This window comes from Engystomops pustulosus, chromosome 9 (genome assembly GCF_040894005.1).
Source record: "Engystomops pustulosus chromosome 9, aEngPut4.maternal, whole genome shotgun sequence".
In the NCBI taxonomy this organism is placed as follows: domain Eukaryota; kingdom Metazoa; phylum Chordata; class Amphibia; order Anura; family Leptodactylidae; genus Engystomops; species Engystomops pustulosus.
This window is the reverse complement of record NC_092419.1, coordinates 5,688,247-5,973,027: the sequence shown is the minus strand read 5'-3', so window position 1 is coordinate 5,973,027 and position 284,781 is coordinate 5,688,247. Positions and strand designations below refer to the sequence as shown.

General features: G+C 45.7%; 6 protein-coding genes and 2 long non-coding RNA genes across 10 annotated transcripts in view; 6 read left to right on the top strand and 2 right to left on the bottom strand.

Moving 5' to 3' along the window:
• Positions 1 to 52,295: 52,295 nt before the first annotated feature.
• On the top strand, positions 52,296 to 56,819 carry LOC140076900 (uncharacterized). Its single transcript, XR_011849674.1, has 2 exons — positions 52,296 to 52,472; positions 56,244 to 56,819. It is a non-coding gene; the product is annotated as an uncharacterized lncRNA (long non-coding RNA).
• Positions 56,820 to 63,398: 6,579 nt separating this feature from the next.
• Positions 63,399 to 225,056, bottom strand: LOC140076634 (uncharacterized). The gene is made up of 3 exons (XR_011849630.1): positions 224,670 to 225,056; positions 223,153 to 223,245; positions 63,399 to 63,517 (listed from the first exon to the last, which is right to left on the bottom strand). It is a non-coding gene; the product is annotated as an uncharacterized lncRNA (long non-coding RNA).
• Positions 81,981 to 116,584, top strand: LOC140076781 (uncharacterized). The gene is made up of 6 exons (XM_072123483.1): positions 81,981 to 82,691; positions 102,990 to 103,060; positions 103,162 to 103,900; positions 114,298 to 114,494; positions 115,765 to 115,841; positions 116,510 to 116,584. The coding sequence occupies exons 1-6, from the start codon at positions 82,417 to 82,419 to the stop codon at positions 116,582 to 116,584; spliced, it is 1,434 nt and encodes a 477-aa protein (XP_071979584.1). The 5' UTR covers positions 81,981 to 82,416.
• Positions 136,255 to 205,542, top strand: LTBP4 (latent transforming growth factor beta binding protein 4). Its single transcript, XM_072123243.1, has 31 exons — positions 136,255 to 136,720; positions 168,083 to 168,295; positions 168,582 to 168,823; positions 171,054 to 171,156; positions 175,326 to 175,400; positions 175,560 to 175,682; positions 175,814 to 175,978; positions 176,068 to 176,241; positions 177,891 to 178,082; positions 178,941 to 179,066; positions 185,110 to 185,235; positions 186,792 to 186,917; positions 187,138 to 187,266; positions 187,664 to 187,789; positions 188,626 to 188,745; positions 188,919 to 189,044; positions 190,253 to 190,378; positions 190,495 to 190,617; positions 190,702 to 190,833; positions 190,920 to 191,048; positions 193,836 to 193,967; positions 194,565 to 194,690; positions 196,428 to 196,571; positions 196,674 to 196,883; positions 197,984 to 198,046; positions 198,913 to 199,041; positions 199,751 to 199,894; positions 200,015 to 200,167; positions 202,937 to 203,449; positions 204,661 to 204,810; positions 204,944 to 205,542. Exons 1-31 carry the CDS (start codon positions 136,501 to 136,503, stop codon positions 205,090 to 205,092), a joined length of 4,809 nt encoding a protein of 1,602 aa, XP_071979344.1. The 5' UTR covers positions 136,255 to 136,500; the 3' UTR covers positions 205,093 to 205,542.
• Positions 224,772 to 244,746, top strand: AKT2 (AKT serine/threonine kinase 2). Of its 2 annotated transcripts, XM_072123241.1 has the most exons (14): positions 224,772 to 224,903; positions 234,090 to 234,210; positions 239,043 to 239,177; positions 239,251 to 239,362; positions 239,770 to 239,929; positions 240,112 to 240,243; positions 240,691 to 240,756; positions 241,027 to 241,095; positions 241,342 to 241,464; positions 242,324 to 242,452; positions 242,561 to 242,775; positions 242,917 to 243,004; positions 243,211 to 243,313; positions 244,478 to 244,746. In XM_072123241.1, exons 2-14 carry the CDS (start codon positions 234,165 to 234,167, stop codon positions 244,555 to 244,557), a joined length of 1,458 nt encoding a protein of 485 aa, XP_071979342.1. In that variant the 5' UTR covers positions 224,772 to 224,903; positions 234,090 to 234,164; the 3' UTR covers positions 244,558 to 244,746. The 2 variants fall into 2 exon arrangements, with proteins under 2 accessions (XP_071979342.1, XP_071979343.1); XM_072123242.1 differs by lacking the exons at positions 224,772 to 224,903; positions 234,090 to 234,210; positions 239,043 to 239,177; positions 239,251 to 239,362 and adding an exon at positions 239,519 to 239,537.
• A 12,815-nt stretch (positions 244,747 to 257,561) lies between these two features.
• Positions 257,562 to 263,076, top strand: CCNP (cyclin P). The gene is made up of 9 exons (XM_072123325.1): positions 257,562 to 257,675; positions 257,863 to 258,009; positions 259,168 to 259,240; positions 259,316 to 259,491; positions 259,558 to 259,656; positions 260,370 to 260,525; positions 261,840 to 261,998; positions 262,184 to 262,356; positions 262,527 to 263,076. Exons 2-9 carry the CDS (start codon positions 257,872 to 257,874, stop codon positions 262,696 to 262,698), a joined length of 1,146 nt encoding a protein of 381 aa, XP_071979426.1. The 5' UTR covers positions 257,562 to 257,675; positions 257,863 to 257,871; the 3' UTR covers positions 262,699 to 263,076.
• Positions 263,077 to 265,161: 2,085 nt separating this feature from the next.
• On the top strand, positions 265,162 to 274,263 carry LOC140077125 (tetratricopeptide repeat protein 9A-like). Its single transcript, XM_072124032.1, has 3 exons — positions 265,162 to 265,612; positions 271,410 to 271,592; positions 273,445 to 274,263. The coding sequence occupies exons 1-3, from the start codon at positions 265,249 to 265,251 to the stop codon at positions 273,537 to 273,539; spliced, it is 642 nt and encodes a 213-aa protein (XP_071980133.1). The 5' UTR covers positions 265,162 to 265,248; the 3' UTR covers positions 273,540 to 274,263.
• Positions 274,264 to 279,143: 4,880 nt separating this feature from the next.
• The window catches only part of MAP3K10 (mitogen-activated protein kinase kinase kinase 10), a 34,294-nt gene continuing 28,656 nt past the window's right edge, over positions 279,144 to 284,781 (bottom strand). For both annotated transcript variants that reach the window (XM_072123153.1, XM_072123154.1), the window contains exons 10-11: positions 281,848 to 282,567; positions 279,144 to 279,884 (exon numbers count right to left, since the gene is read on the bottom strand). In XM_072123153.1, the coding sequence (XP_071979254.1) occupies positions 279,490 to 279,884; positions 281,848 to 282,567 (1,115 nt within the window). In that variant the 3' untranslated portion in view covers positions 279,144 to 279,489. The remainder of the gene's footprint in view (positions 279,885 to 281,847; positions 282,568 to 284,781) is intronic.

Here is a 284,781-nt window from a genome sequence, read left to right as displayed (position 1 = left end):
AAAAATCCGTGAAACCGCAAAAAAACCGGGACTTTCACTTAACGGTCCGTGCAGGCGGGACAAGGGTTAAAAAACGGGACTGTCCCGCCCAAAACGGGACGGTTGGGAGGTATGGGCTCCTATATAACAGGTGAGGCCGCGGGCTCCTATATAACAGATGAGGCCGCGGGCTCCTATATAACAGGTGAGGCCGGAGGCTCCTATATAACAGATGAGGCCGCAGGCTCCTATATAACAGATGAGGCCGCAGGCTCCTATATAACAGATGAGGCCGCAGGCTCCTATATAACAGATGAGGCCGCAGGCTCCTATATAACAGATGAGGCCGCAGGCTCCTATATAACAGATGAGGCCGCAGGCTCCTATATAACAGATGAGGCCGCAGGCTCCTATATAACAGATGAGGCCGCGGGCTCCTATATAACAGATGAGGCCGCAGGCTCCTATATAACAGATGGGGCCGCGGGCTCCTATATAACAGATGGGGCCGCGGGCTCCTATATAACAGATGAGGCCGCAGGCTCCTATATAACAGATGAGGCCGCAGGCTCCTATATAACAGATGAGGCCGCAGGCTCCTATATAACAGATGAGGCCGCGGGCTCCTATATAACAGATGAGGCCGCAGGCTCCTATATAACAGATGAGGCCGCGGGCTCCTATATAACAGATGAGACCACAGGCTCCTATATAACAGATGAGGCCGCAGGCTCCTATATAACAGATGAGGCCGCAGGCTCCTATATAACAGATGAGGCCGCAGGCTCCTATATAACAGATGAGGCCGCGGGCTCCTATATAACAGATGAGGCCGCAGGCTCCTATATAACAGATGAGGCCGCAGGCTCCTATATAACAGATGAGGGCGCGGGCTCCTATATAACAGATGAGGGCGCGGGCTCCTATATAACAGATGAGGCCGCAGGCTCCTATATAACAGATGAGGCCGCTGGTTCCTATATAACAGATGGGGCCGCAGGCTCCTATATAACAGATGAGGCCGCAGGCTCCTATATAACAGATGAGACCACAGGCTCCTATATAACAGATGAGGCCGCGGGCTCCTATATAACAGATGAGGCCGCAGGCTCCTATATAACAGATGAGGCCGCGGGCTCCTATATAACAGATGAGGCCGCAGGCTCCTATATAACAGATGAGGCCGCAGGCGCCTATATAACAGATGAGGCCGCAGGCTCCTATATAACAGATGAGGCCGCAGGCTCCTATATAACAGATGAGACCACAGGCTCCTATATAACAGATGAGGCCGCGGGCTCCTATATAACAGATGGGGCCGCAGGCTCCTATATAACAGATGAGGCCGCGGGCTCCTATATAACAGATGAGGCCGCAGGCTCCTATATAACAGATGAGGCCGCGGGCTCCTATATAACAGATGAGGCCGCGGGCTCCTATATAACAGATGAGGCCGCAGGCTCCTATATAACAGATGAGGCCGCAGGCTCCTATATAACAGATGAGGCCGCAGGCTCCTATATAACAGATGAGGCCGCAGGCTCCTATATAACAGATGAGGCCGCAGGCTCCTATATAACAGATGAGGCCGCAGGCTCCTATATAACAGATGAGGCCGCGGGCTCCTATATAACAGATGAGGCCGCGGGCTCCTATATAACAGATGAGGCCGCAGGCTCCTATATAACAGATGAGGCCGCAGGCTCCTATATAACAGATGAGGCCGCGGGCTCCTATATAACAGATGAGGCCGCAGGCTCCTATATAACAGATGAGACCGCAGGCTCCTATATAACAGATGAGACCGCAGGCTCCTATATAACAGATGAGGCCGCGGGCTCCTATATAACAGATGGGGCCGCAGGCTCCTATATAACAGATGAGGCCGCAGGCTCCTATATAACAGATGAGGCCGCAGGCTCCTATATAACAGATGAGGCCGCAGGCTCCTATATAACAGATGAGGCCGCGGGCTCCTATATAACAGATGAGGCCGCAGGCTCCTATATAACAGATGAGGCCGCGGGCTCCTATATAACAGATGGGGCCGCAGGCTCCTATATAACAGATGAGGCCGCAGGCTCCTATATAACAGATGAGGCCGCGGGCTCCTATATAACAGATGGGGCCGCAGGCTCCTATATAACAGATGAGACCACAGGCTCCTATATAACAGATGAGGCCGCGGGCTCCTATATAACAGATGAGGCCGCGGGCTCCTATATAACAGATGAGGCCGCAGGCTCCTATATAACAGATGAGGCCGCAGGCTCCTATATAACAGATGAGGCCGCAGGCTCCCATATAACAGATGAGGCCGCGGGCTCCTATATAACAGATGAGGCCGCAGGCTCCTATATAACAGATGGGGCCGCGGGCTCCTATATAACAGATGAGGCCGCAGGCTCCTATATAACAGATGAGGCCGCGGGCTCCTATATAACAGATGAGGCCGCGGGCTCCTATATAACAGATGAGGCCGCGGGCTCCTATATAACAGATGAGGCCGCGGGCTCCTATATAACAGATGAGGCCACAGGCTCCTATATAACAGATGAGGCCGCAGGCTCCTATATAACAGATGAGGCCGCGGGCTCCTATATAACAGATGAGGCCGCAGGCTCCTATATAACAGATGGGGCCGCAGGCTCCTATATAACAGATGAGGCCGCAGGCTCCTATATAACAGATGAGGCCGCAGGCTCCTATATAACAGATGAGGCCGCAGGCTCCTATATAACAGATGGGGCCGCAGGCTCCTATATAACAGATGAGACCACAGGCTCCTATATAACCGATGAGGCCGCAGGCTCCTATATAACAGATGAGGACGCAGGCTCCTATATAACAGATGAGGCCGCAGGCTCCTATATAACAGATGAGGCCGCAGGCTCCTATATAACAGATGAGGCCGCAGGCTCCTATATAACAGATGAGGCCGCAGGCTCCTATATAACAGATGAGGCCGCAGGCTCCTATATAACAGATGAGGCCGCAGGCTCCTATATAACAGATGAGGCCGCAGGCTCCTATATAACAGATGAGGCCGCAGGCTCCTATATAACAGATGAGGCCGCAGGCTCCTATATAACAGGTGAGGCAGCAGGCTCCTATATAACAGATGAGGCCGCGGGCTCCTATATAACAGATGAGGCCGCAGGCTCCTATATAACAGATGAGGCCGCAGGCTCCTATATAACAGATGAGGCCGCAGGCTCCTATATAACAGATGAGGCCGCAGGCTCCTATATAACAGATGAGGCCACAGGCTCCTATATAACAGATGAGGCCACAGGCTCCTATATAACAGATGAGGCCGGAGGCTCCTATATAACAGATGAGGCCGCAGGCTCCTATATAACAGATGAGGCCGCAGGCTCCTATATAACAGATGAGGCCGCAGGCTCCTATATAACAGATGAGGCCGCAGGCTCCTATATAACAGATGAGGCCGCAGGCTCCTATATAACAGATGAGGCCGCAGGCTCCTATATAACAGATGAGGCCACAGGCTCCTATATAACAGATGAGGCCACAGGCTCCTATATAACAGATGAGGCCGGAGGCTCCTATATAACAGATGAGGCCGCAGGCTCCTATATAACAGATGAGGCCGCAGGCTCCTATATAACAGATGAGGCCGCAGGCTCCTATATAACAGATGAGGCCACAGGCTCCTATATAACAGATGAGGCCACAGGCTCCTATATAACAGATGAGGCCGGAGGCTCCTATATAACAGATGAGGCCGCAGGCTCCTATATAACAGATGAGACCGCAGGCTCCTATATAACAGATGAGACCGCAGGCTCCTATATAACAGATGAGGCCGCGGGCTCCTATATAACAGATGAGGCCGCAGGCTCCTATATAACAGATGAGGCCGCAGGCTCCTATATAACAGATGAGGCCGCAGGCTCCTATATAACAGATGAGGCCGCAGGCTCCTATATAACAGATGAGGCCGCAGGCTCCTATATAACAGATGAGGCCGCAGGCTCCTATATAACAGATGAGGCCGCAGGCTCCTATATAACAGATGAGGCCACAGGCTCCTATATAACAGATGAGGCCACAGGCTCCTATATAACAGATGAGGCCGGAGGCTCCTATATAACAGATGAGGCCGCAGGCTCCTATATAACAGATGAGGCCGCAGGCTCCTATATAACAGATGAGGCCACAGGCTCCTATATAACAGATGAGGCCGCAGGCTCCTATATAACAGATGAGGCCACAGGCTCCTATATAACAGATGAGGCCGCAGGCTCCTATATAACAGATGAGGCCACAGGCTCCTATATAACAGATGAGGCCGCAGGCTCCTATATAACAGATGAGGCCGCAGGCTCCTATATAACAGATGAGGCCGCAGGCTCCTATATAACAGATGAGGCCACAGGCTCCTATATAACAGATGAGGCCGCAGGCTCCTATATAACAGATGAGGCCGCGGGCTCCTATATAACAGATGAGGCCGCAGGCTCCTATATAACAGATGAGGCCGCAGGCTCCTATATAACAGATGAGGCCGCAGGCTCCTATATAACAGATGAGGCCGCGGGCTCCTATATAACAGATGAGGCCGCAGGCTCCTATATAACAGATGAGGCCGCAGGCTCCTATATAACAGATGAGGCCGCAGGCTCCTATATAACAGATGAGGCCGCAGGCTCCTATATAACAGATGAGGCCGCGGGCTCCTATATAACAGATGAGGCCGCAGGCTCCTATATAACAGATGAGACCGCAGGCTCCTATATAACAGATGAGGCCGCAGGCTCCTATATAACAGATGAGGCCGCAGGCTCCTATATAACAGATGAGGCCGCAGGCTCCTATATAACAGATGAGGCCGCAGGCTCCTATATAACAGATGAGGCCACAGGCTCCTATATAACAGATGAGGCCGCAGGCTCCTATATAACAGATGAGGCCACAGGCTCCTATATAACAGATGAGGCCGCAGGCTCCTATATAACAGATGAGGCCACAGGCTCCTATATAACAGATGAGGCCGGAGGCTCCTATATAACAGATGAGGCTGCAGGCTCCTATATAACAGATGAGGCCGCAGGCTCCTATATAACAGATGAGGCCGCAGGCTCCTATATAACAGATGAGGCCGCGGGCTCCTATATAACAGATGAGGCCGCAGGCTCCTATATAACAGATGAGGCCGCAGGCTCCTATATAACAGATGAGGCCGCAGGCTCCTATATAACAGATGAGGCGGCAGGCTCCTATATAACAGATGAGGCCGCAGGCTCCTATATAACAGATGGGGCCGCAGACTCCTATATAACAGATGGGGCCGCAGGCTCCTATATAACAGATGAGGCCGCAGGCTCCTATATAACAGATGAGGCCGCAGGCTCCTATATAACAGATGAGGCCGCAGGCTCCTATATAACAGATGAGGCCGCAGGCTCCTATATAACAGATGGGGCCGCAGGCTCCTATATAACAGGTGAGGCAGCAGGCTCCTATATAACAGATGGGGCCGCGGGCTCCTATATAACAGATGAGGCCGCGGGCTCCTATATAACAGATGAGGCCGCGGGCTCCTATATAACAGATGAGGCCGCAGGCTCCTATATAACAGATGAGGCCGCAGGCTCCTATATAACAGATGAGGCCGCAGGCTCCTATATAACAGATGAGGCCGCAGGCTCCTATATAACAGATGAGGCCGCAGGCTCCTATATAACAGATGAGGCCCCGGGCTCCTATATAACAGATGAGGCCGCGGGCTCCTATATAACAGATGAGGCCGCAGGCTCCTATATAACAGATGAGGCCGCAGGCTCCTATATAACAGATGAGGCCGGGGGCTCCTATATAACAGATGAGGCCGCAGGCTCCTATATAACAGATGAGGCCGCGGGCTCCTATATAACAGATGAGGCCGCGGGCTCCTATATAACAGATGAGGCCGCAGGCTCCTATATAACAGATGAGGCCGCAGGCTCCTATATAACAGATGAGGCCGCAGGCTCCTATATAACAGATGAGGCCGCAGGCTCCTATATAACAGATGAGGCCGCAGGCTCCTATATAACAGATGAGGCCGCGGGCTCCTATATAACAGATGAGGCCGCAGGCTCCTATATAACAGATGAGGCCGCAGGCTCCTATATAACAGATGAGGCCGCGGGCTCCTACATAACAGATGAGGCTGCAGGCTCCTATATAACAGATGAGGCCGCGGGCTCCTATATAACAGATGAGGCCGCAGGCTCCTATATAACAGATGAGGCCGCGGGCTCCTATATAACAGATGGGGCCGCAGGCTCCTATATAACAGATGAGGCCGCGGGCTCCTATATAACAGATGAGACCGCAGGCTCCTATATAACAGATGAGGCCGCAGGCTCCTATATAACAGATGAGGCCGCAGGCTCCTATATAACAGATGAGGCCGCAGGCTCCTATATAACAGATGAGGCCACAGGCTCCTATATAACAGATGAGGCCGGAGGCTCCTATATAACAGATGAGGCTGCAGGCTCCTATATAACAGATGAGGCCGCAGGCTCCTATATAACAGATGAGGCCGCGGCTCCTATATAACAGATGAGGCCACAGGCTCCTATATAACAGATGAGGCCGCAGGCTCCTATATAACAGATGAGGCCGCGGGCTCCTATATAACAGATGAGGCCACAGGCTCCTATATAACAGATGAGGCCACAGGCTCCTATATAACAGATGAGGCCGCAGGCTCCTATATAACAGATGGGGCCGCAGACTCCTATATAACAGATGGGGCCGCAGGCTCCTATATAACAGATGAGGCCGCAGGCTCCTATATAACAGATGAGGCCGCAGGCTCCTATATAACAGATGAGGCCGCAGGCTCCTATATAACAGATGAGGCCGCAGGCTCCTATATAACAGATGGGGCCGCAGGCTCCTATATAACAGGTGAGGCAGCAGGCTCCTATATAACAGATGGGGCCGCGGGCTCCTATATAACAGATGAGGCCGCGGGCTCCTATATAACAGATGAGGCCGCGGGCTCCTATATAACAGATGAGGCCGCAGGCTCCTATATAACAGATGAGGCCGCAGGCTCCTATATAACAGATGAGGCCGCAGGCTCCTATATAACAGATGAGGCCGCAGGCTCCTATATAACAGATGAGGCCGCAGGCTCCTATATAACAGATGAGGCCCCGGGCTCCTATATAACAGATGAGGCCGCGGGCTCCTATATAACAGATGAGGCCGGGGGCTCCTATATAACAGATGAGGCCGCGGGCTCCTATATAACAGATGAGGCCGCGGGCTCCTATATAACAGATGAGGCCGCGGGCTCCTATATAACAGATGAGGCCGCAGGCTCCTATATAACAGATGAGGCCGCAGGCTCCTATATAACAGATGAGGCCGCAGGCTCCTATATAACAGATGAGGCCGCAGGCTCCTATATAACAGATGAGGCCGCAGGCTCCTATATAACAGATGAGGCCGCAGGCTCCTATATAACAGATGAGGCCGCGGGCTCCTATATAACAGATGAGGCCGCAGGCTCCTATATAACAGGTGAGGCCGCAGGCTCCTATATAACAGATGAGGCCGGAGGCTCCTATATAACAGATGAGGCCGCGGGATCCTATATAACAGATGAGACCACAGGCTCCTATATAACAGATGAGGCCGCAGGCTCCTATATAACAGATGAGGCCGCAGAATCCTATCTAACAGATGAGGCCGCGGGCTCCTATATAACAGATGAGGCCGCAGGCTCCTATATAACAGATGAGGCCGCAGGCTCCTATATAACAGATGAGACCACAGGCTCCTATATAACAGATGAGGCCACAGGCTCCTATATAACAGATGAGGCCGCGGGCTCCTATATAACAGATGAGGCCGCGGGCTCCTATATAACAGATGAGGCCGCAGGCTCCTATATAACAGATGGGGCCGCGGGCTCCTATATAACAGATGAGGCCGGAGGCTCCTATATAACAGATGAGGCCGCGGGCTCCTATATAACAGATGAGGCCGCAGGCTCCTATATAACAGATGGGGCCGCGGGCTCCTATATAACAGATGAGGCCGCGGGCTCCTATATAACAGATGAGGCCGCAGGCTCCTATATAACAGATGGGGCCGCGGGCTCCTATATAACAGATGAGGCCGGAGGCTCCTATATAACAGATGAGGCCGCGGGCTCCTATATAACAGATGAGGCCGCAGGCTCCTATATAACAGATGAGGCCGCAGGCTCCTATATAACAGATGAGGCCCCGGGCTCCTATATAACAGATGAGGCCGCGGGCTCCTATATAACAGATGAGGCCGGGGGCTCCTATATAACAGATGAGGCCGCGGGCTCCTATATAACAGATGAGGCCGCGGGCTCCTATATAACAGATGAGGCCGCGGGCTCCTATATAACAGATGAGGCCGCAGGCTCCTATATAACAGATGAGGCCGCAGGCTCCTATATAACAGATGAGGCCGCAGGCTCCTATATAACAGATGAGGCCGCAGGCTCCTATATAACAGATGAGGCGGCAGGCTCCTATATAACAGATGAGGCCGCAGGCTCCTATATAACAGATGAGGCCGCGGGCTCCTATATAACAGATGAGGCCGCAGGCTCCTATATAACAGGTGAGGCCGCAGGCTCCTATATAACAGATGAGGCCGGAGGCTCCTATATAACAGATGAGGCCGCGGGATCCTATATAACAGATGAGACCACAGGCTCCTATATAACAGATGAGGCCGCAGGCTCCTATATAACAGATGAGGCCGCAGAATCCTATCTAACAGATGAGGCCGCGGGCTCCTATATAACAGATGAGGCCGCAGGCTCCTATATAACAGATGAGGCCGCAGGCTCCTATATAACAGATGAGACCACAGGCTCCTATATAACAGATGAGGCCACAGGCTCCTATATAACAGATGAGGCCGCGGGCTCCTATATAACAGATGAGGCCGCGGGCTCCTATATAACAGATGAGGCCGCAGGCTCCTATATAACAGATGGGGCCGCGGGCTCCTATATAACAGATGAGGCCGGAGGCTCCTATATAACAGATGAGGCCGCGGGCTCCTATATAACAGATGAGGCCGCAGGCTCCTATATAACAGATGGGGCCGCGGGCTCCTATATAACAGATGAGGCCGCGGGCTCCTATATAACAGATGAGGCCGCAGGCTCCTATATAACAGATGGGGCCGCGGGCTCCTATATAACAGATGAGGCCGGAGGCTCCTATATAACAGATGAGGCCGCGGGCTCCTATATAACAGATGAGGCCGCGGGCTCCTATATAACAGATGAGGCCGCGGGCTCCTATATAACAGATGAGGCCGCGGGCTCCTATATAACAGATGAGGCCGCAGGCTCCTATATAACAGATGAGGCCGCAGGCTCCTATATAACAGATGAGGCCGCAGGCTCCTATATAACAGATGAGGTCGCGGGCTCCTATATAACAGATGAGGCCGCAGGCTCCTATATAACAGATGAGGCCGCAGGCTCCTATATAACAGATGAGGCCGCGGGCTCCTACATAACAGATGAGGCTGCAGGCTCCTATATAACAGATGAGGCCGCGGGCTCCTATATAACAGATGAGGCCGCAGGCTCCTATATAACAGATGAGGCCGCGGGCTCCTATATAACAGATGGGGCCGCAGGCTCCTATATAACAGATGAGGCCGCGGGCTCCTATATAACAGATGAGACCGCAGGCTCCTATATAACAGATGAGGCCGCAGGCTCCTATATAACAGATGAGGCCGCAGGCTCCTATATAACAGATGAGGCCGCAGGCTCCTATATAACAGATGAGGCCGCAGGTTCCTATATAACAGATGAGGCCGCGGGATCCTATATAACAGATGAGGCCGCAGGCTCCTATATAACAGATGAGGCCGCAGGCTCCTATATAACAGATGAGGCCGCAGGCTCCGATATAACAGATGAGGCCGCAGGCTCCTATATAACAGATGAGGCCGCAGGCTCCGATATAACAGATGAGGCCGCAGGCTCCTTTATAACAGATGAGGCCGCAGGCTCCTATATAACAGATGAGGCCGCAGGCTCCTATATAACAGATGAGGCCGCAGGCTCCTATATAACAGATGAGGCCGCAGGCTCCTATATAACAGATGAGGCCGCAGGCTCCTATATAACAGATGAGGCCGCGGGCTCCTATATAACAGATGAGGCCGCAGGCTCCTATATAACAGATGAGACCACAGGCTCCTATATAACAGATGAGACCACAGGCTCCTATATAACAGATGAGGCCGCAGGCTCCTATATAACAGATGAGGCCGCAGGCTCCTATATAACAGATGAGGCCGCAGGCTCCTATATAACAGATGAGACCACAGGCTCCTATATAACAGATGGGGCCGCAGGCTCCTATATAACAGATGAGGCCGCAGGCTCCTATATAACAGATTAGGTCGCAGGCTCCTATATAACAGATGAGGCCGCAGGCTCCTATATAACAGATGAGGCCGGAGGCTCCCATATAACAGATGAGGCCGCAGGCTCCTATATAACAGATGAGGCCGCAGGCTCCTATATAACAGATGAGGCCGCGGGCTCCTATATAACAGATGAGGCCGCAGGCTCCTATATAACAGATGAGGCCGCAGGCTCCTATATAACAGATGAGGCCACAGGCTCCTATATAACAGATGAGGCCGCAGGCTCCTATATAACAGATGAGACCACAGGCTCCTATATAACAGATGAGGCCGCGGGCTCCTATATAACAGATGAGGCCGCAGGCTCCTATATAACAGATGAGGCCGCAGGCTCCTATATAACAGATGAGGCCGCGGGCTCCTATATAACAGATGAGGCCGCGGGCTCCTATATAACAGATGAGGCCGCGGGCTCCTATATAACAGATGAGGCCGCAGGCTCCTATATAACAGATGAGGCCGCGGGCTCCTATATAACAGATGAGGCCGCAGGCTCCTATATAACAGATGAGGCCGCGGGCTCCTATATAACAGATGAGGCAGCGGGCTCCTATATAACAGATGAGGCCGCAGGCTCCTATATAACAGATGAGGCCGCAGGCTCCTATATAACAGATGGGGCCGCAGGCTCCTATATAACAGATGAGACCACAGGCTCCTATATAACCGATGAGGCCGCAGGCTCCTATATAACAGATGAGACCGCAGGCTCCTATGTAACAGATGAGGCTGCAGGCTCCTATATAACAGATGAGGCCGCGGGCTCCTATATAACAGATGAGGCTGCAGGCTCCTATATAACAGATGAGACCGCAGGCTCCTATATAACAGATGAGGCCGCGGGCTCCTATATAACAGATGAGGCCGCGGGCTCCTATATAACAGATGAGACCGCAGGCTCCTATATAACAGATGAGGTCGCCGGCTCCTATATAACAGATGAGGCCGGAGGCTCCTATATAACAGATGTGGCCGCAGGCTCCTATATAACAGATGAGGCCGCTGGCTCCTATATAACAGATGAGGTCGCGGGCTCCTATATAACAGATGAGGCCGCAGGCTCCTATATAACAGATGAGGCCGGAGGCTCCTATATAACAGATGAGGCCGGAGGCTCCTATATAACAGATGAGGCCGCGGGCTCCTATATAACAGATGAGACCGCAGGCTCCTATATAACAGATGAGGCCGCGGGCTCCTATATAACAGATGAGGCCGCAGGCTCCTATATAACAGATGAGGCCGCAGGCTCCTATATAACAGATGAGGCCGCAGGCTCCTATATAACAGATGAGGCCGCAGGCTCCTATATAACAGATGAGGCCGCGGGCTCCCATATAACAGATGAGGCCGCAGGCTCCTATATAACAGATGAGGCCGCGGGATCCTATATAACAGATGAGGCCGCAGGCTCCTATATAACAGATGAGGCCGCAGGCTCCTATATAACAGATGAGGCCGCAGGCTCCGATATAACAGATGAGGCCGCAGGCTCCTATATAACAGATGAGGCCGCAGGCTCCTATATAACAGATGAGACCACAGGCTCCTATATAACAGATGAGGCCGGAGGCTCCTATATAACAGATGAGGACGCAGGCTCCTATATAACAGATGAGGCCGCGGGCTCCTATATAACAGATGAGGCCGCGGGCTCCTATATAACAGATGAGGCCGCGGGCTCCTATATAACAGATGAGGCCGCGGGCTCCTATATAACAGATGAGGCCGCGGGCTCCTATATAACAGATGAGGCCGCAGGCTCCTATATAACAGATGAGGCCGCAGGCTCCTATATAACAGATGAGGCCGCAGGCTCCTATATAACAGATGAGGCCGCGGGCTCCTATATAACAGATGAGGCCGCGGGCTCCTATATAACAGATGAGGCCGCAGGCTCCTATATAACAGATGAGGCCGCAGGCTCCTATATAACAGATGAGGCCGCGGGCTCCTATATAACAGATGAGGCCGCGGGCTCCTATATAACAGATGGGGCCGCAGGCTCCTATATAACAGATGAGGCCGCAGGCTCCTATATAACCGATGAGGCCGCAGGCTCCTATATAACAGATAAGGCCGCAGGCTCCTATATAACAGATGAGGCCGCAGGCTCCTATATAACAGATGAGGCCGCGGGCTCCTATATAACAGATGAGGCCGCAGGCTCCTATATAACAGATGAGGCCGCAGGCTCCTATATAACAGATGAGGCCGCAGGCTCCTATATAACAGATGAGGCCGCAGGCTCCTATATAACAGATGAGACCACAGGCTCCTATATAACAGATGAGACCACAGGCTCCTATATAACAGATGAGGCCGCAGGCTCCTATATAACAGATGAGGCCGCAGGCTCCTATATAACAGATGAGGCCGCAGGCTCCTATATAACAGATGAGACCACAGGCTCCTATATAACAGATGAGGCCGGAGGCTCCTATATAACAGATGAGGCCGCAGGCTCCTATATAACAGATGAGGCCGGAGGCTCCCATATAACAGATGAGGCCGCAGGCTCCTATATAACAGATGAGGCCGCAGGCTCCTATATAACAGATGAGGCCGCGGGCTCCTATATAACAGATGAGGCCGCAGGCTCCTATATAACAGATGAGGCCGCAGGCTCCTATATAACAGATGAGGCCACAGGCTCCTATATAACAGATGAGGCCGCAGGCTCCTATATAACAGATGAGACCACAGGCTCCTATATAACAGATGAGGCCGCGGGCTCCTATATAACAGATGAGACCACAGGCTCCTATATAACAGATGAGGCCGCGGGCTCCTATATAACAGATGAGGCCGCAGGCTCCTATATAACAGATGAGGCCGCGGGCTCCTATATAACAGATGGGGCCGCAGGCTCCTATATAACAGATGAGGCCGCAGGCTCCTATATAACAGATGAGGCCGCAGGCTCCTATATAACCGATGAGGCCGCAGGCTCCTATATAACAGATGAGACCACAGGCTCCTATATAACAGATGAGACCGCAGGCTCCTATATAACAGATGAGGCCGGAGGCTCCTATATAACAGATGAGGCCGCAGGCTCCTATATAACAGATGAGGCCGCGGGCTCCTATATAACAGATGAGGCCGCGGGCTCCTATATAACAGATGAGGCCGCAGGCTCCTATATAACAGATGAGGCCGCAGGCTCCTATATAACAGATGAGGCCACAGGCTCCTATATAACAGATGAGGCCGCAGGCTCCTATATAACAGATGAGGCCGCAGGCTCCTATATAACAGATGAGACCACAGGCTCCTATATAACAGATGAGACCGCAGGCTCCTATATAACAGATGAGGCCACAGGCTCCTATATAACAGATGAGGCCGCAGGCTCCTATATAACAGATGGGGCCGCTGGCTCCTATATAACAGATGAGGCCGCAGGCTCCTATATAACAGATGAGGCCGCAGGCTCCTATATAACAGATGAGACCGCAGGCTCCTATATAACAGATGAGGCCGCAGGCTCCTATATAACAGATGAGGCCGCGGGCTCCTATATAACAGATGAGGCCGCAGGCTCCTATATAACAGATGAGGCCGCAGGCTCCTATATAACAGATGAGGCCGCAGGCTCCTATATAACAGATGAGGCCGCAGGCTCCTATATAACAGATGAGGCCGCAGGCTGCTATATAACAGATGAGGCCGCGGGCTCCTATATAACAGATGAGGCCGCAGGCTCCTATATAACAGATGAGGCCGCAGGCTCCTATATAACAGATGAGGACGCAGGCTCCTATATAACAGATGAGGCCGCAGGCTCCTATATAACAGATGAGGCCGCGGGCTCCTATATAACAGATGAGGCAGCGGGCTCCTATATAACAGATGAGGCCGCAGGCTCCTATATAACAGATGAGACCACAGGCTCCTATATAACAGATGAGACCGCAGGCTCCTATATAACAGATGAGGCCACAGGCTCCTATATAACAGATGAGGCCGCAGGCTCCTATATAACAGATGAGACCACAGGCTCCTATATAACAGATGAGACCGCAGGCTCCTATATAACAGATGAGGCCACAGGCTCCTATATAACAGATGAGGCCGCAGGCTCCTATATAACAGATGAGGCCGCGGGCTCCTATATAACAGATGAGGCCGCAGGCTCCTATATAACAGATGAGGCCGCGGGCTCCTATATAACAGATGAGGCCGCAGGCTCCTATATAACAGATGAGGCCGCAGGCTCCTATATAACAGATGAGGCCGCAGGCTCCTATATAACAGATGAGGCCGCAGGCTCCTATATAACAGATGAGGCCGCAGGCTGCTATATAACAGATGAGGCCGCGGGCTCCTATATAACAGATGAGGCCGCAGGCTCCTATATAACAGATGAGGCCGCAGGCTCCTATATAACAGATGAGGACGCAGGCTCCTATATAACAGATGAGGCCGCAGGCTCCTATATAACAGATGAGGCCGCGGGCTCCTATATAACAGATGAGGCAGCGGGCTCCTATATAACAGATGAGGCCGCGGGCTCCTATATAACAGATGGGGCCGCGGGCTCCTATATAACAGATGAGGCCGCAGAATCCTATATAACAGATGAGGCCGCAGAATCCTATATAACAGATGAGGCCGCAGGCTCCTATATAACAGATGAGGCCGCGGGCTCCTATATAACAGATGAGGCCGCAGGCTCCTATATAACAGATGAGGCCGCAGGCTCCTATATAACAGATGAGGCCGTGGGCTCCTATATAACAGATGAGGCCGCAGGCTCCTATATAACAGATGGGGCCGCAGGCTCCTATATAACAGATGAGGCCGCAGGCTCCTATATAACAGGTGAGACCGCAGGCTCCTATATAACAGATGAGGCCGCAGGCTCCTATATAACAGATGAGGCCGCGGGCTCCTATATAACAGATGAGGCCGCAGGCTCCTATATAACAGATGAGGCCGCGGGCTCCTATATAACAGATGAGGCCGCAGGCTCCTATATAACAGATGAGGCCGCAGGCTCCTATATAACAGATGAGGCCGCAGGCTCCTATATAACAGATGAGGCCGCAGGCTCCTATATAACAGATGAGGCCGCAGGCTGCTATATAACAGATGAGGCCGCGGGCTCCTATATAACAGATGAGGCCGCAGGCTCCTATATAACAGATGAGGCCGCAGGCTCCTATATAACAGATGAGGACGCAGGCTCCTATATAACAGATGAGGCCGCAGGCTCCTATATAACAGATGAGGCCGCGGGCTCCTATATAACAGATGAGGCAGCGGGCTCCTATATAACAGATGAGGCCGCGGGCTCCTATATAACAGATGGGGCCGCGGGCTCCTATATAACAGATGAGGCCGCAGGCTCCTATATAACAGATGAGGCCGCAGGCTCCTATATAACAGATGAGGCCGCGGGCTCCTATATAACAGATGGGGCCGCAGAATCCTATATAACAGATGGGGCCGCAGAATCCTATATAACAGATGAGGCAGCGGGCTCCTATATAACAGATGAGGCCGCAGGCTCCTATATAACAGATGAGGCCGCGGGCTCCTATATAACAGATGGGGCCGCAGAATCCTATATAACAGATGAGGCCGCAGAATCCTATATAACAGATGAGGCCGCAGGCTCCTATATAACAGATGAGGCCGCGGGCTCCTATATAACAGATGAGGCCGCAGGCTCCTATATAACAGATGAGGCCGCAGGCTCCTATATAACAGATGAGGCCGTGGGCTCCTATATAACAGATGAGGCCGCGGGCTCCTATATAACAGATGAGGCCGCAGGCTCCTATATAACAGATGGGGCCGCAGGCTCCTATATAACAGATGAGGCCGCAGGCTCCTATATAACAGGTGAGACCGCAGGCTCCTATATAACAGATGAGGCCGCGGGCTCCTATATAACAGATGAGGCCGCAGGCTCCTATATAACAGGTGAGACCGCAGGCTCCTATATAACAGATGAGGCCGCAGGCTCCTATATAACAGGTGAGACCGCAGGCTCCTATATAACAGATGAGGCCGCAGGCTCCTATATAACAGATGAGGCCGCAGGCTCCTATATAACAGATGGGGCCGCAGGCTCCTATATAACAGATGAGGCCGCAGGCTCCTATATAACAGGTGAGACCGCAGGCTCCTATATAACAGATGAGGCCGCGGGCTCCTATATAACAGATGAGGCCGCGGGCTCCTATATAACAGATGAGACCGCAGGCTCCTATATAACAGATGAGGCCGCAGGCTCCTATATAACAGATGAGGCCGCAGGCTCCTATATAACAGATGAGGCCGCAGGCTCCTATATAACAGATGAGACCGCAGGCTCCTATATAACAGATGAGGCCGCAGGCTCCTATATAACAGATGAGGCCGCAGGCTCCTATATAACAGATGAGGCCGCAGGCTCCTATATAACAGATGAGGCCGCAGGCTCCTATATAACAGATGAGGCCGCAGGCTCCTATATAACAGATGAGACCGCAGGCTCCTATATAACAGATGAGGCCGCAGGCTCCTATATAACAGATGGGGCCGCAGGCTCCTATATAACAGATGAGGCCGCAGGCTCCTATATAACAGATGAGGCCGCAGGCTCCTATATAACAGATGGGGCCGCAGGCTCCTATATAACAGATGAGGCCGCAGGCTCCTATATAACAGATGAGGCCGCAGGCTCCTATATAACAGATGAGGCCGCAGGCTCCTATATAACAGATGAGGCCGCAGGCTCCTATATAACAGATGAGGCCGCAGGCTCTTATATAACAGATGAGGCCGCAGGCTCCTATATAACAGATGAGGCCGCAGGCTCCTATATAACAGATGAGGCCGCGGGATCCTATATAACAGATGAGGCCGCAGGCTCCTATATAACAGATGAGGCCGCAGGCTCCTATATAACAGATGAGGCCGCAGGCTCCTATATAACAGATGAGGCCGCAGGCTCCTATATAACAGATGAGACCGCAGGCTCCTATATAACAGATGAGGCCGCAGGCTCCGATATAACAGATGAGGCCGCAGGCTCCTATATAACAGATGAGGCCGCAGGCTCCTATATAACAGATGAGGCCGCAGGCTCCGATATAACAGATGAGGCCGCAGGCTCCTTTATAACAGATGAGGCCGCAGAATCCTATATAACAGATGAGGCCGCAGGCTCCTATATAACAGATGAGGCCGCAGGCTCCTATATAACAGATGAGGCCGCGGGCTCCTATATAACAGATGAGGCCGCAGGCTCCTATATAACAGATGAGGCCGTGGTCCTATATAACAGATGGGGCCGCAGGCTCCTATATAACAGATGAGGCCGCAGGCTCCTATATAACAGATGAGGCCGTGGTCCTATATAACAGATGAGGCCGCAGGCTCCTATATAACAGATGAGGCCGCAGAATCCTATATAACAGATGAGGCCGCAGGCTCCTATATAACAGATGAGGCCGCAGGCTCCTATATAACAGATGAGGCCGCAGAATCCTATATAACAGATGAGGCCGCAGGCTCCTATATAACAGATGAGGCCGCGGGCTCCTATATAACAGATGAGACCGCAGGCTCCTATATAACAGATGAGGCCGCAGGCTCCTATATAACAGATGAGGCCGCGGGCTCCTATATAACAGATGAGGCCGGAGGCTCCTATATAACAGATGAGGCCGCAGGCTCCTATAGAACAGATGAGGCCGCAGGCTCCTATATAACAGATGAGGCCGCAGAATCCTATCTAACAGATGAGGCCGCGGGCTCCTACATAACAGATGAGGCCGTGGTCCTATATAACAGATGAGGCCGCGGGCTCCTATATAACAGATGAGGCCGGAGGCTCCTATATAACAGATGAGGCCGCAGGCTCCTATATAACAGATGAGGCCGCAGGCTCCTATATAACAGATGAGGCCGCAGGCTCCTATATAACAAATGAGGCCGCAGGCTCCTATATAACAGATGAGGCCGCAGGCTCCTATATAACAGATGAGGCCGGAGGCTCCTATATAACAGATGAGGCTGCAGGCTCCTATATAACAGATGAGGCCGCAGGCTCCTATATAACAGATGAGGCCGTGGGCTCCTATATAACAGATGAGGCCGCAGGCTCCTATATAACAGATGAGGCCGCGGGCTCCTATATAACAGATGAGGCCGCAGGCTCCTATATAACAGATGGGGCTGCAGGCTCCTATATAACAGATGAGGCCGCGGGCTCCTATATAACAGATGAGACCGCAGGCTCCTATATAACAGATGAGGCCGCAGAATCCTATATAACAGATGAGGCCGCAGGCTCCTATATAACAGATGAGGCCGCAGGCTCCTATATAACAGATGAGGCCGGAGGCTCCTATATAACAGATGAGGCCGGAGGCTCCTATATAACAGATGAGGCCGCAGGCTCCTATATAACAGATGAGGACGCAGGCTCCTATATAACAGATGAGGGCGCGGGCTCCTATATAACAGATGAGGGCGCAGGCTCCTATATAACAGATGAGGCCGCGGGCTCCTATATAACAGATGAGACCGCAGGCTCCTATATAACAGATGAGGCCGCAGGCTCCTATATAACAGATGAGGCCACAGGCTCCTATATAACAGATGAGGCCGCAGGCTCCTATATAACAGATGAGGCCGCAGGCTCCTATATAACAGATGAGACCACAGGCTCCTATATAACAGATGAGACCGCAGGCTCCTATATAACAGATGAGGCCACAGGCTCCTATATAACAGATGAGGCCGCAGGCTCCTATATAACAGATGAGGCCGCGGGCTCCTATATAACAGATGAGGCCGCAGGCTCCTATATAACAGATGAGGCCGCGGGCTCCTATATAACAGATGAGGCCGCAGGCTCCTATATAACAGATGAGGCCGCAGGCTCCTATATAACAGATGAGGCCGCAGGCTCCTATATAACAGATGAGGCCGCAGGCTCCTATATAACAGATGAGGCAGCAGGCTGCTATATAACAGATGAGGCCGCGGGCTCCTATATAACAGATGAGGCCGCAGGCTCCTATATAACAGATGAGGCCGCAGGCTCCTATATAACAGATGAGGACGCAGGCTCCTATATAACAGATGAGGCCGCAGGCTCCTATATAACAGATGAGGCCGCGGGCTCCTATATAACAGATGAGGCAGCGGGCTCCTATATAACAGATGAGGCCGCGGGCTCCTATATAACAGATGGGGCCGCGGGCTCCTATATAACAGATGAGGCCGCAGAATCCTATATAACAGATGAGGCCGCAGAATCCTATATAACAGATGAGGCCGCAGGCTCCTATATAACAGATGAGGCCGCGGGCTCCTATATAACAGATGAGGCCGCAGGCTCCTATATAACAGATGAGGCCGCAGGCTCCTATATAACAGATGAGGCCGTGGGCTCCTATATAACAGATGAGGCCGCAGGCTCCTATATAACAGATGGGGCCGCAGGCTCCTATATAACAGATGAGGCCGCAGGCTCCTATATAACAGGTGAGACCGCAGGCTCCTATATAACAGATGAGGCCGCAGGCTCCTATATAACAGATGAGGCCGCGGGCTCCTATATAACAGATGAGGCCGCAGGCTCCTATATAACAGATGAGGCCGCGGGCTCCTATATAACAGATGAGGCCGCAGGCTCCTATATAACAGATGAGGCCGCAGGCTCCTATATAACAGATGAGGCCGCAGGCTCCTATATAACAGATGAGGCCGCAGGCTCCTATATAACAGATGAGGCCGCAGGCTCCTATATAACAGATGAGGCCGCAGGCTGCTATATAACAGATGAGGCCGCGGGCTCCTATATAACAGATGAGGCCGCAGGCTCCTATATAACAGATGAGGCCGCAGGCTCCTATATAACAGATGAGGACGCAGGCTCCTATATAACAGATGAGGCCGCAGGCTCCTATATAACAGATGAGGCCGCGGGCTCCTATATAACAGATGAGGCAGCGGGCTCCTATATAACAGATGAGGCCGCAGGCTCCTATATAACAGATGAGGCCGCGGGCTCCTATATAACAGATGAGGCCGCGGGCTCCTATATAACAGATGGGGCCGCGGGCTCCTATATAACAGATGAGGCCGCAGAATCCTATATAACAGATGAGGCCGCAGAATCCTATATAACAGATGAGGCCGCAGGCTCCTATATAACAGATGAGGCCGCGGGCTCCTATATAACAGATGAGGCCGCAGGCTCCTATATAACAGATGAGGCCGCAGGCTCCTATATAACAGATGAGGCCGTGGGCTCCTATATAACAGATGAGGCCGCAGGCTCCTATATAACAGATGGGGCCGCAGGCTCCTATATAACAGATGAGGCCGCAGGCTCCTATATAACAGGTGAGACCGCAGGCTCCTATATAACAGATGAGGCCGCGGGCTCCTATATAACAGATGAGGCCGCGGGCTCCTATATAACAGATGAGACCGCAGGCTCCTATATAACAGATGAGGCCGCAGGCTCCTATATAACAGATGGGGCCGCAGGCTCCTATATAACAGATGAGGCCGCAGGCTCCTATATAACAGGTGAGACCGCAGGCTCCTATATAACAGATGAGGCCGCGGGCTCCTATATAACAGATGAGGCCGCGGGCTCCTATATAACAGATGAGACCGCAGGCTCCTATATAACAGATGAGGCCGCAGGCTCCTATATAACAGATGAGGCCGCAGGCTCCTATATAACAGATGAGGCCGCAGGCTCCTATATAACAGATGAGACCGCAGGCTCCTATATAACAGATGAGGCCGCAGGCTCCTATATAACAGATGAGGCCGCAGGCTCCTATATAACAGATGAGGCCGCAGGCTCCTATATAACAGATGAGGCCGCAGGCTCCTATATAACAGATGAGACCGCAGGCTCCTATATAACAGATGAGGCCGCAGGCTCCTATATAACAGATGGGGCCGCAGGCTCCTATATAACAGATGAGGCCGCAGGCTCCTATATAACAGATGAGGCCGCAGGCTCCTATATAACAGATGAGGCCGCAGGCTCCTATATAACAGATGAGGCCGCGGGCTCCTATATAACAGATGAGGCCGCGGGCTCCTATATAACAGATGAGGCCGCGGGCTCCTATATAACAGATGAGGCCGCAGGCTCCTATATAACAGATGAGGCCGCGGGCTCCTATATAACAGATGGGGCCGCGGGCTCCTATATAACAGATGAGGCCGGAGGCTCCTATATAACAGATGGGGCCGCGGGCTCCTATATAACAGATGAGGCCGCAGGCTCCTATATAACAGATGAGGCCGCGGGCTCCTATATAACAGATGAGGCCGCGGGCTCCTATATAACAGATGAGGCCGCGGGCTCCTATATAACAGATGAGGCCGTGGTCCTATATAACAGATGAGGCCGCGGGCTCCTATATAACAGATGAGGCCGCAGGCTCCTATATAACAGATGAGGCCGCAGGCTCCTATATAACAGATGAGGCCGCAGGCTCCTATATAACAGATGGGGCCGCAGGCTCCTATATAACAGATGAGGCCGCGGGCTCCTATATAACAGATGAGGCCGCAGGCTCCTATATAACAGATGAGGCCGCAGGCTCCTATATAACAGATGAGGCCGCAGGCTCCTATATAACAGATGAGGCCGCAGGCTCCTATATAACAGATGAGGCCGCAGGCTCCTATATAACAGATGAGGCCGCAGGCTCCTATATAACAGATGAGGCCGCAGGCTCCTATATAACAGATGAGGCCGCGGGATCCTATATAACAGATGAGGCCGCAGGCTCCTATATAACAGATGAGGCCGCAGGCTCCTATATAACAGATGAGGCCGCAGGCTCCTATATAACAGATGAGGCCGCAGGCTCCTATATAACAGATGAGACCGCAGGCTCCTATATAACAGATGAGGCCGCGGGCTCCTATATAACAGATGAGGCCGCAGGCTCCTATATAACAGATGAGGCCGCAGGCTCCTATATAACAGATGAGGCCGCGGGCTCCTATATAACAGATGAGGCCGCAGGCTCCGATATAACAGATGAGGCCGCAGGCTCCTATATAACAGATGAGGCCGCAGGCTCCTATATAACAGATGAGGCCGCAGGCTCCGATATAACAGATGAGGCCGCAGGCTCCTTTATAACAGATGAGGCCGCAGAATCCTATATAACAGATGAGGCCGCAGGCTCCTATATAACAGATGAGGCCGCAGGCTCCTATATAACAGATGATGCCGCAGGCTCCTATATAACAGATGAGGCCGCGGGCTCCTATATAACAGATGAGGCCGCAGGCTCCTATATAACAGATGAGGCCGCAGGCTCCTATATAACAGATGAGGCCGCAGGCTCCTATATAACAGATGAGGCCACAGGCTCCTATATAACAGATGAGGCTGCAGGCTCCTATATAACAGATGAGACCGCAGGCTCCTATATAACAGATGAGGCCACAGGCTCCTATATAACAGATGAGGCTGCAGGCTCCTATATAACAGATGAGGCCGCAGGCTCCTATATAACAGATGAGGCCGCGGGCTCCTATATAACAGATGAGGCCGCAGGCTCCTATATAACAGATGAGACCGCAGGCTCCTATATAACAGATGAGGCCGCGGGCTCCTATATAACAGATGAGGCCGCGGGCTCCTATATAACAGATGAGGCCGCAGGCTCCTATATAACAGATGAGGCCGCAGGCTCCTATATAACAGATGAGGCCGCAGGCTCCTATATAACAGATGAGGCCGCAGGCTCCTATATAACAGATGAGGCCGCAGGCTCCTATATAACAGATAAGGCCGCGGGCTCCTATATAACAGATGAGGCCGCGGGCTCCTATATAACAGATGAGGCCGCGGGCTCCTATATAACAGATGAGGCCGCGGGCTCCTATATAACAGATGAGGCCGCAGGCGCCTATATAACAGATGAGGCCGCAGGCTCCTATATAACAGATGAGGCCGCGGGCTCCTATATAACAGATGAGGCCGCGGGCTCCTATATAACAGATGAGGCCGCGGGCTCCTATATAACAGATGAGGCCGCAGGCGCCTATATAACAGATGAGGCCGCAGGCTCCTATATAACAGATGAGGCCGCAGGCTCCTATATAACAGATAAGGCCGCGGGCTCCTATATAACAGATGAGGCCGCGGGCTCCTATATAACAGATGAGGCCGCGGGCTCCTATATAACAGATGAGGCCGCGGGCTCCTATATAACAGATGAGGCCGCAGGCGCCTATATAACAGATGAGGCCGCAGGCTCCTATATAACAGATGAGGCCGCAGGCTCCTATATAACAGATGAGGCCGCAGGCTCCTATATAACAGATGAGGCCGCAGGCTCCTATATAACAGATGAGGCCGCAGGCGCCTATATAACAGATGAGGCCGCAGGCTCCTATATAACAGATGAGGCCGCAGGCTCCTATATAACAGATGAGGCCGCAGGCTCCTATATAACAGATGAGGCCGCAGGCTCCTATATAACAGATGAGGCCGCAGGCTCCTATATAACAGATGAGGCCGCAGGCTCCTATATAACAGATGAGGCCGCAGGCTCCTATATAACAGATGAGGCCGCAGGCTCCTATATAACAGATGAGGCCGCGGGCTCCTATATAACCGATGAGGCCGCAGGATCCTATATAACAGATGAGGCCGCGGGCTCCTATATAACAGATGAGGCCGCAGGCTCCTATATAACAGATGAGACCGCAGGCTCCTATATAACAGATAAGGCCGCAGGCTCCTATATAACAGATGAGGCCGCAGGCTCCTATATAACAGATGAGGCCGCAGGCTCCTATATAACAGATGAGGCCGCAGGCTCCTATATAACAGATGAGGCCGCAGGCTCCTATATAACAGATGAGGCCGCAGGCTCCTATATAACAGATGAGGCCGCAGGCTCCTATATAACAGATGAGGCCGCAGGCTCCTATATAACAGATGAGGCCGCAGGCTCCTATATAACAGATGAGGCCGCGGGCTCCTATATAACCGATGAGGCCGCAGGATCCTATATAACAGATGAGGCCGCGGGCTCCTATATAACAGATGAGGCCGCGGGCTCCTATATAACAGATGAGGCCGCGGGCTCCTATATAACAGATGAGGCCGCAGGCTCCTATATAACAGATGAGGCCGCAGGCTCCTATATAACAGATGAGGCCGCAGGCTCCTATATAACAGATGAGGCCGCAGGCGCCTATATAACAGATGAGGCCGCAGGCTCCTATATAACAGATGAGGCCGCAGGCTCCTATATAACAGATGAGGCCGCAGGCTCCTATATAACAGATGAGGCCGCAGGCTCCTATATAACAGATGAGGCCGCAGGCGCCTATATAACAGATGAGGCCGCAGGCTCCTATATAACAGATGAGGCCGCAGGCTCCTATATAACAGATGAGGCCGCAGGCGCCTATATAACAGATGAGGCCGCAGGCTCCTATATAACAGATGAGGCCGCGGGCTCCTATATAACAGATGAGGCCGCGGGCTCCTATATAACAGGTGAGGCCGCGGGCTCCTATATAACAGATGAGACCGCAGGCTCCTATATAACAGATGAGGCCGCAGGCTCCTATATAACAGATGAGGCCGCAGGCTCCTATATAACAGATGAGGCCGCAGGCTCCTATATAACAGATGAGGCCGCAGGCTCCTATATAACAGATGAGGCCGCAGGCTCCTATATAACAGATGAGGCCGCAGGCTCCTATATAACAGATGAGGCCGCGGGCTCCTATATAACCGATGAGGCCGCAGGATCCTATATAACAGATGAGGCCGCGGGCTCCTATATAACAGATGAGGCCGCAGGCTCCTATATAACAGATGAGACCGCAGGCTCCTATATAACAGATAAGGCCGCAGGCTCCTATATAACAGATGAGGCCGCGGGCTCCTATATAACAGGTGAGGCCGCGGGCTCCTATATAACAGGTGAGGCCGCGGGCTCCTATATAACAGATGAGACCGCAGGCTCCTATATAACAGATGAGGTCGCGGGCTCCTATATAACAGATGAGGCCGCAGGCTCCTATATAACAGATGAGGCCGCAGGCTCCTATATAACAGATGAGGCCGCAGGCTCCTATATAACAGATGAGGCCGCAGGCTCCTATATAACAGATGAGGCCGCAGGCTCCTATATAACAGATGAGGCCGCAGGCTCCTATATAACAGATGAGGCCGCGGGCTCCTATATAACCGATGAGGCCGCAGGATCCTATATAACAGATGAGGCCGCGGGCTCCTATATAACAGATGAGGCCGCAGGCTCCTATATAACAGATGAGACCGCAGGCTCCTATATAACAGATAAGGCCGCAGGCTCCTATATAACAGATGAGGCCGCAGGCTCCTATATAACAGATGAGGCCGCAGGCTCCTATATAACAGATGAGGCCGCAGGCTCCTATATAACAGATGAGGCCGCAGGCTCCTATATAACAGATGAGGCCGCAGGCTCCTATATAACAGATGAGGCCGCAGGCTCCTATATAACAGATGAGGCCGCGGGCTCCTATATAACAGATGAGGCCGCAGGCTCCTATATAACAGATGAGGCCGCAGGCTCCTATATAACAGATGAGGCCGCAGGCTCCTATATAACAGATGAGGCCGCAGGCTCCTATATAACAGATGAGGCCGCGGGCTCCTATATAACCGATGAGGCCGCAGGATCCTATATAACAGATGAGGGCGCGGGCTCCTATATAACAGATGAGGCCGCGGGCTCCTATATAACAGATGAGGCCGCAGGCTCCTATATAACAGATGAGGCCGCAGGCTCCTATATAACAGATGAGGCCGCAGGCTCCTATATAACAGATGAGGCCGCGGGCTCCTATATAACAGATGAGGCCGCAGGATCCTATACAACAGATGAGGCCGCAGGCTCCTATATAACAGGTGAGACCGCAGGCTCCTATATAACAGATGAGGCCGCAGGCTCCTATATAACAGATGAGGCCGCAGGCTCCTATATAACAGATGAGGCCGCAGGCTCCTATATAACAGATGGGGCCGCAGGCTCCTATATAACAGATGAGGCCGCAGGCTCCTATATAACAGATGAGGCCGCAGGCTCCTATATAACAGATGAGGCCGCAGGCTCCTATATAACAGATGAGGCCGCGGGCTCCTATATAACAGATGAGACCGCAGGCTCCTATATAACAGATGAGGCCGCAGGCTCCTATATAACAGATAAGGCCGCGGGCTCCTATATAACAGATGAGGCCGCGGGCTCCTATATAACAGATGAGGCCGCAGGCTCCTATATAACAGATGAGGCCGCAGGCTCCTATATAACAGATGAGGCCGCAGGCTCCTATATAACAGATGAGGCCGCGGGCTCCTATATAACAGATGAGGCCGCAGGCTCCTATATAACTGATGAGGCCGCAGGCTCCTATATAACAGATGAGGCCGCAGGCTCCTATATAACAGATGAGGCCGCAGGCTCCTATATAACAGATGAGGCCGCAGGCTCCTATATAACAGATGAGGCCGCAGGCTCCTATATAACAGATGAGGCCGCAGGCTCCTATATAACAGATGAGGCCGCGGGCTCCTATATAACAGATGAGGCCGCAGGCTCCTATATAACAGATGAGGCCGCAGGCTCCTATATAACAGATGAGGCCGCAGGCTCCTATATAACAGATGAGGCCGCAGGCTCCTATATAACAGATGAGGCCGTGGTCCTATATGATCCTATAATGGGAAGTGCTGCACCATAGATCCAGGAGCGTCGTCTCTCCGTGGCCTCTCGGCCTATAATAACCTCCATCTCCCTTCTGATTTCTCCTGAGATCTCCGTGCAGAGGATGAGGGGTCGGGGGGCAGGTAATAGCACCGGCCGGGGCAGCTCATTTATCTTCCCGGTTCCTCAGAGAGATCTGGAGATTGAAGCTTCTTAAAATAGTCCTTAGACCCCGAGACCCATCTCCGCCACTAATTAGTAGCAGGACTTAATAGTAGCGACGCTGCAGTCTATTAGCTCCGCGCCTCCTCATTACTGAGCGCTTCCCCCCTAATGTGTGCAGGGGGGGGGGGGCTCGTCATATTATTGCAGCCATATTTCATCGTTCTTGGATCCCACAACAGAGACGTCAGAACGAGGCAGCAATGGGATAGGAGATAATTGTAATAAAAAATCCCAGAAACTATTGATGGTGATTGGATTCGGGTTATTAATGTGAAACGTGAAGAAACCACCTTAAAGTGCAATACCAACACCAGCCATGGCGAGGCGCTGTATATAGAAGAGAGTAGACATGTATTTCAACCTCTGGACAACCCCTTTAAAAAATAGGAATGATAGGAAGTGTTTTCTCCCAAAAAGTACCTCGGGCAACCCTGGGATGTTCCTGGTTTTGTAGTTGTGCCCCATGGAAATGGGGGTGAGCTGCAATATCACATACAGCCGATGGGCAGAGGGGGCGCTATTTCACTATAGTGCTGGGCTATACCATTATACAACAACTGCCTGTGATGTATCTCCTGCAGAATAGTAAGGGTTATGTGTACCTACCTCTTACAGAATGATTTCACAAGCCGATTGTATGTACAGGAAACCAACACCTCGTCTCTGGTAGAGAGCTGCACACGATGGATGACTCTTGGAAAGACCCTCACCCAGAAAAATAATTGAAACTTGAATTGAAACTTTTTCGCCCCTTACGGCACCTCCAATCCAAGTGGCGCGTGGAGGGGTGATGAGTGGGTCGTGGCTGGGTGATGAGTGGGGCGTGGAGGGGTGATGAGTGGGGCGTGGCCAGGTGATGAGTTGGGCGTGGAGGGGTGATGAGTGGGTCATGGCCGGGTGATGAGTGGGGCGTGGAGGGGTGATGAGTGGGGCGTGGACGGGTGATTAATGGGGCGTGGATGGGTGATGAGTGGGGCGTTCCAGGCTGCGGAGTAGATGCCCCATGCCGACGCCTTAGCTTGCACCTGTTCCTGGCCGGGGCCTGGCGTACATTGGCCGGAGCCTCTTGATATCTATTTGGCGGGACCGAAGTGTCCAGGGAAGCCTCTATGCCCGTCCCCCATGGACTCCGCAGACGACGCCCTTATGACAATGGAGGGGGCACGGCTGTGACTTCCCTGAAGAAGTCAATGGCATTTTAGGAGATTCCCAACAAGGTTGGCAATTAAAATAATGGAGACCCTCAGAGAGCAGAACAGCGGCTCGTGTGCTCGGGGCTCGTGTGCTCGTGGCTCGTGTGCTCGTGGCTCGTGTGCTCGTGTGCTCGGGGCTCGTGTGCTCGGGTGCTCGCGGCTCGTGTGCTCGCGGCTCGTGTGCTCGGGGCTCGTGTGCTCGGGGCTCGTGTGCTCGGGGCTCGTGTGCTCGCGGCTCGTGTGCTCGCGGCTCGTGTGCTCGGGGCTCGTGTGCTCGCGGCTCGTGTGCTCGGGGCTCGTGGGCTCGTGTGCTCGGGGCTCGTGTGCTCGCGGCTTGTGTGCTCGGGTGCTCGCGGCTCGTGTGCTCGGGGCTCGTGTGCTCGCGGCTCGTGTGCTCACGGCTCGTGTGCTCGGGGCTCGTGTGCTCGCGGCTCGTGTGCTCGGGGCTCGTGTGCTCGGGGCTCGTGTGCTCGCGGCTCGGCTGAGTGGGTCGTTCCTTCCTCGTGCCTGCACATGCCCCACGTGCCAGGCTGGATGTATCAGGCCTCCCGATAGATCTGATGGGGCACCAGACAGCGCTTGGCACCGGTGTCTGATAAATGAGCCTCAATTTCTGTCAAATGTAGTTTTTTGGGGAGGGTAGAGAAGCCCCTGCAGTACCACATGTCTCCTGCAGAGGGTTATACATCGGTCAGAAGAATTGAGTCGTCTGTGGACATTAGAGACTATTGATCCCAGCGATCGATATCCATGGATGACATATTCTACGGAAGAGATGGGCCTGGAATACATCCAATTATCCAATATACCTGCACCTGCACAGGGCTTCCTCATACACATATATATATACATATATACCAGTCTCCGGGGTCCCATATCACCTCACCTAATATGGTTACCCACTGGAGCGGAGATTCTTGGGAAAGACCCCTTTTCTCTTCCATAACATGAAGAATATTGATGAATAATTTCAGTGCCGGTCATGGAGGGGTCATTGGAGATATTGGCCGACGCTTTTATACAGATGAATCTCAACTTTAAACTCTTGACCTCTGAACCTACAATATAATTATCATGAAGAGGAATTGCAAATATTCCCATAAAAAATATTCTGGTTTAAGCCTAGAAACTTATAAATGAATTGACAGCTGGGTGTTACCATTCCTCAGACAATAGGGCGTGTCCCTGCAGTCAGCGCTGATTGGTCCGAGTGTTCTGGGAGTTATAATATAAGGAAGTGGCGGCTGCAGAGTCTCTGATACATTCGGGGCAGAAGCCCCTGGACTAGATATGTAACGGCATCTACTGGGTTAAGATCATTAAATGAGAAAATTCTCCAGTATTGATCGGGATCTATGAGAAAAGCTTCTCTATAATGAGCGGCCATACATGGCTAATTGATCTGCAGAGAGAAATATAGTGGGGGCTATTAATCTCCTGGTGGTTACCCTGTCCCTGTACATGTAAGGGAGGGAACTGCTGCTCATACATCCATGTCATCCCGATTTTCTGTTATATCCTATCTATCTATATCCTATCTATCTCCTATCTATCTATCTATCTCCTATCTATCTATCTCCTATCTATCTATCTATCTATCTATCTATCTCCTATCTATCTATCTATCTATCTCCTATCTATCTATCTATCTATCTATCTATCTATCTATCTATCTATCTATCTCCTATCTATCTATCTATCTATCTCATATCTATCTATCTGTCTGTCTGTCTATCTATCTATATCCTATCTATCTCCTATCTATCTCCTATCTATCTATCTCATATCTATCTATCTATCTATCTATCTATCTATCTATCTATCTATCTATCCTCTCTATATATTTATTCATTACTTTCTTTTCCATAGTGTAATGACTGTCTGATTCCTGTCAGGGTCTGGATGTAAAGATATTGTAAATCCATATTTATTCCGGTGCCTATTTTTAGGCTAATTTTGATGATTTGAGTTTTTTGATGATAATATTTCAGTTTTGGGGACATATCTTTAGCATTGGATTTCCTGCCCCCATGTGGGGCAGATGTCACCCTCATCCGTGCCCCTCACTATCACACATGTGACATACGTGTTTCCGTGTGCTGGAGGTATTGTCGTGTTTTGAGGCCTAGTTGAAATTCAGAGCATTGTTCCCAGGAGGCGGTTGCTTAGCAACAAGGTCCCCTCATCACATCCCAGTCAGATGCAATAAGCTGCCATGGATGGGATGGGGGGAGGGAGGGAATGCTGTACAGGCCGGGGGGCTCCAGCCGGATAAGGAAATCCCAGTGTTTTCCTCGCTTAGCCGGTTAATATTGTAAATCCCTTTACAGACGCCTCCTGTTTATTACATGTGTCATTAACTCATTACAGGACGGCAGAGCAAAGAGACTCCTTCACTGCCGAAATAATTGGGAGCTACACATGCACATGCCCTCACATACCCCATTGCATGACGCACCGGTCACATGACCACGGGGCGTCCTATATATTGTCATATGTTGTGTAATTGTTCCATGTCCTTCCTCTAATATCTGAAATGATTCGTTATTCCCTTAACTCCCCTCATTAAACCTCTCGTTGTCACACATCAGGTCCTACATCCACCTACAGATTCTAAGAAGTCGCAAATGTCATTACTTTAGTATTCACAACTATTCCAGGAATGAACTAAATCCTGTTATATTAATATAGTCCCTTGTACACACTGAGAAAACCTTCTGTGCTCGATGTTCTCACAGAATCTTAATCATTCTTCTTTAAGGACACCTTGAGAGAAATGTCCATAAATGGAAGCTGACAGTGTGGGACTGGCCCAGCGGAGAATCAGAGGATGATCACATGACCATCAGAGGATCCTCCGGTGGGCCCCATAGATTCAGCAGTAGAAAACCAAATGAGAAGAATAGAAAGATTTATTTCCTGGGAGGTGATGGGGGGTTGCCCTAGAATAATTTGATCTGGTGACCCCAAGGAATCTCAGGTGAGCCCCAGGAGTCAAAAACTGAATCCTGGGCCAAGTCTGTTCACAATTCTATTAGATTCCTTTAGTTTTTAGAATCCAAACCGCACTATTCTTTCCATAAAACTGACAGACACCATCGTTTGGAACCAAATGGACAAGATGTACCCAATGGGTCACATCGGGGGTCGTGGGTGATCACCATATGTGGAAAACTTGGCTCTTGAATATGGTAAAAAATTCTTGAAAATGGGATATGGCCAAAGAAAAGGACACGAATAAGGGAGATGGTTGGATGTTCCATGGAAGAGATGAGAAAGATCATAGTGTAGCTCATGTAGCTCCAGTATTTGATTCTACACTACGGGATTTCTATGCATCATGTTAGGATATATTTGCTTTGAATATTTTGGGACCAGGATCAGGTCATGGCCTCAGGGTGTAGACCTCCTCTTCACACAGAGGGGATTTGCAGGGGTGATAGGAGAATTTTAGAGCGTCATATAATGTGTAGTAATTGTGGGAAGAAGGGCAGAGAGGTGGGTGGAAGAGAGGAGGAGGACGAGGGAGGGAGGATATTAAGCAGGAGGGGAGGGGAGGCTTCTATCCAGGTTGGGAAGACACGGAGAGAGAGGTGCAATACTGAAGAGGATGAGAAGAAGAAAGAGGAGATTTAGGGAAAGGGAGAAAGGAATTGGAAGCATGTGAGAAGACAGCGGAGGGAGATACTGAAGGAGGAGGGTGAGAAGGAGTGGGGTCTTCTCCGGAGGACCAAGGAACGATTCAGGGAGTAGGAGAGACAATGTTCAGTGATATACAAAGCGTTTTGCTGGATGGATGGTGAAGATAACAGGGATGAGATGGAAGGGCTTCAGTAAGAACATTCCCACAGTCTCCATTCTTGTTTGCCGGGAAGAGACATCTTTGAAGGCGATTGTGAAGCGACCACCTGTGCCCCTGTGGAGCTGGGAGCTGTCCAGCGCGCCTCTCGGGGAAGTACGAAGACTGCTTTTACACAAAGAAACACTCCATTTCTTGCACTGTATCCACCCATAACCTCCGGATTCCTAAGGAAGAATCTCCACCACGTAACAGGGGCAATAATCAGGAGGGCGAGCGCTCGGAGCATCAAATACAAATCACTGTCTGGATGGAAGATGGCTCGGAGCGCGGTGGCCGGCTGTATGTGACAGAGTAGCAAGGCTGTGGATTCCCATGCTCGCCATAGAGCTGCGCTAGGATCCTGATCGCTTTGTGCACATGCAGTAACCACATCTTGGCCTGTTTTTGGATAAAAAACATTACTTTATGTCATACATGAAGGATCGTTTGTCCCCGTGCATCGCCTGCGTTTACGTGACGGTTTTCCCACTGCATGTACCAGACTTTAAGAACTTGCAATATGTGCAGAGAGACAACACGACTTGACTCAGTTGTGTCGCAGGATTTGTAGGTCCAAGACGTTGAGCCACCTTCTTTCTCACTAAATTTTTCTTCCTGTAACCCAAGTTATTTCTATATCCAGGTTGATCAATAAAAGCCAAGCGATCCCCTACTTGTACTGGACCTAGGAACACAGGAGAAGACCCCTCTTACCCACATCTGTATCTGCTTCGTACAAGATTAGAAATATATTCTCCACTTTAACAAGAGATTATCCCGGCTTAACGTCAAATCTCTTTACACTTAGTCAATCTTCCTTGTGTCTCAGTGGTAGAAGCTTCAGGCCTTGAGTCGGAGCCATCTACCGCAGCACATCTGGAGAGGATGATATAAAGAATGGTGAAGACCCTCATGATGGAGATACCTAGAGAAGCCCACCATCCCCCTAGCCAGATGTTCTGATATTTGGCTCAAGATTATCTGTACGATCCTTAAAGAGTTTCTAAACAAAAGAAGAGGATTTGGGAAGTTTCGGCGGCCAGAGAGGAGGAGGTGGAGGGGACCAGCTGTTCTGCTCTTCCCAGAAAGTGATGCTGTGCTTGGTAGGTAGTCATCCCTGACACAAGACGGGCAGATATAACCCAGATTCTGTTATTACCGTCTTATACATCATTGATTTTAGGGAACAAATCTGCAAATTCTTAGCCATTATCTACAATAACAGCAGCACCAGGGGGCAGGGGGCAATATAGTAGAGGATTGTCTACCTGTAGGTATCACTATCTAACGTGTCCTTGAGTTTTCAGTCACAATATTTTATCCTTTTGTGTGTTTTGCTTTATTTGCTATAGTCTTTCCCTTCTCCACAGTATTTGGCAGCTATGGGTTGCATATGAGAGGAGCAAATTGTGATATTCTTCAGTAGCACCTGCTGAGAAGGTCACAAATGTAGGACCTCTTGATCCGTGACCTCCACCAAGGTCCTGGATAAGTGGGTATTTTTACTTTCAAGCAAAGTGGTGGCCATATGTTCTCCACCATCCCTACATTGGGCACCCAAGGGGCTGTAGATAAGGATGTATACAGAATCTAGTGCCTGGGGTGGTGCAAAGGCTCTTTACACCATTTTTAGTAGTTTGGGGCCTGTTACTGAGTTTGCACCAAAGATTTAAGTTTTGTTAATAGGATGTGGGTTGGGGGGGGGTCTCAGAAATAATTGTTTTACCTTCTGATTGATATAAGATTTGACGTATACATTACTCAGAGAGACCTAAACGCCTCTCCACAATCTATAAGTCGCATGTATATTTTATGTAGTTTTCCATGAAATAGAGGGTGATCAGAAAATATCGGTTATCAATCACCCTGGAAGTGGAAAGTATAGATTTCTACCCAAGCAATAATTCCAGGAATAAAATGTATTTTTTATAGGGTTTCACTATAGATGGTTGGGTTTTAATAGCTGGGAACAGAGGGCCCCATGTGAACATGAATGGTATGCGGGGCCCAGCTGAGGGCGGAGGTAGGTGTTAAACTGAGGGGCAGATAAAGAGGATTCGAGTCTTCATCCCACTTCATCCTGGTTCCCCGAACTGCTGCTATTTCTGACCCCCCTATGCAATGTAGTGAAGAGCGTTATGGCTAAATCCACCCATTTATATTTGGGATTTCCGCAAATATTGGTTCCTTCTTTAAGAACCTTAGTGGGAAGAGATACAGTTGTGGATTGACCAATTCACTGATTCCACAATATACATTGTAGCTATTGCAATCATATTGTGCGTCCAGATACAACATCTCTAGGAAACAAGCCTGACCCCTTTACATTTCAGAAGCTGGAAGTGGGGTGACCTGTGGACTGCTGGGGTGACGTTCTCCCAAAAGTGGTCAAAATAACTCTATTAATCTGGTCTACAAGTATTGACTGATCATGTTTTCAGCATATGAGTGATTCTTATAGGAAACCTGTCAAGAGATTGGTACCTCCCCAAACCACAGACAACATAAAATCTCCACATCTTCCATGTTACAACCTCATTTATGACTTGGCTCACAAAGTTCCCTTTTCCAGCTTCTCCCTGTAGAGAAATCCTTATTTTCACCTATATGCAAATGAGCATTTCAGTGCACTGTGGGTGTGGCCACAAGGTCCAGTGCACCTTCTCATGCCTTGCGCCTCCCCTCTTGATAGGGTCCTTTTTTCCCTGCGACAAGCAAAAGACGGTACATGGGACCGTGTGGCCCCAAACGCGGTGCATAAAAATTGTTATTTACATATACATTAAAATGAAGATTTCTTTGTATCCAGGATGATATTTTCTGTAGATGCTGATGGTGCGGGGGATGGCACCTACACGCCCTTATGTTAATATACAGAGCTGAGAGGATCCCTTAATTGGGTCAAAAAGGTCTTTAAGACAACCCTACATGGAAATGATTTATGTGCTAAAACGTGTCCATAGGGTCTGTTTCTTAGAGATGATGACCCCACAAATAACCTTTAGCCCTTATTGATGGTCTGTCATGTGTGTTCGGGGATAGCAACAAATGGAAGCAAATATGTTCTATATGTAGGTGGTGGGTGAGCGGCAAGAAGCTTTTCGAAGGGTTGGTCCAAAACACCCGTCATCAGTAGTAGTTTTTTACATATTGAGTATGGAGCCATCAAGGCAAATTTTGTGATTAGCTCTCTCTTAAACTATTTACACCATATTGCGTACATAGGTTTAGGACTATTGTGGTCCCTAGGATGTAAGAGACTGTGCAGTGGTGGCGAACCTATGGCACGCGTGCCAGAGGTGGCACTCAGAGCCCTTTCTGTGGGCAGCCAGGACTTCACCCCAACACAGAGTTTGCCAGATATGACTCCTGTGGTCCAATACAGCCCAGGATGTGCCATGCTCCGCTCTATTTTAAAGCAACATCCTTGGCTGCCAGGACTACAGGATGAGCCAGAAGGGCTGGATAGAGATGGATTGTCATTTGTGCTCCTGCTCTGGGTCCCCTGATCCTTCCTCTTCAGGGGACCCCGGAGGGAAGCTACAATCCAAATTTCTCCATCAACTTTCTATTGTATTGGTGAACTCAGGAAACCAATACGATTAAAACCTGTGATACAGCAGGGATCAATCAGTTACTGCTTAAATTGTCATGTTGGCACTTTGCGACATATAAGTGGGTTTTGGTTTTAGCTTTGGCACTCTGTCTCCAAAAGGTTCGCCATCACTGTTCTAGAGTATTTAGATGATCTTTCGTTTAGTGCCTAAAAATAGTAACATAAACATAACATGTTACATAGAAGCGACAACATTACTAAATGTATCAAAACCAGTCTACATACAAAAAGCATTGGAATCAAACTTACTGGATAGATGCAGCATCAGATCCAAGATTACTACATAGATAGGGTCCTAGTACCATGATAACAATATAGATACGTTACCGGAACCAATATTACTACATGGATGTGGTCCTAGAATCAGGATTACAATAAAGGTACATTACCAGAACCAAGATTACCATATTGATATGATCCCAGAACAATAGCTCACTACACAGAAACAGGACTAGTACCAAGATTACTACATATGTACAGAATCATGCAAATACCCACAAATACTCATGTATATACATTATACACAAATAATCACCCTCCTGCACACATGTATATATAGTATACACAAATAATCATCCTCCTGCACACCTGTATATACAGTATACACACATACTCATCCTCCTGCACACATGTATATACAGTATACACACATACTCCTCCACCTGCACACATGTATATACAGTATACACAAATACTCATCCACCTGCACACATGTATATACAGTATACACACATACTCATCCACCTGCACACATGTATATACAGTATACACACATACTCATCCTCCTGCACACATATATATACATTATACACAAATAATCATCCTCCTGCACACATGTATATACAGTATACACACATACTCCTCCACCTGCACACATGTATATACAGTATACACACATACTCATCCACCTGCACACATGTATATATAGTATACACACATACTCATCCTCCTGAACACATGTATATACAGTATACACACATACTCATCCTCCTGCACACATGTATATACAGTATACACAAATACTCATCCTCCTGTACACATGTATATACAGTATACACACATACTCATCCACCTGTACACATGTATATACAGTATACACACATACTCATCCTCCTGCACACATGTATATACAGTATACACACATACTCATCCTCCTGTACACATGTATATACAGTATACACACATACTCATCCACCTGCACACATGTATATACAGTATACACACATACTCATCCTCCTGCACACATGTATATACAGTATACACACATACTGATCCTCCTGCACACATGTATATACAGTATACACACATACTCATCCTCCTGCACACATGTATATACAGTATACACACATACTCATCCACCCGCACACATGTATATACAGTATACACACATACTCATCCTCCTGCACACATATATATACATTATACACAATTAATCATCCTCCTGCACACATGTATATACAGTATACACACATACTCATCCTCCTGTACACATGTATATACAGTATACACACATACTCATCCTCCTGTACACATGTATATACAGTATACACACATACTCCTCCACCTGCACACATGTATATATAGTATACACACATACTCATCGTCCTGCACACATGTATATACAGTATACACACATACTCATCGTCCTGAACACATGTATATACAGTATACATACATACTCATCCACCTGCACACATGTATATACAGTATACACACATACTCATCCACCTGCACACATGTATATACAGTATACACACATACTCATCCACCTGCACACATGTATATACAGTATACACACATACTCATCCTCCTGCACACATATATATACATTATACACAAATAATCATCCTCCTGCACACATGTATATACAGTATACACACATACTCCTCCACCTGCACACATGTATATATAGTATACACACATACTCATCCTCCTGCACACATGTATATACAGTATACACACATACTCATCCTCCTGAACACATGTATATACAGTATACACACATACTCATCCTCCTGCACACATGTATATACAGTATACACAAATAATCATCCTCCTGCACACATGTATATACAGTATACACACATACTCCTCCACCTGCACACATGTATATACAGTATACACACATACTCATCCACCTGCACACATGTATATATAGTATACACACATACTCATCCTCCTGAACACATGTATATACAGTATACACACATACTCATCCTCCTGCACACATGTATATACAGTATACACAAATACTCATCCTCCTGTACACATGTATATACAGTATACACACATACTCATCCACCTGTACACATGTATATACAGTATACACACATACTCATCCTCCTGCACACATGTATATACAGTATACACACATACTCATCCTCCTGTACACATGTATATACAGTATACACACATACTCATCCACCTGCACACATGTATATACAGTATACACACATACTCATCCTCCTGCACACATGTATATACAGTATACACACATACTCATCCTCCTGCACACATGTATATACAGTATACACACATACTCATCCTCCTGCACACATGTATATACAGTATACACACATACTCATCCACCCGCACACATGTATATACAGTATACACACATACTCATCCTCCTGCACACATATATATACATTATACACAATTAATCATCCTCCTGCACACATGTATATACAGTATACACACATACTCATCCTCCTGTACACATGTATATACAGTATACACACATACTCATCCTCCTGTACACATGTATATACAGTATACACACATACTCCTCCACCTGCACACATGTATATATAGTATACACACATACTCATCGTCCTGCACACATGTATATACAGTATACACACATACTCATCGTCCTGAACACATGTATATACAGTATACATACATACTCATCCACCTGCACACATGTATATACAGTATACACACATACTCATCCACCTGCACACATGTATATACAGTATACACACATACTCATCCACCTGCACACATGTATATACAGTATACACACATACTCATCCTCCTGCACACATATATATACATTATACACAAATAATCATCCTCCTGCACACATGTATATACAGTATACACACATACTCCTCCACCTGCACACATGTATATATAGTATACACACATACTCATCCTCCTGCACACATGTATATACAGTATACACACATACTCATCCTCCTGAACACATGTATATACAGTATACACACATACTCATCCTCCTGCACACATGTATATACAGTATACACACATACTCCTCCACCTGCACACATGTATATATAGTATACACACATACTCATCGTCCTGCACACATGTATATACAGTATACACACATACTCATCCTCCTGAACACATGTATATACAGTATACATACATACTCATCCACCTGCACACATGTATATACAGTATACACACATACTCATCCTCCTGAACACATGTATATACAGTATACACACATACTCATCCACCTGCACACATGTATATACAGTATACACACATACTCATCCACCTGCACACATGTATATACAGTATACACACATACTCATCCTCCTGAACACATGTATATACAGTATACACACACACTTATCCACCTGTACACATGTATATACAGTATACACACACACTCATCCACCTGCACACATGTATATACAGTATACACACACACTCATCCTCCTGCACACATGTATATACAGTATACACACATACTCATCCTCCTGCACACATGTATATACAGTATACACAAATACTCATCCACCTGTACACATGTATATACAGTATACACATATACTCATCCTCCTGCACACATGTATATACAGTATACACACATACTCATCCTCCTGCACACATGTATATACAGTATACACATATACTCATCGTCCTGCACACATGTATATACAGTATACACACATACTCATCCTCCTGCAAACATGTATATACAGTATACACAAATACTCATCCACCTGCACACATGTGTATACAGTATACACAAATACTCATCCAAATGCACACATGTATATACAGTATACACACATACTCATCCTCCTGCACACATGTATATACAGTATACACACATACTCATCCTCCTGGACACATGTATATACAGTATACACACATACTCATCCTCCTGCACACATGTATATACAGTATACACACATACTCATCCTCCTGCACACATGTATATACAGTATACACACATACTCATCCTCCTGCACACATGTATATACAGTATACACACATATTCATCCTCCTGTACACATGTATATACAGTATACACACATACTCATCCACCTGCACACATGTATATACAGTATACACACATACTCCTCCACCTGTACACATGTATATACAGTATACACACATACTCATCCACCTGCACACATGTATATACAGTATACACACATACTCATCCTCCTGCACATATGTATATACAGTATACACACATACTCATCCTCCTGCACACATGTATATACAGTATACACACATACTCATCCTCCTGCACACATGTATATACAGTATACACAAATACTCATCCACCTGCACACATGTATATACAGTATACACACATACTCATCCACCTGCACACATGTATATACAGTATACACACATACTCATCCACCTGCACACATGTATATACAGTATACACACATACTCATCCACCTGCACACATGTATATACAGTATACGCACATACTCATCCACCTGCACACATGTATATACAGTATACACATATACTCATCCACCTGCACACATGTATATACAGTATACACACATACTCCTCCACCTGCACACATGTATATACAGTATACACACATACTCATCCACCTGCACACATGTATATACAGTATACACACATACTCATCCTCCTGTACACATGTATATACAGTATTCACACATACTCATCCACCTGCACACATGTATATACAGTATACACACATACTCATCCACCTGCACACATGTATATACAGTATACACACATACTCATCCTCCTGTACACATGTATATACAGTATACACACATACTCCTCCACCTGTACACATGTATATACAGTATACACACATACTCATCCACCTGCACACATGTATATACAGTATACACACATACTCATCCTCCTGCACACATGTATATACAGTATACACATATACTCATCCACCTGCACACATGTATATACAGTATACACACATACTCATCCACCTGCACACATGTATATACAGTACACACACATACTCATCCTCCTGCACACATGTATATACAGTATACACACATACTCATCCACCTGCACACATGTATATACAGTATACACAAATACTCATCCATCTGCACTCATGTATATACAGTATACACACATACTCATCCACCTGCACACATGTATATACAGTATACACACATACTCATCCTCCTGCACACATGTATATACAGTATACACACATACTCATCCTCCTGCACACATGTATATACAGTATACACACATACTCATCCTCCTGCACACATGTATATACAGTATACACACATACTCATCCTCCTGCACACATGTATATACAGTATACACACATACTCATCCACCTGCACATATGTATATACAGTATACATACATACTCATCCTCCTGCACACATGTATATACAGTATACACACATACTCATCCTCCTGCACACATGTATATACAGTATACACACATACTCATCCACCTGCACACATGTATATACAGTATACACAAATACTCATCCACCTGCACACATGTATATACAGTATACACACATACTCATCCACCTGCACACATGTATATACAGTATACACACATACTCATCCTCCTGCACACATGTATATACAGTATACACACATACTCATCCTCCTGCACACATGTATATACAGTATACACACATACTCATCCTCCTGCACACATGTATATACAGTATACACACACATACTCATCCACCTGCACACATGTATATACAGTATACACACATACTCATCCACCTGCACACATGTATATACAGTATACACACATACTCATCCTCCTGCACACATGTATATACAGTATACACACATACTCATCCTCCTGCACACATGTATATACAGTATACACACATACTCATCCTCCTGCACACATGTATATACAGTATACACACATACTCATCCTCCTGCACACATGTATATACAGTATACACAAATACTCATCCACCTGTACACATGTATATACAGTATACACACATACTCATCCACCTGCACACATGTATATACAGTATACACACATACTCATCCTCCTGCACACATGTATATACAGTATACACACATACTCCTCCACCTGCACACATGTATATACAGTATACACACATACTCATCCTCCTGCACACATGTATATACAGTATACACACATACTCATCGTCCTGCACACATGTATATACAGTATACACACATACTCATCCACCTGCACACATGTATATACAGTATACACACATACTCATCCTCCTGCACACATGTATATACAGTATACACACATACTCATCCTCCTGTACACATGTATATACAGTATACACACATACTCATCCACCTGCACACATGTATATACAGTATACACACATACTCATCCTCCTGCACACATGTATATACAGTATACACACATATTCATCCTCCTGCACACATGTATATACAGTATACACACATACTCATCGTCCTGCACACATGTATATACAGTATACACACATACTCATCCACCTGCACACATGTATATACAGTATACACACATACTCATCTCTGTACACACCTCTGTACTGCCCAGGACCACCAGGAATGTCACTTACTCACCTGTCAGGTTCAGGTCAGGTTCTCCTCGCAGAAACTTTACCAATTAAGGCCGTTTTGTTGGGATGTGGAGACTTATGACCATTGATATCCACTGGGGCACTCTGGGAAATATGGAAATAAGTTGTCCTAGATGGGACAAGGAAAACCACGCCTCCTTTGCTACCTTGTAAGGCAGACCCCTTAAAGGGAACCTACCACCACGAATCTACCTATAAAGGTAGATCGGGTGGTAGGTGGATGTAAGGGACATGAGGAGAGCTCTTTTTAGAGCTATTCCTCACGTCTCCGCTAACTTTATGTAGACTTTATTCCCCTAATATGTAGATTTCGTTATGCGGCTACTGGGGCGTGGAGTAGCCGGCACGAGGCTACACAGCGCGGCTGCTCCACGCCCCAGTAGCCACATTACTCCTCCTACCCGGTTGCTTGCGGCGCGCAGCTCCTCGTAGCTGCGCGCCCTCGTCCGACAAGCCGGCTACTGCGCATGCGCAGTAGCTCCGGCCTCGGAGCTGGGACTGCTCAGCCGTCGGCCGGCATTCTGCGCATGCGCAGAACGCCATCATGACGGACGAGGGCGCGCAGCTACGAGGAGCTGCGCGCCGCACGCAAACGGGTAGGAGGAGTAATGTGGCTACTGGGGCGTGGAGTAGCCGCGCAGTGTAGCCTCGTGCCCAACTACTCCACGCCCCAGTAGCCGCATAACGAAATTTACATATTAGGGGAATAAAGTCTACATAAAGTTAGCGGGGACGTGAGGATTAGCTCTAAAAAGAGCTATCCTCACGTCCCTTACATCCACCTACCACCCGATCTACCTTTATAGGTAGATTCGTGGTGGTAGGTTCTCTTTAACACCAAGCAGGACTTTCAGGAAGTCTAATAACATGATGTGGGATTAAAGTCAAACCAGTAGAACTATTCCAGAAGGCACAGACTCGCAGCTATCCTTATCCTTATGGAGACTTTGCCATTTAAGGCCGCCTTACAGGTGTGTGGACACTTATAGCCATTGATGCTCCACTGGGAAATATGCAAATACGTTTTTTTTCTACATGGGACAAGGAATAATATCATGAAACAGCTGGGAATCTGCTCCTTCTGTTATAGATATACTGGATTGGCTTTAATCACACATCATGTAATAAGGCTTCCTGAAAGTCATGCTTGATGGTCAGGGGCTGTAGTAACATAGGCGCATCTAGAACTGATTTGCATAGTTACTTCCCTGGTGATTCTGTTTGACTGTACAAACCATGTATCCAGTATGTAAAGTGTCCACAATGCAAGCTGCACCAGGTGGTCCACCCCAATATCTTCTTGCACCTATAGGTGGTTTGGTTGAGGGTTGGATCTGTTACCACATGACCCTCCTTCTATGAGGGGCATGAGAATAAGCTTTGGACCCCTTCATATAAGCCACATGTCTATACTACCCTATATAAGAGCATAAGGATATTTTTCAACATCTTAACGCTGAAGTGATGATGTAAACAAGTGTGAAGGTCACTGCCTCATCTGCTCTATGGTAGAGGACGCCCTAAGGATAAGGAAAAATCCTAGGACAAGGCAACAACTCACTTTGTATCTTTTTTTTTTTAAAAGTATTTATTTTTGCAGTTTTTGAATTTTTATACAAACATAATAAACAAAACCAAAAATCAAGATTGTCTGTCACATATTTCCTTCCCCCCAATACAGGATTATTATATAACAGCCATGGTAACAGTCAGGATCTTACTGCGTTTCAAAACTACCTGAGGGATATTACATAGTAGATAACAGCAGGATACTGCAGCCAGACATCTTGTTACAACACAAACAACTATTGACACAGGGACAATCAGTCACACACACACACACACACACCAGCACGCTCAGTCTCCTTCATCATGGAGAGGAGTATATATCACATGTGATTATAAGGCTGTATGGGGAGTCTCGCACCATCTGGACCAGATGCGATCAAACTTCTGGGGACACTTCCTGTTGGTATACAGGGACCGGTAGTGGGGAATGACACTATTAATGAGTAGTATCCATCTTTTTAATGGAGGGGGCTCCTGGTCCTTCCAGGTCATCACCACCACTTTTCGGGCGTAGTATAGGACAAACCTAAAGAAAATTTTGTCATAGTGGCCATTGACAACTTCGTTTATGATGCCGAGGAGACACACAGAGGGAGACAGTAAGCGTGGGAAATCAAAGTGTACATTTAGGAACTCCAGCACTTCGGACCAGAAGACATGGACCCTAGGGCAGGACCAGACACAATGCAGGAAGGATCCGACTTCAGCCTGACAGCGAAAGCAAAGATCATTAGGCATTGCTCCCATGCGGAATAGTCTAGCAGGGGTGAAGTAAACTCGATGGAGGAATTTAGATTGGATCAGGAAGTCCCTCGCACTCACTACAGATGTGAAGTAGGACAGTTCGACCTCCCTCCAGTCATCATCTGACAGGTCAGGGATATCCTGTCTCCAGCGTTCACAGGCTCTATCAAACGGTCTGGACTTTTGCTCTTGTAGGAGAGCATAGCACTGAGTGAGTGGCTTAGGGAGGTCCGGGGTACTCATCAGAGTCTCTAGTTTGGAGAATTTCACTGTCAGGCTGAAGGAGCCGAATTGGGCTTTGAATGCGTGTCGCAGTTGCGTGTAATGGAAGCTAGCCGTATTGGGTACAGCATGTCTCTCCCTTATCTCGTTAAAGCTGAGTAATTCTGTTTCCGGGGATAAGAGCTGGCCTACAAATTTCACCCCCGCTGCCCCCCACATTGTCCAGCCCGGGAGGGAGAGGAAGTGAGAGAGCCATGGATTGAGCCACAATGGAGTCCTAGGCGAGAGAGGGGGAGAGCTGCTCGGTTCTACCAGGGATTGTGCCCTACGCCAGCACACCGCTACCGTACGTAGGGGAAGTGGGGTATCAGATGGGGACTTATATCTGTACAGCAGGTTTGTAAGGGCCTCGTAGGAACCTACCAGGGCACCAGCCAGTGCAGTAGCTGCATTACCCATGTCTATATCTATCCACCACTGGGCATATACTAGCTGGGAAGCCAGGTAATAAAGATACAGATCCGGGGCAGCCAGTCCACCCCTAGACTTGGGAGCCTGAAGCAGCGCCAGACTGAATCGCGGGGCACTACTCTGCCAGTAGAAGGACCTGAGAATGCCGTCTAAGCGTTTAAACAGGCTCTTAGGAAGTAGTATAGGGCAGGCATGGAAAAGGTACAGAAACTTAGGGAGAAAAATCATTTTGAATATATTAATACGCCCGTACAAAGACAAGGGGAGAGTAGACCAGGCTTTTAGGCGCGATTCCGTTGCAGCTATCAGGGGTGTAATGTTTAACTCCGTAAATGCCTGGACCTTGCGTGACACCTGGACTCCCAGATATTTAAAGGTGGACACCACCCGAACTGGGACGGGGAGGGAGTGTACCCCTACATCAGATAAGGGAAAGAGGGCCGATTTGTCCCAGTTAACCCGAAGGCCTGAGAACCCCCCATAACGTTCTATCAGGGACAGAAGGGATTCCAGAGAGGGGCCCACATCCCCAAGATATACAAGTGTATCATCAGCATAGAGAGATACCTTCTCAATAATAGTACCTCTAGTTATGCCCTTAATGCCCTCAGAGTGGCGGATCGCCACAGCAAGGGGCTCAATGGCGAGTGCAAAGAGGAGGGGAGATAGTGGGCAACCCTGTCTAGTGCCCCTAGCCATAGGGAGAGTAGGTGAGATGTTAAGATTAGTCCGCACCCTAGCCTTGGGATCGTTATACAGTAGCTTAACCAATGCTGTAAATCGAGGGCCAAAACCCATTCTAGGCAAAAGGGTCCACAAATAGGGCCACTCCACAGAATCAAACGCCTTACAATTGTCTAAGGATAATATAAACCCTGGGTCTGGAGACCGCTCTGCCTCTGCAATGTTCAGGTGTAGTCTTTGTATATTTATGTCAGTTCCCCTCCCAGGCATAAAGCCTGTCTGGTCTGGGTGAACCAATGATAGTATTACTTTATTAAGCCTTGTTGCCAGAATTTTTGCTAGTATTTTAACATCTGAGTTTAGGAGGGAAATTGGGCGGTATGAGTCAGGAAGCAGGGGATCCTTGCCAGGCTTAGGAAGAACTACAATAAGGGCCTCTCGCATGGAGTCGGGGAGGGAACCACTATCAAGCGCATCGGAGTACAGGCTGAGGAGAAGGGGGACCAGAGTCTCACAGTTATCCCTATACCACTCACCTCCCAGCCCATCAAGTCCAGGTGTCTTACCGGGGGGCAACGATTGGATGGCCAGTTCCACCTCCTCTGCCGAGAGCGGAGCATCAAGCTCCGATGACTGTGCCTGTGTGAGCCTCCAAAGTGGAAGACTGTCAAGGAATCCGGAGATCTCGACGGAAGAGGCGGACAATCTGGAGCTGTAAAGAGAAGAATAGTATTCATGAAATACCATGTTAATGGCCCGGGGTTCTGTGATCAATGCTCCGTTACCATCAATAATAGAGGGGACGGAAGCACAGGGGCGTTCAGCCCGCGATAAATACGCAAGCAGCTTCCCGTTTTTATCTCCAAATTCAAAGATGGACGCTTCCCTGGCTAGCAGGCGTTTGCTGGTGCGCTCCTTCACTACAGCTAGATGGTTCCTCTGCGCCTGAGCCCAAGTCTTTTTATTCCCCGGAGTAGGTTTCTCTAGATAATCCTTTTCTGCAGTCACCAGTACAGCCGTCAGCCTTTCCTCTTGGGCATTTAAGGACTTCCTATGGCCAGCTACCCCCGACATGAATGCCCCCCGCACCGAGGACTTGTACGAGTCCCAGACTAGAAGAGGATCAGGATGGGTTGAGTGTACTTCCCAGAACTCGCTGTGCGCAGCCCTAACAGTACTCTGGACCGCTGGGGACAGGAGCCAAGCCGGGTGCAGGCGCCATAAGCGGGAGTCGCTGGGGGGGCCTATAAGGAGACTAATGAACAAGGCGGAGTGGTCTGACGCACTGCGCGGGCAATAGGATATCTGGTCAACGTGCTGCATCATATCAGGGGAGACAAAGGCCAGATCAATCCGAGAGAAGCTCTTATGAACAGAGGAATAAAATGAATATTCTCTCTCTTGAGGGTGTTTACTACGCCAAACATCGGCGAGGTCTAGAGAGGTGAGCCACTCGTTCAGACGGACCGAGCCTGTGTCAAGACCACTTGTACGATCCAAGGAGGGGTTAGGGACTGCATTGAAGTCACCAATACAGAGTAACGGGCTTGGAGGCATAGCAGCCAGCTTACTGGATATTAGATGCAATACTGCTGGATCAAAGGGAGGTGGGACATAAATAGACGCAATAGTAAAGGTAAAGCCCCACAAGGCACAATGTATGACTACATAACGGCCAAAGTGATCTGGTGCTACCTGTATGACCTCTATGGGAAGCGCTTTGGATATGAGTATGGATACTCCCCTGGCGTAGACAGAGTAGGAGGAATGGTAACCTCTAGCCACCCAGGCCCGTTTCAGGGAGAGGACCTTCTGACCCGTAAGGTGAGTCTCTTGGATACATACAATATGGGGGGCCTGACGCTTAATGACATCTAACATCAGAGCCCTCTTGAATTTGGAGTTAAGTCCCCTCACGTTCCAGCTCATTACCTTAAGTGAAGACATATTAGCGGAAGGGAAAGGGGTGTGGGGAAGGAGACGTGAGCAACCAAGCATTCATCCTTTCATACCACAAAGACATAGACAGACAGACAACAGTGAGCATAACAAATATAACAGAACTGAACTAACAATCCCAAGAATACAAACCCCCTGTCTAACACCCTAACAGCAGTAGTGTAGACCTATACCCACTAACAGTCAAGTAGTAGAACAGTGGTCCCTAACTCAAGACAAACCTACACCATTTGTCCCGGGACCTTCAACCCTTAATGAATAGATGATCAGGAGGTTATTAGGCAGCCATATTTAGAGAGAACCAAGAGGAAATAGGGGAGGGGGGGGGGGGAAGGAGGAAGACGCAAGGAGGTAATGGTAGGGGGAGGTAATGGTAGGGGGAGGTGGGAAGGGGGGGGAGGTGGGAAGGGGGGGGAGGTGGGAAGGGGGGGGAGGTGGGAAGGGGGGGGGGGGGAGGGAGGGAGAGAATGGAGTGCCATAAATGGCGCACGGTCAAGATGACCAAGAAGAAATCACAAATCAATCACAGGGTACATTTGTGAGGCACGTAAAGTATAAGCAAATATTAGAATACTGTAATAGTGATTTGGGACCCCTGGATAACCACTCAGGACCAAGTCCAGCACAGTCACTGCACATCAGACAAAAGGATATGTGAGTCCAGTCACTCAGGAGGTGCGGGCCTTGCAGCTGGAGCCCGTGGAGCTGCATCGGCCCAGTGAAGTGCTTCGGTTGGGCAAGTGAAGAATCGAGTCTTCTGACCATCCACTATTCGGAGCTTGGCAGGGTACATCATGGAGTATTTATACCCCTTGTCACGGAGACGGGCACGGACCTCAGTGAATTGTGCGCGTTGTTTCCTGACGGATGCAGAGAAATCAGGGTAGAAGGACACTCTGCTGTTGGCATAAAGAATTTCTCCCTTGGTACGGACAGCCCTGAGGATAGAGTCCCTGTCCCTAAAGTGCAGCAGCCGGGCCAGGAAGGGTCTTGGATTGCCCCCTGGGGGGCCAGGGCGGAATGGCACACGATGGGCCCTTTCTACTGTGAAGAACGGGGAAAAGGTATCTGCAGGAAGCATATTTTTGAGCCAATTTTCAAAAAAGGATACCGGGTCAGTCCCCTCCACTTTTTCGGGGAGACCAACCACTCTGACGTTGTTCCGTCGCAGGCGGTTTTCGAAGTCGTCAGCTCTGTCGATGGATGCAGACATTTGGCGCTGAAGCTCTCTTATCTGTGTCGGCATAGGCCTCTGGACATCCTCCACTTCAGATATTCTGCGTTCAGTTTCTGTTATTCGCTCTTTGGCTTTGTGAACATCGTGTCTTAAGAGAACAAAGTCCTGTCGCAGCTCATCCACCTTGGTAACCAGTTTGGATTGGCACCCATTAATGGCCGCCAGCACCTCTGCAAATTTGCGGTCCAGTTCAGTGGCCACGTCAGGCGGATCAGCGCCCTCTTCATAACTTACAAGCTGCGGCGGGCTCTGGGAGCCTTCAAAGAGGGAGGGAGAGGAGTTTGGGGACCCCTGAGGAGAGCAGGGCTGTGTGCGGGAGAATCTCCCCAACTTTTTGGCAGCGTTTGACTGAATCTGTGCAAGGACAGCTTGTGATGTGGAGCATTCCTGCGCATCCAGGGGTTCCAGGGACTGGAATGGAGGATCTTCATGGATGGATTCATCATCCGATGGAGGCGCAGACACCCCGGACGCTGCTTTTTGCAATTTAGCCGTCCTCCTCCGGTTACCCATGGCGTCTGGACAGGGGGGCCAGTGATAAACAATCGAGGAGCCTAGCGTCCAGTAATTAGCAGAGATACAGTCTAATCCCACGTGGAGTATTACAGCGGCACTGCAAGGGTTAATATAGAACAAAACCCAGGAGCAGGGGATCACTGGGAGTATGGTGGGCTGCACAGCTTGGGGTCCCCAGGTGAGAGGAGGGCAGCAGCAGGGGAATTACTTCCCTACCTTATTCCTGGCTGCAGTCCGGCAGTGACAGGGTTAACCCTGCGCGCCTAGGCCTCAGGCAGCGCAGGGGAGTCCAGCAAGATGGCGCCTCCGGCCGGATACAGGGCTGGCTGGAGCGCTGCAACGATCCCCTGACAGGGCAGGTCAGCAGCACAGCGGGTCGGCGGCACAGCACGGGGGGGGTTCCCTCCCCCGGTATTCAACACCGCTCCGGTGTGCAGCCGCGATGTCGGGCGGCTATGGTCCCGCCGCCGCGCGGGACACGTGGGAGGCCGCAGGAGCTGAAGTGCTGGAGGGGACCGCACGGAGCCGGTGACCGCCGCGATACCGCCACCGGAGTATGGGGGCAAGTACCCGCGGCACCGGGGAGCAGACTGGAGGGGGTACAGGTAAGGATGGCTGCCTGGGAAGGGTGATAGGGTGCCAGGTCCCGGGAGCTCCGCGGTGCACGTCCTCCTAGGTCGGCATCAGGCCACGCCCCAACTCACTTTGTATCTAATAGAACTGTATTAGTGAGTAAATGCAGCCATGAAATGGATTATCCATGTATCCGATCTACCAGGGGCATGATATAGAGCAGCATCTTGTATATAGTATTCTATATATAGGTAGCAGTTATAGAGCAGCAGGAGCTGAGCAGATTGTATATAGTGTCCTATCTGCAGGCAGCATGTTATAGAGCAGGAGGAGCTGTGCAGATTGTACATAGTGTCCTATCTGCAGGCAGCATGTTATAGAGCAGGAGGAGCTGAGCACATTGTACATAGTGTCCTATTTGCAGGCAGCATGTTATAGAGCAGCAGGAGCTGAGCAGATTGTATATAGTGTCCTATCTGCAGGCAGCATGTTATAGAGCAGGAGGAGCTGAGCAGATTGTACATAGAGTCCTATTTGCAGGCACCATGTTATAGAGCAGGAGGAGCTGAGCAGATTGTATATAGTGTCCTATCTGCAGGCAGCATGTTATAGAGCAGGAGGAGCTGTGCAGATTGTACATAGTGTCCTATTTGCAGGCAGCATGTTATAGAGCAGGAGGAGCTGGCCATACACTTTGGCGCACAGCTTCTCCCCTTCATATTCATTACCGTCTATGGGCAGAGGTTGTAACAACACTGATTTATTTCATTACCTAAAGTACAAAAGTTTAGGCATAGCAAAAATCCATTGTGCCCAGATAGCATATATATATATATATACCGCGCCTATATACAGCCAGGTAGATACCAGTATATAGAGACATAGGAACAATGGGGTCACACACGAGTATAAGGGGCTCATGGTAACTGCTCCGGTTTTATATCACAATCTTACATCAATAATGTTTCTTTTTCATGAACTTTTGTAAATTGTGACATTTTCGTGCCCTTTATATCTTTCATGTCCTTTCCCTTCTTCCAGGGGGCCGTTAGTCCTAAGTGAAGATGATTCCAGGGGGTCGACGAGAAAGAATGAATCCTGGGCGTCCGGCAGAATCCAAGGAAGACCGCGAGGAACGGATTTTGGCAATGTTGGGTATTATTGGAACCATCCTAAACCTTCTGGTTATTATCTTTGTGTATATATATACCACCATATAGCAGGATATACTGATGCTACATCTGGCCTACAACAACCCCAACCTCTCCAGGATACGAAGCCTGCAATGGCTTTCCAGGTCTTTGAGGCTTGTTCTGGATCATGTTGAGATATCTGGATGGTCCTGCCGTGGTGCTCAGTGCTCAACGCCTTCAGCATAAGGTTCTTACGGTGAGGAACCGACATCCGATGCTACAGGTCACTATAGAAGCACAAGCAGCGCTGAACATGTGGTCAACCATTGACCGACTGAGGTCCCTCCCGCCTTCTATAGAGAAGAACATCCATGATCCGCTATTGTATGATCATAGGATTCATCCACCGCATGGACCTCACGCCATCACCAGGAAAAGCCGGAGACCAGGAACCAGGGACAACCTCATGGATAAGGTCCTCAAAGAAAGGTGAGGACACCAGGGAGGTCATACCACAAATAGTCCATAGTGAAGGAATTAATCTCATCACATGGAGATGTCAACACTTTGGTGGACAACAAACCTACAGAAGCCCAGTACTTTATTACATACAAATCCACCAACCATAAGCTTAAAGGGGACGTCCACTTTGGACGAGGCCGTTTTGATAAAACGGTATCAGAACAAGTTGATCATAGAGCTTCCTGTGGAGGAACCTGGCACCATTTTCCTACAGCACCACCACTGGGGAAGTAAGGTATTACATGGTGCTCATTGAAGCCTATAGTCTGCGGATGAGCCAAGTCCTCCAGAGCCAAGAAAAGGGTGAAAAAGGAATGAAAAAAAGGCGAGGAATAAATTTTTTCTTGGAATATTTCGACACTGCTTCCAGATATTTACAAATTGGGAATATGTTATGACTAAATCTGTGGAATAGCCGAGCTCAGGCGCTGGTCACAGCAGGGACAGCGGAGAGCTTCAAGAAGGGTCTAGATGCCTTTTTATACATTGATGGTTATGTTATATAGAATTGTTTCCCCTAAATCCCTTCCTCATCCAATCCCTTCCCTTCCTTGGTCGATCTTGATGGACAAGTGTCATTTTTCAGCCGTATAAACTATGACAAGTGGTAGAGATGACGCTTTGGGGTGAGCACAGAATCTGCACTTTATATCAGTTTTTTAATATCATTTATATATTTTTTATTTTCCTGCCATGAGTTTTGTGATGACATTTATCTGGGTTTTAGTCGTGCGCCCCCCCTAGCCCCCCCCCCCCCCCGTACTCTATGACTCAATGTCTCTGGCGCTGTGCGGGGGTCGCCTCTTGTTATTTCCTAATGCCGCTCCCTGTAGTTTCTCCGATATCTCAGCCGCCTCCTGGGTAGCAGCAAAGCTCCACTAAGCAACGAGTGATTTCTACAGACGGCACATCCATCCGAATTTTGAATTCAATGGGGCTCATTTACTAAGGGTCCGAATCGCGCATTTCCGTTGGGTTTCCCAAATTTTTCAGTTTTGCGCCGAATTCCGCCGGGATTTTGGCGCACCCGATCGGATTGTGGCGCATCGGCACCGGCTTTCACGTTACAGAAATGGGGGGGCGCGGCCGCTGGACAACCCGATGGAATCGGAAAAATACAGAATTTAAAAAGCGATTTGTGTCGCAAGATCAAGCACTCACACGCACCGGGAAGAAGCAGGTGAACTCTGTCTGACCTCAGCTACACCTGCAGGAACTCGGGCGCACAATCTAAGTAAATGAGCCCCAACACGGTCCAGTCGCGATCCAGCGGCACGTTCTCCGATGAGGATTCGGGTCTGCCGGCATTCACTAAGATCGTGCGCCAAAATCCCGGCGGAATTCGGCGCAAAACGGAAAAATTCGGGAAACCCAATGGAAATGCGTGATTCGGACCCTTAGTAAATGAGCCCCAATGAGTTCAACCGAAATCCGTGCCCTTATATAAGGTCAAGGGGAGGGTTAGAGGTCGTCCATGTGTGTAGCAGCACTGCACAGAAAACATCACGCAAAGTTTAACCCCATCATATAAGGGGACACCAGACACTAGAAGGCGGGAACCACGAATATCCTGCAGACACGTTGGATGGAGAATTTGGTGTCATTTACTTCCCTTTTATAGAGCGTTGATGTGATCATCCGTCTAGCAAGAGGGAATTAAGTAGAGATTTCAGAGTGAAACTCGAGGAGCACGAGAAGGGCCAAGGAAATAGAGAATTAACATGTTTAAGTCTAATTATGGAAATTACGATTTCACGTTCTAGAATGTTCCGGGACTGGTTTGGTAACCGAATGGTTTTGGGTCACCTGCAGTTTCCATGTCTAGGTTTGCTTCAGGTTTCCTCCTGTTCTACTACTGTACGTCAGCGCAGCTTCTGTGCCAAAAGTCTCAGGGGAACACGGGAAACGAAATGTTCTTGTTACAGAACAGGAGCCGTAATATTATTATGTATCATCGTGTTCCATATTATAAATCCTCCGGAGCGGATGGAGAATGTGGATAACAAGAGAATTTCACTTCCAATGAACCTTCTGATGTGTAAACCCAGTAAGGCCCAGCACATAGATGTATAGATACATAGGAAGCAGGAGGATCTATAGGACAATGGATCTTCTGATGTGTAAACCCAGTAAGGCCCAGCACATAGATGTATAGATACATAGGAAGCAGGAGGATCTATAGGATAACGGATCTTCTGATGTGTAGACCCAGTAAGGCCCAGTACATGGATGTATAGATACATAGGAAGCAGGAGGATCTATAGGACAATGGATCTTCTGATGTGTAGACCCAGTAAGGCCCAGTACATGGATGTATAGATACATAGGAAGCAGGAGGAGCTATAGGATAATGGATCTTCTGATGTGTAGACCCAGTAAGGCCCAGTACATAGATGTATAGATACATAGGAAGCAGGAGGAGCTATAGGATAATGGATCTTCTGATGTGTAGACCCAGTAAGGCCCAGCACATAGATGTATAGATACATAGGTAGCAGGAGGAGCTATAGGATAATGGATCTTCTGATGTGTAGACCCAGTAAGGCCCAGCACATAGATGTATAGATACATAGGAAGCAGGAGGAGCTATAGGATAACGGATCTTCTGATGTGTAGACCCAGTAAGGCCCAGTACATGGATGTATAGATACATAGGAAGCAGGAGGATCTATAGGACAATGGATCTTCTGATGTGTAGACCCAGTAAGGCCCAGCACATAGATGTATAGATACATAGGAAGCAGGAGGAGCTATAGGACAACATAGATGTATAGATACATAGGAAGCAGGAGGAGCTATAGGACAATGGATCTTCTGATGTGTAGACCCAGTAAGACCCAGTACATGGATGTATAGATACATAGGAAGCAGGAGGAGCTATAGGATAATGGATCTTCTGATGTGTAAACCCAGTAAGGCCCAGTACATGGATGTATAGATTCATAGGAAGCAGGAGGAGCTATAGGACAATGGATCTTCTGATGTGTAGACCCAGTAAGACCCAGTACATGGATGTATAGATACATAGGAAGCAGGAGGAGCTATAGGACAATGGATCTTCTGATGTGTAAACCCAGTAAGGACCAGTACATGAAGATACCTTGATAATGCTGTAGCTACACTGATGCAGAAACACATCTTGTTTAATCCCTGTGCTGAGTGGTTTTGCTGAAAAAGCAATTATAAAAGTCTGGTAATGAGGCTCTGATGCTCCTGTGGCTGCTCGGCGCTTCTCCTCTTACCCTAATTATGCACTGCTCCAGAGAATGATGTAATCACTGCGTTGTCCCTGACAGACAGGAGTAATCAATCACTGCACCATCCCCCGGCTGCTGTGTATGAGTCATCCAGCTCAGGTTGATTAGTCCTGCCTGTTGTTTTTATGTAGGTAAGGCTGCATACAACCCAGCTTTCCCAAGGCCCTGAATTTTATAATTGTTTTTTGAGTGAAACCACTCGGATCGGGGATTAAACAAGATATGTTTCTGCATCAGTGTAGCCACAGCATTCTCAAGGTATGTTTGGATCACAATGCATAAAAAACAAATGGTAGATTTCCTTTAATGATTCCTCTGTTCAAGAACAGTCTTAAAGGGATATCGCCAGACAAAGCAATATTGTTGCCGTATTGTAATATTCCTATATAATGTTGTATATCAGACGTTCGGTGTATTTGTGTCTAATATATTCTATACTTGCCCGGTTGAAGTCTTTTTTTTTTTTTTTTTTGGGAAACAGGGGATACAGGACACCATTGGTCCCCAATGACACTTATGTGGGCACTTGCCATTTTGTTAATGCCCCTTACTTGAGATCTAAGGTGTTGAGCCCCTGGTGAGAAGTTCTTCTGTCTCCTATGAAGACAATGACTGGTGATCGGTACCGAACTTAAGATTCAGGTCAAATCTCGGAACAACAAAGTCCTTTTCTATCGTCCTCCCCAATGACCTCTTACCACACGGGGCAATTGTTTACATCAGTGAAAGTTCCCGAATGCAGGAATGTTCAGGTCACATGTTCTCTCACAAAATTTGCTCAGGATTTTTGGAAGTACATGAGGACAAATCACAGAGTAAAAAAAAAGTCCTGGATATGTCTCCTCCTCTGTGACGCCATCAACAAGCGCTAAACATTTCTTCTTCGCCGCGTTTCACAGGTGAAGGGACAGAATTATTTTTATGTCCGACGCAAAAGCAAAAAAAAACAAAACATGTTATTAAGTTACAAAGATTACAATGTTGGTCTTCCAAGGGACTTGTAAATGAAAAATTAAAAAAAAAAAAAAAACGAGAAAAAACTTTGTACACTGTTAGAGGTGGAGGAGGCTGGAGGACGTCCTCAGAGGAAATGTATTTTCTATGTATTTCTTGATAAATAAAAAACATTAAATTATTATTTATTTGGGGCTAAGTTGTTAGATTTTATTTTTGACATCGGATATTTTATCCACGGACCCTCCGATAAGATCTAGAAGAAGGTTTATTGCCTCGGATTAGTTTGTCGATGTATCTTTCTGTCTTAATTTGAACCAAAGAACTGTCTAAAATGTAAGATTTTTTACACAATTGTAGGATGAAAGGTCTGTGACCCCAATATAAGGGGCGTGTGCCGAAAATGATGCACTGGCTCCATTATGTAACGCAATTTTATGACTTCCACAAAGCCAAGTTATAGGAGGTGCAAAGTACAACAAAAATGTTTTACACCAGATTTATCATCCAGACACAGACACACCGTAATATACCGTATCAACCCCCAGAACCCCAATATTCAGACAGTTAAAGGGGTCTCTCTAACGGTGCATTCATGAGTCTTTCTGTAGCTCAGTCAGTGCCGATTCTAGCATATTTGCCGCGTGAGGCAAAAACTAAAATGATGCCCCCCCTTCAGTAGCCAATTCCCGTTCCATTATCCCAATCCATTATCCCACTCCATTATCCCACTCCATTATCCCGATCCATTATCCTGATCCATTATCCCGTTCCATTATCCTGATCCAATATCCTGATCCATTATCCCGTTCCATTATCCTTTTCCATTATCCTGATCCATTATCCTGATCCATTATCCTGATCCATTATCCTTTTCCATTATCCTGATCCATTATCCCGATCCATTATCCTGATCCATTATCCTTTTCCATTATCCTGATCCATTATCCCGATCCATTATCCCGATCCATTATCCTGTTCCATTATCCCGATCCATTATCCCACTCCATTATCCCGATCCATTATCCCGTTCCATTATCCCGATCCATTATCCCGATCCATTATCCCGATCCAATATCCTGATCCATTATCCTGATCCATTATCCTGTTCCATTATCCCGATCCATTATGCTGTTCCATTATCCCGATCCATTATCCTGTTCCATTATCCCGATCCATTATCCCGATCCATTATCCCGATCCAATATCCTGATCCATTATCCTGATCCATTATCCCGATGCATTATCCCGATCCAATATCCCGATCCATTATCCTGTTCCATTATCCCGATCCATTATCCTGTTCCATTATCCCAATCCAATATCCTGATCCATTATCCTGATCCATTATCCCGATCCATTATCCCAATCCATTATCCTTATCCATTATCCCGTTCCATTATCCTGATCCATTATCCCGATCCATTATCCTTTTCCATTATCCTGATCCATTATCCCGATCCATTATCCTGTTCCATTATCCCAATCCAATATCCTGATCCATTATCCTGTTCCATTATCCCGAACGATTATCCCAATCCATTATCCTGATCCATTATCCTTATCCATTATCCCGATCCAATATCCTGATCCAATATCCTGATCCATTATCCTGTTCCATTATCCCGATCCAATATCCTGATCCATTATCCTTATCCATTATCCCGTTCCATTATCCCGATCCAATATCCTGATCCAATATCCTGATCCATTATCCCGATCCAATATCCTGATCCATTTCCCGATCTGTTATCCCGATCCATTATCCCGTTCCATTATCCTGATCCATTATCCCGATCCATTATCCTGATCCATTATCCGGTTCCATTATCCTGTTCCATTATCCTGATCCAATATCCCGATCCATTATCCTGTTCCATTATCCTGATCCATTATCCTGATCCATTATCCCGATCCATTATCCTGATCCATTATCCCGTTCCATTATCCTGATCCATTATCCCGATCCATTATCCTGATCCATTATCCTGATCCATTATCCCGATCCATTATCCCGATCCATTATCCGGATCCATTATCCTGTTCCATTATCCTGATCCATTATCCCGATCCATTATCCCGATCCATTATCCTGTTCCATTATCCCGATCCATTATCCCACTCCATTATCCCGATCCATTATCCCGTTCCATTATCCCGATCCATTATCCCGATCCATTATCCCGATCCAATATCCTGATCCATTATCCTGATCCATTATCCTGTTCCATTATCCCGATCCATTATGCTGTTCCATTATCCCGATCCATTATCCTGATCCATTATCCCGATCCATTATCCCGATCCATTATCCCGATCCATTATCCCGATCCAATATCCTGATCCATTATCCTGATCCATTATCCCGATTCAATATCCCGATCCATTATCCTGTTCCATTATCCCGATCCATTATCCTGTTCCATTATCCCAATCCAATATCCTGATCCATTATCCTGATCCATTATCCCAATCCATTATCCTGTTCCATTATCCCAATCCAATATCCTGATCCATTATCCTGATCCATTATCCCAATCCATTATCCTTATCCATTATCCCGTTCCATTATCCTGATCCATTATCCTTATCCATTATCCTGTTCCATTATCCTGATCCATTATCCTTATCCATTATCCCGATCCAATATCCTTATCCAATATCCTGTTCCATTATCCCGATCCAATATCCTGATCCAATATCCTGATCCATTATCCCGATCCATTATCCTGATCCAATATCCTGATCCAATATCCTGATCCATTATCCCGATCCATTATCCTGATCCATTTCCCGATCTGTTATCCCGATCCATTATCCCGTTCCATTATCCTGATCCATTATCCCGATCCATTATCCTGATCCATTATCCGGTTCCATTATCCTGTTCCATTATCCTGATCCAATATCCCGATCCATTATCCTGTTCCATTATCCTGATCCATTATCCTGATCCATTATCCCGATCCATTATCCTGATCCATTATCCCGTTCCATTATCCTGATCCATTATCCCGATCCATTATCCTGATCCATTATCCTGATCCATTATCCTGATCCATTATCCCGATCCATTATCCCGATCCATTATCCTGTTCCATTATCCTGATCCATTATCCCGATCCATTATCCCGATCCATTATCCCGATCCATTATCCTGATCCATTATCCCGATCCATTATCCTGTTCCATTATCCCGATCCATTATCCCACTCCATTATCCCGATCCATTATCCCGTTCCATTATCCCGATCCATTATCCCGATCCATTATCCCGATCCATTATCCCGATCCAATATCCTGATCCATTATCCTGATCCATTATCCTGTTCCATTATCCCGATCCATTATGCTGTTCCATTATCCCGATCCATTATCCTGATCCATTATCCCGATCCATTATCCCAATCCATTATCCCAATCCATTATCCCGATCCAATATCCTGATCCATTATCCTGATGCATTATCCCGATCCAATATCCCGATCCATTATCCTGTTCCATTATCCCGATCCATTATCCTGTTCCATTATCCCAATCCAATATCCTGATCCATTATCCTGATCCATTATCCCGATCCATTATCCCAATCCATTATCCTTATCCATTATCCTTTTCCATTATCCTGATCCATTATCCCGATCCATTATCCTGTTCCATTATCCCAATCCATTATCCCGATCCAATATCCTGATCCATTATCCTGATCCATTATCCCGATGCATTATCCCGATCCAATATCCCGATCCATTATCCTGTTCCATTATCCCGATCCATTATCCTGTTCCATTATCCCAATCCAATATCCTGATCCATTATCCTGATCCATTATCCCGTTCCATTATCCTGATCCATTATCCCGATCCATTATCCTTTTCCATTATCCTGATCCATTATCCCGATCCATTATCCTGTTCCATTATCCCAATCCATTATCCTGTTCCATTATCCCGAACGATTATCCCAATCCATTATCCTTATCCATTATCCCGTTCCTTTATCCTGATCCATTATCCTTATCCATTATCCCGATCCAATATCCTGATCCAAAATCCTGATCCATTATCCTGTTCCATTTTCCCGATCCAATATCCTGATCCATTATCCTTATCCATTATCCCGTTCCATTATCCCGATCCAATATCCTGATCCAATATCCTGATCCATTATCCCGATCCATTATCCTGATCCATTTCCCGATCCATTTCCCGATCCGTTATCCCGATCCATTATCCCGATCCATTATCCTGATCCATTATCCCGATCCATTATCCGGTTCCATTATCCTGATCCATTATCCTGATCCAATATCCCGATCCATTATCCTGTTCCATTATCCTGATCCATTATCCCGATCCATTATCCCAATCCATTATCCTGATCCATTATCCCGATCCATTATCCTGATCCATTATCCCAATCCATTATCCTGTTCCATTATCCTGATCCAATATCCCGTTCCATTATCCTGATCCATTATCCCGATCCATTATCCTGATCCATTATCCTGATCCATTATCCTGATCCATTATCCCGATCCATTATCCTGATCCATTATCCCGATCCATTATCCTGTTCCATTATCCTGATCCATTATCCCGATCCATTATCCCGATCCATTATCCTGATCCATTATCCCGATCCATTATCCTGTTCCATTATCCCGATCCATTATCCCACTCCATTATCCCGATCCATTATCCCGTTCCATTATCCCGATCCATTATCCCGATCCAATATCCTGTTCCATTATCCCGATCCATTATCCCGATCCATTATGCTGTTCCATTATCCCGATCCATTATCCTGTTCCATTATCCCGATCCATTATCCCGATCCATTATCCCGATCCAATATCCCGATCCAATATCCTGATCCATTATCCCGATGCATTATCCCGATCCAATATCCCAATCCATTATCCTGTTCCATTATCCCGATCCATTATCCTGTTCCATTATCCCAATCCATTATCCCAATCCAATATCCTGATCCATTATCCCGATCCATTATCCCAATCCATTATCCTTATCCATTATCCCGTTCCATTATCCTGATCCATTATCCCGATCCATTATCCCGATCCATTATCCCAATCCATTATCCCGATCCATTATCCCGATCCAATATCCTGATCCATTATCCTGATTCATTATCCTGTTCCATTATCCCGATCCATTATGCTGTTCCATTATCCCGATCCATTATCCTGTTCCATTATCCCGATCCATTATCCCGATCCATTATCCCGATCCAATATCCTGATCCATTATCCTGATCCATTATCCCGATGCATTATCCCGATTCAATATCCCGATCCATTATCCTGTTCCATTATCCCGATCCATTATCCTGTTCCATTATCCCAATCCATTATCCCGATCCAATATCCTGATCCATTATCCTGATCCATTATCCCGATCCATTATCCCAATCCATTATCCTTATCCATTATCCCGTTCCATTATCCTGATCCATTATCCCGATCCATTATCCTTCTCCATTATCCTGATCCATTATCCTGATCCATTATCCCAATCCAATATCCTGATCCATTATCCTGTTCCATTATCCTGATCCATTATCCTGATCCATTATCCTGATCCATTATCCTGTTCCATTATCCTTATCCATTATCCCGATCCAATATCCTGATCCAATATCCTGATCCATTATCCTGTTCCATTATCCCGATCCAATATCCTGATCCATTATCCTTATCCATTATCCCGTTCCATTATCCTGATCCATTATCCCGATCCATTATCCTGATCCATTATCCCGATCCATTATCCTGATCCATTTCCCGATCTGTTATCCCGATCCATTATCCTGTTCCATTATCCCGATCCATTATCCTGATCCATTATCCGGTTCCATTATCCTGATCCATTATCCCGATCCATTATCCTGATCCATTATCCCGTTCCATTATCCTGATCCATTTCCCGATCTGTTATCCTGATCCATTATCCCGATCCATTATCCTGATCCATTTCCCGATCTGTTATCCCGATCCATTATCCCGTTCCATTATCCTGATCCATTATCCTGATCCATTATCCCGATCCATTATCCTGATCCATTATCCCGATCCATTATCCTGATCCATTATCCCGTTCCATTATCCTGATCCATTATCCCGATCCATTATCCTGATCCATTATCCTGATCCATTATCCTGATCCATTATCCCGATCCATTATCCCGATCCATTATCCCGATCCATTATCCTGTTCCATTATCCTGATCCATTATCCCGATCCATTATCCCGATCCATTATCCTGATCCATTATCCTGATCCATTTCCCGATCTGTTATCCTGATCCATTATCCCGATCTATTATCCTGATCCATTTCCCGATCTGTTATCCCGATCCATTATCCCGTTCCATTATCCCGTTCCATTATCCTGATCCATTATCCCGATCCATTATCCTGATCCATTATCCTGATCTATTATCCCGTTCCATTATCCTGATCCATTATCCTGATCCATTATCCCGATCCATTATCCTGATCCATTATCCTGATCTATTATCCCGATCCATTATCCTCACCCGGTTCAGTAAATGCTGAAAACTTTACTAACAATTGTTAACATCCCCACCGGCAGACTCACTGTCGCTCTATGGCTGACTACAGGATCTGAGAGTCACTAGTGGCATCTAGTACCTTATAGAGGACAATCTCTTCCATATGGAAAGGACTTTAGTTTAGGTTCTTCCATCCATGACATATCGTAGCTGAATTTATGGCCGGATATCTTCAGCTCGGTGCAGCATCTCCACTCGGTGTCCCTAAAAATACCACAGTGTGAAGTCACCTGGTTAACAACACTGCGCTCCTAAATATTATATACCCCCACAACACAACTGACCACACTCTCCCCCACACGGATAAAACATCCCTTCATTATATATAAATATTCTAGTGGAATTATAGCACAGCGCCCCCTCTAATACATTCACAGGCCTCAATATAGACCCCCCCCCATTAAATTATATACAGACCCCCTCCTTCTTAAATTAAATTGGACCCCACATATACAGCCCCCCAGCTTACTTATAATCTCTACCCTATTAACAGCCTCTCCTAGTTTAATTAAAATCCAGCCCCATATACAGAACTCACTAGTTTAATTATAAACAGTCTCCCATCTAGTCCACCACCCCTGGTGAATTCTTATCTGACCCTAATATACAGCCCACCCCTTCTGGTTAATTATATATAGTCTCCCATATAGTGCCCCCAGTTTAATATGCTGCCACCATATTTAGATCCCCCCTCAGTTTTACTATATACAGTCTGCTATTAAGTCCCCCATAGTTTAATTATTAACTTGCCCCATAGCGTAGCTCAGCATTTCTATCGCACTTGTCTTAAAGAGACAGATGAGACTGATTAACCTGGTGGGCGATTCAGGTGCTAAAGGGAGCCTGAATCATGCACCATAGGATTGGAAATGCTGCCGCTCCCCAAAGGGCTCTGCCTTCTGCCGCCTGAGGAGAGAGTTTCATGACAGATGTGGCCCTGAGCTCAGTTATATTCAAGTAATTGTAACTGAGCTGCAAAATCAGATACAGCTGCTTTGCAATGTATGAATAGTTCAAGGCATGGCTGTAACTACAGGGTTAGCAGCCATAGCATCTGCTAAGGGGCCTGTAGTGTCAGGGGGCCCCGGCATCTGAGGTATTGTCTGTGTATTGCATGTGAATATGTAGTCAATGTGTGTATGGTGTATATACTGTATTAATATATGTGTGTATATGCTGTATAGGGTATTATATGTGTGTGTATCTGCTGTATTTGTGTGTATACTGTGTATATACTGTGTATATACTGTGTATATACTGTATGTCTGTGTATATGATGCATGGTGGCTCAGTGATTAGCCCTACAGCCTTGCAGCATGGTGGCTCAGTGGTTAGCATTACAGCCTTGCAGCACTGGGGACCTGGGAAGAGTTTGTATGTTATCTCCATGGTTTGCGTGGGTTTCCTCCGGGTCCTCCGGTTTCCTCCCACACTCCGATAAGGGGGCCCCATTCAGACGTCTGCTATGGGGCCGTCCCTCTCCTAGCAACACCCCTGGGTCAAGGATTTCTGTATTTGCATGAAAGACCTACCGCACTCAGAAGTGGGTGGTTTGGGCAGCTGCCACCAACACCAAAAAAGTGCACACTGCTCTGTAGAGATAATAAAGTGCAGGATCTCCAGCCACCAAATACTTATACAGCAAGTTAACTCTAGACATATATGTACATATCAAGGACTTCTGAAGGTCCTCCAAAGGGCATTGAGCAGCAGAACTGTCTGTGGGCATATGGACCAACCCTCTCTTTCCAATGGAGATTGGTTCTGGTGCTGTATGTAGGAGGTAAATCTGAGCCACATATATCATATGACCCGGGGCAGAGGTCATAGGTAATTACAACCCTTTAGAAAAAGTGTGAAACATTGTTGCCACATACATTATAAAACAACACAGAGAACATATACAATGACACACCGAGTCCATGTCCCTTTAAATGCTCTCTGGTGTCTCTCCTCATGGTCCACCATGCGGAATGGGAGCAGTTTGAGTCTCACGTCTTTGGTCCCTTGGGTAAAAGCAAAAGAAACCAAGTGTAAAATGGACGGATTGGCTGATAAATGATTTATGCCGACGCCGGTTCCTCTCCCACCCCCCCTGGTTTTCTGCAATGTAGCAGTGATTGGTTTAACCCCTTAAAAAACGGGGATAAGACACCTCATTCCATACAGAGAGGTCTATTGTAAGAAGCACTGAGCAGGCGATGTCTGGTAAGTCATGGATTTCCTCTTAAAGGGCCGGTCACCCTAATGCAGACAATACAGTCACACAGATTCATCCACTTAGATTTGCTAGGGGGGAAACCAAAGACTTCAATGTTGATGGTCTATCCTCAGGTATATGAGACTCATCACACACTTTCTTTGCGGCATGTCCCAAACTGAGACCTCACATCTGATTGGCTAATGCATAATCCACACCCACTTTGTTTTATCCAATTTACGAGCTAATCCTTTTGCAGAGGGCGTGGACACGAGAGAGAACAGATTTGATAAAAATGATTCAGTATCTCGATCTTAATAATACGACTCCCGGAATTATTGAATAAATTGACTCTCGGTGGAGTGTTTTAGGATTTCCACGGGGACACTGAAGTTTTCTAGAGTAACTAAGGTTTTGTCAAACTTTATAAATGAATACAGATGATAATTGTAACATTTGTAATATACTTTATTAACCAAATCTTTTCATGTTCCCTTCTTATTCCTTTATGTAAACTCTTTGCCCAGCTACATCCCCTGCCCATAAAGTAAAGCATACAGGATGTGATTGCATTCTGTCCTGCACTAGTCTGAACACTGCCTTATTTCCCTCATGGCTGTCTTAATTGATTTCTACCACACCCATTTGTCTCCTGTTGACTTTGTTCTGGGCTGAGTACGGTTAAACTTGTTGTGATGCCTCCTCCACTGACATTCCTCCCCTACTCGTCTGGTTTGTCTGGATGCCAGGGGGCTGCTCCAATCACTTTCTGATATCTCATAGGATTGTCTGCCAACTTCCCAGTGATTGCTGTAAGTCTTCTTTGCAGCCTGCTATTAGTTTTCTGGACTTCTGTAATCTTTGATCTTTTAACCATTCCTTGTCTTCTGACCTTCCTTTTTTTACTCCTGATCCTTTACTGCACTGTCCTCTTGGTTTTGACCTGTATATGTACTACCATTCTTCTGTGTTTCTTTGTCCTCTTTTTTGTCTCTGTGTTTTCCCTTTGGTGCAGGTTGGGAGCACCAACCAGTTGTTACCTACCGTCCAGGGTAGAATAGGCAAATAGGTAGGGACAGCTGATTACGTTAAGCTTATGGGCAGCACGGTGGCTCAGTGGTTAGCACTACAGCCTTGTAGTGCTGGAGTCCTGGGTTCAAGTCCCATCCAGGTCAACATCTGCAAAGAGTTTGTATGTTATCTCTGTGTTTGCATGGGTTTCCCCTGGGTCCTCCAGTTTCCTCCCACACTCCAAAACATGCTGGTAGGTTGTGAGCCTCATGGGGACAGGGACTGATCTGTGCAGCGCTGTGTAATCTGTGTGCGCTATATAAATAATTGTTATTAATATTAGCTTTAGGGCTTTTTCCATCGTGTTCCTTCTCAAATAACAACATTACACTTTACAGACTCTAGATCTAGTCTAATTTCCTCAGAGATCTGAATCATAAAGATAAAGATATTTTCCAGTAATGGAAAGTGTTAATCATTAGTCTTCTTATCTGCCTTTGGTGGATGGAGCTCTGAAGCAGAGAAACAGACAGAGAACTTCCTTTCCTCAACAAAGTATATTACAAATGTTACTATAATAACTTGTTCTACTCATCTCCGAAATAGAAACATTTTGATTCAAAGTTTAGTTACATTTTAAGTTCCCAATTGTGATAATTATTATACAGTAATTATATCATATGATCCTTTATAGGGTTATACTCTCCCCAGTTCCATTTTCAGAATTGTCTCTGTTGACCATGCAGATAGTTTATGGATCTCGGATGGTGGCGGACCCGTTCTTCTAGAGGATTTACACCAAGATTTGTGCCCTTTAAATTCCTAATCCCAATTCCCCTGGGACCTTCCTTTCCAGATCACTGGGTGCCGGATCCCTGAATGAAGGGTATGACACATGAAACGGGACGTTTGTCCCAGACAATTAACCTCCTATTTCTTCCAGATTATCGATGGTTAATAAGAGGCGAGTAATTTAACCTCCCACCCATTACAAAAGGAACGGATACACCTTTTCTTTGAGAAATCAATACGGCCCAATCAAGCATTGTCTTGTTACAGCTCTCTGTACACAAAGGGACCTCCTTAAATCAGGCCGACAGGTCCGGAGCTGCGCTGCCCGCGGCGCCATAACTCATAGACGTCATCCATATTCTCCCCGTTCCTGGGGGTGATCATTCACTTCTGAGAAAGCAGCGACGATTGATTTTTACTGGAAGAAGAAACCAAAGCTGGTCAATAGCCGGACCACGTCCTGTCACTCGTGGTTTATGTTGTATCGCCTTATCTCCCCCGTTATCCGTAAATCTTGGTACAGCCCAATATTTCACATTAAATTATCGTAGGACTAATAATCCTTTCCCCAAGATTTTATTAATATTCATTATTAATGCATCTGCTCATTAATGATAGAGTGACTTATGGGTGGGGGGATTGCTAGGCCGGGGTCACCGAGGTCACCGAGGTCAAAGGTTTAGTGTTAGGACGTGTTCCCAAGCTGAAGAATATCTGTGCAACATTTTACACAGTAAAGTGGATTTCGGGAAATCCTATGAGCACAATCCATGCGGAAATGGTCCTGTGGTGCGGATTATAACACATGGAAAGAATATAATGGGGGTCATTTACTAAGGGCCCGATTCGCGGTTTCCCGACGTGTTACCCGAATATTTCCGTTTTGCGCCAATTTCCCCTGAATCGAATTGTGGCGCATCAGCGCCGGCATGCACGCGACAGAAACCGGGGGCGTGGCCGGTCGAAAACCCGACGGATTCAGAAAAACCGCCGCATTTTTAAAAAAACTGTGTCGCTGGACACGCACTTACCTTCACCAGGAACAGGATCGTGAACTCCGGCAGACCTCGGCGGACTTCAGCGCAACAGCGATACCTGGTGGACGTCGGAGGAACTGCCTTAGTGAATCCCCGGAAGACCCGAATCCACCGCAGAGAACGCGCCGCTGGATCGCGAATGGGCCGGGTAAGTAAATCTGCCCCGATGTATCAATGGGTAATAGTAATGGGATTGTTAGGGTTAGGTATCAGGATGTTGCGTCTGGAATATTCTCATGTAAATCGGTAAAAAATACTTGTGCTTTTTAGGTGTTTTTTTGATGCGGATTTGCATGTGGTGCAACCACTCCCCAGGGGCCCAAACCGAGCCAGACTAAAAATCACCGACCTGCAGCGTGTGAAGTACCTGAGAACACAGTGACCTTATAACCTCCTGTGGAAATGACTCTCCTATATATATCCACCATATCCACGGTGTGTGAGATACATGAGGAGACAAGGCAACAACAATCCACAGAAGTAAATAGTCACAATGCCCCCATAGTACCCAGGTCACAGTGTCCCACAGTAGCCAAGTTGCAGTACCGCAAAAGCCAAGTCAGAGTTCCCCCACAGTTGTCAATAGTCACAGTAGCTTCCCTCGCAGTAGCCAAGTCACAGTACCATCACAGTAGTCTATAGTCATTGTGCCTGCCCCCCGGTGTAAACAAGTCACAGTGCCTGCACAAAAGCAAAAGCCACAGTAGATAAATCACAGTGCCCCCACATTAGCTACACCACAGTGCCACCACAGCAGCTAATTCACAGTGCCCCTCAGTAGCCAAGTCACAGTGCTCTCCCCCATAGTAGCCAATAGTCACAATGCTCCAAAGAAGCCAATAGTCACTGTGCCCCCACAGTAGCCAAGTCACAGTGCTCTTCCCCACAGTAGCCAATAGTCACAATGCTCCAAAGAAGCCAATAGTCACTGTGCCCCCACAGTAGCCAAGTCACAGTGCTCTTCCCCATAGTAGCCAATAGTCACAATGCTCCAAAGAAGCCAATAGTCACTGTACCCCCCACAGTAGCCAAGTCACAGTGCTCTCCCCCATAGTAGCCAATAGTCACAATGCTCCAAAGAAGCCAATAGTCACTGTGCCCCCTCAGTAGCCAAGTCACAGTGCTCTCCCCCATAGTAGCCAATAATCACAATGCTCCAAAGAAGCCAATAGTCACTGTGCCCCCACAGTAGCCAAGTCACAGTGCTCTCCCCCATAGTAGCCAATAGTCACAATGCTCCAAAGAAGCCAATAGTTACAGTGCCCCCACAGTAGCCAAGTCACAGTGCTCTCCCCCATAGTAGCCAATAGTAACAATGCTCCAAAGAAGCCAATAGTCACTGTGCCCCCCACAGCAGCCAAGTCACAGTGCTCTCCCCCATAGTAGCCAATAGTAACAATGCTCCAAAGAAGCCAATAGTCACTGTGCCCCCCACAGTAGCCAAGTCACAGTGCTCTCCCCCATAGTAGCCAGTAGACACAATGCCCCAAAGAAGCCAATAGTCACAGTGCCCCCACAGTAGCCAAGTCACAGTGCTCTTCCCCACAGTAGCCAATAGTCACAATGCTCCAAAGAAGCCAATAGTCACAGTGCCCCCACAGTAGCCAAGTCACAGTGCTCTTCCCCATAGTAGCCAATAGTCACAATGCTCCAAAGAAGCCAATAGTCACTGTGCCCCCCACAGTAGCCAAGTCACAGTGCTCTCCCCCATAGTAGCCAATAGTAACAATGCTCCAAAGAAGCCAATAGTCACAGTGCCCCCCACAGTAGCCAAGTCACAGTGCTCTCCCCCATAGTAGCCAATAGTCACAATGCTCCAAAGAAGCCAATAGTCACTGTGCCCCCACATTAGCCAAGTCACAGTGCTCTTCCCCACAGTAGCCAATAGTCACAATGCTCCAAAGAAGCCAATAGTCACTGTGCCCCCACAGTAGCCAAGTCACAGTGCTCTCCCCCATAGTAGCCAATAGTCACAATGCTCCAAAGAAGCCAATAGTCACTGTGCCCCCTCAGTAGTCAAGTCACAGTGCTCTCCCCCATAGTAGCGAATAGTCACAATGCTCCAAAGAAGCCAATAGTCACTGTGCCCCCACAGTAGCCAAGTCACAGTGCTCTCCCCCTTCTAGCCGATAGTGGCTTTGTGCATGTGGACATGATAACACGATTGTACCACGGACTATAGTCAGCGTTGGATGTCTGTTTTTGGATGAGTTGCTATTACTCCCGTATATTGCTCTAGTGATATGTTAGTATCGTATGGTGGCAGTACTCAGTGATTCTGCACTGGTTATGGTAGTGTTCATGATGTGGCAGTACTATATGGTATCAGTGTACGGGGTATTATTTAGTGACTTTGTAGTGGTAACGTTCATAGCCTGTGGTAGTTTTATTGGCCTTGTCCTGTTGTATTATTTAAAATATTATATACATGTGGTCTTCTACTTAAGAACACCTGACTTACAGACAGCCCCTAGTTACAAACGGACCCCTGAATGTTGGTTTTTACTGTACTTTATCCTTAGGCTACATTAATTACAATCCAACATTTTTAAAATTCAATTGTCACAGAGACCAAAAAAAATTTGTCTGGAGTTACAATTATAAAATATACAGTTCCGACTTACATACAAATTCAACCTAAGAACAAACCTACAGAACCCATCTTGTATATACACTCACCGGCCACTTTATTAGGTACACCTGTCCAACTGCTCGTTAACACTTAATTTATAATCAGCCAATCACATGGCGGCAGCTCAGTGCATTTAGGCATGTAGACATGGTCAAGACAATCTCCTGCAGTTCTCCCGAGCATCAGTATGGGGAAGAAAGGTGATGTGTGGCCTGTGAACGTGGCATGGTTGTTGGTGCCAGAAGGGCTGGTCTGAGTATTTCAGAAACTGCTGATCTACTGGGATTTTCACGCACAACCATCTCTAAGGTTTACAGAGAATGGTCCGAAAAAGAAAAAACATCCAGTGAGCGGCAGTTCTGTGGGCGGAAATGCCTTGTTGATGCCAGAGGTCAGAGGAGAATGGGCAGACTGGTTCAAGCTGATAGAAAGGCAACAGTGACTCAAATCACCACCCGTTACAACCAAGGTAGGCAGAAGAGCATCTCTGATCGCACAGTACGTCCAACTCTGAGGCAGATGGGCTACAGCAGCAGAAGACCACACCGGGTGCCACTCCTTTCAGCTAAGAACAGGAAACTGAGGCTACAATTTGCACAAGCTCATGGAAATTGGACAGTAGAAGATTGGAAAAACGTTGCCTGGTCTGATGAGTCTCGATTTCTGCTGCGACATTCGGATGGTAGGGTCAGAATTTGGTACAACAACATGAAAGTATGGATCCATCCTGCCTTGTATAACGGGTCAGGCTGGTGGTGGTGGTGTCATGGATCCATCCTGCCTTGTATCAGCGGCTCAGGCTGGTGGTGGTGGTGTCATGGATCCATCCTGCCTTGTATCAGCGGCTCAGGCTGGTGGTGGTGGTGTCATGGATCCATCCTGCCTTGTATCAGCGGCTCAGGCTGGTGGTGGTGGTGTCATGGATCCATCCTGCCTTGTATCAGCGGCTCAGGCTGGTGGTGGTGGTGTCATGGTGTCTTTGGGCCCCTTGGTACAACGCCACAGCCTACCTGAGTATTGTTGCTGACCATGTCCATCCCTTTATGAGCACAATGTACCCTGTAACATCTGATGACTACTTTCAGCAGGATAATGCGCCATGTCATAAAGCTGGAATCATCTCAGACTGGTTTCTTGAACATGACAATGAGGTCACTGGACACAAATGGCTCCACAGTCACCAGATCTCAGTCCAATAGAGCATCTTTGGGATGTGGTGGAACGGGAGATTCGCATCATGGATGTGCAGCCGACAAATCTGCGGCAACTGTGTGATGCCATCATGTCACTATGGAGCAAAATCTCTGAGGAGCTTCCAGCACCTTGTTGTATCTATGCCACGAAGAATTGAGGCAGTTCTGAAGGCAAAAGGGGGTCCAACCCGTTACTAGCATGGTGGACCTAATAAAGTGGCCGCTGAGTGTATATATATATTTGCATTTTGGTGTTTGCTCAGTATAAAGATGGTATCACTGTAAGGTATTAAAATTTGGTCCTGGGACATTATTGGTTGTGAAAGTCTTATATAGTGGTTATTATTTGTTCGTCAGATACCGTATGGCGGGAGAATATAGAGATGAGTATACAGATCAATAAGGCCTATGTCCTGCACATTCATTCCCCCTCTTGTCCGCTATACACTCGGAGCTGATTTCCCTCCATTTGTCTTCATATTCATTACATGTAGTGCTCTAACCTTTGTGTAACCCTCCCCCTTTACACGCAAGTAATTGCTTCCTCCGATATTTACCATCCTATAGCCTATATACATGCTCTCTCTCTATATATATATATATACATTCTCTCTCTCTCTCCATATATATATATATATATATATATATATATATACATTCTCTCTCTCTCTATATATATATATATACATGCTCTCTCTCTCTCTCTCTCTATATATATATACATGCTCTCTCTCTCTCTCTATATATATATATATATACATGCTCTCTCTCTCTCTCTCTCCATATATATATATATATATATATATACATTCTCTCTCTCTCTATATATATATATACATGCTCTCTCTCTCTCTCTATATATATATATATATACATGCTCTCTCTCTCTCTCTCTATATATATATATATACATGCTCTCTCTCTCTCTCTCCATATATATATATATATATATATATACATTCTCTCTCTCTATATATATATATACATTCTCTCTCTCTATATATATATATACATGCTCTCTCTCTCTCTCTATATATATATATACATGCTCTCTCTCTCTATATATATATATATACATGCTCTCTCTCTCTCTATATATATATATATACATGCTCTCTCTCTCTCTCTCTATATATATATATATATATATACATGCTCTCTCTCTCTCTCTCTATATATATATATATATATATACATGCTCTCTCTCTCTCTATATATATATATATATATATACATGCTCTCTCTCTCTCTCTCTCTCTCTATATATATATGAGTCAGGATATAACGGATTGTGTGGGAAATGTGAACTCCGCCGCCCTCTAGTGCTAGAACAGATGTATAATCTCTTACATCTCAGATATAGCCAGATATACGTCCCCGCGACGGTCGTGTGCATCTGGACTTATTTGTGTACCTTTCTGCCTCCAAAGGTGTGTACCAAGAAATCTACCCTGAGGGAACTTCCTAACAAGGTAGGTCTGATGGTAGGTTCCCATCCCCAAACTGTGTCAGAGTTTAGTAGAAAAACACGTCTTTTACTTATGCAAATAATCCTCCGTGGCTACTTGGGCGTGGACTAGCTGCACCGTGGAGCGGAAGTGAAGACCACCCTACACCCGAGTAGCCACGGCCGTTCCCCATTGCGCTCCCATCTGCATTTCAGCATTCTCATTGTGGAGCTGGATTACTCCGCATGCGCCGAAATTAAAGGGAACCTGTCACCAGGGACCTCATTTTCACTATAGACAGGTGACAGAAGCTCCTTGCACCTACAATGCACATCTGCCTCTCTGCCTTTTCTAAGAATTTGCATTACAATATAATTGTGTGTTATAACTTACCTTGCACCCTGACAGAATCCTGGGGTAGTCACAGGGGCTGGACTTTGGTTTGGATGCATTTCAAAAAACATGTGGCTTGTCTGTGTGACTCCCTCCTCAGAGCTTGTCTTCCACCTTTGTGCTCCTGTACAGCTCCTCCCTCCTGCTCCTTCTCATAGGTCACAGCCTGGTCAGCCTGACATCAGTGGGGGAGGGACAAGCTGTACAGGAGCACAAATATGGAGACAACCTGCAGCTCAAACAGGTCACATGTTGTTTTTTGAAATGCATCCAAACCAAAGCCCAACCCCTGCGACTACCCCAGGATTTTGTCAGGATGCAAAAGTAAGTTATAACGCACAATTATTATATTGTAATGCAAATGCTTATAAAAGGCAGAGAGGCAGATGTGCACTGCAGGTGTCATGGGCTTTTACAATCTATCTTTAGTGAAAATGAGGTCCCTGGTGACAGATTCCCTTTAAGATAGGAGCTCGTCAGGGATGCGCTGATTGGCAAGATTGGCCGCAAATACTGGGGCGTGGAGTAGTCTTTGCATAAATAAATTATAGCTTTTTCTTACATTTTACTAAATTCTTAGATATGGGGATGAGGCCGATAGTAGGAACTTACTACCCTGATAGTAGGTAGAAATCTACCACGAAAATCCATCCGGATAATCCAGAGACACTCACAGATCGGGTCACTGTGACTGGGGTAATCTTCAGGCCATCAGGCAGAGGGAGGGGAGAAGTCAGTGTAACAGCATGTGAAGCTGCAGCATGGAGGGGCTCTGGTAACCCCCCGCCACAGCCCTTCTGGCTCATTAGTATAATTTTAAAAATGATTTTAGAAGGAAGGAGGCCATGAATAACAACTATAAGGAGATTACAATAGTAGCGGTGCCCGGATCTGTGAGTAACTGCCCCTGGCTTATCATGTTTAATTTTCATGGAAGATTTCCTTTATGGTATTTCCTAATCCTGTCTTATCCTCCATTTTTAAGGTAATCGCTTACCTCCTTACCCTTGGTCAAATTCACACTTTGTATTAGAAACATCTGTGATCCGGAGTAGCGCCTCCACGCTGCTCTTGAATTGCATAGCTAAGTGGCCTTAAAGGGGTAGTCCAGTGACAACAAACTAGCCCCTATGTACAGGGGGCCTGTTTTACCCCAGATGCATTAACCAGCCAGTCGCGCATGCGCCCAGCGGCTCTACTCATCACTATGGCACTGAGGGAGATAGCCAAGCACAGTACTCCTGTGTGACTGGCCGCTCCATTCTCTTGGGGTGTAACAGGCATATAACAGACCTCAGTTCTTGTGATCCATGGGGGTCCCATCACTGAGACCCCCATGATCAGCACGTTAGCCCTATGCTGGGCTATAACTTGTAGTCACTGGACAACCCCTTTAACAAGTGTGGATTGGAGGAGACCTAAGCAATAAACCATGTCAGTAAATTTCCCATATTCTGGATGCCCTGATCTGTAGGACCCGTGGGGTCCTTCTTGCTCTCTTCGTTGTGGTGTGTTTGCTGTAAGTGTCCCCCTGGCCCTTTGTCCGCCTTTCCGTCTGTCTCTGGTCCGTTCCTTCTGTGCCCTGATTTCGCTCTCTCATTCATTCGCTCTCTCCAGCGCCTTTGTGTGAATGCAGCGCGGCTGAAAGAGATGGAGAGGTTTACATTTCAGCAATATCTTTTGTGTCCTTGTGCCACACAACAGCCGTCTGAATGCGGATGGTGGGAGCCCCCTCGCAGCGTGGCACAGCCTGGCAGGGGACCAGCAAGGAATCTTTACCCCGGGGCTGTTATGGAAACACATGGAAAACAGTTTTAAAGCAACAGACGACTTGTTACATTGAATCCTGTGCGGAAACAATTGTATCCAACTTTTCATGGTTCTAAAAGTATAAAACGTCCATGGATGTAGATGGGAATTTATTACATATAGAAGAGATACTTATAATCTTATGTGTGTAGCTGAGAGAAGACAAGTCCAAAGTGAGTTGTCTTTTTGGGTTAGAGGCTGGACCCACCATAGGATCCCCTGATGCACCGGGGGGACAGTCAGACACTGTAGCATGTTAGGAATGTATATAATGTCCTGGTTACATGGTACATTTAAGGGGTTGTCCACTTCAAGTAAATTCCATAAAATAATTGATATTGTTTGTGTAAAGAAAAGTTATACAAATCTCCAAAATAATGTTTTTTTCTAAATCTCTGCTTGCTGTCATCCAACAGGAAACTTCATTCTTTACATACTTCATTGGTGTGAAGTTACACAGGTGGTCAGCTCCTTAGTACAGTATCAGACAGCTCTGATTACTTTGTGTGATATAACGAGCCGTGCACCTGTGTGACATCACATGACCAGGGATTTAACAAGCTGTGCACCTGTATGACATCACATGGCCAGGGATATAACAAGCCGTGCACCTGTGTGACATCACTTGACCAGGGATATAATGAGCCGTGCATCTGTGTGACATCACATGACCAGGGAATTAATGAGCCGTGCACCCGTGTGACATCCCATGACCAGGGATATAACAAGCCGTGCACCTGTGTGACATCACATGACCAGGGAATTAACGAGCTGTGCACCTGTGTGACATCACTTGACCAGGGATATAATGAGCCGTGCACCTGTGTGACATTACATGAGTAAGGGCGGTTGTACCGCTTGAAACGCGTTGACTACCTAAGATTGTTTCATGGAGTGGTTATAATATAACCGAATAAAAACTACTTGTTGTAGGAAATCTGGCTGGACCGTGATTACATTTTGGGTGACAGTACATGACCAGGGATATAACCAGCGGTGCACCTGTGTGACATTACATGACCAGGGATATAACCAGCGGTGCACCTGTGTGACATTACATGACCAGGGATGTAACCAGCGGTGCACCTGTGTGACATTACGTGACCAGGGATATAACCAGCGGTGCACCTGTGTGACATTACATGACCAGGGATATAACCAGCGGTGCACCTGTGTGACATTACATGACCAGGGATGTAACCAGCGGTGCACCTGTGTGACATTACATGACCAGGGATATAACCAGCGGTGCACCTGTGTGACATTACATGACCAGGGATATAACCAGCGGTGCACCTGTGTGACATTACATGACCAGGGATATAACCAGCGGTGCACCTGTGTGACATTACATGACCAGGGATATAACCAGCGGTGCACCTGTGTGACATTACATGACCAGGGATATAAGCAGCGGTGCACCTGTGTGACATTACATGGCCATGGACTGGAGTTTATCTACAGGAAGTAATGAATTAAGTTTCCTGTTGGATGACAGCAAGCAAAGAAAAAAACATAAAAAAACATTAAGAATTGATACAGAAAGTAGGACTTTGTATAACTTTTCTTTACACAAACAATATCAATTATTTTATGAAAATTGCTTTAAGTGGACAACCCCTTTAATTTGCATAGTTAAGTGGAGTAAATGCATGTACACGGTATATGTGACCCCTTATGAATAGTGATGAGCAGACCTGTGCAGCTGAAACGAAAGTTTGGGTTCCCGTATCTGAACCAGCTTTTCCGGGTGAGCTCAAACACCGAAACAGACCTTCTGCTGAAGTCCGGGTTCACGTTCCCAAACAAGGTACAGACCTTGTGTGGATGAACCTTCTTATTATATGTAATGTGATGATAGAGATTGGGGATCTGTGGGAATATCATCATATCATATTCTCCAGTACATGGTCCATATTTCTGTGTTTATTTTCACTTCTATTCTTCTTCTAATTTTTTTCATACGTGCCTAAAACATTTGCACAGTCCTGCATGTATTTGATGCCTATGGATTTGAAGGTCATATAGAATTTCATATTATGTACATATCTGAGGAAATCTAATTGGGATGCGTATGATGTCATGTGTCATCCCCTATCAGGCGATCCTCCTGCATTCATGTCTTGAGACTGCTACATGATATACTGTATGTACTAGCTACATGATATACTGTATGTACTGGCTACATGATATAGTGTATGTACTGGCTACATGATATAGTGTATGTACTAGCTACATGATATACTGTATGTACTAGCTACATGATATACTGTATGTACTAGCTACATGATATAGTGTATGTACTAGCTACATGATATACTGTATGTACTAGCTACATGATATACTGTATGTACTGGCTACATGATATAGTGTATGTACTAGCTACATGACATACTGTATGTACTAGCTACATGATATACTGTATGTACTGGCTACATGATATACTGTATGTACTAGCTACATGATATACTGTATGTACTGGCTACATGACATACTGTATGTACTAGCTACATGATATACTGTATGTACTGGCTACATGATATACTGTATGTACTAGCTACATGATATACTGTATGTACTAGCTACATGATATAGTGTATGTACTAGCTACATGATATACTGTATGTACTAGCTACATGATATACTGTATGTACTGGCTACATGATATAGTGTATGTACTAGCTACATGACATACTGTATGTACTAGCTACATGATATACTGTATGTACTGGCTACATGATATACTGTATGTACTAGCTACATGATATACTGTATGTACTAGCTACATGATATAGTGTATGTACTAGCTACATGATATACTGTATGTACTGGCTACATGATATAGTGTATGTACTAGCTACATGATATAGTGTATGTACTAGCTACATGATATAGTGTATGTACTGGCTACATGATATACTGTATGTACTAGCTACATGATATAGTGTATGTACTAGCTACATGATATAGTGTATGTACTGGCTACATGATATACTGTATGTACTAGCTACATGATATACTGTATGTACTAGCTACATGATATACTGTATGTACTGGCTACATGATATACTGTATGTACTGGCTACATGATATACTGTATGTACTGGCTACATGATATAGTGTATGTACTAGCTACATGATATACTGTATGTACTAGCTACATGATATACTGTATGTACTAGCTACATGATATACTGTATGTACTAGCTACATGATATACTGTATGTACTAGCTACATGATATACTGTATGTACTGGCTACATGATATACTGTATGTACTAGCTACATGATATACTGTATGTACTAGCTACATGATATACTGTATGTACTAGCTACATGATATACTGTATGTACTAGCTACATGATATACTGTATGTACTAGCTACATGATATACTGTATGTACTAGCTACATGATATACTGTATGTACTAGCTACATGATATACTGTATGTACTGGCTACATGATATACTGTATGTACTAGCTACATGATATAGTGTATGTACTGGCTACATGATATAGTGTATGTACTAGCTACATGATATAGTGTATGTACTAGCTACATGATATACTGTATGTACTGGCTACATGATATAGTGTATGTACTAGCTACATGATATAGTGTATGTACTAGCTACATGATATAGTGTATGTACTGGCTACATGATATACTGTATGTACTGGCTACATGATATACTGTATGTACTAGCTACATGATATACTGTATGTACTAGCTACATGATATACTGTATGTACTGGCTACATGATATACTGTATGTACTAGCTACATGATATACTGTATGTACTGGCTACATGATATAGTGTATGTACTAGCTACATGATATAGTGTATGTACTAGCTACATGATATACTGTATGTACTGGCTACATGATATACTGTATGTACTAGCTACATGATATACTGTATGTACTAGCTACATGATATACTGTATGTACTGGCTACATGATATAGTGTATGTACTAGCTACATGATATAGTGTATGTACTAGCTACATGATATACTGTATGTACTAGCTACATGATATACTGTATGTACTGGCTACATGATATACTGTATGTACTGGCTACATGATATACTGTATGTACTGGCTACATGATATACTGTATGTACTAGCTACATGATATACTGTATGTACTGGCTACATGATATACTGTATGTACTAGCTACATGATATACTGTATGTACTGGCTACATGATATACTGTATGTACTAGCTACATGATATACTGTATGTACTGGCTACATGATATACTGTATGTACTAGCTACATGATATACTGTATGTACTGGCTACATGATATACTGTATGTACTAGCTACATGATATACTGTATGTACTGGCTACATGATATACTGTATGTACTAGCTACATGATATACTGTATGTACTGGCTACATGATATACTGTATGTACTGGCTACATGATATACTGTATGTACTAGCTACATGATATACTGTATGTACTGGCTACATGATATACTGTATGTACTAGCTACATGATATACTGTATGTACTGGCTACATGATATACTGTATGTACTGGCTACATGATATACTGTATGTACTAGCTACATGATATACTGTATGTACTAGCTACATGACATACTGTATGTACTGGCTACATGATATACTGTATGTACTGGCTACATGATATACTGTATGTACTGGCTACATGATATACTGTATGTACTAGCTACATGATATACTGTATGTACTGGCTACATGATATACTGTATGTACTGGCTACATGATATACTGTATGTACTAGCTACATGATATACTGTATGTACTGGCTACATGATATACTGTATGTACTAGCTACATGATATACTGTATGTACTGGCTACATGATATACTGTATGTACTGGCTACATGATATACTGTATGTACTAGCTACATGATATACTGTATGTACTAGCTACATGATATACTGTATGTACTGGCTACATGATATACTGTATGTACTAGCTACATGATATACTGTATGTACTGGCTACATGATATACTGTATGTACTAGCTACATGATATACTGTATGTACTGGCTACATGATATACTGTATGTACTAGCTACATGATATACTGTATGTACTGGCTACATGATATACTGTATGTACTGGCTACATGATATACTGTATGTACTAGCTACATGATATAGTGTATGTACTGGCTACATGATATACTGTATGTACTAGCTACATGATATACTGTATGTACTAGCTACATGATATAGTGTATGTACTAGCTACATGATATAGTGTATGTACTGGCTACATGATATACTGTATGTACTAGCTACATGATATACTGTATGTACTAGCTACATGATATACTGTATGTACTAGCTACATGATATACTGTATGTACTATGTAGCAGGAGCCCTTGTTATGAAGCCGCAGAGAATTCCTTTAAACGATACTTTGTCTTTGTTAGCGAGAAGCGTCTACTGCCATGCACAATGAATGGACGGGTCTAGCCGGGTGCCTCACCCGCTGCCATGGACTGGGGTCCCCTTTCTTGCTAAGCACCTGTAATCCGGAGCCCCCTTTGATGGTGCTGATAGGGTGGACAGAGGAGGGGGCTGCGGGCAGCGCTGTCCAGTCATTGGTGGGCAGTGAAAGACCCAGTGTAAGGGGAGAAGGAATAAAAGAGATTTCTGTACTAAGTCTCCGGGAGAGGGAGGACCAGGAGGAATAGGGATCTCATGTTTTCTTTCGGTATATTAAGCCCCGCTTTTTGACACATTCCCTGCCTCACTACTCTCCCCATCATCCCTTTTAATTCCTCAGCTTTTCACACTCTCGCTATAACTAAGTTCCCCTTCCTTTGTAAAGTTTTGCACAGTTTCTTGTCTTGGTGGGATCAGACATTTCTCTGTTGTCTTCATTCTTCTCCGTTCTCTGGTCTTCATTGTGCGTCAGGGTCTTCATCCTCCGGCAACTTCTCAGTCTTCCTCTTGTCTTCCGTCTTCTTTGATGTTCTGCTTCTCTTGTCTTCATTCTTCTCTGGGGTATTAACTCTTGTCGGTCCATTCTTCTTCCATCTTCTTCTAGTCTTTGAGCTTCTTTATCTTCTGTAATTCTGGATGTTTTTGGTTTCTTGAGTTTCCTCTTAAGTTTTCTTGTTGTGAGATGTTTCTATCTTCTCCTCGTCTTCTCGCTTCTTAAGTCCTCTCTAAGTCCTGCCATGATCCTTCTCTTGAGCTTTAGCTCTCAGTAGCCCAATCTTTTGCAGCCTCTCACTTCTTCATCCTCCTTTAGAGTGTTAACCCTTCACATTCCATTGTTCTGTAAATTCTCTTCTCCGCCTGCCACAGTATGTCTCAGTCCTGCCTTCTACTTGGCTTAATCCTTCAGTATTAACCCTTGCTAGTTAGTCTTTCTACAAGTTCTGAATCTCCTCCTTACCCAGGTCACTTCTTGTCGGCGTTGACGCTGATGTTCTCTTACATCTTGGTCATTCCCTTCCAGATCTCTCTGCATTCTTCATCTGCTATTTCTGTACGTTGTCTCTCGCTGTCATCCTCTTCATCTTGCTCACCCTCTTTCCCTCTCACTTCTGGATGAATTTGCACCATGACTTCCGTCGCGATGACTTTTCTCCTGTGGTTGGCCGGACATTCATGTCTCTGGCCCCTGGCACATCAAGCCGAGAGGGACACAGGTGTTACAATGGAAAACCGTAGATTGATTTCTGGAGACAATCTATCACTTCATGACGTGAACAATTCTACAATCCAATGGATCGATAATCAGACAACTCATCCAAATCCTGGGGGGGATAAGAAAGTCATATTGAAGAGAGTGAATAAAAGAAGAAAGTCTTTCCGGGAGAGAATTCCAAATGGACGGTAAGTGATGCCGACAGTGTTAGGAGATGGGAGCTCCACGTCCCGCTGTGCATTAGGAGGGAAGAGAAGTGTATATGGAGACTGTGAAATCTGCATAGAGTGTAAGAATCGGGGGTCCTGGTATCATTATTCATAGTTGTGGGTCCATGGTTTACACCTCTCTTAGTAATGTAAGATAGAATTTTACATTTGGGATGTTCTAATTTATTGGAGATGTTACAAATGCCAAATTGGCAAATCAATAAAACGTAACTGCAATAAATATAAAGGAAATCTAACATTAAAATCCATCCTGGTAAATCCAGGGACACTTACTCATAGATCCAGGCACCGGAACTGTGGTATATACTCATATTTGTTATCCATGGCCTCATTCCTTCTAAAATGAAGGACTCTGGAATGGTGTTACCATAGCCACTCCATGTTGCAGCTTCAAATGCTGTTATACTGTGCAGGTGCACTACCCCTTATCCTTCTGTGTGAGATTACAGCAGGCAGAGGAAGGGGAAAGTGCTGAGGGCGCAGGGGGAGGGGAGACCATGTAACAGCCCGTGAAGCTACAAAGCAGAGGGGCTCTGGTAATGCCCCCAATAGCACTTTTCATTTGAATAATTTTATAAGTTGATTCTAGAATGAAGGAGGCAATAGATAACAAATATATGAAGATTCCTAAAGTCACGGTGCCTGGATCTATGAGTAAGTGCCTCTGGTTTATCATGTTTTGATTTTATTGGTAAATTTCCTTTAAAATCAAGATTCATAAAAGACTCATTAGATGACAAGTCACAGCAAGGAAGAAAAATTTGTACATTTATTCCAAATTTATTAAAGTGTTTGCGCCAGTTTTCTGCCTGACTTTGCATTGAATAGAACATGGAAACTGCTTGTACAGGTATTTATAACGTGTCTGCGCCAGTTTTGTGTCACGGCTGCTCTGTGTCCCACAAGAAAAATGTCACCTAAAGGGGCTGTTACTGTTAAGTCGGACCGTGCGCCACATTTATTACTGACCGTGCGCCACATTTATTACTGACCTGCGCCACATTTATTACTGACCGTACACCACATTTATTACTGACCTGCGCCACATTTATTACTGACCGTGCACCACATTTATTACTGACCTGCGCCACATTTATTACTGACCTGCTCCACATTTATTACTGACCGTGCACCACATTTATTACTGACCTGCGCCACATTTATTACTGACCGTGCACCACATTTATTACTGACCTGCGCCACATTTATTACTGACCGTGCACCACATTTATTACTGACCATGCACCACATTTATTACTGACCGTGCACCACATTTATTACTGACCTGCGCCACATTTATTACTGACCTGCGCCACATTTATTACTGACCTGCTCCACATTTATTACTGACCTGCGCCACATTTATTACTGACCTGCTCCACATTTATTACTGACCGTGCACCACATTTATTACTGACCTGCGCCACATTTATTACTGACCGTGCACCACATTTATTACTGACCTGCGCCACATTTATTACTGACCGTGCACCACATTTATTACTGACCGTGCACCACAATCATTACTGACCGTGCACCACATTTATTACTGACCTGCGCCACATTTATTACTGACCTGCGCCACATTTATTACTGACCTGCTCCACATTTATTACTGACCTGCACCACATTTATTACTGACCGTGCATCACATTTATTACTGACCTGCGGCACATTTATTACTGACCGTGCACCACATTTATTACTGACCATGCACCACATTTATTACTGACCATGCACCACATTTATTACTGACCGTGCACCACATTTATTACTGACCATGCACCACATTTATTACTGACCGTGCACCACATTTATTACTGACCTGCACCACATTTATTACTGACCTGCGCCACATTTATTACTGACTGTGCACCACATTTATTACTGACCGTGCACCACATTAATTACTGACCGTGCACCACATTTATTACTGATCTGCGCCACATTTATTACTGACTGCTCCACATTTATTACTGACCTGTGCCACATTTATTACTGACCTGCGCCACATTTATTACTGACTGCTCCACATTTATTACTGACTGCACCACATTTATTACTGACTGCATCACATTTATTACTGACTGCATCACATTTATTACTGACCGTGCACCACATTTATTACTGACCGTGCACCACATTTATTATTGACCGTGCACCACATTTATTACTGACCATACACCACATTTATTACTGACCGTGCGCCACATTTATTACTGACCGTGCACCACATTTATTACTGATCTGCGCCACATTTATTACTGACCGTGCACCACATTTATTACTGACCTGCGCCACATTTATTACTGACCGTACACCACATTTATTACTGACCTGCGCCACATTTATTACTGACCGTGCACCACATTTATTACTGACCTGCGCCACATTTATTACTGACCTGCTCCACATTTATTACTGACCGTGCACCACATTTATTACTGACCGTGCACCACATTTATTACTGACCTGCGCCACATTTATTACTGACCGTGCACCACATTTATTACTGACCTGCGCCACATTTATTACTGACCGTGCACCACATTTATTACTGACCATGCACCACATTTATTACTGACCGTGCACCACATTTATTACTGACCTGCGCCACATTTATTACTGACCTGCGCCACATTTATTACTGACCTGCTCCACATTTATTACTGACCTGCACCACATTTATTACTGACCGTGCATCACATTTATTACTGACCTGCGGCACATTTATTACTGACCGTGCACCACATTTATTACTGACCATGCACCACATTTATTACTGACCGTGCACCACATTTATTACTGACCATGCACCACATTTATTACTGACCGTGCACCACATTTATTACTGACCTGCGCCACATTTATTACTGACCTGCGCCACATTTATTACTGACCGTGCACCACATTTATTACTGACCGTGCACCACATTTATTACTGACCTGCGCCACATTTATTACTGACTGCTCCACATTTATTACTGACCTGTGCCACATTTATTACTGACTGTGCACCACATTTATTACTGACCGTGCACCACATTTATTACTGACCTGCGCCACATTTATTACTGACTGCTCCACATTTATTACTGACCTGTTTCACATTTATTACTGACCTGCGCCACATTTATTACTGACTGCTCCACATTTATTACTGACCTGTGCCACATTTATTACTGACCTGCGCCACATTTATTACTGACTGTGCACCACATTTATTACTGACCGTGCACCACATTTATTACTGACCGTGCACCACATTTATTACTGACCTGCACCACATTTATTACTGACTGCTCCACATTTATTACTGACCTGTGCCACATTTATTACTGACTGCACCACATTTATTACTGACTGCATCACATTTATTACTGACTGCATCACATTTATTACTGACCGTGCACCACATTTATTACTGACCGTGCACCACATTTATTACTGACCGTACACCACATTTATTACTGACCTGCGCCACATTTATTACTGACTGCATCACATTTATTACTGACTGCACCACATTTATTACTGACCTGCACCACATTTATTACTGACCGTGCACCACATTTATTAATGACCTGCGCCACATTTTTGCATCATGAACAAAGTGCACCAAAAAACTGGTGCCACTTCCCGGAGCAGCAGGGGAGCCAGATTCACGAAGAACGTGCATATGTTTTGATGAATCTGGTGCCCCCTGCACACTCCACAGGTAACTGCACCTAGTACAGACTGCACTGGTTCTGATAAATGTGGCCCATGTGATCTGCCCAAAGTATAAATACACATGACAATACATTTGATAGTCTCACCATGATGGGAGAGTCACAAGCTCTATGATGATCCCCAACAGGGGCTACTCTGTCCCTGCTAATCTAACGCACATGACAAGGGTAATTCACGCCTATAACCTCTAGTTCTGGACCCTGGTACCATTCTCCCTTTCCCGGACACATTGGCCCAGATTTATCAAACAGGCGGCGCCAGGTTTCCGGGACACTTTGCGCATAAAAACATCTGCAAACTGCTTGTTCATGTAAAGTTTTGTGTCGCGGCTGCACTGTGTCCGAAACAACAGAAAACTCTGCACCTAGAGGGGGCGTTCCGGTGTGGATTCGCACCGGCCGCCACATTTATGCCAGCAAATCCGATATAATTGCGTGTGCGAGATTATTGAAGCTCATACTCACTCTGCACATTAGTGACGTAAACTCCATGTAGCGCCATAGGCCTCGCTAATGACTAATCCGGGCCATTGTCTTTACCAGTCTTTTCGGAACTGTAGAGGTAAAGTTGGTATGGAACAAAAGATACTGATTGCACATACCACTGCAGACTGTAGATGAATCGATCTATTGTGTATAGACAACAATAACTTGTGGAGTAAAATAGGTCGGGGATTAAGGTGACCTATAGCTCGTATCCGCCAGGTCCTGTCATTCACCCCCAGAGATTCCCATACGTCCTCCCCACAAATAGCTGATCTTGTGGGCCAGGAGGGTTAGGGTGATGCCACACATGGCGTTTTGAAACCATTTTTGGTCCGTTTTTAAGCAATCCGTTAAAAAACGCATGCGTTTTTTGGAAACGCATCAGTTTTTGTCAGTTTCTAATTGCGTAAATTCGGAAAACCCGTCAAAAACGGATGCGTTTTTTAACGGATTGCTTAAAAACGGACCACGGATTGCTTTCAAAACGCCATGTGTGGCATCACCCTTGGGAGACCTTTGCCTTCCCTAAATAGGTCCTAAAAGGATGTGGAAGAGATGTCCGGTCAAGTTCCAGTTAAGAAGGCAACATGGAGGCTACCCCGACAGGGCACGGGGGGACATTGCAGGGTCAGGCAGTGGAAGAGGAGAGGATGACCCTACTCTAGGATATACACTGGACTATAGGACATCAGAGTCCAGGGTGTTTTGATATCCCAATAGGCCTAGTGCTTCACCTCCAACTTCTTTCCTATATCTCCTTTCCTCTCACACAGACTGTTCCTTACATCCCCTCATGTACACCATAGTACCGTTCCCCGGCATCTAGAGAAGGACCTTGCAGGACCTTTGCTGACATCATACTTACCTTCTAAGTGCCTGCAGGGACCTTTTTAGTCCAGGTTTTGGAGAAGGTACTTTAATAACTGCTGCAGAAGCACCTGTGACCTCCCACCTTAAATAAAGGGTCATGTCATATGCCACAAGGTTCTGGTACAGCCCGGAGCAGGCCTGGGCATGGACTGAGACCTCTGAGCCTGAGATCACCAGCCCCTGATATGACTATGAGTAATGCAGCCCCCCAAATCTTTCCATATTAGCAGAGTACCCCTCCTACTACAGTATCCTAGTCATCCTCATCCATCCTGCTGCGGGGTTTATTTTATCTGTATACAATCTCTTCCAGCCTCCGAGTGTCTGTATATACTGGCGGCTCCACTATAACAGCCGTCACAGTCACAGCTTATAAAGTACTCCGCACACAATACACAAAGATCTGACCCTGACTTGTTCTTTCTGAATTGTATAAACCCGCAGACATATTAACCGCAGTCATAAACCTAAGTATTGATATAAGCGTCAGATACCAGGAGTGATAAACGCCATTACTGCTCATATAATCCCGGCCCGGGGTAAACCTTGTGTCACTACGAAAATATCTCAAGGACGACGGCATTTAACTAGCAGATGATAAATATTTGGGGGAATAATAGTCAATCCCCTATTGGGTCAGGCACAATGGGGGGTATTCTGGGTATTCCGAACGCTGGGTAAGAATGATGTGGGAAATAACCGGGAAACCAGCGTCAGGCAGCTGCTGCCAAGGCAAGTAAAATAATGGGGTCAAAACCTGCAGAAATTATTTTGTAATCTTTGCCAGATCTGTGCCTTGCCACAATTCTATCTCTAAACTCCTTGGGCAGTTCCTTAGACCTCATGATTCTCATGTGCTGTGACATACACTGTAAGCTGTGAGGTCTTATATAGACAGGTGTGCGCCGTTCAGTCAGTGTAATTAAACACACCTGGACTCCAATGAAGGAGTAGAACCTTCTCAAGGAGGATCAGAAGGAAACGGACAGCATGTGAGTTACATATGAGAGTCACAGCAAAGGGTCTGGATACTTATCACCATCTGATTCTTCAGTTTTTCTTATTTAATAATATATTTAATATACATTTTTTTTTCACTTATCAACTGGCTTCAATGAAAAAAAAGAGAGAAACATGTAAAGGGGTCTGAATACTGTCCTTACCCTCTGTTACGTTACAGATGGCATTAAAGGAAACCTACCACCACGGATCTACCTTTTAAGGTAGATCGGGTGGTAGGTGCCTCTATTGTACATGAGGATAGACCTTTTAAGGGCTAATCCGTACGTCCCCTGTATCTTTTGCAAACTTTTATTGTGTTAATATGCTAATTTTCTAAAGCGGCTACTGGGACGTGGAGTAGCCGGAGCTGAGGCTACATGGTGCGGCTACTCTGCCCCCCAGTAGCCTTTTTGATCCTCCTACCAGATATCTTCAGCGCGCAGCCCCGCGAAGCTGTGCGCACTCATCCGCATAGCCGGAGTTCTGCGCATGCACAAAACACAGGCCAGCGGCTGTGCAATCTCAGCTCCAAAGCCGGAGCTACTGCGCATGCACAGCACTCCTGCTCTGCGGACAAGGGGGCTCAGCTCCTTGTAGCTGTGCGGTGAAGATATCTGGTAGGAGGAACAAAGAGGCTACTGGGTCGTGGAGTAGCCACACCGTGTAGCCTCAGCTCCAGCTACTCCACGCCCCAGTAGCCTCTTTAGAAAATTAGCATATTAACACAATAAAAGTTTGCAAAAGATACAGGGGACGTGCGGATTAGCCCCCTACAATAGAGGCACCTACCACCCGATCTACCTTAATAGGTAGATCCGTGGTGGTAGGTTTCCTTAAATATTTCCAGCTACTCCTTAGATCAATAGATAACACTGAGACCTGGGACTGATGTACAAGTTTTTGCAGACTTGTCAGATCTTCCAGTCATTACAATTACGCTGATGACTATTACTGAGAGATTCCCTCCTGTGTCCCTCCGACTCTCGTGTACTTTTAATTAGCCTGGAATATCCTGGCGGCGGATCTGGACCCCGACCTCGTAATAGCTGAACTGTCAACAAAAAAATCCCTAATCCTCTTAAAGCTTGAGGCACGTAACCCTATTACCCGCATGTTATCTGGATGTTATCTGGATGTTATCTGGATGTCTTAGGTGTCCTTACTCCTTTCGCTAAGGTGGATACATTTCCTCAGGAAATTTTTGGATCGGATACAAATCCACATTAAATAATGAAACACTGACTCCAGCCAAGCACAAGCATCACAGGTCACATTGGCCAAGGCTGAAGCCTCTTTGTAGCCCGAAAATTAGATGAAGACCCAGTGAGGTTTGGTCTGGCCATAAACACAAGGTTGAGGGGATTAGAGTAAGGCCAAAGGGCTCTTCAATGGATGTCAGTATCACCCCAGACCCCCAGGTATAGACCCCTATATCACTCTAGACCACCAGGTATAGACCCCTATATTACTCTAGACCACCAGGTATAGACCCCTATATTACTCTAGACCACCAGGAATAGACCCCTATATCACTCTAGACCACCAGGTATAGACCCCTATATTACTCTAGACCACCAGGTATAGACCCCTATATTACTCTAGACCACCAGGTATAGACCCCTATATTACTCTAGACCACCAGGTATAGACCCCTATATTACTCTAGACCACCAGGTATAGACCCCTATATTACTCTAGACCACCAGGTATAGACCCCTATATTACTCTAGACCACCAGGTATAGACCCCTATATTACTCTAGACCACCAGATATAGACCCCTATATCACTCTAGACCACCAGGAATAGACCCCTATATTACTCTAGACCACCAGGTATAGACCCCTATATTACTCTAGACCACCAGGTATAGACCCCTATATTACTCTAGACCACCAGGGACACTACAAATGTAATAACTAACTCTTAACTCTTCCCACTAGATATCTATAACTAGTAGTCACAGGAGGCTCGTAGGGGTCCAACCCTTAAGCTGTGCTACATTTATATGGGGCACTCAAGGGCATATGTGACCCCCCCCATTGAGCGTCCTTTTGCATAAGGTTTATGTGTATGTATTTTGAAATCCCTTTAAAGACCTTTTGGGTGAAGATGTAAATAGAGGATTTGCTATCCTGGTTTTGGGCATCAAGCACGGTGGCTGAGTGAGCAGCACTTCTGCCTTGCAGCGCTCGGGTCCTGGGTTCAAATCCCACCCAGGTCAACATCTGCAAAGAGTTTGTATGTTCTCTCCGTGTTTGCGTGGGGGGTCCTCCGGTTTCCTCCCACACTCCAAAACATACTGGTAGGTTGATTAGCTTGTGAGCCCCATTGGGGACAGGGACCAATTTGAAATGCTTTGTGCAGCGCTGCGGTATCTGTGTGCGCTATATAAATAAAGAATTATTATTATTATTATAACACACTTGGGAACCCCCTTCTCAGTAAGAAATATCCTTTAAGGTAGAACATTTACATTCAGGGGATCCTATTTTCCATGGACTTTCCCACACTGTACATGTCGGATAATAAATGCTCGTGTCTTCTTCTTACTTCCCCTACTGTAAAGTCTAATAGTTTCACCACTTTGAGCTGTAGTGGGGGAGTCTGACACTGCCAAAGATTCATAGCGTGAGATGGACCCCAGGGCTGACCCCACAGCTGAGAGCCAGGCTGGGGGGATTACAAGGATTTGGGGGATCACACATCACATACATTGTATTGTTTTTACTTCATTTGCCCCTTCATACGTGTTCCTTTTAGTACAAGTACAAGGGCAGGGTCCAATGTTTAAGACGAGTGAAATGTCATATTTTTACATAGAGTAAGTTTCTTAACTTTTTCATTTGTATTGATTGATTGAACGGTCACTAACTTTTTAGCGTTTGATAAACTATTCGGAATAACTTTTTAGCAGACTTTGCAAACATCAATAGAACAAGTGAATGCAAAATACTTTGTAATATATTATCACATGTATGAGAGTCAGGTCATGACTTCTTCCCTTACTTTGGCTCTTATGACCCCCCCTCCTGAAATCTGGAAGAGCTGCTGAATTTCATCTTGCTAGTGAGACGATTAGAAGTTCCCAGAGTTGTCTGATGACATAGAAGCATAGGGGGAGATTTATCACGGTTTCGGTGCCATTTGCTATACCTATGCCTCTTAATGTAACCGGTGCGACAAGGGGAGGTGTGGCCGCAATGATACACCGGCGCTTACGATAAATCTCCCCCATAGAAGACAAGTGGGTCACAGCAGCTATGTCCCTACCTACCAGATACAAGAGGACTGCTTATATAAATGGCTAGGGAAGGTAGCAGGACCTCTGTACTTGGTAACGGGGAGCCTAGATTTCCATGTAGTAAGAGGAGTTCTCCAGGTAGCCAGTCATCTATTACAGTTATTGGTTAAAGGGATTGGCCACAGTTTCACGAAAATTGTCCATGTGCCTTAACTGTCCTGATAATAATCCCTGAATGTTCAATAAACAATTCAGCAGTCCTGCTACTTACTTTTGTGCTGTCTGCAGACTCTTTGTAAATCTTTGTTTACATGTCTGAGCACTGATGAATATAAGGAGATGTCTAATGGCACTAGTTATTGAAAAGTGGCCAACCAGACCCTTAGACCATGGCCACCTATAATTGCACGTGTTTGATGCGAGTCGACATTTTTAATAAATAGAGAGAGGTCATGGATAGACGGATGATTTATTGAGCAATGGAGGTTGGGAAACATCCAGCAAAGAGGACACATGTGTTTTATCCAGGACTGACCAGCTATATCTCGTGCATGGACCCTCCTGGTTCTCCTTCAAGGTCCGGTGTTGTGGAAAATAAGGGTCAGGGTCGTATTCTAACATGCCAAGACTTTCATTTTCAAAAGTCTTTGGAAACGGATAAGGGCGATGCCACACGTCCCGTTTTTGGACCATTTTAAAGCATGCGTTTTCATTCCGTGTAAAAAGCGCATCCGTTTTTTACTGTTCACCATGCGTTTGGCTGCTTTGAACCTGTTTATTTATTAAGATGGTAAATGGTAAAAAAACGCATGTAAAAGCTGATGGGGTTCTCCATACACATCCTGGTAAATTTCCTTATGATGTTTCTATAGGGTAAGTGATATGTTGAAAGGATCTGATTATCCTTGTATCAATGTAACTCTGTAGTCTCTAAGACAACGATACAAGTCAATGCTCTTCACTGGGATATCAATTATCACATATAAGACAATTTATTTCCTAATGGATTTTGTGTGCAGATCAGCAAACCCATCAAGCTGAGCCTTAAACCCATTAAGCTTTTTGGCAAGAACAGAAAGCTCGTCCACCGCCCCCGACCCTTCACTGGTTTTCTCATTTCCAAAACTCCAGGGAAGCAGCGGGGGCAGAGAGGAAGCACCTGAGCCGGCACGCAGGATGTCCTGCAGCTCATTACAACCATCAAGGGCTTATTCTATTTCATCTACATCTTCATTACTTCCTATTTACAGATGATATAAGGGACGTTCTGCTGTGACTCCAGATCCAGCCCTGGAGCCGTAACATGGATTGTGGTGGCCAATACAAGGAGATTCTCCATCTTCTATCATACCGGCGATAGAGCAGGTTGAAGGAATGGAAATATGTCAAGTATTTGAATCCATAAACATGTCCGAACTTGGAACTTGTCCAGTGGATAATATTATCATCACAAGTTATTTAACTTCCATGGTCTAATCCTTCAGCTCTTTCAACATTTCACTATTAGACGTTCTTCTAACCCCAGAAATATCAGTGTTCAGGCGCTCAGACAAATGAGATGGAACTAGATCAAACTGAAGGGGTAATGAAAGTGTATACAGGCAAGGTCTAAGTGACCCACCCGAATACCAAAGGATCCGTATTCAGTGACTGTATTCTGAACTGCCTTTCTGGCTTATTCTATAGGGTCCCCCTCACTCTCCTCTGTACTTCCCCTATCACTCCCTGGCTGTATACTACACTGTACCTATCACCCCCTGGCTGTATACTACACTGTACCTATCACTCCCTGGCTGTATACTACACTGTACCTATCACTCCCTGGCTGTATACTACACTGTACCTATCACCCCCTGGCTGTATACTACACTGTACCTATCACTCCCGGGCTGTATACTACACTGTACCTATCACTCCCTGGCTGTATACTACACTGTACCTATCACCCCCTGGCTGTATACTACACTGTACCTATCACCCCCTGGCTGTATACTACACTGTACCTATCACTCCCGGGCTGTATACTACACTGTACCTATCACTCCCTGCCTGTATACTACACTGTACCTATCACTCCCTGGCTGTATACTACACTGTACCTATCACTCCGGGGCTGTATACTACACTGTACCTATCACCCCCTGGCTGTATACTACACTGTACCTATCACTCCCGAGCTGTATACCACACTGTACCTATCACTCCCTGGCTGTATACTACACTGTACCTATCACTCCCGGGCTGTATACTACACTGTACCTATCACTCCCTGGCTGTATACTACACTGTACCTATCACTCCCTGGCTGTATACTACACTGTACCTATCACTCCCTGCCTGTATACTACACTGTACCTATCACTCCCTGGCTGTATACTACACTGTACCTATCATCCCCTGGCTGTATACTACACTGTACCTATCACTCCGGGGCTGTATACTACACTGTACCTATCACCCCCTGGCTGTATACTACACTGTACCTATCACTCCCTGGCTGTATACTACACTGTACCTATCACTCCCTGGCTGTATACTACACTGCACCTATCACTCCCAGGCTGTATACTACACTGTCCCTATCACTCCCTGGCTGTATACTACACTGTACCTATCACTCCCTGGCTGTATACTACACTGTACCTATCACTCCCAGGCTGTATACTACACTGTATCTATCACTCCCGGGCTGTATACTACACTGTACCTATCACTCCCTGGCTGTATACTACACTGTACCTATCACTCCCGGGCTGTATACTACACTGTACCTATCACTCCCTGGCTGTATACTACACTGTATCTATCACTCCCGGGCTGTATACTACACTGTACCTATCACTCCCGAGCTGTATACCACACTGTACCTATCACTCCCTGGCTGTATACTACACTGTACCTATCACTCCCTGCCTGTATACCACACTGTACCTATCACTCCCTGGCTGTATACTACACTATACCTATCACTCCCTGGCTGTATAATACACTGTACCTATCACTCCCTGCCTGTATACTACACTGTACCTATCACTCCCTGGCTGTATACTACACTGTACCTATCACCCCCTGGCTGTATACTACACTGTACCTATCACTCCCGGGCTGTATACTACACTGTACCTATCACCCCCTGGCTGTATACTACACTATACCTATCACTCCCGGGCTGTATACTACACTGTACCTATCACTCCGGGGCTGTATACTACACTGTACCTATCACCCCCTGGCTGTATACTACACTGTACCTATCACTCCCGGGCTGTATACTACACTGTACCTATCACCCCCTGGCTGTATACTACACTATACCTATCACTCCCGGGCTGTATACTACACTATACCTATCACCCCCTGGCTGTATACTACACTGTACCTATCACTCCCTGGCTGTATACTACACTGTACCTATCACTCCCGGGCTGTATACTACACTGTACCTATCACCCCCTGGCTGTATACTACACTGTACCTATCACTCCCGGGCTGTATACTACACTGTACCTATCACCCCCTGGCTGTATACTACACTATACCTATCACTCCGGGGCTGTATACTACACTGTACCTATCACCCCCTGGCTGTATACTACACTGTACCTATCACTCCCTGGCTGTATACCACACTGTACCTATCACTCCCTGGCTGTATACTACACTGTACCTATCACTCCGGGGCTGTATACTACACTGTACCTATCACCCCCTGGCTGTATACTACACTGTACCTATCACTCCCTGGCTGTATACCACACTGTACCTATCACTCCCTGGCTGTATACTACACTGTACCTATCACTCCCTGGCTGTATACTACACTGTACCTATCACTCCCTGGCTGTATACTACACTGTACCTATCACCCCCTGGCTGTATACTACACTGTACCTATCACTCCCTGGCTGTATACTACACTGTACCTATCACTCCCTGGCTGTATACTACACTGTACCTATCACCCCCTGGCTGTATACTACACTGTACCTATCACCCCCTGGCTGTATACTACACTGTACCTATCACTCCCTGGCTGTATACTACACTGTACCTATCACTCCCTGGCTGTATACTACACTGTCCCTATCATTCCCGGGCTATATACTACACTGTACCTATCACTCCTTGGCTGTATACTACACTGTACCTATCACTCCCTGGCTGTATACTACACTGTCCCTATCATTCCCGGGCTGTATACTACACTGTACCTATCACTCCCGGGCTGTATACTACACTGTACCTATCACTCCCGGGCTGTATACTACACTGTACCTATCACTCCCTGGCTGTATACTACACTGTACCTATCACTCCCTGGCTGTATACTACACTGTACCTATCACTCCCTGGCTGTATACTACACTGTACCTATCACTCCCGGGCTGTATACTACACTGTACCTATCACCCCCTGGCTGTATACTACACTGTACCTATCACTCCCGGGCTGTATACTACACTGTACCTATCACCCCCTGGCTGTATACTACACTATACCTATCACTCCCGGGCTGTATACTACACTGTACCTATCACTCCGGGGCTGTATACTACACTGTACCTATCACCCCCTGGCTGTATACTACACTGTACCTATCACTCCCGGGCTGTATACTACACTGTACCTATCACCCCCTGGCTGTATACTACACTATACCTATCACTCCCGGGCTGTATACTACACTATACCTATCACCCCCTGGCTGTACACTACACTGTACCTATCACTCCCGGGCTGTATACTACACTGTACCTATCACCCCCTGGCTGTATACTACACTGTACCTATCACCCCCTGGCTGTATACTACACTATACCTATCACTCCGGGGCTGTATACTACACTGTACCTATCACCCCCTGGCTGTATACTACACTGTACCTATCACTCCCTGGCTGTATACCACACTGTACCTATCACTCCCTGGCTGTATACTACACTGTACCTATCACTCCGGGGCTGTATACTACACTGTACCTATCACCCCCTGGCTGTATACTACACTGTACCTATCACTCCCTGGCTGTATACCACACTGTACCTATCACTCCCTGGCTGTATACTACACTGTACCTATCACTCCCTGGCTGTATACTACACTGTACCTATCACTCCCTGGCTGTATACTACACTGTACCTATCACCCCCTGGCTGTATACTACACTGTACCTATCACTCCCTGGCTGTATACTACACTGTACCTATCACTCCCTGGCTGTATACTACACTGTACCTATCACCCCCTGGCTGTATACTACACTGTACCTATCACCCCCTGGCTGTATACTACACTGTACCTATCACTCCCTGGCTGTATACTACACTGTACCTATCACTCCCTGGCTGTATACTACACTGTCCCTATCATTCCCGGGCTATATACTACACTGTACCTATCACTCCCTGGCTGTATACTACACTGTACCTATCACTCCCTGGCTGTATACTACACTGTCCCTATCATTCCCGGGCTGTATACTACACTGTACCTATCACTCCCGGGCTGTATACTACACTGTACCTATCACTCCCGGGCTGTATACTACACTGTACCTATCACTCCCTGGCTGTATACTACACTGTACCTATCACTCCCTGGCTGTATACTACACTGTACCTATCACTCCCTGGCTGTATACTACACTGTACCTATCACCCCCTGGCTGTATACTACACTGTACCTATCACTCCGGGGCTGTATACTACACTGTACCTATCACTCCCGGGCTGTATACTACACTGTACCTATCACTCCCTGGCTGTATACTACACTGTACCTATCACTCCCTGGCTGTATACTACACTGCACCTATCACTCCCGGGCTGTGTTATGTAATGTTCTTCTCCTTCTCTCTTTGTATGCTGTACTACCCCTCTCTCCCTCTGGCTGTATTCTATGCTTCTCCTCTCATCCTCTGTCATCCTCTTTGACTATTCTGCGCTGTCCCTCTCGCCCTCTGGTTGTATAATATACTGTGCTGCTTTTAGGCAGATGCACCATTGTTATGGTAAACATCAGTTTAGACAATTAATTGTGGATATCTAAAAGGGTTAAAATATTAGCACTGCCCTGCTAAGTGCAGCCTTTACTCTGCAGCTCTTATACTTGGTGAGGATTTGTGCCGAGACGTGTGGTGTGATGAATGGCTCATCCAGACAGGTGATAAGATTGGGGAAGTGTTAGGTGGGTGGTTGTACTTACTGTAGCCTTTACCTAGATAATCCCTGGCCTCTGGACGTGTCAGCTGTCTTAGCTAAGATGTGTTGGCTGGGGGCGCCCCGATATAAGATATGTTGGCTGGGGCCGCCCCAACATAAGATGTGTTGGCTGGGGCGCCCCGATATAAGATGTGTTGGCTGGGGGCGCCCTGTTATATGATGTGTTGGCTGGGGCCGCCCCAATATAAGATGTGTTGGCTGGGGGCGCCCCGATATAAGATGTGTTGGCTGGGGGCGCCTCGATATAAGATGTGTTGGCTGGGGCCGCCCCTATATAAGATGTGTTGGCTGGGGGCGCCCTGTTATATGATGTGTTGGCTGGGGCCGCCCCGATATAAGATGTGTTGGCTGGGGGCGCCCCGATATAAGATATGTTGGCTGGGGCCGCCCCAATATAAGATGTGTTGGCTGGGGGCGCCCCGATATAAGATGTGTTGGCTGGGGGCGCCCCGATATAAGATGTGTTGGCTGGGGGCGCCCCGATATAAGATGTGTTGGATGGGGGCGCCCTGTTTTATGATGTGTTGGCTGGGGGCGCCCCAATATAAGATGTGTTGGCTGGGGCGCCCTGATATAAGATGTGTTGGCTGGCGGCGCCCTGATATAAGATGTGTTGGCTGGGGGCGCCCTGATATAAGATGTGTTGGCTGGGGGCGCCCCGATATAAGATGTGTTGGCTGGGGGCGCCCCGATATAAGATATGTTGGCTGGGGGCGCCCCGATATAAGATATGTTGGCTGGGGGTGCCCTGATATAAGATGTGTTGGCTGGGGGGCACCCTGATATAAGATGTGTTGGCTGGGGGCGCCCTGATATAAGATGTGTTGGCTGGGGGCGTCCTGATATAACATATGTTGGCTGGGGGCGCCCCGAGAAAAGATGTGTTGGCTGGGGGCGCCCCGATATAAGATGTGTTGGCTGGGGGCGCCCCGATATAAGATGTGTTGGCTGGGGGCGCCCCGATATAAGATGTGTTGGCTGGGGGCGCCCCGATATAAGATGTGTTGGCTGGGGGCGCCCTGTTATATGATGTGTTGGCTGGGGGCGCCCCGATATAAGATGTGTTGGCTGGGACCGCCCCAATATAAGATGTGTTGGCTGGGGGGCCCTGTTATATGATGTGTTGGCTGGGGGCGCCCCAATATAAGATGTGTTGGCTGGGGGCGCCCCGATATAAGATGTGTTGGCTGGGGGCGCCCCGATATAAGATGTATTGGCTGGGGGCGCCCTGTTATATGATGTGTTGGCTGGGGGCGCCCCGATATAAGATGTGTTGGCTGGGGCCGCCCCGATATAAGATGTGTTGGCTGGGGGCGCCCTGTTATATGATGTGTTGGCTGGGGGCGCCCCAATATAAGATGTGTTGGCTGGGGCCGCCCCGATATAAGATGTGTTGGCTGGGGGCACCCTGTTATATGATGTGTTGGCTGGGGGCGCCCCAATATAGGATGTGTTGGCTGGGGGCGCCCTAATATAAGATGTGTTGGCTTGGGTCGCCCTAATATAAGATGTGTTGGCTTGGGTCGCCCTAATATAAGATGTGTTGGCTTGGGTCGCCCTAATATAAGATGTGTTGGCTGGGGACGCCCTGATATAAGATGTGTTGGCTGGGGGCGCCCCGATATAAGATGTGCTAATAATAATAATTACCTCTTGCATATCACCAACCTATTCTATATCGCAGTACAGGGAATGCACATGGATTAGAGCGTCCTCGGAAGAAGTTTACCTCCTATTACAGTAGGACGTCATTTCTAGTGTAATCCCTTCTGACACACTGTAGGTTCCTCATGTTTTGACTCTTGAGGGGATCGAAGGTCGCCCCATACAAATATACTGGAGATAGACGTATAAACGAACTGACACAGAAACATCACACGCTGCGAGCCGCACACATGTCCAAACACACACAACACGTCCTCTGGCTGCAAGGATGGAAACATTGTACAGAAAGTCTGCAACAACAAACAATCATTAATAACAAATGTTTCAAGTGGATGAGGAAATCTACAGTATATGATACACACAGTATATACATTATATACACATGGCGGTACAGTTACTAGGGACCGTGCGCCAGTTTTCTGTCGGAATTTGCACGTTCTTTTAGGTGTAAACTGTTTCCACGTGTATTTAAGAAGTGTCCGCACCACATTTGTGTCGCACGCGACCGTTTTGCGTCGCGGCTGCACTATTCTTCATGTGACACAAATTTCTGCAATGTAGGGGGTGTAGGTTTTATTATGCAAAGTCATCCAGAAATGTGTCACATGCCCTCTGTTAAAGGTGCACCAAAAAAAAAAAGTGGGTGCCCTCTGTCGGGGCAGTGCAGGGGGCGCCAGATTCATGAAGAATGGGCACCTGAAATCCTGAAACTGGCGCCACCTACACACTACACAGGTAACTACACATAGTACACACTGCACTGTTCTTAGTAAATGTGTCCCATTTAGTACATTGGGACACATTCACTAAGGGTCCTGCGGCCACGATTCCGTTGGGATTTTCCGAATATTTCTGTTTTGCTCCGTTTTGCACTAAATTGCCCCAGGTTTTGGCGCACGCGATCGGATTGTGGCGCATTGGCGCCGCAACAGAAATGGGGTGGGGGGCTTGGGCGTCGGGCGACGCGACGGATTCGGACAAACCACGGAATTTAAAAAAAGAATTGTGTTGCAAGATCAGCACTTACATGCATCGAGAAGAAGAAGGTGAACTCCGGCAGGACCTCGGCGCAGCAGTGGCATCCTACTGGATATCGGGTGCACAGACCTTAGTGAATCCCGGCAGACCCAAATACTCTTCAGACAACGCGCTGCGGGATCACGACTGGACTGGGTAAGTAAATGTGCCTCATTGTATCCATCATGTGTGCATGTAGTACAGTACACACATCATAATGCATGTAGCACAATATATACATTATATACACATGTAGTATGGTAAGCACATAATATATGCACGAAGTACAGTATATCCATACAGAGGTGTAACTAGGAGAGACAGGGCCCCATAGTAGACATCTGCATTGGGCCCCCTTCCCATAATATAAACTCAATGGCCACTTTATTAGATACACCTGTCCAACTGCTCGTTAACACTTAATTTCTAATCAGCCAATCACATGGTGGCAGCTCAGTGCATTTAGGCATGTAGACATGGTCAAGACAATCTCCTGCAGTTCTCCCGAGCATCAGTATGGGGAAGAAAGGTGATTTGTGGCCTGTGAACGTGGCATGGTTGTTGGTGCCAGAAGGGCTGGTCTGAGTATTTCAGAAACTGCTGATCTACTGGGATTTTCACACACAACCATCTCTAGGGTTTACAGAGAATGGTCCGAAAAAGAAAAAACATCCAGTGAGCGGCAGTTCTGTGGGCGGAAATGCCTTGTTGATGCCAGAGGTCAGAGGAGAATGGGCAGACTGGTTCGAGCTGATAGAAAGGCAACAGTGACTCAAATCGCCACCCGTTACAACCAAGGTAGGCAGAAGAGCATCTCTGAACGCACAGTACGTCCAACTTTGAGGCAGATGGGCTACAGCAGCAGAAGACCACACCGGGTGCCACTCCTTTCAGCTAAGAACAGGAAACTGAGGCTACAATTTGCACAAGCTCATCGAAATTGGACAGTAGAAGATTGGAAAAACGTTGCCTGGTCTGATGAGTCTCGATTTCTGCTGCGACATTCGGATGGTAGGGTCAGAATTTGGCATCAACAACATGAAAGCATGGATGGATCCATCCCGCCTTGTATCAGCGGCTCAGGCTGGTGGTGTCATGGTTTCTTTGGGCCCCTTGGTACAACGCCACAGCCTACCTGAGTATTGTTGCTGCCCATGTCCATCCCTTTATGAGCACAATGTACCCTGTAACATCTGATGGCTACTTTCAGCAGGATAATGCGCCAGGTCATAAAGCTGGAATCATCTCAGACTGGTTTCTTGAACATGACAATGAGGTCACTGGACACAAATGGCTCCACAGTCACCAGATCTCAATCCAATAGAGCATCTTTGGGATGTGGTGGAACGGGAGATTCGCATCATGGATGTGCAGCCGACAAATCTGCGGCAACTGTGTGATGCCATCATGTCACTATGGAGCAAAATCTCTGAGGAGCTTCCAGCACCTTGTTGTATCTATGCACGAAGAATTGAGGCAGTTCTGAAGGCAAAAGGGGGTCCAACCCGTTACTAGCATGGTGGACCTAATAAAGTGGCCGGTGATTGTATATACATATTTGTACACACACAAGTTTATACAATCACGCACATTTATATACTATACTTACACATATACTAAACGTGTATGTACTCATTTATATATTCTTACATACAGTACAAACACATGATGCGCTTACAGCACAATATCTAATGTTTTTTCCTCCTCTGCAAAAGGTCCTGGGACACTTATTACAAATAGTCAGAATTTCCATTATCAGAGAGTAAAAGGTGATAAGATGCTGCTGCTTGTCAGTGTTTTTTCTTTTGTTTCACCTCAGTGCTGGATTCACATTGAAACTATTTTATGCTGCTGCGTAATGTCCTCCATGCTGCTGCCATTTATAGTATAGGATACAAGTCATTTTCTTCCCACACACAGTGGCATTGCATCCATTAAATAGAAGTCAAGTACACACAAAGATTATGGAAAAGATATGAAAAGTATTGAAATTTATATTTGTATTTTGCCTTTTTTTTTAGTTCAAACCGCTGTGGAGATAAGTGTTGCCCAGGATGGAGCACGGCCCCTAATACTGAGACATGTACAAGAGGTATGAATTTGGAGCAAAATGTGGATAAATCCTTAGGTTGGAAGTCACCTTGTGATCTTACCTTGTGTTTCTTACTCCTGTCTATTTCTATCTGTGAACAGCAATATGTACCCCAAAATGTAAAAACAAAGGTGTATGCAGGAAACCCCAAAAGTGTGTATGCAAGATGGGCTTTGGGGGATCTCAATGTGAGAGAAGATCTTCACCGTCTGTCACTGCAAGGAGCGAGGCAGCGGCCATCTCCGGGGACCTCAACTTTGCAACGTTATCCCCGAGACACTTCAGCTCTAATCTAGAAGCCAGCCCCATGCCATCTGCAGACCACAAGACCCCCGCCAGCTCTGTGCCCACCCTCACATCTGCAGACCACAAGACCTCCGCCAGCTCTGTGCCCACCATCACCACCCTCACATCTGCAGACCACAAGACCCCCGCCAGCTCTGTGCCCACCCTCACATCTGCAGACCACAAGACCTCCGCCAGCTCTGTGCCCACCATCACCACCCTCACATCTGCAGACCACAAGACCCCCGCCAGCTCTGTGCCCACCCTCACATCTGCAGACCACAAGACCTCCGCCAGCTCTGTGCCCACCATCACCACCCTCACATCTGGAGACCACAAGACCTCCGCCAGCTCTGTGCCCACCATCACCACCCTCACATCTGGAGACCACAAGACCTCCGCCAGCTCTGTGCCCACCATCACCACCCTCACATCTGGAGACCACAAGACCTCCGCCAGCTCTGTGCCCACCATCACCACCCTCACACCTGCAGGTCACCAGGTGCTCAACGATTCAGCTAAGAAGAGCTCATCCCTCAACTGGCAGCCACTCACGTAAGTGTCCATTATTGTACCCAGGGTGACAGGGAAGGGGGAGTATCAAGGGTACCGTCATTTGGGGCAATATTTCATGAATTCCTTGAACTATATGCTCATAGGAGAATAACTCCTTCCCTATTCTGCAGGTGCATGTAGGCTTTTACTGTAGTCACCTCTGCTATGGGATAAGAAATTAAACTCCTCTCTCGTAATTTTTGAGGCAATGAACTTGGAAAATTTCCCTGTCATTGGAAATACTGCACATTTGGGCACATTTACTAAGAGTAGTGCCTGTGTAGTGCCAGATTCATGAAGAAAGGGCATCAGAAATCCGGAATCTGGCGCCCCCTGCACTGCCCTGACAGAGTTAACCAACTTTTCAGGATAGGTGCACCTTTAACATAGAGCTTGCGACACACTTCTGTCGGACTTTGCATGATAAATCAGGCAGATGGTCCGACGGAGCACCGGACACGCCCTAATTTGTGTCGCAAGGTGCACATTTATGGTGCAGACACTTCTTATACCTGTGCAAGCAGTTTGCACCTAAAACAACCTGCAACGTCCAACAGAAAACTGGCGCACGGCCCTTAGTAGATGTTCCCCATCGTGTTCTGTAAGATGCGGAGGCAGTGATTATACCAGCTCTGAGCAGCAGGTGGCAGCATGTTACCAGCATTTGCACAGTCAGTCCCTACTCATTGAATGGTCCTTTTTGGTGACGCACAGGGACGCACAATTGTTTGGCTTTACAAGTTCATTCAATCTGTTTGTTATTTCTCTGGTGTTCTCTGATCTTTATACAAAATATAAGCACAAAACAGATCAGAACAAAGCTGCAGCAATTTACAGCAGATGTCTCCTTTACTGCTCCCCTCCGGGGACACAGAGGTGTGTGACAGTGCCAGGGTGCATGGCTAGGACAAGGCAAGAGGAGAGGTCAAAGCAAACATCTCACCATGTTTATCTGGTGACAGGTTCCCAAAGCCAATGTTATGCAAATTTTAAAATGTACTTGTCGGCATTCTATATCATTTCAGTAATTCATATAAGTTTATTTCACATTACCTGCCAGCCATCGCGTAGTGCTGGGAGAAACCGCTGCAGCCTCCGTAACCTCATGCCTCATGTGGAGGAGAATGATACACAGGCACGCATAGGCTGCTGCTGCCTCCTCCCTAGGACTCACCACATGCTACAAATGCATTTTTAGCATCAGCACACCATAGGCTATAAGTACCTGTCACCATTTAAAAATGACATTCCTGGTGATAGGTTCACCAGTACAGGGATCTCTATATATACAGTGAGAGGTGAGTACAGGGATCTCTATATATACAGTGAGAGGTGAGTACAGGGATCTCTATATATACAGTGAGAGGTGAGTACAGGGATCTCTATATATACAGTGAGAGGTGAGTACAGGGATCTCTATATATACAGTGAGAGGTGAGTACATGGATCTCTATACATACAGTGAGAGGTGAGTACAGGGATCTCTATATATACAGTGAGAGGTGAGCACAGGGATCTCTATATATATAGTGAGAGGTGAGTAAAGGGATCTCTATATATACAGTGAGAGGTGAGTACAGGGATCTCTATACATACAGTGAGAGGTGAGTACAGGGATCTCTATATATACAGTGAGAGGTGAGTACAGGGATATCTATATATACAGTAGGAGGTGAGTACAGGGATCTCTATATACAGGGAGAGGTGAGTACAGGGATCTCTATATATACAGTGAGTGGTGAGTACTGGGATCTCTATATATACAGTGAGTGGTGAGCACAGGGATCTCTATATATACAGTGAGAGGTGAGTACATGGATCTCTATACATACAGTGAGAGGTGAGTACAGGGATCTCTATACATACAGTGAGAGGTGAGTACAGGGATCTCTATATATACAGTGAGAGGTGAGTACAGGGATCTCTATATATACAGTGAGAGGTGAGTACAGGGATCTCTATATATACAGTGAGAGGTGAGTACTGGGCTCTCTATATATACAGTGAGAGGTGAGTACAGGGATCTCTATATATACAGTGAGAGGTGAGTACTGGGCTCTCTATATATACAGTGAGAGGTGAGTACAGGGATCTCTATATATACAGTAGGAGGTGAGTACAGGGATCTCTATATATACAGTGAGAGGTGAGTACAGGGATCTCTATATATACAGTGAGAGGTGAGTACAGGGATCTCTATATATACAGTGAGAGGTGAGTACAGGGATCTCTATATCTACAGTGAGAGGTGAGTACAGGGATCTCTATATATACACTGAGAGGTGAGTACAGGGATCTCTATATATACAGTGAGAGGTGAGTACTGGGCTCTCTATATATACAGTGAGAGGTGAGTACAGGGATCTCTATATATACAGTGAGAGGTGAGTACAGGGATCTCTATATATACAGTGATAGGTGAGTACAGGGATCTCTATATACACAGTGAGAGGTGAGTACAGGCATCTCTATGAACACAGTGAGAGGTGAGTACAGGGATCTCTATACACACAGTGAGAGGTGAGTACAGGGATCTCTATATATACAGTGAGAGGTGAGTACAGGGATCTCTATATATACAGTGAGAGGTGAGTACAGGGATCTCTATGAACACAGTGAGAGGTGAGTACAGGGATCTCTATACACACAGTGAGAGGTGAGTACAGGGATCTCTATATATACAGTGAGAGGTGAGTACAGGGATCTCTATACACACAGTGAGAGGTGAGTACAGGGATCTCTATATATACAGTGAGGTGAGTACAGGGATCTCTATATATACAGTGAGAGGTGAGTACAGGGATCTCTATATCTACAGTGAGAGGTGAGTACAGGGATCTCTATATATACAGTGAGGTGAGTACAGGGATCTCTATATATACAGTGAGAGGTGAGTACAGGGATCTCTATATATACAGTGAGAGGTGAGTACAGGGATCTCTATATATACAGTGAGAGATGAGTACAGGGATCTCTATATATACAGTGAGAGGTGAGTACAGGGATCTCTATACACACAGTGAGAGGTGAGTACAGGGATCTCTATATCTACAGTGAGAGGTGAGTACAGGGATCTCTATATATACAGTGAGAGGTGAGCACAGGTATCTCTATATATACAGTGAGAGGTGAGTACAGGGATCTCTATATATACAGTGAGAGGGGAGTACAGGGATCTCTATATATACAGTGAGAGGTGAGTACAGGGATCTCTATATATACAGTGAGAGGTGAGTACAGGGATCTCTATATATACAGTGAGAGGTGAGTACAGGGATCTCTATATATACAGTGAGAGGTGAGTACAGGGATCTATATATATACAGTGAGAGGTGAGTACAGGGATCTCTATATATACAGTGAGAGGTGAGTACAGGGATCTCTATATATACAGTAAGAGGTGAGTACAGGGATCTCTATATATACAGTGAGAGGTGAGCACAGGGATCTCTATATATATAGTGAGAGGTGAGTACAGGTATCTCTATATATACAGTAAGAGGTGAGTACAGGGATCTCTATATATACAGTGAGAGGTGAGTACAGGGATCTCTATATATACAGTGAGAGGTGAGTACAGGGATCTCTATATATACAGTGAGAGGTGAGTACAGGGATCTCTATATATACAGTGAGTGGTGAGTACAGGGATCTCTATATATACAGTGAGAGGTGAGTACAGGGATCTCTATACATACAGTGAGAGGTGAGTACAGGGATCTGTATACTTACAGTGAGAGGTGAGTACTGGGATCTCTATATATACAGTGAGAGGTGAGTACAGGGATCTCTATATATAAAGTGAGAGGTGAGTACAGGGATCTCTATATATACAGTAAGAGGTGCTATATATACAGTGAGAGGTGAGTACAGGGATCTCTATATATACAGTGAGAGGTGAGTACAGGGATCTGTATACTTACAGTGAGAGGTGAGTACATGGATCTCTATATATACAGTGAGAGGTGAGTACAGGGATCTCTATATATACAGTGAGGTAAGTACAAGGATCTCTATATATACAGTGAGAGGTGAGTACAGGGATCTCTATATATACAGTGAGAGGTGAGTACAGGGATCTGTATACTTACAGTGAGAGGTGAGTACTGGGATCTCTATATATACAGTGAGAGGTGAGTACAGGGATCTCTATATATACAGTGAGAGGTAAGTACAAGGATCTCTATATATACAGTGAGAGGTGAGTAATGGGATCTCTATATATACAGTAAGAGGTGAGTACAGGGATCTCTATATATACAGTGAGAGGTGAGTAATGGGATCTCTATATATACAGTAAGAGGTGAGTACAGGGATCTCTATATATACAGTGAGAGGTAAGTAGAGGGATCTCTATATATACAGTGAGAGGTGAGTACAGGAATCTCTATATATACAGTGAGAGGTGAGTACAGGGATCTCTATATATATAGTGAGAGGTGAGTAAAGGGATCTCTATACTTACAGTGAGAGGTGAGTACTGGGATCTCTATATATACAGAGAGAGGTGAGTACAGGGATCTCTATATATACAGTGAGAGGTGAGTACTGGGATCTCTATGTATACAGTGAGAGGTGAGTACAGGGATCTGTATATATACAGTGAGAGGTGAGTACAGGGATCTGTATATATACAGTGAGAGGTGCGTACAGGGATCTCTATATATACAGTGAGAGGTGAGTACAGGGATCTCTATATATACAGGGAGAGGTGAGTACAGGGATCTCTATATATACAGGGAGAGGTGAGTACTGGGCTCTCTATACATACAGTGAGAGGTGAGTACAGGGATCTCTATACATACAGTGAGAGGTGAGTACAGGGATCTCTATACATACAGTGAGAGGTGAGTACAGGGATCTCTATACATACAGTGACAGGTGAGTACAGGGATCTCTATATATACAGTGAGAGGTGAGTACAGGGATCTCTATATATACAGTGAGAGGTGAGTACACGGATCTCTATATATACAGTGAGAGGTGAGTACAGGGATCTCTATATATACAGTGAGAGGTGAGTACAGGGATCTCTATATATACAGGGAGAGGTGAGTACTGGGCTCTCTATACATACAGTAAGAGGTGAGTACAGGGATCTCTATATATACAGTGAGAGGTGAGTACAGGGATCTCTATATACACAGTGAGAGGTGAATACAGGGATCTCTATATATACAGTGAGAGGTGAGTACTGGGCTCTCTATATATACAGTGAGAGGTGAGTACAGGGATCTCTATATATACAGTGAGAGGTGAGTACAGGGATCTGTATACTTACAGTGAGAGGTGAGTACTGGGATCTCTATATATACAGTGAGAGGTGAGTACAGGGATCTCTATATATACAGTGAGAGGTAAGTACAAGGATCTCTATATATACAGTAAGAGGTGAGCACAGGGATCTTTATATATACAGTAAGAGGTGAGTACAGGGATCTCTATATATACAGTGAGAGGTGAGTAATGGGATCTCTATATATACAGTAAGAGGTGAGTACAGGGATCTCTATACTTACAGTGAGAGGTGAGTACAGGAATCTCTATATATACAGTGAGAGGTGAGTACAGGGATCTCTATATATACAGAAAGAGGTGAGTACTGGGATCTCTATATATACAGTGAGAGGTGAGTACAGGGATCTGTATATATACAGTGAGAGGTGAGTACAGGGATCTCTATATATACAGGGAGAGGTGAGTACAGGGATCTCTATATATACAGGGAGAGGTGAGTACTGGGCTCTCTATACATACAGTGAGAGGTGAGTACAGGGATCTCTATATATACAGTGAGAGGTGAGTACTGGGATCTCTATATATACAGTGAGAGGTGAGTACACGGATCTCTATATATACAGTGAGAGGTGAGTACAGGGATCTCTATATATACAGTGAGAGGTGAGTACAGGGATCTCTATATATACAGTGAGAGGTGAGTACAGGGATCTCTATATATACAGGGAGAGGTGAGTACTGGGCTCTCTATATATACAGTGAGAGGTGAGTACAGGGATCTCTATATATACAGGGAGAGGTGAGTACTGGGCTCTCTATATACACAGTGAGAGGGGAGTACAGGGATCTCTATATATACAGTGAGAGGTGAGTACAGGGATCTCTATATATATAGTGAGAGGTGAGTAAAGGGATCTCTATACTTACAGTGAGAGGTGAGTACTGGGATCTCTATATATACAGAGAGAGGTGAGTACAGGGATCTCTATATATACAGTGAGAGGTGAGTACACGGATCTCTATATATACAGTGAGAGGTGAGTACAGGGATCTCTATATATACAGTGAGAGGTGAGTACAGGGATCTCTATATATACAGGGAGAGGTGAGTACTGGGCTCTCTATATATACAGTGAGAGGTGAGTACAGGGATCTCTATATATACAGTGAGAGGTGAGTACAGGGATCTCTATATATACAGTGAGAGGTGAGTACAGGGATCTCTATACATACAGTGAGAGGTGAGTACAGGGATCTCTATACATACAGTGAGAGGTGAGTACAGGGATCTCTATACATACAGTGACAGGTGAGTACAGGGATCTCTATATATACAGTGAGAGGTGAGTACAGGGATCTCTATATATACAGTGAGAGGTGAGTACACGGATCTCTATATATACAGTGAGAGGTGAGTACAGGGATCTCTATATATACAGTGAGAGGTGAGTACAGGGATCTCTATATATACAGGGAGAGGTGAGTACTGGGCTCTCTATACATACAGTGAGAGGTGAGTACAGGGATCTCTATATATACAGTGAGAGGTGAGTACAGGGATCTCTATATACACAGTGAGAGGTGAATACAGGGATCTCTATATATACAGTGAGAGGTGAGTACTGGGCTCTCTATATATACAGTGAGAGGTGAGTACAGGGATCTCTATATATACAGTGAGAGGTGAGTACAGGGATCTGTATACTTACAGTGAGAGGTGAGTACTGGGATCTCTATATATACAGTGAGAGGTGAGTACAGGGATCTCTATATATACAGTGAGAGGTAAGTACAAGGATCTCTATATATACAGTAAGAGGTGAGCACAGGGATCTCTATATATACAGTAAGAGGTGAGTACAGGGATCTCTATATATACAGTGAGAGGTGAGTAATGGGATCTCTATATATACAGTAAGAGGTGAGTACAGGGATCTCTATACTTACAGTGAGAGGTGAGTACAGGAATCTCTATATATACAGTGAGAGGTGAGTACAGGGATCTCTATATATACAGTGAGAGGTGAGTACAGGGATCTCTATACTTACAGTGAGAGGTGAGTACAGGGATCTCTATATATACAGTGAGAGGTGAGCACAGGGATCTGTATATATACAGTGAGAGGTGAGTACAGGGATCTCTATATATACAGGGAGAGGTGAGTACAGGGATCTCTATATATACAGGGAGAGGTGAGTACTGGGCTCTCTATACATACAGTGAGAGGTGAGTACAGGGATCTCTATACATACAGTGAGAGGTGAGTACAGGGATCTCTATATATACAGTGAGAGGTGAGTACAGGGATCTCTATATATACAGTGAGAGGTGAGTACAGGGATCTCTATATATACAGTGAGAGGTGAGTACAGGGATCTCTATATATACAGTGAGAGGTGAGTACTGGGATCTCTATATATACAGTGAGAGGTGAGTACACGGATCTCTATATATACAGTGAGAGGTGAGTACAGGGATCTCTATATATACAGTGAGAGGTGAGTACAGGGATCTCTATATATACAGTGAGAGGTGAGTACAGGGATCTCTATATATACAGTGAGAGGTGAGTACTGGGCTCTCTATATACACAGTGAGAGGTGAGTACAGGGATCTCTATATATACAGTGAGAGGTGAGTACAGGGATCTCTATATATACAGTGAGAGGTGAGTACAGGGATCTCTATATATACAGTGAGAGGTGAGTACAGGGATCTCTATATATACAGTGAGAGGTGAGTACAGGGATCTCTATATATACAGTGAGAGGTGAGTACAGGGATCTCTATATATACAGTGAGAGGTGAGTACACGGATCTCTATATATACAGTGAGAGGTGAGTACAGGGATCTCTATATATACAGTGAGAGGTGAGTACAGGGATCTCTATATATACAGGGAGAGGTGAGTACTGGGCTCTCTATATATACAGTGAGAGGTGAGTACAGGGATCTCTATATATACAGTGAGAGGTGAGTACAGGGATCTCTATATATACAGTGAGAGGTGAGTACAGGGATCTCTATATATACAGGGAGAGGTGAGTACTGGGCTCTCTATATATACAGTGAGAGGTGAGAACAGGGATCTCTATATATACAGTGAGAGGTGAGTACAGGGATCTCTATATATACAGTGAGAGGTGAGTACAGGGATCTCTATATATACAGTAAGAGGTGAGTACAGGGATCTCTATATATACAGTAAGAGGTGAGTACAGGGATCTCTATATATACAGTGAGAGGTGAGTACAGGGATCTCTATATATACAGGGAGAGGTGAGTACTGGGCTCTCTATATATACAGTGAGAGGTGAGAACAGGGATCTCTATATATACAGTGAGAGGTGAGTACAGGGATCTCTATATATACAGTGAGAGGTGAGTACAGGGATCTCTATATATACAGTGAGAGGTGAGTACAGGGATCTCTATATATACAGTGAGAGGTGAGCACAGGGATCTCTATATATATAGTGAGAGGTGAGTAAAGGGATCTCTATATATACAGTGAGAGGTGAGTACAGGGATCTCTATATATACAGTGAGAGGTCAGTACAGGGATCTCTATATATACAGTGAGAGGTGAGTACAGGGATCTCTATATATACAGTGAGAGGTGAGTACAGGGATCTCTATATATACAGTGAGAGGTGAGTACAGGGATCTCTATATATACAGGGAGAGGTGAGTACTGGGCTCTCTATATATACAGTGAGAGGTGAGTACAGGGATCTCTATATATACAGTGAGAGGTGAGTACAGGGATCTCTATATATACAGTGAGAGGTGAGTACAGGGATCTCTATATATACAGGGAGAGGTGAGTACTGGGCTCTCTATATATACAGTGAGAGGTGAGAACAGGGATCTCTATATATACAGTGAGAGGTGAGTACAGGGATCTCTATATATACAGTGAGAGGTGAGTACAGGGATCTCTATATATACAGTAAGAGGTGAGTACAGGGATCTCTATATATACAGTAAGAGGTGAGTAAAGGGATATCTATATATATACAGTGAGAGGTGAGCACAGGGATCTCTATATATATAGTGAGAGGTGAGTAAAGGGATCTCTATATATACAGTGAGAGGTGAGTACAGGGATCTCTATATATACAGTGAGAGGTCAGTACAGGGATCTCTATATATACAGTGAGAGGTCAGTACAGGGATCTCTATATATACAGTGAGAGGTGAGTACAGGGATCTCTATATATACAGTGAGAGGTGAGTACAGGGATCTCTATATATACAGTGAGAGGTGAGTACAGGGATCTCTATATATACAGTGAGGTGAGTACAGGGATCTCTATATATACAGTGAGAGGTGAGTACAGGGATCTCTATATATACAGTGAGAGGTCAGTACAGGGATCTCTATATATACAGTGAGAGGTCAGTACAGGGATCTCTATATATACAGTGAGAGGTGAGTACAGGGATCTCTATACATACAGTGAGAGGTGAGTACAGGGATCTCTATATATACAGGGAGAGGTGAGTACAGGGATCTCTATATATACAGTGAGAGGTGAGTACAGGGATCTCTATACATACAGTGAGAGGTGAGTACAGGGATCTCTATATATACAGTGAGAGGTGAGTACAGGGATCTCTATATATACAGTGAGGTGAGTACAGGGATCTCTATATATACAGTGAGAGGTGAGTACAGGGATCTCTATATATACAGTGAGAGGTCAGTACAGGGATCTCTATATATACAGTGAGAGGTCAGTACAGGGATCTCTATATATACAGTGAGAGGTGAGTACAGGGATCTCTATATATACAGTGAGAGGTGAGTACAGGGATCTCTATATATACAGTGAGAGGTGAGTACAGGGATCTCTATATATACAGTGAGGTGAGTACAGGGATCTCTATATATACAGTGAGAGGTGAGTACAGGGATCTCTATATATACAGTGAGAGGTCAGTACAGGGATCTCTATATATACAGTGAGAGGTGAGTACAGGGATCTCTATACATACAGTGAGAGGTGAGTACAGGGATCTCTATATATACAGTAGGAGCTGAGATTGTGTATATGGATGTCAGGAGCTGTATGCAGGGGTCTTCTACATGTGGCTGTACACCTATGACTGCCTTAGATTTATTCCGTATTATTACATGATTGATGTGTCCAGTGTGCAGGAGCTCCAGTCCATTCTGCAGAGGAAGGGCCTAGCAAAAAGGGACAAGATGGCGGCATTCCTGGCAAAGCACCTGGAAACGCAAAAGAGCCAAACAGCCAAAGACAACTGGAAGGAGAGACATCGGGTGCCCAATAGTATCCGGACAGCTAAAGGGGAATACAATATTCTACGGCTGATCCAGACAAATGGTAAGTGCTTTCAGATTGGTGGCCAATACTAGGATTGGATGGAACCTGTGTAATGGTTGCAGATTGCAGGTGACCACTGGGGAGGGTCCTAAGAAATATTCATTATCCACATTGAAGAGCAGTCTGTGTGTCCCAATGGCATTTACTCCCCGTATGGCGGCAATGGTTTATGGCCAAGCAGACGCTGCATGGTGGAGTTGTCACGTAGTGGTTGACCTCTCAAGGTCTGGAGCTCCCAAGTCACGTTGACTAGTGGGATCACCCCGATAGTCTCTGAATGCTGCCGAATCCACTGGGAAGCCCTTCATGTCCTAGAGACACAGGAGTGCCAATCCAACAGGCAAGCTCACTCTTTCATCGACCCCTAGTCAATGCATCCTTTAGTAGACATTGGGGCAGATTTACATACCCGGTCCATTCGCGGCGTTGTCCGACGTGGATTCGCGTCCTGCCGGGATTCACTAAGGTCGTGCGCCTGTCACCCTCTAGGTGTCGCTGCTGCGCCGAGGTCCGCCGGAGTTCACCATCCTCTTCCTGGTGCATGCAAGTGCGTGTCAAGCGACACATTTTTTTTTTTTTTAAGGTTTTCCGACAGCCACGCCCCCAATTTCCTTCACGTGAAACCCGGCGCCGATGTGACACAATTCGATCGCGTGTGACAAAAACCCGGGGCAAAACGGCGCAAAACGGTAATTTTCAGGAAACCCAACGAAAATGAGCGATTCTGGTCCTTAGTAAATGAGCCCCAATGTTCCAGTTTTCCCTTTATCCCTAAGTAATTGATCTCATTATTTTCTCATCTCTGATGCAGGTGGCTAATGGCTCCGGTCCAGAAAACCCATCTGGCTGCAGAGAGCCTAATTGTCAAATGAGTGTTCCTGGGTTGGGGTAGACCTGGTGGGGCAGATTTAAAAAGTATACGACTGTCTCGTCATACTTTGCACCTAACATTAGTTGCTTACCTTACGCCAGAAAACTAGGACAACATTCTGTCGGCACAGCATTACTGTTGGCTAATGGACTTTTTTGGGTGTGAGGTCACGCCCCCTTGTCGAACAATGTGCTGCAGACAGTTTTCTAGTGAAAATCACAACAGAATTCTGAATAAATAATGCCAATAAGGGAGCGGTGCCACTTTGGAAGAGGTTAGAGTTAGAGTTATGGGAGTTGGTGAGGGGTCCTCTTTAAGGCCCCAAACCAATCCAAAGCTGAAGACTTCTACATGGACACCCATCCATGACTTGTGTACCCTCCACTGTTCCTATTGTAGTGTCTCAGCATTCTCTGGCCTTCCATATCAGGCTTCCTTATAGCCTATTCCTGGCCTCCATAACTGGTTGCTCCTGGGTATGAACTGACTAGACCCTGGTGCTTGGTCACGACCACCATAAAGCTGCATTACATCGTAGGGATGTATATCTGGCCGCAAACTTAGATATGTCCCCATTGACGTTATGTCGTGCCGTGCCGTAGCGGTGCTCAACCCTTCTCCTCTCCAGCACGCTGACAGGCAATGGCCGGGCACACGCTCATGTGCATGCACCCTACCGGTCGTGTTCATGGGGTCTTACAGTAATAAGGTCAGGGCAAGGTCCACCCAGTTTGCCTTTCTGCTAAAACAAATCCAATGGTGTTGAAATTCTGCATTCCGGATCTTTCTTTCCTCGGGAGGGAAGCGTTGGGAGGTTCGCCAAGTAGGCGAGGTTACATATAATTCATCTGATGATGATTAGTATACAGTAACCAGTTATGGAAACGCTGTATATACGCCCCCTAATCGCCCGCCAGCGCATACCTGGTATAATGTGAGGGGATTAGGGTCTCTCTGAGCATGGGGGTGCACTGAGTAGGGTAAGTGTGTGGCTGACCTCAGGCTTATCAGCAGCGCAGAGAGAAGTGTCAGGTTTAGCTCCAATCTGTGTCCTGTCTTTGTTTTTCTGTCTGCTCCCAGGACTGAGGTCTGAAAACGCCCGGCAGAAAATAACATTATTCACATTGATACGAATTTCCTGCAGGATTCCATAGAAGGAGCCGGCGATGACAGACACAAAACTCTTTCCCGCTCAAATCCGCTTATTACCGCTCTGTGACAGCGATTATTCTCTGGTGTCGGCCGGTACCTGGCGTCAGCTATAGGGGGGCTACATGTTATATTGAGGCTGATGAGGCAGGAGATGCAGGACTGTGGATAGGAAGGCACCGGAATGGAACAATACGGTGCGGTCCTGATGACAGATAATCTCAGATCCCGGAGGTGAAGCTTTTCTTTCCCATTATGAATTTATTTTTTTGTCAGGTGGTTGGGGGGAGGTGGTCGTGGGGGTTCAGTTAATGAAAAACAAGAAAATATATAACATAGCTCCAACACTGGCAGTGATGTCATATCAATTAATAATAATAATCTTTACTATATAGCGCCATCATATTCCGCAGCGCTGTACAAATCATAGGGGACGTATACAAATACAATACTATATTACAGAGGGCAAACAAATGGAATAATAGGAGTGAGGGTCCTGATCACAAGAGCTTACAGTCTATGAGGATGAGGGGATGACACAAGAGCTTACAGTCTATGAGGATGAGGGGTGATTCAAGAGCTTACAGTCTATGAGGATGAGGGGGGACACAAGAGCTTACAGTCTATGAGGATGAGGGGTGATTCAAGAGCTTACAGTCTATGAGGATGAGGGGGGACACAAGAGCTTACAGTCTATGAGGATGAGGGGGTGACACAAGAGCTTACAGTCTATGAGGATGAGGGGTGATTCAAGAGCTTACAGTCTATGAGGATGAGGGGTGACACAGGAGCTTACAGTCTATGAGGATGAGGGGATGACACAAGAGCTTACAGTCTATGAGGATGAGGGGGTGACACAAGAGCTTACAGTCTATGAGGATGAGGGGGTGACAAAAGAGCTTACAGTCTATGAGGATGAGGGGGTGACACAAGAGCTTACAGTCTATGAGGATAAGGGGGTGACACAAGAGCTTACAGTCTATGAGGATGAAGGGGTGACACAAGAGCTTACAGTCTATGAGGATGAGGGGGTGACACAAGAGCTTACAGTCTATGAGGATGAGGGGTGACACAAGAGCTTACAGTCTATGAGGGGGGGGGTACAAGAGCTTACAGTCTATGAGGATGAGGGGTGACACAAGAGCTTACAGTCTATGAGGATGAGGGGTGACACAAGAGCTTACAGTCTATGAGGATGAGGGGGGGGCACAAGAGCTTACAGTCAATGAGGATGAGGGGGTGACACAAGAGCTTACAGTCTATGAGGATGAGGGGGGACACAAGAGCTTACAGTCTATGAGGATGAGTGGTGACACAAGAGCTTACAGTCTATGAGGATGACTGGTGACACAAGAGCTTACAGTCTATGAGGATGAGGGGAGACACAAGAGCTTACAGTCTATGAGGATGAGGGGGGACACAAGAGCTTACAGTCTATGAGGATGAGTGGTGACACAAGAGCTTACAGTCTATGAGGATGACTGGTGACACAAGAGCTTACAGTCTATGAGGATGAGGGGTGACACAAGAGCTTACAGTCTATGAGGATGAGGGGGTGACACAAGAGCTTACAGTCTATGAGGATGACTGGTGACACAAGAGCTTACAGTCTATGAGGATGAGGGGAGACACAAGAGCTTACAGTCTATGAGGATGAGGGGGTGACACAAGAGCTTACAGTCTATGAGGATGAGGGGAGACACAAGAGCTTACAGTCTATGAGGATGAGGGGTGACACAAGAGCTTACAGTCTATGACAGTGATGGCGAACCTTTTAGAGGCCGAGTGCCCAAACTACAACAAAGACCTGCTTATTTATCGCAAAGTGCCAACACAGGAATTTAATTTGTGATTTATACTCCCTTCTCTGTCACAGTTTAATTGATACCAGCACTCTGAGGACACCAATAAAGCAGAAAATAGTCCCAGGTAGCGCTGTCACTTTAAAATAGCTCTGTGCTCAGCAAGTCTGGGACTGCAGGAAGTTACCTGGAGTCATCTCTGGTGATGGCCTAAGTGCCCACAGAAAGGGCTCTGAGTGCCACCTCTGGCACCAGTGCCATAGGTTAGCCATCACTGGTCTATGAGGATGAGGGGAGACACAAGAGCTTACAGTCTATGAGGATGAGGGGGTGACACAAGAGCTTACAGTCTATGAGGATGAGGGGGTGACACAAGAGCTTACAGTCTATGAGGATGAGGGGGTGACACAAGAGCTTACAGTCTATGAGGATGAGGAGGGACACAAAAGCTTACAGTCTATGAGGATGAGGGGGGACACAAGAGCTTACAGTCTATGAGGAGGAGGGGGTGACACAAGAGCTTACAGTCTATGAGGAGGAGGGGGTGACACAAGAGCTTACAGTCTATGAGGATGAGGGGGTGACACAAGAGCTTACAGTCTATGAGGAGGAGGGGGTGACACAAGAGCTTACAGTCAATGAGGATGAGGGGGTGACACAAGAGCTTACAGTCTATGAGGATGAGGGGGGACACAAGAGCTTACAGTCTATGAGGATGAGTGGTGACACAAGAGCTTACAGTCTATGAGGATGACTGGTGACACAAGAGCTTACAGTCTATGAGGATGAGGGGAGACACAAGAGCTTACAGTCTATGAGGATGAGGGGGGACACAAGAGCTTACAGTCTATGAGGATGAGTGGTGACACAAGAGCTTACAGTCTATGAGGATGACTGGTGACACAAGAGCTTACAGTCTATGAGGATGAGGGGTGACACAAGAGCTTACAGTCTATGAGGATGAGGGGGTGACACAAGAGCTTACAGTCTATGAGGATGAGGGGGTGACACAAGAGCTTACAGTCTATGAGGATGAGGGGGTGACACAAGAGCTTACAGTCTATGAGGATGAGGAGGGACACAAAAGCTTACAGTCTATGAGGATGAGGGGGGACACAAGAGCTTACAGTCTATGAGGAGGAGGGGGTGACACAAGAGCTTACAGTCTATGAGGAGGAGGGGGTGACACAAGAGCTTACAGTCTATGAGGATGAGGGGGTGACACAAGAGCTTACAGTCTATGAGGAGGAGGGGGTGACACAAGAGCTTACAGTCAATGAGGATGAGGGGGTGACACAAGAGCTTACAGTCTATGAGGATGAGGGGGGACACAAGAGCTTACAGTCTATGAGGATGAGTGGTGACACAAGAGCTTACAGTCTATGAGGATGACTGGTGACACAAGAGCTTACAGTCTATGAGGATGAGGGGAGACACAAGAGCTTACAGTCTATGAGGATGAGGGGGGACACAAGAGCTTACAGTCTATGAGGATGAGTGGTGACACAAGAGCTTACAGTCTATGAGGATGACTGGTGACACAAGAGCTTACAGTCTATGAGGATGAGGGGTGACACAAGAGCTTACAGTCTATGAGGATGAGGGGGTGACACAAGAGCTTACAGTCTATGAGGATGACTGGTGACACAAGAGCTTACAGTCTATGAGGATGAGGGGAGGACACAAGAGCTTACAGTCTATGAGGATGAGGAGGGACACAAAAGCTTACAGTCTATGAGGATGAGGGGGGACACAAGAGCTTACAGTCTATGAGGATGAGGGGAGACACAAGAGCTTACAGTCTATGAGGATGAGGGGGTGACACAAGAGCTTACAGTCTATGAGGATGAGGGGAGACACAAGAGCTTACAGTCTATGAGGATGAGGGGGTGACACAAGAGCTTACAGTCTATGAGGATGAGGGGAGACACAAGAGCTTACAGTCTATGAGGATGAGGGGTGACACAAGAGCTTACAGTCTATGAGGATGAGGGGAGACACAAGAGCTTACAGTCTATGAGGATGAGGGGGTGACACAAGAGCTTACAGTCTATGAGGATGAGGGGGTGACACAAGAGCTTACAGTCTATGAGGATGAGGGGGTGACACAAGAGCTTACAGTCTATGAGGATGAGGAGGGACACAAAAGCTTACAGTCTATGAGGATGAGGGGGGACACAAGAGCTTACAGTCTATGAGGAGGAGGGGGTGACACAAGAGCTTACAGTCTATGAGGAGGAGGGGGTGACACAAGAGCTTACAGTCTATGAGGATGAGGGGGTGACACAAGAGCTTACAGTCTATGAGGAGGAGGGGGTGACACAAGAGCTTACAGTCTATGAGGATGAGGGGGGTGACACAAGAGCTTACAGTCCATGAGGATGAGGGGGTGACACAAGAGCTTACAGTCTATGAGGATGAGGAGGGACACAAAAGCTTACAGTCTATGAGGATGAGGGGGGACACAAGAGCTTACAGTCTATGAGGAGGAGGGGGTGACACAAGAGCTTACAGTCTATGAGGATGAGGGGGGTGACACAAGAGCTTACAGTCCATGAGGATGAGGGGGTGACACAAGAGCTTACAGCCTATGAGGATGAGGGGATGACACAAGAGCTTACAGTCTATGAGGATGAGGGGGTGACACAAGAGCTTACAGTCTATGAGGATGAGGGGGTGACAAAAGAGCTTACAGTCTATGAGGATGAGGGGGTGACACAAGAGCTTACAGTCTATGAGGATAAGGGGGTGACACAAGAGCTTACAGTCTATGAGGATGAAGGGGTGACACAAGAGCTTACAGTCTATGAGGATGAGGGGGTGACACAAGAGCTTACAGTCTATGAGGATGAGGGGTGACACAAGAGCTTACAGTCTATGAGGGGGGGGTACAAGAGCTTACAGTCTATGAGGATGAGGGGTGACACAAGAGCTTACAGTCTATGAGGATGAGGGGTGACACAAGAGCTTACAGTCTATGAGGATGAGGGGGGGGCACAAGAGCTTACAGTCAATGAGGATGAGGGGGTGACACAAGAGCTTACAGTCTATGAGGATGAGGGGGGACACAAGAGCTTACAGTCTATGAGGATGAGTGGTGACACAAGAGCTTACAGTCTATGAGGATGACTGGTGACACAAGAGCTTACAGTCTATGAGGATGAGGGGAGACACAAGAGCTTACAGTCTATGAGGATGAGGGGTGACACAAGAGCTTACAGTCTGTGAGGATGAGGGTAGGACACAAGAGCTTACAGTCTATGAGGATGAGGGGGTGACACAAGAGCTTACAGTCTATGAGGATGACTGGTGACACAAGAGCTTACAGTCTATGAGGATGAGGGGAGACACAAGAGCTTACAGTCTATGAGGATGAGGGGGTGACACAAGAGCTTACAGTCTATGAGGATGAGGGGAGACACAAGAGCTTACAGTCTATGAGGATGAGGGGTGACACAAGAGCTTACAGTCTATGAGGATGAGGGGAGACACAAGAGCTTACAGTCTATGAGGATGAGGGGGTGACACAAGAGCTTACAGTCTATGAGGATGAGGGGGTGACACAAGAGCTTACAGTCTATGAGGATGAGGGGGTGACACAAGAGCTTACAGTCTATGAGGATGAGGAGGGACACAAAAGCTTACAGTCTATGAGGAGGAGGGGGTGACACAAGAGCTTACAGTCTATGAGGAGGAGGGGGTGACACAAGAGCTTACAGTCTATGAGGATGAGGGGCTGACACAAGAGCTTACAGTCTATGAGGAGGAGGGGGTGACACAAGAGCTTACAGTCTATGAGGATGAGGGGGGTGACACAAGAGCTTACAGTCCATGAGGATGAGGGGGTGACACAAGAGCTTACAGTCTATGAGGATGAGGAGGGACACAAAAGCTTACAGTCTATGAGGATGAGGGGGGACACAAGAGCTTACAGTCTATGAGGAGGAGGGGGTGACACAAGAGCTTACAGTCTATGAGGATGAGGGGGGTGACACAAGAGCTTACAGTCCATGAGGATGAGGGGGTGACACAAGAGCTTACAGCCTATGAGGATGAGGGGATGACACAAGAGCTTACAGTCTATGAGGATGAGGGGGGGGGGGCACAAGAGCTTACAGTCTATGAGGATGAGGGGGTGACACAAGAGCTTACAGTCTATGAGAATGAGGGGGTGACACAAGAGCTTACAGTCTATGAGGATGAGGGGGATACAAGAGCTTACAGTCTATGAGGATGAGGGGGTGACACAAGAGCTTACAGTCTATGAGGATGAGGGGGTGACACAAGAGCTTACAGTCTATGAGGATGAGGGGGTGACACAAGAGCTTACAGTCTATGAGGATGAAGGGAGACAAGAGCTTACAGTCTATGAGGATGAAGGGAGACAAGAGCTTACAGTCTATGAGGACGATGGAGGACACAAGAGCTTACAGTCTATGAGGATGAGGGGGATACAAGAGCTTACAGTCTATGAGGATGAGGGGGTGACACAAGAGCTTACAGTCTAAGAGGATGACTGGTGACACAAGAGCTTACAGTCTATGAGGATGAGGGGGTGACACAAGAGCTTACAGTCTATGAGGATGACTGGTGACACAAGAGCTTACAGTCTATGAGGATGAGGGGGGACACAAGAGCTTACAGTCTATGAGGACAAGGGGAGGACTCAAGAGCTTACAGTCTATGAGGATGAGGGGGTGACACAAGAGCTTACAGTCTATGAGGATGAGGGGGTGACACAAGAGCTTACAGTCTATGAGGATGAGGGGGTGACACAAGAGCTTACAGTCTATGAGGACGAGGGAGGACACAAGAGCTTACAGTCTATGAGGATGAGGGGGGACACAAGAGCTTACAGTCTATGAGGATGAGGGGGGGTGACACAAGAGCTTACAGTCTATGAGGATGAGGGGGGGGGACACAAGAGCTTACAGTCTATGAAGATGAGGGGGGACACAAGAGCTTACAGTCTATGAAGATAAGGGGGTTACACAAGAGCTTACAGTCTATGAGGATGAGGGGGTGACACAAGAGCTTACAGTCTATGATGATGAGGGGGGACACAAGAGCTTACAGTCTATGAGGATGAGGGGGTGACACAAGAACTTACAGTCTATGAGGATGAGGGAGGACACAAGAGCTTACAGTCTGTGAGGATGAGGGGGTGACACAAGAGCTTACAGTCTATGAGGATGAGGGGAGACACAAGAGCTTACAGTCTATGAGGATGAGGGAATGACACAAAAGCTTACAGTCTATGAGGATGAGGGGGTGACACAAGAGCTTACCGTCTATGAGGATGAGGGGGGACACAAGAGCTTACAGTCTATGAGGATGAGGGGGGGCACAAGAGCTTACAGTCTATGAGGATGAGGGGGTGACACAAGAGCTTACAGTCTATGAGGATGAGGGAGGACACAAGAGCTTACAGTCTATGAGGATGAGGGGGGACACAAGAGCTTACAGTCTATGAGGATGAGGGGGAGGACACAAGAGCTTACAGTCTATGAGGATGAGGGAGGACACAAGAGCTTACAGTCTATGAGGATGAGGGGGAGGACACAAGAGCTTACAGTCTATGAGGATGAGGGAGGACACAAGAGCTTACAGTCTATGAGGATGAGGGGGGGCACACAAGAGCTCACAGTCTATGAGGATGAGGAGGTGACACAAGAGCTTACAGTCTATGAGGATGAGGGGGTGACACAAGAGCTTACAGTCTATGACGATAAGGGGGTGACACAACTTTAAAACAGCACTGAGAGCAGCATCTCTTGCCTTGGTCTGCGGGAAGATTTGGTGAACTCTGTCCTGGGGCAATGGTCTGAGTGCCCACAGAAATGGCTCTGGAACCTTCCAGAAGGAAGAACCTTAAGTTAATGAAAGTGCTGGTGTGAGTAGAGAGTGGAAAGTCAGGATTGGAGTGATGTTTAGGAGATGAAGAGAAGTGTGTGGAGAGAGACCCTGTAGACTATCACTGCAGAGTTGTAGACCGTATTCAGTGATAATAATTCTTTTATGTATATAGCGCACACAGAGTTTTACTAAATCGGTCCCTGTCCCCAATGGGGCTCATAATCTAATCACCCTATCAGTATGTTTTTTGGAGTGTGGGAGGAAACCGGAGGACCCAGAGAAAACCCATGCAAATATCAGTATTGCATTTCAGCCTGTTGGGAATGAATGAAACTGGGCTGCTATACATATTTGCGATGTTTCAGGGCGCACCAAAGGACTGGCTATAATTGGTTAATGTCCATGTTATGGATCCGGAGGACAGGTGGCTTCTTGGACCAGGTAAAACTGTTAGACTGAATAGAGAAGCCACTGAGTTCTCTCTGTTCTTACATATCAGCAAAATTTCCAAACAGAAATGTACGGACACAACCATTGTAGATGCTAAATATGGACAAAAGAACAGAAAAATAATTTTATCAATACGACTTAAACTCCAATTGGATTGGACAGAAAAAGTTGGTGTCACCAGACAAAAGTTTCTGGAACTCACATAGCTCCCAACCGGCCCGATTTTCCTGGGACAGTTCCATTATTCTTACGTCTTTCCCGCGTCACGGGCAGCTATCAGATTGTCACGGATTTTCCCTCCTGGTCCCGCATAGTAAATACTTTCAAAGCCTGAACTGATAGTACTGAATGGATTCCACAGACATCGGGCAGGGAATCCTTTTGAGAGAAGCGTCGGGTTAGCCGTGAGCACGTCATCAGGTTCAGATCAGCATCTGTCCATATTTGGTCTCCAGGGCTTCCCCAGACACAAGCTCTTTATATAATTAAATTAATACATTTTTGCCCTCACCGGTATCTCCCCTTCATACATGTGGGTAAGGCCTGGGGCATCTGGTAAGTGCTCAGGACTGACCTCACCGGTATCTCCCTTCATACATGTGGGTAAGGCCTGGGGCATCTGGTAAGTGCTCAGGACTGACCTCACCGGTATCTCCCCTTCATACATGTGGGTAAGGCCTGGGGCATCCTGTAAGTGCTCAGGACTGACCTCACCGGTATCTCCCCTTCATACATGTGGGTATGTCCTGGGGCATCCTGTAAGTGCTCAGGACTGACCTCACCAGTATCTCTCCTTCATACATGTGGGTATGTCCTGGGGCATCTGGTAAGTGCTCAGGACTGACCTCACCGGTATCTCCCCTTCATACATGTGGGTACGGCCTGGGGCATCTGGTAAGTGCTCAGGACTGACCTCACCGGTATCTCCCCTTCATACATGTGGGTAAGTCCTGGGGCATCCTGTAAGTGATCAGGACTGACCTCACCGGTATCTCCCCTTCATACATGTGAGTATGTCCTGGGGCATCTGGTAAGTGCTCAGGACTGACCTCACCGGTATCTCCTCTTCATACATGTGAGTATGTCCTGGGGCATCTGGTAAGTGCTCAGGACTGACCTCACCGGTATCTCCCCTTCATACATGTGGGTAAGGCCTGGGGCATCTGGTAAGTGCTCAGGACTGACCTCACCGGTATCTCCCCTTCATACGTGTGGGTACGGCCTGGGGCATCTGGTAAGTGCTCAGGACTGACCTCACCGGTATCTCCCCTTCATACATGTGGGTAAGGCCTGGGGCATCTGGTAAGTGCTCAGGACTGACCTCACCGGTATCTCCCCTTCATACGTGTGGGTACGGCCTGGGGCATCTGGTAAGTGCTCAGGACTGACCTCACCGGTATCTCCCCTTCATACATGTGGGTATGTCCTGGGGCATCTGGTGAGTGATCAGGACTGACCTCACCGGTATCTCCCCTTCATACATGTGGGTACGGCCTGGGGCATCCTGTAAGTGCTCAGGACTGACCTCACCGGTATCTCTCCTTCATACATGTGGGTACGGCCTGGGGCATCTGGTAAGTGCTCAGGACTGACCTCACCGGTATCTCCCCTTCATACATGTGGGTAAGGCCTGGGGCATCTGGTAAGTGATCAGGACTGACCTCACCGGTATCTCCCCTTCATACATGTGGGTACGGCCTGGGGCATCCTGTAAGTGCTCAGGACTGACCTCTCGGTATCTCCCCTTCATACATGTGGGTACGGCCTGGGGCATCTGGTAAGTGCTCAGGACTGACCTCACCGCTATCTCCCCTTTGTCCATGCTCAGCACATGCCCTCGGCTTCCAGTGATATCATCCGGCGCTGCAGTGTATGACCTCACGCTCTGGCGTCGTACACTCTCAGATTGGATAATGGGTAACACTTGTGGCCGCGCAGCAATAATGAATCACGCCAGCTGCTTGTCAGAAGACATTTGGGGCCTGACATTCAGCTGCTGTTTGTTTATGAGGGACAGCGGATGTGAGAGCGTTGCCTGGCACTTAAGAGGTAACATTAACTTAAGTGATGTGGAGCCAGGACCCAGGGGGCATTTTAAAGATGTAATTTGGCAGGGAGAGGGAGGGAGGTCACTGGGGACTGATTCTAAGGCATCATACCGGCCATTTCATTCCTGAAAGTCCATAATGTGACCTTTCATAGCTCACGTTGCGATCCATTGTACACGTTGCCGACATAGAGTTGACTTCTTCCATGTGACATTGCATATTTAGGGATGTGCTAGGCCCACTTATGGTCCATGCAGGGCCGGCGCCAGCACTGGGCATACCCGGGCAAGTGCCAAGGCCCAGAGCTGCTGGGAGGGGCCCTCATAAGGAATCCATGGGATGAAGGAGGCTGTATCTAATGAATCCATAACGGATGAGGGAGGCTGTTTCTAATGAATCTATAGGGGATGAGGGGGGCTTTATATAAAATACCCATGAGGGGGATGTTTGCTACGATAAACTAGAGACTGGAATCTGTTTCAGTTTCTGAATTTTAAATACTGCCATGTGAGTTCACTGCAAAGGGGCCCACTGAGGCTCTGTCACCCAGGGGCCTACTGAGACCTGGAGCCGACCCTGGGTCCATGCAACCCGGGTTATAACTACATGGAGCCCGGGATTCACAAACCCTTCCATTTCTTCAGATTGAGTAATGTGTAGATCTACTGGGAATTTCTAGAAATTAGAGACTGTTTCGGCAAAGTTAAGACAGGTGGCAAGAATGTTATATTGGCTTTGGGTATCTTTAGCTACAGGGACGTTGCACTACGAGTGGGACAAGCCGAGACACTATAAAAAAAATGTGGTAGTCAGTATTTGTACAGATACAGGGGGTCATTTACTAAGGGCCTGATTCGCGTTTTCCCGACGTGTTACCCGAATATTTCCGATTTGCGCCGATTTCCCCTGAATTGCCCTGGGATTTTGCCGCACGCGATCGGATTGTGGCACATCGGCGCTGGCATGCACGGGACGGAAATCGGGGTGCGTGGCCGAACGAAAACCTGACGGATTCGGAAAAACCGCGGCATTTTAAAAAAAAATGTGTCGCGGAGCTTGCACTTACCTTCACTCGGTCCGGCTTGGTGAACCCCAGCGCGTTCCGATGCTCTTCAGCGCAGCAGCGCCACCTGGTGGACGTCGGAGGAACTACCTTAATGAATCCCGGCCGGACCTGAATCCACCGCAGAGAACGCGCCCCTGGATCGCGAATGGACCGGGTAAGTAAATCTGCCCCACAGAGTTGAACTTGGGTAATTTGAGTCCAGAAGGGTCGAGGGTTTTATGGTCGTAGACCCTTCCGTGTCCATTGAGTGTGTAAAGACCTTATAATCTATAATAATGGTGAAACCTTCCATCTGAGGTCAGAGCTTCAAATTCACTTCTAAATCTTCTTCTGGGTTTCTATTCTGCTGGATATTTGGGGCCATTATTAGGTTTCTAGTGGATCTTCTCTGGTGTGTTAGTCTGGTCTTGAACAGGTGTAATTACTAGAAATCCCTTAAAGTTTCATCAACTAGTTACCAGGTCCAAGAACCTGCAAACCAACCAGGGTGGTCATGATGCTGGAGAAAATATTCTGTGTTATAAAAGGGGAGTTTACCAGAGTCAAAGTTTCCCTGAAATCAATAGTGACCCACCCATGGAGAGCACAGAATGAATCTGGCCGGACACATCTGATGGCAGTATATCAGTGGCTTGGCCGCCGGCTCCGATAGCTACGCCCCTGCTTGGCCTTTATAACACACGTGTAATAAGAAAGAACGTTATATATACCACAATCGAGATTCTATTTCCAGACTCGCTCCTTATCTAGAAGGCGGCATTGTCTTGGAGGAGCTCAGAAATAAATTCCTCCCGCTCTCCGGACTGGTTACACAGATGAAGGACCTTCTCTATATAAACAGAACGTGTGCCCCGGGGCGCTCAGCGAGCTAAATAAAGAGCTGCACATACAAGGAATTGTTGGAATGGTAATTTCACGGAAAACTTCCTAAAAAGTCCAAAAAGACGTAGTATGAAAGTTCACAGCCCGCAGCCGACTAGTGCAGGGTGAGAGAAGGACCCCAATAAACATCACGTGTCCTGTCCTCCTGCCTGCCCTGTCCCTCTTGAAGGGGCGGATTAAGACTGACTTGGATATTACAGCCCCTACAAGCCTGGAATCACTTCCTACATCTGGTACTAGAATCCTTCTGCCTGTTTTCAATCTGCAGTTTCAGGACCTTCAAAGGTCCTGAAATGGCTCTTGTGTACATGTGTATTGAGAGCAGGAGCAAATGTATGAGGATTACATGGATGAAGGTCCTTCATCCATAAAATTTGGTGGGTGGTTTGGGTGGCCGTGGGCCCCCTGGAAGGCTTGGGCCCCCGGCTACTGCAGAAACCACTTATATTATAATCCACTGCTGCCTTCTTGCAATGCAAATGCACAGGACGAGGGGAGAGCGATCGCATCTCTGTCTCCAGTGAAACGCATACGATTAGTAACCAGCACCTGATGTTTTCCATGTACACAATACAAAACACGTTCCAGTGGAGACACAGATGCAATCGGGCCGACCCCTGGCCATGAGCGTTGGGAACGCTCCCTAAGGCGCTGACATACTGGGGCAGATTTACTTACCCGATCCAGCGGCGGGTTCTCCAACGCTGATTCGGGTCTTCCGGCGATTCACTAAGGTCGTGCACCCGATGTCCACCAGGTGTCGCTGCTGAGCTCAAGTCCGTCGGAGTTCACTGGAGTTCACCAAGCTATCCTGGGTGCAGGTAAGTGCGTGTCAAGCGACACATTTTTTTTAAGAAAATTCTGCGTTTTTCTGAATCCGTGGGGTTTTCCGACGGCCGTGTCCCCGATTTCCGCCGCTTGCATGCCGGGGCCGATGCACCACAATCTGATCGCGGGGCAATTCGGCGCATTGGTAATTTTCGGGAAACCCGCCGGAAAAAACCCCGATTCGGGCCCTTAGTAAATGACTCCCATTGAGTTCTGTAGTACAGTCCATTCTTGATGTAGAGTTGTGTTAGGTTTGGGTGGGGGGGTCCCAGACTTGCGCCATGAATTGTGGCTTTTTCAAGGCTTGTACCATTTATCAGAATGAACCTATAAATATGAGAATAATTGCAGAATATACTGATGTGATTCATTGTAACCGGTCACATTCCATATACTAAATAATAGAAGAAGCTTCCTATTGGCTAATACCTCCGGTTGTTTCTCTACATTTTACATATCCCCCAATGACCTCAACTTTCCTCTGAAAATCCCGGGACTCTGCGCTCATTCTCCATTGCCGGACACGGAGTCATCGCTCTCCATTTTATTCTTCGAAGTCGGAGAAACAATAAAGAAGGGACGTGATTTTTCCAGCACATAATAGACTACAAATAGTTGTCATGGACAAACTGACTTTATGAGGTGGTTCTGAAGACTCGGGAGGGACTGTGTTTGGTTTATTGGCCGCGCTGAAACGCGTGAATAGAAAAATAATACTTTGCTTGACAGGATTATAAATATAAGAACATGGGGCAGGGTCTAGGTGTCTACATATGCATTACATACAGGACAGGACTAGTAAAGCAGTGTGTCCCAGGGGTAACTTCAAGTTTCCTGGTCCTATTGTAAAATCTGAAACAAGGCCCCTCAACAGCCCCTCAATCCTCAGCAAGTTTAGGACCTTCATGAGGCCACCTATAGCTATGACCATACTTTGATGATTCCACTTATAGGAAACTTTGACAGGGTAAGTATAAGACCCTAGTGGGGTCAGTCTAATGATACTTGCCCTGTTAAAGTTAGCCATTCACCTCCAGGAGCCGTGGGTCATGTGACCTCCGGGCAGCAGGACACTGAACTTCCTGTGATGTCCCATGTTCTGCTGGCTTCTCATTACTGATTGCATGATGACCTCTCCCATATCAGTGGTTGGAAGGGCGTGCCTAGGACAAACGCATTATCCTCAAAACAACGGATATGGGAAAGGTTATGGCAAAGGGGGTGAGCAGACAGTAATGACTGCATGGCCCCCCTCCATCTGCTAGAAGCCAGCAGGACATGGGACAGCACCGGAAGTTCTGAATCCTGCTGCCCAGGGTCACATAAGCCATGGCTCCTAATATGGTAACATTTTCTATAAGTGGCCAACCCCTTTTATACATTTAAAAGACCTTATTGACCCCCGGAAAAGTTTAAAAATCTTTTGGGCTCTGCAAAAAGAAAAATCCTGAAAAAGCATCACCTGACGATTATTTTTTTGTGTGTAGTGTTGTCAGACCTGGTATCCAGCACCTGGCATCTAGGGAGCAGTTTTGTATCTTTGTGAGAGGGGTGTGACCTGTACAAAAAGGTGACAAGTTTATCCACCCAAAAATTTGGTAGCACACCCTGGGCACCTCATTATCTGGTCTCCTAGAATCCAAATTTTGAAAGATGGAAGTGTGAACAAAATCAGTAAAAAAAGGTTTAAATCCTTGCGTCTCCCATGGTTACAGACTACAAACAAACCCAGTGTAGTCTGACCCTGCAGTTTTCCTTTCTTTCATCGGCTCATTACGTCTAAGTTTTAACTCATTTTGCAACGGATCTCGATTCCATTTTCTTGACTTTTCAGTTTTAGCAATTTCAGCCGAAAATTTCCTGCTCTAACAAGTAACAAATGCTGGACTGTCTTCCTCCGGTACATTTCTGTAAACTTATGCAGAATGGAGATCAGTTTAGCCACTTCCTAAATTTTAGAATTTATGATACGTCCAAAAAGAACTCAAGTAGGGAGAATTTACAAGAATTGGCCATTATACACAAGAAGCTTATAGTAGGGTGATGGAAGTGTTGAAGCATCGCACAGCTCCAGGGTATTGTTTGCCTCTCCTTGCCTATAAAAACTGGTGTTAGAAAGTCACAAATTTGAAAATGGGTGGAGCCAATTTTTTGGCACAATTGATGACTGGAAGCTAGACATGTGCCTAATACTTATGCCTCAGAAATTGAATGCAATCCCCTGGCAGTACGGACGATACATGGACCCTTGCTTGAAATGCAGGTCCTATTTGCCCCCCATTGTCTATATGGTTGGCAGAAAAGAGTTGTATTCGGTCATTTACACCAACTTCATTGACTAGTGGCAAGGTATATGCATCTACAAGGCTTCTCTTAGCGGTCATGCAAGGAATGGGAGATAAGCACCGTCATTTTAAAAATCAGCACTAAGGGAGTAGACACAGATGGAAAGGTAGGACAGACATGGACAGTGACCCCTAAAGCTAGTCCCTCCCCCCCCCCCCCCCAGCTGTGCCTACCTAATCCCCCATCCTACCCTGTGATAACACGGAGACACAGGACAAGACAAACACAGAAGAACGTGTGTACAGATATGCAGATAATGCAGTACAAAATCACAAGGTAAATGAATAGTCAGAGATCCACCGTAGACTCATAGCAAGAACTAGCAAACCGAGATATCAGAGACTAGAAAGTGATTGGAGTCAGGATTTCTGCACAATCTTAATTGGCCAATGCATTTTATAGTATGAGGAACAGGTTTTTGTAACTTTCATGAAATGCAGGATGTGCCACAAAAATATCCTAAAAACCGGCTATAAACCTGTTCCTCATACTATAAAATGCTTTGGCCAATTAAGATTGGGCAGTCTATCATCAAAAAAATTCTGATGGTAGATGTCCTTTAAGCCCTGGCACAGATGTTACAAGGGCCCCAGCTATCTTACACTTGAAGGGATTGTCCACTTTCAGCAAATAATTGATATTGTTTGTGTAAGTAAAAGTTATACAATTTCCCAATATACTTTATGTATTAATTCCTCATTGGTTGCTACATCTCTGCTTGCTGTCCTGCTATAGAAAGCTTCTATGTTTACCTCCAGCTGGTAGAAATCTGGCCCTGGTCATGTGATGGACACTCAGGTACATGAGCCATTAGTATCACACAAATGTAATTACTCTCTGTGATATAGCGGCTCGTGCACCTGAGTGTCCATCACATGACCAGGGGCAGATTTCTATCCACTGGAAGTAAACATAGAAGCTTTCTATAGCAGGACAGCAAGCAGAGATGTAGAAAACCGTGAGGAATTGATACAGAAAGTATATTGGGAAATTGTATAACAAACAATATCAATTACGTTCTCCGTCGAGGATTCGGTGCTTTTGGCGATTCACTAAGGTAGTGCGCCCGATGTCCACCAGGTGTCGCTGCTGCGCTGAAGTCCGTCAGAGTTCGCTGGAGTTCACCAATCCTATCCTGGGTGCAGGTAAGCGCGTGTTAAGAGACACATTTAAAAAAAAAAATAAAAATTCCGAATCCGTAGGGTTTTCCACGCCCCCTGATTTCCATCGCGTGCATGCCGGTGCCGATGTGTCACAATCCGATCGCGTGCGCCAAAAACCCAGGGCAATTTGGCGCAAAACGGTAATTTTCGGGAAACGCGACGACAAATAGCGATTCGGGCCCTTAGTAAATGACCCCCAATGACTCCATGTTCCTTTTTTTGCCATTTTTGTATTATCAGTGTATAATCCATTGCAAAAACATGAAATGCATCTTGTCAGTTTTTGTAAAAACAGAAGTCTGGGAAATGATTTCACTAGATTCTTACAACCCCTTGAAGGGTCACATAAATGTGTTATCTAGGAAGTTATCCACCAATGTGGACCACGTGACAATGACAAATGTGTGACACATCGGGGGTCATTTACTAAGGGCCCGATTCGCGTTTTCCCGACGTGTTACCCGAATATTTCCGTTTTGCGCCGATTGTACCTGAATTGCCCCGGGATTTTGGCGCACGCGATCGGAATTTGGCGCATCGGCGCTGGCATGCACGCGGCGGAAATCGGGGGGCGTGGCCGAACGAAAACCCGACGTATTCGGAAAAACCGTCGCATTTAAAAAAAAAATTGTGTCGCGAAAATTTCACTCACCTTTATCCAGGATAGGCCGGTGTATTTTTGATATTTATTGAAGCATCTTGATAAATCTAATCACAAAGTTTCCATGAGTTGCCATCTTAGCGCTGCCTGGAGATGTTATTCATGAATGCTGGCACCACAAGCCACCAATCTATAAAATCCTTATCTTCTCTGTTACATGTTGGATCTGTGCACCTGAAAGCCTCTGGGGCCTGGCTATATCCCAATGGAGAACCCCCCCCACACACACACACACACTCCGAGATCAATGCGACGATAAGGTTTTATTTTGGAAGTTTCCAAAAATTATATTGTGACTACATACGAATGTCTAATGTTGCATGGCCTGAAACTGGGGAAAAGTATCCAGCGAGGAGGAAATAGACGTCAATAGTTTCTATATGTCCATAAAACATGTAGTCAAAACTTTTTGGAAATGGCTACAATTTATTGTTGCGTTGATTTAGTTGTGCCTGGTGTCATTGTATATCTTATGTGTATGGGGGATAAACCCCACCTTTACCATCCGGCCCAAAACTGGATAATATACAGATGGTCCCCTACTTAAAGACACCTGACTTATGGACGCCCCCTAGTTACAGACGGACCCCCCTGCCCCGCCCCCTGTGACCTCTGGTGACCTCTCTGGATGTTACTATAGTCCCAGACTGCAATGATCAGCTGTAAGGCGTCGGTAATGAAGCTTTATGGATAATCCTTGGTCCCATTACAGCAAAAAAATTTACAAACTACAATTGTCACTGGGGCCAAAAAATTTTGTCTGTATCTACAATTATAAAAGATACAATTCCAACTTACATACAAATTCATCTTAATAACAAACCTGCCTGTAACTCAGAGAAGGTGGGAATATTTGCTGGTAAAATTATTCTAAGCCAACTCACTAATGAACATCAATTTATCCCCAGCGAAAAATTTTGTGAGCGCCACCTCCTTCATATAAAAAGGTTTTATTTTCTATAACAGTTACTTGTGTGGCTGCCGGTGACAATTGAGAACAACTTTAATACAATAAAACAAGGAAGGAGCGTTTTGAGCCTGATGAAGAAGCTCCGTATGAGCTCGAAACGCGTCTCCTTCTTAAATTGTCACAGGCCGCCACACACTGTAATGAAAATGAAAACATTTCTATATGAAGGAAGTGGCGCTCACAAAATGTAAAACTGTATGTTCAATACTCTGGTGCACTCTTCAGATCAGTGAGGCAAACTGCACCACGTGCATACTGGTCATGTGGTGTCACACAGGTGCACGGCTTGTTATATCTCTGGTCATGTGATGTCACACAGGTGCACGGCTTGTTATATCTCTGGTCATGTGATGTCACACCGGTGCACGGCTTGTTATATCTCTGGTCATGTGATGTCACACAGGTGCACGGCTCGTTATATCCCTCTGAAGGTAATCAGAGCTGTGTTATATAACAAGCCATCACATGACCAGGGATATAACGAGTTGTGCAGCTGTGTGACATCACATGAACAGGAATATAACGAGCCATGCACCTGTGTGACATCACATGATCAGGGATATAATAAGTCGTGCACCTGTGTGAAATAACATGACCAGGGATATAACGAGGCGTGCACCTGTGTGACATCACATGACCAGGGATACAATGAGCCATGTACCTGTGTGACATCACATGACCAGGGATATAACGAGCCGTGCACCTGTGTGACATTACATGACCAGGGATATAACGAGCCGTGCACCTGTGTGACATCACATGACCAGGGATATAATGAACCTTGCACCTGTGTGACATTACATGACCAGGGATATAACGAGCCGTGCACCTGTGTGACATCACATGACCAGGGATATAACGAGCCATGCACCTGTGTGACATTACATGACCAGGGATATAACGAGCCGTGCACCTGTGTGACATCACATGATCAGGGATATAACGAGCCGTGCACCTGTGTGACATCACATGACCAGGGATATAACGAGCCATGCACCTGTGTGACATTACATGACCAGGGATATAACGAGCCGTGCACCTGTGTAACATCACATGATCAGGGATATAACGAGCCCTGCACCTGTGTGACATCACATGACCAGGGATATAACAAGCCGTGCAACTGTGTGACATCACATGAAAAATGACACAGGAAGTGAGCAATTAAGCTTCCTATAGTATGACAGCAAGCAGAGATCTAGAAAACTGTGAAGGATTGCTAACTTTTTATTACACAAACAATATCAATTATTTGCTGAAAGTGGACGACCCCTTCAAGTTATGTCTCTTAATGACGGAAGTGTCGCCCTAGAATGTGACGTGTTATACATGAGCGGTGTAGATGACGCCTGGAGGAGCGCTGGAGAGGAGGATTTGGTGTTGGGCTCTGATATCTATATTGCCCTCGCTGGTATCTGAGTGTAATGTAAATGTTTTGGAGCAGGGAGTGAATGGGGTTAATGTGAGCCCTATAATGGCTGACGGGATCCCCCTGTAAACATTGTTGTTGGCCCGTTGCCCAGTGAGTGTTTTTAATTAGTTGATCCACATTTGGTCTTGTAGCCAGCGCTGTGTAACTTCTCGCTTTCCGTCACTCCCTCATCCGTCCTCTCGCACTCTCCCTCATTTTTTTTTTTTTTGCTCCAATAAAGTCAGAGTTTCATTCAGTCCAAGTCTCTATTCTCCCATATGAGGGGAGTCTAAAACCATCAGACCCCAAAGGAGCCCAAAACCCAGATCCCCGCATCCCCCCCCTTCTTCATCTCTCCCTCCTTTCTCCTTCTACGTGAGAGGCAGGAGGAGTTCAGGAAGAACATAATCTCTGCAAAAACCCAAGAAGAAAACTAAACCCCACTCCCTGAGGCCCCCCAAGAGCTAGCAATCCATCGGGGCCTCTGGGGGTGAGAGATCAAAATGGAGGGGAAACTAATTCTTCTTTCTGTGTCTCTTTGCTGCATGGGTTGGATGCCAGCCTGGGGACAGGTGGAGAAGGTCCGGGTGATGTTCACACCAATGATCTGTCGTGTGCACTGCGTGGGCGACCGCTGCACCAACCATTGTGAGAGAGGGAACATGACCACCGTCTACAGCGATGACACCGCCGGGAGCCACGGGGAGAACAGATTCCGAGCCTGTGAGTAGCACTCCATGTATCATGTATAGTATAGTAGTAGTATAGCATTACTATATAGCCCAGTATCATGTATAGCCCGGTATTACTATATAGCCCGGTATCATGTATAGTATAGTAATAGTATAGTGTTACTCTATAGCCCAGTATCATGTATAGCCTGGTATTTCTATATAGCCCTGCATTACTGTATAGCCCTGTATCATGTATAGTATAGTAGTAGTATAGTGTTACTCTATAGCCCGGTATTACTATATAGCCCAGTATCATGTATAGCCTGGTATTACTATATAGCCCGGTATCATGTATAGTATAGTAATAGTATAGTGTTACTCTATAGCCCGGTATCATGTATAGCCCTGTATTACTGTATACCCCCATATTACTATATAGCCTGGTATGATGTATAGCCCGATATTACTATATAGCCCGGTATTACTATATAGCCCGGTATCATGTATAGCCCGGTATTACTATATATCCCTGTATTACTGTATAGTCTGGTATCATGTATAGCCCTGTATTACTCTATAGCTCGGTATTACTATATAGCCCGGTATCAGGTATAGCCCTGTATTACTATATAGCCCTGTATTACTGTATAGCCCTGTATCATGTTTAGCCCGGTATTACTGTATAGCCCTGTATTACTATATAGCCCTGTATTACTGTATAGCCCGGTATCATGTATAACCCTGTATTACTCTATAGCCCGGTATCATGTATAGCCCTGTATGTTGTATAGCCCCATATTACTGTATAGCCCGGTATTACTATATAGCCCGGTATCATGTATAGCCCTGTATTACTGTATAGCCCCATATTACTGTATAGCCCTGTATTACTGTATAGCCCTGTATTACTGTATAGCCCGGTATTACTATATAGCCCGGTATCATGTATAGCCTTGTTATCACTGCTTTGGGCTGAGGATGTATACATATATATATATATCATGGTGCTAATAGTTAGCCACAAGTGTTGACTCACAGAAAGGAGCTGCAGACTTTTACATTGTTGCAAAACTATTTGTAAACTTTTAAAGATTGTAGTTTTGATACAGCGAATGTCAGGGGGGGGGGGGAGGGTTATAGGATGCGTAAACATTAACAGCATGGGGCTCAGTATAGACGGATGCAGATAACACGGTAACATTGTATGTTAGACGCTCCCCTATTCTACATTCTTTATAGGATTTGGCTCGATGCTTCACCCCCTTTTTTTAAAGATGTTTTACAAAATATTTCAAGTAGGAAGTAAAAAATGTTGTTGCACAATGAATTGGAAATGTGGGATGTGCTCCGCTACAGGGTTTCAGTTTAGTGGATGAGATTATAACAAGTTTTGCTTTAAAGATCATTAAAAAGTAGTTTACAAACTAGTCAGAGGGAGAGAACCTTTACCTAATGTGACATCTATTCCCACACATAGTGGGCGATGGTCACTATAAGAGAACTAGAACATTCAGCAGATGGACACGTGATACTTGGTTACATTGATTCTACAGGCAGCATGTTATAGAAAAGGAGGAGCTTAGGACATCATAGTGTCCTATCTGCAGGCAGCATGTTATAGAAAAGGAGGAGCTTAGGACATCATAGTGTCCTATCTGCAGGCAGCATGTTATAGAGCAGGAGGAGCTGTGCAGATTGTACATAGTGTCCTATCTGCAGGCAGCATGTTATAGAAAAGGAGGAGCTTAGGAGATCATAGTGTCCTATCTGCAGGCAGCATGTTATAGAGCAGGAGGAGCTGAGCAGATTGTACATAGTGTCCTATCTGCAGGCAGCATGTTATAGAGCAGGAGGAGCTGAGCAGATTGTACATAGTGTCCTATCTGCAGGCAGCATGTTATAGAGCAGGAGGAGCTGTGCAGATTGTACACAGTGTCCTATCTGCAGGCAGCATGTTATAGAAAAGGAGGAGCTTAGGAGATCATAGTGTCCTATCTGCAGGCAGCATGTTATAGAGCAGGAGGAGCTGAGCAGATTGTACATAGTGTCCTATCTGCAGGCAGCATGTTATAGAGCAGGAGGAGCTGAGCAGATTGTACATAGTGTCCTATCTGCAGGCAGCATGTTATAGAGCAGGAGGAGCTGAGCAGATTGTACATAGTGTCCTATCTGCAGGCAGCATGTTATAGAGCAGGAGGAGCTGAGCAGATTGTACATAGTGTCCTATCTGCAGGCACCATGTTATAGAGCAGGAGGAGCTGAGCAGATTGTACATAGTGTCCTATCTGCAGGCACCATGTTATAGAGCAGGAGGAGCTGAGCAGATTGTACATAGTGTCCTATATGCAGGCAGCATGTTATAGAGCAGGAGGAGCTTAGGAGATCATAGTGTCCTATCTGCAGGCAGCATGTTATAGAGCAGGAGGAGCTGAGCAGATTGTACATAGTGTCCTATCTGCAGGCACCATGTTATAGAGCAGCAGGAGCTGAGCAGATTGTACATAGTGTCCTATCTACAGACGGCATGGTATGGAGCAGAAGGAGCTGAGTAGATTATACATAGGGTCCTACCTGCTGGCAGCATGTTATAGAGCAGGAGAGGCTGAGCAGATTGTACATAGTGTCCTATCTGCAGGCAGTATGTTATAGAGCAGGAGGAGCTGAGCAGATTGTACATAGTGTCCTATTTCCTGGAAATACATTACAGAGCAGGAGGAGCTGTGTCCTATCTGCAAGAAGCAGATGGAAATATGTTATAAAGCAGGAGGAGCTGAGTAGATTGCACATAGTGTCCTATCTGCAGGCAGCATGTTATAGAGCAGGAGGAGCTGAGCTGACTGTAAAGTGTCCTATTTGCTGCAAATATGTTATAGAGCAGAATGAGCTGAGGAGATTGCTCATAGTGTCCTATGTACAGGCAGCATGTTATAGAGCAGGAGCTGTGTCCTATGTACAGGCAGCATGTTATAGAGCAGGTTTCCTGTAATGAGATAATAGTGACAGATGAATGTCTGCTCACATCCCTATCTGACTAAACCTCCACTCCTCAGGACTGACAGTGACATTTCCATACATATATCAGCAGCTCTTCTTATCTGTTACACTTGTATCACTTTGGTGCGATGCCACTTTAAATTCCGACCATGTTCTGGCTGAAAGGATTTCCTCAACATCCTCCCAGGAATTTGGGTTAGTGAGCGGCCTGGGCGCGTGTAGTGCAGCGATATGATGTCATGCAGGATGTTCATGGAAGGTTACACGGGATAATGGATGTGAAATAAACAAGATGGAAGAATAATGAAAGGTTTCATTCCGCTCTGACAATCTCACAATAAACAGCTCTCATATATATGAGCGAGTACAAGTCCAAACCAGAGCCTCATTTCGGAAGGTATTTGGAAAAAGTATGGATTTACTTATCTGCGGAGGTCAAGCGCAGTTCATAAAGTACAGATTGAAACATCCCTCATATTATAAGGTGATGAAACGCGTCAGGTGACATCTATATGTAAATGTACAATAGTTCTGCAGAACTTATCCATGTAGCCCATAGCCAACAAGAAGTCTAATGTTTCGACATATTGGTGCTCCAAAGAATAGGATCTATGATATTACTAATGCACTTAAGTGACCAAAATCACCATTCTCGATGGTAAAACAGCAAACCCCTTTAAAGGGAACCTGTCACCAGGCTATACCCTCAGGTAGGGTATGAAATGTCCTATCTAGCATTCTGTCTTCTATATTCAATCTTGCCAGTTTACCAATGCAAAATCACCACCAAATTCACGTGCAACTGAGCAAAGATGAGTAACTTTTTGTCTGAGATCAGTCACTTTTAGAGGCTGGATAGAGAGTATCAACTCAGATGTCCATATCTTGCATATAATCCCATGCTTTTGGTATAATATTTAAAGGGGTTGTCCAAGACCTTAAAAAAAATATGTGGCCGGGAAGGGGCTCCCGGTCCCTCCCAGTGTTCTGCGCCGCCGCCTCCAGGGTCGTGCCCCTGTTTGTTTACAGGGGCACGGAAGCTGTGCCCATGTGGCCAGCTACGCCCAACCACCCCCATCTCAGCGCATGATACAGCACTCCCAGCCACATATCATTTTTTTCAGGTCTCGGACAACCCCTTTAAGGAAACCTGTTGTCACATTTTTCGCAAATACAGCCAGTGACAGGTTCCCATAGAGCCCTATTAACTAAATGCCACCCTACTTGCACATCCCCATAAAATCAACTTTATTATCTCACCTGGCTCCTTCAGAGGGGGTGTGTTCTGCTCCATCAAGTCCAACTACTCCTTCCCATGTCTCCTTCTCACAATTCAGCACTTTATGTCATGTGACCAGCGTGATGTCATCTACTAACTACCCACTAACTATTGCAAAATCCACCCCATGTATGTATCTGATCACATGAAATCACAGCAGCATCCACAAACTTCTACTTCTTCCATGTCTCCATGGAGGCATGCAGTGACTCCATGTGATTTGATACATAAATGGAGAAGACTTTGCATAAGTTAGTGGGTAAAGGACCGTAGATGACATCACCCTGGTCACATGACGTGCAGTGCTGAATGGTAAGAATGAGGCAATGGCTGGGGCTGCTGGACGTGAAGGACACAACCTCTCTGATTCCTGATGAATCTGGCTGTATATACACATCACACACACACATACAGCATATACACACCCAATAGATGCTGGGCCCCCTGACACTGCGGGACCCATTGCATCTGCTATGGCTGCTGCCCCTGTAGTTACGCCCCTGTCTGCTATGAATGTTGGACCAAACCTTATTAATATTATTGGGTATCCCCTGCTTGTATTACTAGTAAAGTGATGTATTATGTGTAAGTGCTATATATCCGCTCCATGTCATAAATTAGTGTTTAATGATTCTGCTCTCTTTCGGATAGGACAGATGTTTCATATTCAGCCCATGGGGAGGGGGGGGGGGGTGTTGTACAAAGTTGTTCTCTAACTATTGCAAAATCCACCCCATGTATGTATCTGATCACATGAAATCACAGCAGCATCCACAAATTTCTACTTCTTCCATGTCTCCATGGAGGCATGCAGTGACTTCATGTGATTTGATACATAAATAGTTACGCCCCTGTCTGCTATGAATGTTGGACCAAACCTTGACGTGGTGGATGTGGACCCGAAGCATCTCACATTATTATAATGTTGGAATTGGGGTTATTAATATTATTGGGTATCCCCTGCCTTTATTACTAGTAAAGTGATGTATTATGTGTTGGTGGTTGATATCCGCTCCATGTCATAAATTAGTGTTGAATGATTCTGCTCTCTTTCGGATCGGGCAGATGTTTCATATTCCGCTCATGGGGGGGGGGGGGGTGTTGTACAAAGTTGTTCTGCATATTCCTTGTTTATACAAAAATTGACATCTGGTTTCCTGCATTGCTGATATCATCCCGTCCTCTGTGATGTCTGATCTGATTACAGGCTTCATGGTGATACCAAACAGAACCGAAATGCAAATGTCCCATTGTAGGACACAACATAGAAGACATTGGGGGTCATTTACTAAGGGCCCGATTCGTGTTTTCCCAACGTGTTACCCGAATATTTCCGATTTGCGCCGATTTTCCCTGAATTGCCCTGGGATTTTGGCGCACGCGATCGGTTTGTGGCGCATCGGCGCTGGCATGCACGTGACGGAAATCGGGGGGCGTGGCCAAACGGTAACCCGACGGATTCTGAAAAACCGCCGCATTTAAAAAAAAAAATTGGTCGCACGGGCCATACACACATGCACCACGCTGAAGACCATGAACTCCGGGGCACCTCAGCGGACTTCGGCGCAGCAGCGCCACCTGGTGGACATCGGGCGCAGGACCTTCATGAATCACCGGAAGACCCGAACGCTCGTCAGAGAAGCCGCCGCTGGAACGGGAATGGACCAGGTAAGTAAATGTGCCCCATTGCATTAAGGACTGTTTCTCGTGTCCATTAGTACCTTTTAATATGATGTATTGGTAAAGTATTAGCCCCTGCAGTATATTCATATATATACAGAGTTACTGATAAGGCAGCTTAGATACAGCAGCAAAACTCTATGTATAGTAGAAACCTGTGTAATGGCAGCTTAGATACAGCAGCTCAACTCTATGTATAGTAGAAACCTGTGTAATGGCAGCTTAGATACAGCAGCTCAACTCTATGTATAGTAGAAACCTGTGTAATGGCAGCTTAGATACAGCAGCTCAGCTTTATGTGAAGTGGATGCTTACATCATGGCAGCTTAGATACAGCAGCTCAACTCTATGTATAGTAGAAACCTGTGTAATGGCAACTGAGATTCAGGGTGATGCCACACATGGCGTTTTGAACCCGTTTTTGGTCCGTTTTTTAAGCAGTCTGTTAAAAAACACCATGCGTTAAAAAAAAGATAATTGGTAAAACCTGTCAAAAATGGATGCTTTTTCAAAAAACGCATGCATTTTTTAACGGACTACTTAACCTTTTCACGACCCGTGACGTAATAGCACGTCACGGGTCGGCCGCGGGTGCATGGAGAGGGCTCACGCGCTGAGCCCTCTCCGTAGCCGGTAAGTCTTTGCTGCATATTGCAGCAAAGGCTTATCGGTAACACTCGCGATCGGTGCCAGCACCTCGACCGCCGCTGGCAATGCTGCCGGCGGCTTCAAAAGGATGGCGGCGCGTGGGCGCCGCCATCTTTTCGAGGATCGCCGCTCCCCGTGACGTCATCGGGGAGCAGCGATCCGTCGCCATGGTAACCTCGGGTCTCGCGAAGACCCGAGGCTACTTCGGGTTAACCCATACATTACAATGTGCTATCAGTGCACATTGTAATGTATGAGTAGTAAAATCCCCATATACTGCCATACTGTAGTATGGCAGTATATGATAGGATCGTGCAGACCCCCTAGGGTTAAAGTACCCTAGGGAGTCTGAAAAGTACTAAAAATAAAAAAAAGTTAAAAAAAAAAAATTATAATAAAAAACCCTAAAAACTCAAATCACCCCCCTTTCCCTAGAACTGATATAAATATAAATAAACAGTAAAAATCCTAAACAAATCAGGTATCGACGCGTCCGAAAATGCCCGATCTATCAAAATATGATAACGGTTTTTCACTGCGTTTAATCCCATAACGGAAAATCGCGCCCAAAGTCGAAAATGGCACTTTTTTTGTCATTTAAAAAAATTAAAAAATTCTATAAAAAGTGATCACAAGGTCGAACAGTCCTAAAATTGATAACATTGTAAACGTCATCAAAATCCGCAAAAAACGGCACCACCCACAGCTCAGTACACCAAAGTATAAAAAAGTTATTAGCGCCAGAAGATGGCAAAATCCCCAAAAAAAATTTTGTACAGGAGGTTTTAATTTTATTAAATGTATGAAAACATTATAAAACCTATACAAATTTGGTATCCCTGTAATCGTACCGACCCAAAGAATAAAGTAGACGTGTCATTTGGGGCGCACAGTGAAATCCGTAAGATCCAAGCCCACAAGAAGGCGGCACAAATGCATTTTTTTACCAATTTCACTGCATTTGGATTTTTTTCCCGCTTCCTAGTACACGGCATGGAATATTCAATACCATCTCTATGAAGTGCAATTTGTTACGCAGAAAATAAGCCGTCACACAGCTCTGTACATGGAAAAATAATGATTTTTGATCATAGGGAGTAAAAAATGAAAATGAAAAAAAAAAAAAGGCCAGGTCCTGAAAGGGTTAAAAACGGACCAAAAACGGGTTCAAAACGCCATGTGTGGCATCACCCTTAACAGCTCAGTTCTACGTAAAGTGGATGCATGGCAGCTTAGATACAGCAGCTCAGCTTTATGTGAAGTGGATGCTTACATCATGCCAGCTTAGATACAGCAGCTAGCTCTATTTTAAGTGAAAACCTATATAAGGAAGCTTAGATACAGCAGCTCATCTCCATGTATAGTTGATCCTTACATAATGGCAGCTTAGATACAGCAGCCCAGCTCTATGTATTGTAACAACTCCTATAATACTGTATGTACCGGCTGTACATAGTAAGAGGTGATGACGCTCCAGTCATATTCACCAAAGTCTATTCTGAATGTAGTGAGAATGAAGTAAAATGAGAAATGCAAAAAGTCTGACAGATTGCATTATATATTGAGTCAGATTAGAGGATTCTTTGCTTAAAGGGAACCTGTCACTTAAAGTAACGCGTATTAAGTAAACATACCTAATGTTATCCCCGATGCCTGAAAAGTTCCACATTTAGTTTGTAAAGTTAAATCACCATCTGATGCCAATCATCGTCTTCTCTCTGAGCCCTCAGGGGGATGTCACACAGCGTTTATAGTCCGCTTTTGGGCGGTTTTTAGATGCATTTTTTACCATCTGAAAACGCTCTAAAAACGCCCTAAAAACGCCATGTGTGACATCACCCTCATTCATCTAACCCCTCAGGGTGCAGTCACACGTTGCAGATAAAACTGCATTGCAATCAGGTTTGAGGGGGTTTTAGGTGCAGTTTTGTCAATTTCACAGGTGAAAGACATGAGGTGAACGGGTGAATTTGATTTTGAAGGAGAAAATTTGTTCCACAAATGTCATTCACCTGTTGATTTGATGTCTTTCACTTGTTAAAATAAGTCGTAGCACCTAAAACCAACCCAAAACTAATTGCGATGCATTTTTAACTGCAACGTGTGGCCGCACCCTTAATTGTCTTCACCAAGTCACAGAGCCGGCGTGTGCATGATGTAGCCATGTCCCAGGGGTGTGTCCTGTGAAAAGGAGTCCTCCCCACATTCCAAAAAACAAAAACCACCCACCTCCCTCCAAGCTTCCCCCCCCTGTATGCCATTCTAATCTGCCCCGGCATCGCCATGCAGACATGCATCCATCTGTGCATGGGCCGCACTGCGCCCGGGCAGTGAGGCGGGTATGCAAATCGCTTTTTTCCTGAGGATGGGAAACCGCTCCTCACTGGGCACACCCCTTGGACACGGCAGAAGTGAGAGAAGGGTAAACTTTGATATGAGTTTTCGTTTTCGAACCAAAAAATGCCTGATGGGCCCCAGTGCAAAGTCTGTGCCGGGCCCCCGACTATAATGTAGGGTTTATAGTAATAGTCTTCTCATATGGGAAAGTGACACCATAAGGGCCCCCTAAACCTCTTCGGCCCTGGTGCGACCGCAACCACTGCACCCCCTCAAGTTACGCCCCTTCTGTGGTGCCTGGATACTTCCGAGCAGTGGTTTTGGTAAAAGCAGATCTAATGGAGCATTTTTTGTCAAAGGGGTTCTCCATTAAAACCTGTGTTACAGAATATATCACATATTTACCGTACAATAGGGTTCCCCATGGCAGCAGTGGTCCTCTCTAGACCTTCACTCTATAGACTGGGAATAGGCTCATTTTATAGAATTATAAATCTGATTTTGAGACAACGTTACCTAAACCTTGAACCCAAAATTCAGGGAGGTTAAGCTTTTTGGAACACTTATGTAGCGTTTTTATTTGGGCACAGCTTCTAGGTGGCTTTTTGGGGTACGGCTCTTTGTGAACCATAAGAAATTGTTCCACCTAGAGATAAGCACAACACCAGGAACAAGGGAATGACATATGAAGAAAAATCTTCTATTCTTCCATTATTCTATTTCTTGCAGAAATAGTTGATTAAAAAGCACATGAAGGTCAAGCCCTCGCGTCTCACCATCTGCCAAGTTTTGCTCAATTGTGAGGGATCTCGGCCAAAACAACTCAGAAGTTTGCACTGTAAAAAAAGAAATGCTACAATTTTTGTGTGAGGCCTCATTGTTTTCTTCTGAGACCACGATGTATCATTTATGAAAGTTGCCATTGTCCAGATATTGCTATTTTGTTGAGCAGATGATCCTCACCTCAGTTTTCTCTGATCCTGCAGAGGTTGTGCCAATGTCTGGAGAGGTTCGCTATGATATTTCTAGAGGTCACGTCCGCTCATAGAGAGGGGTCAAGTTACTCCGTCTCTAGTCAGACCAAAATTATGTTAATAAAGAATGGAGTACGTTAACTTGGCTGGAAAATCCCGTCTCCAGATGTAATGAACGTCAGGTGAGAGGACCATCTGCAGGTCTCAAAGCACATTCCATATAAGTGAAGGTCACATCATGGCAAGGAATAATAATTCAAACACAACAGACACATTTTAAAGGGAACCTGTCATCAGGAGCCTTTTTCCTGGCTCCCCCAAGTCCCCATAGAGAATAATGTGCACATTGCCAAAGTGTCTTTATAATAAAACTGTCTCTTTCCGATAAAAAGAAAAGTTAGATGAAAGTTCCCTTTTCTCTCTGCAGAGCTGTGTCCCGTGGGAGTGGCCAGTGTGCAGCTTCTCCGCCCTTGGGAAACTCTGTCATGTGTCAATTTCAAATAGGAGGGAGATGGTTGTTTTTTAAAATTTGAAATAGACACATGAGTTTCCCGAGGGCGGAGTAACCGCTCCTCACTGGCCACTCCCACGGGACACAGCTCTGCCGAGTGAAAAGTGAACTTTCATCTAACTTTTCTTTTTATCGGAAAGAGACAGTTTCATTATAAAACCGCTTTGGCAATGTGCACACTATTCTCTATGGGGACACAAGGGAAGCCAGAGAAAGAGCTCCTCATGACAGGTTCCATTTAAGTGCATAAATAACTGGCATATTCTGAAGACGCAGACATCTTTTGCATTCCTTGTAGACTTTTACCAGTTCCATGTCAGCTCTGGCCGTATCTTCAGATTCCTTGAGTCACATCATGGGTCATGGACAGCCGTACTACTGTAGACAATGAAATAAGTGTGGCTGGAAGGTTTTGGCCCCCTCTCTTGTTCCCACGACCATATTTTTAGGAGAGAGGACTAGAAAAATATGCTCCAGTATTGATGTATTACAAAGTCACCTACTGCTAGGCCAAAGCCCAAGCCTGGGCCATGGACCACCAGGTATCGAGTCACAACCAAACAAATAATCCAATACTCCCCTATAAAGGTTTCCCGTGCAGAAGTTCTCTTCTCTGTCGCAGCTCTCAGTTCTAAAGCCAGCAGGCACAATGATGTCATCACAACGTGCCTGTAGCCTTCACAGTCGTGCATATTTTGGGTAGAGAAGAGGAGGAGGCCGCTGGCGAGTGCCAGATTTCAAGGCACAATGGAGGGAGGGTGGTACTTACCTTTCCCCATTCCCCCTGCAGCAGTCCTATCCTCTGCTTTTCTTGGTGTTATAGCTATGCGCTCGGTTCTCAAGCCGGAACGCATGATGATGTCATCATATAGCGTCTCAGAGGAGAGAACTGCTGCAGAAGGAAAGGAAATCATAACGGGGCATTATACTATGTAGTCAATAAGGGGTGCAGTTTAGAGCATTGGGGCAATCAAATGGTGGTGATACTATGTTGGGATTAGGTGTAAGAGCGAGATAGCGATTTATTTTTCAACTGGAATCATGTCGGGGGCATCCCCACTGGTTCCTGGGAAAGATTTTGTGTGCTGCTGGTCTCTGGTTACAAAATGGTTGGAGACCACGGCTTGTACTCATAGCAATGCTGATAGTCACTCACCTTTAACATGAGGGTAAAGGCACTTAGTATGATAGCACAGGGGGATTGCACATAGATAGGCTAAAGGAATTACACTCATCCATAAAGTTGATTAAAATTGCTTTAAGATAAGTGAATTTCAATTCTTCATAAAGTTGGGGTAAAGAGTTTTAAGATATCTGACAGATATTTAGGATGATTGGCAATTATGTGCTAAAGCATATTCAATAATCCTAAACCTCTTTACCCCAACTTTATGGAGGAGTCAATAAGCTGTCACACATAACTGTGCTAAGGAAATATCTTTCATTCATAAAGTCTATGTAACAAGATTTAGGATGATTGAATATCTTTGAGCACATGACTGTGCTATGGAAATATCACTCATCCATAAAGTTTAGGAGGTAAAGAGGTTTATAATGATTGGGAATGTTTTAGCACATATCGGTGCTTCTGTCACAGATCCTAATCCTCTTTACCCCAACTTTATGGAGGAGTCAATAAGCTTTAACACATAACTGTACAAAGGAAGTGAATGGTAGATACAACGTATCAAACTTAATGTTAGATACAAGTCCTATTTTTTCCCTGGGACAATAGGAGGAAACTACTAGTCCCCAAAAATGTTTACTTGCAGCCAGTCATTGGGGGAGATCCCTGATTACAAAAAGGTTGGGCACCACTGCTATATTATTAGGAACACATTGAAGCTATCAGTATCAGTCCAGTGTATATTCATGAGAAGTAAAATAGTTTGTGTTCATGATGTGATCTGCATTGTCTAGCGACCCTTATCTCTGGTCCAGTTCTCTCTATGCTGGTAGATAGACCCCTAGCTGCTGGCACTCCCTGCCCCCTCCCCTATGCTGTGACACCACGGTTAGCTTTTGTCTGTCTTGTTGCTAGCAAGATAGAATTCAGCAATGGTTCTAAAAAGTTAGGAAGGGGGAGGGGAGGATAATAAGAGCCAAAATATGTAGGAAAATAGTCAGATTAATTATAAAGTTTCTTCTTTTCAATTTTAATGTTGATATCTGCCCAGTTTGTAAATGACCATTTAAACAGACAAGATGTGAGAGGTGTCAGATCGTCTTTAAGTTTTAGAACCCCCCCCCCCCCAGTCAAATGTACAATACAATACTTTTCTTATAAGGATGGAAGGGTCTTTGTGGCCCCATGGACACCCCAGCCTGGATGCGACTATAACCCCTGCGACCATTGCAGTATGATGTCTGAATCCACCTAAATATAACATCGAAATGAATGGGCACAAGATACATCTGTTAGATTCTCAAAGTTCAATTTTCATGTTTTGGGTGGGAGGAGGTGATTAGCAGGAGAAGGCTGGAGCTGAACTCTTTATATTCCCAAAATCGATAATGAGGCTGAAATTTCGGGCGAGAAATCAAATTTCCAGTATCCGTATAAAACATGACTGAACTTGTTTGAACCCTCCACCTGCACCCACAGTACCGCGATCTCTTGCGTCCTCCCTAATCAGCGTCTCTTGTCTTGAGCTGAAGTTTATTAACTACAGAACTGGTTTTCTGGCTTTCATGTAACGCACTTGTTAGCTGGATATAACGCACGCGGCGCCCCTGTGGAATATCAGCCGTGTGAGCTCATAGCTGGAGACGTAGCCCTCAGCCGCTCTGACACTATGATGGGCCCCCTGCCAGTTATGTCACCCCCTCTGCCCCACACCAAAACTCAAAGTGGGTTCCTCCCTTTAAGCCAATCAGATACATAACGCACGGTGTAGGGAGGGTGCCGGCACATGGCTCTGTGTTTCCATGTGCTCACCCAGTGGGCAGTAATTTGGTGGTATGGGTGGAATGTCACATTTGTAATGAGGTAAAGGACCTCCTGGAACATGTGTCTCTCTGCGGGAGAGGAATCAGCACTTAGGATAATCACAAGCAGATCTACTAACCAACATCATAGGCTTTCCAGTCTTCTTTACTAGTCTTATATCCAAAAACTCTTGGCAGAAGTGGCCACCCTCTGGTGCGCATAGCCTCCAGCCTCCCCTGTGTTGTACCCCTGCCCCTAACCCTTACCAGTGGCATTAGGCTATGTCATAGTATAATACAGGTCCCCATACCATGGACAGCACCCATAACTATGATAACTAAGGAAATACAATAGCCAGAAGAGCTTTATCTAGTGTCTTCCTGACACTGGGCAGAACACCATGGACAAGTGTTACGTTGTATCAAGAAGTTGGCGCTTGTTGCTTGCCAAATATTTCATTGTGGGCCATGATTCTATCTTCTTAAAGGAAACTACTTACGTGCCTCACTGCTGGACTGGAAGTGCTCCTGCAAGACCCATTGGGGCACATTTACTTACCCGGTCGCGATCCAGCGGCGCGTTCTCCGACGCTTATTCGGGTTCTGCCGGGATTCACTAAGTTAGTGCGCCCAATGTCCACCAGATGTCGCTGCTTCGCTGAAGTCCACTGGAGTTCCCCTTCTATTTCTTGGTGCAGGTAAGTGCGTGTCAAGCGACACATTTTTTGTTTTAAAATTCCGCGGTTTTTCCAAATCCGTCTGGTTTTCCGATGGCCACACCCACGATTTCCGTTGCATGCATGCCAGCGCTGATGCGCCACAATCCGATCGCGTGCGCCAAAAACCCGGGGCAATTCAGGGAAAAACCGGCGCAAATCCGTAATATTTGGGAAACCCGATGAAAAATACTGATTCGGGCCCTTAGTAAATGTCCCCCATTGTTGTGTTCACCCATGGATGGACTTGGCGCAAACATATGTCCATAACATAGGCACCCATCATTTATAGAGGTTGCACTATGACCCAGGGCACAAAGGTCGCATTATACTGTATCATGTGTCATAGTTTAGGTCTGTGACCTCGAGTGATTGTGACTATATAATACCGGCCATTAGACATGCATTCTCTATCTGGCGCCATTAGCCTTATTGTACTTGGCACCAGGCGTGACATTATTATATCTGGCAGCCATGGATGTTATACTTGGCATCTGACACAGCCCTGGACATAAGACTTAGCACTTTTATTTAAGGTGCAGCTATTATAGGTGATTATAGGCATGGGAATATTTTTCTAGGTGGCAGCGTTATACTTGGCAGAGTAATATGTGAGGCTGGACTGACATCCATCAGGCTTGTGACTGTAGCGGTACAGAGCAGCGAGTTAGATCTTTGATTCATTTAAAGGGGTTGTCCACTTTCTGTTCTAGAAACCATATATTCTAGAAAACCTTGGGGAATTGATTTAGAAAGTATTTTGAAAACTGGTATAACTTTCCCTTACACAATCCATAACCATATTTTGCTGAAAGAGGACAACCCCTTTAAAGGAAAGACTTTGCAGGGAAGACCTTTAAGAGCTGAGTTTCCCTGGTATATACAATTTGGCTAGAGGGGGAAACGTATAAAAACCCACGTGGCTAGTGGTGTTACATTTACATATGCTCAGGATATATAGGCCGGGAAGCGTATACATTGGCATATAGTGGCAGATGGAGTCTGTGCCCGGCCAGTAGACGTCATGTACTGTGCAGCAAGCTACATCTTTCCATCCTGCTGCGTGATGTACGCTCAGCGGAGGCCATTGGAGTCTATAGGGGGCAGATGCAGCAGTACAGCTTCTTTCTGCGGCCTCCGCGTATATATCGCTCCACAGGAGGGAGGAACCCAGTGATGTCACTGTACAGAAAAGGGGGAAACACCCCAAACATTGTCAGCTACCAGAAAATATTCACTCCTCTTCCGGTATTCAGGGAGGAGAAGGCACCGGGCGACATATTCCACTATCTAAGCACTGGGATACAATGTGAGGGATACAATGGAAGGACACGCCGGGAATCCTCGATAAAACGTGTTGTCTCAGCTTGGCTCATGATATCGTCTTCAATCACTGCCATATCCGTTATTGCAACTTTAACCCATCAAAAACTGTCCACCTGCAAATGTCTGCAGGTAAAACTGGTGCTTTGCCTTCAGGGCATTGGCCACAACTAGTCTCCTTCTCATACAGTCACTGGGGCAGATGCTCCTCCAGTGTTTCAGAGAGTTTTTTGAGCTCCTTTGGTGTATTTATTATAGTGGCTTAGACAATGTGATAAATGGGGGGTCATTTTATTCGTGTCAATTTGTAACTTTTTGACTTACATGTTCCTAACTTCTTCTTGCTCCACCTAAGTTTTCAGCTCTGCCCATTATTAGATCTTGTGAAGACAGATACTGTAAGATACATCCCCCTCCGCCTCGTTAGGACACCTGTCCGTCTTCATGTCTGATAAAACCTTCTAGCCGGGTAACACTAAGCAGGTGTCGGGACTTCGGAGCCAAATTTTTTTTGTGCTAGGAGTTTATCAGAATCCATGCAGGCGGCCATTACTCATGTAGATTAAAGTTGTCAAAGCACTCAGACACGATTAGGGAGACCCCGTGAGAGCCAGACCCCCACCCAGCTCTCTCACGCCCAGGAATGGAAATAATGCAGAAAAAGCTGGCAAATCCAATCCGGTCTGAGGCTATTAATAAAGTCTTATTAATAATTCCTTCAAGGTTTAGTGTTGTCATCGCTGCATATTTTTAGCTTTAAACAGCAATGGAAAGCTACACTGGTGCAGACAGATGTGTATGTAAAGGTATAAAACATAAATATACAGAAAATAACACAATAGTTCTGATAAAGAAATGTCATGTAAGTGTGCCTCAGGTAACAGTTTGTCACTGCAGTTCCACCAGGGACTCCTTGCATCATACTTCACTATGATTCATGGACTCACGTGCATTGCAGAGCTATCAGAATGCATATAATTTGGGTGCTGTGAGCTCGCTGCACAAACGGCAGCTAATTTGCGCCTCTTATTGATTCCTATTGTGCCCATTCACAGTGCAGTCAGGCACAGCGCATGCACCATGTCACCATCCCATGAAAGCGCGAATTATAGAGCAGGTCCTATTTCAGAACAAATTTGCTTGTCGGCCATATTGGCAAGCGTGAAGCGTCCACCCACCAATGCCCTGTTAGCTGCCAATGTCCACTGGTTGCGTTCTGCAAAGTGCAAACAATCGTACCAAGTGCAAGCAATTGTACCAAGTGCAAGCGTCTGTACCAAGTGCAAACCATTGTACCAAGTGCAAGCGTCTGTACCAAGTGCAAACAATTGTACCAAGTGCAAGCGTCTGTACCAAGTGCAAAGGTCTGTACCAAGTGCAAAGGTCTGTACCAAGTGCAAACCATTGTACCAAGTGCAAGCGTCTGTACCAAGTGCAAACAATTGTACCAAGTGCAAACGATTGTACCAAGTGCAAGCGTCTGTACCAAGTGCAAGCGTCTGTACCAAGTGCAAGCGTCTGTACCAAGTGCAAACCATTGTAGCAAGTGCAAGCGTCTGTACCAAGTGCAAACAATTGTACCAAGTGCAAGCGTCTGTACCAAGTGCAAAGGTCTGTACCAAGTGCAAAGGTCTGTACCAAGTGCAAAGGTCTGTACCAAGTGCAAACAAATGTACCAAGTGCAAACAAATGTACCAAGTGCAAACAATTGTAGCAAGTGCAAGCGTCTGTACCAAGTGCAAAGGTCTGTACCAAGTGCAAACAATTGTACCAAGTGCAAGCGTCTGTACCAAGTGCAAAAAAATGTACCAAGTACAAACAAATGTACCAAGTGCAAACGTCTGTACCAAGTGCAAGCGTCTGTACCAAGTGCAAGCGTCTGTACCAAGTGCAAAGGTCTGTACCAAGTGCAAACAAATGTACCAAGTGCAAACAAATGTACCAAGTGCAAACAATTGTACCAAGTGCAAACAATTGTACCAAGTGCAAACAATTGTACCAAGTGCAAATGTCTGTACCAAGTGCAAACAATTGTACCAAGTGCAAATGTCTGTACCAAGTGCAAACAATTGTACCAAGCGCAAACAATTGTACCAAGTGCAAATGTCTGTACCAAGTGCAAACAATTGTACCAAGCGCAAACGATTGTACTAAACAATTGCAAACAATTGTACAAACTGCATACAAGTGTACATGAGGCCTAAGGCCGGCGGCACACGTGGCCTTTTTAACCCGTTTTAGGGCCGTTTTTAAGCAGTCTGTTAAAGAACGCATGCGTTTTTGACCGGTTTTACCAATTATCTTAATTAAAACGGGTCAAAAACGGATGTGTTTTAAAAAAAAACGCATGCATTTTTTAACTGACTGCTTAAAAACGGCCCAAAAACGGGTTCAAAGCGCCACGTGTGCCGCCGGCCTAAGGGATAATATCCCTGTGTTGCTGTGGATTGTCCTACAGGAGACACCTTAAGTGTTCTCTATTGCAATCCATTGCATTTGATCAACTAAAGGATGTGAGCTAGAGCCTTTGTGTTCTGGCCATGATAGACTCATATTGAATCGTGACTATATATACTCTACACAAGGTGATGCATATAGATAATCTACCTATGGATGTACTTTACATTCAACATGACAATCAGGTTTAAATTATACAATGGTGAATACAACCCAATTTCGTAGATTTTTTCTCTCTAGTGCATTAAACTGTGAAAAAGTCTGTACTGTACGTCCAGGAGCTGAAGGGTTAATCAGCCCAGGAGGAAGGGGCCTCGATTATTCATGTAAACAGCTCCAGTCTCCATCTGGATCCGAGCCTCGGAAAATAAAATGTGCGCTGTTATGTGTTCCCTTGTTGATGTGTATACAATAGCAAAGCTTGGAAATGGTACAGGGAGATTGGGGGGATTTCGAGGGCGGCCCCTATAATGATGTCCATTCACAGCATAAACATTTAGCAGGAAGTGTCCTGGCAACAATTCCCGATAGACTTTTGCCGGCTGAAGTGTTTCTGCAAAAACAGAAAAGTTTTAGAGGTTTTGAGAGCGAGCAGAGACCATTGGCTGCTCTATAGTGTTACACAGAGTAGGTGTTTATATGTACCATAGATATAGAAGTGAGAGTGAGGGTAAAGTAAGAGTCCTGATTACTCAGCCCATACAGAGTGACTGACAGTGAGAGTCCTGATTACTCAGCCCATACAGAGTGACTGACAGAGTCCTGATTACTCCTCCCACACACAGTGACTGACAGAGTCCTGATTACTCCTCCCACACACAGTGATTGACAGTAAGAGTCCTGATTACTCCGCCCACACACAGTGATTGACAGTAAGAGTCCTGATTACTCCGCCCACACACAGTGACTGACAGTAAGAGTCCTGATTACTCCACCCACACACAGTGACTGACAGTGAGAGTCCTGATTACTCCGCCCGCACACAGTGACTGACAGTGAGAGTCCTGATTACTCCGCCCACACACAGCGATTGACAGTGAGAGTCCTGATTACTCCGCCCGCACACAGTGACTGACAGTGAGAGTCCTGATTACTCCGCCCGCACACAGTGACTGACAGTGAGAGTCCTGATTACTCCGCCCGCACACAGTGACTGACAGGGAGAGTCCTGATTACTCCGCCCACACACAGTGAGTGACAGTGAGAGTCCTGATTACTCCGCCCACACATAGTGACTGACAGTGAGAGTCCTGATTACTCCGCCCACACACAGTGAGTGACAGTGAGAGTCCTGATTACTCCGCCCACACATAGTGACTGACAGTGAGAGTCCTGATTACTCTGCCCACACACAGTGAGTGACAGTGAGAGTCCTGATTACTCTGCCCACACACAGTGACTGACAGTGAGAGTCCTGATTACTCCGCCCACACACAGTCACTGACAGTGAGAGTCCTGATTACTCCTCTCACACACAGTGATTGACAGTAAGAGTCCTGATTACTCTGCCCACACACAGTGACTGACAGTGAGAGTCCTGATTACTCCACCCACACACAGTGAGTGACAGTGAGAGTCCTGATTACTCTGCCCACACACAGTGATTGACAGTAAGAGTCCTGATTACTCTGCCCACACACAGTGACTGACAGTGAGAGTCCTGATTACTCCACCCACACACAGTGAGTGACAGTGAGAGTCCTGATTACTCAGTCCACACACAGTGACTGACAGTGAGAGTCCTGATTACTCCACCCACACACAGTGAGTGACAGTGAGAGTCCTGATTACGTCTCCCACACACAGTGACTGACAGTGAGAGTCCTGATTACTACCCCACACACAGTGATTGACAGTGAGAGTCCTGATTACTCTGCCCACACACAGTGAGTGACAGTGAGAGTCCTGATTACTCTGCCCACACACAGTGACTGACAGTGAGAGTCCTGATTACTCCGCCCACACAGTGAGTGACAGTGAGAGTCCTGATTACTCTGCCCACACACAGTGAGTGACAGTGAGAGTCCTGATTACTCCACCCACACAGTGAGTGACAGTGAGAGTCCTGATTACTCTGCCCACACACAGTGAGTGACAGTGAGAGTCCTGATTACTCTACCCACACAGAGTGACTGACAGTGAGAGTCCTGATTACTCCGCCCACACACAGTGAGTGACAGTGAGAGTCCTGATTACTCTGCCCACACACAGTGAGTGACAGTGAGAGTCCTGATTACTCCACCCACACAGTGAGTGACAGTAAGAGTCCTGATTACCTCTCCCACACACAGTGACTGACAGGGAGAGTCCTGATTACTCCCCCACACACAGTGATTGACAGTGAGAGTCCTGATTACTCCGCCCACACACAGTGAGAGTCCTGATTACTCCTCCCACACACAGTGATTGACAGGGAAAGTTCTGATTACTCCTCCTACACACAGTGATTGACATTGAGAGTCCTGATTACTCCTCCCACACACAGTGATTGAGAGTGAGAGTCCTGATTACTCCACCCACTAACAGTGACTGACAGTGAGAGTCCTGATTACTCTGCCCACACACAGTGACTGACAGTGAGAGTCCTGATTACTCCGCCCACTAACAGTGACTGACAGTGAGAGTCCTGATTACTCTGCCCACAAAGAGTGATTGACAGTGAGAGTCCTGATTACTCCACCCACACACAGTAACTGACAGTGAGAGTCCTGATTACTGCACCCACACACAGTGACTGACAGTGAGAGTCCTGATTACTCCGCCCACACACAGTGATTGACAGTGAGAGTCCTGATTACTCCGCCCACACAGTGATTGACAGTAAGAGTTCTGATTACTCCGCCCACACACAGTGATTGACAGTGAGAGTCCTGATTACTCTGCCCACACACAGTAATGTGAGAGTCCTGATTACTCCGCCCACACACAGTGACTGACAGTGAGAGTCCTGATTCCTCTGCCCACACACAGTGACTGACAGTGAGAGTCCTGATTACTCCGCCCACACACACAGTGACTGACAGTGAAAGTCCTGATTACTCCGCCCACACACACAGTCACTGACAGTGAGAGTCCTGATTACTCCGCCCATACACAGTGACTGACAGTGAGAGTCCTGATTACTCCGCCCACACACAGTGACTGACAGCAAGTCCTGATTACTCCGCCCACACACAGTGACTGACAGTGAAAGTCCTGATTACTCCGCCCACACACAGTGACTGACAGTGAAAGTCCTGATTACTCCGCCCACACACAGTGACTGACAGTGAGAGTCCTGATTACTCAGCCCACACACAGTGACTGACAGTGAGAGTCCTGATTACTCCGCCCACACACACAGTGACTGACAGTGAAAGTCCTGATTACTCCGCCCACACACACAGTCACTGACAGTGAGAGTCCTGATTACTCCGCCCATACACACAGTGACTCACTGTGTACTCACACTGATCAAAAAGTGTGTGTGTGGAGTAATCAGGACTCTTAGCTTCCCTCATAGGAGTCAGAAGAGACTCTTCTTTTGACTAATGGATCATATCCCTATATTCTTAGACCATGAAGGTCAATTGACAATGTTCAGAAAGATTGGGAGAGAAGGAGACGGGGGCTGAAGCGTTCTCATAAATTGACTGTATTGCTTTCTTTTAGTTGTTCTATCTCCCTATATTCGGATCACACTACTAGCGCCCACTGATCAACTAAAGGCAGTCCCCGACTTAAGGACACCCGACTTACAGACGACCCCTAGTTACAGACGGACCTCTCTCCCCCCTGTGACCTCTGGTGACCTCTCTGGATGTTACTATAGTCCCAGGCTGCAATGATCAGCTGTAAGGTGTCTGTACTGAAGCTTTATTGATAATCCTTGGTCCAATTACAGAAAAAAATGTCAAAAATCCAATTGTCACCGGGGCAGAAAAAAAAAGATGTCTGGATCTACAATTATAAAATATACAGTTCCAACTTACATACACATTCAACTTAAGTACAAACCCAAGGAGCCTATCCTGTATGTAACCTGGTGACCCATACTGATGGAGGCCATCCCTCGCCTACCCCAAGTAGCCATCAGACTAAACAAACATATGGCGATGGATAAACCTAAAGCACATGGAATACTGCAGGACACGTGTGTAATAAGAGGGACATAGCATAACGCTGCCTGATGCTGGATACAAAGCTCCGCACTGATATAAACCACAATCACCCTGTTCATCCAATAATACACACATTAGACCGAAAGAAAATTAGGAACCCCCGGTTTTGCACTGCTGAGGTGTCATATCGAAGACTGGAAGTGACACAGAGATTGCAGGTCGGTAATGACTGGATCCATCGCCTCCAGCGCTGTGTTCAGCACCATGGACAACACGTCACATAGCTGTACATCACATGGACCATTCACAGTTGTTGTTGCAACATTGTAGGTGGAATTATACTAAGATATACTAAGAGGCTCTGTGCATTTAAATTATATAGAGTCTTAGATCTGTGCATTTAAACTGCACTCAAAGTGCTGTAATATCTAAACAGAAGCCTGATATGGTTATTTCTCAGACATAGGGAGAGATCTCACATATCAGTGCACCATAGTTCTCCAAGACCGGCTACAAACCGGGAATATCATTTTTTTTACAGCAATACACACAGATATATTAATACACAGATCTCTAGGGCCAATACCTAACACTGGACACAGCTGTGTATAAAAAACTAAAGTTCTATGGCAGTGATGGCGAACCTTTTAGAGCCTGAGTGCCCAAACTTTAACCAAAGGCCACTTATTTATTGCAAAGTGCCAGCACAGCAATTTAAGCAGTACTGTAAATTCATCTACCATTGTAAGAAGATTCTGCAGGAAGATTCTTTGAGTTCTTTCTGGTGAACTTCATTCTGGTGTGATGGCCCGGGTGCCAACAGAAAGGGCTCAGAGTGCCGCCTCTGGCACCCGTGCCATAGGTTCGCCACCACTGTTCTATGGTAACTTATATAGGGTGCATCATCATAATCTATCGCACTCTGTCTTATATACCTATGTGATGGCCTGGGTGCCAACAGAAAGGGCTCTGAGTGCCGCCTCTGGCACCCGTGCCATAGGTTCGCCACCACTGTTCTATGGTTACTTATATAGGGTGCATCATCATAATCTATCGCACTCTGTCTTATATACCTAAAGGACTTCTCAGTAATCAAATATTAAATATAATTTGGAAAATTTGATGTCAGTCCGGTTGACCCTAATTGGTTAGATCACCACTGAGTAACCTGCCACCAGAGGGGAGCGGTCCTGCTACAAAGCAGCTCATAGTGGTGCGCAGGTCCTTAATGTACTCCCATACAGGGGAACACAGAGTTCTTTGTCTGATTCTGTACTAATCCAAAAGAAATTGTTGCGGTTCGCTCCATTAGATACTATAAAGCATTGGACACAAAGTTCCCTAACGCTCCATGGTAGGAGGCAGCACAGGACGGTGTGTGCAGTGACTCTCCCCACCGCTCAGGTCTATATGTCAGAGGATTACTGGGAGTATATACAGATTTCTGACTTATTACCTGTCACAGTACACAGAGCACTGCACTTACCACATGTCCAGAGTGACCCCTTAGGGACAGTACACCCGGAGGGCTTATTATCATAACTAATGGCTTATACAAGTAACTAAAGACGGACTAATCCCAGCGACCTACACCGGAAACCAGCGTCGCAGGGACACATCTTGTTCTGGGAGTGCGGTGTGTATCTGGAATACAGGTCAGGGGGTGTATAGTTCTGCACAAAAAAAATTGTTTCTTTCTTGTACATAGAGAATCGGGATTTTCAGGGTAAAAAAATAAGATAAGTAAATTTTGGGTGGCTTTTTCTCAGAGCTGAGGGTTATTAAAGAGGACCTGTCATCAGCTCCACCAACTCTTTGCATCAATGAACATTCGCTGCTCCAATTATTGTATTTTTTCTTTCACGTCAATTGTTACTGGGCAATCGGTACCATTAGTTTTGCCACCCGGTATAATAATTAATCTCTATTGGCAAGTGGGTGGTCCTGTGTTGGAGAAGACACCCTGACACCTCCCCCTTGACAGTAGAGAACCTAATTGGCACCTTGGTTGCTTCAATTAAAGCCTAAAACTTTAGAGGGCCGACATCAGATACTCAATATAATTTTAGGGGTTGTACCAAATTTGACCGCGATCAGTTAGGGTTCGAATGCCGAGACCTCCACCGATCACGTGAACAGGATTTCCCAGTGATCTCAAGAACAGGGGCCCCATTCTCACTAATGGGGGGAGCAACAGGCATCCCATTCAATAATATAGGGGATAACATGCTGATTTATGGGGGTCCAACTGCTCAGACCCCCACCAATCACTTGAATAGGACCCCCAGCAATCTGGAGAATGAAGATCCCATTGATCTCACTTATTGATGGAGGGAGAGGTTGAGCATGTGTCCTGCCGCAGAGTACTGGGGTGATGGAGGGCAGGGTGCTGGGGTATTTCGGGCACCCCCTTCCACAGGGAGTCCTGGGGATAGGCACCTATTAGTGAGAATGGGACTCCAGCAATCCAACCCTCACCAGTCAACTTTGATGGGTACATATTTTGTGCTTGGGCCCGGTAGCTTTAGACTACACTTCTACCTAAGGACGTGTTCACATGGCGGATTTTCACAATAAATACTGTATGTATTCTGTATCCCAGTCTAAGAAAACACTCAGCCTCAGGTTCCCCTGCAGATTTTCTACATATATGAAAAACCAGCCGTCTAAACATGCCCTAAGAGTCCTAGACATAAGGTCCTCTAAGGTCCAACACAACATCGGAGGCTTTGATCAATCAGATCCTCGTGTCCCCCACCAGGACACAGCCCCTACTCTTGTATATAACATACATACCGCTCCGTCAGCTATTACAGATGGCTCTGTCTGCTCTATATGTTTAATCCTCATCCTTTCCTTTTTCCTAAATCCCCTGTCCTCAAATTCCCCGTCCTGGGATGTAAGTGCTGGTGGTGAGTGTCTGTCAGAGCTGTATTCATTCATTATATAGCCTGTATTATACATATATGCTAAAGGGACTCTGCCACCAGATTGTACCCCAATAAACTACCACCCCCTCAGGTAGGCAATGAAATCTCACCTATTTACCTCTAAAAAAAACTCCTCCTAGGTCATGTGATAATGAGCAAAGAAGAGTCAGATTTACCTAAGATGAGTCACAGCAGGGGAAATACCACTCCAGACGCTCTTATCTTTAGTGTTTATAGCACCTAGAAACATGTTGCTTGTGCCATATTAAAGATAAGAATCTCATCTTTCAGAACATATCAGACTTGTGGTTCTGTGATCTACAGAACATTTCCTTACCCGTCCCGAGCACGATCCCCCAGAATGTCCGACGATAATGAACTCTGCCGCGATTCACTTAGATCATGGCCCAGATTTCCTGAATGTGTCGCTTCCCCGATCAGGTCCGCCGGAGTTCACCATCTTCCTCTTGGTGCATGTAAGTGCATGGCTTGCGACACGATTTTTAAGTTAAATCCTGCGGTTTGTCCGGATCGTCTGACGGCATGCCCCCCGATTGCAACAAAATACAATCTCGTGCAACACAATCCCCTTTTAAATGCGGAGCAAATTGGAAAACGACGGAATATCCGATGTTTGTGTGATTCGGGTCTGAATGATGATATATGTATCTTTAATATGACAACAGAACCATGTTACTAGGTTGCATAGAAGCAAAGATAGTGGCATCTGAAGTGACACTCCAACCTGAAACCTCTAAACATGACTAATCTCAGGCAAAAGATATCTCTTCTCTGCTCAATTTCACACGACTTTGGGAGATATTTTTTTATAGCTTTATGGGTGAGATGATTTCACATATAATAGTGGAAGCTGAATGACAGCGATCACCACTATGGTCACTGCCGTGATCTCTATTATCTATGCAAATAGTTTCTTTAGTTTTAACAGCAAACTATCTTTTATACCTTGTTCTTGTCAGGGGTGTTACTTGTCATCTACAGGCCCCGGAACCATCAGGGGTCTCTTCTCCATATAAGGGGCTAGCCCCTGGTCTGGCCTGGTTTAGATTTTCCATTGGGGTCCAGCATCTTCCCTATATTTCGCACTCCTCTGTCTCCTCTGGCTGTAGATACTGATTGTGATCTCTCATCTTGTCCCCGGCACACATCCAGCATCATTCCACAGCTGGAGACATAACCCTAAACATCCACAATAGTAACGTAAGATCAGAGCTCAGCCTAAATCCAGTGTCTCTAATGAGATGGTAATGCTCCTAGGACCCCTTCCTGCTGCCATGTGAGGACACCACCGCTTATTATCTGCTTCTTCTCTACTTATTGTTCCACTGCATCATTACATTTCAGATCCCTACTTAATGAATGTTGAAAGATTTCATCTCTGAAGGAACAAGTACTTAGACCTCTTTACATTTTTAACTATTTGTTTCATTGCAGCCAATTGGTAAGATCAAAAAAGTTCTTTTTTTTACCTCTTGACAGAAAAAAACAGAAATGCGGATAGTTTTGCTAATTTATTAACCCCTTACTGACGGATGACGTGTCTGTGCGTAAAGCGTCGGCTCCCGCTGTTTGGAGGGGGCTCACAGGCTAAGCCCTCTCCATGCAAGGTTGGCATCTGCTGCATTTTGCAGCAAACACCCACTGGTAACATCCGCGGTCAGTGCTGGCATCGATCGCAGGTGCTAATCCTCTAAATGTCCCCGGTACTGCTGCCAGAGGCATTTAAATCCTGGCAGAGACTTCACAGGACCTGAGGAAGTTCTACGTTTGTTGCTCAAATTGTTGTTTGTATTTTGAATATATAAACAAAATTTTAAAGGTCAAAAGGTCCTTTAAAAGATCCATGGGGATCTTAAAAATAGTATAAAATAAGTAAAAAAGATAAAAAAAATGTAATTGACAAAACATAAGAATTTTTTTTTGAACAGGAGGTTTTAAGTTTCGTAAATGTATGAAAACATTATAAAATCTTCATAAATTTGGTCAAGTTGAGTCAATGGCTATAAGTCTCCCAATGCCTACAGGGCAGACTTAATTAGCAAAATTCATGCTGGTTGGAATTCGAGGAGTTGGTATTGACTTGGGAATAATGATATGTATGAAAAAATTCTCTTTTACATATGATATTAGTATTTTACCTGGTGGAAACACTGGCGATGGAGGTTTGCCTCACACATGCGTGGATGTCATTTTATGTTTCCTTACGGCGCATGCGTTGAGAGAGATGATCCTGCATGCGTGATAACTTTTCCATTCGTGAGCTAAAGACATGTGTTTCCTATTGGATGTATATGCTTCAATATGGAGGTTACGATTGTGTTGTTCTCTGTAAAGAGGACTCTGTAGGGGTGTGAGTATATGTTAATATGTTTGCCATAGGATTGTTAGCCATGACTAATAGCTTGCTAAATGCTCGAAACGCGTAGGACGGCCTTTTGGTCGCCATGTACTGCATGTAACTTTTATGATGATGAAAGTATAATTATACAGAAATATTTTTAACTTTTTGCATCTGGTGCGGAAAGGCAAGATTTTTGTTTGCTGCCCGGTGCTGGATCACTATAGTTCGAGGGGGGCAATCTGCACTCCTGCAATCACTACATACGAGCTGACAAACATTTTGTATTGTTGTTCTAAGAACCTGTAGAACTCCTGCTGTACCCTGACACTGGGGCGATAATGGGGCACATTTACTTACCCGGTCCAGTCGCGATCCCGCGGCCCGTTGTCCGACGAGGATTCGGGTCGGGAGTCACTAAGATCGTGTACCCGTTATCCTGCATGTGTCGCTGCTGTGCCGAGGTCCGCCGGAGTTCACCATCCTCTTCCTGGTGCATGTGAGAGCTGATCTTGCGACACAATTCTTTTTTTAAATTCCGCGGTTTGTCCGAATCCGTGGGGTTGTCCGACAGCCACGCCCCCAATTTCTGTCGGGTGAAGGCCGGCGCCGATGCGCCACAATTGGATCGCGTGCGGCAAAACCCGGGGCAATTCAGCGCAAATCAGAAATATTCGGGAAAACCCAACAGAATCACCCTTAGTAAATGTGCCCCAATGTTTTATATTGTGTGGGGGGGGGGGGGGGGGTGAATATTTTTTTAATACACTTCATTAACACATTCTGCTTAACATGTAAAAAAAAAAGACAAGCTTCTCTCTACCATAAAGATGGGGATTTCAGCTTGACCTTTGAAAATGATGCTCATAGCATACTACAGCCAGGGAGAGAACAGAAAGGGTTAACTCTCACAGCTGTGTAACAAACAGGAGAGGAAATAGATACAGTTCTACCATGGCAACAGAGGAGTAACATTGTATTTAATGGACCCCTTGCAGTGTGTTCTTTACAAACTAAGGCTACATTCACACGATGTCTGCCCCTCTCCATAGCAATATATGGAGCACAGTGGCGTATTCCGGCTACGGAACGGTACGGTGCCGCACAAATCTCCTAGCCAATCAGTGTTAGGTTTACTTTCTCAAAGATTACTGGGCCTGATCTGTGAGAGGAGGAGCACCGGTGGCACATGGGACTGATGTGGCGACTGGGCCTGGTAGTCAGTACTACAGCCACTGCCACTGCGCCGGCAAGGACAGCAGCTGGGCTAGAATATAAGTAGGAGATAGTTTAAAATAACCAATCTTAATGTCTGACATCTTACAGCTATAAATGGTCGTATCGGAATGACCCTTTTACTTAATGCCACAGTATTGTTTTGTGGCAGTTTGCAACAATCTATTATTCAAAGGAAACCTGTTATCAGAAGTTAGCCTAATAAACCACTACCAGTATGTTGTCAAGCTTCTTTCTGGACGATGCTTCTTTCATGACCCATTTTGGTGGCATCATCCAGAAAATCAACTTTGAAGTGAGATGTAAGTAAGACGTATAAAGTCAGGGAGGCGGAGAGTTTATCACTGAAGTTAAACTCTCCCTCCGTCGAAATACCTTCTCCTATGTGATTGACATCATGCCCTGGACTTTAGGAGATGGCGCAGGACCATCAATAATAGTGAAGGAGACATTCTAAGGTCATGGAAAGCTTGACTTCAGTGTTAAATGCTCCGCCTCCTTGACTTCATAAAACCAATTTACATCTCATTTCAAAGTTGATTTTCTGGATGAGGCCACCACACTAGGCCATGAAAGAACATACCGCTAGTGGTTTATTAGGCCAATGTCTGATGACAGGTTCCCTTTAAAACCAAAAGTTAGTGGAGCTACAGAAAGTTGCTTAGACTGGAAAATAACCAACTGGACATCAGTTCATGGTTACATTGTATCTCTCCGACAGTATGAAATATAAGCTAATATGGTATTGAGTGCAATGTTTCTGTGCCGGAACCATTCTTTCTGAGCACCATAAGAGTTAATCCTGCGTCCTTCCTTTCTGGACACACACCCAGACTTGGTTATACATCACAATACTGTACTGTGAGTATCTGCTTAGCATCAGAACTGGAAGCATGGTGAAGGACCCAGGGGGGTGTTTGGACTCAGATCTAGCAAACCAGGAATGTACTGGACCTAGCCAAGTTCTGTCTGCTTCTCCTCAATGTCACAAAATGCTGAAGAACCTGAGACTTTATGGTGACCATGTGGGCGGACAAGACTTGGATGAAGGCCTATTAAATAGGTGGCCTACAGCGTTGTGTCATGGCTATGAGAAATATGTCATTGCTACATCTGTGGGTGGGCTGCTCTGACCCTCCAGTTAGGCAACGTGCTAAAAGACAGCCAAGGATTTTCGACATTTCTGTCCCTGAGGTTGCAATAAAATGACAAATGTAAAACAACCCTCCCCACCCATTTCATAGCTGTGATTCACTGCCCTCCAGCCTGAGCTGACCATCTGATGGAGATTATGCTGCACTAATTCCATAATTTGGGATGGTCAAACCTATCCATATACATATTGAAGGCTTGTCAGACCAGAAGGTCTTGTGGCTGGAGGACCATGCGGCTACTTTGCTCTTCGGAGAGAAGCAACAGACATGTAAAGAGATGTCTTCCATTGACTTCACTTCTCCATATTCAGGACATATAAGGATCAGGAGAGATCGATTATAGCCAAATGTCTAAGTATTTCATGTGTATGACCAGAGAAAGGCAGATCACTGTGTGGATGGGTCAATCTACCGTCTAATATGACCCAATCTCAACACGTGTCAGGCTGCCAAGAGACATTGGGGGTCATTTACTAAGGGCCCGATTCGCGGTTTCCCGACGTGTTACCCGAATATTTCCGTTTTGCGCCGATTTCCCCTGAATTGCCCCGGGATTTTGCCACACGCGATCAGATTGTGGCGCATCAGCGCTGGCATGCACGCAACGGAATTCGGGGGCATTGCCGAACGAAAACCCGTCGGATTCGGAAAAACCGCCGCATTTAAAAAAAGAAAAGTGTCGCGGAGCTTGCACTTACCTTCACCAGGTATAGGCCGGTGAACTTGAGTGCGTTCCGATGCTCTTCAGCGCAGCAGCGCCACCTGGTGGACGGCAGAGGAACTGCCTTAATGAATCCCGGCCGAACCCGAATCCACCGCAGAGAACGCGCCGCTGGATCGCGAATGGACAGGGTAAGTAAATCTGCCCCATTGATTTATAATTCTATCCTATGGTAATGTCCTTCCGCTCAACAACCTTGAAGACCAAGTGAGTAGGGAACCAAAAATATCTCGTATGTGCTCTACTTTAAGTTACTCACACCTGGTTCAATGAGAGATTCCCACTCTTACCATGATATACATATACATTGTTTTGGTAAATAGCCAAATACAAGAGGATACAGGAGATTTCCAACTCTACCCGTAGTGATGGAGAGGTCAACAATCTAGATGCCACGTGAGGAACTATTACACCAAGCCAGTACAGGAAATATCCAAAAAGCTATATGTGATGAACATACAGGTATAAGGGAGATTTACAGGCCAGATATTATCCTGTTCATGAGGCCACCCATATCCCTCACCTCCCCCCAGCCTCAGCTTAATTGGCCTAATTGAGGTAGGTTGTTTACGATCACTCCAGGAGGTGCAGCTTCAAAGGACCTCTGCATCTGAATCGTCTCCATGCATCCCCCCAATTCTCAAACAGACAAAGAGCCATAAAAACTCTTAAACCCATAGGTTGAATAGTTTAATTTGCCAATCAAATGATGGAGATAGCGGGAGAAGAACGATGGGGTGAAGGCGATCACAGGTGATCAATATATAATCCTAGTGAATAGTTTGGAAAACTAGTGATGTAGTCAAAAGTGAACCGATTCTGACATTTTTCTTCCATTTTTTTGAGACCGTTAGTGCTCATGTAAATTTAGTGTCCCATTAGATGACTTGAGGACCTATTGTTAACGTAAGGCTATGCAAACAGAGCCGATATTTACAACCTCATATACCCAGTCAACCCTGAATATTATATTCAGCAACATCTCCGCCGTGGAGGAAATATCACAAATGGGTCACATGTGAATTCCATCAATAAATACTGACCTACCTTTTCTCTCTTTGCAGTTCTTTGTCCTCTACTATGTAAAAATGGAGGTATATGCATTAAAAAGGACAAGTGCCTCTGCCCGCCAAGCTTCACAGGGAAGTTCTGCGAGACTCCTTTATCCGGCAGAGGAGGCGTCGCTGCGTTAACGATCAGGAACACCAGTGCGGATCAGAGCCTGATGAAGTCTGTGTACACGTTACCGCTGTCCAACCATCAGCCAGAGAAAGACGGTAGGGTACAATACTGTTTTGCCACACTAAGCATGATAAATTGTGTGACTTAATAGACTAAAATATACATAGATAAGACAACTGGCAGTAGCAGGAGCCTCTAAAGTGGAGGTCCCCGATAGATCCATATAAACGGACCGCTAATGTTCATGCTCAATCGGTGCTCCAGTAACTTCTATGGGACTTGCGAGTCAGTAAAAAGTACTGCCAATCGGGTAGCTCTGTGTATAATTTGGACAACCCCTTTCACCTGGTCAACCATCCTATGTTCTTTCTCTTCCAACAGGAGGGACACCTATTGTTAACGTCCACGTACAACACCCTCCAGAGGCTTCTGTGAACATCCACCAAGTAGAGCGTGTAGATGGTCGTCATGGCCATGCAAATTCCAACCATAGGGACGTCTCCGACCACCAGGAGAACCGGGTCCCGGTATACAGAATACAGGCTCAAAGCAGCCCCCGAATCAATGGTTACACTGAAAACTCTGGCTACGGGTACTGCTTCAGACGACTTGAAAACGGTCAGGTATGAAGAGATAGAAGCTTAGGATACCAGATTCTTATAGTCTACCACTATCTTCTTTAGAGTAAACCACATGTATAGCATGAAAGTCAGACATAAAGGACCCTGTGATATGTTTATCTACAATATAAATCCTTGTCATCCAGACTTTACACCACGACTAAACGTCTTATGTCTTACGTGTTTCCAAGGTAAACAAAACACAAACTGTTTGTCAAAGCCAAATGTAGGTAACAGAACACCAAGAAAACGTAAAAACCCCCAAAAAAAAATCTTAATAGAATCCAGTCACACTGAGCGTAACTGGAAATCAAAGCCTCTCTTACACAATCTGAACGTTTTTACGTTCTCCTTATCGGTCCTGACACCAAATATAGACATTGAAGAGCTGCGAGCACATGGCTTCAATCAGACCCTGCAGGTGCAATCACTTTGGCTTTTTGCCCAAAATCTCATCTGGTTCCCGAGAGGAGAGCGAGATCCACGCTTCATTGCATTCGTGAAAGTTCATGCTTCTAGAAGAGGCTACGCAATGTAGGCTGACATAAAATGGAGATCTGAGCTGGTCGTAGACACATTGTAGGTTCTTCTCTCTTCGATTCAAGTTTATGAAGGCACTGAGGACCATCGGGGGATTCCCAAAGTGAGAGAAACAGTGGATTTGCACTGGTGTACTTCTTCGGACTCCCTCTTGTGTAGCGCGAAATGGCCTTTGCTCTCACTTGTGGAATGGTGTGATGGTCCTCCAGACCCTACGCAGCATGTTTATTAGTAAGTGTTCAGCTGCTAACTCAAGAGCAGAACCCAGTCTACTAAAGGTCTACCCCCTGAAATGCAAAGAAAAACCCCTGGTAAAAGAGGTTGACACCAGGCAGTAGCCACTCGTCTTCTGCCATGTTTATGAGCTGGTCATAGACATTGCGAGTTTATTGGACAGGAATAGATAATTGTTCCCATGATACCCCCCAAGATCCTATATGACTGCACTTTAGACTTTTGTATAAGGTTCCTTTCTATTGGTGGAAACCACATTTGCATGGTTTCTTTTACCCATGAAGTATTGTTTGAGAATAGTCCTGCATACACACGTTCCATCTCTTCAATGAGAAGCAGAACCCTCTGAGATACGATGTAGCACAGTGTTGGTGGACCCACTCTACCATGAAAGCAGCTTGGCTTAAGATTACTTCAAAGGTTGTTGTCTAAGTGTGTTTGCTTTTCACCCTTTGACCCTGAACTTCACTGAAAGGAAGCACCAGGTCCCTACCTCAGTCCTATTTTAGTAGTGGGACAAGAGACACCAGTTTCAAAGACAGAACGGACAGGAGGTTATCAGAACAAATTACTGTAGACCTTTACTGAAAAACACTAGTGCACTCAGGCAACTTCCCATGAGGTAAGTTGCCCTAGACTTGGTGGCTGGGGATTGGCTGGGGCAGAGTGTAGGTGCACATGCGGACCTCTGAGAGCATGGTGTTAGTCATCGGGGTGATGTAAGTTGCGACTCCTGCTGTCGGCGCCATATTAGGCCCCATATCCCGCCAATTAGCACCCTGCTGATGATGCAGCTGTCTCTTTCCTTCTGGAGGAGTTCTTGGCTTTCATTCTTTTGGAGAACAACTGATTTATGTGCTCTACACCATTAAGTTCAACAAAGAATAAGTGGCCATTTTCCCTATCACAACTGTTCATCGTCATTAGTCCAGGCCAAGAAAAATCTGACAACCACAGATGAAAGTCCGGAAAAAGTCCATCTAGGCCAATCAGATATGTGTCAGATGTCAGTCTTGGAAGTGATCACTGACTTAGAAAGTTCAGCTAATGGTGAGCCAAATCTATCAGATTCACTGTAGTTGACTTTCATCGAGTGCCTGTGGCCTTCCTTCATGACAGTTTAAGTGGTGTAGTCTTGGCCGATGAGTTGGCGTCATCTTCGCGAGGATTCTGAATGACTATTAAAGTTGTGTGATTAATGGGAAAAATGAAGAACGTTTTCCAAATGATGACTGCACTATCTCCTGGGGTCTTATCAAGAAGCTTTCTCTCCTGGAGTGACAAAACATTGCAATCTTTCGGAAATCACATAAATGAAGCTGCTTGACGGAGAACAATCCTACTGTTATACTATTGGGAGGGAAATAAGACTAGTGAACACTTGGCCCAACTTATGTCCTTATGCAAAAAACATCTGCGCTTCCTTCTTACTAACTTCAGATTTATTTTTGTATTAAAGTGTGGTTCACCGTTCCCTGGCCTGAGAACTCAGGAGATCTGCTGTAGGGGGTCCGGAGTGGCCTGGGGGGTCCATGACTGTACACCATGCCCTGCCCTCAATGGTAAGTTTTTGCTTCTTCTCAAAAGCCAGTGGAAGTTTATTTCATTTCATTTAAAATCTCACTGCAAAACATTCCAGTTAATGGGGAAACCCAACTCTAAAAACAAGCACATCACAACAATGCAACACATGTTAATAATGCTGCCATTGCAGGAAACCTACCATGTGATTTGATGCATTAAGAAGCAGACATACCTTGAGAATGCTGTAGCTACACTGATGCACGAAAATATCTTGGCTAATCCCTGAGCTGAGTGTTTTTGCTGATATAACAATTATACAATTATGATAATGAAGCTCTGTTGCTCCTATGGCTGCTTCGGCACTTCTCCTAGCACTTGAGTTATTCACTGCAGGTTAGGATGATGTTATCCCTGGGTTGTGCCAGAAGGTAGAATAATCAATTGCTGAACCATCCCCCAGCTGCTGTGTATGAGTGATCCAGATAAGGTTGATAAGTCATGTCTTGACTAACCTCCATGTCTAATGAAAAGCTCTGTATGTAACGTATTTATGTAGGCAGCCATGCTGACCCAGCTTCCCCATGGTCCTGAATGTTACAAATGTTTTTTCAGCAAAACCACTCAACCAAGATATGATCCTGCATCAGTGTAGCTACAGCATTCTCAAGGTATGTTTGGCTCATAACGCATCAAATCACATGTCAGGTTTCCTTTAAACAAAGATCCATCATCTGGCAGGGTCCCTATAGTGTAGACAACAGTACTTCTTACCATGATTCAGGACAGGTTCATACTTGAATCTAAGTCTACTGGGATTATGCACTTTATGAATAGGCAGTGTCTATCCCTAAGTGTCCCAGAACAAGAATCCACCCTGACAAGGGCAGTGCCAATTACTATACCTTGTCTCGTGTGCCAACCACACCACCCTGACACGTTTCATCCTCCTGGACTCTTCAGATGGAGCAGGTGCCGGAAAACAGACTTGGGGGAAGGTATCTACACAAAGATTGGCTCCAAAGGATATTAACTGGCCCACAGTTTCTAATAACCTCCTATGGTCTAGAAGCCAGGTTCTTACACATCCACAGTGATGCAGCATGTTGCTTGGCACCAAACTAGATGTGCCTGGATGCTGACCATATGGTGTAGGGGAGCAGAGAGCAGGGTTTCTTTTGACTCTGCTCAGCGTGGTCTTTCAAATTGCAAGTTGTGTCTTTCTTTTTGATAAGTTGGCAGAAGATCCTGAAATATGGACTTGAAATAAGCACTTTTTGAGGCTTGGAAAAAAATGTTGCGTTACTGGATTGGCAACTCCCTTACAACCGTGAGGGAATGTAAGACTAGGGTTAATAACATAGTCAGACTACAAGATGGGGTCTCTCTGAAAAATAAAAATTTACTAAATTGAATTGAAGTAATTTTAGGGGGGACTGGACACCCCAGGATTACCTAGGGCGGCACTGTTTGGGATGTGTCTGGAATGGGCTCTCCCCTGGTAAGAGGAGCTTGAGAGCGGGGTCGGGTAGTTAAGGGGGTGGGAAAAGATTTTCTGTTCTGATCTGATTCTGCCTTGTTTGGACATTGGGTCGACCTAAGAATGGATGGGAGGGTTGTGTTTTACTTAGAAGTGCCCCAATTTTATTCTATTTCTCTTTTTGTTGTGATGGTGGAGTTTGCAGCAGACACAAAATCACAAGATCTATCCATCTAATTCCCAAAATATTAATTGGGTTTTATGAAAATTCCTGAAAATCTTCTGGGGTCAGGGGCAGGTCTGAGAAAAAAAAACAAAATATCCAATCATTGGGGCAGATTTACTTACCCGCCGCGATTCGGGTCTTCCGGCGATTCACTAAGGCAGTTCCTCCGACGTCCACCAGGTGACGCTGCTGCACTGAAGTCCGCCGAGGTCTGCCGGAGTTCACCATCCTATTCCTGGTGAAGGTAAGTGCGTGACCTCCAAATCCGTCGGGTTTTCGTTCGGCCACGCCCACGATTTTGGTCGCGTGCATGCCAGCGCAGATGCGCCACAATCCGATCGCGTGCGCCAAAAACCTGGGGCAATTCAGGAAAAATGGGTGCAAATTGGAAATATTCAGGTAACACATCGGGAAAACGCGAATCGGGCCATTAGTAAATGACCCCCACTGTGTCGTGGTATAGTGATGTCACTGAGCCACATTGAGGTCAAGGATTGGCCACCCCAGTCCTTCGACCTTGAACCAATTGGAACCCATGATCCAGGAGTTTGATGTCGTCTTCCTCCGGCCACTAAACTCCTGGAAAACTTGATGCAACAATGCTCTGAAAAACGACTTCATTTTTGCACAATGGTTTGGGTAGAGTTTAGCTTTGCCTTCTCAGATTGTAACCTAAGATAAGATTCATCCAAACATAGCGCTATACCCCGATGTGATCCAGCGTAGCTTTCGCCCCTTGTACTGCCTGTTCCCGACTGTGCAGTATTTTTCCATATCTTTGGAAACATCATAGATGTGTTAGAAACAACTTGCATCTCCCTTCCTGAGCCGTGGTCTGTTCAGCGTCTAGACATAGATGCAGGACTGGGCTGCTAATGCGATCATTAGAAGGATTAGCTGGAACGACACAAAATGTGCCGAGCGTCTAAGTGATAGGGACATGTAGAACTGGCGCAGAGAGTGAGATAACACTGCAGCGCCATCACTCATTACCTCGGCGCTGGGGAAAAATAACATGCACTCAATCCTTCGAGGGGGAGCTAGCACTTTCCAAAAACCACCCACATCCTTGTACAAGGAGAGTCATGCCAAGCACATCTGTCCCATCTGTCCTTACCCCGAGAGGAGAGATCGTCTCCATCTGCCATAGATAAATGTCATTACAAAACAAGAGAGGAACTTTATTGGGTTCATGGGAGTTCTCCCCCCTCATAAGTCCTCACCACGGAGGACACTGCCCAAAAACTCTCACAAAAGACCCCAGTGTTATGCTGCAGCTTGGCAGAGCCACCGACTAATATCTATCATCCCAGTCACAAATTATGTTCCTAATGTATTGCTGTTAGCAAACTTTGGCCGGAGGATCCGTCTACTGTTTATAAGAATTGTTGGATTTTAGGAATCCAGTGAATATAACTCTCTTACCTTTTTCACTTTTGCCATGCGAACCCTTTATGGTCAGGAGCACAGCCCCAATGACTCAATGGGGCAGATTTACTTACCCGGTCCATTCGCGATCCAGCCGCGCGTTCTCTGCGGAGGATTCGGGTCCAGCCGGGATTCATTAAGGTAGTTCCTCCGACTTCCACCAGGTGGCGCTGCTGCGCTGAAGTTCCCCGAGGCCCACCGAAATGCACTCAAGTTCACCGGCCTATTCCTGGTGAAGGTAAGTGCAAGTCTCGCGACACATTTTTTTTTTTTTTTTAAATGCGGCGGTTTTTCCGAATTCGCCGGGTTTTCGTTCGGCCACGCCCCCCGATTTCCGTCGCGTGCATGCCTGCGCCGATGCGCCACAATCCGATCGCGTGCGCCAAAATCCCGGGGCAATACAGGGAAAATCGCCGCAAATCGGAAATATTCGGGTAAAACGTCGGGAAAACGCGAATCGGGCCCTTAGTAAATGACCCCCAATGCTTAGTATACCTGTGCACCCCTCTTTCTAGACACTGATATAACTAGGAAATGAAATAAGAAAAACTTCTTTCTAAACTTAAAGTGTATATAAATAGTTTTAGCACAGCTGGAGAGAGGCTTGGACAACAATTCCAACGATAGCTGCATCATGCTGCTGGCTTCTTCCTAGCCTGATATACAGCCCGGTATACCTAGCATTCCTTATAATAAATCATATTCAGCTATTCCTGAAGTGTGGCATCAGCAAAGGGCATTCATATGAATCAGAACATGTTTGTAATTGGCTGACCTGAAGCATGTGATGAGTCACATGCTGGTTACATCACTCAAGGTCCTCTTTTCTTGCACTACTCTACTACTGCTCCTCCCAACAAGCCTCCTCTCATCCGATATGGATTCCCATGGTTACCATATAGCATCGTGAAGCAAGTGAAGAGCAGCCAGGGGGCAAAGTAAAGCCTCTGCCAGAAGCTAAACACCTGCATATAGCTAATTAGAGTAAATTAGAGAATAGTTTATTTTTGCTTAGTGTGGAGTTAGGCAGAAGTTTTTATACTTTACAGTTGTACCTTAACTAAATGTCTCCCCAGGAGAGGCCGCGTCAGGAAGTCTACCACTATCACCATGCCCTAAGGGTTTTGAAAGAAACAATGGAACATGTATAGGTAAGTTTATTTGAGACTTGAATACCTCTTACTTGGATTAGAGAAGATAGATAAAGTGACTAGTGTCACCGGTGTCAGCCTGCACCAGGAGATTACATTTTGTCTACTTTTGGGTCACCCAATACTCACCCACTTCTTGTACCTTCTTATTATTTTTAGATATAGATGAGTGTAAGGATCCGAACTTGTGTCAAAATGGACACTGCACCAACACTAGAGGGAGCTTTTCCTGTTTATGCAAAGAAGGGTTTCTTCTGGATTCCTCGAGGAGCAGCTGTATATGTGAGTTTTCACAATTTTGGTTGGATACATCTTTATCATACATAACAGTAAAATATCTGTTCAATGTTTCAGAAAACGAAAGGACACCCAATTTTCTAAATATTTTTGTAAGATTTTGTCCTTCTTCTCAGCTCATCATGTGATTTCGGAAGCCAAAGGTCCCTGTTTCAGGATCTTGCGGGACGGTGGTTGTTCCCTTCCTATACTTAGGAATATCACCAAACAGATTTGCTGTTGCAGTCGTGTAGGAAAGGCGTGGGGCAAAGGATGTGAAGGTTGTCCTCCCTTCGGCACAGGTAAGAAGCCATCAATGATGCCTTCACTGCTGCTCGAACTGTAAACTTTGGGTTAACGCTTAAGATATCTCTATTATTTTATGTTGTAGAGGGATTTAAAGAGACTTGTCCCGCTGGTCCTGGTTACCATTACTCAGCTTCAGACTTGAAAATTAATCATCGCTTCGTTGGTCAAGATCAGGCAAGAGTTCCTGTCCTTCGTCAACCTGGATCCAGAGTACTGATCCCAACCACTGCTGCCCCACCACCGAAACCTGTCACGTGTAAGCATTTAGTTGTAGCTTCCTAAATTCAGAGCATATACACATATTTAATGTTGATAAGAACTTTTGTATATATTTTTCATTCTGAGATGTCAAAGAAATTAGTCAGGTCATGGTGATAGTCATTAACTTTGTGTTTGGACCACAATAATAGGAGGAGATAAAATTGAGCCTCAGGTGGATGGACTCTTTAACTACTATTATTATTTTATGGTCCATTAAAGGGAACCTGTCAGCACAAGCCTTTATTTGGCTCTGCCATGTACCCATGGAGAATAGTAAAGGTAAAGCCAAACAGTTTTTGTAGTAAAAATGAGACTAGTCCAGTGTCCCATGGATGTGGCTATGGAGGAGTGGCGCCCCTCCACCGACCCACCCTTGGGAAACAGCTCCATCATGCGTCTTTTTCAAATAAAAAAAACTGCTTAGCTCTGTAGCTTCCCCCCTCCGTACGTCATACGCACAGTGGGGCAAATTTACGTACCTGGTGCAGTCGCGATCCCCGATTTGGACGGTCCCTCGAGGATAAAGTCCGGCGCAATTCATGAAGATTGTGCACCTGAGTTCCTGAATCCGTCGCTTCCCCACCGAGGTCCGCCGGAGTTCACCTTCTTCTTACCAGTGCATGTAAGTGCGTGTCTTGCAAAACAATTCTAAAAGTTAAATCTTGCACGTTGTCCGAAACCGTCGGGTTGTCCAACGACCACGCCCACCCCGATTTCTGTTGCGTGCAAGCCGCGGCCAATGTGCCAAATGACCCTTAGTAAATGAGCCCCAATCTCTACAACTATCTCCTCTTCTCGCTGAGGCAACCGCGTCAGGCAATTATCTTGCTTGCGCGGTCATCATCGGCGGCTGGACATGCGCAGATGAAGCAGACCTGGACACATGGTCTCTGCATCCATTTGTGCATGCGCCACTCTACGCTTGGGCTTTCTAGACCGTAAGGAGCCGGGAGGTACACAAACTCTGCAGCGAGTTGCTACAAAACTGTTTGGGTATATTTATACCATTCTCTATAGGGACAAGGGGAGCTCATCATAACAGGTTGCCTTTAAGTTCATGAACAGATTATAAGGGGTGCGTTATCCATGCGGCAACAGGAGTATCTCAGGGGACATCCTTCCCTTACTGAAGGTGGAGACTGGACCATCTAATGTACATATGGAAATCACAACTTCCTCCGGAGAACCCAGGGTTGGTCTAGTTCAGTGGTGGCGAACCTATGGCACGGGTGCCAGGGGTGGCACGCAGAGACCTCCCTGTGGGCACTCAGTCTGTTTCCCAGGCACAGAGATTGCCAGACATGGCATCTTCCTGCAGTCTCAGGCAGTCTGCGATATTTTAAAGGAAACCTACCACTTGTAGTGGCAGGTTTCTGATGGAAATACCGGGCACCAGCTCAGGGTGAGCTGGTGCCGGAGCTTATTTTCGTTAGTGTTTTAAACCGCGGTATCGCGTGCACGGTAAGCGCCGAGCGCGTACCTGCCTGCGCCGGCTATAAAGTTTAAAAAGTGTTTTAAACCGCGATACCGCGGTGGGGCTCAGACTATGAGCCCCAATACAGAAAGTGACGGATGAGACAGCACTCACGTCTACAGAATATGTTGGCCCTCGATCACACAATCTAAGTCTTTGCTCTTTTTCAGTTCCAAGTCGTTTTGTTGTGGAGGAGAGAAGACCGGAGAGTGATCAGAGCCGGGGTCGTGTCCCACCTCAGAGCCCAGAGAGGACACAGATACAGATCGACAGGTCTCCTTCTATAATACAAAGACTTCTCCCCACCCGGGCTCCACCACAGGCTGAACGTGTGGAAACTGAAGTGGAGTCTCCCCCTCAGGGTAAGTCTATATATTATTATTATATATTATTATGTTGTGCTATAAGGAGCAGATTATTTTTTTTTTACTAATGTTCCTGGATGAAGCTGAACTCAAAATCCATCATGATAAACCAGGGACACCTTATATCTGTTATCCATGTCCTCCTACCTTCTAAAATAAAAAAAAAAAGGCCCCTGGGAGCGTTACTAAAGCCTCCATGCTGCATATTCACGGGCCGTCACACTGTCTCCTTTTCCCTTGCTCCCTCAGAACTTCTCCCTCCCTCTTCCTGATGTAATCTAACTGCAGCAGAGGAAGTTTCAGCACACAGTGGGCGGGGTTAAGTTATTCTGTTCAGTGTAATAGCCTGTGAGGCTGCAGCACAGAGGGGCTCTGATAACATACCCCAAAGCCCTTCTAGCATAATTATAAATGGATTTTAGAAGGAAGGAGGCCGGGCATAACAAATATAAGTCTTAGTGCCTGGATCTATGAGTAAGTGTCAGCAGAGCCCCTTAGTTCTGGGCTGTTACACTTCCTCCCTCCCTCTGTGTGATATTACAGAAGGCAGTAGAGTGTACAAGGAGCAGGGAGAGGGGGAGACGTGCTCTTGCACAGTGTAACAGCCTCTGAAGGTAAAGCACAGTGGGGCTCTGGTAACACCCCCAGAACCCTTCTGTCCCTGGTTTATCATGATGGATTTTGATGGTAGATTTTCTTTAATTTAATGATGCATGGCACAACAATGGCCCAGTTACACATGGTTACTCCATTGTATCTCATGGTTATGATTGTTTGAGATTTGGAATAATTATGGTAAACCATGTAGTGAAAATATTTTTGAGAGATTATGGTTCCTTTCTTTTACTATTGCAGAAACCAACTTGTGTGAGCTGAATCCACAAATCTGTGGTCCCGGACGTTGTCAGCCACGTCCCGGTAGTTACACTTGCGTATGCAACAATGGTTATTGGTTGAGCACGCAGGGCACCCATTGCATTGGTGAGATGTTAGCTATTTCTTCTATCTGACAGATTCATTTTTCATTTTTTATATGCATAATAACAGTCCGGGTGTGAGGGTTCTTCTAGGAACATCACATTTACATAAGCAGTCCAGTCATAAGAAGATCAATGGTGACTGAGCTACTGAAACGCTCATTTACAGCTAATAAACTAGGGGGGAGATCGCATCTACAGTGGCCACTAGAGGAGAAATGTAGTACTGCATATTGGCCACAAACATGGTGCCACGTCCACTGCATGATGGAGACTGCTCACTGATTTACCCTTTTAAGTGCAAACATCTCTACACCTCCCCTTCCCTCCGATGCACCAAATCAATGTAATTCCATTTTAACTTAATAATATAAATTTATTAGGTTTTACTATGGTTTTAAAATTAAAACCTTTTGTACAAAAAAATTTCTTAATTTTGCCATATTCTGAGGCTAATAATTTTTTCATACTTTGGTGGACAGAGCTGTGTAAGGTGTCATTTTTTTGCAGGACGTGATGACATTTACACTGATTTACCATTTGTGGGACGGTACGACCTTTTGATCACTTTTTATTTCATTGTTTATGAGATGCAAACTAACAAAAAAGTGGGATTCTAGACACAAGCGCATTATTTTCCATTACAGGGTTCACGGCCGGGCATTACCCTTTTTATATGATCAAAGACTGGGACTAATGAGACGCTGCAAGATCTAACATGCTTATGCATTTTTAGTATTATAATGGTTCTAGGGAAAGGAGGGTGTTTACATTTTTTTAAGTTTTTTAAATATTTATTTTACAATTTATAGACCCCCCTAGGGTACTTTAACCTTAGTGGGTCTGATTGATCCTACCATATACGGCCATACTACAGTATATCAGTATGTAGCATTTTTGCACGTGATCTGTTACAATGTGCCACTGGTATATTGTAACAGATCTGCAGAAATGACAATGCCTACAGTCTCGTATAGACGGATCTTCGTTTCTTGATGATATTGTGGGACCGGGAAATTTAAGTTTTGGTCCAGTTGCATCCCACGCGTCCCGGACATGTTGCTGGATCGGTGGCAATTCAGCAAATTGATGCCCCTACCTGCTGTGATTGGCCAGGGCGGACACCCCTGGCATCTATCTGGTAATATGCACCCAAACTCATAACCTGAACTTAAAAAGGAAACCTGCTCGTCCCTAGCCACAAGCGACGATCACAGCCCAGATGACGGCACCTATGTCACACCCGTTGTTACATGCATCTGGCATGCAAAGGGTTTTCACCTGTGATTGGTGCCAACAATGTGCAGCAAACAAGGGATCTGTATAGAGAGGCCTCAACCCAAGAGCCCTCTCCATAAACCCCTTGCAGCACCAATGTACAGGCAGTCCCCTACTTAAGAACCCCTGACTTACAGACGGCCCCTAGTTACAAACGGGCCTCTGGATGTTGGTAATTTACTGTACTTTATCCTTAGGCTACAATAATCAGCTGTAACAGCTGTAAAGCTTTATTATTAATCCTGGTTCTTATGACAACCCAAAAGTTTTAAAATCCAATTGTCACAGAGACCAAAAACATTCTGTTCAGAGTTTTCAATTATAAAATATACAGTTCCAACTTACACACAAATTCAACTTAAGGACAAACTTAAAGAACTGATTTTGTAGCACTGTCTGTACTATTCCAAATTCCAAAGATAGAATCTGCAACAGAAACCCTCCTGATGAAGTCTCCAGTGTATGAAGCGCAGAACACATACCAGAAGAACCTCCATTGCGTCCTACGCACCAGTCGGTTTTGATGTTGTATCCGCATTAGTAGAGTTCTGCGTGACGAAGATTATCCAGGTCCAACATGAAACTATATATCTCTGAAAAAAGCCAATTAAACACAAGCATGAAACATTAATTTTGGGTGGAATTAGACGAGATAAACTAAAACACCAAGATGAAGACCATTTGTCTCCGAAACGCGTCTTCTGTAACTCCTCCCACCATTAAAGGTTTAGCTTTTCACATGGAACACGCATGATAACACTCTGCAAGTTTTTGGCAATGGGCGACTTGGCGCCTCTCCCTATTGAACAATCATCCCTCCATTACACGGCTTATTAACAAGATGACTCGGGATTTGGAACAAATATGTCCAGAAATTCCAGGAAATGCATTCTCATGGTTTCTTCTTTCCAATTAACAGCTATAAAAACACTAAACATTAATCAAATGGAGAGAAAAAAACAAGAAACAAACTGTGGTTGGCAGATCCCCCGGCGATCCGCGCAGGAATGTTCTGCCACATCTGTAGCCTCAAAGTCTGAGCTTCACCACGACGACTTTTATTTTACGGTTTCTCAATCCTCAAGGGACGAGAAACACGAAACAATCGACATATTGTTGTTTAGATTAAGAGATATAAACATTTTGCTTCTGGTTCTGGAATGTGGACCTCCAAAGGTTCTGTTAAAATTCACACTCAATTTTAAAATCAGTTTTCAGCTGAGCTCTCAAAAAACGAAAGATGCTTAAAATGTTGTCCTTTCACCCAGAGCACAGACTTTTTGGACATGTTGGGAATTGAAGATGTATAATAATAATAATAATAATAATAATAATAATTCCTTTATGTATATAGCGCACACAGATTACGCAGCGCCGCACAGACCTGCCAGATCAGTCCCTGTCCCCAATGGGGCGGACAATGTAACCAACCTACCAGTATGTTCTGGAGTGTGGGAGTAAACCGGAGGACCCGGAGCCACTGAAGAGCCAAATCCTGCTCTATAACATGCTGCCTGCAGATAGGACACTATGTACAATCTGCTCAGCTCCTCCTGCTCTATAACATGCTGATTGCAGATAGGACACTATGTACAATCTGCTCAGCTCCACCTTCTCTATAACATGGTGCCTGCAGATAGGACACTATGTACAATCTGCTCAGCTCCTCCTGCTCTATAACATGCAGCCTGCAGATAGGACACTATGTACAATCTGCTCAGCTCCTCCTGCTCTATAACATGCTGATTGCAGATAGGACACTATGTACAATCTGCTCAGCTCCTCCTGCTCTATAACATGCTGCCTGCAGATAGGACACTATATACAATCTGCTCAGCTCCTCCTGCTCTATAACATGCTGCCTGCAGATAGGACACTATGTACAATCTGCTCAGCTCCTCCTGCTCTATAACATGCAGCCTGCAGATAGGACACTATGTACAATCTGCTCAGCTCCTCCTGCTCTATAACATGCTGATTGCAGATAGGACACTATGTACAATCTGCTCAGCTCCTCCTGCTCTATAACATGCTGCCTGCAGATAGGACTCTATGTACAATCTGCTCAGCTCCTCCTGCTCTATAACATGCTGCCTGCAGATAGGACTCTATGTACAATCTGCTCAGTTCCTCCTGCTCTATAACATGCTGTCTGCAGATAGGACTCTATGTACAATCTGCTCAGCTCCTTCTGCTCTATAACATGCTACCAACAGATAGGACACTATGAACAGTCTGCTCAGCTCCTCCTGCTCTATAACATGCTACCAGCAGATAGGACACTATGTACAATCTGCTCAGCTTCTCCTGCTCTATAACATGCTGCTTTACCCCCCCTCCCCCTTCCATCCAACAATTATATTAATTATATTAATTATTTTTTTTACGCACTTAAAGGTGAGGATTATGATTTATTATAATCTTTTTAATATCCAGTCTTGACATTAACAAAGAAAAAGGTAAGGAAAAAAATCCTTCACAATGGGAAATGCAAAGCAAAAGAAAGATTAGAAAACCTACAGGAAATGTCTGGAAGATATTAGTTCTGCAGCAGATGAGATATGAAGCAACGTCTGGAAGACTGCACAGAATACAGCGAGATACACTGAAAACTGCATGAGATTACACTGGAGCTTGTTATATTTGCAATTTTAAATATGGCCATAAACATTGAGCGACGTATGGGACTGGATTTCCTTCTTAAAGAAAACCATCTACCAGGGACATTACTCATAGATCAGGGCACCATAACTGTGGTAAGGTTATATTTGTTATCCATGACCTCCTTCCTTCTAAAATCAACCTTTAAAATTATGCTAATGCATCAGAAGGGTTCTGGTAGTGTTACAAGAGCCTCGCCGCAATTTAGCTTCAGAGGCTGTTACACTGTACATGAGCATGTCTCTCTCTCCCCCTTCTGAAGTTTACCCCTCCCTCTGCCTGCTGCAATATCACGCAGTGGGAGGTAGGAAGTGTAACAGCCCACAGAACAAGGGGCTCTGGTATCCCTCCCAGAGCCTTCGGGCTCATTTGCATAGTTCCAAAAGTTGATTTTAGAAGGAAGGAGGTCATGGATAACAAATATAACCTTACCACAGTCACTGTGCCTGGATCTATGCTTAATTCTCTCTGGTTTATGCTGGATTTTAGGGTAAATTTCATTGAAATATCCTGAGTTTCCCCTGGATGCAGATGTCTTGTGCAGCACAGCCCGTTCCTTCACTAGAGAAGATGGCGTGAAGATACACAACAGAAGAAAGTCTTGGTTACTGAGTGTTTGTACACACATACGCACTGATGTCATTGTTTTCCCGTCACAGGGACAAGCCGAAACGTTACAATTAACAGTAAAACAAAAAACACTTAAAGGGATCGCGTCACCGGACAAGTTCTAATTACGACTGTTTATGGACACTAAGTAACAGAGACATAATCACCAGAATTGTACATCAAATAGCGAGTGTATAGGGAAACATGACTGCGGCTGCTCCTTCAAGGGGAAAAGGAAGACCCTAACGTCAAATGAGTGCATGACCTACAGCTACGTACAGATGGGACCAGCTAAGACCTCAATACAAAGTGTCTTACATATATCTGCTCAGTCTCAACCACTTCTTGGAAGAATAGGATCTCCAAACGGCCAAGTCAATGGCTGGTGCGGCGATGTGCTGGGTCCCAAGGGTGACAAAGGCCACGTAGCATAGTTCAGATGTTGGTCACAAAGTACAAGATGTATCAAAATGTTGTCGGAACTGATGTATCAAAATGTTGTCGGAACTGATGTATCAAAATGTTGTCGGAACTGATGTATCAAAATGTTGTCGGAACTGATGTTGCTGTGGGGACTTCTGTCCAGGGGTTTGCCATCGGTGGGCTCCATGTCATGCACAAACAGATAATGGTCATGAGCGTGGTACCTCCGGCATTGGTGGTTCAGTGTCAGAGGATCCTCCGATGGGCCGCAGGTTTAACCCAGTACTGGACCTTGAACAATCAGGAGAATAAAACCTTATTTGGAGGCTGCTGCAGTCTATTTTCTAAGGTTAATGGATGATGGGCCAATAGAATAATTTTATCCAGTAAATCCAAGGAGTCGGGTCCGGCACTGACCAGTCTTATATAAATGGGTTCAATGTGAAGGGGGAAGATCTACCACATTAAGTATTGTAAAATCAATTATAGCCACTGCCAGAGGTCACCTTAACACCTGTACAAGTGGCTATGACGCTAGTACGAGCAGTTTTACCCCTCAAAGATAGTGTGATGTGGATAAATCCACATTGGTCTATTTTCCCCTCTGCCGGGTTGCAGCCCAATAGAAAGTTATGTGACCAGAGCTCAGTTACTCAGTATGAGCCGGGTGCACATTGTCTATTGCATGCGTTTCACTGGAAATACAGATGCAATCTCTAGACAGGGGCTTACGGCAGAAGGTCAGCACCTGGTTAGGAATCACATCAATGAATAGCTTCCATACTGACCAATGTTAATGGCACTATAGTCCATATAGACATGAGATCCTTACTGCTGGTCAGATGTATGACCTTTCTAAGGTCTTAATGTTTGCATGGAGAGGTTTTACTGTGGTCTTTCAAAGGGGTCCTGACTGCACAATATAAAACTAGAATACAAGGTAACAATTCACACTTTCTTTCCCGCTGTACTGGGGTCTGGGGGTGCGGGGTCCTTTATGCTTAGAATCCACTTACTTTTATAAGAATATCTTTTTCTCGAAACATTGGAAATTATTTTTTCCCATTTCCCTCCAGATATGGACGAATGCCGGCAGAGACCAAGTCCGTGTAGCAATGGACGCTGTGAAAATACAGTGGGAAGTTATCGCTGCGCTTGCTCAGCCGGATTCAGCACCAACCCGCAAGGCACCGAGTGCACAGGTCAGATACCAGGGCTGATCCCACTGTAAGATGCAAAGTGACTTGTATCTCTTACACAGAACGTTATCTAAGGATCTGGGGATATTATGTGATGTGATGCCACATGATTACAATGATGGTTAGATATTGTCTGTACTGTTTTCTTGGTCTGTAGGCACATGCGAATGTAGACACAATCCAATCTAAGCTCAATATAATAAATGTGTACAAGGCTTCTGGAGCAGAGTTTTTCAGAGATTCCTTAATGACTGGCACAGCGCCAAGAAACTGGCGCAAGGCGAATGTGGTGCCCATATTTCAAAAAGTCTCCAGAACTTCGCCAGGCATTGATAGGCCTGTAAGAATCTCTCGTTGAGAAGGACCTGGGTGTCCTAGTAGATTAAATAACATGATACAATGTCAATCAGCAGCCTCTAAAGCAGCGCCACCTTGTCTCGGGATAGCGATGTAATATAAGCACTGTACAAGGCATTGGTCCGGCCTCACCTGGAATATGTCGTCCCGTTCTGGAGCTGGAGAGGGGACAACGAAGAGCCACAAAAATGATAATGGTTATGGATAGTCGCAGGTAAAGGGAACCTGTCACCAGGGACCTCATTTTCACTAATGACAGGTTGCAGAAGCTTACTACACCTGCAGTGCACATCTGCCTCTCTGCATTTTCTAAGTAATTGCATTATAATATAATCGGTTTTATAACTTACCTTGCACCCTGACAAAATAATGCGGTAGTCACAGGGGCTTGGCTTTGGATGCATTTCAAAAACAACATGTGACTTGTCTGTGTTACCTCAGCTCTCAGCACCCACCTTTGTGCTCATATACAGCTCCTCCCTTCCCCAATGATGTCATCTCACAAGGCTGTGACCTCTGTGATGAAGCAGGAGGGAGGAGCTGTACAGGAGCACAAAGGGGAGGGCCAAGATCTGAGGAGTCTGCAGCACAGACAAGTCACATGTTGTTTTTGAAATGCATCCAAACCAAAGCCCAACCCCTGGGACTACCCCAGGATTTTGTCAGGGTGCAAGGTAAGTTATAACACACAATTATATTGTAATGCAAATTCTTAGAAAAGGCAGAGAGGCATTTTTGCACTGTGGATGTGATGGGCTTCTGCAACCTGTCTTTAGTGAAAATGAGATCCCTGGTTGCAAGATCCCTTTAAGAGGAAAGACTAGATTTATTTAGTCTAAAAAATCAAAAGACGAGGGGGCACTGTCTCCGTCTGGAAAAAACAAGGTTTAATCACCAGAGGCGACAAGGCTTTTATACTATGAGAACTGTCAATCTGTGGAATAGCCGAGCTCAGGCGCTGGTCACAGCAGGGACAGCAGAGAGCTTCAAGAAGGATCTAGATGCCTTTTCACATATAGATAATATTGCTGGTTATGTTATATAGAATTGTTTCCCATAAATCCCTTCCTCATCCAATCCCTTCCCTTCCTTGGTTGAATTTGATGGACATGTGTCTTTTTGTAAGCCCCCCTATGGTGACTGATGTAGAATTGTACAATATTATGGACTTGATCTTTCTGACTTCGGATCGTTCCTTGCAGACATCGATGAATGTAACAGCGGACAACAACTATGCTCTAATGGACGATGTGAAAATACTCCTGGCAGCTATCGATGCGTCTGTCCATCAGGCTTTAGCCTTAATGCACAGGGCAACACGTGTGCAGGTAATGTATGGGGCTAATACCGTATTGATAATGGTCACTATGTGCACTAGAAAGAACATGCAAAGTCCAGCAGAAAACTGGGGCATGGAGCTTAGTAAATGTGCCCCAATGTGTCTTCCTAACTATGTGACTACACTGCAGAGCTGCATTCACTATTCTGCTTCGGAAGAATGCACAATATATTGTTCTCTATATGATGACTCTCTCTTGTCTCCCAAAGACATCGATGAATGTCGCCTGACTCCTAGACGTCAGTGTCTGAATGGTCGGTGTGAGAACACCCCTGGAAGTTTCCGCTGCGTATGTCCTCCTGGGTTCACCGCCAACTCTCAGGGCACTGATTGTCAGGGTAAGTGCCTAGCTGCTCACAGTAAAAGATCGAGCGGGCTTCAGCAGTTACTTAGAGCAGATGTAAAGCATTTCAGTGGAGAGATCTTACTGCACAGCAGTGTGAGGACACTCCTCAAGTCCAGCTACAATCCTGGAATATAAATGCATTTATAAAACAAACACAAAGGTATGAATACACAGAGCAAGTTTGTGGACCAAGTTTGCAGTTTTTTACGGTCAAATAAGCTCAAATAAATTATGTGAATTTCTGATTGCATGATGTATTACACAGCTACTCCCCTCCAAGTGTTGCTTTTAGTAGAGAATAGTGCATAATAAAGTGACAGGGAAGGAGGAGATTGCCTTGTGCTTGAGGCCTCCATGTGAAACTGATAATATCATTTCTCCACGTACAGATGTAGATGAATGCCGGCAGACGCCGCGTCCTTGTGGATCTGGAAGATGCCTTAACACTCCTGGCAGCTTCCGCTGTACTTGTGCTACAGGCTACAGACTGACACCACAGGGCACTGACTGTATAGGTAAGATGCTGTACAATGATAACAGCATATGCTTCAAGGGGAATACCCGATGCCAGAAACATCTGACCAATGAATGTAAATGCAAGGACCCCATGCAATTATACCTCCTACATAGCCCCAGCACTGGCCTTGTATGGGGAAGGAGGCATGGATTACTAGAAGGGGATGAGCTTTCGGATGCAACAAAGTGGCCAAAAAAGCACCAGAATTTTGTGCCCATTCTCTTTCCAGTAATCCACGCTCCTTTAAAGGGGTTGTTTGGAGGTTTAAAAAAACGGCTGCTTACTTTCAGAAACAGCGCCACACCTTACCATGGGTAGTGTGTGGTATTGCAACTCAGATCCATTCATCTCTATGCAGCTTAGCTGCAATACCTGCATCCACCATGGTCAGATGTGGCAGTGTTTTTGGAAGGAAGCAGCCGTGTTTGACAACCCCCAATAACCGCCGCCACTAATAGGGCAAAAAAGGGTCTAAAACTGAAGCTAAGGCCTCACGCACAAGACTGAGAATGAGTGAATGAGGGTCAGATGTGCTACCCACCTCGCCGATATCCAGCCCGGTCACATGGCAATATGGGCAGGAATAAGACCTTCTCTATTGCTCTATGCACCACACCGCCAATGAAGTCAATGGGGGATATTTATCATGCGTCGGCGCCCGCGCGTCTATGCCTGCCGCTGCAATTTCGCAACGGGATACATCAAGAGGCTTCAGCCTTTTCATATATCGGGGAGGCTGCCGCGCACTGTTTATTCTACGCCCAATGAGGGCGTCTTGGCTGAATAAATGAGGCCTAAATTAGGTAACTGTGGTACTTTGACCCTTACTTACAGATATTAATGAGTGTGAAAATCCAGGAGCCTGTGCAGGTCAAGAGTGCGTCAACACCCCAGGATCCTTCCAATGTAGACAATGCCAAGCAGGATACAGACTCCAGAACCGGCGCTGCGTGGGTGCGTACTATATACTCTGTATACAATCTATATACACGTCGTAGGTCTGAATCCACCACTAGATCAGAGATTCAGATTTCTCCCAAATCTAATGGGTTTGGTAGTAACTTTAAATATCGATATACATTCAGAAATGACTAAACATGTTCATCCATTTCTGCCGTTCTTCCTAGATATCAACGAGTGCCTGAGCGAGTCTTTGTGCGGGCCGAAAGGAAAATGTCTCAATACTGACGGCTCTTACCAGTGTGAATGTGCTCCTGGATTCAGACTAAGCAGCGACAGAAAGCAATGCACAGGTCCGAGGGTTATACATTGTCTCTTCTCATTGAGCTCCTGCTCACCCCCTCTTTCTGCCCTCTCCATAGACTCCCATGTAACCTGATAACTGAGCTGCAGTCTGTTTTACAGTACAGTTTATTATGAAGGGGGAACAGTAAAAAGAGACTGATAAGTAATGGGAAAAGTATTTTTCTCAGAAAAGTTTCATATATTCTCAAGTGCTACTGATTTTTACAAAGTTTTATAAAATTTTACAGAAAGTAACACAATGGGGGTCATTTACTAAGGGCGCGATTCGCGTTTTCCCGACGTGTTACCCGAATATTTCTGATTTGCGTTGATTTTCCCTGTATTGCCCCGGGATTTTGGTGCACACGATAGGATTGTGGCGCATCGGCGCCGGCATACACGCGACGGAAATCGGGGGGGCGTGGCCGAGCAAAAACCTGACGAATTCGGAAAAACCGCTGCTTTAAAAAAAAAAAAAAGTGTTGCGGGACTCGCGCTTACTTTCACCAGGAATAGGCCGGTGAATTTCAGGGCGTTGCGGCGGGCCTCGGGGAACTTCAGCGCAGCAGTGGCATCTGGTGGACGTCGGAGGAACTACCTTAGTGAATCGCCGGAAGACCCGAATCCACCACACAGAACGTGCCGCTGGATCGCGAATGGGCTGGGTAAATAAATCTGCCCCATTAAGGGGGTTGTCCAACTTTCATAAAAATTATATAGGGGGGCTGGGGGTTGGCTGTAAAAATAAATAAATGAGTACTTACCCCCTCTGGCACTCCTGGCCTTATTCGCTGGTTGGGTTTACGGAGCACCGGAGGAGGCAAGTACTCATTTACGGTGTTTTTTTTTACAGTAACCCCACCACCACTAAGCCCACCTATAGAATTTTTATGAAAGTCAGACAACCCCTTTAATTCCATATAAAGCTTGAACACATTGGGTCTAAGCTACAAGACGCCTTGCTGTTTAATGCAATACAGTGCATGCGTTTTTTCAAGTGAGTGCACATTTAGGGGGACCCTTCAATCTACTGACAGGAAGGGGTTGTAGAGGTTGGAGTCCCAGTGATTGAATTTTTTTATAGCCGAGTCTAAAGATAGAGCATCACAAAGACTAAAATTCTCCATTACGTTCTATGTACAATGGGCAGCACGGGGAGCCACTGGTTATCCCTGTATGTGTTGATGCCATATACCTCCTGCTTTGTCTACCACAGATATTAATGAATGTCTAGAAGGAGACTTCTGTTTCCCACAAGGCGAGTGCCAGAACACAGAAGGCTCCTACAGATGTGTGTGCGCCGAGGGATACGTTACCAATCCCGATAGTTCTTCATGTGTTGGTAAGCTCAGTAATGTATAATAGGTACCATGGGTTAGGGATATGTTGTACGGGCAAGTACCCATCATGCTTTTAGAATTCGAATTTGGTTGCTTATCATAAATGTATCGTGAACAGATAAGGATGAATGTAAGACTGGCACCTTCTGCCAGGGAGGACGCTGCACCAACACAGTGGGTTCCTTCCAGTGCGTCTGTCCGACTGGTTTAAGAGCGGCTCCTGACAACACTAAGTGTATAGGTGAGCTGAGGAGGGGGTCACCATCGTTATTGGGTGAATAGGTCGGCATTTCTATATCATAACCATAAATCTTCTACTTGTCAGATATTGATGAATGCCAGGAGCGAGGAGCTGCCCTCTGCGGGACACAGACCTGCGAGAATACACTGGGCTCATACAGATGTATAGCATCTTGTGATAGTGGATACAGAGTGACGCCCTCTGGGGACTGTGCGGGTGAGAACATACATCTACATCTAGTGGAGCTGTAATCCTAGTATTACATTGAGTTCACTACACAGTGTGCATTCTCCTTTCTATAGATATCAATGAGTGCGCGAATAACTCAACCATCTGTGGAGACAACGCCGTTTGTGAGAATCTTATCGGCTCCTATAGATGCACATGCAACTGGGGTCATGAGATGTCCAGCGAGGGCCAGCACTGTGTGGGTATGTTATTGCTATGTGATCGTGAGGACTATCATTAACATATCATTGTTACCTTCTCCCTTCCTTCCTCACGCATACCTTCTCCCTTCTTTCCTCACCCTTACCTTCTCCCTTCCTTCCTCACCCATACCTTCTCCCTTCTTTCCTCACCCTTACCTTCTCCCTTCTTTCCTCACCCTTACCTTCTCCCTTCTTTCCTCACCCTTACCTTCTCCCTTCTTTGCTCACCCTTACCTTCTCCCTTCCTTCCTCACCCTTACCTTCTCCCTTCTTTCCTCACCCTTACCTTCTCCCTTCTTTCCTCACCCTTACCTTCTCCCTTCTTTCATCACCCTTACCTTCTCCCTTCTTTGCTCACCCTTACCTTCTCCCTTCTTTCCTCACCCTTACCTTCTCCCTTCTTTCATCACCCTTACCTTCTCCCTTCTTTGCTCACCCTTACCTTCTCCCTTCTTTGCTCACCCTTACCTTCTCCCTTCTTTCCTCATACATACCTTCTCCCTTCTTTGCTCACCCTTACCTTCTCCCTTCTTTGCTCACCCTTACCTTCTACCTTCTTTCCTCACCCTTACCTTCTCCCTTCTTTCCTCACCCATACCTTCTCCCTTCTTTCCTCACCCTTACCTTCTCCCTTCTTTGCTCACCCTTACCTTCTCCCTTCTTTGCTCACCCTTACCTTCTCCCTTCTTTGCTCACCCTTACCTTCTCCCTTCTTTGCTCACCCATACCTTCTCCCTTCTTTGCTCACCCATACCTTCTCCCTTCTTTCCTCATACTTACCTTCTCCCTTCTTTGCTCACCCTTAACTTCTCCCTTCTTTGCTCACCCTTACCTTCTACCTTCTTTCCTCACCCTTACCTTCTCCCTTGTTTCCTCACCCTTACCTTCTCCCTTCTTTCCTCACCCTTACCTTCTCCCTTCTTTCCTCACCCATACCTTCTCCCTTCTTTCCTCACCCTTACCTTCTCCCTTCTTTGCTCACCCTTACCTTCTCCCTTCTTTGCTCACCCTTACCTTCTCCCTTCTTTGCTCACCCATACCTTCTCCCTTCTTTCCTCACCCATACCTTCTCCCTTCTTTCCTCACCCATACCTTCTCCCTTCTTTGCTCACCCATACCTTCTCCATTCTTTGCTCACCCTAACCATCTCCCTTCTTTGCTCACCCTTACCTTCTCCCTTCTTTCCTCACCCTTACCTTCTCCCTTCTTTCCTCACCCTTACCTTCTCCCTTCTTTCCTCACCCTTACCTTCTCCCTTCTTTCCTCACCCTTACCTTCTCCCTTCTTTCCTCACCCATACCTTCTCCCTTCTTTCCTCACCCTTACCTTCTCCCTTCTTTGCTCACCCTTACCTTCTCCCTTCTTTCCTCATACTTACCTTCTCCCTTCTTTGCTCACCCTTACCTTCTCCCTTCTTTCCTCAACCATACCTTCTCCCTTCTTTGCTCACCCTTACCTTCTCCCTTCTTTGCTCACCCTTACCTTCTCCCTTCTTTGCTCACCCATACCTTCTCCACTTTCCTCACCCTTATCTTCTCCCTTCTTTCCTCACCCTTACCTTCTCCCTTCTTTGCTCACCCTTACCTTCTCCCTTCTTTGCTCACCTTTACCTTCTCCCTTCTTTGCTCACCCATACCTTCTCCACTCTTTCCTCACCCTTACCTTCTCCCTTCTTTGCTCACCCTTACCTTCTCCCTTCTTTCCTCACCCATACCTTCTCCCTGCTTTGCTCTGCCTTACCTTCTCCCTTCTTTCTTCACCCATACCTTCTCCCTTCTTTGCTCACCCATACCTTCTCCCTTCTTTCCTCACCCATACCTTCTCCCTGCTTTGCTTTGCCTTACCTTTTCCCTTCTTTCCTCACCCGTACCTTCTTCCTTCTTTCCTAACCCCTACCCTCTTCCTTCTTTCCTAACCCTTACCTTCTTCCTTCTTTCCTAACCCTTACCTTCTTCCTTCTTTCCTAACCCTTACCTTCTCCCTTCTTTCCTCACCCTTACCTTCTCCCTTCTTTCCTCACCCATACCTTCTCCCTTCTTTCCTCACCCATACCTTCTTCCTTCTTTCCTAACCCTTACCTTCTTCCTTCTTTCCTAACCCATACCTTCTTCCTTCTTTCCTAACCCTTACCTTCTCCCTTCTTTTCTCACCCATACCTTCTCCCTGCTTTGCTCTGCCTTACCTTCTCCCTTCTTTCCTCACCCATACCTTCTTCCTTCTTTCCTAACCCTTACCTTCTTCCTTCTTTCCTCACCCTTACCTTCTCCCTTCTTTCCTCACCCATACCTTCTCCCTGCTTTGCTCTGCCTTACCTTCTCCCTTCTTTCCTAACCCATACCTTCTCCCTTCTTTCCTCACCCTTACCTTCTCCCTTCTTTCCTCACCCATACCTTCTCCCTGCTTTGCTCTGCCTTACCTTCTCCCTTCTTTCCTAACCCTTACCTTCTTCCTTCTTTCCTCACCCTTACCTTCTCCCTTCTTTCCTCACCCATACCTTCTCCCTGCTTTGCTCTGCCTTACCTTCTCCCTTCTTTCCTCACCCATACCTTCTTCCTTCTTTCCTAACCCTTACCTTCTTCCTTCTTTCCTCACCCTTACCTTCTCCCTTCTTTCCTCACCCATACCTTCTCCCTGCTTTGCTCTGCCTTACCTTCTCCCTTCTTTCCTCACCCATACCTTCTCCCTTCTTTCCTAACCCTTACCTTCTCCCTTCTTTTCTCACCTATACCTTCCTAATCCCCATACCTAATCTGCTATATCTCGTGTGTCTTTCTCCTTGTCTTGCAGATATAGATGAGTGCTTAGAGTATGGAGATTCAATCTGTGGATCGATGCGATGTCAAAACACACCAGGATCCTACAAATGCATAAATGACTGTGAGCCCGGGTATCAGCTGTCTCCTTCCGGGGACTGCACTGGTGAGAACACAGGACATCTATGAATATGCTAGGCTGAGAGGGTTAAAGGAAATCTACCATCATAGATAAACCAAGGACACTTACTCATCGATCCAGGCACTGTAACTGTGGTAATATTTTATATTTGTTATCCATGGCCTCCTTCCTTCAAAAATCAACTTTTATAATTAGACTAATGAGCGAGAAGGGCTGTAGACGTGTTGTAGATTCATAGGCTGTTACAGTGCGCAAGGAGCACTGTCCACCCTTCAACTGCGAGCAGAGAGGTGGGAGGTGCTGAGGGAGCAGGAGACAGGATAACAGCCTTTGAAGCTGAAGCATGGAGAGGTAACACCCCCCAGAGGTCTTCTGTCTCATTTGCATAATTTTAAATGTTGATTTTAGAAGGAAGGAAGCCATGGACAGCAAATTAAAGAAGATTACCACAGTTACAGTGCCTGGGTCTATGAGTAAGTGTCCCTGGTTTATCATGATGGATTTTGATGTTAGATTTCCTTCAAGCACATAGTGATGTGACTGCGGCTTTGCCAGCAATAAAACATTAGGAAGGCAGAAAGGTTTGTTTGAGTCTTAACCCCGGGTATATTCATATGTCAGATATGGACGAATGTCTGAATAAGACTGTCTGCGGGGAGCACGCCTTGTGCCTCAATCTAGTGGGAGCCTACCAGTGCCTATGTGACCGGGGCTATGAGGGGGAGAGGGGCGATCAGCACTGTGTGGGTGAGTGCCTTCAACTATCCCAAATCCCGCTGTGCACATGCATGCTTGGCTCAGCAGAGTGTGCATGTGCTCTAAAGAGGGAATAGGTAACTGGAAGGGTTGTAGATCGGGCATGTTGGATCCTTCTTCCCTTGCATACTATTATGGAAAGTGTGTGATAGTCCTACGCACATCAGTGGTCAGATAGTTACAATCAAACATTCATCTGTCGTGTACAGCCACCTTACAGGGATTGCTTAAGACTAGATATTGAGAGTTTAATGTTCGGATAAGTTATCAATATCAGACTAGTAGGTGTCTGGCACCTGAAACCTCACCGATCTGAGTTTCAAACTTCATATACTGGGGGTCATTTACTAAGGGCCCGATTCGCGTTTTCCCGACGTGTTACCCGAATATTTCCGATTTGCGCCGATTTTCCCTGTATTGCCTTGGGATTTTGGTGCACGAGATCGGATTGTGGAGCATCGGCGCCGGCATGCACGCGACGGAAATTGGGGGGGCGCGGCCGAGTGAAAACCCGACAAATTCGGAAAAACCGCCGCATTTAAAACAATAAAAGTGTTGCTTGGGACGCGCTTACCTTCACTTGGTCCGGCTCGGTGAATTTCAGGGCATTCGGATGCTTTTCAGCGCAGCAGCGCCACCTGGTGGACGGCGGATGAACTACCTTGATGAATCCCGGCCGGACCCGAATCCAGCGCAGAGAACGCGAATGGACCGGGTAAGTAAATCTGCCCCACTGTGTTCCCCGAAAGTGCATTGTCTGCCGATAATTCACTGTGCCATGATTCACTAAGATCATGCACCCGATATCCTGCATGTGTCGCTTCCCCGCTCAGGTCCCCGGAGTTCACCTTCTTCCTGGTGCATGTAAGTGCATTGTCCGTGTATAATGCGCTATGCGGGGAGTCACTAAGATCGTGTGCCCAATATCCTGCATGTGTCGCTTCCCCGCTCAGGTCCCTGGAGTTCACCTTCTTCTTCCTGGTGCATGTAAGTGCATTGTCCGTGTATAATGCGCTGTGCGGGGAGTCACTAAGATCCTGCGCCCGATATCCTGCATGTGTCACTTCCCCGCTCAGGTCCCCGGAGTTCACCTTCTTCTTCCTGGTGCATGTTAGTGCATTGTCCATGTATAATGTGCTGTGCGGGGAATCACTAAGATCGTGCGTCCGATATCCTTCATGTGTCGCTTCCCCGCTCAGGTCCCCGGAGTTCACCTTCTTCTTCCAGGTGCATGTAAGTGCATTGTCTTGCGACACAATTTGAATGTTAAATCCTGCGCTCAATCCGAATCACTCGGATCGTCCGACAGCGCAACCCCCGATTTCTGTCACATGGAGGCAGCGCAGCTGCACCAAAATCTGATCGCGTGCCACACAATCCCAGCACAGACACATGTTAAATACCCGTCACAGCTGTGCAAATCCCGAAACCGTCGGAGAATCTGACAAAAGTGTGTGTGCAGTCCCTTAGTAAATAAGTAACAATGTGTGGAGCTGTCTAAGCAGAAATAGATGCGCCTACCCCCCCCCCCCCCCATACTATTGTAAGTTTTATAAACTTTTTAGGGTCTTCTAGTAAAGACAGAAACCAAAACTGAGAATGACTTTGTATCTCCTTTTGTCCTGGAGTTGATATCTAACAAGAGTTTGAGCTTCTTCAGGTCTCCCAGTGGACAAATCCTTGGCGATGGAGAATAACCTGCTGGCTATGCTGTTTTCTATCTTCCAGACGTCGATGAGTGTGAGACATTACAAGGTGTATGTGGGACGGCCCTGTGTGAGAACGTGGAAGGATCCTTCCTCTGTATCTGTCCTAACAGCAATGAGGAGTTTGACCCAATGTTCGGAAAGTGTATGAGGACATCCTCTGCCGGTAAGAGATAAAGATTCTAGAATTGATCCAGAAAATTAGAGTCTTGTAAATTGGTCTCTTATTAGTTGATCAAATAATTTCCTTGGTTCTTCCCTACTACAGCTCGTCCTGCATATCCCAGCAATACGGCCTTAACCAGGGTAGAGTTTGTGCCCACTTCTGGCCTCCAGGAATGTTATTACAACCTGGAAGACCCCAATGTGTGTGACAATGTACTATCCAAGAACGTCACCCAGGTGGAATGTTGCTGCACCGTCGGCAAAGGATGGGGACAAGGCTGCCAAATCCAGAGATGTCCCAGCATGGAATCAGGTGACATATTGGTGACCATTTTCTCGTAGGGCTTGTTGAGATGAGCGTCTCTTGACTTCACCACTTCACCACTCTCTTCCTCACCACTTAGGGATCCATGTTGCTGCATGTTTTTAATCCTCTGCCAGGGGAGTAGCTTGAGGTTGATAGCGTAAAAATATCGCCTTAAAGGAAATCTACCATCAAAATCCATCAATGATAAACCAGGGACATTACAGGCAGGGCAGTCCCCGTGCTGCGTACAAGATAGATTTTTTAGGTTTGTTCTTAAGTTGAATTTGTATGTAAGTCGGAACTGTATATTTTATCATTGTAAACCCCAGCCAGAATTTTTTCGGTCTCTGTGACTATTGGATTTTAAAAATGGTGGATTGTCATAAGAACCAGGATTGGTAATAAGGCTTCATTGCACACACTTTACATAACTGTTATAGCTGATTATTGTAGGCTAAGGATAAAGTATAGTAATTTAACAATATCCAGAGGTCCGTTTGTAACTAGGGGTCATGTGTAAGTGTTCTTAAGTAGGGGACCGCCTGTACTCATAGATCCAGGCACTGGGACTGTGGTAATCTTCTTATATTTGTTATCCATGGTCTCCTTCCTCCAACAAAAATCAACTTTTAAAATGATGCTAATGCACAGCCTGAAGAGCTCCTGGTGGGCTTTACCAGAGCCCCTCTGTCCTGTATATTCAGAAGCTATTACAGCATGAAGTGCTTTATTCTAGTGTGTGTTATAGGTAGTTATCTATAGATATGAAGTTCTGATGCTGAAGGGACCTCAAATGTGCCGGGTCACCATCACCTCCTTACCTTAGTCGGCTCTAATCTTGAGCACTAATGTATTGGTCTTGGTATTATTTTAGCACTTGAATATGGGGGTAATATGCCGTCACTATTGTAGATCACTCACCTTGGCACTCAGCTCATTGTGCTTCTATTTGGCACTAAGTAGTAGTGGTAATTTAGATGTACTATCACCATTACCCCTGATATATAGCCCTGGATGTTGATGATACTCCTGTGCCTATCTGCGTGCCAATAATATACATATAACATACAGTAGATTATCTTTTTTACATTTTTTTTTTTTTGCAGCTGAATACCGAAGGCTGTGTCCTGATGGGGTGGGTTATATCGCTTCAGGTCAGGGAAGCAAAGGTAAGTGCTAGGCCTGATACATTCCTGTTTAGTTTATTAAGTTGTGGGTCTAGTATTCTCATTATAACAAACTTAATGGGGCACATTTACTTACCCGTCCCGTTGACGCCACCGATCCGGAATGTCTGACGAGAATTCGGGTCTGCCGCGATTCACTCAGATTGTGCGCCCAATATCCTGCATTTGTCGTTTTACCCGCTGAGGTCCACCGGAGTTCACCTTCTTCTTCCCGGTGCATGTGAGCGCTGATCTGATCACAATTTAGTTTTTAAATTCTGCGGTTTGTCCGAATCAGTCAGGTTGTCTGACGTCCACACCCACTGATTTCTGTCGCATGCAAGCGGGCGCCGATGTGCCCCAATCCAATCGCGTGCGCCGAAACCCGGGGCAAAGCGGAAAAAGACGCCAAACCCAACTTTCGCGGTGTTCGGACCCTTAGTAAATGAGCCCCAATGTGTGACCTTTATGTGTATAGAGAGGCTGTGAGAAGTAATGGATTACAATACAGGCAGTTTGGGTGGTAGCTCGAGGGTCCATGGCCACCAAAACCAACAACCAAATTTTATACTCAGATTTACCCAAGAAATCCTCATATATCTGTTCATGCTCTCAAAACACATCAGGACCTCCAAAGGTCCTGAAATTGCAGATAGAAAGCAGCAGAAGGGAATACATTCTCCATTCCCTAAGAAGCTGATTCTAGCACCAGATGTAGGAAGTGACTCCAGACTTGTAGGGGCTGTAATATTCATACAGCCCCGGGGTCCATGGCGGTCCTAATCCGCCCCTGGATGTAATGTTGTTGGTACAAAGTGATTTTATTTGGTCTTTTAAAATTAATATTTTGCTATGTATTTATATTGAAGATGTGGATGAATGCAAGCTCTTTGGACTAGAACTGTGCAAAGGAGGTGTATGTCTTAACAAGGACCCGCTGTTTGCCTGCTACTGCTCCAACGGCTACTACTATGATGTCCATCAAATGGAGTGTGTAGGTAAGGCTCACTAATTAAAGTGAATATACAAATATATATATAGTATACTGTGCCATACAGTGTTAGGCTACATTCACACTGCTGTATGGGGGATGTATATACGTCATATATATGTCCCCCATAGATGGCAATGGGTGCACAGCGCCATACGGGAGCGGTAAGCGGCACCGTACCTTTCCATAGCCGGGAGAAAGATAGGACATGCCCTATCTTGTCTCAGAATACGACGCTGTGCCCCATGTTTCTCTATGGAGAGGGGCAGGGGTGAGCGGCGCTCCTCCTCTCCCCAGCGCCAACGTGTGCCCGCCGTGCTACAGTACGGCGGACACGCGTTAGTGTGAATTTAGCCTAATGCTGAGAGACATCCTTTCATGTTCTAATAGAAGTACAAGAAAAAAGATCTGGGAGCCTTGTTAGGCGCCTACCTGCCAAAACCTGCGCCTACCTGGGGGCACAATGGGGAGACAGAGGGTCGGGGCTCCCGTCACACAATTGCTGTGTTCATTACTGAATGTGGCATCTAAGGAAACCTGTCACCAGGGACCTAATTTTTACAAAATGTCTGTAGAATGACAGCAAACAAAAATCTAGAAAACTGGGAAGAACTGTTACAAAAAGTATATTGGAAGATCCTAAAACATGAGACCAATAATATCAGTTATTAGCATAAACCCTATCATCTGCTTGTCTTCTCCCCTATTGCCTGCAGATAATGATGAATGCCAGGAGGAAGAGGTGTGTGAAGGTGGGAGCTGTATAAATACGGTGGGCTCCTATTTCTGTACATGTAATCCCCCACTGGTCCTGGATTCATCCCTGCGGAGATGCGTCACCAACGCAAGCCAGGCCATAGGTAACCAGACTGGAAAACATAAGCAATATAAGACCAGGCCCTGCTTTTATATCTTCTGCATGTTGCTGATTAATCAATTTTTTAATTATGTTATAAATAATTGCACTTTTTCCTACTCAGAAAACACTGTAGCACTGTGCTGGCAAGCAGTAGGAGCTGACCTGCTGTGCAAGCGCCCCCTAATGGAGAGACAGATGACCTACACAGAATGCTGCTGCCTCTATGGGGAAGGATGGGGACTGAACTGCGCTCTCTGCCCGGCCAGAGACTCGGGTAAGTGTGAGAAAACACACAATATACCACTACTATTCAAAAAAAACAAAGAAGGAATGCAGATATTGGGGCTTATTTACTAAGGGTCCGCGGATCGCACTTTTGTCGAAATTTTGGCATTTTCGGGATTTGTGCCGCTGTGACAGGTATTCAGAAGGGGATTGTGTCGCACGCAATTGGATTTTGGTGTATCGCCGCTGGCTTTCATGCGACAAAAGTCGCTCCGACGATCCGACTGATTTGGACTGAGCGTGGAATTTAGGATTCAATTTGTGTCGCAAGACAATGCACTGACATACACCAGGAAGAGGAAGGTGAACTCCGGGGACCTGAGCGGGGAAGCGACACATGCAGGATATCGGGTGCACGATCTTAGTGACTCCCCGCACAGCGCATTATACACGGACAATGCACTTACATGCACCAGGAAGAAGAAGGTGAACTCCGGGGACCTGAGCGGGGAAGTGACACATGCAGGATATCGGGTGCATTATCTTAGTGACTCCCCGCACAGCGCATTATACACGGACAATGCACTTACATGCACCAGGAAGAAGAAGGTGAACTCCAGGGACCTGAGCTGGGGAAGTGACACATGCAGGATATCGGGTGCATTATCTTAGTGACTCCCCGCACAGCGCATTATACACGGACAATGCACTTACATGCACCAGGAAGAAGAAGGTGAACTCCGGGGACCTGAGCGGGGAAGTGACACATGCAGGATATCGGACACAGGACCTAAGTGACTCCCCGCACAGCACATTATACACAGACAATGCACTTACATGCACCAGGAAGAAGAAGGTGAACTCCAGGGACCTGAGCGGGGAAGCTACACATGCAGGATATCGGGCGCAGGATCTTAGTGACTCCCCGCACAGCACATTATACACGGACAATGCACTTACATGCACCAGGAAGAAGAAGGTGAACTCCGGTGACCTGAGCGGGGAAGTGACACATGCAGGATATCGGGCGCAGGATCTTAGTGACTCCCCGCACAGCGCATTATACATGGACAATGCACTTACATGCACCAGGAAGAAGAAGGTGAACTCCGGGGACCTGAGCGGGGAAGCGACACATGCAGGATATCGGGTGCACGGATCTTAGTGACTCCCTGCAGAACGCATTATACACGGACAATGCACTTACATGCACCAGGAAGAAGAAGGTGAACTCCGGGGACCTGAGCGGGGAAGTGACACATGCAGGATATCGGGCGCAGGATCTTAGTGACTCCCGCACAGCGCATTATACACGGACAATGCACTTACATGCACCAGGAAGAAGAAGGTGAACTCCGGGGACCTGAGCGGGGAAGTGACACATGCAGGATATCGGGCGCAGGATCTTAGTGACTCCCCGCACAGCGCATTATACATGGACAATGCACTTACATGCACCAGGAAGAAGAAGGTGAACTCCGGGGACCTGAGCGGGGAAGCGACACATGCAGGATATCGGGTGCACGGATCTTAGTGACTCCCTGCAGAACGCATTATACACGGACAATGCACTTACATGCACCAGGAAGAAGAAGGTGAACTCCGGGGACCTGAGCGGGGAAGTGACACATGCAGGATATCGGGCGCAGGATCTTAGTGACTCCCGCACAGCGCATTATACACGGACAATGCACTTACATGCACCAGGAAGAAGAAGGTGAACTCCGGGGACCTGAGCGGGGAAGCGGCACATGCAGGATATCGTGTGCACGATCTTAGTGACTCCCTGCACAGCGCATTATACATGGACAATGCACTTACATGCACCAGGAAGAAGAAGGTGAACTCCGGGGACCTGAGCGGGGAAGCGACACATGCAGGATATCGGGTGCACGGATCTTAGTGACTCCCTGCAGAACGCATTATACACGGACAATGCACTTACATGCACCAGGAAGAAGAAGGTGAACTCCGGGGACCTGAGCGGGGAAGCGACACATGCAGGATATCGGGCGCATGATCTTAGTGACTCCCTGCACAGCGCATTATACACGGACAATGCACTTACATGTACCAGGAAGAAGAAGGTGAACTCCGGGGACCTAAGCGGGGAAGCGACACATGCAGGAAATTGGTCGCACGATCTTTAAGAATTGCGGCACAGTTCATTCTTGTTGGACAACGCACAGCGGGGATCGCGCAGGACCGGGTAAGTAAATCTGCCCCTATGAGTGTAATGCTGCAAATTCTACGCTATTTCATTTAGTCTATAGTGTAGCAGCTGCCCCGGCTCCATGCAGGTGAAGCTCTCATACACTTTCATGTCCAGATACTACAAAAACGACGGAGCTGTAGCAACAGTGCACCCATAGAATAGCTCATTGATGGCTATATCCCCTCCATAGGACTAGTAACCTACCTTTGTGGCCACAAATAGATGAAGCAAAGCATCTTACTCTGGATTTGCAAATCAGGGGATGGCAAGTGCATCAGAGGCGGTCCTGATTTGCATACAAATACTTGCTGCTGCTTTCGTTACCCATTCAGCTACAATATTTTCCACCTATGTCAGGGCTGCCTGTAGCCAAATCTTGCATATTGGACCTGCCCCTGTTGCACTTTATCTGTGCATTGCTAGTTTGTGGCCACTATTATTTGATCTGAAGGGCAGAGGGCGTTTTGTACCAGGCAGATTCCGTTTAAAGTTTTGCTTATTGTCCTAGGAATGAAAGAGATTCCTAGATTGTGATATTAGATGTGTTGAGACCAGTAATATATTATAAAACCAGGCTCAATAATCTTTCATCTTTCCTTTTAGATGACTTTGAGAGTCTCTGCAATGGCTTAAGATCTCCAGGATATGGAAATCCCGGATCTCCTCCTGTTGACCCATATGAATATGGATCAGAGTATGGTCCGGGTTATGGAGTCCCATACGGAGCGGATTCTTTTGCTAACCCTGCGCCCGGAGCAGTCAGACCTGGATATGAAGCCTACCCTGCACCCCCTGGAGTCGGATTCGGGTCCCGTCCACAGCCACCCTATGGTCCACGAGACTCAGTGTACAGCCTCCCGCCCTATGAATCCCCAGACTATGATAGTGATATTGCATATCCAGATCCAGGTTTAGACGATCCAAGACCACCCTTCCAGAGACCAGACTTTTATGATTCCAGACTGAGACCATCTCCACCACGTACCCGGCCCAGAAGCCCCGGCTCTGCTGGAGTTGGATCGGAGGATGGTCGGAGGACACAGCCGTGGAGGCCTGGAGGACTCGATGCTGATGGCCTCCCGGATTGGAGAGGAGGTCTGAGAGAAGCCTATGATGGTAAAATACAGCGAATGTCTTCTCACTCTTCTCACAAGTCTTCTGGTGACATTCTTCTAGTTGTAGCAATGCCTGAATTTGGAATTTGATACTGAAACTTCTTAGAAGATACATCTCTATATGTCACTGTATTAGGTTCAGAATACAGTAATACAGTATCTGTGTTGAAGCTCTTAGAGTGAACCTATCACCAGGAATGTGATTTTTAGTTGGTGACAGGTTCCAATAGCTTATGCTATGCTGATTTAGGAGTATTCTCAATCATTTCAATACTTTATAAAACTTAATTTCACATTAATAGTCTCCCTGTCAGCAGTGTGTAGTGAGTCCCAGTGTGTGGTTGTGGGAGCAGCCTGTGTCTCAGTCACCTCTTCTCCGCACTCATCCAGCCCCCCCCCCCCCCATTGTACATTGAGCAGGGAATGAAGGGAGGGGGATGGTTTGGAGTAGAAGAAGAATGCACGGGAACACAGGGTGCTACAGTTAAAACCCCACCCTTCCCCTGGTCTCACTACATGCTGCTGGCAGGCAGCCAGGTAATGTGAGATAACCTATTAGAAAGTACTGAAATGATTTGGAATGCTGGCAAAGGCATTTTTAATATCAGCATAGCATGCAGAAATGATCGTGCCTCCGCGTGCTCAGGGTAGAGGGTTTACATCCCATCTCATCTGGCCAAATTCTAAAAATATGATGACTTCATCTGGTGGAGAAGGCACATGAATCTCCCTGTCTCCGCCAGTTTTTTGCTTCTTTTCCGACCAGATGGGGAGCAGGACTTGCATAGGGCGGAATGGGGCATGAACAGTGGAGACTGGGCAAATCCACAGAGACCATAGAAAAAAACTCCAGCCTTTTCAGACCTGGTCTACAGGTCAGAACTGGTGGGGTTTGCGCCCACATTTACTAAGCGGAGGGGGGGGGGGTTCAAAACACCCGTCTTAATAAATTCCCCACATTGAATTTGGAACTAAGGATTTCAACGGCAGAAACCTCCACAATCACTCAGTACCGAAAATTACATAATCCTGGTATCTTACCTTTCTAAACTTTTAAGTATCAAAATAGGGTTGAATAGGGTTTCAATGCATCGTAGAACGTTAGTTCAGATCACCCCTACAGCCAATCAATGGTCTTAGTGGTGATCCCTACACATACAGCGCTTGACTATTGACGCCTCTATAAGAGATGTAACATTTTGTGTCCCGCAGACCGATATGAACAATTTGAAGGCCTTCAAGCTGAAGAGTGCGGGATCCTGAACGGCTGTGAGAATGGTCGATGTATTCGAGTCCCCGAGGGTTACACCTGTGACTGCTACGACGGATACAGATTGGACATGACCAGGATGGCATGCATCGGTAAGAACAGGACCAGCCATTCCCAATGGTGGTTCTATAGAATCCATTGGTTACCTACAACCTAATCAAGGTTTCTACCTCTGGTTATGCTGCATTCAATAGCCAATAACCTACTGCCGGTCTATCCTTCTAGATGTCAATGAATGCGATGAAGCTGAGGATCTCTCTCTGCTGTGTCTGAATGGGCAGTGCCGTAACACCGAGGGATCCTACGAGTGCATCTGCCCCCGTGGCTTCGTCCTGTCTCGACAACACAACTACTGCGTCCCTACCCAGGAATAAATTTCCCACATTGTATTCCATGGAGAACCAAAGACTTCCTGTGACGGCCATGTCCAGGTCCTTGTGTGCGGAGCGCGGGGAGGGAAGGGGCTTGCGTGAAAGACAGGATGGAGATATTTATTTTTCTGTATATATTGCCAAATGTTTAATGGTCTCTTTAGTTCAGTAAGTGGTGGGCAACCCCTGAGAGGTTAAGATGTTATTACCCGTCATCTGTCTATTATTTTATTTCGGGAGGCGTATGAGGCACGTGTGGCATTCGCTTATCTCTTGAAGGACATTGGGATTGGAAACAACCAACTGCTTAGTATCTACAAAAGTCTACAAAATGTCTCTCCTCCACAAGGAAGAAATCTTTATCTCTATTGCAAACTATACTGTGTCCGTTTCTTCCTTATGGAGGAGAGCTGATTTGCATACTGTTGTTCCAGGGAGTATTACCTGTAGGACCTCCTGTATTATTACCTGTAGGACCTCCTACAGTGGGGCCTACAAAAGGAGAACAAGAAACCACATGAGATGTCCACAATTTATAAGCTCTATTTAGGAAGGATTTCTTTCAAACAATGACCTGTAGGCTTTTAAGGTTAAGGCAGAAGCGTCAAGATAATTGGGAATAATTTTGTCCTTCCCTAGTCCATCTCTAGTGCCGTATATAGCTGAACCATTCATGATCCTAGAGACATCCAGCAATAATATATCTAGTATATCCTCTCTAAAGATTTAGAAATTGGTTGGTAGAGTGAAACTGACTTATAGCTGTTGGCAGTAGAGATGGTGGGGCAGATTTACTTACCCGGTCCATTCGCGATCCTGCGGCGCGTTCTCCGCGGTGGATTCGGGTCCAGCCGGGATTTACTAAGGTAGTTCCTCCGACGTCCACCAGGTGGCGCTGCTGCGCTGAAGAGAATTGGAACGCACTCAAGTTCACCGGCCTATTCCTAGTGAAGGTAAGTGCAAGCTCCGCGACACTTCTCTTTTTTTAAATGCGGTGGTTTTTCCGAATCCATCGGGTTTTCGTTCGGCCACGCCCCCCGATTTCTGTCGCGTGCACGCCGGCACCGATGCGCCAAAATTCGATCGCGTGCGCCAAAATCAGAAATATTCGGGTAACACGTCGGGAAACCGCGAATCGGGCCCTTAGTAAATGACCCCCGATGTTTTCTTCCTTCTGGAGGAGAGCTAATTAACATACATTTTTCTAGGAAGCACTGCTTCTTAGACTCCTGACACCAGATAAGAGAGGCAACAACACATTAGTTTACTATTTCTTAAAGGACATAGTAAATGGAACCAACCACTGCTTAAAGGGAACCTGTCAACACATTTTTTTACAAATACAGCTAGTGGCAGGTTCCTATAAAGCCCTAGTAACTATCTGACCCCCTTCTTTTAGCTCACATCCCCAGAAAATCAGAGTTATAAACTTGCCAGCTATCTAGGAATATATAGAGTGAGTCAGGGGGGCATGGCCTAATGTCATGTGACCAGGGTGACATCATCACAGGTCCTTTAGCCTCTTAACATTAGCAAACTGGGGGTAAATGCACATATCTGACCACACAAAAAAATCACAGCAGGCCAGGCCCACCTCGACTTGCTATAGACATCTTGGATACCAGGTGAAATTATAAAGTTGAATATATGGGGATCTGAGGGGAACAATTTTTAGGGTGTCAGATAGTTACTAGGGCTCTATAGGAACCTGCCACTAGCTGTATTTGTGAAAAATGTGGTGAGAGGTTCCCTTTAATATCTTCAAGTCTATGAAATATCTTTCCTCCACAAGAAAGAACCTGATATCCCCATTGCCATCTATACTGAGTCACTTTCTTCGTTATGGAGGAGAGCTGATTTGCATACTATTGTTAAAGCAAGATTAAGTTGGAAGAATATTGTTCTGCATAAGTCCGAACTTTAGACGTATGCAATTAAGGTCTCCCTCTTGAATGGTATATATAGTTATATGTCACTGTCTGAACCATTCATGAACATTGAGACATGTCCAGCATTGAGATATCTAGTATATCAGCTCAAGATATCAACATGAAGGTCGCATTTTGGGCTTATTTTGGAAAGCCATCAACCGCTGACTTATGTTGGACTTTGGTGTTAAAGGACATCTACCACCAGGATGAAGGATTGTAAACCAAGCACACTGACATATTGGTGTGTGCCCCCTCTTGGAAGAAGCTGCTCTTCTTGGATCTTCATGACCCCTTGTTTTTAAGAAACAGAGGTTTTAAAAATTATGCAGATGAGCCTTCGGGGCTCCAAGTTCCATTGACATCTATGGAGCCCGAAGCCCCTGAGGCTCATTTGCATAATTTGTAAAACCTTTTTATTGTAAAAACTAGGTCCTAAGAAGCTAAAAGAAAAGCAGAACCTGCCAGAGGGGGCACTTACTAGTATGTCAGTGTGCTTGGTCTACAATTCTTTATCCTGGTGGTAGATTTCCTTTAAGGAAGGTTTACAGGGGACATCCTTGAATTAATAACCCCAACAGATACATACCCGATAAATGAGATTATCAGAGAAACCCCCACCCCCCACCCCCAGCAGTGATTGCTACCATCTCATCACATATGCAGCCTCAGGGGTTCTTTGTCCTAGGGATCAGTATGTGTCTCCAGTAATAGCTGCTAACACAAACCCTGCATTGAGATCCACTGGAGTGACCAGGCACTTCATATTGTGGGTCATCACCTATTTCCAGGTCACGTCCTCCCACCGGAGGTTATAGAAGCTAAGTTTTATTATGACCGTGATGCAGATTTTATTTTCTACACAAATGCAAATTTTGACTTTTTATACACTTTTTATAGTCAAAATGAAATAAACTATATATGTATATAATAAGAACTTCTGCTTGTGTCTAGTTATTTCAGGTACACGGTAACAACAATCTATCTGGAGGCTAAAGCTCCCTTCAGGTATGGTAGTGTAGCTCCGACTTCATAATGATTTTTACTATAATATTTGAGTCCCTCAAATCAGAATGTTACTCACCCTTTTCTTTCCAGAGTTGTGGAATTTTCTCTTCTAAAGCTACTTATCAGAAATTCTCCTCAGCAGCAGTGAAGTGGGCAGAGACTAACCTCTTCCTATCTTTGCTTTACAGCTGAGTAAATTACAAGCTGCCCTCAAGTGAGAAGTAACTGAAGTAATTCAGCAAACCCAGTAAATTCACTGCGCTCAGATTAGTGTGTACATAGAGGGTCAGCGACTATCCTGGCAGCTTTCATCACATGGAAGAACATGGATAAGTAGTAGAAACCAGCAGTAAAATAGTTACAAAATTTGTACAATATGAGAATGAAAGTAGTTTGCCCATGAAAGAAAGCTTTCAAATTTTAATCCCCTAGTGATGTTTACACACTAAATCTCATTTTAACCTTACTTTACAATGTTATTCAGTTGTATTGCTGTTTTAGCTCCTATCACTCAGTGATGGTCAGTGTAAATTTACAGAGTGTGAGTGGGGACTCTCTAAACAGACACTTCATGATTTCTCAATGCTGTGAGATCCTGTGTGCTGACAATGTGCTTAGAATATCAGGGTATAGGTTTATCTACACTTTCATTTAGCTTCTGAACACTCTACTAGTATCTGACACAGAGAAAAAGATAAGGCAGATCAGAGACGAGAGACAGTGAAAATCATGAGATACATATAACACACAATGACACTCTCCAGCTCTTCTACATCTGAGCTATAACACATACAGACACCCCCCCCCCCCCGTATTATCTGTAGCTTGTAGAGCAAGTCTCTGTACAATGCCGATTGCTGGCAGGAAGTGTCTGTGTGTGAGCTTATCTTGTAATGGAGCAGAAAGCAGGCAGGAGAATCTGTTCATGAGAAATAATCTGCCCTGCCCGACCCTAGAAGATAGAAGCTTTATGGTCGGATCTCAGGCCAACCGAAATTGTATACATTAGGACTGATAGAGACAGGTTGGAAGTATATCTGTGAAATGCTGTATTTTGATTGATAACATTGTATAAGAGAATGTGTTATTTTGTTATCCTGAGTGTATTTAAGAATCTTGTTTTCACGGGAGGAATACCCCTTTAAGGGTTAATACCTTCCCTGCTGTGTAGATAGTGTCCGGAGAGCAGAAGGTAAGGATGGGGCTGCAGAGGAGTCTATGACACAGCTTGAGGGGCAGCGAGAGACAGAGAAAGTTCTGCAGAATCATGGGCTGTGATGGAGGGACTGATAGGGAACAAAGGAGATCTTCTACCTCAATATTCTCTGCCGAAAACTTCAGCTCTTCTATCAGCTACACACAGAGAGCATCACATGACCTCCCCCTCAATCCAGAGGGAGCAGGGAGCAGCAGTACCTTGTTTTCAGGGAAATAAGTAGAACAAGCAGAGAAAAGGAAAATTGCAGGGACAGGTTAAACTAAAGAAGATAGCGAAGAAACTTCTGGACATAGATAATGGAAGTAGCAGGCAAAGTTGTCGTATATCCCAAAAGCTATTGGTTTGGGCTTTAAAGAAGACTTTTCATTAAAGGGAAGCTAACTCCACGAACGGTTGGTAGGTGGATGTATGGGACGGGAGGAGAGCCCTTTATAGAGCTAATCCTCACTTCCCCGCTATCTTTTAGAAAACTTTATTGCCCTAATATGTACATTTTGTAAAGCGCTACTGGAGCGTGGAGTAGCCGGACATGAGGCTACACGTCGCGGCTAGTAGCCGCCCCAGTAGCCTCTTTACTCCTCCTACCCTGACATCTTCTGCGCGCAGCTCCTCGCAGCAGCCCGCCCTCGTCCGAGAAGCCGGAGTTCTGCGCATGTACCTCCAGCCTCAGAGCTGAGGCCGCACAGCCGCGTGCCTGCGTTCTGCGCATGCGCAGAATGCTGGCTTCTCGGACGAGGGCGTGCAGCTACGAGGAGCTGCACGCTGAAGATGTCAGGGTAGGAGCAGTAAAGAGGCTACTGGGGCGTGGAGTAGTTGCGACGTGTAGCCTCATGTCCGGCTACTCCACGCTCCAGTAGCCGCTTTACACAATTAACATATTAGTGCAATAAGGTTTAGTAAAAGATAGCGGGGAAGTGAGGATTAGCTCTAAAAAGTGCTCTCCTCACGTCCCATACATCCACCTACCCGTTCTACCTTCATAGGTACAATCGTGGTGGTAAGTTCCCTTTAAACTTTGTGTTGTGGGGGTCCTCAGTTATCCCTCTGGGAAATATGCCACTACCAATGCCATTTTCTTGTTAACAGAACATGGCTCGCCAGTCTATCTTTTGGTATAAGCAATAGGGTAATGTTAGTTTCCTTTTACTATTGAATGTGAATTTGCCAAAACCTAAAACAAAGCAGAAGCCAAAATCCTCTTCTTTGATGATTCTGAACAAAACATCAGGGAAAAGACGATTCCAATCTCAAGTATCTTCTGGAGTTCTCAAGACGTGTAACTCCTCCTGCTACATCTGTTCCTCACTGGCAATAAAATCTCACTTTCCCTCCATCAAACTTGATGTGTGGGAATTCTACTCCATTTTTGTGTCTAATTTCTGGTCTATTTGCGTCTTATTTTTTTATTAATTTTCCTTTTGCTTAACCCCTCAAGTCTGGGGACACATGTGCTCTTGGGGAGATATCAGAGCTGTCTGTGATGCAGCTTCATAGGCTGTTACAAGGTCTCTCCTCCCTCCTACTCCCTCTGCACTTCCCTAATCCCTCTGCCTGGTGTAATCTCGCACAGTGGGGGGGGGGGGGGGGAGTGTAACAGGCTGTAAAGCTGCAGCATGGTGGGGCTCTGGTAACACTCCCAGGAGTATAATTTTAGAAGGAAGGAGGCCATGGATAAAAAAATAGAAGAAACCACAGTCCCGGTGCCTGGATCTATGAGTAATGTCCCTGGATTATCATGATGGATTTTGATAGTAGGTTTCCTAAGAAACCTGAGACTCCTGGAGATAAGTGAGCGCCGGGCTCAGCAATTTCCAACACTCTCATAATACTGAATGAAACAGCAGGATGTGTGCTCAACCTGTCCCTCCATCCATTATTAAAAATGGGATTTCTGTTCTCTGGATTGCTGAGGGCCCCATTCTTCTTATCAGTTGTAGTCTCAGGAGTCAGACCCTCACTGATCACCTTGTTATCCCCCATCCGAGGTAACATGCAAACTTGGTACAACCCCTTTTAAAGGGATTTACTTGGAATAGAGGCAAACCCCATGAGCTGGTCAAAGGATTCAGCATCAATGCTGTTGCCTGTGCTGAGAATCAAGTCTATGGCCGGCGGTGACTGAGGATGCACAGGGGACCTTGTTTGCATTAAGTTCTGGTCCAATCTGGAGCGTTGGTCAATGGACGGCAGCCGGGATGTTGGAACCAGGAACGAGAGCAGGGAGAGGCTGGGTTCACATTAAGTTTTGTGCCAGACGTTGTAAGGACATGTCGGAGGGATTCCTGAAGTGCCCATTACAACATAAGGCACAGATGTATCTATCCCACTGTATGCTTATACGTTGCCCGAGGACCCCTCCTCTCCCCTAGTACTCACATAGAGGAGGACCCCATACACATTACATGGATCCTGCTGCAAGATTCTTCCATAACTATAATGGGGCACATTTACTTACCCGGTCCATTCGCGATCCTGCGGCGCATTTTCTGACGTTGATTCGGAGCTTGCAGGGATTGACTAAGATCGTGCGCTCGATATCCACCAGGTGTCGCTGCTGCGCCGAGGTCCGCCAGAGTTCACCTTCTTCTTCCTGGTGTATGTGAGTGCTGATTTTGCGGCACAATTTTTTTTTTTAATTCTGTGGTTTTTCCGAATCTGTCGGGTTTTCCGACAGCCACGCCCCCCGATTTCTGTTGCGTGAAATCCGGCGCCGATGCAGCACAATCCAATCGCGTGCGCCAAAATCCCGGGGCAATTCGGCGCAATTCGGGAAAGCCGAAAATGCGCGATTCGGACCCTTAGTAAATGAGCCCCAATGTGTATGTGCTCCAGAAATTAAATTAAAAATGAAATTTAATAAAACTGGAATAAATTTAAAAAATTTAAAAAACTATAGACCATCATACAAGATACAGATAAGATTGTAAATTGTAAATGCAGTTTGGTAGGTTTTGGTGATCTGGGTTCAGCTGATTACAGCACAGTAGATGTGCGCCACCTAGTGGTCAGTTTTTATTTCTGCATCTTATGATAGTTACCGGCTGCTGCAATGTGGTTTCGAACCGCATGCATTAACGACAGGTGTGAACGCACCCTTAGAATATGCACAAGTTATGAAACAAGTTTAAACACTGCTATTATTCATGTTAGGAAATATTCACATGAGACTGCACAATGACCTTGACTTATAGGAAATCGTGTGTTGTTCTCTAGTTTTGATCTCCGGTGTATATACTTTCTCTGACCATCTAAGAATCCCTTATAATAATAATCTTTATATAGCGCCATCATATTCCGTAGCGCTTCACACATCACAGGGGATAATCTGTCTGCATTGATATTGGATTAGTTATCACTATGTTGGGTTGGCTGTAAAAGTTTTACGTAGCGATACTGCGGCGTCTACCGTGAATGGACGGCTCCTGTGCGCACCAAGGTCGTGCCAGTGATTTATCACCTTCCAACACACACATGTATCTAAGATTACTACAAAGGAAACAATCAGAAGGCAAACACTTCTATATCATTATCAGTGAAACTAATTATTTTCCAGTACAATAGATGCCAAATGAGGTCACCAAACACAGCGCTATCACATGACGCCTGCGAGAAGTAGTGAAAGGGCTGCCCGCTATACACCCGAGCGTGGTCACACAGCGTTAGGACCTCTTCTTACTTCCAATTAGTCATTATCGTATGAGCCAGGAGAAAACTACAACTCCCAGCATGCCCTGAGGGCGATGCCACATGTCACATTTTTGGACAGTTTTAAAGCATGCTTTTTTGTACCGTTTACCGTGCCTTTGGCTGCTTTTAACCTACCTAATATACTCGGTACAAAAAATGTGCTGAAAAACCTTAACTTAACTTATACTGGAGTCAAGAAAAAAACAAAAAGTGTATCCATTGTGGCTCCGGCATCAGCTCCGCGTCCCTGCGGTCCGTCACAGGCATCGTGATGTAAGCCGGCACGCGCACACACTATAATGTCAGCAAGCGTCTGACATCACGATGTCTGTGACGGAGCGCAGGGACACGGAGCTGATGCCAGAGCCACAATGGATAAAGAGGACCTGCCAGGGGGTTAGGAGGCGGAACGTGAGTACATTTTTTTTTTCCTACAAGCATTAAATTAGAGCTGGGGCTAAAAACTATATAGTGGGCGGGAGGGGTGACTGGCAGGCTATATACTACTGGGGGCTGGCAGGCTGTATACTACGGGGGCTGGCAGGCTGTATACTACAGGGGGCTGGCAGGCTGTATACTACAGGGGGCTGGCAGGCTGTATACTACTGGGGGCTGGCAGGCTGTATACTACGGGGGCTGGCAGGCTATATACTACTGGGGGCTGGCAGGCTGTATACTACAGGGGGCTGGGCAGGCTGTATACTACAGGGGGCTGGCAGGCTGTATACTACAGGGGGCTGGCAGGCTGTATACTACTGGGGGCTGGCAGGCTGTATACTACGGGGGCTGGCAGGCTATATACTACTGGGGGCTGGCAGGCTATATACTACAGGGACTGGCAGGCTATATACTAAAATTAGGGGTCTCAGCTTATACTCAAGTATATACGGACTTTATCTTTCAAGATAAACAGCTTCAAAGCAGCCAAACGCATGGTAAACTGACAAAAACGGATGCATATTTAAACAGACTGAAAACGCATGCTTAAAACGGTCCAAAAATGGGACGTGTGGCAGCACCCTGAGGATGGAAACTGGGTACCACAACTCAAAGTGCATGAAAACATTAGCCCTGTGATGGGGGGTGAATATCATTAGTGATATCAGATCCATGTGTAAGTGTTTACCCTGCTGTGTGACGACCTTGGGCGACTCTTACCATGGATTTCCCTTCCAGAATAGTAACCGGACACTGGAGCTACAAAGGATACGTCGTCCGAAATAGGAAAAATGTAACGTTATGTGCTTGATACAGACTATCATGTTTACTGAGCCGCCCGTGCCGGAGTCTCCATCCCATCCATATGGGAAAACACACAAGTATTCACACCCCCCTCCTCCCTCTGCACAGGACAGGTGTTTATTCCAAGCATCACTTCCTACACCTGCCAACTGGCCCCGAGCTCCCTCCGCAGCAGCACAGACTCCGGTGACCCGCAGGAGAGGAGCGGGCGACCCAGACACAGGGGCGAGACGTCAGTGCAAGAGGTAACCTTATGTTGCAATGAGCTACATCCTCCTAAAATACTAATTAGGCATGGGCAAGACTTTTTCATTTGCCCATAGACTTTGGACTTGTTTTTTGCAGGAGGACATGTGTTTATTCAGTTGTGGCATATAATTCCTACTGATTATGGGTTAAAGCAAAATAAAAGAACATCCTTTAAAGGAAATATACTATTTGTTTTTATGCATTGTGAACCAAACATACCTTGAAAATACTGTAGTGACACTGACACAGAAAAATATCTTGTTTAATCCCTGATCTGAGTGGTTTTTCTCAAAATTATAAAATTCAGGACCTTGGGAAAGCTGGGTGCAGACTGGCTGCTGTGTTTTAGTGAGCTTCTTGAACTGTCCAGATAGGACTAATCAACCTGAGCTGGATGACACATACACAGCAGCCAGGGGATGGTGCAGCGATTGATTACTTCTGTCTGTCAGGGACAACACAATGATTACATCATTCTCTAAATCAGCGCATAATTAGGGTAAGAGAAGAGCACCGGGCCAGCCACAGGAGTGACAGAGCCTCATTATCATAATGTTACAGTTGTTTCTCAGCAAAACCACTCAGCACAGGGATTAAACAAGATATGTTTCTGCATCAGTGTAGCTACAGCAGTCTCCAGGTATGTTTGCTTCATAATGCATCAAATCACATGGCAGATTTCCTTTAATAAGAGAAAATAAAAATGTCAAGAGGTATAAGGAAGCCACCGGTGGCCTTATTTTTTGTTGGATGGCATGTAGTTTTTATCTGTACCATTTTTAAATACATTGGGAAATTTTTTGTAATCTTTTTTTTTTTATTACAGGTATTGAGGAAAAATCTATTTTGTCACTGTTTTTACTACTTTTCTTTTTTATTAGAGTTTACCATGCAGTTAAAGGGAAACTGTCACTAAACTGACCCATACTGACTAGACATATCTTTGAAAACTGCAAAAATTAAAAAAAAAATCATACAGCAGTACAACCATCCCTATATTTCCCACACCTGACAAGTTCCACAGTCCGTTTATAAAGTAGACATCTATGAGGATGACCCCATGTGAGTCCTGTCATCGTCGTCCCTCTGGGATGTGTCTGGTATATTCATGTCCTTCCAGCTCATTCCCCCTGCTGAAGAGAATTCCCGAAGGAGGGGTGAGCCGAGTCACATATAGCCTCTGTCTCTCTCAACCCCCTAATTCACCTCTCCCTCAGGTCTTCATGAATCTGGCGCCCCCTGCAATGCTCTGGCAGTGTGCAACATTTTTTTTTTGGTGCGCTTTGTTCATGCTGCAGAATTGTGGCGCACATCAATAATAAATGTGGTGTAAACTCTCACTATTCGCTAACACGCCCCTTTAGGTGCACAGATTTTCGGTCTTGTCAGACCCAGTGCAGCCGCGACACAAAACTGGCACAGAAACCTTATAAATACATGTGCAGTTTGTGCAAACACTTTAATAAGTGTGGGACATTGTGTATAAAATCAAGTGTGGAATGAGATAAATTAATTCTGTGCAAAAAGTAAAAAAAATTTTTAAAAAAAGTGCAAAAAAATAAAATAATTGTACAATGAACATGTGTGCAATGTAATAATTGAATTGCACGTGGATATGCCATCCATAGGCCATGGGCAGGCTATTAGAGATTAGTATCCATGGGCTAAGTGTCTCTATGAGACTGTATAATGGCACCCAAATGACGCCCTCTGATGAAGTCACAGGGGGCACCCAACGGATATTCAAGATGGTAGCACCCACTGGAAGCACTGCTAGGTGCCGCTGTTGGGTTTGACCGCGGCACTCAACAGGTTAACTGCCGTGCAGTTACAGCTGGGTGTCAGCTGTAATATGCAGCTGACACTCGCTGTGTATGGAGAGAGCTCAGCCTGTTAGCTCTCTCCATACAACCCCTGCAGCACCACAATGTTATAGTACATTGTGGTGCACAAGGGAGTTAAAGGAGTTTTCCCACGAAGACAAGTTAGGCTCTATCCACAGGATAGGGCCTAACTTGCTGATCAGTAGGGTCTCGGTGATGAGACCCCCCAGATTATGAAAACAAGGGGTTCAATGGGGTCCCACGTACCTCCGTACCATATGGAGTGACGAGGGGTCAGACGGAGGTACGTGGGATCCCATCGGAGCCCTCGTTATCGCTATCTGTGGGAGTCTCATCACTGAGACCCCAACTGATCACCAAGTTAGGCCCTATCCTGTGGAAACCCCTTGTAAATCATCTCCTTTTATTAAAACTGTAAAATGTAAAAATAAACAAATCAAACCATAAACATGTTCGGAAACACTGCGTCCCAAAATGTCCGATTTATCAAAACATAATCACCATTATTCCCGGAGGTGAACCCCATAACTTTTGTAGAAAAAGTTAGAATTTTTAAAAATCTGTTAAACCCTAATAAAATATATTCGGTATCTGACTCAGAGAAATAAGAGGACGTGTCATTTGGAATGAATGGTGGAAAAAAAAAAAGTGCCCACTGAAAACGGCGTAAATTTAGTTTTTTCGCCAGTTTCGGCACATTTTTTCCTCGCTTCCCAGTACATGGCATGAAATCTAAAATAATGACACTAGGAAATCCAATTTGTTACAAGTAATACAAGGCCTCTTACAGCTTGTGTAATAAAAAGTTATGGATTTTTAATGATGGGGAGTTACAAATGGAAACGCAAAAAAAGCGAAAATGGGCTGGTCATTAAAGGGTTACAGCACAACAACTACCTAATGATATATCTACCTCATCGACTTGGAGGCTTCTCTCCAGTTAGAAGCTGAGATCATCTGTAATATAAGATGGGCCCGTCCAAACACACATGAAATAGTCCAAAATAATGGCTAGTTTAGGTTCCCCATTATGCCCATCCCTGGACATGTGTGTAGGAGGAATGCACCGGAGCGTTCAAGAACTTGACATTAGTGATAAAAATAAACCCCTAACCCAAACAAGAAGATCCTGACGGCTCCATCGCTGCGGTGCACAAATGTCTCCAGATCACTTGTACAACGTGCACTATATTCAGACCACCCCCTCCATGGTTACTAGATGGGGGAAGACGTAAGAAGAGCCACTCTCCTACTATAGCTGCTGGGATGTATGTAGGGATAACCCGCAGCAATGTAAACATATCCCATCCATGTGCTGCAGAGGTAGGACACTCCATAACATCCATTAAAGTGGAATATAGAATACGTGTGGCAAGCAGAAATAGAATGTAACAGGCTCCAACCAAATATTAAAGGGTTAAATCATTAAACTTCTAGGCCCCTCAGGCAGGGTATGAAATATAGAATTCTAGAATTCCCACTTTTTGTGAAATTTTGTCCATTTACCTATAAAAATGTCCCCCAAACTCATGGAAAATTAAGCAGAGAAAAGTCATTTGTTGCCTGAGATGAGTCAAGTTAAGAGGCTGTAAGAGGAGATCACTTCAGAAAACCCCATGTTTTCTTCTATAGCACAAAAAACAGGGGGGGGGGGATTTATTAAGGCCGGCATTTTAACAGCCAGTCTTAAAATTCCTACAGCCGGCCCATATCTACTAAGAGGTTTTCGCCTTTTAGTAGATTCAGTCTCAATCTCTGCCAGGTCAGATCTGCATAGAGCAGGCGTCAAATCTGCATTTGATTTGGCTTAGATTTTTGCTATAGTTCATGCCCAGTAATAAAGACAGTTACAAAATGTGGGAATTGGATTTTAATCTACAGCTCACACTTCCAATTATGTTTTTAACTTTCTGTATCTCCATCTATGTTGATAGCAGAGCCACAAGCCTGATGTGATCAGAAAGATGAGATTGTTAGTTTAATATGGTATAGAAACAATGTTTCTAGGTACTATAGCACCGAAGATAGGGGGTGTCTGAAATGACATTCCCCCCCGCAGGAAATTTTACTCATCTCATGCAAAATATAGCTCTTCTCTGCTCCTTACCAGATGACTTTGGAGAGGATTTGTTTTAGGTAGACTGGGAGATTCCACATAAAAGAAGGAATTCTAGAAAGGACGTTTCATCCCCAACCTCCAAATAATTACAAACATATAGAAATGTTGCAGCCATGTTATTGTGTTGCTAAAAATGCATCCAAAATACAAAAAAAACTGACACTTTGCAGTGTTAAAAAATGTAATTCAGCTCCTTTAAAGACTCTATTGTTCATATGTAGAAATATATTCCCTGCCCACACACATGAGATTGGGAAGGATTGGACGTACAGGAAGTCCCCGGGTTACGTACAACATAGGTTCTTTAGGTTTGTTCTTAAGTTGAATTTGTATGCAAGTCGGAACTGTATAGTTTATAATTGTAGGCAATTTTTTTTTGTCCCAGTGACAATTAGATTTTCAAAATTTTTTGCTGTAACGGGAACAAGGATTATCAATTAAATGTCATTACAGACACCTTACAGCTAGGGTCTAAAATAAAGCATCCAGAGATCTTCATTGGGCAGTGAGCTCCGTCTGTAACTAGGGGTCCTTAAGTTGCGATCCCGGATTTATCATCTTATTTCATAGCAGCACAGTGGCAAAACTTATTAGATCACGATATATACATGATAAAACACATATTAGCGGAAAATTACAAAATTTTTAGGGGTTTATGATATTTGGTCACTATTAGAAACAGGGTTTTTTTTGAATAAAGAATTGAAAACACCGTTTCCTATGCTAAGGCTAACACAATGGATATGGGAAAGGACTAAGGATAAAATACACTACAAGGGCTATATGGACACAACACCCTTATGGGGATTCACAAATAAGAATTTAAAACTAGAAGAGTATTCTAAGTTTTGGATAGGGAAAGGGGTATGGTTTCATAGTCAAATATTGAAGCAAGGAGTACTAAAACCTTTTGAGGATCTGGCTGTAGAGTTCAACCTGCACACAAGAGATTGGTACCCTTGTATGCAACTTAAGAATGCTTATAAAGAGTTTGTTAAAGGAAACCTACCACTTGTAGTAGCAGGTTTCCAATGGCAATACCGGGCACCAGCTCAGGGTGAGCTCAGGGTGAGCTGGTGAGCTGGTGCCGGAGCTTATTTTAGTTAGTGTTTTAAACCGCGGTATCGCGGTTTAAAACACTTTTTAAACGTTATAGCTGGCGCAGGCAGGTACGCGCTCGGTGCTTACCGTGCACACGGCTCTCATTCACTTCCTATGTAGCCGCGTGCACGGTAAGCGCCGAGCGCGTACCTGCCTGCGCCGGCTATAACGTTTAAAAAGTGTTTTAAACTGCGATACCGCGGTTTAAAACACTAACTAAAATAAGCTCCGGCACCAGCTCACCCTGAGCTGGTGCCCGGTATTGCCATTGGAAACCTGCCACTACAAGTGGTAGGTTTCCTTTAAGAGGGAAAAACTCACCTTGGAAGATCACCCATTAAAGCCATTTATAAACTACGAAGTAGCTAGAAAAGGTCTAATGGCGCGTGTATACAAACGACTCACGGAAAATCGAACGCTGCCTCCGGTTAAAGAGAGATATATACAATGGAAGAAAGAGATCCCCGAACTATCCAAGGAAACATGGGTAGATGCTCTGGCAATGGTCAAAACTAGTACTAAAAACATGTCACATATAATCTCCCAGATATTTATAATATATGGTGTCCATTATACGCCAAAACGGCTGAACCAATTTAAGAAAAATAAAGAGGAAAAGGGCCCAAAATGTAATTTGATCGACGCAGAACTGGTACACATGCTCTGGCGATGCCCGAAGCTTCATATATATTGGGTTAAAGTCATAAGTAGACTAGAGACAACATTTAACTGTAATATCCCAATAAAAGATCTTAGGATCAAAAATGGGTGTGATAGGCTCAGTGGGGGCGGTGATGTACGTAATGAAGGGCTTATTGCTGGCAAGGAAAGCAATCCTATTCAAATGGAAAAGTAAAGGAGCTCCGAGTCTGCAGGAGTGGGAAGGCAGAATGGACCTACTCTTATACGCAGAACAACAGGAGGGAATAGGAAAAAATATAGAGGCCGAAAAGATAAGGAAACTCTGGTTTGAAAGATCAAGTCCAGAATAGAATAAAGTAGAAATAATGCTCACATCACAAGAAATGTTTCCCAATTGTATATGCTCTTTGTAGGCAGTTTATCGACAACCACTCGGGGAGGGCTGGGGTGGGTATCTATAAGGAATAAAATGTTAAATTATATATGACTGTAATTATAAATTATGTAACCAAGAGTATTTTTTATATGACTGCATATTGTATGTTAAGATAATTTTGCAAATAAAAATATTTATTTAAAAAAAAAAAAAAAAAAGTAGGGGACCGCCTGTACTGGATATCAAAAGGCTTGACTGTTCCTAGAAAGTGTCAGATGGGGGGGAATTTTCTGCATATTCCTCTTTCCTGGATAAAAACACATGCACACTCAGACAAATGTCTATGTATATGGGGGTAGGGGAAAGGAAGAGCTGTGGCCTATTACATTTCCTAAGAATGAAAAAAATAAATAAAGGGGGTTCCAAAAGTGACCTGTCAGCAGCTTATTGTCCTAAGTGTGGGAAGTGATATCCCAAGAAACAAGCAAATAACAAATAATGGAGGAACAAGAAAGCCCCTCCAATATATTTATAGAGAGACGGAGATTGGATCCCTATATAAATACAATGTGCCTATGCTGGTACTTATAGTTCTCCATAGATCTGCTCCTCCTTTGGCAGGTTATTTGCATAGTGACTTGTATCTTTGCCTATAGTGAGGGAGAGCCTAGCTGTGACTATAGGTCCCTTATCCGTCACCATGGGACTCACCTCAGTCCCCTGGCAGCAGCACATGTGAGTGTGACTATGCTCTGCCTACTACACCATGCTCTTATCTCCAGCGATAAAACAGCTATAAATGTCTTACACACGCTCAGGATGATTGAGGAAAAACACTACAGAGTAAACAATCCCTGGACGGCGGGCGGGTGACTACACGGGGCAGTGATAAGGTGTCCTGCACATAGGCAGGTGCGCTGCTTATACACATCATAGGAGGCTGCACCACACAACAACAGCTGTGCCCAGCCCGGGGGGTATGCCAGCGTGCCACTCACCGCCACCAACACAGCGTGTAAACATCCACCGTAAGCAGCCGGCACATGCACGGGTAGTAATTATGTCTTCTCAATCACATGAGTAATTTGGAAGTGACTTACCATCCATGACCTCCACAGGTAAAGGGACTCTATCACCAGATTTTGCCCCATTATACTTTGTGCCCCCTAAAATCTTTCTTTTATGTGAAATTTCTACCAAAGTCATGTGAAAATTTGATAATTTTTCCTGAGATGAGCCAAGTTTATAGGCTGCAGGGGAAGCGCCACTTCAGACGTCTCTATCTTTGGTTCTGTAGAACCTAGAAACATCATCTTTCAGATTGCAACAGGATTGTGGTTCTGTGCGCTACAGAACCAGATATACAGGCAGTTAAAGGGGTTTTTTTCCACAAAACAAGTTAGGCCCTATCCACAGGATGGGGTCTTATATGCTGATCGGTGGACATCTCAGGGATGGGACCCCCACAGATCACGAGAACGGGGGTTTATATCCCCTATTTGGAACCCTCATCGTTGCCCAAGATGACTGGCCCAGGCGGATGCGCATGGCTGGACTGTCCCGTTCATCTCTATGGAGCTGACGGAGATTGCCAACCCAAGTCGGACCCCCGTTGTGGGGGTCCCATCACTGAGACCTCCTCCAATCAGCAATTTAGACCCCAGCCTGTGGATAGGGCGTAACTTGTTTTGTGGGAAAACCTCTTTAGAGACATAGATAGGAACTGGATTTTTATCTGCAACTCACATCACCAACTATGTGTTGAATTGTCTGGCTGTATCTCCAGTTCTGTAGCTCCCAGAACCACAAGCCTTATGCAATCTAAAAGATGAGATTTGTAGTAAATATCCCCTCCACAAATGATAAAGTAGGTCCTTTTCCTGCCCATATTGTGGCATGGCCAACCAGCTCCTATGGAGTTGGTAGGGGTGAGCAACGCTACAACATACATTAACGTCTGTTAATAATAATAATAATTCTTTATTTATATATCGCACACAGATTACGCAGCGCTGCACAAAGCATGTCAAATTGGTCGCTTTCCCCCTGGGGCTCACAATCTAAACAACCTATTAGTATGTTTTGGAGGAAACTCATGAAAACACGGAGAGAACATACAAACTCTTTGCAGATGTTGACCTGGTTGGTACATGAAACCAGGACCCCCGTGCTGCAAGGCAGAAGTGCTACCCACTCAGCCACCTTGCCGCCCATAAGCTAAACGTAATCAGCTGTCCCTACCTATTTCCCTATTCTACCCTGGACTATTTGCATCAGTCTGGCATCTGTTTTTCTCAAATCCTCATAAACCATATGAGGCTCTACTCAACATAAGTTGGACAAGCTTTACTTTTTAACTTATTGGTTGCACGATCTGCTAAATGAATGATCATTGAAGGGCATTGCGTTTAGTGCAACTCTGTGCCGTCCAATCAAAAAGCATGGACGCGCGCATCTGCCCTAAGAGATGTACCGAGTATGTCCGTGCACACGTGTGCGGCACCGCATCGCTCCGTGTCGCCGTCTATAGGGGGCGTATGTAAAGCCTCAAGCTTGTGGCCGTCCATGCGTCCCCCATACGGTCGTGTGAATTCGGACGCAAACTAACATACATAAAACCTACCAGTTTCTTAGCTGTTTTGCCTTACCTCTTGCTCCATCGTTGTACACATCTATCTAACATCTGTTTCTGATATATTTTCTCTACAAACCTCCCACAATTCTACTTTCCATGAGTTTTCCTGAAAAACAAAAGTTTGGTAACAAAAAGTTAGCACTGGGTTTGCCCCCCTAGCAATCATTAGCCCCCAACCCCCCTGTTCTGTTGCATGAAGACATAGCAGGGGATTTCTCATGGCTGTAATTGTGACTTTTCCTCCCTTCAGGCGTTTTGACCGCGTTTTTGGCCCGTTCGTAAGCAGTCCGTCAAAAATCACATCCTTTTTTTTGACAGGTTTGACCAAGAATGCATGCGTTTTTTGACAGACTGCTTTGAAACGCATATACAACAGCTGATGAGAGGTGATTTGCCTAATTTGCATGCGTTAACATCGCGTTTACGATGCGTTTTGTAAACGGAAATGTTAACAGTATGTAATTAGGCAAATAACCCCACCTCAGCTGTTGTATATGCGTTTCAAACGCAATGAAAACGCAGGTCAAAACGCAACGTGTGAACGCGCTCGCTCTAAGGGTGATGGCAGACGTGCCGTTTTGTCTGCGTTTGAAGACACATACGCAGACAAAGCCGCACCCACCGGGACGGGCCGTGGCCCGTTCACATAGGCGTTTCTATGGAAACGCCTGCGATCGGGAACGAGCCGCCGGTGTTTTGCTTTAATTTAATACGAAACACCAGCGGCTCGTTCCCGATCGCAGACGTTTCCATAGAAAAAAGAAACTGCGCACAAAAGCGATGAATATAAACATGAATGACATCTAATATATAAAATAAACATCGTAACTCATCCTAAAGATCCCCCAATACGAATACCAAAACAACATGAAACAACATAAATACAGAGGGCGCGTTCACACGTTCCGCTAGCGGCGCGTTCATAACACGCCTTGGCCCGATCACATATGCATTTCCTAGGAAACACATGCAATCGATAACCCGATCGCATGCGTTTCTCTGGAAACACGACACTAGCGGAACGTGTGACCGCGGCCTGAGGGCGCATTCACACGATGCGTTGCGTCACGTTTTTTGATGTGTTTCTGACATATTCAAAAGGTTTCAGCCTTGATCACATGTTGAAGTAACATCGCGTTTTGGCAAATGCAATGGAAACGCAATGTGATCAAGGTTGAAGCCTTTGGGCGCCTTCCCACGTGCCATTTTCGTCGCATTTTTAAACGCATCCAAAACGAAAGTGGGAGGGGGTTTGGCCAAAACGCATAGGCGTTTGCAATGAAACGCATGCGTTTCAGACAGACAACCCCCTCCCACTTGCGTTTTGGATGCGCTTAAACGCGACATAAACGGCACGTGGGAAGGCGCCCTTTGGAAGGCGTCAAAAACGAATCAAAAAACGTGACGCAACGCATCGTGTGAATGCGCCTTAAAAATATTTAGGTGAGGCCCAATTATCTGTATAATTACAACCAACAATAACCTCACCACATCACACTATGAGCCACATTACATACGCAATAAATTCACCTCACATTCCCTCATAACAAGTTATCAGCGGCCGGGACTGTGCCCTCATCAAAGATGGCGGCCGGAGCTTTTCCTGGGATTTTTTTTCTTCTCTTGATATTTTTTTTTTTTTTTACTCTCCGGGCGGATGTAGGCGGATGTTCTTGGCCTCCATTCTCTGAAGCGCCGCAACTTCGTGACGAGGGAGACATGAGACGGGGCAGCAGCGGGGTGAGCGGGGCCTGACTCTGGGAGGTAAGCGGCTCAGGAGGCTTGGTTTGCGGCCTAGTCGTGCGCTGGGGCACGGCGAGGGAGGCCGAGGCCTATAGAGGGGAGGATGGGGATCTGTACACGGAGGCCTAGTGGTGATACACTGAGGCCAGTCTCCACACGCCGGCCTACTATCTAGTGCTGACTACTAGTAAACAAGCCGAGGAGCAGCTACGTAGTAGTAATGGAGGCCTGTCCTCCCCGTATACACACTGCAGCCTGTACACACCTCCGTATATTACATACAACACATGACACCCACGAATAGAACCCATAATCGGCCGATCATTGGGAAATCTATCGTCTATTGCATAAGATCAATGCATTGTTATTACACCTGGATTATATTTGCTTCTCTGTTTTTGTATTTATTTTATTACATCTGGGTAAATGTGAGACAATTATGTAATATATTGATAAATCTTCTGTTATCTTATATAAGGTGCGCACTGTATATACTCTCCAGCCCCATAAACTACTCTATATATTCATATATATGTGATCTGGATGAAAATCGCACGTATGTGACCTTTATCGCCAATGACCGGGGCCAACGCAGCAGAAACCGTCCGATATTGTGGTTTAGTCGCCGTTGTCCTGCAATGGGGATACAGCGTCTGACTTTTGCATTACACAGGATGATTGTAATTCTCCGTCTCTAACCTATTCGCATAAGATTTGTATCCGTTCCATTAATGGCCACCTGTCAGGTCCTTTTGGTGTCCCAAATCGACCTGAATATCACAGTTTTGTGACCTCAATTTAAAAAAAAAAAAACAATTATTTGTACTTGCCTCGACGTAGGACAGATGAGGGTCTGGGAAGTGAAGTTGGGACAGTATTTGCGCCATTCCTACGGCACGTACGTGGTAAAGCTGGGGTGTTCTTCGACGGCTTTTACTAGATGCAACGCGCAGTCATCGGGAGCTCCAGGCACAGGTAAGTATAAGTGTTGTAATGCGAGCGTGTAGTGGGACACTAAGGGTCCATAATAATTATTTATATAGCACATACTGATTACCCAGTGCTGCACAGAACTTGCCAAATCAGTCCCTGTCCCCATGGGGCTCACACTCTAATCCTCCTACCAGTATGTTTTGGAGTGTGGGAGGAAACTGGAGGACCCAGAGGAAACCCACGCAAACACAGAGAGAACATACAAGTAACCTTTGGCAGTGAGAACAAGCCAAGAAAAAAACCAAATACAAGAAAAGGGTCCGTCCCAGACTCCAAACGCGTTTCGGTTTCTACACCGATAAGAAGAATAGAAAGGCCTTTTCCTGCTGCCTCCTGTGGTGTGCGCCTAATCCCAACCGCTACCCAAATGGAATACATGTAGTCCAAAAAAAAAAAGGTTTCTAAACTTTATTGATCTATTTATTTTTAAACTGTTATGGGGGCGGTAAGTGCAGCAGAATATCCGCTGTGGAATACGGACCCTAATGTGGGACCGCGCATGCGCAGCAAGCTGCAAGGTTCTGAAGTCCAGAGTGTATTCACTTTGTACTGTGGGTCAATTTTTGGGGCTGAAACACACAGACGTGCTCTAATACAGATGGGTACCAGGTACCAAACAGTGCCAAGGGTATGAGTCCAAGCATCATGGTGAAATGATGCAAGGAATCCCTGCCGAACGACACCAAACTGCTGTGTTTCCAGTCCAGTGATGATGTCCCACAGGGATGCAGGGACTCCTTGCCTTTTATATCATCACACACAGAGTTCTATCCTGGAATATTGTTAAAGGGGTTTTCTGAGATTTAAGAAAAATTTTGTTGGCCAGGGAGGGGCTGCAGAAAAATATAAACTGGTACCTACCTCCTCCCGCGGTGCCGCCGTGTCGTCCCTCTGTCTGTTTACAGGGGCACAAAATCTCTGCTCCGAGATCTGGGCACATCTACCCGACCACCGTCCCAGCGCTGTACCAGGCAGTTTTGACCGTACAATGCTGCAGACAGTATTGGCTGTCAGTCCTGCAGATCTGTTGTAGCTGACGAGCTTTTATTTATTAGGACAGGAGATAAAAGCCACATGTACAGGGAGGAACAGGGCGACCAAATTGTTTCAGCTTGACCTAACCAGCCCTAATAATAATCATACATTCGTGTGCAGGACTGTGAAAAATACATTTATATTCCAGCATTGTAGCTGGACTTGGGAGCAAAAGGGTCAGCTGTAGTGTGAGATCTCCCAGCACGGCTTGTCCCCTCTTCTCTCTGGCTGCATTATCAGGCTTCTGGTAGGGTGGTACAGCAGAGGGGAGGGGATGTGGAGCAGTCGGCTTCCAGAGGATAAAGGACACAAGTGTGAGGTCACTCCCCCAGCGATCCAAGTCCAGCTACATTCCTAGAATATCAATATATCTTATTACACAGATCTCAGAGGACCTGCATAGCTCTGTCTGCAGCTTTGTATGGTCAGAAATTCTGGGGGAGACTCGGGGGGTCACTCCACACTCTTGTGCAGTTGACCTTAACTAAAGCTGTTGCTGAATCAGCCGCACAACCTTTCTCATTATTGGCCCCAGCGCGGCTCCTCCCATCACTGGTGGCCTCTGTGTTGCTATACAAAGGCTTAGTGATGTCACATCTACAATCCAGCCTGAGGCTACTAACACAATGTCCCAGCTGAGCCTGTGTATACCAACATGTCACAGGTCAGGTGGTGGTCCCATCTCTGGAGAGACCCCTGTCCAAGGCGAGGTGGTCTTACTTAGTCATAGTCTGGTATATGTTAAATGAAGATGTTTGGGGGGAGGTCACAACTCTATTTATTAACCTTACCACCAATTTTTATTGTATGATTATAAAAAATCTGTGTGTGTGTATATATATATGTATACTGTATTTTTCGGACTATAAGAAGCACCTCAGGTTTAGGCAACTAGGAAAAGTAAAAATACATTTGACACCAACTAAGAATTCCCTGCTTGTCACACACAAGCAAAGCACATACTGCTCTGCTACATCCATGCGCTGGTACATCCACTTGCGCCCACACTGCTCTGCTACTTCCATTCACTCACTGGTGCGCACGTGCTGCTCTGCTCCATCCATCCATTCACTTACTGGTGCGTACACGCTGCTCTGCTCCATCCATTCACTTACTGGTGCGCACACGCTGCTTTGCTCCATCCATCCATTCACTTACTGGTGCGCACGTGCTGCTTTGCTCCATCCATTCACTCACTGGTGCGCGCATGCTGCTCTGCTCCATCCATTCACTCACTGGTGCGCGCATGCTGCTCTGCTCCATCCATTCACTCACTGGTGCGCGCATGCTGCTCTGCTCCATCCATTCACTCACTGGTGCGCGCATGCTGCTCTGCTCCATCCATTCACTCACTGGTGCGCACACGCTGCTCTGCTCGCTCCATCCATTCACTCACTGGTGCGCACACGCTGCTCTGCTCGCTCCATCCATTCACTCACTGGTGCGCACACGCTGCTCTGCTCGCTCCATCCATTCACTCACTGGTGCGCACACGCTGCTCTGCTCGCTCCATCCATTCACTCACTGGTGCGCACACGCTGCTCTGCTCGCTCCATCCATTCACTCACTGGTGCGCACACGCTGCTCTGCTCGCTCCATCCATTCACTCACTGGTGCGCACACGCTGCTCTGCTCCATCCATCCATCCATTCACTCGCTCACCTTTACCTCTTCTTTTCGGTCTCCATCCACTGCTTTAAGGATCTTGCAGTGATCAGTCAGATGCTTCTGACATCTCTATAGTTCCTGCAATAATACATTGGGACAGCCAGGAGAGAGGGATAGTCCGTGTTCAGGAGGGTCTGGAAGTGCTGGATCCTCCTGAACTGTAAGATGCAGGCACTTTGTAAAAAGATTTTCTTTCTTCGAAAGTGCGTCTTACTGTAATTTTCGTACTAATCTTATTTATCCTTGCAGTCCTGTCTAGTATTCTGTTTGTTTTGGGATCTATAGCACCGGTTTGGGGTTTAGGATCTGTAGCACCTAGAATCAGTGGTGCCATTTTAAAGCTTAGATTCTCAGCATTAAAACAGGAAAAGTGATTGCGTATAAACGATTGTTCCTGTGTTATGTCTGTGAGTGTGGATTGTTCTTTATAAACCTCATTCTCTATACTATGCGTCGGTATTATTGCCTCATAACTGATACATACAAGATGGTATATACGGGGGTAATAGGGATCATACAATACACCTACATTAGGGCTGTCTAATGATAATTGTTGTGCGTTGTTTGTTGCGGGGGGGGGGGGGGTTGTTTACGTTGTGTATTGTTGCGGGGGGGTGTTTACGTTGTGTATTGTTGCAGGCGGGGGTCGTTTACGTTGTGTATTGTTGCGGGCGGGGGTCGTTTACGTTGTGTATTGTTGCGGGCGGGGGTCGTTTACGTTGTGTATTGTTGCGGGCGGGGGTCGTTTACGTTGTGTATTGTTGCGGGCGGGGGTCGTTTACGTTGTGTATTGTTGCGGGCGGGGGTCGTTTACGTTGTGTATTGTTGCGGGCGGGGGTCGTTTACGTTGTGTATTGTTGCGGGCGGGGGTCGTTTACGTTGTGTATTGTTGCGGGCGGGGGTCGTTTACGTTGTGTATTGTTGCGGGCGGGGGTCGTTTACGTTGTGTATTGTTGCGGGCGGGGGTCGTTTACGTTGTGTATTGTTGCGGGCGGGGGTCGTTTACGTTGTGTATTGTTGCGGGCGGGGGTCGTTTACGTTGTGTATTGTTGCGGGCGGGGGGTCGTGTTTACGTTGTGTATTGTTGCGGGCGGGGGGTCGTGTTTACGTTGTGTATTGTTGCGGGCGGGGGGTCGTGTTTACGTTGTGTATTGTTGCGGGCGGGGGGGGTCGTTTGCGTTGTGTATTGTTGCGGGCGGGGGGGTCGTTTGCGTTGTGTATTGTTGCGGGCGGGGGGGGGGGGGCTTGGGCGCTTTCATCTACTTCCTCTCTGGTGTCTGCAGTAAACAACCTGCCGCACATTGACATTGTGATAATTCTCCTGACGTCCTGGAGGTGCCTGCACAGGGAGCACCCGGGGGGGCGGATACCAGGGTGTTTACAACCAACAAAGCGTCTGTTTACACGGCGATGCGAGGTTTACAGAGTAATGGATTGGTGGGTCCGGGCACATTACTAATATGTAGGTGTCCTAATTCTAAAGGGGCATCTCATCTATTCCCTACACATAACGATGGCTCCCTGCACACGATGGGGAAGTGCAAAGATTATTTTCGTGGCTTTGCTGTAAATTGGATCTCAAAACTCTAAGATACAAGTGTGCACAGAAATGCCAAAGCAGGGGCACTTACTCATAGATCCAGGCACCATGTGGTCATCTTCTCTGTGTTTTTTTACCCATTCCCTCTTTATTTAAAAAAAAAATTTACTCCTGGGGTGTGTTACCAGAGCCCCTCCGTGTTGCAGCTTCACAGCCCGTTACACTGCCTCCTCTCCCACTCCCTGCACCAGGCAGAGGAATGTGGGAAGTGCAGAGGCAGTAAGGGGAGACATTGGACAGCCTCTCTCCTTCCTTCTAAAATCAACTTTTAAAATTATGCTAATGAACCTTATATTAGAAGGAAGACAACGCTCTGAGTCTGTGTCCCTGGATTTTGATGGTAGATTTCCTTTAACGTGTACAGTATTCTCTTCTTTTCGGGTGGGGGAAGGAGTAAAAATTCATCTTATTGCTGCAGAATCCACCGGAATATCTGCGGCTTTCCCTCCTGATCCCCTGCCATCAGATGTGTCCTCCGCGGCCTGGATACATCCTCATCCATAGTGGATAGTGCTATTCCTATCACCTGCTATACCTTGTACCATGAGCCGGTGATGGAGATGCTGTGACGTGCGCCAATGGTTTGGAATTTAGCTTTGTGCCCTTAAAGGGAACCTTTCAGCAGAAATTAAAAACCTAAACAACCAGTATGTCGCCAGCAGCCGAACGCCTTCCAGATTATTGGTTTCGTTCATAATCCAGTGTGGTGGCAGCATCCAGAAAATGCACTTTTGAAGTGAGATGTAAATTAGTTGTATAAAGTCAAGAAGGCGGAGATTTTATAACTGAAGTCAAGCTCTCTCTTCCTTTGCTTCTTATCAGTGGTCGTGCATCCGGAGTCATCACTAACCGGATCTCCTGAAGTCCAATGCATGATGTCAGAGGAGGAGGAGGCGACGTTCAGACTTTCCTGTTAAAAGCTCCGCCTCCTTGACTCCTTCAACCAGTTTACACCTCACTTCACAGTTGATTTTGTGAATGATTGCACCGCACATCGTTAAACGGCGTAACACCTTCTAGTTTTATTTCAAGGTCCATTGAAAGCAACAAAAACTAGGCGGTTTTCCGCTGTTTGATAATACACAGGCGGTGGTGTATTAGGCCAGTTGCTGCTGACCGGTTCCCTCCCCTCAGTCTGGCGCGGTGTCACGTGACGCGCTAATAGCCAGCGGTTTGTTTGCACTTGTTATATTTTTTTTTCCCTTGTGTAAACAGAGTGGTTAGAGTAATGGCTGGTGCCCCATCTGTCTCCCCTCCGCTGCGCTCCATGCCAGGGTGCGGAGATAAGCGGCATCAGGTGAGCCCTGGCCGAGGTGTTTACCCTCCCGTGTCCTCGCAGCTTCCTCCCCTCTCCCTGATTTCGGTCTTTGTGCTGATAGAAGTTTCCAGAGAGATAAGTATTTGCGTATTATTTATGCAGCTCACAAAACAAACATTCTGCAATCTGCTTCATGTGGGTGCCCCCGGCGCTGGTACCGGACAGGGGGGGGGGGACGGATCGCTCTGGTTCTGCTTTTTCTGCCTCGTTTGTGTTTTTGCATACGGGGTGTGACCTCTGCTCCATTCATAGAACGCACTTTGTTTACTAGGATTTCCCTAAAGGATAAAGGGGAAGGCTGCGGCCTCCTTTCCTGGTGCTCGGATGCTCTGGAAGAATACGTTGCGGTTCAGTTCACTTAGACTAAGTTTTGGTCCCCAAAAATTGACCCAAGATTGAAATGGTGACTAAGGCTCAGTTCACACCTGTATCAGGCGCTCTGTACTCTTCTTTGGCTAAAAACAATGGAAGCCTCTGTGATAGAGGCCAGAAAGGACTTTAGAGAGGACCTGTCACCCAAATTTTCGGCACTAGGAGCTTCTTACTAAAGTATCTCCTAGTGCTCGAACAAGCACCGCAGTGCTAGTGATGGCTTTACCGGAAATAATGCTATCTAACACTGTGGCGGGGTGCAGTGTAATCATCGGACCGCTTAGTAAGCAGCTCCTAGTGCCTAAAATTTGGGTGACGGGTCCTCTTTAATGGGTCCATTGGGCTTTTATGGAATCTTTTAACAGACTTCTAATGGAGCCGTGAGTACAGATGTGAGGGTGACCCAAGGGCTTGTACCCATCTATATTCAGGGAATGATGCAAGGATCCGATCTGTCAATGATGCTGTGAATCGTCTGTATTGTGACTGCTCAGGAGTTTCTCTTGTGAGAGGGTTTTATTTTCCCCTCCTATTTTTTTTTTTTTGGGCACAGCTGAGTCACTTTTTCCGACGGGGGGATTTCCAGCAAATAATTAATGTGGATGGAAATATTTTCCTTGGAATGATAAAAAATCCCGGCCGCATGACATAATGAGATGCAAGTATCTGCAGGACTCGGCAACGACGTCACGTCCCTATGTAATATTATGCGAGGGCATCAATGGCCCTATAAGACAATACTATTTTTTTTTTCTCCCGTAAACAGGCTGTTGCGATGTCTTCCTACATCTCCATTAGGACATTGTATGGTCGTCATCCTTTGCATGCCAACAATACAATTTATTGGTTGATCTAGTGCCTTAAAGGGGATGTCCACTGAAAGCAAATACTTGATTTTGTTTTTAATGAAAAATTATAGAATTTTCCAATATACTTTCTGTATCAATTCCTTGGTTCTTTAGGTCTCTGCTTGCTGTCATTGAACAGGAAGCTTTGTTGCTTACTTCATGTGTATAAACACCAGTTCCTGGTCATGTGATGTCCCACAGGTGCACGGCTCGTACCTGTGTGACATCACATGACTAGGGATATAACGAGCCATGCACGTGTGACATCACATGACCAGGGATATAACGAGCCGCGCACCTGTGACATCACATGACCAGGGATATAACGAGCCATGCACCTGTGTGACATCACATGACCAGGGATATAACGAGCCGTGCACCTGTGTGACATCACATGACCAGGGATATAACGAGCCGTGCACCTGTGTGACATCACATGACCAGGGATATAACGAGCAGTGCACCTGTGTGACATCACATGACCAGGGATATAACGAGCCGTGCACCTGTGTGATATCACATGACCAGGGATATAACGAGCCGTGCACCTGTGTGACATCACATGACCAGGGATATAACGAGCCGTGCACCTGTGTGACATCACATGACCAGGGATATAACGAGCCGTGCACCTGTGTGACATCACATGACCAGGGATATAACGAGCCGTGCACCTGTGTGACATCACATGACCGGGGATATAACGAGCCGTGCATCTGTGTGACATCACATGACCGGGGATATAACGAGCCGTGCACCTGTGTGACATCACATGACCGGGGATATAACGAGCCGTGCACCTGTGTGACATCACATGACCAGGGATATATATTGAGCCGCGCACCTGTGTGACATCACATGACCAGCCACCGGCTTTTATTCAGAAGACGTAAACAATGAAGCTTCCTATAGAATGACAGCAAGCAGAGGTCTAGGTATATTGGCCGCTGGGCCCTTGTTTACCTCCTGATCTGCCGCGGACAGAGAGCGGGCGAATGTCCTATCCCAGGGAAATACTAATAAACAGCTCGAGTACAGATAAGAAGCCTCGGGGACCTGCAAAGAGGGGGGAAAGCTCCAAAACATGAAAGTCCCTCTGCAGCTAATAACAATCTATAGTCTCTGATCTCCCGGGCCCCTCCGCAGCGTCGGGTCATGTGACTCTTCTGATTACACTTATTTTTGTAATTTTTTTTATGTAATCCTATAGACTGTTTCCATGCGCAGGTTTTCTGGTGTTACTGCACAGCAAGCAGAGCTGGAGTGTAAATCACAGGGGGCAGATGTAGTCAGGGCACTAGACGGGAGAACTGGCTCCATGCAATGACCAGGATGGGGCTGTATCTAATTCTCTTCCTTTGTTTCCTCCACAGAACCAGCACCTTCTCTGACCCGTTACTTCTCTGAGAGCTGATTGATCACGTCTGGGCCTCGGGCTTTCCATCACCATGAATGAAGTAATGGTGGTTAAGGAAGGCTGGCTGCAGAAAAGAGGTAATATAATGCTGTAGTATAACGTGTTGGCGTACGAGAGGAGAACCAGAGATCTGGGTCGCCCCTGTATTTTGTTGAGGGTGCATTTCTTCTGGATAGGGGAGGTCTGTGGGCTTCATGGCTTACTGACCTGTGCATGACCTCTTCTCCCACATGGTCTATTACGGGACTACAACTCCCAATATGCATACTGGCTTGGCTGACCTGTAGGTGTGGATAACAATAACACGGATTACACAGCGCTGCACAAGGCATGTCAAATTGTGAGCCCCATGGGGACAGGGACCAATCTAAACAACCTACCAGCGTGTGAGTGTGGGAGGAAACTGGAGTACCCGGAGGAAACCGACACAAACACGGAGAGAACATACAAACTCTTTGCAGCCGTTGAACTGGGTGGGATTTGAGCCCAGGACCCCAGTGCTGCAAGGCAGAAGTGCTAACCACTCAGCCACCGTGCCGCCCTATGCAGCATGCTGGGAGTTGTAGTTTCACAAAAGCGATGTGCATACAGGGTTTCTCCAGACATGGCGAGCTAAGTCTTACCTTGCTGATTGGTAGGGGTCCATTGCAGAGAGCAGGTGAGACGGCTGATCTAGTCATGTCTATGGCGATGATGAGGATTCTCTCGGTCACCGCCATGATGATGAGCGGAGCAGCCAGCGCATGTGTGACTAGCTGATCCAGGCATCCGGAGCGCAGCAGGGGTACAGCGGTGAGACCCCAACAATCAGCAAGTTAGGTCCTATTCACAGGGTCAGGGAGAACCCAACAATGACACCTCTCCTGACCTACTACCCAGTAATAACAATTTTATAGCGCCATCATAATCTGTAGCGCTTTACAAATCATAGGGGACATATATACATATATATATTATTAGCTTACAAACAGTCCTATGGAGCTATAGGAGTGAGGACCCCATTGCACCTATTGAGTTGTGTTTGGTAGAAGGCAGCCTCTGGCATTGGGCAGACAATTGTCTCAGCACATTTATTATTGAATGCTGAGGCTGCAGGTAACGCTAGTCACCAGATTGTCCTGATAGCAGGAGGACACGGCGCCCCGTGACCGTACACAAGACGTTTAGGTGTCGCTGGTTTCCAAATTCAGCTCAAAGACTTCGAATCTGTAAAACTGCAAGTAATTTCTGGTTTTGCGCCATTTTCATTGACGTCCCATTATTTCCGTGCAAACACATTTCCCCCATCCCTGCGCTGTACCGTGTGCTGTGTATTGGTTACTCCATGTAACTGTATACTGCCCCGGTTGTTGTATAATGTTACTTATCTTATGTCTGCTCAAGTGGCATCTTATTGTGTAGTGTGAAACCTGTAGATAAATGGGATCGCGTTAGCCGGTGACAAGAATGGGGGGTCCTGCGTCCCCCATTAGAATGCAGCCGTGGTTCAGATTGAGGTTTCCCTTTTCATACTTTAGAAGTCGCCTTGAGCTGGTCAAGCACTTGTACTTGTATCTATGACACTGCCAGAGACAAGTCTGATTAGTGGGGGGTAAGACTGCTGGGACCCCCACTGATTATGACTTCAGGGGTCCTGTTATCCTGAATGATTGAAGCAACAGGTAAAGCCTGCGCCTACAGCACCATTCATTCTCTATGGGAGCGCTGGGGTGGTGACATGCGCTGGGGTGGTGACATGCGCTGCTCAGCTACCCCCAGCATAGTGAGTGAGGGGCTGCAGCTCACATATGAAGAGAAACCAGACCCCTGGGGAATGATTGGGGTCTCGCTGCTCAGTCTTCTACTATCAGGATGTTATCCTTCCCTTATCCCATGCATATGGGGTAACATTCAACCTGCAATGTAGGAGAACTGCCCATACACGAGATACCCCAGTGCTTGGGGGTATTGTGGTTTTTGGACCCCCGTCGATCACAACTTAGGTGACAAATTTCAGCTCCTTTAAATAAAGCATGATTTGCATTATAGGAATGTGCAGACGCTTGGTACGGGTCTACATTTAGGCTAATTATTGTCCTGTCCGCTTATTATTCCGGGCACATCTAGGCCGCGCATGCTTCATTTCCCAGGCTCGGCTAAGCCTCCATTACCAATGTCATTAAATAAAACGGGAGCCCCCCAGAATGGCGGAGCTGTCCTTGTCTTTTTTGTGCGGCGCTTGAATGGGCGATCGCTCTCTAGAGCTTGTGCCCCGGGGCTTCCTGTGATTTTCGTATAACCCCGCCTGACCTTTCTGCATTCCTAAAATACCAGAGGCCGAATCCTAATAAAAAGCACACCTCTGCCTAGTGAGGCCCCAGGTTTCCCCCCTCCGTCACACAGAGGTAGCGATATCACCATGTGCTCTGATCATGTAATCTGTGTGTAATCTGCCATATCCGTGGCTGGCTGTCAGCGTGGCATCTATCACCTGGCATCCTGCAGATAATTCCTGCCTGTCAGTAGGCCGCTGATTTAGTAGCATGGTGAGGGGTTATACAGGGTCATAGCCCCCCTCTCCATGAGCCAGGGGCTCCCTGCAATCCTGGCGGGCATTGCACTCTATAGCCCACAATGCCAGTATAGCAGGTGCCCAAATGACTTCTGGATACACATATACAGAATATTGTGTATATATAGTTTATTATAGGATATCTATTATTATATACATTTTGCCAGTTTTCCTCTCTAGAGACTCTCAGCTGGAGAGGGGAGACGAGCTGCTTAATGTGAGGATGAGGGGGTAACAATCTGATCGGTGAGAACAGGACCCCCAGCAATCCGAAGAGTGGGGATCCTATACTCGAGTGGCAGATGATCGTGCGTCACGTCGCTCCATTTGCTCCTATAGAAGTGTTGTAAATTGCCTAGCATAGTGCTCGTGTATCTCCGGGGCTCCCGTTCACTGTCCATGGACATGGGTGGCACAGACTGAATCAGTCATCAATTTCTTATTTGCTGCAATTTTTTTGGAAGTCTCTGCTTTACCAATTGCGACAGGCCTGGTGATGTTATCAGCCTGCAGCCGCCTCTTGTACCACCCGGGGGCCGCTGTCACTTCCTCAGTGATCCTGTGTCTCTGCCGGTAAACAATAATAAAGTGTCAGCGCATCACAATACGACTGCTCAGGACGCTGAATCAAAAAAATAAATAAAATAGATATTCCAGTTGGGCGTGTCCTCACACTGCTGTGCTCTGGGGTCTCTGGATTATAGCGGTTGTCTGGGATTCATGCAGTAGTGGTGACGGCTGTGGCCGTGCACAGGCCAGTAGTTGCTCTGCAGAGGGCAGTGAAGGAGTTAACTGCAGAGAGCACAGCAGTGTGAGGACACATACTCCAGGGCCAATGCCTTACAACACCTCGCCATTACGTTTGCAGCGCGGTTGCTCGGTGATAATATTCGGGAGCAGCGTGGGGGGTGCGAACGGCGGCTCAGACGCAGGATTGGGCTTAAAGGGATGAGGGCGTCTGCTGCGCAGAAGTCGTGTGCCAAGTCCCTGCCTGACGCGCAGCGGGTAAAATTAGCTCCGATTAGAGGCTATTTCTGGAAGGTTGTGTAGAATTACCTCGAGCGACATTAACCCTTTCCCTACACGAGGCTTTACTCTACCTGGAGCACAACGTAAGGGGATAAATGCGCTGAAAATATGCGATCACTAAAAGGATCTAAAAAAAGAAACGTTGTAGCTGACGAGTAGATTGCGAGCAGCTGAAGTTGTTGTTACATCCTGGGACACTGTAACAGGCTGTATGGCTGCGGCGGCGCTCTGCATGGCTGCGGCGGCGCTCTGCAGTCCCGGTGGTGGGTCGGGTCTCCAAGGTCGGAGGTGTAGTCAGTGCAGTTGATCTTTGTCCTGTTTGTCAGACATTTGCCAGGATGTTGCTGTTTGTGTTGTGTAGTTGTTACTACTCAGTCTTTTACTATATATAGCGCGTGGAGTGACGCGCTGCGCTCCCTGCTCTGTATAGTATATTATGGCTTTCTGCCAATTCACATGTTTGTATTACAGAGCAGAGACGTATCTTGGTTATTTCTGGTTTTCAGCGGTTACCATCTGTCTTAAAGGGATACTAAGGAGTTGGAGTCATGTAGTGCGTTGAGGCCGACCCCATCTGCCTCCTCCACAACTGGGGGCGAGGTTATATAGAGGGGAGGGAGGGCAATGTAAACTTATCTGAGGGGGGAGGGGGAGCAGGTTTCAGCCTTAAAGCCTTAAATACAAGTGCCCAATAGTCAGTCCTATGCATTGCGGACCCTTAAAGGGGTTGTACAGAGTCAGCAGGTTATCCCCTATACATATGGTAGGGAATTACAAGCTGATTGCTGTTGGGACCCCCATCAATCATGAGAACGGACCCTCAGCCATCCCGATCATGTTGGTCATGCTCTCTGTAATGGGTCTTGTGTGTCCTGCAGCTCCATTGTATAGCATCAGCGCTCGCCTATCTCCGACCGATCCCATTCACTAAAACTCCAGGAGATACCAGATCGCCGTGCTCTGCAATTTTCAACACTCCCATACTTCTGAAAGCTGCAGCAGCACGCTTGCTTCACCCATTAGTGAGAACAGGACCCCCATTCTCTGTATGGTGGGGGTCCCAGCAGTCAGATAAGCTTGGTTCACCCCTTTTAATGTGTCATGTTCCCCTGCTGCTCCATCGGGGGAAGCTGTATACGGACAGGTGAGCAATGGCAGGTCTATGCAGGGCCCCCACTAATCACCTGTATATCACATGGGGGAGTGATCTTCTGTATATTAGTCAGGAGCAGTGGAAAACGAGAACAAAAGTGTCTTCTCCTGAGATAATTTCCTGTGATTATGGTTTGTACCTTCCTTGGTGATAACTAATGGCTTCTCCTTCTGTAGGTGAATACATAAAGACCTGGAGACCCAGGTATTTCCTTCTGAAAAGTGATGGCTCCTTTATCGGCTACAAGGAGAAGCCGGATTCCTCAGAACATAGCATGGCCCTGCCCCCGCTCAACAACTTCTCTGTAGGAGGTAAGTCCCGATGGTCATTGATAGTCCAGGCCTATGAGTACACCTGCTGGATAGATCATGTCTCTCTTCACAGAATGTCAGCTTATGAAGACCGAGCGGCCCCGGCCCAACACCTTTGTCATCCGTTGTCTCCAGTGGACTACAGTTATCGAGCGAACTTTTCATGTGGACACCCCTGAAGAAAGGTACAATGTCCAACACTACTGACCTATTACTATATGTTACATTAAGAGGCCGTGGACTACATATATCATAATGCCTTGCACTGCGATCATTCTGAGCAGGTATAAAGGGGGGTGGGGGAGATTAAATTTGTTTAATCACTGGTCAATCCATCCATGTGGACACCCCTGAAGAAAGGTACAATGTCGTTTAAAATTACACACGTTTTCACTAGGAGGCTGTGAACTACAGATCCCATAATGCCTTGCACTGTCATTCATTTTAATGTGTAATGGCAAGTGATTAAAACCTTTTGATCCTACAAAGTGAATATATTAAATAACTTATTTTTACCGATCAATAGTAACACACATGATCTTATTAATGTGTTGCATCGTATAATATCCTGATCACATTCCCTGTCGTGTAGGGAGGAATGGATGAGAGCGATCCAAACCGTAGCCAACAGCTTGAAAAACCAGGAGAACGATGAAGAGGAGGAACCAATGGACATCAAGTGCGGTTCTCCTAGCGACACCCCAAGCACGGATGAGATGGACATGGCCATTTCCAAGGGACGTCCCAAAGTAGTAAGTCCAGTCACATGGTGCACGTGGGGGTCTACGGTGTCGTGCTTTGACCCCCCGGTAATTGTGATCAATCCCTGTTATGCGATATCTGATAACTTGCATCCGACATACTTTTCCGGCCGTGTAAGGTAAAAACCCAACTATTATCGTCTTCTCTTCACTTCTCATTCTCTTCTCTCCAGACAATGAATGACTTTGACTATCTGAAACTGCTGGGTAAAGGAACATTCGGAAAAGTGATCCTGGTTCGAGAAAAGGCATCAGGTCTCTACTACGCCATGAAGATTTTACGAAAAGATGTCATAATAGCAAAGGTTAGTGTTTGTATAAGCAATATCCTTATGGGAAATGTACCAGTCTTATCATCAAGGGCTTCACCCATTCTCACTAATGGGTGACGTGGTCTGAGATGAGCTTGGATATTTCAGTCTTTCCCATAACAATGATTGGAGCGGCAGGGCCTGCGAGTGGGACCCTGTTCTGCAGATTGCCACGGTGGGGGTCCTACCAATCAGATCATCAATTGGCTCGTTCTCCCCCATCCCGGGGATAGGGAATACCAGCTAAGCTTGGGAGCACCCCTTTAACTTGCCTGATCTTTTGTACACCTGGGTGATGAGCTCCGGCCAGAGCCTACACTCTAGTCCCAGTTGAATACACATGCATGCTCAGCACAGCCGAGTGTTCATGTGTGGGGGGGTTTAGGGTGGCAGAAAGCACATTTGGCTGCAGCTAATTTTAAAGTTCTCGTGTGATTTCAGGATGAGGTGGCTCACACGGTTACGGAGAGCAGAGTCCTGCAGAACACAAGGCATCCATTTTTAACGGTGCGTATCCTCCACTAAGGTTGCGTTCACATCATTCGGAGGCTGCATTAGGAATCTGTTGTAGATTCTGTGTAAGATCCCGGGTGATGTCATTCTGCTTTCCATGTGATCCCTGGTATCTGTCATTTTAAGCATCTGGGGCCAATCATGGAGCAGTACAATGAAATAAGGCGGCACAGATGTGGACCGGGCCTTATATTCATCCTATAATCCTACATTCTGATGAGAATCCTTGGTGTTTTGCAAACTTTCTTCTATTTGTTCCACTAGGCTTTGAAATATGCGTTCCAGACGAGCGACCGGCTCTGCTTCGTTATGGAGTATGCTAACGGGGGAGAGGTAAGATGGGGACAGCAGCTCAAAGGCAATGTCTGAAAGGCTAAGTTCTGATGATCTTGCACTGTGTGGTCGGTGACGTGTGGGTTACATCTAGTCCACAGAAGGTTAATCTATGGCAGACTCTGTGCCACGAGGATGTGTGTATCATTCAGCTGTCTGGGTTGATCAGTCAGTAAGATGGTTCAAAGCAAATGTTCCTCCGTTCTGTGTGGCGTCAATGAGTCCGGTATTCGTCTATCTCCACAGCTGTTCTTTCACCTGTCACGGGAACGTGTCTTCACGGAAGACAGAGCGCGGTTTTATGGTGCAGAGATTGTGTCAGCCCTGGAATATCTCCACTCCAGGAATGTAGTGTACAGGGATATAAAGGTAAGGTCAGTAGTGGATTATTATATGGGTGGTTTGGGCGGTAGCCGGAGCCCATGGCCAGCCAGACCACCCATTACATTTTTGACTGCGAAGAACCTTCACCCAAGAAATCCTCACACATCTGTACTGCTTTCAATACACATGTACACAAGCTATTTCAGGACCTTTGAAAGTCATTCCAAGGTCCTGAAACCACAGATTAAAGCAGGCAGAAGGGACGCATCCTCCGTTCTCAAAGAAGCCGATTCTATTACCATATGTAGGAAGTGATTCCAGACTTGTGTTGGCTATAATATTCATACACACCAGGGCCTGGGGCAGTCCTAATCCACCCCTGGGCAAGGTGAACGCTGTACAAGACGTACAATCTTCATTATGATCCAGCTCATTAACAGCATCAAATTCCATTAGAATGTCAAAGGGCTTCAGTCCAAGTCACGGGAGAAGGGGGGCCACCACCTTGTCCCCTTAACCATGGTAAGGCTCTGGTATAGGTACATAGGGGTGCAATATGAGATGAATCTGAGGCTAGTCTGTGCATAGAAAAGTATGGTGCTATCCTGTCCTATACGTTAATAAAAGGGGATACCACTAGAACAAGACCAAAAAGAAGCTATGCTGTTCTATCACTTGACTCCAGACACGTCACATAAACTCTAAACCTAGAACTTGGAGGAATTGTGCCACCAAAGCAAGTTCTGACCTGTCTGCAGGATAACTAATAACTGAGAATAACAAATGGTTTTCTTAAAGGGGTTTTCTGGCACATAAGGTTACCGGACCTTATCCCTTATTAGAACAATCAGAAATTTCTTTAACAAATTTGCAGTCATTCAAACATTTCTTATCTATCCCATAGCTGGAAAATCTCATGCTGGACAAAGATGGCCACGTCAAGATTACAGATTTTGGACTTTGCAAAGAGGGGATCACTGATGGAGCTACAATGAGGACTTTTTGTGGCACCCCAGAATACTTGGCTCCAGAGGTAAGTGTTCTGCCTTGTGTCCTGCATATTCTGTAATACACATCACGCACCAGATACAAAACCTCCCTACAATGAACAATGATGCTGATTTTTGTGTCCTACATCAAGGTGCTGGAAGACAATGATTATGGCCGAGCCGTGGACTGGTGGGGATTGGGAGTGGTGATGTATGAGATGATGTGCGGGAGGTTACCCTTCTACAATCAGGACCATGAAAGACTATTTGAGCTTATCCTAATGGAGGAAATCCGCTTTCCTCGTACCCTAAGTCCTGAAGCCAAGTCTCTTCTGAGTGGCCTCCTGAAGAAGGATCCCAAACAGAGGTAAGTTGTGGCCACATATTGTACAGCTACAGACCTGGTCAGGTGGGATACAGGTATCTTATGGCTTGGAAGAATAGACGGGGGACTAGAGTTTACCATTTCACAGCAGAAGTAAAACTTTTGTCTGTCTTGTGTCTTCAGACTCGGAGGTGGCCCCACCGATGCCCAAGAAGTAAAGGATCACCGCTTCTTTGCTTCTATCAATTGGCAAGATGTGAATCAGAGGAAGGTAAGTGAAGTGCACATTGTGTGGCCGGTCTCTGAAACTGGCTAAAGGGTTTCTAAAATGGGGGGATTCACTAGAAACCTGGCCACTAAGGTGGGGGGGAGAATCGGGGGGGGGGGGGGGGGGGGGCAAATGTTGATAATTATCATGACACAGGAAACGATTCTTGTTTGTGCTAAATATCCTCCTGATTGTTTCCGATCTCTTAGCTCACGCCACCCTTCAAGCCACAAGTCACCTCTGAAATCGACACCAGATATTTCGACGACGAATTTACAGCTCAGTCCATAACAGTAACACCTCCAGACAGATGTAAGTAACAAGTCCTGCAGCCACCTTTCCGAATATTAGGAAAGAAATGTCATGTTTTATCTCGAGCCGGTGACTGCAGCGGCTCAGGGCTCATATATTTGTATATGGACTGAATGAGGAGACGCAGTTGTAATCTCTATGTTCCAAGTCAGATCCTGCGTGATGAAACCTGATGGGGTCTTCACTATCCAGAAAACCCATCTATAAGACAACAATCAAATGCACATTGGCCTTGGGCGTCTGCGAATGTAAACTGTGTATAGTGTTAACACAATTGTTTGGGGTATTTTTCCTCCTTTCATCTGAATTCTGCAGCACCATCCCCCCCTCCCCCTCTTCTGTTTACACTATACATGTTGTTTTGCAAGCACGTCAAAGGGAAACTACAGGCTGCTGGAGGGGGTAAAATGCCACATTTACAAAAAAAAAATTATACTTGTACATACAAGAAACATGAGTCCCTGGACTACAGACCGTCCGTCCACTTTACGGGGCAGATGGGAGCATTGAGCCAACGCAGCTGGGAGTCCCTGCAGACTACTGTAATATACTGAAGGTCACTTGTAGACAACTGATGGTTTGAGTCTATATTTGGGGGACTGCTTGTGGAGCCAGACTGATCACAACCAGCAGAACCACAATGTACCCTATTTGTTTAGAAGACAAATTCTTCCTAAAAAGTATCTGCGTCTTCTAGTGCGAAAGTCGTAAGGATCCAGCACTGCCCGACCCTCCTGACTGCTCTCCTGGAGATCGGAGAGGAAGGGGGGGAGCGCTGACAATGCATTGCACCAGATCTCTGAGAGCAGAGCCTCTGCGCTCCTTTCATCTCCCTGCTGTCCCATTACAGCACCCGCAGTTTTCTCAGAAACTTCTTGCATCACTGCAAGGTCCTTAAACCCTGCGGCCAGGGATGGGGCCATAGAAGGAGCTGGGACTGGGTATGAAGAAGTGCTGTGTGAGTGGATGTATGTAGCAGAGTGGTGCGAGTGCGTGGATTTTTTTTGGATGAATTAATTTTGGGAACGTCAGACACCAGGAGTTGCACTTAGACCTGCAGCCGCTTTCTCGGATCATAGCTGCAGTAGATAATATCCCTTTCTGCCCTCATCTGTAATAATGTTTGTAACAGCGCGAGGACTGACGCCTGTGTTTCCCTTGCAGATGACAACCTGGATGCCTTAGAATCGGACCAGCGCGCTCACTTTCCCCAGTTCTCGTACTCGGCCAGCATTCGGGAGTAACGTTCCATAAGACCCCCTGACCGCGGGGAGAGAGATCCAGAGACTTTCTACTGAAAGAAATTGGAGATAATCCTGTCCCTTTATTAAAGGGGGGGCAGTAACTATATATTCACCGTCCCCGGATCCTAAATAAGAGACTTACTTTTTTTTTTTTTTCTCTTTCAAGATTTAATCAAAAAAAAAAAAATTTACAAAAAAGCAAAAAAAAAAAAAAACAGTTTGCTATACAATACGGACCGTCGTTGCGGGGGGATAATTTCTTCATATCTATATAATTGCCTTTAACTGCTGGGGCGTCACAGGAGTCTAAGCCATAATGAGACCCAGGAAGCCATCCCAGAATCCTTAGCAGCTACTGCCTCCTCCAGGGGGCCCCGCTCAGCCCCGGGCCCGGCCCTGCCCTCGTATAACTAACGGTACCAGGATGTCGTAGATGTGCTCCCCGCTCGTGCATGTTGTGGTAGGGAACATAGGCTGTAAAATGTCCAGACGGTTAAGTGGGTCTAATGGTGCTTATTATTTTTTTTTTTTTTTTTATCCAAGCCCCCTCCACCACCAACACCACCCCCCCACCCCCACCCCCACTTGGTCGGTACACGGAGCAAACTTTATTAATGTATCCAAGCGTTTCCCTTCACGAATTCATTATCACCCTCACCACATCCATGTGTCAGTCTGCAGACAACTTCATGGCCATACGGTGGCGCTCTAGTGCGCTGGCCTGATACTCTGCAATTAGGTGCACACACCGATATTTAAAGGTGCACACACCCTATCTGCTTCTCACAAGCATGTAAGTGGCTTTGCTTCAATAGTTGAATATATTTGGACAATTTCCCACCAGCCCAACCACCACCTTCTCCCCCCTTCCCTTTCGGGTCAGCAGCAATAATTGTGTTATATATATTTTTTTTTTTAATTTTGTGTATTAATATGTTTGTAGCCCTTTAAGACCGACGTTTCTTCTGTCGGCATGGTCACGGAGTGGCAGTTGATATATTGTATCCATGCGGTGGCAATCGAGCAAGCCGATTGGTGGAGAGCTTTGTCAGACATTCCCACCCTCTACAAATCGTAAAGGAATGTACCATTCACCCGGACAGGTGGGGGGGGGGGAGGGTCTGTTTACCATAACCAGAATATTCCTGCACAGATGGTGGTTTCTACACCGTAGCAGCCGTTTCAGGAGCAATAATGGATCTTAATTTAGTAGAAAATTGCTCTTAGGAAAGCGAAAGGGACGGTCCCAGGCAATACTTATTTAATTTAGCTTGTGAATGTACTTTTTTTGTGGGGGAGGGGGGAGTCATATCTTTGTAAGTTGCGCTTGTAGGTATATTTTCCAAAAAAAAATAAAGAAAATGAAGAATCCGGAGCGTTGTGGAGAGGTTCCTGGGACTGGCCCCTGTACACACCGTGCTGTATTTAATGAATGTCTCTTATCTCTGAAGTTTTTTTTTGTTTTTTTGTTTTTTTTTTTAGACATTTGAGATGAAAATACAATACTCATTACTGTCTTTTTTTCTGGATAAAAAAAAAAATATTTTAATAAATTGCGTGGGGTTTTTTTTTTTCTGTTAATTGACTAATTTTTTAGTTAAAGGGACTCTACGGGCCGAACTGACGGCGCAGGATGTCTTATGCAAATTGGGTGGAGCTTGACACAGGGATTTACAGTGTACGAAGGAGGAAATACCTGTCTCGCGTACAGTGCCCCGCCCCTTGGTGTGAAGGGGCGGAGCTCTGTAGGTGAGTTCTGAATGGAGATCTTTCACAATTAGCGAGAGATCCCTCAAAATAGTTGTAACACCGCACACAATGGGCCAGATGTATCACGTTTCTGTGTAAGTGTAGTAGTTGCGCCTAAATTCTAGTGCATTGTTACGCCAGAATTATCACAAGCTACAACCATCTGTGATAAGTTAATTTCCTGCCTCTTATTAATTACTTTAACAGTTTCGTCACAATTATAGATTCGGGCAGTTACATGTGATCCTGCTACAAGCTCCTCTCTGCTTCTCCCACAGCCCAGAATGAAGATAACACTCACAGCAGCACCCAGGTGTGTGACACCCAGCACCCAGTGACCTCCTCAGCAGGGGCTTCTCCTGGAGGGGATCCCTCTGTGCTGGTCTGCTGCACCCCTGTAATTCTGCACAGTATTCTCCTCAGCCACCAGTGTGATCATCCTGCTGCATGGGGGACACTTGTCTGTACTATATGCAAAATTCTGCAAATGTCTCTCCTGTCCTGCTCTGAGCTCAGGATTCTGCAGATTTTGTAAATGGGTGATGAATTGTAAATAGTCTGCAGTGTGTGTAATGTGTACAGACACTAGTACAGATAATACAGACATTACATACACTGCAGATACTAGTACAGATAATACAGACATTACATACACTGCAGATACTAGTACAGATAATACACACACTACATACACTGCAGACACTAGAATAGATCATACAGACATTACATACACTGCAGATACTAGTACAGATAATACAGACATTACATACTCTGCAGACACTAGTCCAGATAATACAGACATTACATACACTGCAGACACTAGTACAGATCATACAGACATTACATACACTGCAGACACTAGTACAGACATTACATACACTGCAGACACTGGTACAGATAGTACAGACATTACATACACTGCAGACACTAGTACAGACACTACATACACTAGTCCAGATAATACATACACTGCAGACACTAGTACAGATAATGCAGACACTAGTACAGATAATACACACATTACATACACTGCAGACACTAGTACAGATAATACACACATTACATACACTGCAGACACTAGTACAGATAATGCAGGCATTACATACACTGCAGACATTAGTCCAGATAATACATACACTGCAGACACTAGTACAGATAATACACACATTACATACACTGCAGACACTAGTACAGATAATACAGACATTACATACACTGCAGACACTGGTACAGATAATACAGACATTACATACACTGCAGACACTGGTACAGATAGTACAGACATTACATACACTGCAGACACTGGTACAGATAGTACAGACATTACGTACACTGCAGACACTGGTACAGATAGTACAGACATTACGTACACTGCAGACACTGGTACAGATAGTACAGACATTACGTACACTGCAGACACTGGTACAGATAGTACAGACATTACGTACACTGCAGACACTGGTACAGATAGTACAGACATTACGTACACTGCAGACACTGGTACAGATAGTACAGACATTACGTACACTGCAGACACTGGTACAGATAGTACAGACATTACGTACACTGCAGGCACTGGTACAGATAGTACAGACATTACGTACACTGCAGGCACTGGTACAGATAGTACAGACATTACGTACACTGCAGGCACTGGTACAGATAGTACAGACATTACGTACACTGCAGGCACTGGTACAGATAGTACAGACATTACGTACACTGCAGGCACTGGTACAGATAGTACAGACATTACGTACACTGCAGGCACTGGTACAGATAGTACAGACATTACGTACACTGCAGGCACTGGTACAGATAGTACAGACATTACGTACACTGCAGGCACTGGTACAGATAGTACAGACATTACGTACACTGCAGGCACTGGTACAGATAGTACAGACATTACGTACACTGCAGGCACTGGTACAGATAGTACAGACATTACGTACACTGCAGGCACTGGTACAGATAGTACAGACATTACGTACACTGCAGGCACTGGTACAGATAGTACAGACATTACGTACACTGCAGGCACTGGTACAGATAGTACAGACATTACGTACACTGCAGGCACTGGTACAGATAGTACAGACATTACGTACACTGCAGGCACTGGTACAGATAGTACAGACATTACGTACACTGCAGGCACTGGTACAGATAGTACAGACATTACGTACACTGCAGGCACTGGTACAGATAGTACAGACATTACGTACACTGCAGGCACTGGTACAGATAGTACAGACATTACGTACACTGCAGGCACTGGTACAGATAGTACAGACATTACGTACACTGCAGGCACTGGTACAGATAGTACAGACATTACGTACACTGCAGGCACTGGTACAGATAGTACAGACATTACGTACACTGCAGGCACTGGTACAGATAGTACAGACATTACGTACACTGCAGGCACTGGTACAGATAGTACAGACATTACGTACACTGCAGGCACTGGTACAGATAGTACAGACATTACGTACACTGCAGGCACTGGTACAGATAGTACAGACATTACGTACACTGCAGGCACTGGTACAGATAGTACAGACATTACGTACACTGCAGGCACTGGTACAGATAGTACAGACATTACGTACACTGCAGGCACTGGTACAGATAGTACAGACATTACGTACACTGCAGGCACTGGTACAGATAGTACAGACATTACGTACACTGCAGGCACTGGTACAGATAGTACAGACATTACGTACACTGCAGGCACTGGTACAGATAGTACAGACATTACGTACACTGCAGGCACTGGTACAGATAGTACAGACATTACGTACACTGCAGGCACTGGTACAGATAGTACAGACATTACGTACACTGCAGGCACTGGTACAGATAGTACAGACATTACGTACACTGCAGGCACTGGTACAGATAGTACAGACATTACGTACACTGCAGGCACTGGTACAGATAATGCAATGTCTGTACTAGTATCTGCTGAGCTTTGCTGCTGGGAATGAGCTGCTCTGCACAAGGGCTCACTGCTACTTCTCAGTTTATGCCACCTTCGGGCTGTAGTGTTTTTGCGCCTAAATGAAAATTCGCAAGTGATGGTTATTTTTGCTGCGCGGCTAGTTTGGTATTTAGTCGTGAAAATGGTGCGCCAGTATGAAAAAGCGCAAAAACTGAAAAAACGAGTGATACATGTGGCCCAATACGTGTTATTGCTTCAAGGTCTTCAGTCCTGTGTCTGGCTGCAAGACAACTGGCTGGAGCAGGAGCCCCCCCCTCCCCTCCCCCCTGATGATTCCCTGGAGGACTTGACCCCGGCTCCTTTCAAGTTGAAGATGTAACAGCTCCGCAGCAGATTTTTCCTATGTTTTTCTTTAAACCGAATCTTCCACCTCTACCAAATGTAATAAGTCGGCAGCACGTCATAGAGAAATGCCCTGTGGTCTCCAAAATATCTTTGCTGAATCCCCATATTACTCTGTAGGAGATAGTTGGTCAATCACTACTGCACAGTGTGACAGTCTGTGAAGTAAAAGCACAAAAGGGTTCTGGTAACACCCCCAGAACACTTGAGACTTATTAGCATAATTTTAAAAGTTGATTTTAGAAGGCAGGAGGCCATGGATAACAAATATAAGAAGATACCACAGTCCCGGTCCCTGGATTGATGAGTAAGTGTCCCTGGTTTATCCGGATGGATTTCCTTTCAATTAAAACCTATTCAAAATGAGCTGCCACATGATCTCCGAGGTGGAGATCCATCCCTTCCCCGTGAGCGACTATCTGTTCCCATGACAACCTTCAGTCTTTGGCTGCGGTCACACATGGCGTTGGGTTTACAAATGCAACTCCAGGGGCCTTGGTCCGATCACATATGTATTTCCAGTGAAACGCGTGCAGCCGGTGTCTTGTTTAAATGGGTACTGATCACATGCGTTTCATTGGAAATACATATGTAATCGGCGTAAGGTCCACCCCCGGGGGCGCAACGCTAGCGCCATGTGACCGTACTCCTAATCTACAACATACACTGCAGACACTAGTACAGATAATACAGACATTACATACACTGCAGACACTGGTACAGATAGTACAGACATTACATACACTGCAGACACTAGTACAGACACTACATACACTAGTCCAGATAATACATACACTGCAGACACTAGTACAGATAATGTAGACACTAGTATAGATAATACACACATTACATACACTGCAGACACTAGTACAGATAATACAGGCATTACATACACTGCAGACATAAGTCCAGATAATACATACACTGCAGACACTAGTACAGATAATACAGACACTACATACACTGCAGACACTAGTACAGATAATACAGACACTACATACACTGCAGACACTAGTACAGATAATACAGACACTACATACACTGCAGACACTAGTACAGATAATACAGACACTACATACACTGCAGACACTAGTACAGATAATACAGACACTACATACACTGCAGACACTAGTACAGATAATACAGACATTACATACACTGCAGACACTAGTACAGATAGTACAGACATTACATACACTGCAGACACTAGTACAGATAATACAGACACTACGTACACTGCAGACACTGGTACAGATAATACAGACACTACATACACTGCAGACACTAGTACAGATAATACAGACATTACATACACTGCAGACACTAGTACAGATAATACAGACACTACGTACACTGCAGACACTGGTACAGATAATACAGACACTACATACACTGCAGACACTAGTACAGATAATACAGACATTACATACACTGCAGACACTAGTACAGATAATACAGACACTACGTACACTGCAGACACTGGTACAGATAGTACAGACATTACGTACACTGCAGACACTAGTACAGATAATACAGACACTACATACACTGCAGACACTAGTACAGATAATACAGACATTACATACACTACAGACACTAGTACAGATAATACAGACATTACATACACTGCAGACACTAGTACAGATAATACAGACATTACATACACTGCAGACACTAGTACAGATAATACAGACATTACATACACTGCAGACACTAGTACAGATCGTACAGACATTACATACACTGCAGACACTAGTACAGATAATACAGACACTACATACACTGCAGACACTAGTACAGATAATACAGACATTACATACACTGCAGACACTGGTACAGATAGTACAGACATTACATACACTGCAGACACTAGTACAGACACTACATACACTAGTCCAGATAATACAGACACTACATACACTGCAGACACTAGTACAGATAATACAGACAATACATACACTGCAGACACTAGTACAGATAATATAGACAATACATACACTGCAGACACTAGTACAGATAATACAGACATTACATAAACTGCAGACACTAGAACAGATAATACACACATTACATACACTGCAGACACTAGTACAGATAATATAGACACTACGTACACTGCAGACACTAGTACAGATAATACAGACATTACATACACTACAGACACTAGTACAGATAATACAGACATTACAGACACTACAGACACTAGTACAGATAATACAGACATTACCTACACTACAGACACTAGTACAGATAATACAGACATTACAGACACTACAGACACTAGTACAGATAATACAGACATTACCTACACTGCAGACACTAGTACAGATAATACAGACACTACATACACTGCAGACACTAGTACAGATAATACAGACACTACATACACTGCAGACACTAGTACAGATAATACAGACATTACCTACACTGCAGACACTAGTACAGATAATGCAATGTCTGTACTAGTATCTGCTGAGCTTTGCTGCTGGGAATGAGCTGCTCTGCACAAGGGCTCACTGCTACTTCTCAGTTTACGCCACCTTCGGGCTGTAGTGTTTTTGCGCCTAAATGAAAATTCGCAAGTGATGGTTATTTTTGCTGCGCGGCTAGTTTGGTATTTAGTCGTGAAAATGGTGCGCCAGTATGAAAAAGCGCAAAAACTGAAAAAACGAGTGATACTTGTGGCCCAATACGTGTTATTGCTTCAAGGTCTTCAGTCCTGTGTCTGGCTGCAAGACAACTGGCTGGAGCAGGAGCCCCCCCCCCCCTCCCCCCTGATGATTCCTTGGAGGACTTGACCCCGGCTCCTTTCAAGTTGAAGATGTAACAGCTCCGCAGCAGATTTTTCCTATGTTTTTCTTTAAACCGAATCTTCCACCTCTACCAAATGTTGTAATAAGTCGGCAGCACGTCATAGAGAAATGCCCTGTGGTCTCCAAAATATCTTTGCTGAATCCCCATATTACTCTGTAGGAGATAGTTGGTCAATCACTACTGCACAGTGTGACAGTCTGTGAAGTAAAAGCACAAAAGGGTTCTGGTAACACCCCCAGAACACTTGAGACTTATTAGCATAATTTTAAAAGTTGATTTTAGAAGGCAGGAGGCCATGGATAACAAATATAAGAAGATACCACAGTCCCGGTCCCTGGATTGATGAGTAAGTGTCCCTGGTTTATCCGGATGGATTTCCTTTCAATTAAAACCTATTCAAAATGAGCTGCCACATGATCTCCGAGGTGGAGATCCATCCCTTCCCCGTGAGCGACTATCTGTTCCCATGACAACCTTCAGTCTTTGGCTGCGGTCACACATGGCGTTGGGTTTACAAATGCAACTCCAGGGGCCTTGGTCCGATCACATATGTATTTCCAGTGAAACGCGTGCAGCCGGTGTCTTGTTTAAATGGGTACTGATCACATGCGTTTCATTGGAAATACATATGTAATCGGCGTAAGGTCCACCCCCGGGGGCGCAACGCTAGCGCCATGTGACCGTACTCCTAATCTACAACATACACTGCAGACACTAGTACAGATAATACAGACATTACATACACTGCAGACACTGGTACAGATAGTACAGACATTACATACACTGCAGACACTAGTACAGACACTACATACACTAGTCCAGATAATACATACACTGCAGACACTAGTACAGATAATGTAGACACTAGTACAGATAATACACACATTACATACACTGCAGACACTAGTACAGATAATACAGGCATTACATACACTGCAGACATAAGTCCAGATAATACATACACTGCAGACACTAGTACAGATAATACAGACACTACATACACTGCAGACACTAGTACAGATAATACAGACACTACATACACTGCAGACACTAGTACAGATAATACAGACACTACATACACTGCAGACACTAGTACAGATAATACAGACACTACATACACTGCAGACACTAGTACAGATAATACAGACACTACATACACTGCAGACACTAGTACAGATAATACAGACATTACATACACTGCAGACACTAGTACAGATAGTACAGACATTACATACACTGCAGACACTAGTACAGATAATACAGACACTACGTACACTGCAGACACTGGTACAGATAATACAGACACTACATACACTGCAGACACTAGTACAGATAATACAGACATTACATACACTGCAGACACTAGTACAGATAATACAGACACTACGTACACTGCAGACACTGGTACAGATAATACAGACACTACATACACTGCAGACACTAGTACAGATAATACAGACATTACATACACTGCAGACACTAGTACAGATAATACAGACACTACGTACACTGCAGACACTGGTACAGATAGTACAGACATTACGTACACTGCAGACACTAGTACAGATAATACAGACACTACATACACTGCAGACACTAGTACAGATAATACAGACATTACATACACTACAGACACTAGTACAGATAATACAGACATTACATACACTGCAGACACTAGTACAGATAATACAGACATTACATACACTGCAGACACTAGTACAGATAATACAGACATTACATACACTGCAGACACTAGTACAGATCGTACAGACATTACATACACTGCAGACACTAGTACAGATAATACAGACACTACATACACTGCAGACACTAGTACAGATAATACAGACATTACATACACTGCAGACACTGGTACAGATAGTACAGACATTACATACACTGCAGACACTAGTACAGACACTACATACACTAGTCCAGATAATACAGACACTACATACACTGCAGACACTAGTACAGATAATACAGACAATACATACACTGCAGACACTAGTACAGATAATATAGACAATACATACACTGCAGACACTAGTACAGATAATACAGACATTACATAAACTGCAGACACTAGAACAGATAATACACACATTACATACACTGCAGACACTAGTACAGATAATATAGACACTACGTACACTGCAGACACTAGTACAGATAATACAGACATTACAGACACTACAGACACTAGTACAGATAATACAGACATTACCTACACTACAGACACTAGTACAGATAATACAGACATTACAGACACTACAGACACTAGTACAGATAATACAGACATTACCTACACTGCAGACACTAGTACAGATAATACAGACACTACATACACTGCAGACACTAGTACAGATAATACAGACACTACATACACTGCAGACACTAGTACAGATAATACAGACATTACCTACACTGCAGACACTAGTACAGATAATGCAATGTCTGTACTAGTATCTGCTGAGCTTTGCTGCTGGGAATGAGCTGCTCTGCACAAGGGCTCACTGCTACTTCTCAGTTTACGCCACCTTCGGGCTGTAGTGTTTTTGCGCCTAAATGAAAATTCGCAAGTGATGGTTATTTTTGCTGCGCGGCTAGTTTGGTATTTAGTCGTGAAAATGGTGCGCCAGTATGAAAAAGCGCAAAAACTGAAAAAACGAGTGATACTTGTGGCCCAATACGTGTTATTGCTTCAAGGTCTTCAGTCCTGTGTCTGGCTGCAAGACAACTGGCTGGAGCAGGAGCCCCCCCCCCCTCCCCCCTGATGATTCCTTGGAGGACTTGACCCCGGCTCCTTTCAAGTTGAAGATGTAACAGCTCCGCAGCAGATTTTTCCTATGTTTTTCTTTAAACCGAATCTTCCACCTCTACCAAATGTTGTAATAAGTCGGCAGCACGTCATAGAGAAATGCCCTGTGGTCTCCAAAATATCTTTGCTGAATCCCCATATTACTCTGTAGGAGATAGTTGGTCAATCACTACTGCACAGTGTGACAGTCTGTGAAGTAAAAGCACAAAAGGGTTCTGGTAACACCCCCAGAACACTTGAGACTTATTAGCATAATTTTAAAAGTTGATTTTAGAAGGCAGGAGGCCATTGATAACAAATATAAGAAGATACCACAGTCCCGGTCCCTGGATTGATGAGTAAGTGTCCCTGGTTTATCCGGATGGATTTCCTTTCAATTAAAACCTATTCAAAATGAGCTGCCACATGATCTCCGAGGTGGAGATCCATCCCTTCCCCGTGAGCGACTATCTGTTCCCATGACAACCTTCAGTCTTTGGCTGCGGTCACACATGGCGTTGGGTTTACAAATGCAACTCCAGGGGCCTTGGTCCGATCACATATGTATTTCCAGTGAAACGCGTGCAGCCGGTGTCTTGTTTAAATGGGTACTGATCACATGCGTTTCATTGGAAATACATATGTGATCGGCGTAAGGTCCACCCCCGGGGGCACAACGCTAGCGCCATGTGACCGTACTCCTAATCTACAACATTGTGCACTACAACAAACGCTTATAAATCCATATTATTTCACTACTCTCGCCACATTTGTGACTTTTTTTCCTGCTTCCCAGGACATGACACGGAAAATTAAATACTGACACTATTGTTATGCAGGAAATGAGCCTTATGGGGAAAAATTAAGGCATTTTGAAGGTGGGGAACAACAAAAACAAAAAAGGTTGTTAGGGGGTTAAAGGGCATCTACCACCAGGATGAAAGACTGTATGCAAATGAGCCTGAGGGACTCCATGGTCCATAGGTGTTAATGGAGCCCCTCAGGCTCATTTGCATACAGTTTTTCATCCTGGTGGTAGATGCCCTTAAATTATAAGGCATCAAAATACTGTAACGTTGAAAATTATACTTGCTTTATGGAGGTGCTGCATCCATATTAGAGTCCGAAAAAAGCTATTCGGGTGTAATGCAGCCAAAATTCAGAGCACAGAGGACGAGACGTCAAAGTGACAATTACAGCAGGGAAGACATTGAAAAATACAATTTTACCATTAAAAAGCTGCAATACAAGCAATAAAAAATAATACACGTCATCTTGCAAAAAACAAGCCCTCCCACAGCTTTATCTATGGGATAATTGTAACAGTGAAGGAGAAGGTCCTGTGCTCCGGACGGTGAGCGCTCTACAAGGGGGAAACTAAATCTATTGGTTTCACAATTTTTTTTTTTCCTTACTGTTATTAAAAACTTTAAAAAAATTTTCTGCAAATAAAACAAGATATAAATGTAACTTTACACGGAATTCACCTGCCATGAAGTGGCGAGACTGCTGACATCATCGCTTGTGTGGCTATCCCTCTGCTGATGCAAGGCTGACCCCTGCTGGTGGTATGGAACCTGCACATGTTATGTACTGCTATGCAGAGTGCATGCAGGGAGATGTAGTCCCACAACAGCCAGATGGGTCCTAAGACCAAGACCCCGCCTTATGTCAGAAATAATAAAAGCATTGAATAGTATTTAAAAAATGGCTAAAAAACCCCCACACATCAAAGAAGCCGCACGAGAAGCAGTCTGAGGGCGCGTTCACACGTTCAGTTTTTCACATGCAGTTTTTTAAGCCCAAACCAGGAGTGGAGTAAAAATAGAGGCGGAGCCACTTCTTAACCCCTTATCACCAACGCTTGTTTTCAGCTAAGTCTTAATAGATAAAGAGGTTCTAAGCAACCAAACACACGGTAAACGGTTAAAAACGGACCAAAAACGCCACCCGTGGCATCACCCTGAGGGCGCGTTCACACGTTGCGTTTTGGTTGCGTTTTCATTGCGTTTGGAACGCATATACAACAGCTGATGTGAGGTAATTTGCCTAATTACATTACCGTTTACGTTTGTAAACGCAATGTTAACGCATGTGTTAACAAAACGCATGCGTTAACGCTGTGTTAACGCATGCGTTAACATCGCGTTTACGATGCGTTTTGTTAACGCATGCGTTAACAGTGATGAAATTAGGCAAATCACCTCTCCTCAGCTGTTGTATATGCGTTTCAAACGCAATGAAAACGCAGGTCAAAACGCAACGTGTGAACGCGCCCTGAGGATGGAGCCGCTCTCATTGCTGGAGATCCGCACCTGGACTTGTGCTATATAATTACCCATCATCCTTTGCGTCATCACCCAATCTCAACCATCTGTGTAGACGGGTCCCGCAGCAGAGGTGAGAGAAAGTGACTGCACAGGGAGACATCACATGACAGAGGGGACGCGTCCAGGACATGGATAATTAGGGGGACTAGGAATAATATGGGGGGGAGGCCCTGCTATGCACTTACTATGTGCGTAACTTATCCGTAACAAACACGAAATCTGTCTTATGAGAAACTTTGTATTTCCGTTATCATAAGGGCGTTCAGATGGAAGTGAAAAGAGAACCGTTTAAGTCCAAGGATAACAATAGGATCGTCTCTGAGAAAGAAGACAAGAAGGTGACGTTATCTATCACCGGAGAAACCCAATCCAAGAGAGAAGACTGCAAGAAGGAAGACAAGCAGGTGCGAGATATAGAGGGAGGCTGCAGCGTGGTGCACGGGGAGGGCTGCAGCGTGGTGCACGGGGAGGGCTGCAGCGTGGTGCACGGGGAGGGCTGCAGCGTGGTGCACGGGGAGGGCTGCAGCGTGGTGCACGGGGAGGGGAGTGGCGTTTTTGGTGCGTTTTTAAGCATGCATTTTCAGTCCGTTTAAAAACTCATCCGTTTTTTGACCGTTTACCATGCATTTGGCTGCTTGCAACCTGTTTATCTATTAAGATAATTGGGAAAAACTGACAAAAACTGTAGTTTTTCAAACGGTCTAAAATGTGTGGCATCACCCTTTAAACATAGGTTGAAGAACGTGGCTGCCGTCTTTCAAGAACAGACCATGACAGTGGTTCGGGTTGGTATTGCAGCTCAACTGTATAGAAAGTATTGGGGCTCAGTTGCAATACCAGCGACTACCCATGGATAGATGTGGCGCTGATTTTGTAAGAAAGCAATCGTGGTTTTCAACCTCTGGATTGTGGGGAGTAGAAAAGCGAGATGGTAGCTGCGAGCAATGCAGAAGGGAAACCATCGCTCCCTGATCCTGGTGGGTTGGAGACGGTTTGTGGGGTCCTTCTACTTTGGCGCTCACTGTCTTTGAATTTCACTTGGGGTGCGGTCACGCTGTGTGTTTTTAAGTTTTTAAAACAGCATGTGCTGTTTTTGCACATTTTACCAGCCGTTTGAATCGGTTTTTCTTCATTTTCTGGTAGTGAAAGCGGCTGTGAGAATGTGATCGTCCCATGTACCCTCAGAAACGCAATTCAGTTTCTCCCAATCGCTAAATGTTATTGATCTGGGGCGATCAACGCATGTTCTTCCAGTAAAGAATACAAAACATGTTCCTGCTCTAAAGTGTTGTGTGAACGAGGCTTTAGTCACCACCCAGAACAATGGCGCTGCTGGACTCCTCCCACTGATCGGATATTATAACCTATTGTTATGAATGTTGCCAAATCTTTCAGTAAAAAGAAACAATGTATAGAAGTTGTAATGTGCTGTGTGTATCTTTTTGTTTGCTCCCTTTCATCTTTTCCTAAAGGACAGGACACCCACAATGGGGACGTCTCCAGACCCTGAGCTGTGGATGAGTCTTGATATTTCTTTCTTCTCTTTTCTTTTGCTCCTATAGAAGAAAAGCTTCTTCCTGTGTCCCAAACCGCCGGTCCCTGACAAAGCTGTGATCAGCCCAATAACCCAAAGAGGTGAGGACCTTGTAGGTCCCTGGGGTCACATCTGACGTCCCTGAAGGGGCTGATCCTTGATTCTATATCTCACAGGCCTAATACGGAGGGATCTTCTCCTGACGTCTCCGGAGCGTCCGATCCCAGTGAGTGTCAGCTCTTGTGGCCCAGTTTTGAAGGACACTTGGGACGAAGCTCTATCTCACACCATGATGAAGCTATATATGAATACAGAACAAGATTACACCATTGATATCTTCTCTCGTATGATGGTGAGAAATGTGTCAAATGTCAGAACGCAACGTTTTTCCCCTATCTTATTGCGTCTATTCTGCTAGAAGCGACAATCCAAGCACGTGCTCCAGGCGGTGGACATCCCCGAGGCCGTGACCCCAGAGATGAGGACGGTGCTGGTGAACTGGCTGGTCCAGGTCCATGTATGTACCTCATTACCATCATAATGGCTGTTACCTGTCTATACAATGGCGATATAGGAAAAATCTCGGATTCTTTTGATTAGATGAGAATTTTCTGGTCTTTTTGCAGGAGATGACTCTTATCTCAGCATTAACATTCAACTTAATCTGCCATATATATTACATTTCTTCAATTAGATAAACATTTTTTTTTTACCTGATCGAAGATAATTTCTCATGAATGTTGTCATATGGTCCCTTAGAAACAAGACGGTGTCCTTTGATACAACCACCCCTGCTGGAGTGATTGCACAAAGAAACAAAAGGCTTTTGTATATAAGATGTCTGGGAGTTACTGCAGGTCCAGAATCCAGGTGGTCAGGCAGGGCTCTATAGCGCATGTCTGGCCACCGCTGCTACGAGTGCGAGGTGGTCGTATCCAAGGCTGCTATCCTGTTTCTAAGGGACAAAATGACTACATTTATGAGAAATTATCTTCACACAGGAACTTTTTTGTTTGTCCAGTTTTGTACGTTTTTAGCACAAATTTTTTTTTTATCTTTAATATGAAGAAATTTTTCCATGTGGTAAATGAATTAAATGAAATGTGAATGCCCCTTTAAGGAGGTCTTATTCTGCGCTGGGGGATGTTTTGTTGCCTTTTATCTAGATAAGATCTGACCTTTTATCTATCCATACAATGTACTTGATTGTGTCCTAATGTCTTGGAGCAGGAATTTCTTGACCTGCACGAGGAGACGCTCTATCTGGCCGTCTACTTAATGAATTCCTACATGAAAGTCCACAAAATCCAAACCCTTTTTCTCCAGTTACTGGCCGTCAGCTGCCTCTTCATTGCCTGCAAGATGGAGGAGAAACTTATTCCTCAGGTCTGTCCAATTCTTTATATTCTTGGATACAACCTTTCACCAGTTTTGACTGCACAAAACTACTCGCCCTCCGGTATCTCCTGCAGGTCAGGTATGAAATGTCCTTTTTAGAAATCTCACCCGTTCACCCATAAAGAATCTCCTCCAAAGTCATGTGAAAATGGGATGAGAAGAGTCATATTTGCCTGAGATGAGTCATGTTTGGTGAGTGCAGGTAAAGTGTCGCTTTAGACACCCCCATCTTCTCTTCTGTAGCACCTAGAAACTTTTTTTTTTTTTTAATCTTTAATATGACACCAGGAGCAAGTTTGTAGGTGCTATAGAAGAGAAGATGGGGGGGGGGGGGGGGGGGGCTTCTGAAATGACACTATCCCTACAACCATTAAAATTGACTTCTCTCATTTGAAATGGGATGAGAAGAGTCATATTTGCCTGACTTTGGGGTGGGATTTTTTTTATAAGTAAACCGGTGAGATTTTTACAAATGAGTGAATTCTAGGAAGGACATTTCATCCCCTTCCTTGTGGGGTAAAGCCTGGTGACGGGTCCCCTCTAAGTAATCTGAATGAGTGATTGTATATTGTATTATATGACCCACGCTGTGCACTTGCCTCCCCATCACATGTCACATATAGAGTCGGGCAGATGGTAAAAAATTAGATGAGCAGAAGCCAATATCCAGTAAAAAGGGGAAGGTCACTGTATGAGATGTAACACCCTGATGCTCCACTAGGAGGAGCAAAGATTCCTGTAAATCAGAGGTCTGGGCTATGATCATTGCTGGTATGTCATTAGCTTTACAGGAAACCTGACCTATGGGAAATGCAGTGCAGTCTGCAGGCAGAATGTTATAGAGCAGGAGGAGCTGAGCAGATTGTACAGTGTCCTATCTGCAGGCAGAATGTTATAGAGCAGGAGGAGCTGAGCAGATTGTACAGTGTCCTATCTGCAGGCAGCATGTTATAGAGCAGGAGGAGCTGAGCAGATTGTACAGTGTCCTATCTGCAGGCAGCATGTTATAGAGCAGGAGGAGCTGAGCAGTTTATACATAGTGTCCTATCTGCAGGCAGCATGTTATAGAGCAGGACCTGTAGGACTTAACCTCCACTTGTCTTGAGATGAGGGGGATCATGTTTTTTTGGGTCCGGTGCCTCCCATACATATTGTCGGATTGAAGGCTAGAAGATGGGGGCATCTACTTGCCGGATTGGTTGCTTGGCCTCCAATGCAGCAATATGGACGCAATGTCCCGACCCTAAAGTTTAGGATCCGCACGTCTCTACTCGTGATCTGAGCTGAATGTTTCTCCTGCAGCCGGCGGATCTCTGTTTCATGATGGAAGACGCTTTCAGTAAGAAAGAACTTCTGAAGATGGAGAAGAAGGTTCTGTATCGTCTGAGGTTTGAGCTCCAGTATATCCAACCTCTGCATTTCCTGCGCCTCCTCTCTATTACCGGGAAGTGTCCCGAAAATGTAAGTATAGACGTCACCCAGGGCCACAAAAACGTGAGCACCCCATACACATCACCCCCAGATACCGGGAGCGATCTTCTCTCCTGCCGGAATAAATTGACAATTGGGCGGGATTGTCCCTGATCAAGTTTAATGATGAAGTTTTTATTGTTGTGCTTTGAAACGCTGAACCTTTCCCCCTTCAGGTGGAGTATCTTGCCATGTACTTCATGGAGCTGACCCTGCTGGAGGCTGATGGAGCGATGATTGAGCCGGCGCTTCTGGCATCCAGCGCTTTGTCCTTGGCACAGATGGTTTTCCAGGAATCCGGGATCCTGAGTCCTGATCCGGGGGGACAAGTGCCGCTGTACTCCTACAGGTAATGGCGTTCGCTTACTACTTGGATGGAAAACAGTCACTTTCTTCCCCAATATTAGAGACATGACTGTAATACTGCACACGACCATTAGACAATGGGGGCGCTGTTGATTTGGGTTTGTCTGATCCTACACATCCCCTTTAAGGTCCATCCTTTGTCTATTATCCCAGTGATGCAGATTTAATCCTCCCGCGTCAGCTGATGGGACGGGCAGCGCTCCGGGCCAGGTCCGATTCCAAATCCTCCTGGAAAAAATATTCCCGTGGTCAGAGACACAGAGTGAGCACCGGACCGGCCATGTCCAGCCCCAAACACCTCTCCCGCTGTATAGGCTTGTTATAGCCCAATGGCTGCGGAGCCTAAATGGGCGACAAATAGGATTTTATGGCAATCCCAAAAAAATAATGGGGTCCCCTCTGCCAAGGGATTGGACAATGAAGAATCTGTGACCCTATGGATGTAACCCGGACTGAACTGCAAGAAAATATCTTTTATAACAATCAGATCCTGCCACAAATATTGTACAATATAAAAAAAAAAAACATTTTTACCGGTATTTTTTAAATTGTATTTTCTAATATGTGAGGGTTTTTTTTTTTTTTGTTTTTAGGGAAAAACCGTTTATTTATTGTATGTGAATTATATAAAACCTGTAAAAGAAATCCATAAAAATAATAAGCTATAAACGGCGCGTGTCTAATAAAGAGAATATTTTATGTATCTATAAAGTCTCCTAGAAGGTTTTTTTTATCCTGAAATAAGTGGGGGATCAATCCAAAGACCCCCCCCCCATGCTCTGTACTAACAGCCGCCCCTGCACAGAACTTACTGCAATCTTAACACCCTCAGCCCTTTTCCAGGGGGAGAGGCAGACAGTGTAACAGCCTGTGAAGCTCCAGCATGGAGGAGCTCTGGTAACACCCCAAGGAACCGTTTAGAAGGAAGGAGACCATGGATAACAAATATAAGAAGATTACCACAGTCACGGTGCCTGGATCTATGAGTTTGTTGTTTGCAGTGTTGGTCTGCCGACTTTAAAAATGCCTTTGTCAGCATTCTGAATCATTTCAGTACTTTACAAAACTTGATTTCACATTACTTGGCTCCATGGCAGTAGCATGTGGTGAGTCCCAGGGGTCTCCTCCCCACTATCCCCCTGCCTAAGGGAGTGGAGGAAAGGAGACTGAGACACAGGCACGTAGGTTGCAGCTGCCCCTCCCACAAACTCGCCACAAGCTGCTGGCCGGGAGCCAGGTAATGTGAAATAAAGTCTTATGAAGTGCTGAAATGATTCAGCATTTTTAAAATCCGCATAGCAGTGGGGACCTGTCACCAGTTAAAAAAATGACATTCCTGGTTATAGGTTCGCTCCTAAGGGTGAATTTAGTCCCCATCTGGATTTTGAAATGAAGGCCTTACTGATATGACATGTTGTGCAGCACAGTACAGCCTTAGGGAGAAAATTCTGTGGCCGCTGCGTCCGTGACAATCTGCGTAAGAAAACAGAATCGTTATTGGACCCGCACAGTGAACTCTGTAAAAAAAAAAAAAAAGGTAATTTTATCATTAAAACCCTTTAAAAATGCTCTAAAATTAGATTTCACAAATGTTACGCGCTCCAAAATATACAATGTGACGCTGCAGATCAGCTCCGCCCATTCTATGCCCGACGTGCGCCCGTACAGCGGGCACCACCACATGTGGGGGATCGGCACTCAGCAGAAATTAAGGATCAAAAATGTTATTGTACTGTCCAAAAATATTACAACTTGCAGACCGCAACTTAACCCACATAAAGGGTTAACAAACTTCTTAAAGTGGGGGTCACTTACAAGTGGAGCAGGTCCTTTATGATTACAGGTTTTGGTTATTTTCCCAAAAATGTGAAATTTGTCCCCAAATTCTGAGCCTCATCACATTCTAGTAAGATGCGTGGAATGTTAACAAACCGTCCATCATAAAGCAGAGATCTGGGAAATGTAAGTTATTTGGGCGCTGTGACTTATCTGCGTCAAAAGTAGAGCATTTAGAACTTTGAAAATAAAGAATTTTTCCAAATTTTTTGCCAAATTTCCGGGGTTTTTTTCATAACTAAACACAAAAGATATCATCCAAATTTTGAAACTAATTTAAAGTACAATGTGTCACAATCTCAAAATCCCCCGAATATTTTAGCGTCCAAAGCTACAGGCACTTATAGTGACACAGGGCAGACCTGAAAAATGGGGCCGCGTCCTAGATGCCATAATAAGCTGAAGGGGTTAAAAAAAAAAAAAAAAACACCAAATTCCGCATTAGTTACGTCTGGGCATAGAGGGCTCCGAGAACAAATAAGTAGATTTTTTTTTTTTTCATTTAAAGTATTAAAGAACTTTTTATTTCGGGCGGACGGAGCAATAAAAATGATTCCAAAACCCAAACTGTGTCCTTCTTCATTTTTATTTTTTATTAACTTTTCTTCCACTGCCGCTACACTGCTCAGCATATCTCAGCGGTTATTGAATCTAATAGTGAAGACTGACACAGGCAGAGACGTGAGAGAGAAGAATCTAATGTAACCGTATATGATACAGATGTATCCGTTGGATCTCAGTAGCTGCTAATAAGGATTATTTTTTTTAGGTTTTTCTTAATAAAACCTTTCTATAACGAAATCTTTTTGAACACTCGAATAAGAGAACGTCACCTTCCGATATCGGAGTGTATCTTTTAGTTCTCTGTTTTGTAACGTTGTGTCGTGAACGTGATTGTGCATTGGGAATCGTTGATGAATACTCGAGGGGTTAAGAAGAGATGGCTCAGCTGTGGTACCCACAATGCAGTGGGGGATGGACTCGCTCTCTCCTCCTCCTCCTCCTCCAGCATCCTCAGCATCTCTGCCGTCCATCCCTTATGCACAGAACGTACATACAGAGGGAGAAGGCGCTGGGGTACCCCCAGCATGGACCCCCGCCAGTGAGGGCAATGGGGGACCCCACCGGTGTGGGGGGTGGGAGAGTCCAGGCCAACCCTGAGCCCGAGATGGAGGCCAGGATCCAAAAAGCGGTGGAGTTCAAGACCGAAGGCAACCGCTGCTACAAGGACAAAAAATTCCGGGATGCCATAGGCAAGTACCACCGGGCCCTGCTGGTTCTGAAGGGAGTCCACGAAGACGGCGAGGAGAGGAAGGCCAATGGCGGAGCCGGCACAAGGCTGACGGAGGCTCAGAAGGTGCGGGTGGAGGCCACCGAGGTCGAGTGTTATGACAGCCTGACGGGTAGGTGGTGGCGGAGGCTCCGCTGAGGGGGAGGACGACTCATTCATGTGGAAGTGACAGAGATTAACCCTGTGAATTGGGAGCTGGGGGGCGGCTCTGGGGTCCTTTGTGATGGTTAACCTTTTCTTTGCCATGGCGGGGGAAGGGGGGGGCACAATAATGACACAATGTACCCTGTGGTCTGCGGGTAAAGAACAAACCTGCAGCTTCTCACCCCAGGACGGGGGTATACATATCATATATACAGTTATATAGTATACATATTATCTATACATTTATATATACAGTTATATAGTATACATATTATATATACAGTTATATAGTATACATATTATATATACAGTTATATATACAGTTATATAGTATACATATTATCTATACAGTTATATATACAGTAATATAGTATACATATTATCTATACAGTTATATAGTATATATATTATCTATACAGTTATATATACAGTTATATAGTATACATATTATCTATACAGTTATATATACAGTTATATAGTATACATATTATCTATACAGTTATATAGTATACATATTATCTATACAGTTATATATACAGTTATATAGTATACATATTATATATACATTTATATATACAGTTGCATAGTATACATATTATATATACATTTATATATACAGTTACATAGTATACATATTATCTATACAGTTATAGATACAGTTATATAGTATACATATTATCTATACATTAATATATACAGTTATATAGTATACATATTATATATACATTAATCTATACAGTTATATAGTATACATATTATCTATACATTAATATATACAGTTATATAGTATACATATTATCTATACATTAATATATACAGTTATATAGTATACATATTATATATACATTAATCTATACAGTTAGACAAGATTGTAGGGATTCCGACCACTTTGGTTTTGATAACTATATTAGTTGTTCTCTAAAATTTAAAGTTAACATATATTATTCCAAAAGCAGCGCCTCCCCTAGCCCTAGGCTGTATCTGGTACTGCGACTCATCCGAACTCAAGTACAGAAGTAACTACAGTACAGCTGCCAAATCACATCCAGAGGACATGATAGGTTGTTCTTATCCCATAAAACCCCCAAAATGCAATGTAGTTCCCAAATATCACCCATCCCATTACCCCCCAATGTCAACACCAACAACCAAACAACATTATATCACTGCTCCACTGCAAAAACAACCGTGATAAATTATAAAGAAAATACAGTCAGTACATATAATAGTACCAAGTAATACAGCCATATACTGTCTATATAATATATAGCCAAATTATACTGCCATATACTATCTATACATAAAATACTGCCATATACGGTCTGTACATAAAACATAGCCAAATAATACTTTTATATACTGTCTCTATATAATATATAGCCAAATTATGCTGCCATATACTATCTATACATAAAATACTGCCATATACTGTCTCTACATAAAACATAGCCAAATAATACTTTTATATACTGTCTCTATATAATATATAGCCACATAATACTGCCATATACTGTCTCTATATAATATATAGCCAAAGAATACTGCCATATACTGTCTCTACATGAAACATAGCCAAATAATACTTTTATATACTGTCTCTATATAATATATAGCCACATAATACTGCCATATACTGTCTCTATATAATATATAGCCAAAGAATACTGCCCTATACTGTCTCTACATGAAATATAGCCAAATAATACTGCCCTATACTGTCTCTACATGAAATATAGCCAAAGAATACTGCCCTATACTGTCTCTACATAAAATATAGCCAAATAATACTGCCATATACTGTCTCTACAAAAAATATAGCCAAATAATACTGCCATATACTGTCTCTACATAAAATATAGCCAAATAATACTGCCATATACTGTCTCTACAAAAAATATAGCCAAATAATACTGCCATATACTGTCTCTACATAAAATATAGCCAAATAATACTGCCATATACTGTCTCTACATAAAATATAGCCAAATAATACTGCCATATACTGTCTCTATATAATATATAGCCAAATAATACTTTTATATACTGTCTCTATATAATATATAGCCACATAATACTGCCATATACTGTCTCTACATGAAATATAGCCAAATAATACTGCCATATACTGTCTCTACATGAAATATAGCCAAATAATACTGCCATATACTGTCTCTATATAATATATAGCCAAATAATACTTTTATATACTGTCTCTATATAATATATAGCCAAATAATACTGCCATATACTGTCTCTACATGAAATATAGCCAAATAATACTGCCCTATACTGTCTCTACATGAAATATAGCCAAAGAATACTGCCATACACTGTCTCTACATAAAATATAGCCAAATAATACTGCCATACACTGTCTCTACATGAAATATAGCCAAATAATACTGCCATATACTGTCTCTATATAATATATAGCCAAATAATACTGCCATACACTGTCTCTACATAATATATAGCCAAATAATACTGCCATATACTATCTGTACATAAAATATAGCCAAATAATACTGCCATATACTGTCTCTACATGAAATACAGCCAAAGAATACTGTAATACACTGTCTCTACATAATATATAGCCAAATAATACTGCCATATACTGTCTCTACATAAATTATAGCCAAATAATACTGCCATACACTGTCTCTACATAAAATATAGCCAAATAATACTGCCATACACTGTCTCTACATAAAATATAGCCAAATAATACTGCCATATACTGTCTCTACATAATATATAGCCAAATAATACTGCCATATACTGTCTCTACATAATATATAGCCAAATAATACTGCCATATACTGTCTCTACATAATATATAGTCAAATAATACTGCCATATACTGTCTCTACATAATATATAGTCAAATAATACTGCCATATACAATTTCTATATAATATATAGCCAAATAATACTGCCATATACTGTCTCTACATAATATATAGCCAAATAGTACTGCAATAGACTTTCTCTACATAAAACATAGCCAAATAATACTGCCATGTACTGTCTCTACATAAAATATAGCCAAATAATACTGCCATATACTGTCTCTATATAATATATAGCCAAAGAATACTGCCATGTACTGTCTCTACATAATATATAGCCAAATAATACTGCCATATACTGTCTCTACATAATATATAGTCAAATAATACTGCCATATACAATCTTTATATAATATATAGCCAAATAATACTGCCCAAATGTAGTCTCTACACATAATACTGCCAAATAGTACTACCCATATGCAGTTACTATATATAATATAGCCCATATACCGTCAGTACATATAATGCTGCCCAAATACAGTCAGTACCTAAAACCTTTAGCTGACTATATAACAATGCATAGGGGTTATATTATACTATACTGCATAGTAGTGCCATATAGTGCTCATATAACACTGCTGTAGAGGATGGTCCATAGTGTCCGTCATGTAAACCCACCATCTGGCAGGAGACACATGTGCAGGTTTTTGTGCAGTTTTTTGTGCCAGGAATGGATCCAGCAAGTGGGAGAAGTACAAGTCCTTCCATTTTAATTCACTTCTGGCTTTGGCTCAAAACCTGCATCAAAAATGGTTACGACTTAACGCTGCTAATATAATGTCTTACTGCGGTAAGTCATGGGGGGGGGGGTGGGGGGGGGTGCATAATACCGCAGCAGAATAATCATCAGGTCATTAACCAACAGATTTAATATCTTGGGCAAATGAGGAGCAGATAATGCTGATGATAGTTTGTACGGGATTCAGCACATAGATCACCACTCAATGACAGCAAGCAGAGATAGAATGAATTTATACTTTATAGGGAACCTGTCATCAGCTTTTACCCGATTAAACGACCCGCCCCACAAGTAAGGTATGAAGGGTGTGAAATTTCACCTATTTACCTACGAAATAATCTCCTTCAAGTCATACGCAGATGAGAAGAGAAGAGTCATATTTTGTTGAGTCAAGTTTAGAGGCTACTGCATTTACATGCCCCTAAAGTTGGTTCTATAGCACCTAGAAATATGCTTTTGGTGTCATATCAAAGATAAGAATCTAATCTTTCTTATTGATTCAGATATGGACAGTAAAGAAAAAATGACTTCAATTGGATCTTTATCTACAGCTCAAATGTCTAACTATGTCTTTAGCTGCCTGTATCTCCAGGTACTACAGTGCCAAAGATGGGGGCGTCTGAAGTGACAGTCCTCCAGCAGCCTCTAAACTTGACTCATCTCAGGCAAATATGACTCTTCTGCTTCATTTTCACATGACTTTGGAGGTAATATTTTATGGTGATTGGTGGTGAGATTTCACATAGAAGATGGAATTGTAGAAAGGAAATTTTAAACCCTACCCATGGTAGTTTAACCCCTTGCTGAAAACCAATGTTGCAGTATGTTGGCATGTGGCAAGGGGTGTATGGAAATGCTCACAGGATGAGCTTTCTCCATACAGACCCGGCGTTTGCTGCATATTGCAGAAAACACTCAGCATCAACACCTGCAATCGGTGCTTGCAGGTTGTGTGCAAAAACGCCATGTACTGCTATACTGTAGTATGGTAGTATCTGGTAGGATCGATCAGAACCACCGAGGGTTAAAGTACCTTAGGGGTTCTAAAAAAATAGCAAAAAAATAAAAATAAAAATTTAAATTAAACAACCTAAAAGTTCAGATCACCCCACGTCCAGCTAAGCCTCGAAGATGATATAAAAATAAACCATAATAAATCATAATCACATCCCAAAAATCCCAATCTATCAATATATAAAAAACGATTATTCTCATCGCTGAACCCTCGCCAAAATGTCCGAAACGACACTTTTTTTGGGCATTTTGCAATTCTTACAAATTGATATAAAAAGTGATGAAAAGGTTCTACATTCCCCAAAAAACACCGTCACGTCCAAAAAAACGTGATGATTTACGCAACTTTAGGCGCCAAAGTATGAAAAAGTTATTAGTGTCAGAATACGGCAAAATCAAGATTTTTTTTTTTTTTAATGTACAAAAGGTTTAGATTTTTTAAAACTAATATAAATCAGATATCTAAAAATACCCAAAGACTATAGGACACGTGTGATTCGGGGCTTTGGGGCGCACAGTGAAAGCCGTAAAAACAGAACCCGCAAGAAAATAACGTGAAAACGTTTTTCGTCAAGTTCACCGCATTTGGAATTTTTTGGACTATTAAATACCTTTAGTCCGTACAAAATAAAAAAGTTATGGAACGGGAGCAAAAAAATGGAAAGGCGAACATTAAAAAGGGCATTGGCATGAAGGGGTTAATGGGTATTAAATCTGGTGACAGGTTCCCTGTCTGCTGCAGTCAGTGTGACTATAGGGTCTGCTGTAGGTAGGTGCCCCCTATAGGATTGATGGATGGTAATAACACGTGGCCCCTGGTGATTGCCCCCCACAGCGTGTCTGCTGCAGTCAGTGTGACTATAGGGTCTGCTGTAGGTAGGTGCCCCCCATAGGATTGATGGATGGTAATAACACGTGGCCCCTGGTGATTGCCCCCCACAGCGTGTCTGCAGCAGTCAGTGTGACTATAGGGTCTGCTGTAGGTAGGTGCCCCCTATAGGATTGATGGATGGTAATAACACGTGGCCCCTGGTGATTGCCCCCCACAGCGTGTCTGCTGCAGTCAGTGTGACTATAGGGTCTGCTGTAGGTAGGTGCCCCCCATAGGATTGATGGATGGTAATAACACATGGCCCCCTGGTGATTGCCCCCCACAGCGTGTCTGCTGCAGTCCGAGCTGGTGAACTACGAGCGGGTGAAGGAATATTGCCTGAAGGTGCTGGAGAAGCAGAACAGCAACTTCAAAGCCACGTACCGCGCCGGAATCGCCTTCTACCACCTGGGAGACTACGGCAACGCCCTTCTCTATCTCAAGGAAGCGCGAAGCCGGGAGCCGACAGGTAACAGCACAGATTTACCCAAGAGACACTAATTAGGACGATAACGAGCGGTCGTAGTGGTCAGTGGCCTGTAGTTGAGACCTTATTGTTAGGTTATTTCACATTTTAAAGCAATGATCCACGTAAAAGAAGAAAAAAAATTAGCATCTAGACCAGTGATGGCGAACCTTTTAGCTGCCGAGTGCCCAAATTGCAACCCCATACCCCCCTTATTTATCGTGAGTTGCCAACCAAAAATTCAAGCGGTAACTTATTGCTCCCTGATCTGCAACAACTTTCGATCATATTGGCCTCCTGAGGACAAGATGGAAAATTTGCATAATTTTAGCTTCTTTCCAGTGTCCCCCTGTACTCAGAGAATCGTGGGGCCAGCAGAAGGTCCTCGAGAAATAATTCGGCCCTGTCTACTCATTCTCCCTCTTCCTACAGTCCCAAGAAGCGAAGTCAGTGTCAAAATATGACTGATAGCAGCATCTTTTAAATTGCTTGGAACTGCAGGAAGATTCTTTGAGTCCTGTCTGGCTCTGAGTGCCGCATCTGGCACCCGTGCCATAGGTTCGCCACCACTGCTCTAGACCATTATTAGTTACAGCTGAAGCCTGTGCCGACTGTGCGGACCCTTAGTAAATGAGCCCCAAAGTCTCTTTATTAGACTGGACTTGGACTGAAGAACTGGTGCAGTGTCCATTCTGCTTCCATAGGTTCATATGAATGAGTAATGTGTAATTCCTTAGGTGACCATGTGGTGGCGCTACAGGGAAAGTGAACACTTACACCCCTGATATATGACAGATTCCTGGGGGCCCTAGTAGGAGAGATCCCTCCAATCAATAGAGATCGTCTGAAGAACCCACTCCAATCATTTTTGCCATATTTGTCACATCTATTTTAAAGGGGCTGTTCACAGAATAGGGTATAACACGCTGATTGGTGACAGTCCAAATTCTGGGACCCCTAATTTGAGATCGGGACCCCCTCCAAGCTCGCTAATGGGTGGAGTATTAGGAATAGCATGCACCCTGCCACTCCATTCAATAGTATGAAATAGCTGAACCCAGCGCTGGGGTTTCTCTAACGTCTCCATAGACAATGAATGGAGCTGCTCCCCCCATTAGTGAAAATGGGATCCCAGCTCTCGTGATCGAAAAGAGTCCCAGCAGTTGGACCCTCACTGATCGGTTAGTTAACCCTCTCCCTGTACATAGGGGATAACGTAAATACTTGATTAAACCCCCTTTAAAGGAAACCTACCATGTGATGTGATGCAGTATGAAGCAAACATACCCTGAGACTGCTGTAGCTACACTGATGCAGGAACGTATCTTGGTTAATATTTGAGCTGAGTGGTTTTGCTGATAAAACAGATATAACATTATGATAATGAAGCTCTGTGGCTGGTTCAGCGCTTCTCCTAGCTGATGAGTTTTTCTCTGCAGGAGAGGAGGATGCAATCACTCTTCTCCCTGCCAGACAGAATAATCAATTGCTGCACCATTCCCCAGCTGTTGTGTATGAGTGATCCAGCTTTGGTTGATTAGTCATGCTTGACTAACCTACATTTGTAATTACAAGCTCTGTGATCTAGGCAGCCAGTCTGACCCAGCTTTCCCAAGGTCCTGAATGATATAATTGTTTTTTCAGCCAAACCACTCAGCTCAGGGATTAGACAAGATATGTTCCTGCATCAGTGTAGCTACAGCATTCACAAGGTATGTTTCCATAATGCATCAAATCACATGGTAGGTTTCCTTTAAGACAATTTTTCCCATTTTCTCAATAAGTGAATCCGTCTTATTGTATTCGTCCTTTGACCTTTATAAAATGTGACTTTTCTATTTCTGTTTCCATGCAGACACTAACGTCCTCCGCTACATCCAGCTGACAGAAATGAAAGTGCAGAGGTCATGCCAACGGGAAAGGAAAGGATTTAAGGAAGTGATTGGATAGCCCAACGTTCCGCCCGCTCCGGCCCTTCACCAGACTTGTATGTAGAGATGCTGTGAGTGAGCGCAGTGCCCTGCTCTACAGTCTTTCTCTCATCAAGACCCTCCCCCGCAAAATCTAGAAGAATAATGCAGCTCTGGCACTTTATATAAATTATTTAAGGAAAGAAGATTATTTTCGAAATCTGCCTCTCGACTACCTATAGCGTGTCGCTGCATGCATCAGGCGTGTATGTGTGTGTTTCTATAGGTAACACACACATAGATATAGGGAAGGTGCGTATTTGGATGGGTCCTGCTCAGTAGCTCCGGAGGCAGCATGTAAAGGAAGCCCCCAATCTCCGCTCTCATCCGCGCCCAATAACCAGGATTCCCCCAAAGTGTCAAAACAAGAAAACCAAGACCCGATGGGGATCGGAGACGGTCATGTCCAAACATAAGCCTCTCCCCCCACCTCCCACGTGTCTACATTATGCCCAAATCTCCAGGAATGATCCAGAAAACGGATGTAAGTGCGATGCCCGATCCGGTATAGTCATGTAACGCCACCGCCGCCTCTGCTCCTTCTATCTTACGCTTTGCACTTTTTCGGCAGAAGCGGGAATCATCCATCAGACAGACCTTCTCCCTCCTGCCATACGAAGTGACATCGTGGCTCGTTCTTCAGTCTCAGAAACATAAGGATGTTGTGTAGGACTTTCTTTTGTAAATAAAAGCCAACAAACGCGGCCGCCGCGGTGATTCGTTATTTTCATGTAAAGTATCAAGTGATCATTGTGTAACAACGGAATTATTGATGGTTCACATATGGCACCAGTTTCCCTCTGTTCCGATTTCATTCAATCCTATAATACGTAAAGTGTTACGTCACATGGGGCCGCCCCTATGCAGAAACCAGAATGTTGCGATTCGGCTATACTCACCCTATGGGTGCAGATGGGCGCATCCAACGCACCTATAGGAAAGAACCTGTCGAACTGAACGTGTCCTTAGGTTGGTTGTGCACAACTGCAACTAAACAGCCAAATATGATCAAAACTGCAACAAATGTATCAAACTACAAGACGAGACAAAAGTTTCAGAATCAACAGAAGAAATGACATATCTGATACCCCAGGAAGTAACGGGTGAGAAGATTTATCTTTTAGGCTATATCCGGAACAACGCTGCCACCATATTGGATCATATTGAAGACCGGAATCAGTTGCCCCAATCAGGTCTTCAATATCTCTTGTAGTTCAAAAGGGATCAACACAGAAAGTAGCAACAACAACTGAGGACGTTCCCTGTGATACACTGTATCCATGGGTGTAAATCGGAGCGGCAGGGCCCCATAGCAGACTTCTGAATGGGGCCCCCATTCCACTTAAAAAATCATACATATTTGTATACTCACACATTTATCGCGGCACAGTGCATTGTACACGTACAATGCAATTTTGGTGAACTCCAGTGGAGGGGTAAGTAAATGTGCCCCTATATGCTGCACATTGTACAGTATAATGGGGCACATTTACTTCACCGAAAATGCGTTGTCCGTGTATAATGCGCATATAATGCATGTGTCGCTTCCCCGCTCAGGTCCCCGGAGTTCCCCTTCTTCTTCCTGGTGCATGTAAGTGCATTGTCCGTGTATAATGCGCTGTGCGGGGAGTCACTAAGATCCTGCGCCCGATATCCTGCATGCGTCGCTTCCCCGCTCAGGTCCCCGGAGTTCACCTTCTTCTTCCTGGTGCATGTAAGTGCATTGTCCGTGTATAATGCGCTGTGCGGGGAGTCACTAAGATCCTGCACCCGATATCCTGCATGTGTCGCTTCCCCGCTCAGGTCCCTGGAGGTCACTTTCTTCTTCCTGGTGCATAAGTGCATTGTCCGTGTATAATGCGCTGTGCGGGGAGTCACTAAGATCGTGCGCCCGATATCGTGCATGTGTCGCTTCCCCGCTCAGGTCCCCGGAGTTCACCTTCTTCTTCCTGGTGCATGTAAGTGCATTGTCCGTGTATAATGCGCTGTGCGGGGAGTCACTAAGATCCAATGCTCGATATCCTGCATGTGTCGCTTCCCCGCTCAGGTCCCCAGAGTTCACCTTCTTCTTCCTGGTGCATGTAAGTGTATTGGCCGTGTATAATGCGCTGTGCGGGGAGTCACTAAGATCGTGCGTCCGATATCCTGCAGGTGTCGCTTCCCCGCTCAGGTCCCCGGAGTTCACCTTCTTCTTCCTGGTGCATGTAAGTGCATTGTCTTGCGACACAATTTGAAGGTTTAATCCCGCGATCAGTCCGAATCAGTCGCATCGTCAGATGGTCGCCCCCCTATTTGTGTCGCATGAAAGCAGCGCAGCTGCGACATAATCCTTGCGCAGACACCTGTTACATACCTGTCCAAGCTGTGTAATCCCCGAAAAAAGGTCAAAGTGTGACCCTTAGTAAATGATCCCCATTATGTATATAATATGTATATAATATCACTTTTCACTCCTTAGTGTGTCAGGTTGGATGATGGAGCCCATGACATTACGGGCCCCATAGCAGCTGCCATGGCTGCTACCACTGCAGTTACGCCCCTGACTGGATTCAATCCTTATCAATCCTTATACAGATCCGATTTCTGTTCTGTTCTTCTTCTATTATCCTACTATGACCATCCATTGGAAAAACCTCCCCTGGATCCAATATGGCGGCTTTCTTTGGGTGTTCTAGACATAACCTAAAAGATAGACCCCCTCACCCATTACATTCGGGGGTGTCAGGTGTCCTGGAACAGTATCATAGTCGCCCATATTTGCCGGAAAAAAATTTGTCTTTTAAGGGAGTGCGGTGGAGGGGGGTCATCATCCAAGTCAAACATATACAGAATGCAGGTAAGTGTCCATCAGTAACGTCTCGTTGTGTCCAGTGGTCGTGGGTTGTACATGACTCTGGTCCCATGTGATGCTCTGGGTTTTCCTCTCCTGCCTGAGTGTGTAATATCCTAGAGGTGTGATCCATCTATATATCTATATACACTTCAAACATTTTTCATAAAAGGAGTCAACAACTGTAAACGGTCACTAACTTTTCAACAAACTCTGAACAAATCAATAGTTTGGGTTATGACAATAAACTGAGCATAAAGATCTAATAAGGGAAACGTTTCTCTCTGAAAGCTTTGCTGAATTTTGTCTTGCTAGCTAGAGGAAAGAGGAGGAGGAGCAGTGAGTCACAGCAGCTAGCTCTCCTTCCTCCAGTGGAGCACCATCTATGGAGAGGAGAGGGGGAGCAGTTTGTCACAGCAGCAAGGTCTCCATCCTCCAGTGGAGCACCATCTATGGAGAGGGCAGGGGGACTAGTGAGTCACAGCAGCTACATCTCCATCCTCCAGTGGAGCACCATCTATGGAGAGGGCAGGGGGAGCACTGAGTCACAGCAGCTAGGTCTCCATCCTCCAGTGGAGCACCATCTATGGAGAGGGGAGTGGGAGCAGTGAGTCACAGCAGCGAGATCTCCTTCCTCCAGTGGAGCACCATCTATGGAGAGGAGAGGAGGAGCAGTGAGTCACAGCAGTGGGGTCTCCATTCTCCAGTGGAGCACCATCTATGGAGAGGAGAGGGGAAGTAGTGAGTCACAGCAGCGAGGTCTCCATCCTCTAGTGGAGCATCATCTATGGAGAGGAGAGGAGGATCAGTGAGTCACCGCAGCTAGATCTCCATCCTCCAATTGAACAGCATCTATGGAGAGGGGAGGGGGAGCAATGAGTCACAGCAGTTAGATCTCCTTCCTCCAGTGGAGCACCATCTATGGAGAAGGGAGGGGGAACAGTGAGTCACAGCAGCGAGGTCTCCATCCTCCAGTGGAGCACCATCTATGGAGAGGGGAGGGGGAACAGTGTGTCACAGTAGCTAGGTCTCCATCCTCCAGTGGAGCACCCTCTATGGAGAGGGGAGGAGGAGCAGTGAGTCACAGCAGCTAGGTCTTCATGCTCCAGTGGAGCACCATCTATGGAGAGGGGAGGAGGAGCAGTGAGTCACAGCAGCTAGGTCTTCATGCTCCAGTGGAGCACCATCTATGGAGAGGAGAGGAGGAGCAGTGAGTCACAGCAGCTAGATCTCCTTCCTCCAGTGGAGCACCATCTATGGAGAGGAGAGAGGGAGCAGTGAGCCACAGCAGCGAGGTCTCCTTCCTCCTGTGGAGCACCATCTGTGGAGAGGAGAGGAGGAGCAGTGAGTCATAGCAGCTAGGTCTCCATTCTCCAGTGGAGCACCATCTATGGAGAGGGGAGGGAGAGCAGTTTGTCACAGCAGCTAGGTCTCCATCCTCCAGTGGAGCACCATCTATGGAGAGGGGAGGGAGAGCAGTAAGTCACAGCAGCTAGATCTCAATCCTCCAGTGGAGCACCATCTATGGTGAGTCACAGAAGCTAGGTCTCCATCCTCCAGTGGACCATCATGTATGGAGAGGAGAGGGGGAGCAATGAGTCACCGCAGCTAGATCTCCAATGGAACACCATCTATGGAGAGGGGAGGGGGAGCAATGAGTCACGGCAGCTAGATATCCTTCCTCCAGTGGAGCACCATCTATGGAGAGGGGAGGGGGAGCAATGAGTCACAGCAGCTAGATCTCCTTCCTCCAGTTGAGCACCATCTATGGAGAGGAGAGGGGGAGCAGTGAGTCACCGCAGCTAGGTCTCCAATGGAACACCATCTATAGAGAGGGGAGGGGGAGCAATGAGTCACAGCAGCTAGATCTCCATCCTCCAGTGGAGCACCATCTATGTAGAGGGGAGAGGGAGCAGTGTGTCACAGTAGCTAGATCTCCTTCCTCCAGTGGGGCACCATCTATGGAAAGGGGAGAGGGAGCAGTGAGTCACAGCAGCTGGATCTTCATCCTCCAGTGGAGCACCATCTATGGAGAGGGGGAGCAGTGAGTCACAGCAGCGAGGTCTCCTTCCTCCAGTGGAGCACCATCTATGGAAAGGAGAGGGGAGCAGCGAGTCACAGCAGCTAGATCTCCATCCTCCAGTGGAGCACAATCTATGGAGAGGAGAGGGGGAGCAGTTTGTCAAAGCAGCTAGGTCTCCATCCTCCAGCGGAGCACAATCTATGGAGAGGAGAGGGGGTGTAGTGAGTCATAACAGCGCGGTTTCCATCCTTTAGTCGAGCACCATCTATGGAGAGGGGAGGGGGAGCAGTGAGTCACAGCAGCTAGATCTCCATCCTCCAGTGAAGCACAATCTATGGAGAGGAGAGAGGGAGCAGTGAGCCACAGCAGCGAGGTCTCCCCTGAAAGTGGACAGCAAATTACAGAGGGGAAATATAGATCTGCAATGTTTGTGTGAAGGGAGAGCCCCCTTTGTTCTAGGCTCGGGGAGGGGGTGTTCCAGAGCCTTTCAGGACCCTCTTTGATGTTGTTATATTAAGACCATGTAGAAATATATCCGGATATTCACACAGTCACCTACATGACATGAACTGGCTACAGACCCGAGCGGTAAAATTCTTTATTAATACTTTAGTCACCATTAAGACGACAACGGATGGAGCAAGTCGGGGGGGTGCACCCTTTATCTGCTGGAAATCACTACATTCTGCCTACGGCCATGCTACAACGGATCATCAGTCAGTGATTCCCAATCAGTGATTCCCAAGATTCCAGCGAGGTCTTCGGGCCCCCCGGGGCAGGGCAGATGGTAAGGAGACTCGTAAAGGCTCAGTCATTTTCACAGAAGTCAATAAAATAATCACATCCTGATGTATAGAAGGGCCGGTCATGTGACATTTGGGACGCGCTATGGTCGCCACACTTGTTGTTCCAATTCAACCGCTCACGAAAATACGAATTAAGTGAGCGGGGGGGTCCACCCCTTCGTTTATTTGCTTTTTTTGTTTTCTTTACACCCACAAAATACATTCATAAGAGCCGCCCCTTTGTTTCCCGGAGCAGCGGTTGGATAATACTTGGCGCCGATGGTCACGTATGTTAAGACACGTCCGCGCCCATATTATAATAAGGGTCAGTCTGGGGACCTGCCCCTCCACCACACAAGGGGACAGTGTTGTCCAGTCTCTGTCCCTCCACCTCCATGTCCAACAGGGTCTCCTCAACTCCCCCAACCTGGAGACCGTCCGTGGATCCGCTAGAACTGGCATCTCCTCCGCTGCCGGATGGCGACGAACTGTGAGTCCGAGAAAGGGAGACAAACTTCCAAGGGTCCAAACGAGGTCGACTAGAAGAAGGTCGAGGCCGAGGGGCGAATTCCAGGGTGGTGGGCCGTTCTACGGATAAATCCTTGTCCAGGGGTTTACGTCTGGCCGGAGCAGGGAACACAAAGTGCGGGTCTGGAAGGCGAGGAAAAGGAGTGTGCTCTTTGGAACCTGCGGGAATACAAAAAGATACATTTTTCATGGGTTGGGATACATTAGGTATCGGAAGAAGCGCAACAATGTGAGCAACTTATACAAGGGCCAAATGGTGACCACTAGGGGACTGGGTCAGAGTATCCTCAATATTATCAACTACCAAAAGTGGCGCCCACGGCTTCCAGATGGGGATGTAGACGTGCATGGTGAGTTACATTGTACGTACAATCCAGGCCTGTGGCTATTGTATGGTTTATATACAGAGTAAATCCTCCTATATAGCAGCAGATCTGAATCTATACAGCAGATAACCCTGAGCGTATGGATGGAGCTGACACACTGCGACGAAGCAGATGATTGTAAAGGCCGGGGCAGTCTGCCAGACCACAGGGCACAAACCTCTTCCAAAAACAGAACAATTCTGTCTGCATCACTTCCCATTCTCCTACACACGGGAGAGGACAAAACACAGACGGCCCAAATATCTTCAGAGATACCCGCTGTGTGCACAAATTATATATGTACTATAATAGCTACAGGGTGCCCTCCATCATAAGCCTTGCCACTCAGAATTCTGAGAAAGCTGGGTATTAAACCATGAGGGAACTGTCCAATGAGGAGATTTCAGAAACTTTCCCTCACTGTACTATTTCCTATAGAAGATGTATACTATGACCTGTAGGTGGTCCTGACTACCACTTTTATGACAAAATTAGGTCGCCCATTCCCATCATATTAATATCATGTGATGTCACTTAGGTGCACGGCTCGATACATCACAGAGAGTAATCAGAGCTGTGTGATATAACGAGCAGTGCACCTGTGTGACATCACATGACCAGGGACCAGTAATTATCCACGGGAAGTAAACAATGAAGCTTCCTGTAGAATGACAGCAAGCAGATATATAGCAAACCTTGAGGAATTGATACAGAAAGTATTTTCTAAAATAAGATAATGGGGCACATTTACTTACCTGGTCCTGTCGCGATCCCTGATTCGGACAGTCCGCCGAAGATGAAGTCCGGTGCGATTCACCAAGATCCTGCGCCAGAGTTCCTGCATGTGTCACTTCCCCGCTGAGGTCCGCCGGAGTTCACCTTCTTCTTCCCGGTGCATGTAAGTGCATTGTCTTGCAACACAATTTGCGATGTTAAATCCGTCAGATCGTCCGACCGCCTGCCCCTCCCGATTTGTGTTGTGTGGACGCCGATGCGCCCAAATCCGCTCTGTACGACTATAATGTATTGTTTGCAGCGTAGTTCTGATCGCTTTGTGGGCGTCCTAAGGCTCCATTGTCCTTCCACTAGTTATTCCTCTGGCCTCTACTAATGTTTTATCATCATACACATCTCTTCCAAAATACAAGGAGACTCATCCCCCTGGAGAGCATCTCCTACCCCCAGGTTCACACTAACAATGGAGAGGTAGGACCACAACTGGCACCAATTGGGCTCTAAGTCAACCACAATGGGGCACATTTACTTACCCGGTCCTGTTGCGATCCAGCGGCGCGTTCTCCATCAAGGATTCGGGTTCTGCCGGGATTCAATAAGGTCGTGCGCCCGATGTCCACCAGGTGTCGCTGCTGCACTGAAGTCCGTTGGAGTTCACTGGAGTTCACCATCCTATCCTGGGTGCAGGTAAGCACAAATTCCGCGCTTTTTATGAATCTGTCGGGTTTTCCGACGGCAACGCCCCCCAATTTCCGTCGCGTGCATGCCGATGCGCCACAATCTGATGGAGTGCGCCAAAAACCCAGGGCAATTCGGCGCGAATCGGTCATTTTCGGGAAACCCAACGAAACATAGCGATTCGGGCCCTTAGTAAATGACCCCCAATGGTGTTCTGTACACAGAAATGTAGTTGTCTAGAGTTTGAGCAGAGTGTTTAAGCACTGGATGCCTGGACTGAAAACTAACCCATGTCAGTCTGTCCAAAGCTAAAGGACTGAGAGCAGTATCCAGACATTACTGACCTGTATCACACAGCGGAGGTGGGGCGCTACCATCTGACGGCGAGCGCCGGTGACCCCGTGTGACCTGCCGTATCGCCCCGTCAGATGGGGTCCTCCTGTGTCCTCTGGTTGCGGAGGTGTTGGCTCTGGTGGCTGTGACGTGTGTGGGGGTCAGTGATTGCCGGGGATTCTGCTTGAAGCTTTCCACTTTATAGTCCACCAGTGGGTTCCGGCCATCGCTCTGCTCCTTGGGGGTCTCCTGTGCCCCTTGTTGCTCACAGGGAACGTTATCACTTTCCAAAATACCCTGGTCACTGTCTGAGCGGATGAGAGACTTGGTAGAGTTACAGTCAGAGATGGAAGACAAGGAGATGAGGGTGACGGAGCTGGGGGGGATGACCGCTTCCTCCTTAGACATTGAGCGGTTCGGGGAGTTGGCGTTACGTCTCGGGCCTCTCGCCGCCCACTGGAAGATTCCCTTTCTCTTTTCTTCCTGAGGCACCAGTTCTGTGAGGTCCGAACCCAACGCCACGGCCGCTAAAAGGGAGGCGCACCCCAGCAGCACCAGCTCACTCTTCCTGCGGGACTGAGGGGTCCGCTTGGGACTGTCTGAAGAAGACGTCGCGGATAGGCTGGAGTCCTCCGCGTTGCTCTTGACGTCGCTCTGGAGGGGTAACGTGAGGTAGGACTGTGCGGAGTACGGGGACTGGGGAGCAGAACCCTCATTATCCGCATACTCCTCTGCAATCAGGAAACACAAGCAGGGCATGTGTTATGATTTTACTTTAATTTTAAGTAGATCGATAGATAGATAGATAGATAGATAGATAGATAGATAGGAGATAGATAGATAGATAGATAGATAGATAGATAGGAGATAGATAGATAGATAGATAGATAGATAGATAGATAGATAGGAGATAGATAGATAGATAGATAGGAGATAGATAGATAGATAGATAGATAGATAGATAGATAGATAGATAGGAGATAGATAGGAGATAGATAGATAGATAGATAGGAGATAGATAGATAGATAGATATGAGATAGATAGATATTTAGATAGGAAGGAGATAGATAGATAGATAGGAAGGAGATAGATAGATAGATAGATAGGAGATAGATAGATAGGAGATAGATAGATAGATAGATAGATAGATATTTAGATAGGAAGGAGATAGATAGATAGATAGGAAGGAGATAGAGATAGATAGATAGGAGATAGATAGATAGATAGATAGATAGGAAGGAGATAGAGATAGATAGATAGGAGATAGATAGGAGATAGATAGATAGGAGATAGCTAGATAGATAGATAGATAGATAGATAGGAGATAGATAGGAGATAGATAGGAGATAGATAGGAGATAGATAGATAGATAGGAGATAGATATGAGATAGATAGATAGATATTTAGATAGGAAGGAGATAGATAGATAGATAGGAAGGAGATAGATAGATAGATAGATAGGAGATAGATAGATAGGAGATAGATAGATAGATAGATAGATAGATAGATAGATATTTAGATAGGAAGGAGATAGATAGATAGATAGGAAGGAGATAGAGATAGATAGATAGGAGATAGATAGATAGATAGATAGATAGATAGGAAGGAGATAGAGATAGATAGATAGGAGATAGATAGGAGATAGATAGATAGGAGATAGCTAGATAGATAGATAGATAGATAGATAGATAGATAGATAGATAGATAGATAGGAGATAGATAGGAGATAGATAGGAGATAGATAGGAGATAGATAGATAGATAGGAGATAGATATGAGATAGATAGATAGATATTTAGATAGGAAGGAGATAGATAGATAGATAGATAGGAGATAGATAGATAGATAGATAGATAGATAGGAAGGAGATAGATAGATAGATAGATAGGAGATAGATAGATATGAGATAGATAGATAGATAGATAGGAAGGAGATAGAGAGATAGGAAGGAGATAGAGAGATAGATAGGAGATAGATATGAGATAGATAGATAGGAGATAGATAGATAGATATTTAGATAGGAAGGAGATAGATAGATAGATATTTAGATAGGAAGGAGATAGATAGATAGGAAGGAGATAGATAGATAGATAGGAGATAGATAGATAGATAGATAGATAGGAAGGAGATAGATAGATAGATAGATAGATAGATAGGAGATAGATAGATATGAGATAGATAGATAGATAGATAGATAGATAGATAGATAGGAGATAGATAGGAGATAGATAGATAGATAGATAGATAGATAGATAGATAGGAGATAGATAGATAGATATGAGATAGATAGATATTTAGATAGGAAGGAGATAGATAGATAGATAGATAGATAGGAAGGAGATAGATAGATAGGAGATAGATAGATAGGAGATAGATAGATAGATATTTAGATAGGAAGGAGATAGATAGATAGATAGATAGGAAGGAGATAGAGATAGATAGATAGGAGATAGATAGATAGATAGATAGATAGGAAGGAGATAGAGATAGATAGATAGGAGATAGATAGGAGATAGATAGATAGGAGATAGCTAGATAGATAGATAGATAGATAGATAGATAGGAGATAGATAGGAGATAGATAGGAGATAGATAGATAGATAGGAGATAGATAGGAGATAGATAGATAGATATTTAGATAGGAAGGAGATAGATAGATAGATAGATAGATAGATAGGAGATAGATAGATAGATAGATAGATAGATAGGAAGGAGATAGATAGATAGATAGATAGATAGATAGGAGATAGATAGATATGAGATAGATAGATAGATAGATAGGAAGGAGATAGAGAGATAGGAAGGAGATAGAGAGATAGATAGGAGATAGATATGAGATAGATAGATAGGAGATAGATAGATAGATATTTAGATAGGAAGGAGATAGATAGATAGATATTTAGATAGGAAGGAGATAGATAGATAGGAAGGAGATAGATAGATAG

Coding starts and splice junctions, on each gene's coding strand:
- LOC140076781 (XM_072123483.1), top strand. CDS start 82,417: ATGACTTCCGTCGCGATGACTTTTCTCCTGTGGTTGGCCGGACATTCA. Junction 114,495..115,764: donor ACGGCTGATCCAGACAAATG/GTAAGTGCTTTC, acceptor TTCCTATTGTAG/TGTCTCAGCATTCTCTGGCC. Junction 115,842..116,509: donor CCATAACTGGTTGCTCCTGG/GTATGAACTGAC, acceptor AATTTCCTGCAG/GATTCCATAGAAGGAGCCGG.
- LTBP4 (XM_072123243.1), top strand. CDS start 136,501: ATGGAGGGGAAACTAATTCTTCTTTCTGTGTCTCTTTGCTGCATGGGT. Junction 199,895..200,014: donor CAACGCAAGCCAGGCCATAG/GTAACCAGACTG, acceptor TTTCCTACTCAG/AAAACACTGTAGCACTGTGC. Junction 203,450..204,660: donor TCTGAGAGAAGCCTATGATG/GTAAAATACAGC, acceptor TGTGTCCCGCAG/ACCGATATGAACAATTTGAA.
- AKT2 (XM_072123241.1), top strand. CDS start 234,165: ATGAATGAAGTAATGGTGGTTAAGGAAGGCTGGCTGCAGAAAAGAG. Junction 234,211..239,042: donor AGGCTGGCTGCAGAAAAGAG/GTAATATAATGC, acceptor CTCCTTCTGTAG/GTGAATACATAAAGACCTGG. Junction 240,244..240,690: donor AAGATGTCATAATAGCAAAG/GTTAGTGTTTGT, acceptor GTGTGATTTCAG/GATGAGGTGGCTCACACGGT.
- CCNP (XM_072123325.1), top strand. CDS start 257,872: ATGGAAGTGAAAAGAGAACCGTTTAAGTCCAAGGATAACAATAGGATC. Junction 260,526..261,839: donor AGGAGAAACTTATTCCTCAG/GTCTGTCCAATT, acceptor TTTCTCCTGCAG/CCGGCGGATCTCTGTTTCAT. Junction 261,999..262,183: donor CCGGGAAGTGTCCCGAAAAT/GTAAGTATAGAC, acceptor TTCCCCCTTCAG/GTGGAGTATCTTGCCATGTA.
- LOC140077125 (XM_072124032.1), top strand. CDS start 265,249: ATGCACAGAACGTACATACAGAGGGAGAAGGCGCTGGGGTACCCCCAG. Junction 265,613..271,409: donor GTGTTATGACAGCCTGACGG/GTAGGTGGTGGC, acceptor TGCCCCCCACAG/CGTGTCTGCTGCAGTCCGAG. Junction 271,593..273,444: donor GCGAAGCCGGGAGCCGACAG/GTAACAGCACAG, acceptor GTTTCCATGCAG/ACACTAACGTCCTCCGCTAC.